Source organism: Strigops habroptila, chromosome Z (genome assembly GCF_004027225.2).
Source record: "Strigops habroptila isolate Jane chromosome Z, bStrHab1.2.pri, whole genome shotgun sequence".
NCBI lineage: Eukaryota > Metazoa > Chordata > Aves > Psittaciformes > Psittacidae > Strigops > Strigops habroptila.
In genome coordinates this window covers 98,250,196-98,497,574 of record NC_044302.2, presented here as the reverse complement: position 1 = coordinate 98,497,574, position 247,379 = coordinate 98,250,196, and the positions used below count along the sequence as shown (strand labels likewise).

Below are 247,379 nucleotides of genomic sequence, written 5' to 3'. Positions count from 1 at the left end.
TTAGCATGTAAAATGGTGACAAATTAAGCCAGCGTAATAAGATGCTGCGTTGGCTAGTTCTTGAAATGTCTGTTCTATCTGAAACTGTCTGATGGACCAAGACACTGAGGTATCTCCAGTGCTCCATATGGCTTATGAAGACTCTGGTTATTACCTGTTTTATCAATGGGGAGGAAGCAGAGTTGAATTAATCTCGATTTTTTTAGCCATGTATTGGTCAAGTGATAGACACTTATGTGTGACACTAGAGCCTGTCCCCTTAGAGACGAGGAAAACTGCCTCTACCTGCTCTATCTGGGACAGGACATGGGGATACTGCTTCATTTCTGGGTCCTCCTTATTGTCAACCATGAGGTCCCAGAGCAAACCTCTGCATTCAGCCCATGTAAATTGTATTGGACAGCTGCTGCCTGTTGAATGTGTCCCCTGTTTTCACCTAGTGGAAAACAAATGCTTACCATGGACATACTGAAGCAAAACTGTGTGTCTTCCCTCCAGGGGAGCTTGTGGCTATTACAAATATAAAGCTTATTTTGTGTTTGTTATTCCTGTAAGGCGGTGACAGTGGGGATGGAAAAATCCAAGCAGAGTCATGGTAGTTTCATGCTGATGTTAATCCCTCGTGTCCATTGACTCATCTTTCTTTTTTTCAGCTTTCTACCCTGTAATTTTTGCTTATTGTTTCTGTAGCTGTATTGTGGTTGTAATAGAAAGCCTATCAATTGATGTAAGCCATACCTAAAGCAGTAATCAGGGTATTTTTTTGGTCTGTGTCACTGTGTTTGAAAGATGATTTAATTCTATTGAATAAACCACTTCAACAGTTTTATGGGAAAGGCAATCTTTGGACCACTTTTTGTGCCTTCAAACTCATTTTGTATTTATTTTCTGCTGTTTTGTGTGTTTGAACAGAGAGAGCTGGAAGCTCAGCTGATAGAAATCGGTTTGTCCAAGTAGAGAAGATGATACAACATCATATATATTTACAGATATATAAAAATATATGTAGGGCTATACAATTATATAAATTCAGAATCTGGTATTTTGATCACTGGATGTTCAATGTACATTCCTGGATTGTAGCCTAAAATATATATATAGGCCAGATATGGGCACAGGAGGGTAATTTATTACTGGAAGTAGCAATCTGTGCACAGACAACCTTTGAAAACCCTGTGCAATTTCTGGGTTTTTCCTACTTACCCTTTACTAATAGCTCTGTCCTTTACTCTCTTCACCCTGTACATAAACTCATCTTCCTTGGGGCTGGTCTATCTTATAGAGCTGCAGTCTTACAAGCGTAGACTTCCACCAATATTCTCAGTATCAGGAGAATTAAATCATAAATGTAAGAGTATTTATGGGGATATAGAATAGCAGATGGAACAACCATATATTTTTTGAAACTGCGTATTTTCCTATGGCATTCTATTGTTCCTAGATTATAAATTCAAATCAGAGTAGGTAATAGAAATAATACAATCTTGATATTAGCACTGGTATAGGGAAAATGTAAAATGTGAATGACTTTGAAGAGGGAGAGCTGTGGTGAATGCTGGAGGAATCAGTTCTCATTCTTGCTGACTTTAAAACTGATGGATGTACTTCCTTCCCCCAGCTGCTTGTGATTATTGTTAGTGATTATTCAATCAAGAAGAGGAAACATGTGGAGAGGGAAAAATGAATAGACAAACTGACACTGGATGGTATAATTGCTGTCTATCACATTGCAAATTGCTCAGCTAAGCAAGCAATCAAAGAATGGTTCATTTCCTAAAGACTCCAGCATCCGTCATTTTCCTTAGTGGTGTTTGCAGCCTTTCTTCTGAGAAAGTCTCAATAAAAAGCCATAGTGAATTACAGAGATGTTTCACCACAGTCTGTGTCTGAGACTGTCCAGGGGTGGGTGCTTAGGGAAAAGAGCAGGAGAAATAGGGAAAGTAATAAATGACCCTTCTGCCAGCATTCCCTCAAACGGGTATTGCTAGTTTGTATTTTTGGCCTCAGCAATGATATGTGGTACCAACAGTCAGACTTTAGCTCTGTGCTTGTGTGAATAAGTGATTCCTTTTGCTCTTGTGAGCTGCTGCGTTCTCTTAAGGGCACCCAGCAAGATGTCTTTGTGTTGTGGGACCTGCTTAAATGGAGCCAGGGCAGATACTGACTTCCACTACTGGCATTACCTCTTGGAATAAAAGCTTTATGAATCTTTATTTATCTTCCCCCCTCTTTTTTTCCAACCAGCTCTAGAGCTGTGATGAGCACTGCTAACCAGAATCTACTCCTGGGTGGCGAAGTGCTAGCGGTCAGGTAATTTTTATCATTTAGTTTTTTGCTCTAAGGCTTTAGTCATCTCTAAGCCCTCCCAATGTGCCTGGCTAGAGGAATAAAAGATTTAAATCCATAAAGGAGCTATTATCCATAGCAGAGGAGAACAATGTTCCTGCCAGTGACAGCAGTTGGAACTAGATGATCTTGAAGGTCCCTGACAACCCAAACCATTCTATGATTCTATGAAAATAGCCCAGTAAGTGTGTATTACTGCTGCCACAGGTGCTTTTTTGGATGGAGAAGGTGCCCTAGTAATAAGGATGTCAATGCCAAAGCTTCCTACATGTAGAAATTCAAATCCCACTAATTCTTTTCTACACTGAAAACATCGAGTTAGCAAGTTCAGGTCTTAAGCAAGAGTTGGGAGCATGAGTGTTCTGTTGAAGAAAATAGATGTCTCTCTAGACCTCGGAGGCAATCACACAGACCTCAAATCCTACCACTGAATCCACACAAATGCTACAGGAAGGTGTCTAACTAGATGTCTGCTAGTAACTGTGATAGCCCTCAGTAGACATCTGTAGGTAGAAAGGCAGAGATGCAAAACGGAGCTCCGGAGATGGGGCAGCCAAAGCTTCTCTGGGCAACCTGCGCCATCGCCTCAGCACCCTCACAGGGAAGAGCTTCTGCCTAATATTTTATCTAATCTACCCTCTGTCCATTTAAATAATACGGGCTAAAATCCACTGTTTTCCTTTCACAGGGCATCTTTTGTTTATTTTTGCATGGAATCGATCTCATCAGCTGTACTAACAGCCTGGGCTGTCACACTGTCAGTTGTAGCACTCTTTCTGCCTTGCTGGACTTAGAGTCAGCTTTTGGAAAATGAAGTTTGTCCTTTCCCCAGACAAGGTGAATGAAATATCATTGAGGCATCTGAGCTGATGCCTGGAGCTTCACGGGAGCATTTCATCTCACTGCCTGTTTTCTTAGTGGCACCTGATAAACTCTGGGCTGCATTCAGGTCAGGTGGGCAAATGCCTTTCAGGCAGTGGAAGTTAATCTTGGTAACATCTGTGTTTCTAGGCACCCTATTTCCCTTGAGAAGCTCTGAGGCACTGAGGGAGTCTGATAATTTTGTAAATAATTTGCCATGTTTGCTGCTCAGTGCAAATGCCTTTGGATGATAAAATAGATACTTGAATGTGTAATGCTGTGCTCTTTGGATGTTTCCATGAGCATGTGGCACAAGATGTTAAGTATGGAATATGGGCCTCTTCACCTGAAAAGAGCGATGGCATTTTCAACTTCCTGTATGAGTGTTTCATGAAGTACTGTATGCTGGGAATGTTTTGGGTTTGTTTTTTATTTTGTTTCAGAAGTATCTCCCAAATAACATCTTTAATAGGCCTCTCAGAAACTTTGCTTCATGTGGCAACATTTGGGAAAGGTTAAGCAACAGTGATGGATTCCAGTATTTCACTATGTGGAACACTGATGGAGTAGGCCCTTTGAACGATAGAGTTCCTGCCTGTGGCAGGGAGTTGGAACTGGATGAGCTTTAAGGTCCCTTCCAACCCAAACCACTCTGTGATTCTATGATCCATGATAGCTCTTTATTTCCCTAAAATGTTCCATAAACTATCTAGGAAGAGTTTGTCTCTGGGAGCACTCACTTGCTCTCAGCCTTGACTGAAACAGCGCAGGAGTTGGAAGACAGAAGGGAGGGACTGACAGACAACAGGCAGGGGCTTACACAGCCCTTTCTATAAGACGTCATGCCAAAAGGCACTCTTGACCCCAAATATTAAGTACTTGCCCAGTAACTGCTCTGCTATCTTAATACTTTTCTTATCCCAGTGGATTTGAAGACTTTTCCAGGCTGATGCTAAACTATTTGTCACAGAGAAGAGGCTGATAAGACACATGCAAATGTAACTCAGTGATTCTCTTGGAAAAGTAGCAAGCATTTGCATCTTTATAAGCTTTTATCATTAAAGTTCTTGGATGAGTTTTCAACCAGCTCACCAGATGCTGACTGTCCTCTGCAGGGTCTCATTAACAGCGGGGCTTTGTGGCACAGCTCATTCCCATCTTCAGTGTTGAGGATTTTTGACCTCCCCTCGTGCAGATTTTTAGTATTGCTAAGCTTTTGCTTGAAAAATCTATTTTTATAATTAGCAAACTTTGTAGCTGCTTGAGCAAAAGATTTAATTTCTGGGGATTAATTAACCTATGCCTTAGCAACTCTTTTTCATCTATTAGCCTTTTGATTTTTAATTTTATACTAATAACTGGCAAGAAAAATTAAACAAGGTTCATTCACTGAGCAACCAAATAGACGTTTTTACAGTGGATGCTTCAGAAGACTTTAAAACAGTTTAGCCCCATCCCCTTACACTAGCCAATATTCTTTTGATTTAAATATATTATTTTCTGTTACATAATTTTATACCATGGTTATGGCTATTTCAAGTGGCTTGCTATGGAATACAGTTATTTGTTAAAGGCTCTCAGTAATCCATCCATAACTCATAAAGACTTAAATGGGTCTGGTTGGGTTGATAGCCTTGACCATCTTTTTTAAGCCCAATCATACTCTTTGCATAAGAAAACTGAATGTGGCTCATCTCAGAGTGTTAAGTTTCATCTGCCAAGCAGAAAATGGTTTTGTCCACATCTGAGGTCAAGGTTTTGCTTGTTGTCCATTTGAGATACAACCCCAATGTGTTAAGACCCTGACAAATGAAGAGGTGAGAACATGTCTCTTTGTACATTGATTTCCAACAGCCTGAGTAACATTAATGAACTTGCTGTATATTATTTGTGTTCTCAGTTTACAGATGGAAAAACAGAGACAGAGAAATGTTGAGTCTACACCTCCTGCAAACACAAACCAGCAATACTTAGTATGAAATTCATCTTTCCTAATTTTAGGTATCATCTCCAGTGTAAAGCCTACAGGTGAGCTCCTTGCCAAGGCTCTGTTTGTAGAAACATGCCCTAAATTTACCAGCTTAGGCCAAGTGTTGGTTTTGTTTGTCCAAAGCATCATCAGACTGATCATGGATTTCTTGAGTGTGCCCCATCCTGCCTTTCTTCTCCCTCCTCGGCACCACCTTGGCAGGACTGGAGCTAAAGGGAGATGTCATCCCGACCCTGTCCAAGGCCAAGGTTAGATTTTGTTTTCTCTGAAATATGAACTCTTATCTTTAAAGAGAAAAAAACAACATAAAATTGGTCTGACCTTAAACCTGGAGCAGTCTCCTGTTTTGCATAACTACAAAACAAAGTGAACATCTAGTCATCTGTAACACTGTAATTAAGAAAGGTCATTCATCCCAACAGAGGCAGCTTGTGTTGCAGAGCAGTTTGTGCCCATTATATGAGCTCCGATATTGGGATGTAATTGCTTTTCTGATATCCATGCATTATTTACACTGTGCTACTGTTGCAATCAGTAGCAAAGTCCTTTTGACTCCAGATCTGTTGTTAGCGTAACGTATTTATTAGGGCAATGCAAGGTCAGGCTAACCTGTTGTTTGTGAATGGCCCAGCTGAAACCAATAGTTTTAGTGCTGTAACACCAATGTAAGTGAGATTCAAATCAGGACTTTGGAGTATTAATTTATTTTATTGCCATATCTTGATAGATGGTTATTAAGTACTTTAAGTATTAATGTTGCTGCTTGATTTATAGCACAGAGATATATCTTAAGTGTTTCCTATGTATTTCTTCAGGAGAAGGGCTTGAAGGGAAAACAGAGCAAGACATGCACGCCAAAGCTGATCAAATCAACAGTGACTGAGGCAACATTAGTCTTCAAACTCTCAGTAGAGGAGGTTAATACCTTTCAAATCCACAGTCCAGAAATCGTGTGTGTATATATATATATATATCACCCTGCAGAAGAAGTTTGGTAAGGGATTTCAGATAGTCTAATTTTTTTCAAAGTGGAATTATGGGCTGGGATGGAGTGTGGGAGCTTCATTAGCTTAAAATCCAGCTAACAAACATCTAAGATACTGTCCCCAAGCTGGTCAGTTTTACTGGGTTTGTACTGCCAGGTTGAATGGAGCTTGGAGCAAGCTGCTCTAGTGGAAGGTGTCCCTGCCCATGGCAGGGGGTTGGAACTGCATGAGCTTTAAGTTCCCTTCCAACTCAAACCAGTCTGTGATTCTATTCTATGATTTAGATGAGTGCTCGGTATAAATGACAGCAGTGCAGCAGAGTTCCTCTGCTCTTTGCTGAATTCAACAGCTCAAGATTGCAATGGTCTTGCTGTTGGTGTGAGGAAACACCATTTTCATCCCACTGATATCTTGCTCTCCGGTTTGAACAAGGGTAGTCCTCACGCTTTTCCACATTTCCTTGGTTTTGAGGAGTTTCCTCTGCTGGTGCATATATATCTAGGAAGGGTAACTGTTAACAGATCAAAGGGATGCCAAATGAACCACATTTAAAACTTTAGGAATTTTACAAGCATTAATTGTATTATTCAATGAAGAAATTAATGCAGCACCTGAGTAGCATGTTCCTTCTCATTACCACATTCAGTGGGACTGATATGAAAAACACCTGTAAAAGCAAAAGTACTCAACCCAATGGTCCATAACAGACTAACTTGCAAATATAAGAGAGCTGGCACATTTTCTGTTCTTAAAAAATAGACAATGATCAGAGAGAGAACTCAGGTTACTCATGCATCCTCCCTGTTTAGAAAATCCATGTTGGTATATATCAAATTATTTATTTAACTCCAATGTCTAACTCAGACTGATTTTTGGCGTATGTGTACCATCACCCCCTTAGCTTCTGATTTCTATCTGGACCAGCAGGCTTTGAACTTCTGACTCAGAATGTTTCAAATACTTTGGTCCTTTAGCTCTTTGAAGAAGTTTTGTTCACTAAATGGCTCCATTATTTGTTCATGCTGGGTTTTTTTTTTTTTTTTTTTGAGTTTACAAAAGCCAATAAAGCAAAAACTACTTGGATGCATACTCACATATGCACAAGCACAGACAACTGGGGCGTGTTCAAAAACAGCCGTTTGTTTATGGCTTTTTCATCATAACAAGTACACCATGACAAGACCTAAATTAAATCTTTTCTCTTGGAGGTATGGTGTACTGTAGGGTAAACATGCCTGGCTGGGACCTGCTGGTCCATGCTGCATTGCTGGCTGGAGTACTAAAACCCTAACATTCCCCGTAGCACCCTGTGGCAGGGTTGGTATATTTAATGTCTTCAAGGTTCAATATTAAACCTTAAAGTTTAATATTGGAGTGCTCTTCCAAAGAGACTTCATAAGATGTCACTTGCTCTAGTTTGCTGCTGGTCTGCAGTGATGGCTGGATCTTCATGAAATTCTCAGTAATTCTTTATGTAGTACTTTAATTACAGTGAAAACTTTTCCTTTTTCAAGGGAAAGTGCTTCTACTGAGTTGTGACCTGAGGAAGGGCTGCAGATGGTGTCTTCAATGCAGGATTTCTGGAGCAGGTTTACCTAAAACTTCTGCACTGACCTAATCTTGTTTCTATTGCAAAGCAGTGGTGACCTACCCTTTGATTGAGTACAGGTCAAGCTGGCTGTCATGCACAGCTCTCCCCAGTCACCCCCTGTTCCTTTGCTCAAGAAGTAAACGGGAAAGAGGGAGGAAATCTGTTCTCAGGTTTGAACACTGAAAAGCAAAGGACTACTGCAAGGTCCATTTAACTTCAGGACTGAAGGTATTCTCAGTTTACATGACAGACTCCATCAAACAAAGCTGGTCATTGCTTTGAGAAGGGGATTTTCCTGTTCTTTGTACTGATGTTAAAAGTCAGAAACTGGAGTTTTTTTCCTCCTTTGTATGAAAAGACAAAATAGATCTAATCTGTAGTATGTGGAGAAAGTGAGTTAAATTGGAGAAATGACATTATGGATGAAGTCTGCAATGGCAGAACATCAGCTTAACATGCAATTAGTTATTCTTCCTTCTCCCCTCCCCTCCCTTTCCTTTCCTTTCCTTTCCTTTCCTTTCCTTTCCTTTCTTTTCCCTTCCCTTCCCTTCTCCTCCCCTCTCCCTCTCCCTCTCCCTCTCCCTCTCCCTCTCCCTCTCCCTCTCCCTCTCCCTCTCCCGGTCTCTCAGAGGTCAATAGGTCCTTGCTGGTTTCATATTTTGGTAAAGCCCTCGTTAACTTCATCAGGGCTCTCAGCTGACTGCCTTTGGCACATAAATACCCTGGCTCCCCTCATAGCTGCCTCTGCCCGTTCCTCTGCTGAGGACACCTGAGACCTTGAGAATAATTTTTTTTCTCTCCCAAGTGGCTTTATTTAGCAATTTGCAACCAGGACCTGATGAAGGGAACTGACCACCTCTAAAGCAAGAGCAGTCACCATGTGGTGTGGGAATATGCTTCAGTCTGCTGCTGGGTGTGCTGGTAGGGTAAGGATTTTCACCTTTCTGTCTTTTATACTTCACATTAGGTGTGAAAAGATGCCTTTTCCAGGTGGGTTGCTCACCTCCAACACACATCTAGGTGAGATGAGCCCCACATGGGCAGCCTTGTTCAGGTGTACGTGTGTGTGTGTGTGTGTGTGCGTGTGTGCGTGCGTGTGTGCCTGGACAGCAGCTGGATCTGCAGAAAGAGCAGGACTCAGAGCTTGGTAGATGACCTACTGATGGGAAAGACCTGCCTTCACGTTGGAGTGTTCATCTGTGAGACTTTGGCTGATAGTAGGTGAGCTGTGGCTGGTTCTGTCATAGAATACAAGCACAGAGTGGTTTGGGTTGGAAGGGACCTTAAAACTCATGCAGTTCCAACCATGGCAGGGACACCTTCCACTAGAGCATGTTGCTCCAAGCCCCTGTGTGCAACCTGGCCTTGAACACTGCTAGGGATGGGGCAGCCACAGCTTCTCTGGGCAACGTGTCGCAGCGCCTCAGCATCCTCATGGGTGTGAGGGATGTTCCCTGTCAGCAGGAAATATTCAAGCCCAGATTGGATGGGGCTCTGAGCAACTTGTTTAGATGAAGTTGTCCCTGCTCGTGGCAGGGGGGTTGGACCAGATGGACTTTGAAGGTTATCTTGCCCACTGTTACAGCACATAGAGCATTTGTGCAGCCATGATGGAGTCACTTATAGACAAATAATGGAGAGGATAGTTGGGGATGGAATTGGTGTGGTGCACTTTGGGAAGGCATTTGCATGCCTTCTGCTACTTACAGCCATATTCAGATAAGGTATAGCAAGCAGAAAGTCCTGCAGGAAATAACTGGATCAACTCTGACAGCCTGAGAGTAAATCCGTGGCACAGACAGATAAGGGATATTACTATTTCTTGGGTTAAGTCTGGATCCTGGTAACTCAGAGAGCTTTTCTATTTTTGTGTCAGCTTAAGAGAAAGTTTTGTATTTGTTTGGTGTTATCTGGGCAAGTTCAGCTGCAATGATTTTACTTTTATCCTTTCCCAGACACACGTATATACACTTGCATTCGTGCTTCTTGGCAGCTTGTAACAATGCCTCTAATCCTCCTTGGCAGAAATCTTCAAAACTAATTCTCTGGGCAAAAAAAAAAAAAATCTGTTGGTGATAATTTTATTGGTGATGCAAGAATGGAGGTGAAAAAATGCTTGAGAGAGGAAACTTTGGCCAGAACTTAGCTTTCTTTCAGTGCCTTTCTTGAACAGTTTATGTGCTGCAAAGCCTGAGTTCTCCTTCAACATAAGGATCCTTGAGTGGAGGAGGAAGATGGTATTATGAGTGGTAGGCTCATAAGGTATAGTATATTATATAAAATACAATAAATAATATCGAAAACTCAGTAGTACTGGGATGACTCAGAGATCTGGTGTAAATAAAAAGAGAACATTAAACCCATTCAGCCCACATGTGTGTGTGCAAACTCACAGATAGCACCTGAAATCCCATATCATAGTTTGGATGGGGTTTGTAGAACTAATAGAACTAATTTCCAGTCTGTGAAAGAACTGCAAAAGGCTTTCTTTGGTTCCTTCCTAACAACAGGTTTTGGAAATTCATCCATTACCTGTATTTTAAACATTCTGGGAATGATTAGTGTTCGACAGGTGGAAAGATGAAGATAATACACGTGTTTGTACAGGATTGCAAAAACAAAGCTTTGTTTTTTTTTTTTTAAAGTTTTATTTTATTTTAAAAGGAAATAAAACCCAGCAGTTTTGCAGCTGTTCTCAGCTCTTGATGCTCTCTGATCTCTACTACAACAGAGTTAATGCACAGGATTTTCAGCTGTGGTCGAGCAGTGGCTGATGCATTGTGCCAAATACCCAAAACTGAAAGAAAAGTATTTGGTGTGCTTCACTTCCCAGGTGCTGTGCAAAGAAATGATTGTTTTTATCAGCTGAGACATGCACTGAAAAAGGACCCTAGCTTGACTTTTGGCAAGACATTGGACCTTCCTCTTTGAGGCCCTGTCTGCAAGGAGCTGGTTATTGTGTTTTCTGGGATTTAGAGGTGAAAGTAACTGTGTCATTCTGGGTTCTCCAGCAGGTGCTGGCAGATGTGTGTAAAGTATTTGTAGGATTTCCTACTTTCCTTGTAGAATATGTTTGACAGCTGTGTCTGGCTGTGATCAGAGCTGTTACTGCAAGCTTCTGCCTCAAATCAGTGATGGGATATTACTCTGTTCAAGGGGAAAAAAGAAGGAAGAACCCAATCCATATAGCAATAGCAGAAAACCTCTGGTAGGTTGGAGAGCAGCGTGAAGGTGTGTGATGGACAGAAAGTAGTTCGTTCAGTAGTTGACCATAGCATTGAAATTTCTTCATTAGTGCTTCTGCAACTCCTGGATTTGGAGAAGCCAGGGCCACCCTTGGGTGGGATTCATCCCTGTGTATGGAGACACATCATCTTGGTCATCCACCAGCTGTGGCAGAGGTGTGGGATGGATTGTTGGGGTGTCCATTCCAACCCAAACCACTCTGTGATTCTATCTATGAGCACGTATCCATTGCTGGGGACAAGTCCACTGGTGAGGCAAGTGCTGCTATATTGTAATTGGTGCGAACAATTGCTGGATCAGGCCCTGGGAATGGTGAAGTGCCATCAAGGTAGACACAGCTGAGTAGTCAATGCCAGGATCATGAGCCCTGGACCATCTATGAAGTATTTATATTGTGACATGCCTCTGTAGCATCACTTGTTCACAAAGTGATTATTTTGGAGAATGGAGTGTTACAAGAGACCACATGTGTCACCAACTTTACTCCCAGCTTAACTCATTAAGTACTTAATCCGTGAAGGTCCCACATCCCTGCTGAATATAGCTGTGGGTTTCTGCTCACTACAGTTTTTGGGGGGCCATTTGAGAATCTCCCTCTCTGATGTTAAGAACCTGAAAGTTGCTTATGATCAGCTTGTTCAGGAGCCACCATTGCTTGAATAGTTCTCTAGTGGTTAGTGAAGAGAACCTGTTTGTTAGGGGAAAAGCTGCTGCGTGAGCATTCACACACCACCCGAGACTGATTTGGGGTCTTCTAGCTCTTTATTGGATCCTTTCTGTGCCTCCATAAGGCAGGCCATGAACTGTTTTTACCTTGTTGAGTTCTAGTGGTCGTGGCCTCCATATCTTGGGGTTTGTACTTCTTGTGCCCCTGCTCATGGGCAAGAGCACAGGATACTCTGTCTAGGACACTTCTTATCTAGGCCAAAAAAGTCATAGACCAAGGATAAACCTGACTCAGCAACAGCTAAAACATCAGTGTTTTAACAATATTCTTCTCACGCTAAAAAAAAGGCAAAGCACTGTGCCAGCTTCTAGGAAAATTACTAAGAAAACTAACTCTATTCCAGCCAAAAGCATGACTAGATGAAAGTTCACAGCTTATGGCCTAAGGCTTCAGCACATCTAGCTGCTCGTGCTAAGCAAGTAAAGCTAAGTAAATAGCACACTAAATCACACAATACTGTAACTCTAAGTGACTCAAACTATTTAGAACTTACTTATTTAAGCTACAACTAATGTCTCTCAAGATATTACACTCCTGAGTCTGTTTCCCTGCATGCAGCAACGAAGATGTAAAGACAGTAAATTTTGGGGTTTTGGCACCTGCTGTTGCTGGAGACTCAGTGAGACGTGACCTGTGTCCAGCTCTGGGGCAATAACACAAGATGGACGTGGAGCTGTTGGAGTGAGTCCAGAGGAGGCCACGGAGATGCTGCGAGGGCTGGAGCAGCTCTGCTCTGGAGCCAGACTGAGAGAGCTGGGCTGGGGCAGCCTGGAGAAGAGAAGGCTCCTGAAGGGGACACCTTAGAGCAGCTCCAGTGCCTAAAGGGGCTCCAGGAAACCTGGAGAGGGGCTTTGGACAAGGGCCTGTAGGGACAGGACAAGAGGAATGGCTTTAACCAGCCAGAGGGCAGATTGAGATGAGCTCTTAGGCAGAAGTTCTTCCCTGTGAGGGTGCTGAGGTGCTGGCACAGGGTGCCCAGAGGAGCTGTGGCTGCCCCATTCCTGGCAGTGTTCAAGGCCAGGTTGGACAGGGCTTGGAGCAACGTGCTCTAGTGGAAGGTGCCCCTGCCCATGGCAGGGGGTTGGAACTGGGTGGGCTTTAAGGATCCTTCTAACTGATCTATGATTGTATGATAATTAATTATTGCTGCTCTTCTGATCTCCGATATGTGGATGTGATATAGAATCCCCATCTTTCCTCGTGAAATCTTAACTTTGTTGAAGATGGAGGATGTGCATTGGGGTATGAATATTTACTATCATTGCTTCAGTTATGGGTCTGAACTCTGCAAACACTTGTTCCTGCTATCTAATGTCAACAGTGGTACTGGCTTCACCGGCAGCACTGAATTCTCATAGGAGTCATACTGTTTGCATTAAATATTAAATGTACTTAGATTCGGTAGCCTGTTCATAGGTTTATATAAAAAATTAAAAATGGTGTCCTTTAGTTGCTCAACTTTTAAGTAAACAGAGCGGTAGAAACATCTGTTAGCTTTGATTTTTAATTTACTGTGTAATAGCTTACATCATAATAAATGATGTTGTGTGATTTGGATATAATTTTGAATTTGTCAGGAAGCTTGCAGCCAAATCACTGAAGCTAATGGTAGTTCTGCAATCAGCTGCACTATGTGTCAGATCAAAGGAACCATTATTGAATTTTAAAAGGCTGAATTACTCTGTTGCTTGTATTAAATCTTAATGCCATTTTGGATAACGGTAATGTTTTCCCTTGGAGGTATGTACTGGGTAGAGTTTCTGTTCTTGAATATGAAAACCAGGCAGGGTTTTGGTGAAATTGCTGAAATTCCAATTTTAAAGGGGTTAGATGTATCCAAAAGTAATTTCAAAGCTGCTCTAAATGAAAGTATGTATTTCCTCTGCTGGATGTGGTGTTATAGTGGAGTCGTTTTTATGAATTGCGACAATTTAATGGTGCACTGTAATGATGTTAATTACAAAAAATAATCTACTGACAAGGCTGATCTTTAAGGCGAGGGGTGGGGTGGGGTGGTAAGAAGTGATTAAATTCATCTGGAGATGGAAAAGGAATGGGAACTGCCCTGTACTTGCTTGTTCTGAGGCAGACTCACTTCCACTGACCACTGCAAGATGTGCTGTGAGCGCCATGAGAGCAGCATCTTGGACTCCTTGGGATGGGCTGGGAGCCAGTAGATGGGTATATGTATATATATATACTGTTACCATATCTTCTCGAACGGGGGGCAGGGGTGTTTTTTTTCTTCTCCACCATGACTTTTTATGGTGTTTTACACCGACTGGTGCTGGCAACCTCTTGCCATCTATAAGTTTGTATTTTAAAATAAATATTTTTTTAAAAGATCTCTTCCCATAAAGCACTTACGGAGCTGAGATCTTGCCTTGCTGAGTGGAAATGAGCCTTCTAGCTCTGGGCAAGTGCCTCCCTCTGCTGAATCTGGTGCTTTGGAGTTACCTGCCTGGTCGTTGGAAATGAAAGGCTACATCAGCCCAAAGTGCCAATGTTCAAAACTTGTGCCAAGGAAGGGGGTGAGATAGGACTCTTTTGCTCATATTTCTTTCCCTGCTTTGCTAAATTAGCTTGGAGAAGTAATAAGTCCATTATCTTTCCCAAGCCCCAAATTACATGTTCCGATGGTGGCAAAGCTTTTTGGCTTAACTACTTGCTGTAAGGCTTGATTTGTGTTCAAGTTCTCTGACATGTTTGGAAGAAAACCAGAGATGTGCAGCAAAATGACTAAGCTTGATTGTTTCCATCACTTTTTATGTAGATGATAGCAGGGATGTCACCTGGCCTGACTTTTTCCCCATTGTTTCCACAAACACAGTCCAGATGGGGCACCTCTTGGCAGGGACAATGACCCAGCCTCCCTGTGCATTTAATGCTGCAAACGAGTCTGGGGATTTAAAATAATTTCTATTGCCCTTGGTTAAATCAGCATTTCATGGGCATCAACATCTTTTAGAGGAAATTTATTTGACTTTTTATTTGCTCACCATTTCCCATGGCAAATTGCTGGCTGCTGGGTTTCTTCTTCTCTCTGAAATCATTGACTCACTCTGTGTGGTGTCTATCCCAGCAAAGCCTCTCATCTGCAGGAGAGCACTGGTCCATGGCATCACCTGTGAGCTGGGAGAGCTTTCCCATCTCCCTCAGGCAGTACATGACAGCAATAGATATGATGGACTCATTTGGATAATTTAGTACTTGCTCGGTGTATCTGGTTTCTCTAGTGACACTCTGACATTCATGCTTGACTTACCCACCTCTCAGATAATAAATGAAAGAGGTTTCACCTTGTTGGCAGCATTGGCTTTTGGCCCATTACCTTTTCTGACATTGTATACTTGAGAAATTAAATTACCTGGTTTCCTGGCTAGCTCCCTAATGAATGCCATTAATTAATATGTTTTCAAAGGAGGAGGTGTTTTTATTCTTAATCTACAGGAGAATCTCTTTCCTTGGCTGCCTGTGAGCAGGGAGGTTGCACAGTCAGGAGCAGGTTGGTCCCTCTGTGGTTGGCTCTGCTCCGTAATATCTCATAGGCTTGTGCATGTGTCTCTGCTCCCCAGGGAAATGCTGACTGGCAATGTGGGAAAGTGAGAGATACTCTGTGAAGCATGGGTGGAAAGTGCTAGATGATTCCCTTTCTCTCCCCATCTTCTGCATCAGCCTCTATTCTGTTATGAGCAACCTCTGTCCCAGCAAGAACAGAAGACTGTTGATGTTTCTGCCCTTATTTCTCATAGCCAACCTTAAAATCCTCTTTTTGTGCATTTTAGGATAATGCTGCTACATAGTCCCATCACTTTTTGCTCTCAGCTCTACCTCAAGCGTTAAAAAGAGAAGGCAAGCACGCTTTGCAGAAGACTTGTCCGCCTCAGTGCTCCCTAAGCATACCCTTTGGCTTGTAACTTGTTTTATGGCACTTCTCAGGGGAAGAGCTAGTCCCATAAGCAGCCAAGTTAATGAAAAGGATGATTATCTCTGCAGGTGGTGGACCAGTGTAGCAAAGATGTGCTGCTTATCATGTAGCTGGAAGGTAGATGGAAATACAGGCTGGTCCTTTGGTAGAATTAGGAAGAGAGTTTGGATCTGAGTTTGAATCTTTCCTTCCTTCCTTGTTTCTCTTTAAATCTCCTCTCCCCAGTGGAAGTGGCAGCCCTGCATACGGATGGACATGGGGTTGAAAACCCAAGCTGGGGAGACGTGTGAAATGCATACACCTTGTTGGTCAGGGATGATTCTTCGGGATGGAGAAAAAGGAACTGAGCTAGGGATCAAGAAGATCAGGGCTGGGACAGTGGGCACTGGTATGGTTACAGTGTCCATCTGCCCTTGCTAAAGATGGAAATGGAGTGAGCAGGGGGAAGCTCAGGGTGTTGGAGATGGGCTGGGATGGTGCCTGGCCTCCATTGCAGACAGTAGGTTCAACAGGGTCATACAGAATGACTTGATACGGACTCAAATTCCCACTTCTGAGCCTTCCTGGTGCCTTGGCAAGGGAGAAGCTGGGTAAGACCTTGGTGCTGCAAGTGGTTCTTGGGCTGCGAAATCTGGGAGCCGGGTAGGAGCAAGCAGAGCTGTGCTTGGGCTCTGCAGGAAGCAGAACCACCTGAATGCAGGCAGCAGTGACACCCTGGGTGTCACTGGGATAGGAGCAAAGCTCTCAGGTTTGCTTAGAGGTGCTCTGATTCAGGTGGCGGTTCAAACATTGATTGATCCCACTGACTTCAGTGTTTCTATTCATGCCTTAAACCTCACTGTGCTCAATACTTTGATAAACTGAATGCTTTTAGTTCTTTACCCTGCTGCAGTGCCTGAAGATAGCTGCTTTTCTCCTCATATCCCTACCATTTAGTCACTTCTGCTGCTACCTGTTGTTGTGATCCACAGTGTTCTTCATTGGGGTGAAAGAACAGGGCCCTTTGAAATACTTAAAGCTGATGTGAGTCACAGTCTTTTTAAGAAATGCTGGATTTTCATAAGCCTTCTGGCAGAACAGATATGTCAGAAAGTTTTTAGGAAGCAAGGAGGTAGATTGATCCCTCCTGGGTGAAACTTAAGAGAACTCCTGCACAAGATGATGGAGGAGCTTCACCATCTGTGGGGATGCTCAGTACTTGGTACAGAAGGGGCTGGTGCTCTGAATCCCTCTTCTCACTTTTGGTGGCAGGGCTAGTGTATGTTCTGATCAAAAGGAACAGGTGAGTTACAGTCTTGGGGCTGAATCTCTCATTCTCTTGATAACAGTTCAAGTCTCGCTGATAGTCTTAAAGGAAAAAGTCTCTTCAATAGGAAACCATATTCAATACTAGCGATTGCAGCTAATGCCTTACTTAGGGCTGGCTTCACAGCTGGTTTAAATGGAAATAATGTCCTTTAGGTTGCTCAGCCCATAGTCTGAGCATGCGTTGGAGTGTATCTAGGTATGCTTGAAATTCCTGATCTCTGTGGGTCTTATTTTCTTGTCGTTTTGCTAAAAGGCAGTAGGAGAAGCGTGTGAAAATGCAGTAAGCTCCTTTCCTGTTTTCTCATGCTGAAAAACTCCCTTGAACAAGAAGTCTTAGATTACAGTCTTCCTAAACCCATGTTGCACAACTCCTTTGGTGAGAGAGTTTGACTTCTCAGCTTTGAGAGCCCTCTGTTTTATGCCAAAAGATTGAAATGCAGATTTTTCTTGAGCTTGTATTTGCTGAGTACATGTAGGCCCAGCTTGACTTTCTAAGGACACATAATCACAGCTGTAATCACGGTTCAATCTATTTCTAATGTTTGCTAATTAATTCTTAGCAGTGCTTAAACCTTGTGAATTAAATTGATAAAAAAGAAGAGCACCTCTTTTGCAAGGCTTATGCACTTGTTCTTCTAAGGGTTCTGTTTTATACTGGCAGCATTAAGATGCTGTTTCATCCCAGGCTTGTGGCTTTTAAAACAACTCATAGATGTGAATAAGCTTTAGTGGGTTACTGCACTTATAACTTGCCAGCTTTGTGTATCTGGGACAGATCCTACATGTTTGGCAGGATCCTTCAGATCAGAGGTACCGCAGCACCAGGGAAAAGTAGATGAGGTCATTACACTCTCCCATCACCCACTTATTTGAATTGGAAGCCTCATCCAGTGAAAACCTCTGGGAAATGCTTGGGTGCCGAACCTGCATTGATTTCTCTGCTCCTGCAGCTCCTCTGGACCTGAAGCTGGGTAGGTAATGTTTAATGCTTGCTTGGCCTTCCTACGAGGTGCCAGGGATGCTGGTGGGGTCTTGTGCTCTGATGCCTGTCTGTTCAGACAATGGGAGAGACTTAATTCTGAATTGTGGAATAATATCATAGAATCTCAGGTTGGGAGGGACCTCAATGATCATCTGGTCCAACCTTCCTTGGCAAAGCATGAACTAGAACAGATGTCCAAGCACCCTGTCCAAGTGCCCAGCTTTGGCAGAGTGAGTCACACAAATCCCTACCATGAGGTGGACCTCCATCTTCAATCACCTGTTCTTGAAAGAGCTGGTGTAAATATGTATATAAATATATATTTGATTTTTTCAGGCAAAGTCTGGTAAGAGCCCTCATGCTTTATCCGTTTTCAAGGCTTTTTTCTTATGACCTTGTATAAAGCAGTTTCATAGAATCACAGACTGGTTTGGGTTGAAGGGACCTTAAAGCTCATGCAGTTCCAACCCCCTGCCACAGGCAGAGACACCTTCCACTAGAGCAGTTTGCTCCAAGCCCCTGTGTCCAACCTGGCCTTGAACACTGCCAGGGATGGGGCAGCCACAGCTTCTCTGGGCACCCTGTGCCAGCGCCTCAGCACCCTCACAGGGAAGAACTTGTGCCTAAGATCTTACCTAAATTCACTCTCTGTCAATTTTCCCAGTCTCGGATTTGAGATGTCTACAGGAGCTGCTGCTTTGAGGGCTCAGGGTCTATAAGCATGTCCCTGCTGATGGATGCCTGCAGTTTCCGGCGACCAGGGGATGCTGCTCTTCTCTTGGGGGGACACAGCATCTCTCACTGCATTTTGCTGGGGAAATACTTCTCTCGGCTAAACCCCATTTTACCAGCAGAGGCCGTTATGTGCATACGCTTGAAGGCAGCGAGCTTCCACTGAAGCCTCTGGGCATATTAAAACCTTTCCAGCCTGTCTGTGAGATGGATTGGGCTGTGTACCCCAGTATCCCCAGCCACCTCTTGCTGAGCTGTTGGGCTGATGGGATTGCAATGCAGATGCAGATTTTGTTATTTGAATTAAAAAAATAGAAAGGAGTAGTGAGTAGCCATCTGGGGAGGGAAGAAAAAGCAAAGCTCTTAGTAGGCACCTTAAGGTCTGATTAAATCTGTAATGACTGGTGCTGCAACAGTGTCAAGCAGCTCCCCCAGCACCTCCTCTGCCCAGCCTGGTGTAATCTTGTGCATTTCTCGTGTACATGGGAGAGAAATGTAATATCTTAATTGAAGGAAACCTTTGGTATTTATTTCTGTGGCATTAAATTGTTTTCTGAAGGAGATGGACTGTGTGTATGTATATGGGAAGTATATGGTGTTCTGGGCTGCAGGGAGTACTATCAAGAAGCTATTAAGAGATGGGAGTAGATCCTGCCCTACTGCAAAGTGTATGAACAGGACAAATGTGACATCTTGCGCTACTGAAGCTGAGGCTGTGCCTTTGGGGCTTGTAGCTGCCCTTGGCAGAACACCATGGGCTTTAACCACCCCTGAAAGTCTGCTGTGGTCATTCAGCTAGAGCTCAAGGATGCCCTATTTTTCCTGGGTTATACCCCAACCTGCGCCCCACAGGAGCAGCAGGGGAGGCAGAATGAAACAGCTGGTTCATAAAACATCTGGAAACCTGCTTTGCCTAGATCTGACCTGCATCTTGCGAACTGTCCTTCGCAGCCAGCTTCTTCACCCTCACCTCCATGGGGTGTGTGGGTCACGAAAAGAGCATCTAAATATGAACCACAGATGTAGACACCAATTTTTCCTTTACATGCCCCCAGACTGTGCAGTGAGGATCAGACATCTCTAACTGAAAGTGCAGAGAAGCATGTATTGAAAAATAACCTTGCCTGAAACAAGAGGCTTCACTGCATCTGCCTGGGGAAGGATTATAGAACAAAAGTTTCTTTGGGATATGTCAGCTGGGTGCCTGGGAGCAGGACATCTGGATTTTATGCTGATAGTGCAAAATAGGATCCACATAGAAGAGAATGAACTAAAGAAAAGGTGTGTTCATGCCTTGCCTAATATTTACCTAATAATTATTAGTAATAATACTCTCATTACCTAATAATGGGATAATTCCAGGTTAAGCACTGTACAGGATTTAACATCCCAGGGGAAAAAAAGGGTGAGTTAGGAACTCGAAGAGCCAAATTCTGCCCAAATCTGCTATAATTGAAGAAGTGACCCTGGGCTCATGGTGCTCTGGTGAGTTCTGGCCTGAGTCGTTTTGGGAGGGAAGATTTGGGGGATTCTGTTGCTGAATGGAGGGTAAGAGTAAAAACCCGTATAAATACTGTTGACAGTTTTAACTAATGGTTCTCACCAATAGCTTGGTTGCTTTCCCGGTAGTTCTTTATGCACCAATAAATCCCATTGTTCTCCTCCCAGCTGTTATTCACAAAAAGAACAAAAGAGAGCTGGAGTGTTCCCGGCACATTTCTTTTTAATTAAAGCAGCAGACGAAGGAAGCGTACGGAGCAAAGCTCGAACGAGCCACGGTGAATGCTTCTTCCCCCCCATCGTTTTAAGCCCATTTGATAGGGGTGATTTGTTTCTGGCTTATACCTGAGGTCCTGCTCTGCTGCACGAGGAGAAAGCAAAGTGCAAGGCTGGAGGTAGCTCAGAGGGGTGGTTCTCATTGGGGCAACTACTGCAGTGTCCCACTGGTGCTTTTAGTGCCTCGGATCTTTCTTCCTGACACATGACTCATTATTTCTGCCCTCTGTGGAGCGGCATCAGCCCGAGGCTGCTCCCAGAGGTGCTCTGAGCATCCTAAAACTGAGTCTTCCAGTGCAAGAGGGGGAAAAAGGCATTATTTTCCCTACCCCAACAGCCCTGCTGTCAAAGGCAGGTAACTTACTACAGGGGCAGATATTAGCAAAACTATTTTAAGGCTAGAAGGGACCAACCTTGCAACTGGATGTCTTGTCCTGGGTAATTGTAATGCTGCCTTTTGGCCTTACATGTTGATTCTGTCAGCATTTTGCTGCCTAGAGCTGGAGCTGTTCAGAGCAGCAGCGCTCAGGGACTCGGTGTGATGAAGTGTTTACCTTGTGAAAGCATAACAAAGATATGATCTTTGCTTTTCTGCACGATCTTGTGATTTTTCTTTTTCTGAAGGCATGTTTTTCTTCTGTTTTGTGGGATTGTTTGGTTTTTGGTGGACAGCATTAACTTTTCTGTGGCCAAAACCTAAATCCAGCTCCCAGCTTTAAGCTGAAACGTGATTTCTGCTGTGGGCTGAGGGCTGTCCCAGAGAAGGGAAAGGTAACTGTTATGAATATAACTGTGCTGCAAAGCATCTGTCAGGGGAAATGTGCTGCATCACCAAGTATCTCTGCAGGATCCTGAGCTCCTTGGGACTGGCAGCATGGAATCATAGAATCACAGATTGGTTTGGGTTCTAGTTCCAACACCCTGACACAGGCAGGGACACCTTCCACTACATCAGGTTGCTCCAAGCCGCGTTCAACCTGGCCTTGAACACTTCTAGGGGCGAGATACCCACAACTTCATCCACGTGCCTGGATGGTGCCTTCTAACCAGCGTGCCCTTGGTGCCTGCTGGGCCAACCATCCCATGCTCGCTGTCATAAGTGCCATGCAGGGATGCACCATGTGCCTTTCCGCTGCTTTCCAGAAAATAAAGACCTGAAAGTAAACACGGGATTTCAAGCACGGTGCAGGTCCTGTGATGCTGTTATCCCAGGAGTTTGGCAAGCCAGAGATGTATCATAAGGAAGAAGAGTGATTAATTTCTATATGATTTTTAAGACCTTAGAAAAGCCATTCTTGTGTTTCATCCCAAACCTGTGCTTTAACCTACTTGGAAGCTGTCCCTGAATTACTCACTTTATGATTCTTAATAGAAATATTTCCATTCAGCAGCAGACACCATAAAAATACTCAGTTTTTAAGAAGATAATATTATTCACATTAAATTGTTGGGAACTGGTGCCAAACACCTGCTAAGGAGGGTGGGACAGACTCCTACCAGCGCTGGATTCTCTGGGCCTCATGCTCCCCATCCACTCCTGCCCAAGGCAATGACACTTCCATCCCGCATGGGCTGCACATCCTGGCATCAAAACATCTGCTATTCATGTTCCTGATAACACACCACTGATGCCACCCCCTCCTTTCAGGATTGCTCCTGGAAAGCCTCAGGTTTTTCTAGGAAGAGTTTTATGTCATGTGCATTAAAGACTTAGACTCTTACCTATACTTACGGTATCATTAACTTGGGCAGCATACCATCAAGAAAATTGCACTTAATTTATCATTTGAAGAAGCTGTGGGCTGAGTTATGCCACAGGCAGTGCATGTGGTACTGGAAGCTTTGTATTATCATCTATAGCCCTGCCATAAATTCAGCTCTCGCTTCTTCCATTAGTGTGATTTAGTGTCAGGCTGACTGATCTTGGTTTATGTACACTTGAGCTACATCAGAGCAATTCAGTATGGTTTTCTCTATTGCAGTATTTAACAAAACTTCATTTTCTGTGACAAATCCATAATGGCACCTTTGAAGAAAAGGAGATGGTTTTTCTTCTTTTCTCTTCCTCTTCTGAGTCAGACTTTAAATCATCTGCAGGGCTGGATGCCAGCCCAGGCTCAACAGTTGGGGCTGTTGTAGGGCTTGGACCTGAGCTGATGGCTAAGGTGAGAAGAGAGAGGTTGAAGGACCCTCAGTTCTTTCCTATGTCCCACTGGCATATCTGCCTCTTGGCATGGCAGTGAAGCCCCTGTTGCAGGTACTAGATGTTAGGTGAGCCCCATGCTGACATCCCTGGGCACAAACTGGGTGTTAGGCATGCTTCATGTTGTGGTGTCCTTCCAACCATGATGTTAAACACTTATTTTTGTCATCCTTCACCTATCTCACCTCAGTATTTTCCTGTCAAAGCTGTCAGAGGGTTTATTTGTACTTATGCTCAGTTATTACTCCAGGTTTTATTTCTCTTTGGTTGGTCAAGATGGGCTGTTGTAAGAGCATCTTGTGTAAAGCACATTCAGTATCTTCTGACTGTTGTTGTATTTCTTTATTGAGCATCGATTTTCCATTTGGTTGGAGGTAGAGCACAGTGATGGGGATGGAGGAGCTGAATGCAGGAGTGCGTTACTGATGCTATGAAGATCTCCAGACAGAGATCCTCGAGCTGCTTTTTTTTCTGGTCATTGGCTTGGCTGGTCAAGAGAAAAAAAATCCATGTAAAATTGAGACCTTTGTTATCAGTAAAGTGATCCTGACACCATGAATAATGGAGAGGAAATACAGACCAGTGCGATATAGTTGCTTGTTGTGTCTCCTTTTTCACCTGCCCATCTGTCTTATAACCCCATGACTGGGTAGCACTAAGTAATTTTTCATGAGGTTTCTGAAGCTGCCACATGTTATGAGGAGGAGAAATGCCTCAGTTTTAACCCATCCTGAGCTGCCATGTGAAGGACAAGAAGTGACTTGACCATGTGCCCTCATCTGACTGGCTTTCCAGGGAGCTACAACCTTGGTTGGCACATCCTGATACCGTAGACCCAGACTGTCAACTGACCCTGAGCAGAGGCTGGGGCAGCTCTGATGAAAAGAGGGAGTTCTCAGCACAGACCAATGAATAAATAATAATAACGAAAAGGAGAAAACCCAAAGACTAGGAGAGACAAAAGAGAGAGGAAGGTGCCTCAGTTAAGGAGGTGAAGGAAGGCAGGAAGAGACAGAAGGAGGTGAGCTGTTGGTACCCGTGGGCTGGGAAGGACAAAAGTCTTCAGGCATACCTGAGCTGGTGGAGAGGAAGGACTCTGTGAAACAAGGGCAGCCCAGTCCTAGGCAGGGAGAGGAGGACTAAAGGACATCAGTGATTGGTAAAGGAGCCAGAGGCAGAAGTGAGGTTAAGGCGATCAGAGTGTTTTTTTAAGTGTAGCAGTGAAAAACAATGACATGAAAGAAAAGACCAAAAAGAACGAAGTAGAAGAGGAGGAGCAGGAGGAAGAGGAAGAGGAGGTGGTGGAAGAGGTAGCTGAGGAAGATGGGGATAATGAAATCCAGGACAAAAAAAGCAAAAAGAAATCAAAGTCTGAGGACTCAGAAGTTGATGAGGAAGTGAAGAAAAAGAAAAAGAAAAAGACCAAGCGAAGAGAGTACAGCAGCGAGGATGAGGATGACTATGAGCACAGGAAGAAAAAGAAGAAAAAAGGCAAAAAACACAAAGAAAAGAAGAAGAAGAAAGGTGACAAGTCCAAGAAAGGAAAGGCAGATGATAATTTTTTGGAGATGTATGAACAGGAGCTTCGGGACTATCATTCAGACTCCTCCAATGCGACCGAAGATGAGTACAACAAGAAAAAAGGTCAGTTCCATTGTTCCTCATCTCCCCTCTTGGGCAGGCATTTATACTGTTGGCCCTACAGATGCCCATTTCGGGACCCTTCCTGGGAGTGCAGGCACTTGTCATCCCTAAGTGGGGAATATTTCTAATTAATTAAGAATTTTTACTATGTGAAATGGCACTGACAGATTGTGTCTGTATTAGCTTTTCAGTTCATGAAGTCACTTTGCCGTGTGCATGGTACTGCTGTAATTACATTCTCCTAATTAATATTTGCTTTGTGGTGCTGTTCAGAAGCTGCAATCAGCAGATTCCCCTTGTGTAAGCAGGATACATAACAAAGATGCACAGTTCTGCCCAAGCATATGCAGCAGCAGGAGCGTGCCGGTGATTTCGGCAATCAGATGAGCAGGCGGTGGAACACTTAGGATTGATGTAGAGGTAGGAGGTCCAGCATGCTGCCTCTCTGGCTGTTGTAAGTAACAAAATATGCTGGGGAAATGTTGCTAGTCATCCCTAAACCTTCATACCATGTCATTACAATAAATAGTCTGCTAGGTTTATATACACAGGGAACTTCAGTTCAAGGCATGGCATGCTGTGCAGTGACTTAAGGATTTAGATCATAGAATCATAGAGTGGTTAGGGTGGGAAGGGACTTAAAAATCATCAAGTCAACCCCCCATGCCATGGGCAGGGACACCTTCCACTAGAGCAGGTTGCTCCAAGCCCCTGTGTCCAACCTGGCCTTGAACACTGCCAGGGATGGGGAAGCCACAGCTTCTCTGGATGCTCAGGTTCATTAAGTGACCATGGTCTGGAGAAGGATTGCAGCCTGGCAAAGAATAGACAGCTTGTGGAAAAAGACTGTACTATAGCATTTTATCTGCTAAATCCTGGTTTATCTGCTGGGTGACAGCTAGTAATCCCCTCCCTGCCCAGGAAACCTGCAATGCTGTGGCAGGGAGGTGAGGAAACTGCAAGGCAAATGGCAATGACCCATGGTGTAGATCCATGGTTAAAAGAAAAAGCCCTCGATAGGTAGGAGGATGCTCCTGAGCACAGTGAGGTTATCTCCTCATCAGAGAAGTGGGCAGCAAAGAGATAATGGACCACTGAGAGGTGACACCAGCCACCTGTTCACTGTGCAACTGGATCTTGTCATGACTGGGTCAAGATGCTTAACCTCTCAGCACCATAGTCTCCCCATCAGTCAATTAGAGTAATAACGTATCTTGTATGTGACAATTTGGAGAACTGAGTATGCTTAAGGAATCTTGTAAAGCATCTCACGCTTGTGGTGTGGCTATAGGTTAACTATAACTGATGACTTCTGTAATGGTGCTGTATGGCTGTGCTGGGAAAAGAAAAATGATTCAATTGCTCTGATGTAGAGAAGCAAGTTTCTCCTGTATATACTATATTTAGGTCATTGCACACAACCTACTGCATTTGTGATGGATTTTTAGAGGGTGAGAGGTTGTCTCACCTCATACTACAAATTTTTAAGAGTAGAGGAATAATAACTTGCACTTTTCAAAGAGAGAATATCCAGTACATGTTTCTTATAACCTCTCCATGGTCTTCTGCTTAGTTTGTCAACAGTTTCTGCATGGAAGGTAATAGCTTGTGGTTGAAACACACCAAGATGAATGAAGCAGGAACGATTGCAGAAATTAAAGAACTTGGTCCAAAAACTGCAATCCAAAACCTGCAACCTGGAGGACCAGGACCTCCAAGAAAGTTGTCATTTAGCCAGAAGTCCCACGGGTGATCACTGGTTGCTCACTTGCACGGTGGACTCTCCTCCTTGAGGTGTGTCTCAGTATTTTTTGCATCCTCAATTTCCAGATATTGATGGAAGAGAGTGCACATGTACGTGAGGGAGAGGAGAAGGATGCTGGGCAGGACATACACTGTCAATGAACCACTGAGGTTTTCCACCAGTGAAAACCTGCTACTGGGCCATTTTGCACCAAAAAGCTGCTGCCCTATCCTCTTGCTTGAGTTTCAGCTATTCCCTCTGTCATGCACTGTGTTGCTGCTCTTCCTGTTCTGATTCATATCAAAAGATTTTCATGTGTTTGTCTTAGTTGGAGGCTGCTGCTGCTTTTCTTCCAAAGGATCATTGAGTGAAATGACTGTTATTGGTCAGGCTTTTCAGAAACGTGTAACCTCTGCAAAAAGCCATCTCAAAGAAGCTTTGGGATGTCATCTGCCTTTGGTGCTGGTGAATATTCAGTAGAGCTATATTTCAGTCCTCAGGCTGTGATTCCTTTTTCTGTAAAAACAAAAGTGTTGTAAATGTTTTATGAGCAGGTAGTCGATGGTGCCTGTATCATCTGATGTCCTCTTTATCTTACTCTATTAGCAGACAGAGGCAGGGGTGCGCCCCATCACTGTCAATTGATGACTGAAGAACAAGGCAAATCCAGCTCCTGGGGGCAGGAAAACAAAAGATATCAAGTGACTGGGAGATAGTGTATCTGAGAAAACTATAGCAGAGAGAGCAGATTTTTAAACTAAATTGCTGCTCTTGTCCGTTTCTGTGATCCTGGTGTTAATGAGATTACTTATTTATTAATAAAGTATTTGCAAAGTCACTTCTACAGTGCAGTGCGGAAGGCTCCAAGTAGACTTCGCTGCAGCCTTTCAATACTTAAAGGGGGTTTATAAGAAATATGGAGAAACACTTTTTACCAAGGTCTGTAGTAGTATGACAAGGGGCAATGGTTTTAAACTGAATGACAGTGGGTTTAGATTGGACATAACGAAGAAGTTCTTCCCTGTGAGGGTGCTGAGGCGCTGGCACAGGGTGCCCAGAGAAGCTGTGGCTGCCCCATCCCTGGCAGTGTTCAAGGCCAGGTTGGACACAGGGGCTTGGAGCAACCTGCTCTAGTGGAAGGTGTCCCTGCCCATGGCAGGGGGTTGGAACTGGATAAGCTTTAAGATCTCCTTCTGTCCTGGTTTAAAGCCATTATACCTTCCAGCCCAAACCATTGTGTCCTGGGTTCAGCTATAGCAGTCATTTTTCTCCTTCTTAGTAGCTGGTGCAGTGCTGTGTTTTTTAACTTTCAGCCTGGGAACAACGCTGATAACACTGATGTTTTTAGTTGTTGCTAAGTAATGTTTATTCCAACCAAGGACTTTCTCAGTCTCATGCTTTGCCAGGGAGGAGGGGAAGCCGGGCGGAAGCAGAGACAGGACACCTGACCCAAACTAGCCAAAGGGGTATTCCATACCACAGCACGTCATGCCCAGTATATAAACCGGGGGGAGTTACCCGGAAGGCCCAGATCACTGCTCGGGTCGGGCTGGGTATCGGTCGGCGGGTGGTGAGCAATTTTATCCTCTCCCCTTGTTATTTCACTAATCGTTATTATCATTGGTGGTAGCAGTAGTGGTTTTGCATTATACCTTAGTTGCGGGACTGCTCTTATCTCAACCCGTGGGAGTTACATTCTTCCCATTCTCCTCCCCATCCCTCCGGGAGGGGGGGGAGGAAGAAGGGGGAGGGGGGGGTGAGCGAGCGGCTGTGTGGTTCTGACTTACCGGCTGGGCTCAAACCACAACAGTTCTTTTTGGCGCCCAACGTGGGGCACGAAAGGTTGAGATAACGACAGATCTGACCAGAGTGTGTTTAATCATATTTGTGATAAGCATTCATTGTTACTACTCGTCACAATGGTGATTATTTGGCTCTCAGACTTGTTGCACTTGATCTCAGAGTTTCAGCATGTTGTACCTTACTTACAGCCACTATTTGCTGTTTTAGCGTTTATCGGCTGGGGGGCCTGGGCTAAGGTTCTTGTTTCACTGTACTTCATGGTAATGACTTGTAATACAATAGACTCATTGATCATGAAACTGGTCTGGTTTGTGCTTCCAGCGTGGCCCATGATTCTTAAGATCTTGAATTGCCAATAATAGTGCAAAGAGGGCACACTGAGTTATGTAAACTTAATTGGTAGAATCAGTAGATTTAAAGTGCAGTAAGTATCCAGAGACTTCCTATAACACCCTGACTGCCTAGGCTTTCATTAAAGGTTCTAGAGGTACCAGCTACCTGAGGTTCACGGTGGATGTCCAAGGTCTGAAACCAGCCCTTTGAAGGAACCCCATCTCTTTCTCCATATCTTTCTATTGATCTCTGAGATCTTGTCTCTAATAGGGAAGAGGAAGACTCGTGTGGTTATTGATCCTTCTGCTCAGGTGTGGGTGCAGGGAACCATGAAGGAATGGACCAAGTGTTACATCTGTTTTCTGGGTCACTTCTGCCAAAGCCGTGGGTATCTCTGGGTTGGTAGGAAGAAAGGGAATGCTTCCTTCTCCAGACTTGCTTTCATGCCATTAACTGAGCCTTTGCTCTGGCTGAGCTGGTAGCTGCTGGCTTGGTGACTCCAGCATGGAGACATCCCTGGGCTGTGGCACATGGTGGAAAACTCCCTCCTGTACTGTGCAAGGTAAAGTGCTGCTGACTCAGGAGATCTTGGGGCTTCCCTCTTTGCGTAACTGTAGCTCAACAAGAGGCATATCTCATTTCAGAGGAAAATAATCTTTCTGGGGTCCTATTGATAACAAAATCCTTTTTTTATATATTTTTTTTTTTTTTTTTTTTTTTTTTTTTCCTGCCAAGTTTCAGATCTGGTTATCAAGAAGTAGGTATCTTTCCTTCAAAGGGAAACAAATCCTCTAGTGGGTTTTCCTTGTCTTTTTGGAAGTTCTACTGTAGCATGTAGTCAGACCTGCTGCACTATGCTCACTTGATCACCATCTTCACCATCTGAAGGTTTAAACCGTTGCAGATATCTCCTTTCATTTACAAGTGTGTGCTCAGCAAGTGTGGCCAAAGTTCCCAGGACTGTTTCACAGTAGATGAAGGATAAGGCACTTCCATACATGAAATCTATTAAAAGGCAGGTCTGTGTGACAGTAAATGGCTAGGAAAGCATAGGTGACTTGTGATAAAGACACTGTAGAGGTTCATGGGATGTATATGCTCCCAGGCCAAGGAGCAAACCTTGGATTAGCTCCCAGGAGATGCAGTACTTTGAGGCTTCAGTCCTCTCTTCCAGGAACAGATGCTGAGACCACTTTGTATGCAACACCACTGGTTTGTCCATATTGCACAGTGGGTGAAGCTGGGCTTCAGTGATCTTGGCAGTGCCAATTATAATCGTAAAATGAAGAAAGCTACTCAAGAAATGCATGTTTTTGTTAACACGTTGTCTCAGATGGTGGTGGTGGGGGAAATGGCCACTGTTGATTTGTAAATAGAAATACAAGCTGCTCATCATTTCTTTTGATGTGAGCCATCCATTTTATTGTGTTATATTTATCACATCATGTTCCTCTAGTGACTGCAGCAAAGGGTTACACAGAAAAAACATTCAGGACACGCTGAGTTTATCGCTAAATTCTGTTTAATGTAATTCAGCAGCAGAATGAAGGAGGAGAGCAAGCGCTGAGTGGTTGCCAGCTCTCTCCCTGCGCTATATACAGGACTGGAGAGATGTATCACATATTTTTATGATAGATGATCATCACTAGCAAAATCACCTCATCTGTTCCCTACATCCACTGATCTTCCCAAACTGAGGCTTTGATGAATATTCCAAATCAGGATAAACAAGGACTCCTCTTTGGAAGATAGATTTTTCTTCTTACAGTTAAAATGAGCTTGTGTTTTAGGCATAAGGCATTCAGGGAAGAGTTTTGTACTCAGTTTTATGTCTTGTGATCTGATGGGACATGCAAAGCACACCCCCAAGAGAAGGTGGTGCTGCACCTGCCTTGCAAGCGGGTGAGATCCACCACGTCTCCACCTCAGCATTTTCCATAGTTACAAATCACTGCCTAAAATACAACTTTTGAAAAGGTTAGATCACTTTTAGAGTTTTCTAGATGAGTTTACCCAAGAGCTATCAGCTTGTGTGGCAGAACAAGCCAAAACTAAACTGGTTGTGATATTCAAGTGTTGATTAAGTTGCAGGAGCACATGCTGATATTTTTATGTAGGCACCAAAAACCACCCCCCACTACAAACCTGCGTAGTCCCAGTGGAGCGTTGCAGTTGCCTGGAGATGTTGTGCTGAAATGGGGTCTTACAAATTGGAAATCAGTAATTAAAATGCTGTGGATGGGGCTTTGGAAGGAATCACAGCAACTCTTTGTTGTCCATGATCAGTCACCAACTGGCAGCAGGGCTGCTGCTAGTCATTGGTATGGAAAATCAGTATCGTAAAGCAGATGAGTGTGAATAAACCTTTCACAGCAAGCACTTGTTGGTATCTGAAGGTTTAAACCCTTGCAGATGCCTCCTTTCATTTACACGTGTGTGCTCAGCAAATGCAAGCACAGGGCTGGGGGGAGCGAGCGCTTATGTACCCCTCAGCTCTCCCTCTGCCCAGGCAGGACTCAGCAGCCCCGAGCATACGCAGGAGCCATCCCCATTACTCACACAGGGTCCATTTGGGATGGCTCAGCCCAGCTGCTAGCACCAAAAACAGCACTGAGGAACAGCTGTAGGCACCAGGCTGCCAAACGCATGGTGCAGCTGATGCACGGCTGATGCCTGTAAAACCCACACCTGTGAGGATGCAGCTTTACAGCACTGCTGCTCTCCTCACACCCCAGATCTCATATCTGAACTGAATGGCAAGTTCAGTTTCATATCCTTAATTGCCTGTGGCTACTTATTAGACTGAATGTTTGGGTTTGGACTTTTAATGGAAAATGCCTGAAAGTTCCTGAAGAGAAACTGAAGAAGAATTCACTGAGAAGTAGATGTTGAATGCAGATCAAGACATTAAATTCTAGAAGTGTTTTCACCAACCTATGTGTCCAGTCAGCCTGGAGTTGATGATTGGTACCATCCAAGGTGACCTTTAGAGGATGCAGGACTAGAACTTGATCACATTGGAATAATTCAAGAACATATGGGGATTTTTGCTTTTTGTCTTCTCTGTCCTGTCCTCTCCTCTCTCCTTAAGAATCTAATAAGGATTCTTGTGTTTTTAGAAAATCCAAGATTTGCCTGGGTAGTTTTTCATTCTCTGGTTGCAGAAAGAAAACTGAGGAGCTGCTTTTCCTCACAAATACAGCAAATCCTTCCACTGCTGCATCAGATTCCCAGTTTCAGGACTGCGTTGGTATTCTAAGGATGATTGGATTTGTTCTTGTTTATGCTTTGTTAAATATACTTCTTCCAGACTCTCTGTAAAGCTGTTTATCATCCTCTCCCTGAGTATTTGGACCAGTATCTGAACTCTGTACCATTAAAACAGCAGAAATGTCTCCATCCAAATGGAAAGTCTGGGCAGAAAATTGTACTGAGCTGTAAGGGACTAAGCACAGAGAAGGAACCAGGGCAAACCTGGAGTCCTGCCTCCAACTCTGGGGCAACAACACAAGAGGGACATGGAGCTGTTGGAGTGAGGCCAGAGGAGGCCACAGAGATGCTGCGAGGGCTGGAGCAGCTCTGCTCTGGAGCCAGGCTGAGAGAGCTGGGCTGGGGCAGCCTGGAGAGGAGAAGGCTCCTGAAGGGGACACCTTAGAGCAGCTCCAGTGCCTAAAGGGGCTCCAGGAAACCTGGAGAGGGGCTTTGGACAAGGGCCTGTAGGGACAGGACAAGGGGGAATGGCTTTAACCTGCCAGAGGGGAGATTGACATGAGATCTTAGGCAGAAGCTCTTCCATTTTAGGTCAATCCCCACAGCTTCAGGTGATCTGTTTTATCCATCTAACATCAAGGAAAGCAGAGACTTGCGGTAGGGTTGGTGTCAAGGCTTCTCTTGTATGCTGTGGTTTACCGGGGGTTCCTGTTCAGCTGTTGAGGATGTGACTAGGATATTACTTCCACATAACGTATTTTTATCTGGTTAAGGCCTCTTCTTGGCTGACTATTGCTGCTCAAACCACAAATATTTGTTTATTCTCAGTGCTGTGCGGTTGCAGATACATCCTTGGGCATTGTCAGGGGAGTTTTTCTTCTGCCTTCGGTTCTTCTTGCTGGACATTGCTGTCCAACACAATGTCACAGATACCTGAGTGGCAGCACTCACAAACAGCCTGAAAATAATAATATTGGCTTTTGCTGATGGATTTATATGTGTTGCAAGACTCACTAGGCACGTATCACAAAGCAGTTGCTGATTGTTGCTGTAATTAGATGTGGCTGTTGGAAACTATCAGTCTTTTCGGCACTTCATGCCCTGATGTTCAGATCTGCTGTATTTTTCTGCAGTTTCCTCCATTTTATAGACATCAGTATCATGGTAGTGTGTCTATCAGGCTTGCTTGGTGAGCTGTAAGTGTTAATCAGGAGATAGATGTAAAGAAGGAAGAGGTAGGAGGTGAGGTGGTCATAGGTTATAGCAATTCATATTTTTTTAAACTTTTTTAAGGTGTTATTCATATTTTAATAAGTGCCTTCATGAATGATTAAGTTGCAGAATTATAATTAATTCATCATGACATCTAATAATGTGTAAGTATAGGTAACACACATAACTTGTTATAAATACAAGCTTCTGCAGGCATCGGTCCCTGCTTACCATAGAATCCCAGACTGGTTTGGGTTGGGAGGGACCTTAAAGCTCATCCAGTTCCAACCCCCTGCCACGGGCAGAGACACCTTCCACTAGAGCAGGTTGCTCCAAGCCCCTGTGTCCAACCTGGCCTTGAACACTGCCAGGGATGGGGCAGCCACAGCCTCTCTGGGCACCCTGTGCCAGCGCCTCCGCACCCTCACAGGGAAGAACTTCTGCCTCAGAGCTCATCTCAATCTGCCCTCTGGCAGGTTAAAGCCATTCCCCTTGTCCTGTCCCTACAGGCCCTTGTCCAAAGCCCCTCTCCAGGTTTCCTGGAGCCCCTTTAGGCACTGGAGCTGCTCTAAGGTCTCCCCTTCAGGAGCCTTCTCTTCTCCAGGCTGCCCCAGCCCAGCTCTCTCAGCCTGGCTCCAGAGCAGAGCTGCTCCAGCCCTCGCAGCAGCTCCGGGGCCTCCTCTGGTCTCCCTCCAACAGCTCCATGTGCCTCTTGTGCTGTTGCCCCAGAGTTGGACCAGAACTGCGGGGGGGGGGGGGGGGGGGAGGTGGTGTCTCCCCAGAGCTCAGCAAGGGGGGAGAATCCCCTCCCTCACCCTGCTGCTCACGCTCTGGGGGTGCAGCCCAGCACACAGATGGCTTTCTGTCAATCAGCCTCAAACACAGTTGGTCTCAGGAGCAAAAGGTGCTGGTTCCTCAGAGAGAGGACACAGTGTCCCCCTCTTGCAGGCGGTGTGCCTGTCATGGGACAACTGTCTCTGCACATGGTGTTATCCGGTCCTCACATGCTAGTGGCTGTGCCAGCTACTGAACACGGTCCTGCTGCTGGATTCACTGCCTCTGGCTGAGTGGTTCTGAAACATGTTGCTGTTGGTGGGTTTTTCTCTGCAAAAACAACTCAGCTGTTCCCCACAAACAAACCATGAGACATGTCTTGCCTTGCTCATCTCAGCATCCAACACCTGCAGCGCCTCCTGGCCAAGGGTTCTGGGGAAGTCTGCAAAAAAAATGGTCTTTGGTGAAATTCCTCTTTCTCAAACATGGGTATTGGGGGTCAGGGCTGGCAGCAAGGAGAGCATCTCTCCAGGGTTGTGGTTGTCCTACTGCCTAGACAACTAGAAAGTGGGGATCTTGTTTGAATCTGGTGGTGTGATAGACAGCAGTGAATTAGTTCCACTTGTGTTCTGCAGACACATTGCTCTACCACAGACTTGACTCAGTGCTGCAGGTAAAATCAATATCGTATTTTACCCAGGCTGCATGATACACTTCCTGTTGGACAACAGTATCTAATGTTCGTGTCCACAGTTGTGATTCAGAGACATCCCACATCCTGGCAAGCCCTTCTCATCTCCAAAAGATAATGAAAGGAATGGAACAGTTTTTTCTCACAAATGTTTCCCTCCCCTGAGGCACAGTGTTTTCCTCCAGCGCAATTTAAACTTGAGTAACAAAGACATCGATTGCTAAGCTAATTCTGCTTTGCTGTTCCAGCGAAGAACTGAGATGTTTTTTTCTGGTGGTGCTAAGGCAAAAGCACTTTTAAGTGATAGCTGGAGCAGCAGATGTATCAAGTTTGGCTTCCTACAGTGCATGAGAATGAAATGTTGATTTGCAATAGCTGATGAAGTAAAACAAACTCCAAACCTCAACTACAATGCCTGTGGGAACAGGCAGGACAGTGTTCAGCTTTGGTTTATATTTTTAAAGATAAATAATGTTTCAGAGCTCAGGATAATGCAGTTTGTGAGTACGAGTAGTAAGCTTGCAGGAAACTTCCTTAATTCATATCCATGAACTGTCTCAAAATGCAAGGTACTATTAATTCTGCAGTTCTTTGTATAACGTATGAATAGCAAAATGTATAACAGTGTGCAACTCGTCCAGATATTCATGGAAAATATCCCTCTCTTTTGCTTGAATAATTAATTTGGCATCCATGCTGAACTCAAAAGCTACTTTTGCTAAAGCATGTAAAGAGCAGGCAATCTCCAGGAGCGTGTGAGGCCCAAATGTGTTCACAGTTTGGCCAGTGTGAATCCAAAGTCATTGTGCTCAAGTTAATGGAGTTAGTCAAGATTTGCCCCAGAGTGAATGAGAGAAGAATTTGACTCATTTTGTGTATGACAAGAAATTATTGCCCAAATTGTGACTTGGTAAAAACAAACAAGCTCTGATTTCAAAGGCCCCTCTTCACGGTGGGGAAATGGTGGTCCTCATAAAAATGTAATCATAGTAAGTATTTAACTGGTGTGTTCGTGTGGATAGAGCATCATTTTGGCAAACATACCTTGTAACAATCAGCACAGACCCTTAAAACTTACAGGTATTTTGCATGCATGTAGTTATCAAGGTTCTTTTCAGGTACTCCAAGCAAACATAAGCTGAAGTGCTTTAGTAGGAGCCAGAGTGATTGGTGCTTTGCATGAGTCAACATTAAGTGAATATTGAGAATAATCAGTGAATTTCCAACTGGAAATACAGCAAAGTGCAGACAACCATTACTGCTGCTGAGGTAAATGCATCCTGTTAAACAGATGCTTCTGAAAGTAGCTCTGATAACCATAATTTCAAGCTGTGTTGGTTTGGGTTTATAGTCAAGATGAAGACAGCATCTTGCTGGTTCCTTCTGCTGCCTTGGTGTAGGAGGGTTTAGATCCTGCTTACTTTGTGCATGTAGCCTGGGTTTGTGGAGCTTTGAGGAAGCAGGAGGCAGTGAGGGAGATGAGGTTTGCCACAAATGAGGTACATGATTGTATTTGATAGATCAGCTCGAAGAGGAGTAGAAGGTAGACATACTGGAGGAGAGAAGGCTGCCTTCAGGACACTGGTGCTTCTGTGCACACTGGGATGTCTCATGTCTGCAAGCCACCTTGGGGCTTTTACCCACTCTGTTTCCTTGCCCATGCTTGCAGTTTAGCTTAGCTCTAATTCCTGCCTTCCCTTTCCTTACCCAGACTCTTTGATGACTCCTTGCTTTGCTGTCTTATTGCACCTGTATAATCGTGGCGTATCTCTTAATTGTTTCCTATGAAGGGCCACTTTTGCTAGACCGTTAGGCACCGTCGTGAGCTCTGGCTCAGTTCTCCACGTTCACCATATGAGAATGTGACCTGAAGGGCTCTGCAGTGACTGTCATAATTGGTGCTAAGCAGTCCCATGTTGGAGTCAGAAAAACCTGACTTTATCAGCCAAAGCACTCTTCTGCCCTGAAGATATTCCTTCCTTGTGGAGCTAAGGGAATTTTGCATGCTCTTAGCTAGAGGATCTCAGCCTCCACTTGTCAGTCTTTACAGCTTTACAGTAATTTTAGCAACCGTTTTGAAGTGAGTATTTCTGTACTCTGGCCACTGAATGGACAGGTTTATACTATCAGCTCTTTCTGCAGGACAGGGAAATGGATGTAAGTTCTTCCCGGAACGCTGCAGTGAAACTTGATACTGATTTTATGCTGTCTATATCTTGTGCTTGAAACGACCATTTCTGAATGCTTATTTTCAGCAGAGAAAGTATGTCTGTTATTTCCGTTATTGAGCTTGTATGTGCCCATGAAAAGCAGTCCATAGCAAATCAATTCTGTTTAGCTTGCTGAAATTTTGACTGGTCTTCATACCAGATAGCTGAACAGTGCAGTCAGCTGGGGATTCAATATCTACCAGATAAGTGCACCAAATTCCTCTTGATTGAGGTAATATTTGGAACAAAAAAGCCTGTATCAGTGGCTGTATTTAAAGCTTTGTATTGACTCTGCCTAGTCCACTCGGAGAAAAGCAAGATTTGGACAGTGGCCTGAAAGTCAAGCATTCCCATTATAACAACACAGATTACTGAAAATTGGTCATGTGCATTCAGAATAGGCTTACCTTTGTCCTAAAGCACCTAAATGTAGGTGTCTTCCTGTGAGCAGTTGCCTGCGCAGCAGGATGATGTTCAAGCTGAGATCCAGTACCCTTCCTTTTCCTTTTGCGACCTGTCTTTGGGGCTCATCTATCCATGGTGTATGATGAATTCAGCCAACAGTGGTAGGAAAAGTGTTGAGGAGTAGCACAAATAGGCAGAAGCATCCTCACATTTAATGACCTCACCAAGTCAGCAGCTTGGGTGAAGAGGCATGGACATTTGGGGCATCCTGTCGAGTTTGAAGGGAGGCAGATGACCAAGGCCAATATTTGACACAGGGACATGGGAATGTCATGGTTAGCACCTTATGTTTAACCAAGAAGGAAATAGGGGTACGGTGGCTGCAAAGCTATCCATCCATGGAGAGGCTGAATGCTCCCTGCCAAAGTACATCTCAGTCTGTAAGACCAGCAGGAATGCATATAAAGGAGTTGGTTTTCACATCATGGAAACCAAAAGTTATTGCAAAGCTTTGAAGAAAGTTCATTTTGAAGTCCTGCTGACCAAGATGGGAAAAACCATAAACTCTTGAGGTGCGCACCTAGCAAAACGTTGCAGTGTCTTCACTGTGGTCTCTCAACTGACTCTGTGGAGGAAATGTCAGTGGGATTGAACCAGCCCTTTCAAACTCTGCTTTGAGAGCAGACCTCTTTGAGGAGCTTAAAGGTTCCCTACTAGATCTCTTAAAGATGTCAGACAGCTAAATGTAAAGTGACTACATACTGACATCTCATAAATAAGGGAAGAGGGAGACTTTGGATGCACTTGGAAACTTCAAGGGTAACCAGAAAATCCCTGTGAGTGCTCCCTTTATTTGCATTTAGTTCCAATGAGGAGTATAAATAATAGCCAAATCTGGAGTGATACACCAAAACCTTATTCTATCCTGAAGAACTTTGCTATAATTTATCTTTGACTGTTGGACCAAGCAACAACCCCAAAAGAAATCTTGAACTGACTGTGTGCATCAGTGTCAAAAAATGGGAAAATAGCAACCTTTGTATTTCATGACTTTGCAAGGAAATATTGCACTTCTGTTATGGGTTGGTTCTTGGAGTTTTTTACCCTTCCATTTGACAATGTAAACTGGATGAATTATTTTATTCTAACTTTGCCTGGTAATAAGTATATATCCCGTGTGGAACTGATGGAGGTGGAAGATAAGAAGTGAATAATCAGGGGTTCAATCTTATTTACACAGTGCCCCTGTTAAAACCAAACTGGGAGAATTTGGGTAGCTATTTTCCATCAGTGGAGGGATTTTAGGGGCTGGCATCATTGCACTGTAGAAGCAAATCCTTGGTGAGCATTAATGCCCATGATCCTAAGAATATTCACAGCAGTGATGGAGGTGAATCCTCAGCAGGCAATTCAGATCTCAAGTGGTGGAGAGGGGTTTGAAAAATCAGGGCTCAAAATGAGGAAAAGATTGGAAATACCGTGAGACCATCTGAAAAAGTAAGGAACTCGGTGGGAAGGAAAGACCTAGTTTGTGTAATGAAACATGTATGATACTTGAGATACTTCTGTATTTTCTTCATCTTCCCCTTCACAGCTGGGGAGCCCTGCCTCAGATGCACTGAAGCAGCAAAATTGATCTTCCTAGCCCAGAAACCCTTGGTTCGAACTGTGACTTCCACAGAAATCCAATTTCAAGCTTTTCAGCTAATTCGGCTTTATTGTCCCAAATCACAAAGTACAAGATGTTTATGCCTGGGATTTGCTAAGGCTGAACATGTTGTCTCAAAGCCAGAATATTCAGTTATTCAAGAGCAAACTACTGGGATGATTAAGAAATGTCACTAGTCTGCAGTTCTTGTTGTCTTATACCATGATTGCTGTTCCCAGCAAAGGGGTTAGGGTAGAGAACGTTGCCCCCCATCCCCGAACAGTAGCTTGTTCTGCCTGCTGGGTCTTCAAGCTGCAGAGATGCTCCCACCAAAGATGATATCCATCAGCTGTCAGTGGTTGATCATGAATAAAAGAAATGCAAAGAAAGCCAGGTTGGACGGGGCTTGGAGCAACCTGATCTAGTGGAAGGTGTCCCTGCCCATAGCAGGGGGCTGGAACTGCATGAGCTTTAAGGTCTCTTCTAACCCAAACCATCCTGCGATTCTGTGACAGCAAACAACTCTGGACCCAGACCAGCGAACTTCCATGCCTTCAAAGGAAGTAGCTAAATAAACTGCCTCCAGATGCCTTCTCCAGAAAGAGCTAACATCAGTACTAATATTAAACCTCTATTTTCTTCCTGCAAAGGAAGTCCTGACTTCCTGGACATCTCTGGGAAGCTACAACATCGTTGACTTGCACAGCTGGCTGCACAGCCATAGTGCTGGAGAAGGGGCAGCAGGGCTCCTTTCTCCTTCCGGGGTGCACCATGACACTTGTCAAATGTGGTGATGTGCTGGTGTCACCGACCCAGCCCCTTGTTTCATCCCTCTGTGCATGTGCTCAGTAATGACATATGCTACTCGGGCAGGGCTCAGCACACCTGTCCTGGTTAAAACTGCTGCTTGCTCGCTGTGGTGTGTGGAGGCTGAATTTGGGGTTGTGAACACAAAGTGCAAATTTGTATGTACTCATGGCTTGTGTTTTCTTGCAACTGTGAGTCTCCCATTGTGGGAATTAGAGAAGGGTTTTGATTTTTAGAGATGGGGGGAATATTGTGGCTTGTTGATGGTGTTGTCTTAGACACTTAATTTCCTTGTGTCCCATCATCTCATTTCTTAGGAGGTGAAAAGTGGAAGTAGATCTGACTTATGTCTTCTGTAAGGAAATTTAGGTTAGATGTATAGATGGGGTGACGTCAATGACTGTAGAGGTACAGCAGACTGGTTCAGAAGACGGTTTCACTTGATGTAAACATGGGCAGATGTAACATGACAGGCTCTGCCTGCCACATATGAGTCCTGGCAGTTCTCTAGTGGGAGAAAAACAACTCACTAGAAAATATACCTGAGCTTTTGAAAGGTCTCTGCAAACTTAGAGTATTGCAATTACTCTTTTCCCTCCCTTTTTACAGGAAAAATGCCGTCAGCCATGTGCCTGTCAGCAAGAACTTGGTCACAACTTGACCTGAAAACAGGGAAAGAGCTACATTTGCTGAGCCTCTGTGGAAAGAGGGGGGACAATGCATTAAAGGCCCTTTTCCCAAATGAATGCTTGCAGAGGGATGCTGAGCTGTAATGGCCACTTCAGAAATGCCTATAGGATGCTCTAACAGTTATAAGTACTTCCATGGTACAGATAAGTTGCAATTTGCTTTGAGAGGGCCAGGCATAAAAGGCTGCTATAAAAGAGTACAGAAATATTATGAATTAATGATGTAAACTCCCTGTTACCAAAGCAGAGCCAATACAGCACTGAAAACCATGAAGCCATCGGTGGTGAATCACTGGAGCAGGGTGGATTACGCGTCTTCCTCCTGCTAATGGCTAATGCGAGGACGTTATCTGTCTCCCCACACTATGCCAAACATCTCCCTTTGGCATGTGTGAGTGCTAACAGGAGGAAGGTGAAATGAAAACACTGTTCATACATATTACTCATGTGCAAGCTGTGGATTTCATATTCGTTTTTTCCAAAGAAACCTCCTTTCCTTTAAGACCAAAAATTAAATATGCCAAGCCAATGAATTCTGAAAATTTACCAGAACATATATCATAGCTTACTGTGTTTATGATAATAATGTCCCCTTTCTGTCTCATTTACATTCATGGAAAGGTGAGATTTGGAAAATATTATAGTACCTTTTTCTTTCCTGTCTCAGTGCGATAGAGCTGCTGGAAATGAGGAGCAGTTTCTAATCAGTTTTCGTAGAATCCCAGACTGATTTGGGTTGGAAGGGACCTTAAAGCTCATCCAGTTCCAGCCCCCTGCCATGGGCAGGGACACCTTCCACTAGACCAGGTTGCTCCAAGCCCTGTCTGTGGATGGGCAGCCACAGCTTCTCTGGGCAACCTGTTCCAACACCTCACCATCCTCACAGGGAAGAACTTCTGCTGAGAGCTCATCTCAATCTCCCCTCCTGAGTGGCCTGGACTTTGCTCTAGCTTTCTGTCTCCATGCTTTTCAGTTAAACTGGTGATTTAGTTTCTTCTCTGTGGTCCTTTGAGGGAGGAGTGTTAGTGGGGAACAATGGTTGCTGCTCAGAGTATAGTTCCAATACAGGTTTTATCTCTTTTGAATATATATGTGAGGTAGGGAGGGAAAGATGGGCACTAACGAAATACGTAACAGTTCTGATGCACTCATGAAGAGGACATTCATACAGCATTAGTACTAATCACATATTTGGCAGTCAGGCAGGCTGTGCAAGAGGAAATCATGAGTGTTTATCCTTTCCTCCAGCTTATAGGTCTGAGCCTGAAATACTAATTAGCTAATGACCATCATGTGGTCTAAAGCCACAAAGAGGCCATGTGGATGGGACAGCCACAGCTTCTCTGGGCAACCTGTGCCAACGCCTCACCATCCTCACAGCGAAGAACTTCTGCCTAAGAGCTCATCTCAATGAGCTCGGTTTGGCCATAGGTGAAGTTTTATAACTTTTCCCAATTCCTTCTGCACTGAGCCAGCCAAGACATGTAACCTGTTTTCAAGTCTTACATCTTGTTCTAAATTGTCTCATCAATCTGCTTAAGAAATGTGTATCTGACACTAATCTGAATGTATCTGCCTCTACATTGTGACCATTGGATCTTGTCATGCCTTCCTCCACTTGAATAAAAAGCTATTTTTAACTTGTGTGTCTTCCAAGAAGATAAATATGTGTGGTAATAAAGTTGCTGCTCAATCTACTACTTGGAAAGATAAATTGATAGAGCTTTGAGACTCTAAGCATTTTCCTACCTTATTCTCATAATGATTTACCATTTGGTCTTTGGTAAAATCTCCAGAACAACCGAAATGCAAACTTTATAGCTGTAGTGATTTCTCAGCTTCATACAAATATATTGTCAGAGCAAACAGGAAAGCATGCACTGCATCGATATGTGCATAAATGAAAAAAATGGCTCAACAGCTTCAACACTTCACCTAAATTCATCTGTTATCTGTAATACATGCACATGCATTATGGTAGGGGAGGCGATGTGCTCACAGAGAAGTGTTTTATTTGCAGCAAAATCTGTCCTAACTGCATCCCTGTCTTCTCATCTAAAGTGTCTCCAACAGTTGTGGTTTGATGTGATGACTTTCACCAGTTGTGTTGATCCTTAGCAGTGACTCTGCCCTCTCCAAGAGGTGGGTTTGTTTCACTGTTGAGTGCAGAGATCCATCTTTGGGGTCTGTATTTCAGCTCAGGTTTAGGGATGGCTTAGATCTAAATGTAATAGACATCGAGAGGCTGAGAGAGCTGGGTGGGTTCAGCCTGGAGAAGAGAACGTTCCTTAAGGGGAGACCTTAGAGCAGCTCCCAGTGCCTAAAGGGGCCACAAGAAACCTGGAGGGGCTTTGGACAAGGGCCTGTAGGGACAGGACAAGGGGGAATGGCTTTAACCTGCCAGAGGGGAGATTGAGATGAGCTCTTAGGCAGAAGTACTGTGTAAGCGTGGTGAGGCACTAGCACAGGGTGCCCAGAGAAGCTGTGGCTGCCCCATCCCTGGTAGTGTTCAAGGCCAGGTTGGACGGGGCTTGGAGCAACCTGTTCTAGTGGAAGGTGTCGCTGCCCGTGGCAGGGGATTGGAATTGCATGAGCTTTAAATTCTCTTCTAACCCAAACCAGTCTGGGATTCTATGATCCTATGGATATATAAAGTGGGGGATTTCTCCTGTTGTCCTGATCTTTCTTTTCTCCTTCCACAGTCTACGAGGTGGTGACAGTGACAGGAGATGTCCGGGGAGCAGGAACCGATGCCAATGTCTTTGTTACTCTCTTTGGAGAGTTTGGGATTACTCCCAAGACTCATCTCACAAGCAAGTGAGTATTTGGAAAGAAATCTGTATCTTTGAGGCCTGTATTTCAGTAACTTTTATTGCATTTTGATGAAACGTAATACTGTGCTGATGGATGCAGAGGGAATAAATCTAAAAGGTATTTTGAGATCACTGGGGAAATCTGAATTTTTGCTGTTGCATAGTTCTTACCAAATCCCTTGCAAACCTGTATTCCCTTCTGTAGGTGGAAATGTATGTTCAGATCCATATTATATAAGCCTCGCACTTGCAAGGTGTGGAGATACTTGCTTTTCTCAAAGCCTAAATTAGGAGCTCTCTATTTAGGAGATGAGAATATTCATCACTTGTTGGAGTGGGCATGATGGGCCATGTTCACATGCCTATAATCCCACTGAGGTCTCTGTGCTAAGTCAGGTACAGAGATAAGTGTCCTTGAATGTTTCTGAAGAGTGACTCAGTAGGTTTGAAGTAACGTTGTTGATGGGTAACCACCCACACCCAGCCACAGGAAATCTGAGGCGAGTAGAAATGGAAGAATTAAAGCTTATTCCTAATTTAGACTGTTTCCATCCTGTCTGATGTATGCCTTGTCGCACACCACTGTGGCTGCACATCAGTGGTGGTACTGTTCTGTTTTCCTCCAGCTGATGCCAATGCCACCCTCTGGCTGCAAGTTCTCAATTCTTATCATTATGTTGAATTTGGTGCAAACCATATTTTATAATTTAAACACCTACTACGAGGCTTTTGACTCTCTCAGTAGCTTTTATTTTTCTTAAAAAAAAAAAAAAGTGAGAAGTAGGGCCAGCAGGTGCTCAGCTCCCATGAAAGCAAGGTGACTTTTAACAAAGTCCCAGCTCTGCATGTACTAATTTCTCCTTAGGCAGATAATTACACTAAGATAAAGCAGAAATCCCTTCTCCACAGGGTCTAGGACAGGCTGTGTGTCTCTGTTTTTCGGTGTTCTTATTGTTTTGGTTTTCTTGAAAATGTGTTTCAGAATTATTAATCCTGTGCTAATGTCACACGGTAACTTCACATTTTCTCCATTTCTACAGCACCGACAAGAGGTACCTGCAGCTATTTTAAATTTTACCCTCAAAAGAGCTTCTCTTCCCAGTGAAGCAACTCAAACATGAGAGTCTGTAAAGAAAATGATATGGGAATGGTAAAGAAAATACATGAAATTTCAGCCCTGTTTGCCATATTTGAAATTCAGAAATCAGAGCTATGCAAAGGAGTTCTATCATCCCAGCATCCCCAGAAACACCAGGGATCGTATATTGTATATCTATACAAAATGCTTTGTCTCTGCCCTGTGATTTTCATCCAGACATCCCAGTGAACTTATAAAGCAGAATACTGTTTCTCTTATTTAACAGTGAAGGAAACTGAGGCAACGAGGTAAAAGACAACATGGTCCCATAGCAGGTCAGTGGTACAGCAGGAAGCAGCAGCAGCAGCTCTGCTGGGGAAAGACCTTCTAGCACCCAAACCTGCCTCGTTGGCAAAGCCATCAAAGCAGCTTTCCAGGGAATGTTCTTGTGGTCAGCCTTTACATAAAGAGCCATTTCACTGCGAAGGTGCTCTTCTGCATGTGGCTATGGAAAGAATCCAAATATTATCTTAAAAGAATAATGGTGTATGCCCTTTACAGAAGGAGTCAGGAGATCCCCATAATAGATTTCTCAATCAGCTGTGGCCTTAAACAAGCTGCTCATTGTACAAGTAATTTTTGCTGGCACTCTGGTTAATGCCTGCTCTTTTCCTCCTGGGCTCACCACGTTTTACCCTGTGAAAGAAAGAAGGGACACACAGGGATTATTGTAGGTTGCAGCAGCAGCAATCTGAGCTTGTTCAGACCTGGGTTAGCATTCTGGGCTTGGTCCTTGTTGCTGCAGAGAGCAGATGGCTGAGGTGTTGGTAAGGAAGGATGAAAGTCATGAGAAGGCAGCCTTCTGCAGCACAGGGCACTTAAAGCTGGTCCCGTAGGAGGTGAACACTAGAATTGCAACTACAGCTTTCCACTGGGAATTTCCCAAACATCAGCAAAATTTCTGTGTCTCTAAGCAAAGTCTGGTGTGTTACAGTGCTTCGTCAAGAAACAGCGAGGAAAAAAAGCTAGTCTGAGTGTAGGAGTATCTGCAGATCTGCTTAATTGATAGTCTTGTCTCCTAAATATGAAGCAAACCAATAAATAGTCAGTTTGCCCCCAAATTTATTATGCAGCTTTGTGAATATGGCAAAAGGATGGAATCTCATGCATCTTTCAGCTAAATGTTTACACGAGTTCATTTATGACTGCAAATGCATGACATTTTATAGGTGTTTACATTCCCCGTGTATGACAGAAAGCTAAAATATCATGCATTGCCTAAAGATGATACTACCATTTCAGCTTCTGATTAGAATAGGTTTTTTTATTTCCTATTTCTTTTGTGATTGTGTGCTGGTAGTGAAATACATGACATTTCGGATCTTTTTGTCATGTGCGGTAAAGAGAAGACATGGCAAGCTGATGAAATATCATGTGTTTTTAACATTGGCCAACAATAAGGTAACTGTGAAAAACAGACACAAATCTTCATCATGTCTTGTTAGGAGGAACATCAGTTGTGGAAGTGGCAGCACCCAAATTCTGTCCCAAAAGATGCATTTATTTAGGCAAGGAGGTTTAGCTGAGTAGTGTTTGGGTCTGGGAGGGACTGGAATGATTCCTCCCTTGCAGTCGCTGTCTGCCAGTCTGGGGTATGGCAATGCCTGCCCACTGGTGCTGGAGGTGGTGGATGGGTGCTGGCAAAGTGCTGCTCAGCCCCAGCCACTCTTGGCAAAATCCCGCTTCAAAACCCAGCTCGCACAACATTCCAGGTTCCCACCTGCCATCTTGCACCAACTACAGCTCAGCCGGAAGCTAAAAGCCCTACCACAAGTGAGTTTCTTTCCACAGGCTCCGTCACAGGCACTTGGAGGGGAACCAAGGCATTGCTTGGTGGCATTTAGGCAGTTGCCAAGACCTTTGCTACAGGCATGAGATGCCTCTCCAAGGTTCAATGCTGACCGTATGCTGATCCAAACAGTGCTGATCCTCTATAGCATTTTATTTCTCCATGCTCATGTGCTTTCCACCACGCTGAGGCTGAGAACCGAATACAGAACTCAGTTGGGAATGCTGCTGCCAGCTCATTCACAGTGTTTAGTAGCAAATTTATTTATTTGTTGTTAGTGTAAACAAATCCACTTTTCAGTGTCAGGCTTATCTGGTCCAGCTTGTGACAATGCAATAAATATTCATGGAGCAACTTTTCCTTTAAAAAAAAAAAAGAAAAAAGAGATATAAAAGCTGTAGCAGCAATGGCAATCTGAAAGAACGATGAAGTAACTGGTAAGTGACAGCTGGCTTCTTACTGAATTTGAGGACTGTGCAGTGGATTTTAATTGTTTCTTTCTTTCCTATGCTGAATACCTTTAATTGGCAGTCTCTTCTACCTGGTCTTGGGTCACTACACGAGCTTTTCCTGTTCCTAATGCCAGCAAATACACATGAATTGTACGGTATGTACATGATGTTCAGAGGATGTCGGTGTTGATGTTTGTAGCTCTACTACATCTAAGACATATGGAGTTGCATAAGATCTGTTTTTATTGTTTAACAGCTCTGGAATAAATAAACAGCTTATTTGCTCTGAATAGTTAATGTAATAAGTTAGGAAGTGTTGGAAAGTTGGTACAGAAGGGGCTGTTCAGGCTATGCAGCAAACAAACCCCAAGCGCAGTGGAGAAAGGCTTCTCGCATCACTGCTTAAGGACTCATTCAGAAATAAGTTGCAGTGCTTTTCCTTTAACGGCACAGGATGTTTCCCTTTTTAAAGCTGTTTATGTATCTAACTGTACTCTGATTTATGCCCATACAAATCTGCAGCACTTACACCACATTGTTCAGACTTAATGATCTAGGGCAGCGTTAGGCGACAGCACAATTTGTGGTCTATGTTCACTTCTGAAAAAGAAACAAAGTGGGAAATTTCTTCTTTCTCTCTCACTCAGGTTTATTGGCTAGCCTTTGTCTAACACTCCAGGAACAAAATCACCTTAGAGGGTGCTTAGACAGCATTGTTGAACAACCCAAAGATAAGACCTGGTAGAACTGGCTCATATATAAATTATAATCCACCTGCAGCTATGCACACAGCAGCTGGTGGTACCAACTACAAGGTCAAGCCTTAGAGGGAGAAAGAGGAATTTACTCAAAACAGGCAGACTTTTAAGGGAATTCAGCTGCTAGACGAGGTCCCTGCTGATCAGACATCAGCAGCACTTTTCAGTCTGTAAAACCTGACCAGTTTTCCCCATGGGAGGAATATATGGTGCCTTCCTGGAGGAAACTCGACCTTTCTGCCTTCCTCAAAATCCTGCCCCTATCCCAGCTCATTAAATCTGTCTTAAAAATCTCTGAGCTCATTCTTATTAAAATTTTCAAAAATATTTCTCCAGAGAATGGGATGGAATTTTTCAGCAGAGTGAAATTTGCCCCCAAATCTGTCAACAAAATTGTAATTTAATGTTGGGACATGTTGAGGAACCTTTGCATTGTTTTTAGTGGCACTATCTGCTTTGTATACAGTTTTTCCAGAAAATATTAACCAAACACTAAATAAAGAAGACATGACGAATAGCTTTTCTTAGACTAGATTATCTAAATGGAATACCACTGTTTTATTTTCTTTATGCAAATCATGCCACCAAAGATGAAAAACTCGTATTATTGCTGCTCCATGCAGTGAAGGAGCACATCTCCAATGTGTGCCGTTAAGGCTCCCAAAATCTGTACTGCAAATGTTTATGGATAAGGCAGGAGCTTCAGTGTGCCTTACAGCACTTTGTTAAGTTTCAGGATAACTTCAGATAAAGGCTCTCACAGTTTTGGGCCAGTGTTTGGCTCCTGGGTGTCATCACGCTGCTACAGCCCTGAGCAATTTATCTTATTCAATTAAATCCCTTCAAGTGGGACAATTTTTTTGCTAATTCTTCTGTGCTTGTTCAAGCAGGATTCCTTCTGCTAGTAGAGTTATCGGTAGGAAAAGAAAATAATGTCCTTGGTACAGAGATGTTTGCATTCACTGCACTTCTCGGCTGGTTTCTTTTCCATCTGGAGTATTTTTAGACGTATGCTGCCTTATGCAGTATTTCCAGCTGCTTGCTGACTGATGTTGTCAGCTTCATGACAACAGTCTTGGCAAAATATTTGCAGACCAAACTCCCTGGAGTATTTGTTGCTCCAGGAAGGAGGTTAAAGATGCTGCTATTTGAGCTCTGCGTTAAGAGTAAATATGGTTTAAACATACACATGAATCTGGAGAGAGACATTTAACAAGACAATGTAGTGACACGACAAGGGGGAATGGCTTTAACCTGCCAGAGGGGAGATTGAGATGAGCTCTTAGGCAGAAGTTCTTCCTTGTGAGGGTGCTGAGGTGCTGGCACAGGGTGCCCAGAGAAGCTGTCTCTGCCCCATCCCTGGCAGTGTTCAAGGCCAGGTTGGACACAGGGGCTTGGAGCAACCTGCTCTAGTGGAAAGTGTCCCTGCATGTGGCAGGGGGTTGGAAGTGGATGAGCTTTAAGGTCCCTTTCAACCCAAACCAGTCTGTGAATCTATATGGAGTCATTTTGCAGTTAGGCTGCCTGTAAGTCCATCCAGGTCACCATCCTTTCTCCAGGATTAATCAATAGTGGGTGAGTAGGGAGAACAGAATAATGAGGCAAACCCATTATAAGCATTTTTCCAATATCTTTTTGCATCTCGTGGCAAGCTGCCATCTTAGCCAGAGGCCTGAAAACACAGATTCACCCAGCCTATAATGCCTATTGGATAATCTGAGGACAAGGAAAGCTGTCTCTACTCTCAAACCATCTGTGCTTTCCAGCCAGGACAACAACAAGGATACAGCAGTGCTCATCCCTGATACCTCTATATTTTAACACAATTCTGCCCACCCCTAGTCCTTGAAAAACTCACCTCCTATGAGACTGCAGGTGAACTAAATGCTATCTATTTGTCCCTAGAGCTGTTGGACGGTCTTTGCTGTGCAACCTTCTGAAAGCATTCTCAATACCCAACTCCTTCCTGATGCTGGTAAATGTCAGTGTCAGGAGAAGGCAGACCTGTGGGCAGCATTTCAGAGAGATACCACCAAGAACTGACTCCTTCTGATGATTAATGGAGCATCATTAAAATTTTGTTTGAACTGACATCCATGGTAACACTTTGTGTTTCTGTGCAGCCCTTCATCCTACTTTTGCAGGCTCTCCTGTGTGTACAAAGCATTATCAGATAAAACACCTAATAGAAAGGCAATTTAAATGATCATTAATGCAGTGATTCGAAGCTAAATTGGTTCAGGTTACTTCATCACTGCTAAAGGTTATTATTTTTATGCCTCTGCTGTGATCATACACAGGTTTTCCCTCTGCTCCTGAGAGCTTAGCTCTGGAAAGGATGCTGTGAGCTGATCAGAAGTGATGAATATTTTTTACAAATACTCAAAATTTAAATTTCAAATGTGACCTTATTTAGGTGGTGGGATTAGCTCTTGTTAATTCCCTCTTTTTAAAAAGGGGGGATTTTTTTTTTTTAATTAAAAAAAAAGTGATTTACTAGTGAAAATGTTTATGTACTTTTGCATTTAAAACTGCATCACTGAAAGCATTTAAAACTGCATCACTGAAAGCTTTCTTGTCAACATACCAAGCAGTAGTGAAATTCTAGCACTGGCTCTGTTGTTTGTGCCAATGGCCTACAGAAGAGATGCATGCAAGGATTTATAAATACTAAGCTCAAACATGCACCACTCTTGTGGTGCTTTTTAGCAATGTGACTTACCCAGCCAGGGACATAGAATCATTCAGGTTGGAAAAGACCTTTAAGATCGCCAAGTCCAACTGCTAAAGGCTGGTGAGTGCTCTAAATCATTGTACCTTTGCAGTACCACTGCAGTGCAACCTGCAGGCAATAATTTGAGCAAAAAAAACCCAACCTGAAAACAGCTTCAGATATAAAAAATATTGGAGAATTTCTGTACTAATCTTCGTTGAAGTTCCTTGGATGTTTCTTGCAAAGCAATTGGGTAAAACTACAACAATCCGTTAAAAAAATAGAGCTGCTAAAGCCAATTAAATAAGTGAAATAAAAAGCTGAATTGAAACATATTTCTGAAGTTGCCCTAGCCTGCTATCCTAGTTGAATTATAGGGCTGAGTTAAATTCTGCTGATATTCAGACTATGACTAAGCCATGCCCAGTCCCTGGATGTGAAACCGGTCAAGCCTGAACACTGGAAATTTAGTGCTGTAATTTCCAACTTGGATTTTTCCCTGCTTTATTTGTCACCAGAGCTGTGCAAGCATGCTGCACTGTTTGGTGTAACGAGTTCCTCATGGTAATCAGGCTATGGATTTCTTACCCAGGTTGGACCAGACTCCGGCGCAGCCACCTCTCTCCTTCTCCCCCTCTCTTTTTTTGGGGCTAAATTCAGTATAGCTAGTCACCATGGGGTATTCCCTCATTCTTTCTTCCCACAATTGGCAACACTAGAAGGAAGGATTGGATTTTTCCGCTAAGACATTCCCTTTTTCTGCACTATTGGTGCTGCATATCCCTCTCAAGGGAAGAGATGTGTCAAATTCTTCTTGCCTTTCGACAGCAAGACTTCCCTGGAGTTTGACTCCTGGGCTACATCACATTTCCCAACACTTCCCCAAGCTCTTTCAATATGCATGAAGCATCTGCCCAGTGGACGCTTTAGGATGCTCAGTTGGTGCTCCTCCAACAGAAGGTTTCCCGCCCACCATCCCAGCAACCAAGACTGCTCAGCACAGCAGTGGGACTGCTGTAACCCAGCAGCCACCAGGACCAGTGTGCTGAATGCTTTGGGCTAATTAGTCTCACTTTATACTTTTGTGCCATCTCTGTAGCAGTCTGCAGCGCCGCATCGATCTCCAGAGCCGATGCAGGGAGAAGCTGCTGTCATTACAATGATCGCTCAAGCCTGACAAACTAATTGCCTCACACTCACTGCCTGTTTTCTCTCTGACAGCCAGGTTGGGGGAGGCTGGGCTGGATTTAATTGTCTCTTGTCTTCATGGCAAGGTTAACTGTTTTAGCCTTTTCATGTAGCTGCTATGCTCCTGGCGCAGTATCTGGAATAGCAGGGGGGAGGAGGAGGAGGGCTGCACATGCATTTGCAGAACACACAATGTAACCTGTAAACAAAGGTTCATGCAGGTCCTTCAATGATGTGGAGAAGAGAGCCGAGCAAAACTGATCCCCTTGCTGTGATTAATATTCATTAACTCGATGAGTACAAGCTGCCTGTCGCTGCAGCTTTATGCTGCTCAAGCACTGTGGTTTCTTGTTCATTTTAATATGACTTCTGGGTTTTGCTGTGTTTAATCATCTGTAGCAATAGTTAGTGGCCCAGGTGAAATGGGGGCCCATCAAGGAGGGTAGGTGGGAGAGGCTGTGTCTTCAAAGCAAGAATGGGTTTTGTTTTGGTGTTAGTGGTTTTGTGGAAAATACAAGCTCAAAAGGGTGTTTGCCAAAGATCGCACCTCAGGCTAGAGGCAGAACTGGGAATTAAATTCTACATGCCCTGACCTGGGCCAATATGTTTCATATTGCCTTCCTCTTGCAGCTGTGAAATGCAAACTGCACACTTAACACTTCACAAAAATGTCAAACTAGTCCCTGTCCTACAGTTTTTGTTTGGCTTTGAGTGAGATACAAATTGTAGGAAGGAAGTTTCCTATGCAAGGAAGGAAATTTCAGTGGTCGTTAAAAAAGTGTTGGAAGATGGGCGTGGAAAGAAACCTTTGATACAGTTGGATGCTTTTATCTCTGGCTGAGCTCTGGGCAGATCTGCAGCTCTGCAGCTCTGCAGGCAACTCACTAGGTTACGGAACCCCTTTGTTCTGTCACTAACAGTGGGTCTGCTGGATGCCTGAAGGCTAGGATGGCACAAGAGGACATATCTGGGAGATGGAAATAGCAATAAAAAGCATATTAAGGCCCTGTAAAGCAACTGAAGTGGGTGTTCAGGAGTCCAGGTTCACCAGGGTCTTCCACATTGGTTGGCCACCAAGGGCTGGTTGATAAGCTCTGACTCGACCACTCCAAATGAGCATTGTCCAGCTACCCTGGATGGGAGCAGCTGAAAACATACCTGTGTTTTTTCCTGTTACTTCCATATTTTAGCAACCGATGGGTGGAATGACATTTCTGGTGGTTGAGGAACCACAGGTGAGGTGTTACTGAAGAGCTGGGGTTCTGCGTCTAGTTTTTGCTTCATTGGTGCTGCCTTGAAATACTTTCACCAAAGGTTATTTTCAGACACCTTTGAAAGGCACTTGCTGATGGGGAAGTCTTAAAGGCTCTATGAGCTCCCCCAGCTCTCACCTCTACAGGCAATTTAGTTGAGGATTTTGAAAAACCTTAGTCATGTTATATTCTTGGAGGCAATATGGAATGTGATCCAAGGTTTGCATCTGCTTGGGCCAGCATTGCATTTCCCCCAAAGCTGCCGTCTCACCTCCTAGAAGGACTCTCAGAGCTCGAAAAGGGAAAAAATCTGTTAAATGTCAGTACTTAGAGCATCCGAAACTTGTCACAAGGAAGAGGGCATTGAAAGTAGGTCTTTCCAGGGCTAGGAATGACATTTCTTCATCCTTAAACACTAGTGCTCTGTCAGGCCACCATGCGTGGTGGCTTTGCTGACAAGGTTGCTGTTTCTTTACCATAGCTTTTGTTGCATGTGCATTACAGGAGCAGCACGGCCTTTGAGAGGAGTAAAACAGATGTGTTCCGAGTGAAAACCAATAATGTTGGACAAATAAAGAAAATAAGGTACCTGCACAATGTTACTACCACAGTACCTGCTCCAAGAGGTGTTAATTGAATGACAGGCTGTAGAGGTTTTAATGTTGCCGTGTTTTATTCATTACTTGTTAACATGCTCCTATCAAGGTGAAGTTAAGGGGTGGTAAAAGCTTGTTTACTGCCTAAGATTTGAACTGAAGCATGAAATCACCTATGGAATTGCTTATACCTATCCATGCTCCCCACCAAGAATTGTATTTCTGTCATATACAATCATGGAGGGAGGTGTTTAGGACTGTTTTTATGTCCCGATGGGGGTAAATGGGGTTTGCTACCCTCTTTTGGTAAATTAGTGTGATGTAAACGGTAATTATTATGTTTAACTACCATCTGACTGACCTATCTAAAATTACAAATTAGTAAGTAGTACAAATGAAGCTGGAGAAATGGAAGTGGTAGATAAAACAAAGCAAGAAGAGAAAAGAGCAGGAGGGATTCAGAGTGGGATGAGAGCCACTTATGTTTTAGGCTAAAGTGTAAGGTGAATGATTGCATATATTGAATGAACATGCAGGTGTGTGTATGCTTATGTGCATCTCCTTCAGATAACGGCCCACATATGCACCTGTGATACCTGCCCATAAATATATATGGAAGATTGTTATTTTCAAAATACTCTGTAAAAGTCCATGAAAGACTTTGGGTAGGCAGGTATAAACAGGCATTTTGTGTGTAGTTGCTCTGGCCTTGCATAATATAAAATATTTCACAAAATTACAGTTCTAGTGGCTAGTCTTAACCAAAATACAAACCCAGGGTTGTTCTTCCTCTAGGATTGAGCACGATAACACCGGACTGAACGCGGGCTGGTTCCTTGACCGTGTGATTGTGACCGACATGAACAGACCTCACCTGCGGTTCTACTTCCCCTGCAACAACTGGTTGAGCAAGGAGGATGGCGATGGACTGTACGTCAGAGACCTCATCGGCAGCTTGAATCCCATGGATGTTCCCAAAAGTAAGGGTGTTCCAAAAAGCTTTGCTTCCTGGTGCCTTGTCAGAAGGGACAGGGTTGTTTTCAGATTACTTCAGCCATATAAAAAGTAATCATGTAGTGAATTTGTTTTCTTTATAGTCAGTGGAGAGAGAGAAATAAGAAGATGCAAGATGCCTCCAGAGGATAATTCCTTCTTCCAATGTTAGACCTAACACCTTAGGGTGGAAAAAATCACTACTAAGAGAATATCCACTGATTGCTTGAGCACCAAAGGATCTGTGTTGACTACTTCAAAGTAGATTAAATAGCTGCTGTAGATGAGAGGCATCCTACCCCAGAAGATGTAGCTGGTATCGTTGTGTGCTATCAGAAGAGGCAGCATGGTTATAGTCCCCTGTATAATGTGTTTCCAGGCTCTGGTGATGACCTGCAGGAAATTTCCATAAACAAGCCAACCCTCTTGCTGTAATTCTACGCTGGTTTACTGTATGTGTATGATATCCATATTGAACTGGTGCCTACTTTTTCAGAGTGGTTTTAAGCTAATGATGTTGGAATGAAGCCAGGACAGCTTGCAGACCAGACGTACTCCCAAATTGATATCAGTGTGTAGGCCATGCGGTGATGTATAGTGCATGTAACGTGAGTGGGAAGATGATCGAGATGTGAAAGTGGAGCCAGAAAACCAGTCTCAGGTGGTATGTCAGCAGTTTATCTGCAAGTGCTAATGAGGAAACTGAGTTGTGTTTTCCCAATGACTTCACCAAAGATCCACTCCTTTCTGCAAGCTTAATTTTTCACTCATGGAGAGTGAAGTACACCTGCCACTAGCCAGTGGTCTGGGGGAAAGGAGAAGGGAAACTTGTGGTTTTGTAGTTTCATATCTTTTTGAGAACACGTAGATTTCTGGCAGTAACGTAGTTGACATGACTACTTAAGAGTGTTTTTTTGAGTAAAACCACTCAATTGCCAACCTTAATACAGTGCTTTGAATGTTGATAGATGCTGTACAAGGGCAAAGTATTGTTATTTTTGTTGAGATCCTGCTTGAAGTTAACAATGAAACAGTACACCATGACACTATTTGTCCCTGAATTGTTAAATAATTTTGTGTTATTAAGACATGACCATCAGTTTCAGTATGTTGAAGATGTAAGTGTTGAAGAGTACTGCATCTGAGTTAGCGTGCACAAATAATATCCATTGACAAGAAATGTATGTGGGAGCATTTTATAAATGCAGACCTCTCCAGGGCGGCTGCCACAGGGGAATGAGATAACGTCTGGAGATGCTCTGCCAAAAGCCCACCCAGTTACTGCTGGGGTTCTGTGTGCCAAAGTCCCTTTCTGATCTTTTATCTGTTCAGTTTGTGAAACAGAAGAGTTAAGGACACTCGAGGGGCAGGAGGGGTCTGGAGGAGATAGCAGATGAGTCAAAGCAATACACAATTAACGAGAGGTTCCCTCGAGGAGGAAGTCAACCATTCAATCTTAATGGATCTTTAAATGACACAACAGTTTATCTGAATTTATTATTGCTTCTGCCTGGGAGAGCTGATTCAAAGGAATGCATGTGATTTCCTCCATCCTGTTCAACACCTGTCTCTCAGCAGGAAGAGATTTGTGGACTAAACGCTCAGCCGGTAGAAATCACTGCGGCTCCAACAAAAGTGCTGGAGCAACTTCGCATTTCACCAACCAACAACCTTGTCCTGAGCACTCACTCTTCCGGTAGAGTGGGTTTGGGTAATAGATGAAAAGTTCACTATGTGCTTGGTCCAGGACAAATACAAATTAGAGTGTCTCCTGAGTGTGAAAGAAGAGATTTAACCAGGCATTTGTCAGAAATGAATCTGTTCTCATCAGTTTTATCAGATAGAAAAGCCCACTTTAGAGTGGCACAGTCTGGGTGCTCTGTGGCCCTCCATATAAATGCAGGGAGCTGGGCTGAGGCCAGAGGCACGGGTGAGGGGTTGGGTGCCTTCCAGGCGGCAGGTCTGAATCTGTAAGAGGAGAGGGTTAGTTCAGCTATCTCAGGTTGCAGTTCCCCTTGAACCATAATTAATGAAAGATAAACATTCTCAGGCTGCTGAGGTGAACTGTCAACTGAAAATGTAGATTTAACTGAATTTGTCTCCCTCTGGATCTGTAAGGGTCTGAAATAAGATTGTGATATGATTTTCTTTGTACATACAATAATTTGCCCTAAATTTGGTTGGTTGGTTGGTTGGGTTTTTTTCTTTTTTTTTTTATTTCTTATTTTCTTTCAAATGGATTAAATAGTTGTGTTTACTCTTTGAGTATTAATATTTTCTAGTCTACTAGAACAAACGAATAATTATGTGGTTTGGTGATTTTATGTGCCTGTAAAGAAAGATTAATTACTCCCTCTTAAGTCTGTGTTCCCATTAGCAGTGTTCAGTGTCATACTCTTCTCCCTTTTGGTCATGTCTCTTCAATCACTGTTCTCCTGTTTTCTTTAGTTCTTCTTTGTAAATCACCCAGGCACTGTTGTTACAGATCTTAGTCTCACGCTTTGCTTTCATGCTCCATTTGCTGCCACAGTCTGGTTTGTTTTTGGAGGTAACCAAACAAGTTTCCTCCTGCAACATCTTTAGCTTTTGATGTTCTCCTGGAGAGTCTTCTCGTCTTTATCTTGAAGATTTACCTTCCTCTCTTGAACTGGAGGTCACTGGTGGGATGTGTATCATCCCTGTGATACATGTGGAATGTGGACTAGAGAACAAATAAATTTTTTTTGGTCATAAGTTTGCTTTGTTGATGCAGCTGAAGTATATTCGAAGGGGATTATTGGTGCTTGGACAAAAATTTACCAAGCTATGCAGAGACTCAGCCTGTTTCTTGGTAAGGAGCACAGCCCAGCCAAAGAATTCCTGCAAATCTATGAGCTTTGAAGAGGTTATTTTAAAGGAAAAAACCCAGAGGCATTATTAAAAAACACAGAAAATAATATGTTAAAAAAAAATAGTCTGCATATAATTGAAAAATTGGGGACACACTCGCACAAAACAAAAGTAGAGTTCTTTTCGTGAACCAAATAGAGTGATCACAGATGTCTGAATGATTGCATTTACTTATCTGAATAAAATGCCTCTTGTCAGGTTCCCTGTTGAATGACACACATTTCTCTAGGAAACCAGGTTGCATTTTAAGTGTTCCTACCTGAATGATCCTCTATTCCTGTATTCACATCCATGGCATCGTATGCCCATGACCCTTTGACAGATGATAGTGCCACAGGTTCTTATTTACCCAGCAGCTGCTCTTGGCGGCCTGGATTGGTTTACATTGCGGGTGTTAATTACAATGAAGGGCTATTGTTTGGGTTTATCCTGCTTCACTTGAGTTTATGAAGCCTTAGGATTGTATGACTGTGGCTGAGCCTTTATGCAAGGCACCGGCTCAAAACTGAAGTCAGGTGCTGGTTTTCCTTTGAGTGTAGCAGGTTTTGGATCACTCTGAGGGTGTCTGATGTCCTACCAAAGCGGCGGTGGGTGAAAGCATTCATAGTAGCTGCACTAATGAGAATTACTGACACAACGGAGACACAAAGCAAATGAAACTTGGGAGCCTGTTCTCAGCCATTGTTTGATACCTGCAGAATTACTCGTGCCACTCGGCACAGACTCTTAGTCTCCCACCCCATGGTGACTCTTACTTGGCTGGACTTCACTTGCCTTCTCCTGATGGTCTGCATCCCCAGAGCTGCTCTGCATCCATGGCAGTTGGGACACTGGGGCTGTCTCTTTCTCCATCCTCATGGGTACAGCTTTTATTACCCATCTGGAAAGCAGAGAGTCCTGAAATGTGGTCTTCAGGTGGATTGAAGAATGTCTCAGGGTGTAATACTGCAATATTTTTGCAAGGCTACATTTTTTCCTGACTCATGAAAGCAGTTGAGGCTTGGTCAGGTTAGATGATGTATTAATTAACCATTGGCCATCTTCTCTCTGGGATGACAACAGGCTGTAATTGCTATTTAGGTGGCCAAGGTCAGACTGGCTTTCTGCAGTTTGGCCCAGAACAAGAGAAGCAGCTGCAGTTAGGTACCACCAACACATATCGGCTCTTCTTGATTACTCTTGAAACCTCTCCCTTATCAAAACATTTCTCTCTGTAACATTGCTCTTATACTGAGAGAAACTAGGAATGGTAATTTGAAAAGGAGACATTTAATCACTTAGTCCTTGTGATTAAAAAACCCCATGTTCAAGGACGCAGGTACCTGAAAATTAGTTGTCTTCTGTACGATTGGAATTTATGCTAACTTGTCAAATTTTGGTGAAGGCTTGCCAACCTGTTGCAAATGAGGTTTAAGAGCCAAGGACTGACTTCCAGCTTCATCTTTGAACATTAACACCCTGAAATAGTTTAGGATTGGACACGATGGGCTATAAATGTGCATGGAGCAGCAGCTCATGACAAACTGTTCCAAGACTGCATTTTCACAGTAGGACAGAAACACATGTGAGATCTCAAGCTGTAAAAGTTCTCTATTCTCTACTTTTTCTGGGTAAAGTTTAGTCTTATTCGGTCTATTAATAAAGAATGTGTTGACAATGGGTGTGTTACACAGCGCAGTACTGAGGAGTAGGGCAGTCACAATACCCAGACCTTGAGGATGGGAGCATCCAGCACAGTTAATTTGCATTTATTTTTGTCATATTTTAAAATACTGGGCATTGATCACCTATTGGCATTTGTTGCTGATATTACGTCAAAAACGGATCACAAGACCAGATCAGGTGTAGCTGTGCTACATCTAGTGCTAAGTCTGCATGGTCTTTTACAGGCAGATGTAAGTTGTCTGCCTTGCTGAGACAAGAACTAGCGTTGATCTGGATGGTTGGTTGTTATGCGGATTCTGGCCTGATTTGGGGATTGATATATGGTGTACTTGAGAGTTTGCATGTATATGTCCTAAGGGGTAATGGCTGTAAGTTCACACTGAGCAATTGGACCTGGATTCCTGTGAAGGCAGAGGAGTGGTGAAACGTGCCCATGTGCTTGTGAATGCAGAGGGTAGTCTCACCTTTAAAAAATGAGAACAGTGTTATAATTACACATGAGAGCAGTTCAGCTGATCAAGTCGCAGGTCAGACCCAATCCATTAGTCTTTCACAACTTCCCTTGAATCATTGGTCTGTCCTCATCTGGGGCAGAGTTAATGAGATCACCCGAGGAGACTTGGAGAGTCTGTGTTCGTGGTGGGTCAGAGGAGAAGACCACAGACAGAAAAAGGCACAGAACAGTTTCCTTTGAAGGCTGGAAACACAGTCTTTGTAGGTGTTACGGATGCAGTCTGTGCACATGAAGAAACAGCCTGTGTTGGACTTCATAGAATCACAGAATGGTTTGGGTTGGAAGAGAACTTAAAGCTCATTCAGTTCCAACCCAACACTGCCAGGGATGGGGCAGCCACAGCTTCTCTGGGCAACCTGTGCCAGCGGCTCACCACGCTTACACAAAAGAACTTCTGCCTAAGAGCTCATCTCAATCATCTCCCCTCTGGCAGGTTAAAGCCATTCCCCTCATCCTGTCCAAAGCCCCTCTCCAGGTTTCCTGGAGCCCCTTTAGGCACTGGAGCTGCTCTAAGGTCTCCCCTTCAGGAGCCTTCTCTTCTCCAGGCTGCCCCAGCCCAGCTCTCTCAGCCTGGCTCCAGAGCAGAGCTGCTCCAGCCCTCGCAGCATCTCCATGGCCTCCTCTGGACTCACTCCAACAGCTCCATGTGCCTCTTGTGGTGTTGCCCCAGAGCTGGACAAGGACTGCAGGGGGGGTCTCCCAGAATGCAGCAGAGGGGAAGAATCCTCTCCCTTGGACTGCTGCTCATGCTCTGGGGATGCAGCCCAGCACCCAGGGGGTGGTTCTGACTTCTTTGCCTGGTGTGCTTTTGAGAGCATCTGCAGAAGCATGCATAGAGTTAACACGCTTTAGATATTCTCTGAGGTTTTTATATCCACCAGGACCTAAAACTCATATATCTGAGCTGGGAAGGTGAAGGTGAGCTGTGTTATTTCTTTCCTCTGCGAAGAAGGCTTGTGTTAAGTCTTCACAGTTCATTGTCCAGAGTTTTAATGCTGGGTACTGACCTGCCTGTGGCTTGAGGAAACACTTGGGGCAGCAGATATTGATGCACATGCTTGAATTTGAGTCAGTAGCTGAATCTTTCTGACCCAAAGGGATACACATGTCCCTAAAGGCTGGACTGAATCCAAACTGAAGCTGTGGCCAATATTACTCAATAAAATACTGGTGCTAGAAGCTCTGATAAAGAGCAGTGTTTTGGATGTGAGGCACCAGTTGATGATGCCCTGTGGGTTTGCAATCTTGTTTTATAAAGCATCAGGTCTGGAGAGTGGGACTGGCCCCTCTCCTGTTTCTCCTGAGTTGTGATTTAAAATGAAATGTCACACATTGGGAACTTTCCTGATCAGAAAAACTAAAAAGATTATTTCTGAGGATGTAGAAGGGGAGGGAAGGAAATATTAATAGGTGCTACCTGCTCGTCAAAACTCGTCTTTATTTACGTTGAGAACTGGAAGCATATAATCAGCACAGGAAAATGCAGCTAAATATATTTATGAAATAAATATGAGTTGTTTACTTTTAAATAATGGTGAATACCCCCATATTAAGGTTGAGGTCTTGCTGAATCCTGAGATATTCAATAAACAAGGATTTTAGAGGGACTAAGACCTTTTACCACCCAACTGATAACACTGGGGAAAAAATGTCATGTTATCTGGCACACCGAGCACCCAAAAATGCCTTCCCCACTCCCCAAAAAATACTTCAGTTGGTCTAATAAGTACTTTTTTCTCCCTGAAAACTTTGCCCATCTTATATCACCGTGTCTAAAATGAGGCAGCTATGGACGTTTTGCTTGTAATGTATTTTTTGCCTGTTGTTTTGTCTCTGAAGATGGGCTATGAGAAATTGAAATGCAGAAATAAAAAGGAACATGGCTGACTTGTAAGCCACAAGGAAGTCAATATGTACAGAGCTTAGAAATAGGATGGAAACAGAGATTTGTAATTCATATAAAGGACCTCATGTTTCAAGAGAAAAATGTCTGGAGAGGCATGAGACATCTCTGTATGCGGCTGGTATACAGAACTGTATGTACCCAATACAAAACAGTTAGTGCAGCATGTCTGTGAAGATGGGGTATAATTTTGACCAATTATGTCTAGATGTTGTAATTAACTCAACCATCAGTTTTGAAATAAAGTAACTTTTAAAAAGTACCTTATGTATACAAAGCAAGACTGAAGTACGGTGATAATGCTATGATTTTATACAATACTGGAAAATCGTTTCAGTCTTCATTCTGAGAAAAGATGTTTAACCCAAGAGGTTATTTTCCTCAATTTTGATAATAGCAGATCTGGGGAAAGCAGGAACTGGATATTTCTTTTACGAAATATCTGCCCTTTTTTTTTTTTTTTTTTCCCTTCCATGGGCTTTTACCCTGGGACTAAACTAAAGAAAAATAATGAGTAATCTTGGAGAACTAGATGAATGAGGATTTCCACACCACTATCACAAGGTGTGTTGCCCCTTGCTAAGCTCCGTGCCTCTGCAACTAAACTGCTATTGTCTCTTGAGCAAGGTCATTTAAAGCTCACTTCAAAATGCCATCATCACTTTGAAGTCACAGTAGGAACATCAGTTCAGCATATCCTACGAGCAAAGACTCCTGCATGTGGTAGATTGCCTCTCGCAGGCTTTGCAGAGGGATGATCCAGGCTGAATCCTAATATATTAACTGTTTTGGTGCATACTTAGATTTCATGCAGGAGAAACACAAAATGGAGCTGAATCTTGTGCTCTCTGACCTGGGTGGGAGACCCAGCAGCTGTGTTCATTATAGGAGAGGCATGAGGCAGCAGTTGAGGATAATGCAATACTCAGCAGAGCAAACATGATAATTTCTTTTTCCCATGTGTTATGCCTCCTTGAGAGGCAACAATAATATCTCTTAAGAGCACAGTTTTAGAGAGCCCTTCTAGGATTAAAGAAATGCCAACCCATGGTCACACCAGCCTTGCATCCTTGGTGCTGCCTCTAATGACACGCACCCCAAAGCCATGCAAACGCTCTTTAGCATCTCCCTCCCACTAGCACCACATTTTGGCAGCAGTGCTTATGGCCAAAAGCAATGCAAAGCTCTTTATTCATCAGCATCCCCTGTGCTCCAGGTGTGCTTGTAATCTGCGCTTCCAGTTTGAACCCTTGGCTTAAGGAGCTGTTCACCACCTCTGAAGGCACAGCTCATTAAGAAAGATAGTTGTCAATTACTCTTGACAGAGATTAATTATTTTCAAGCTCTAAACCAACCCTTTGAGTTCAACCCTTTCCTGGATGGGGGAAAAAATATTCTTCCTTAGCTGTGTGCAGTTGCTTTGTACAAGAACAGGCCATGCTTTTGAGACAGAGCTCACTCGTGGTGAACTCAGCAGGGCTCCTCTGCTGCTCCAGAGGTTGTGTTAGGTTCTCATTAAGTCTTGCTCTGCATAGCTGTCTGTAGGATCCCTGCTGCTGCGATAAAGAGAGGTGGAATGATTAGGGCTGGGTGAGATTTCTTTTCTGCAGTGTTTGCAGAGACTCCAGACAGTACTAAGCAAGAATATGCAGCAAGGCATCTTCACCAGAAGGTCAAGAGAAGCTCATCTAGGAGGAGGTGGTGTTAGCTTGGTGGGATGGGCTCTCTCCCAGGACAGACGAGAAGTAAATTCCAATGCTTGCTGGGAGGCCAGATCCCAGGCTTGTGCCTTGGCCACAGGCTGTCTGACCTTTCAAGGTTGCTCTGACCAAGAAGTCTAGCTGTGGCTGAGGAATCTGCTGCCAGAAGTGGTGTAAAGGAGCTTCCATTTTGACAATTCAGTGCTTCCTTCATCAAGAAGACATTTTGTCAGCCAGTTTCTGGTGGGCTGGAATAACTGACTCGATCTGACAGCGAAGAACTGAGACATATGGACGTTAAACCACCTTCCCGAGGTTGTGCAAAAAGACTGTGGCAGACCCAGGTTGAAGCTGCGCCTTGCCTGCAGATCCAGGCACCCGCCTCTCCCTCTAACAACAATTCTTTCTGCTTTTCATACTAACCACAAATGTGTTTCTTTGCCAGCAGCAATTCAGAGACAGTAGTGGTGCCTCTCCCCTCCTTCTTCTGAAATCTGCCTACTCAGTGCTGAGCATTACAGGATGGATCTTAACCATTGCCACCCTTGGGAGCACTGTGAAAACAGAAAGATAATTGCTAAAAGTTGTCTTATGAGAAGAATCCATCGCTGTCTATGACTTAGTTCCCTGCTTTTAACCCAGTGTGTTCTGCTTCTGAAGGCTGTGACATTTCTTAGCTGCTGGATGCTGTGCTGCTACCCTGCTCCATGGCAGGCCATGTGCATGGGAGGCAGGCAGGGATGTGTAGCAGGGAGTTCACTGTGCCCTGCAGGAAGTAATAACTCTAGGTAATGAAGCATGGTCGGCTTTGTTTTCCTGCCTAAATCTGGTGTTCCTGCTGCTACAGACTCAGCAGCTTGTGCGTAAACACCCTAATGCCCCAAATAATGTTAGCTACAAGATGTCTTCAGGCAATTCCATCCATTTCAGGTGACCATGATATCAAACTGCTAAATAAATGGCATTGGCAGATCAATACCACATGGATGAACAGTGACCTGTAGCTTGCAGGTAGAAGGATTTGGCTGGGGTGTGTCCACTCATTTCCTATGGTTGGAGGCAGGAGAGAGGTTGCACAAGAGCACCCAGGAGTGATGGGTCTGGATAAAAAGGAGATGGCAGTGGGGCCAGCCTCAATGGGGAACATCAGGGCTAGGAGGGCTGCAGCCCCATGCCCTTTTTCCCCCAGAAGCAGTGTTGGGAGCGCCTGTAGCATCAGAGCACATCACTAAAATAAACCCCTTGGCTCTCGAAGGAAAGAGCCTGACTATCCCACTGTGCAATATTAATCTTTCCTCTTAGCTGCTGAGAGCTGTCACTGAGTTGATTAGCAGCAGACAAGCTGCTTGACTGTCACACCTCTGCTGAATTGATGCAGTGGGGTCATATCAGTTAGTGCCACCACACTGCTTCCCAGAAATGGCATCCTGGCAACATCTCCAAATGCCTTCTTCAGACAGCTTTGTGTGTGCTGGGTGAGAGGTGTCAGGGGGAGCTGGAGTGTCTTTAACGGAGCAGACTCCCAGCCGTAAAGAAAAGGAAGGTGCTGTAACCACACAGGACATTTGAGCTTGTCTGTTGCAACAGGAAGAGGAAAGGCAGCAGAAAATAGTTATGGCTCTCATTACTGAATTTGTGCTCTTCTGCTCTTGGCATCTTGCAGTTCGTGCCTCTGAAGCTGATAATTTCACTTCTAGGAAAGCTCCCCTCTCCATGCCTGTGCTGCAGCAAGCATGCACTGGTAGATGGAGTCACAGCTTTTACACAGCCGTACATTATCATTTTTGCATGTTCCCAGTGCTACGAGAAGCACTCAGGAAAAAAGATATCCAGGCAACATCTTGATCTCTGTTTTGCAGATGAACTCAGAGCCATGTATTGAGATTAAAAAAAGCCAAGTGGGTATTTTTGAAAAGATGATGTTAATGTTTTAAATAATGCATGATTAAGGGCTTACAGAATAGGGAACATCCACCCATGCTTAAAATGAAGAGTGCTTGACTTCAGCCAGATCTCTGCTTGGCTGCAATGAGAGCCTTTTTCTGCATGCTTCTAGCAGCTGAATCCTCGCTGTCTTTTTGAGATGCGGCATCCCTTTCTATTTAAATTTGCACATCCACCGTGTAATTCTGTAAGATGTGCTGATGTATGAAGCACAGAAGGACCCCTGAGCAGAATGAAGAGCCACTCTCTCTGCTGCAGCTGAGTGTTGAATTGCTTGGAGAGGGAGAGAGAGCTGGCAGAAATTCAGCATGGCTCAGGACTGATCTGTTTGCTTCCTGAAGATGGAGGAAGTAAAATGGTCCTGCCCGTAGAGCTGAGAGGGGCAGGTATGGGGAATGGCTTGAGTGCACAGTTTCAGAATTGGGAACATATGAAAAGATAAAGGGGAAAACCTGATGAGAACATGCTAGGCATGATCCTATGGTCCGTGAAGCAGGGATGTGCTATGACCTAAGTCAAGGACCACTAGTGCTCTTGGAAACACATCTGCAAGGAGCATAGAGATGTGTTCCAATGTTCATGGCCAGCATGAGCTGTGCACCCCATCCTTGCTTACATTTTAGAGGACAACATAAAACCCATGCAGCACAGTGCCCTGTGATTGCCACCAGCCCAAAATCTTAGCCCAATGCATCTCTCTGGGCTCAGGAATTAGCTCCACCACGGGGATCTTTGTGCTGACACTCTGACAGCCATGTTGTGTGTGTACTTGGGATCACTTGTGATCCCTTGGGATCACTTGGTGTTCTGAGCAGGTTGTCAAATAATGTCATTTCTTTATATCACTTAGATTTGAAATATAGCCCTGTTGAGAAATCTTTCAAGGTATTAGATCTGGAAAAGAATTTTACCAGTGTTTTTCTGGCTGACCAGACATATTTCTGCAGCAGCTATACAAGGTGTCCTTCTTGTCCTTTTTTTGGTCACTGGTCATTGGTCTTCATGGACTTGTTCTCTACATGTCCTGCTTGATGCTCTGCATGTGTTCTGCCATCTTTCTGGTCTATACTTCAAAGGTATAAAACTTGACCCTACAAGGCTAATTTAAGTTCAGTCGTTGATGCTTGTCCTTTTGTGGTTTTTTTAATCCCGTCAGGTTCTTCTGGTGCCTGAAATGCAGAGTGGAAAATTAATCACTGACATCAGAATAAATATTGTAGAGGAGGTACAAGGAGCAAACTTCTTGAAGAATGTGGCCTGTGATTAAAGATCCCAGTGTACAATGGGTCACATAGTTAGAGCAGCTTAGTGACCAAATGGAAGCTGTAAATTGCACCGTCTAATGCAAGTGAAATCCTTTGGTGTTGGCATATCTCTAGCAGGTTGTTAGAGGAATGTGAACTGAAGCAAAAGAGTTAAAGAGAAACATTAAGGCATTTTCCCCCTTGTCTGAGCGTGTCTCTGTCCTCCCCTTTCTTGTTATTTAGTATTTATTGCACTTTTATCATTATGTTTTATTTGTAATGGCATGTTTTGTGATGGGGTGCCAGGAACGTCAGGTCGATTTTAGCACATTCATTAAACCATGACAGGTGATTTTCCCTTTTGTGTGGGCTCTGCCCTTATACTCCTCACCCTGGGAGCTGAGCTCATCTTTATAATTCAGAGGATGGTCCGACAACCGCTTCTCATATGGTTGCTCTCACATCTTCTGCCTCAGCAGGAGCACCGAAGTGCCTGCTGTCTTTTAGAACAAGTTTTAATAAACACTGGTGATGGTGGAGGAGGCAGGTGGCCTGCTCTGTGACTGGTAACCCAGCGTTTGTGATGGTCTGGAGGCATTCATTTCTGGTGTTGGCTGGGGAGCCCAGGCAAGCTTCTCCCCTAACTTTGCTCCTGCCAAAGGGAGAAAGCTTTTCACCATGGATCATGGTGCAAGAGGTTCGCAAGGGAGGTATGTGTGAGGTGCCCTGTGCATTTGTCCCTTTGACAGAAGCAGCATGACCAGGACACAGAAATAAAGAGGTGATGTAGCATAGAGCTTTCAGTATCAGCTAGCCAGGGCTCAGTAATACAGGGTATAACAGATGCTTTGTTGAAGGCATATATGACATTGTGTACCGTTCGGTAGATTTTGCATTAATCTTCATCAGTTTTGTTTTGTGTCTTGCTATTTGTCTCCAACACTGGTTCTGCACAGAGAATACAGCACTAGATATCTGTCGTGTCTGAGTTTGTTTGGAGCAACAAGGTGGTCATAGAATCATAGAATCTCAGACTGGTTTGGGTTGGAAGGAACCTTAAAGCTGAACCAGTTCCAACCCACTCCCCTGGGCAGGGACACCTTCCACTAGGGCAGGTTGCTCCAATCCCCATCCAACCTGGCCTTGAACACTGCCAGGGATGGGACAGCCACAGCTGCTTTTTAGTCAGGTAGACTAAAAGAAGGGGAAGGTGGAAGACCCAGGGAACTACAGACCAGTCAGTCTCACCTCTGTGCATGGCAAAATCTTGGAACAGTTTCTCCTGGAAAACATGCTAAGGCACATGAAAAACAATGAGGTGGTTGGTGACAGCCAACATGGCTTCACTAAGGGCAAATCCTGCCTGACCAATTTGATGGCCTTCTATGATGGAGCCACAGAACTGATGGACAGGGGCAGAGCAGTTGACGTCATCTACCTGGACTTGTGCAAAGCGTTTGACACTGTCCCACATGACATCCTTGTCTCTAAATTGGAGAGACATCAATTTGATAGATGGACCACTCGGTGGATCAAAAACTGGCTCGATGGCCGCACGCAAAGAGTTGTGGTAAATGGCTCGATGTCCAGTTGGAAACCTGTAACGAGTGATGTCCCTCAGGGATCGGTGTTGGGACCGGTCCTGTTCAACATCTTTGTCGGCAACATGGACAGTGGGATTGAGTGCGCCCTCAGCAAGTTTGCCGACGACACCAAGCTGTGTGGTTCGGTTGATAGGCTGGAGGGGAGGGATGCCATCCAGAGGGACCTTGACACGCTTGTGAGGTGGGCCAATGCCAACCTTATGAAGTTTAACCAAGCCAAGTGTAAGGTCCTACACCTGGGTCGGGGCAATCCCAGGCACTGCTACAGGCTGGGCGAAGAAGACATTCAGAGCAGCCCTGTGGAGAAGGACTTGGGGGTGCTGGTTGACGAGAAGCTTAACATGAGCCGGCAGTGTGCGCTTGCAGCCCAGAAAGCCAACCGTATCCTGGGCTGCATCAAAACAAGTGTGACCAGCAGGTCGAAGGAGGTGATCCTGCCCCTTTACTCTGTTCTTGTGAGACCTCACTTGGAGTATTGTGTACAGTTCTGGTGTCCTCAACATAAAAAGGACATGGAGCTGTTGGAGCGAGTCCAGAGGAGGGCCGTGAGGATGATAAGGGGGCTGGAGCACCTCCCGTATGAAGACAGGCTGAGGAAGTTGGGGCTGTTCAGCCTGGAGAAGAGAAGGCTGTGTGGAGACCTCATAGCAGCCTTCCAGTATCTGAAGGGGGTCTACAAGGATGCTGGGGAGGGACTCTTCCTTAGGGACTGTAGTGGTAGGACAAGGGGTAATGGGTTCAAACTTAAACAGGGGAAGTTTAGATTAGATATAGGGAAGAAGTTCTTTACAGTGAGGGTGGTGAGGCACTGGAATGGGTTGCCCAGGGAGGTTGTGGATGCTCCATCCCTGGCGGTGTTCAAGGCCAGGTTGGACAGAGCCTTGGACCACGTGGTTTAGTGCAAGGTGTCCCTGCCCACGCAGGGGGGTTGGAACTAGATGATCTTAAGGTCCTTTCCAACCCTTACGATTCTATGATTCTATGATTCTATGACTTTGGTGGTAGATTTTGAAAGCTGCTCATGTTTGATCCAAATACAGTCACACTGGAGGCCAAGGGATTTTTCTTGTTTCAAAAGAAGCTGAGCTCACCCTTGCTGTCCTTTGGAGCCAAGTTAGCCGTATCCTGATCCATTCGAAGAACTTGCTTTTCAAACTCACTGACATGATGTGTGTGAAATATTCGTGGTGTGGCTCACCTGTGTGGTCTTTGTGTTGCTTGGTGCCACGCATGATGTAGCTTCACAGTGCCACAGATCCTGGGCTTTACTCCTGTTTCTCCATGGAATGGACCGAATTATTATTTTTTGGGTTTTTAAACTGGGCAGAGTAGCAGGGTGGTCACCTTCACATTTTTGTGCTTGTGCATTGTGCAGTGTGACTGAACTTTCCTCAGAATACAAGTTGTCACCAGCCAGGTAATAACCATGTAAGCTAAGCAGGAAATATAGCTCTAGGTTAGCATCAAAAATAGCTCTAGGATAGTATTTGGACCAGAGGGGTCAGCTCTGAGTTTGGGCATGTCTGGTCTGTAACTCGTTGATGTTTTCAAAAAGCAAGGCTGTGTGTAGGTCTTAGTTTTATGTATTAACATAAAAATTTCACCTTCTTCTCACCTATTTCAGCTTTCAATGTCAAGGCCAGGAACTAAGTGACCTCTTCCTCTTGCCCTGGGCAGTGAATATGCAGCATTAGAGCTCTGTGTGTGGATTTTGTTCCTCTTATGCAGTAGAGGGTCAGTGTACCAGGAGCCATGGTTCAGACATGCTTCCAAGATAGCATTAGCACAGCCGAATTGCTTTGTTCTATTATGTTTTGTATCAAACTGCAGAGTTATTAATGTATTGGGATTTCTGCCTCTCTCCTTGCAGTCAACAAATACGTGGTCCGAGTTTTTACTGGTGAAGTTAGCGGCAGTGGAACAGATGCGGATGTCTTCATTAATATCTTCGGTGAAAAAGGAGACACAGGTATTCAAATGCAAATGATTTCCTAAAATACTTCTTCCTGCTCTGCAGGCCTGTGATCTGAACAACACACAACAGCAATCTGGCAAAGGCAGAATAATTTGGCTGAGTGAAAGGCACAACAAATGGTGGTGTTAGCTCTGGGGCTTCTCACATCCACAGCTTCTGGAAGCTGTGTCTGCAATGCAGCAGTCGTGGCTGGAATGTGAGAATAACTGAAGTTACCTATCACCAAAAAAACCTTACCCTTGAGGAAATGCAACATAAACCACTAGCCTAAACTAGCCCAGTGAGTGCGCATCCACTGAGGGATCCAGCACCAATGTGTATTTACAGTGCATGCAGTGAGAGCTGCATGTCCCATGTTTCTGTGTCCCTGGACAGATGACACTGTTTTTTATAGTGTGGCAAAGGCTGTGGCTGAGCCTTCTTGTCCATTTAGAAAAATGTAACCAAGGTTTGTATTAGCTGGCTTTAAATTAATGGTGGGAGCTTATTTATTTGTTTGTTTGTTTGTTTATTTTACTGTAGATTGTATTGCAACATTGATCTAAGAACTTGAATTTATGTTTTTTAAAAGATATTTTTAGCTGACTCATGATAAAAGGTGCACCCAGACCAGAATCTATGGAGAAGAGTATGTAGAGATTCCTGGATACCCAGAGAGCATATGTTCTCTCTCTTCTATACTGCACCTATCCTGTCAGATTCAAGAAATAATGATATGATGTCTGCCAAGTGTCCTTGAACTGATTATGAAACATAGTGGATAGGTCTCATCCTTGATTAATTCATCTGATCTCACTGAAGACATCTGAAAGCTGGAGTCTAAATCTAAGCTGTTTGTCCAGGCATTCAAATCGTATCTACAGAGAGAAATAACAACCCTAGAAAACAATTTATTCCCTTCTAAAATAAGAGGGAGGGATTTACCTCTAACACCTTTCCTTGCACTGGTGCCTTGGGTGGGTTCAATCCCACACCCAGCATCACTCATACATGAACAGTGATGGTTGCAACTGAGGTCATCACTTTAATACTTTTCATAAGGTCAAGCTCCTCTGAGATCAGGAAAACCGATAGCCCTGGTTGGGTCCTAATTTGTAAATAAATCCTTCCTGTGCAATGCAGCAAAGAATCCTGTGTCCTGAAATGTCAAAATCTGCAGCTTGTGACCAAAGCCTTTTTTTAAACAGTTTGGAGATTTTTAAAGACATTAAAAACGAAAGGGAAATGTGGTGGTATGAAAAAAAGACACAAGAGCCATCTGGATATATATTTCTAAAAAGTCTGAGAGCTGTAAGTAACTCTGACATCAGAGTAAAAATCCTGGTCTTTTGTGTGCTCAAGAAAAGGTACCTTTTTTATTAGAATATAAGGTCCTCTGCCTTAACCTTGAATCCTGGTTGCAGAGAGCTGTTACTTGGAGGATATTTGATTCAGTCAGTTGTGACATTCCTAAATATTTCTTCACTTATAACACACGTGTGTAAGTAACCCTTTTCTCTTTGTTCTTTTCTCTCTTTGTTCTTTCTCAGGTGTGAGGAGACTGGACAATGACAAAGACAATTTTGAAAAAGGAGCTGAGGACAAGTTCACACTCGATGCTCCGAATTTGGGAAGGTTAAGGAAAATTAATATAGGGCATAACAACAAGGGTGGCTCTGCTGGCTGGTTCCTTGCAAAGGTTAGTTATTTCTGAGACATTTAACTTAAGCATGTTGTGGAATTAGAATGTCTCATTCACCCTCTTGGTGGTCTGATGCCAAGAAATACAAGGATGTTTGCTGGCGAATCAGGTCCCTGGCTATGGAAAAAGGCACAAATCAAGTTTTCACCTTTCCAGAAGTATCCTCTCCAGCACTTTCTTTTTCTGCAGAGCCAAGGGGGGTTGATGAAGCGCTGGCAGGAGCCTGGTGCATGCCACTGTGGTGCATCTAAATTAGGTGCAGCAGATTCAAATCGGGTAGTTATAAAACAAGGGACACTCTGGGTTAGGGTAAGTTGTCGAGCATCTCAGGCAACCTTGTGGCAGTAAGAAAATCCAGCTGTGAAAGCTCAAATCTGCCTGCTGTAATATTTCTTGTGTCTCAATCTCTGCAGTTTCTTTGACAGATGAGGGGGAATTCTCCAAGCCCCTTCTCACTCCGTTGACTTGACTCATTACCAAGATGGTAAAGATACCAGAGCCGAAGAAATATCTGTTGAGTCGGTTGACACTGGAAATTTGCAAAGACTTATAGCCTGGCCACATTTAAGTGATTTATCATGGGCACAGCAAAAGAGATACACCTGCCACAAAGATACCTTTCTTCCACTTTCCTCCTCATTTTAATCTCCTGCTCTAAGTCGTGAAGGTATTGCAGCTTTTAGTGGAATGGTTGAAGGAATATTTTAAAAGGAGAAATGTATGACTACTCTTTCCTCTAATCTCATTTTCTTTCCTCTGCTGGTGTAATTTAACACAGCTGGCTTTAATCCACTGAGGATCTGACCCCATATTTATAAATCCTAGATAAGAGGGTGGTTTGATGTATCACAAACACAAATATTAGCACATACTTTTCCACCACCACCGTATGCTGCACAAAAAGTTATTATGTTGGATGTCCACAAAAAATGCAGAAGATAGATAAAAAAGAAAGCTGTTGTGCCCCCTGTAATAAACTTGGAAACTCACAGAAAAGGAACTTCATTCTCACATTACAGATGAAGTCTGCAGGATGTGTTTTGCTTAAGACCCAAAGCCTGAAGTAGTGACTAGTTGCAGCCAACACACTAATCCTATGTTCTGCCACAGGAACAGCTCAGAGGTTTGTGATTAAGTAAAGGCAACTTTTGCCTTGCAAGTTCAACTGGAAGCTTGGAGGAATGAGCTGAAACAGCCCAGTTATCGTCTACTGTTGGTAGATGTTTTTCTTTAATTTGCTTCAATCCTTGGAGTGTTGTCACTCCTGGATGAACCTGTTAATCATCACTCAAAGTTCTTCTCATGTTTCTTGTGTTTTCAGTGGTTTATACTTGGAGCTGTTTTTCCACCTCTAAATATATGAATAAACATATTAACAGGCACCCAAAGAGGATCGGCTGGTAGAGGGGGATCTAAGTGTTGATATTGCTCCTAAGCCTCATATATTTTAGTCTATAACACTCCAGCACAGCACTGCTCTCTCATGCTGACAATCCCAGCCCTGGCAGACGCTGCTGTCTATGTCTACAGAGGCACAACGAGAATCAGTAACACTACAGGCAACAGCATAGTGTGGGTTGAGTGACAAGAGGGGAAGTTCTGGTTCCCAAAAATGGTTTCACAAATCTATCAGAAAGGACAGATTTCATATTCTCCCTGTTTGCTGAGAAGGCAGAGAAAAGTGGCAATGACTTTCAATCCCTTATAGTGATTTTGGGTTTTTATTTCTCTGAGACATAAGCCATGCAGGTGAATAGAGATTTTTTATTTCTTCTTTTCTGACTGAAAATATTCAGTACTCTTCACCGCTTGTTTAAAATATTGCAGTAACTCTATGGCAAGATTCAGGAACACAGTGGAAGATATTGGTAAGAAATCCCTCTGCCGGAGGTGCAAGAAACTCCAAGTGGTAACGTTGGTTTATCTAGCATTAAAAAGGAAGATTGTTTCAGTAAGATATATGTCTACATAGGTCCAAGAGCCAAATCCTTCCAAATAAAAATTATTCCTACTGTGGGGTTTCTTAGCTGTCTTTCCAATGATTCCATCCTGGAATAACCGAGTGGGATCACACAATATTATTAGGTGACACAAGCTGATCTGATGGTCTTGATTTGTTCTGAAATTCCTTGGTATTATTTTATAACAAAGCTCTAAAACTGAGAGAGAAAGAAGACAGCCTGTTCCCAAAGCAGAACAAAGAGCTGCCATTCAGCTGATGGAGAAGGGTAGCCAGCAAACGGGCTCTGGAGAGAAGGAAGACAGGCCAGCCAGCTGGTCTTGCTAGCAGAGACATCTGGTCTCGTACACGGTGAGAGATGCAGATTGAGTTCACTGGATAAAAAGAGAAAATAAAAAAGCCTGCTTTTTTTACTCACTGATTGTCTGAAATTCTGTCAGTACTTAATTAGGGAGCGGAGAGGGATCTGCCTGACTATTGAATATATTAAATGCCAGGTGAGAGAGTTTACATTAAGCTTCTGCTCTTTTGTCACCCCCTCATGTAACACCATAGCTTTTCCCATGTTATTTTGCAAAGTGCTGTTTCTTTTCTCTTAGGTGATCATTGAAGACATTGGCAACAAATGTGTGTACCAGTTCCCAGTTGGACGCTGGTTTGCTTTAGATGAAGATGATGGAAAAATCCAGAGGGACATTCTTGTGGGGGGCACTGAGGCCACAGGTAAAGTCATGGGTTGAATCCATGGTGGGTAATATGAAGTTACAAAAGCCTGATTAATGCTAATAACACTGGTTTTTTAGAAGATGGAATGTGTTATGCTTAGGGACACCTGCAGTGGACCATCTGCTGGTGACAGGGTGTTTTGTGCAAGGGTCCATGAACTACCATTGCATTACCCACCTCCATATGTCACTGGTGAATCTGTGCAGGACCTACAAGCTGATTTATCACCTGATAATAAATCCAGGTTCAGCCTGGAGAAGAGAAGGCTCCTTAAGGGGAGACCTTAGAGCATCTCCCAGTGCCTAAAGGGGCTACAAGAAACCTGGAGAGGGGCTTTGGACAAGGGCCTGTAGAGACAGGATGTGGGGGAATGGCTTTAACCTGTCAGAGGGGAGATTGAGATGAGATCTTAGGCAGAAGCTCTTCTGTGTAAGGGTGGTAAGGCACCGGCACAGGTTGCCCAGAGAAGCTGTGGCTGCCCCATCCCTGGCAGTGTTCAAGGCCAGGTTGGACGGCGCTTGGAGCAACGTGCTCTAGTGGAAGGTGTCCCTGCCCATGGTAGGGATCTGGAAGTGGGTAAGCTTTAAGGTCTCTTCCAACCCAAACCAGTCTAGGATTCTATGCAATGGGCTGTTGGGCAGATGATGAAAGATCCACCTTGTGCTGCAGCAAGTTGCTCATGAGCTTTCGGAAACTGGATTTCTATTTCCACAGTCACCAGTGTGCCACACAGTAGTGTATATTGTAATTCAGGTTCTGGTCTGGGGAGCTGTGCATCCTTTTACAAAACAAGAAAGACAGACCGGAGCCATAGAAGGGGCATTTTTACTGTCCAATATGGTTAGAGACAAATAGAAGTATGTCTCTGTTAAAAGAAACATGGATATAAATTCAATAAAAGAACTTAACATGAGGCAGAAGATTATTTGGATACTGTTCTGCCTGTATTTATTCATTGGCATAAATGTTAACACTATGATTATGCACATAATAGCTGTTCTTTACTTCTTTGCATGGTCTTCAACACCTGCAGTCCTCATATTCCCCCCTCCATGTGCATGAGGAAAGTGGTCTGGGTGCAGAGCCCTCACTGCAGGATGCGTAGTGGGAAAAAGATAGGGGAAGGTGGGAAAGAAATCAGGAAAAATACAATTAATTTACTATAAGATTCTCCTATTTTTTACCATTTATGACTGTGCATTTTTTTTTCCTGCTCTCATGAGTTTTATCGAAGATATTTGCACAGGAGAAGATGCTTGAATACATTTTTAAATATAAAGTTCAAAGAGAAGATTGTTTGGAAAAGAATGAGTTCTGGTGTTTCTACTTTGTCTCAAGTCCTTATTGAAACTTCTGGGTGATTTAAGCAAAGGAAGAACTTAGCTTGGGCCCCAACTGTCTTATACATGCTCCCTAAAACACTGTTACAGAATCCTAGAATAGTTAGGATTGGAAAGGACCTTAAGATCATTTAGTTCCAACCCCTCTGCCATGGGCAGAGACACCTCGCACTAAACCATGTCACCCAAGGCTCTGTTCAACCTTGAACGCCGCCAGGGATGGAGCATTCACAACTTCCTTGGGCAGCCCATTCCAGTGCCTCACCACCCTCACTGTAAAGAACTTCTTCCCTATATCTAATCTAAACTTCCTCTGTTTAAGTTTGAACCCATTACCCCTTGGCTTCCACTACAGTCCCTAATGAAGAATCCCTCCCCAGCATCCTTATAGGCCCCCTTCAGATACTGGAAGGCTGCGATGCGGTCTCCACACAGCCTTCTCTTCTCCAGGCTGAACAGCCCCAACTTCCTCAGCCTGTCTTCATACGGGAGGTGCCCCAGCCCCCTTATCATCCTGTGGCCCTCCTCTGGACTTGCTCCAGCAGCTCCATGTCCTTTTTATGTTGAGGACACCAGAATGTGCACAATACTCCAAGTGAGGTGTCAGGAGAGTAGAGGGGGAAGATCACCTCCTTCGACCTGCTGGTCACACTTGTTTTGATGCAGCCCAGGATACGGTTGGCTTTCTGGGCTGCAAGTGCACACTGCCGGCTCATGTTAAGCTTCTCGTCAACCAGCACCCCCAAGTCCTTCTCCACAGGGCTGCTCTGAATCTCTTCTTCACCCAACCTGTAGCAGTGCCTGGGATTACCCCGACCCAGGTGTAGGACCTTGCACTTAACTTGGTTAAACTTCATAAGGTTGGCATCAGCCCATCTCACAAGCGTGTCAAGGTCCCTCTGGATGGCATCCCTTCCCTCCAACCTATCAACCAAACCACACAGCTTGGTGTCGTCGGCAAACTTGCTGAGGGCGCACTCAATCCCACTGTCCATGTCACCGACAAAGATGTTGAACAAGACAAGTCCCAACACTGATCCCTGAGGGACACCACTCGTTACAGGTTTCCAACTGGACATCGAGCCATTTACCACAACTCTTTGCGTGCGGCCATCGAGCCAGTTTTTTATCCACCGAGTGGTCCATCTATCAAATTGATGTCTCTCCAATTTAGAGACAAGGATGTCATGCGGGACAGTGTCGAACGCTTTGCACAAGTCCAGGTAGATGACGTCAACTGCTCTGCCCCTGTCCATCAGTTCCGTGGCTCCGTCATAGAAGGCCACCAAATTGGTCAGGCAGGATTTGCCCTTAGTGAAGCCATGTTGGCTGTCACCAACCACCTCATTGTTTTTCATGTGCCTTAGCATGTTTTCCAGGAGAAACTGTTCCAAGATTTTGCCATGCACAGAGGTGAGACTGACTGGTCTGTAGTTCCCTGGGTCTTCCATTTTGCCCTTCTTGAAAATGGAGGTTATATTTCCCTTCTTGCAGTCATCAGGAACTTCACCTGACTGCCATGGTTTTTCAAATGTGATGGACAGTGGCTTAGCAACTTCGTTCGCCAGCTCCTTCAGGACCGTGGATGGATTTCATCAGGTCCCATGGACTTGCGCACATTTAGGTTCTTAAGATGATCTTGAACCTGATCCACTCCTACAGTGGGCCTAAGGTCTTCATTCTCACAGTCCCTGCAGCCGCCTTCCAAGACTTGGGCGGTGTGGTCAGAGCATTTGCCAGTGAAGACTGAGGCAAAGAAGTCATTAAGAACCTCAGCCTTCTCCAAACCCAGGGTAGCCAGTTCTCCTGATAACTTCCAGAGAGGGCCCACGTTGTCCCTAGTCTGTCTTTTATTTGCTATGTACCTATAGATGCCTTTCCTGTTATCTTTCACATCCCTTGCCAGATTTAATTGTAACTGGGCCTTAGCTTTCCTAACCTGGTCCCTAGCTTCCCGGACAATATCCCTGTATTCTTCTCAGGCCACCTGTCCTCGCTTCCACTTTTTGTAAGCTTCATTTTTCCCTCTAAGTTTCCTCAGAAGCTCCTTATCCATCTATGGAGGTCTCCTGGCTCTCCTGCTACCTTTCCTTCTAGTTGGGATGCAACACTCCTGAGCTTGTAGCAGGTGATCCTTGAATGTCAACCAGCAGTCTTGGGCCCCCTGCCCTCTAGGGCTTTATCCCATGGAACCTTACTAAGCAGGTTCCTGAAGAGGCCACAGTCTGCTCTCTTGAAGTCCAGGGCAATGAGCTTGCTGTGTGCCCTTATCACTGTCCTGAGGATCTCAAACTTGACCATCTTATGATCGCTACAGCCAACGCTTCCCTGGAGCTTCACATTCCCCACCAGCCCCTCCCTGTTGGTGACCAAAAGGTCAAGCATGGCACCTCTCCTCATCGGCTCCTCTATAACTTGCAGGAGGAAGTTGTCTTCCACACATTCAAGGAATCTCCTGGATTGCTTGTGCCGGGCTGTACCATCACTCCAACAGATACCAGGATGGTTGAAGTCCCCCATGAGGACAAGGCCCTGCAAGTGTGAGGCTGCTCCTATCTGTCTGTAGAGCGCTTCATCCACAGAGTCCTCTTGAGCAGGCGGCCTGTAACAGATCCCCACAGTAATGTCCCCCATCGCTGTTCTCCCTTTGACCTTGACCCACAAACACTCTGTTGACTGATCACCTGTCCCCAGATGGAGTTCCATACTTTCCAGCCTATCACTGACATAAATAGCAACTCCCACTCCCTGTCTGCCGGGCCTGCCTTTTCTAAAGAGCCCGTAACCTTCCATTACAGCACCCCAGTCACAGGAGCCATCCCACCATGTTTCTGTAATACCAGTGATATCATACCCCTGTAGCCGTGCACACATCTCTAATTCCTCTTGTTTGTTCCCCATAGTACAGGCATTTTGTGTAGAGGCATCTGAGCCGAGCTCCAAATGAAGCCGACTCAATGGCTGGAGCAGCTGAAATATCTCTGCATCGCTCCAAGCATTTATTACAGGTACTGCCAACTAACTGGGAGTGTTGGGATGGATTGATGCCCCCCCTCTCCCAACACATCTACTTTAAGCTTTCTTGACCAGCCTGGCAAGCCTCTTACCAAAACAGCTCTTCTTATGGCTACAGAGGTGTCTCTTTATTTGACATCATGACACAGGTCTAAGTTACGGCTGTCAACGAATGAGCCTTCTCAGAATTAAGGCCTGTAGGAAGAAATGTTATCTTTCTTAGATCAACAATTAGTTAGTCTATTAGAGCTGGACAATAAACAACCAAACTTTTATGCACATGGACTTCTTTTCAGAAATATTTTTATTTCTTCCAGCTGGGCTCATACCTCTCCCAAGCCTTGTTTTGCTGAGATCCTTAGGGTCTTACAGTGACAGTGAAGGTCCTGCTGGTTTCAGCAACATTGTCCCCAAGTTTTTAGAGTTTTGTGGTGCTACGAATCTTGCCACCACTCATTAAAGCAACACTTCTCCACCCTCTCAGTGTTCTCTGACATGTTGGTGCTTTGTACCTCTCAAATCAAGCAACTTAGTTGCCAATTCAAATTTTTCGCTTTTCTTCACCTAATCATCACCATATGGTGGTGATAAAAAACCCCATACTTTTTCCATTATGCCATGTGGCAGTGAGTTTGTGGCCACAAACCTGTTTCTCTTAGACAATCTGAAGGTAGCTGTGCATTTCTCAGAGGTATGTGTGGGACAAACCAAATGAAGCATTGCTCTCTGTGTAAGTCAAAAGCTAAAAAGACCAGTGGGAAACTGGTAGAGTCCAATGTAAATCCAATCAGAATTATAACTCTCGGCCTTTTTTTCTCCTTCCTGCCCATGGCAGGGGGGTTGGAACTAGATGATCTTAAGGTCCTTTCCAACCCTAACTATTCCATGATTCTGTGTCTTTCTTCTTCCTAACCGAACTCCTGCTTCCTTCAGGTATTGTGTACAACGTTGCTGTAGTGACAGGAGATATCAGAGGAGCTGGCACTAACTCCAAAATCCACATAATCCTCCATGGGTCCAAAGGCTTAAAGAACAGCGGGAAGATTTTCTTGGAAGGAGGTGAATTCGAGCGTGCCAGGACAGATCTCTTTAACGTGGAGATAGCTGCTCTTCTCAGCCCACTCAGCAGAGTCACCATTGGGCATGACAATTGTGGTGTCAGTTCTGGCTGGTATTGTGAGAAGGTGAGACCAAGCTGCTTGTCTGTAGGCAGCTGTCAGCCCCTTTCCTGTTCATGACCCCAGCCCAACAACTAAATATGATTAAACCCCCCCCCCAAATAAATCTGCATTTATTCAGATGAGAATATCCCTGGTTTAACAAGTCAATATTGTACATAATGCATTGTAGTAGCTGATTGTCTCAAAGGCACACTAGGTGCATAAGTCAATCACTCTCTAATTGGGTTGATTGCCCCTTTGCAGTCACAGAGATAGAGATTATTGTTTGCTCAGTGCCAAAAGCACCTTCAGATGTTCGCCTAAGGGGCTGGACAGAAAAGCAGTCTTAGATTGTGCTGAGCATTTCAAACTTATCATCTATATTCAGACTTTGCTCAAGTTTTTAGATGCTGTTTTTGAGCTCAAAAAAAGAAGTGGCTAACCACAGCTGTTACTGGGAGGTAGTGCAGCAAGATGTGATGCGAGGTCATGTACAAGATCAGCAGGAGGTGATTGGAGGGTGGAAAGGGAGGCAGCTGCATACCCTGAAGCTAGGAGTAAATGCAGTTTTCCTGGAAAGGAAAATCAGTTTAGGATGTGACTTAGGGGCACAAAATTGCTCCAAGGGCTGGAGCAGCTCTGATCTGGGGACAGGCTGAGAGAGCTGGGCTGGATCAGCCTGGATAAGAGAAGGCTCCTTAAGAGGAAACCTTAGAGCAGCTCCAGTGCCTAAAGGGGCTACAAGAAACCTGGAGAGGGGCTTTGGACAAGGGCCTGTAGGGACAGGGGAATGGCTTTAACCTGCCAGAGGGAAGACTGAGATGAGCTCTTAGGCAGAAGTTCTTCCCTGTGAGGGTGCTGAGGTGCTGGCACAGGGTGCCCAGAGAAGCTGTGGCTGCCCCATCCCTGGCAGTGTTCAAGGCCAGGTTGGACACAGGGGCTTGGAGCAACCCGCTCTAGTGGAAGGTGTCCCTGCCCGTGCAGGGGGTTGGAGCTGGATGAGCTTTAAGGTCCCTTCCAACCCAAACCATTCTGTGATTCTGTGTGCTTGAAGGCTTTTTGTATCTTGTCCTCCCTGCAAAAGTCTACTGTGCACTGTTGTGGCTCGGGGCATGTGCTCCACACTGGCACAGCACTGACACACTGCCTGTTTCCATTCCCTTCCCCTTGTGGTGTTTTACCTTTTCTTTGCTGACCCATTTTGATCTCCTTCTGGAAAGTGGAAGTAACAGCACAGATGGGTTCTAGCTATACCCCAAATTGGGAATTGTGCAACCAGCCCAGTTCATGTTGGTCCAGAAAACTTGATTTTTGTGAGCAAAACCAAGATCTCCAGCTCTATCCTTGCTTAAGTTACTTAAGTTTTCAGTATCAAGGTCCCGTGGGCTGCCAGCAACAGAATATTCCAACTCACCTTCCCAGTCTCTTTTCCTAGGTGGTGGTTTACTGCCCATTCACTGGTATTGAACAAACCTTCCCCTGTGATAAATGGCTGGATGAAGATGAAGGAGATGGTCTTATAGAACGGGAGCTCTATGAAATGGTCTCACTGCGCCAGAGAAGACTGAAAAGTAGGTACAAGTGCCCAGGAGCCCCCTGTGACCCCCACACATGCTACAGCAACCTGAGTGTCACCCACACAACATTACATGTAGTAGACCTGTTGTCAGATAGATAGAGGCTCAAGGGAACTGAGTCCTGCATGACTATCAGCTTTGAACATCCTGGTTCGGGGAGTTTAAAATGAACCTTTTAAAATATTTTGAAGAATTTCAATCATTTTCTTAAGGGAAAAGCTTCCTAGGTTCATTGGGCTTTGGGCTGCCTCTGCTGCCATTTCACCTTTGCAGGCAAGCCAGGCTACGTTTCTTGTCACTACAGAAGCAAAGCTTTCTTGTTCCAGATAGAAACAAAACCTAAATATAATAAAAATACAAACCTGGAGGAAAGCAGGAAGGCCAAACTCTTCACACTAACTTCAACTTTTTTACTCTTGGCCTTACAGAAAAAAACAGGCCAAAAGTGCCTCCCGAGGCACAACAGTGCTGCATTTGAAGCCTCTTTTTCTCTAGAGGGAGGCAATGGCACACGTTTGCTGGGAGGTGCTGCTCTGTGAAGAGCAGAGCAGCGTACCAGCATGTTCATCCATCCACACACAGCTCCAGCACCCAGCCTCGCTGGCTGGTTCTGCACCATGCAGAATGGATCGCAACCGTCTTGCCTGCAGCAGTGCGTATGTGTAAGCAGAATGTTTTAATTAGGATAATACATCCAGTTTAATCTGAATGCTTCCGGTAGGCTCCTGCTTAAACAGCAGTTCATTTAAATAAGCTTTATCTAAATGTTAGTCAGTGTTAGAAGCACATTGCATCTCTGACTTGGTCCATTTAACTAAAGCTTCTGCAACCTTTAACCCTCTATTATCAGCTCTGACTGTTATTGACAGGCTAATTCCCCTGCTGCCGCAGTGCAGGAGATAGACAGAGAGCATTAGCCTTGAGAAATCTGTGACCTTTAGCTGCCAGATTATAGAAGCGTAAGACTCGGAGTTAGAAAAGACCTATTATGTCATTTTGCCTATCTCCCTGTGCATACAGGGCTGTCCCTTTCTGTAGAGATGATCAAAGCTTGGTTCAACCTCACTTTGGGTATCCATGGTGAAACGGCTCCCTGCACAGTGTTTGCAAGCTGTTTCCCCTGTGGATTGCAGCCCATCATATAGCTTCTATTTATTCTCAGCCTTTTATTTTCCCCTTGTTATCTCAAATGTTATCCTGGAAACTCTAGTGCCAGGTCTAGCCCTCCAGGGCACAAACAACCCATGGTGTTTGTGCTCTGGGGAATATTCACTCTGGTTCTGAGAATTTCCAATCTGCTTGGATCCCTTGATGTGAAGGGATAGGGATTGGGAATGTGCCCAGAGAGCCCTGGGAGGATGATGATGGGTATTTGGGGATATGGTTGGTCTGCTCCAGCAGCTGCAGACCTAGCTCACCCACTTTTCTCCCTGCGTGGTTTTTCCCTAACATCCCTCTATCAGCAACTTAATCCTGGTACAAGTTCCCTGTTCCCCATTCCTGCATGCATCGTTCCTCCTTTCCTTCAGCAAGAGGTCAGGGAGGCCAAACCAGACAGATGAGAGAAGTCTCTGGTGTCTGAGTTGCCCTTGCTCTTTTACCCAGGGAGAGTGGGGCTGCTATATCATATGCCATGCACAAACTTGCCTTAGCTTCATTTCTGCTCAGATAAAACTTGCTGGTGCTTTTCAGGAAGGAGTGGTCATGGACATTATGCATATAGGGGCAAAACTTTTTCTAGAAGAGAGTTCCCTTTTTCCCCTCAGTAGCTGCCTCTTTTCCACAGTCAAGTGCTGAGTACATCAGTAAAGATCTGATTTATATGCATGTCATCTTATTTTTGTATTCCATTCTGGGCTCTGAAGGTCAAGCCGTGCTGATGTGGGTTCTGGCATACCAAAAGAGTGAGCAATTCTTTCATTAAGATTTGTTAATAATTCAGCTGATATCTGAGTCAGGAAAGAAGCCTGTTCCCTCTTCTGTAGGTGCTACAAAACCTACAGAAGTGGAACACATTATTACCAATAAAGAATGCAGATGAGGGGCTTTTTAGAGGAAATAATGTCATCTTCACATAGGCAACCATCCCCTGGTATGAAAACCATTGCAAAGATGCTTCAGGTGGACTGCTTTTATAGTCAAAGCGTGGGGTGAAGACTTAAGAGAGGAAAATGTTGTAGCTTTGTCATGATCTTTGGGCATGTTGCTTAGACTAGCACAAGCACTAGCTGAAGTCAGGTGGGATTTAGGCATGTAAATAACTTTGAAACTTTTGAAAAATGTCTTTTTGTTGCTCTGAGCATGTTTGCCCCACATGGTGCAGACTGACTGGAGATATCTGAATGGGATCTGAGACAGCCTGTCCTGCAAAAGCCATATCTGGGGTTAATGGATCCAGCCTCAAGAAGGCTCATTAGCTCAGGATGAACTGATACATGGCCATACCCATACTCCTCCTTGTTCCAAACACAGATCATCTGGACAAATTTTTAGGAGCTACCTGGATCTGTATTGCATCATACACAAGTAAGTGGAGATTCTCATTGACAGAAAGAAAGCTAACTGTGTACTCAAACTACAGAGATGGAGCATATCCCTGGATTACCCTGTTAGAAATGAATGACATAGAAGAATATGGTTCACCTTGAAAGTGGTGATTCATGATTTATCTCATTTTATCTTAAATGAAAACATAGAATTAGATTTCCAGGCAATCTCATTTGTGCATATCACGTAACAGCTGATCATGTTTGTGCAGAAAAGGATAAAATGTCCTGAAGAATGTCATACAATCCTGCCCTCTCCCAGAGAAAAGAATGAGAACTATGGTTTTTACCTTTAAAAATTACTTTTTAAACAAAATGTCTTGAACCTTTCTTTGTAGAAAGCCCCTGGTCTCTGTGGATCTGGACGAGTGACATTAAGAATGCAGGGACGGATGCCACCATCTTCTTTCAGATTTATGGAGACAAGGGGAAGTCAGATGAGATGAAGCTGGACAACAATTCAGACAACTTTGAAACTGGACAGACTGACAAATTCATGGTATGAATCTTGTGCAAGTGGTAAATTTGGCTTAGTATTGTTTCCTGGGGCATTAGCTTCAGCCCTACACAGAAAATTAACGTCATGAAATCTTTACCTCAGTAGATCCTTCTGAAGTGGAGGTGAAATCATTCAGTTTGCTGGTGATGCAAATGGATATAACACATGGATATGGCTTGTCTTTTCCAAACAAGACTTAGGGTGTTATTACTGGGTGCTCAGGGGGTGATGACTTCAAGTCATAGTGGTACTAAGTACCACATCTCCTCTGTGGCTCCTGAAACAGATAGTCTCCCCCTCAGACACAGGTCAAGCTATAGGCTGCTCCACCCATTTAGGCCATGTCTGTCTAAAGCTAATAATTTATCTATTTTTAACCTCTTTTAACTAAGAGGTCATTAGTTGTTTACAGAAGAATTAGGAATGGTGTTTCTTCTCCTTGGTGATCTGGTCTTCAGTCTGCCTGGACATGAGCCTCCCTGAATGTTTGGGGCTGAGCTCAAGCACTTGTTGAGTTTGGAGGCTGGGGAGGGTCTTCTTGTATTTAGGAACTAACATGCTTAAAAGTTGACTGGGCACTGGTCAGAGAAAAACTGGGAAACAGATTATTTTAATGCGTGGCTGTAGGCAAAACTTTTACTGTGTTTGCAGCAGCAGCCATAGATGCCTTCTGGAGGAATTGTGGCTGTGCTTTGCAGATGCTGCTTGAGAAAGAACTGAAGCTTGGGAACTGGCCTTAGTTCTTACTGGGATGAGTGGTTTCAAGCAGCTCTCATGATCAAAAGTATATGGATTAAACTTATATGCTCTTCTCTCCAGAAAAGTAAAGCTCTTAGCAGAGTAGAACTGATTACTTTTAAAGAACAAAATTTAGGTTTTTTTAGTTTGGTTTTTGACTCCTCTCTGATTTGGTTCTTAAAAGACATCCAGAGGTGTCCTTTGTGTGCATGCTTTGCTGCCTCACAGAAATGGATAATGCGTTTTTTCTTTCTCCCCCTCTATAGATTGAGCTCCCTGATCTGGGCACGTTTTATAAGCTTCGCATATGGCATGAGAAAAGAAATCCCTTTGCTGGCTGGCATCTGAACAAGGTGGGGGGATGGCAGCGGAAGGTAGACCTGGAAAGACAGATTGGTTGCAGTCCTGGGTCACCGCGTTCCCCACTGGCAGCTGAGTTTGATGTGCAGTGGTCAGAGGTGCCTCCGTTTACAGACAGTGCAGCCCTAGGGGTGGAAGTGGAAATCCTATGTGAAAACGGGATGTGGAGAGAGCACATCATAGCATTCACAAAAATACATGGGGAGAGAAGGATTCATTGTGTGGTTTTGGAGGAGATTCCTTCTCCTTCCTGTCCCTTTCAGTTCAGCCCAGATATGTATGGGAAATGAGAGCAGTGGGAAATGGCAGCTCCCAACAGCCCATCTTAATGGTGATAATGATATTTCCCCATCCTTCCAGCATCAGATCACTGTAGTCCCCCCATCACTGCTGCCAGGGACTTTTTCCCTTACTCTTCAAAAAGCTTCCTACTCTTAGACATCATTGCTATATGGAGAGGTAAACCCTCCCCTATTTAGGCTGGTCATAATGAAGAACTGATTACAGCAGAGACCTATTGTGCAATGGAGCATAACCTGCCCCAAAGTGTTGACAGCCCCACTGCAGGACACTTGCAGGTTGGAGGAGCCTGTGGAGACTGTGCAGAAGAGAGCAGCACTGTGCTGCTTGGGAAATGAAAAGGGTGATCTTCAGCCACATGTCCTCTGTTCTACCAGCAGTGATTACCATGCCGTCAGCCCTCACATGGATCTGCAAGGCAGCAAATTCATCTCTAAGCTTCACCCGTACTCCTACTGCAGAGCTTGGAAGATGTTCTCTGTACTTAACAAAACATACTTTTTGCTCTGCAGCCGTAAATAACTGCTATGATAAATCACAATTTACTGTGTAAGAGATTTTTCTTGAGTGCCTCTAATGTGCTTTGACAGATCCTGCTGTCCTGCATTGTCAGGGAGCTGCTAAAGCATACACAGACAAACACCTCTCCAGTGGGGAAAGGGCTTTAAGTAATGCTGTGTTCACCATGTGGTGAGAGAAGGTGTCTGACTGTGGTCTTTATCAAAAAGAAAGTTTGGTCAGACATTAGGCCACTGCAATCTGTTAGTTTGTTCATGAATGATGAGTAAGACTGCTTAGACCTTCCATAGCTGTAGATTTCCCTAAGATATCCTTTTCTCCTGCACAGAAATTGTGTTCAGGAGGGACAAGAGGAATCTAACAGTGTGTCTAGGATTCACTTTGGGACAAACTGTCTAAGCAAACCTGGTGAGGATGCATGAAATCAATCTTCCCATGTACACCCAGTCTGCTGTTTTCTGCCTCATGGCAGATGATTCCCATCACTTATGCCTCCATACTTAGATGAAGCCTTAATGATGCTTTGTTCCAGTCCTCACACATTTCATGCCAGGCTTGCTACATGTCAGGGCAGGCTTCCATTTTCTTTTACAAGAATGCAGGAACAGTCACACTGGTCAGGCCAAAAGTCCATCTAGCCAAGCATCTTCTGTCCTGTAAGACATAATCCTTGTCTCTAAGCTGGAGAGGAATGGGTGTGATGGATGGGCCTCTAGCTTGATAAGGAATTGGCTGGACGGTCACACTCAAAGAGTTGTGGTCAACAGCTTGATGTCCAAATGGAGACCAGGGACAAGTGGTGTTCCTCAGGGGTCAGTGTTGGGGCCAATCATATTCAATATCTTTGTTAGCAACGTGGACAGTGGGATCGAGTGCACCCTCAGCATATTTGCTGTTGACACTGAGCTGTATGGTGCTATTGACAGGCTGGAAGGAAGGGGTGGGATCCAGAGGGACCTGGACAGGCTGGAGAGGTGAGGCCGTATGAACCTCATGGAGTTCAACTAGGCCAAGTGCAAGGTCCTGCACATGGGTCAGAGCAATCCCCAGCACAAACACGAGCTGAGGGAGACTGGATAGAGCAGCCCTGAGGAGAAGCACTTGGGGGTGTTGGGTGAGAAGAAGCTCTATATGACCTGGCTTCAGTGTGGGCTTGAGCCCAGAACCATGCCGTGTGCTGGGCTGCACCCCCAGAGCGTGAGCAGCAGGTCAAGGGAGAGGATTATGCCCCTCTGCTGTGCTCTAGGGAGATCCCCCTGCAGTCCTTGTCCAGCTCTGGGGCAACAACACAAGAGGCACATGGAGCTGTTGGAGCGAGGCCAGAGGAGGCCACGGAGCTGCTGCGAGGGCTGGAGCAGCTCTGCTCTGGAGGCAGGCTGAGAGAGCTGGGCTGGGTCAGCCTGGAGAAGAGAAGGCTCCTTAAGGGGAGACCTTAGAGCAGCACCAGTGCCTAAAGTGGCTCCAGGAAACCTGGAGAGGGGCTTTGGGCAAGGGCCTGTAGGGACAGGACAAGGGGAATGGCTTTAACTTGCCAGAGGGCAGACTGAGATGAGCTCTTAGGCAGAAGTTCTTCCCTGCGAGGGTGCTGAGCCGCTGGCACAGGTTGCCCAGAGAAGCTGTGGCTGCCCCATCCCTGGCAGTGTTCAAGGCCAGGTTGGACACAGGGGCTTGGAGCAACATGCTCTAGTGGAGGGTGTCTCTGCCCGTGGCAGGGGGTTGGAACTGCATGAGCTTTAAGGTCCCTTCAAACCCAAACCATTCTGTTAGTCTGTGATTCTATGAACATGCTTGCTGCCTTTTTCTGGGTGTTTTCTCAATGTGCCATGCACTGATTTTAGCTGAGAACCAGCATTACAAGCGCCATCCGTATTTTGCTCTGTGGATTTATGCGGTGGTATATGACAAGCAGTAACTAAGATCCACAGTATCCATCAATACTTTCACAACACTGTGGAGTGATTGGAGAATGGAGGAATGAAAAGCCTCCAGCTATGACAGACTTTGCTCCATGCATCACCGTCATGCACAAGTTGGAACGACGGTCTCGTTTTTAACGTGTGTTATTTCTCTGTAGCTACCTATTCTTCCTTCCCAGGCAAAAACCTGTCAGGAGCTTGTTGCTTTTTTGTCTTTAAGCCTCTGAACTAACACAGTATTTTGGTTTAATGAAGGTAACTCTGCTGAAAACGCTGACAAAAGAAAAATACTCATTCAGCTGCGGCCGCTGGCTAGATATAAATGAAGACGACAATGAGATCGTGCGGGAGCTCCCTGCGGAGGGATCTCTAGTGACTGAAGTCATGCCAGGTGAGAGCCACGGACTCCATTTAGGGGTTCGCTTAGGACCTGAATAGAAAGAAACCCTCTTTGTGTAAGGGATGCACAAGCAGACGGATGCAATTCAATTAGCTTTTCTTTCTGGCACTTTCTCTCTGCAGTATTTTCTGAGAGCATTGTTAGCTGCATGAAGCCTTAGAAATCCCAAGCTCTTGTTATGAGCAGATTTCTTTGTGGTGGGAGAGGGGAGAGGTCTGGCTGCAATACAATTGTTTCCAGAACTTTTTTTTTTTTTTTTCCCAAACTTCGATTTTTTCTCATTCTTCTTTAAAAAGCAGAATACCAGGATTGAGGGATGTTCATGGAAAGCTCGCTCAGCTGAAAGGCAAAAAATTTAACAACCACTTTTGGGCTTTAAAGTTTTATTTAATTATATGCACATTTAAGCAGTTACATGTATAAGTGTATGGGAAGTTACACAGAACAGTTGTGCGAGAGCATAGGCACCATTCAGTATGTGTAAGCAATCTGATCTATTTATTGGGTTAACTGTGCTTGAACTGGAGATTTAATTAAGGAAAGCTGAATAACTTTGTGCTGGCTTCCTGAAGTGGCCACTTCAGTCTTGACCTTGTGTCACAAGAATTAAATGTATTTGAAAGGAGACCTTTGGAGAGCAGCATATCTCAAGGTGGCTGCTGGGATTTCTCTTATTTCCACCAAAGCAGCCGGTGGGGCTCCACACTCTGTAGACCACGAGTCCTCTGTTTTGTGAAGTTTCCAATGAACGTGGTGATCTGCATGCAGCTGAGCAGTTCCTCAGAAGACGAAGAGTAATTGTAATTGCAGATGTTATTAAAATGTAAATAAAGCTGGGTTTGAAATGTATTTTTAATCAGCTGTGGAGAGGGCTGCTTGAGTTCAAAAGCAGGCGCTTCCCCGTGAGGAGCAGTTGTGCTGAGCACAGGCGAGATGCAGCACCCGCGTGTTGGTTTCAGAGGGAGGGTGGGAGTGTTGCTTCTTGTCCCTTCCCGATGCTGGAGAATAAGGTTTCTCTCTCTTGAAGGTTGGTTTCTGGGCTGGTTCTTCCTTGTGAAATTTCTTCTGGAAATCCTTCACCCAGTGGGCTGGGGGGCAGAGATGAGGGCAGGGCAAGGGAAGGAAGGTGGCAGCTCAAAATGTATCCATCAAAATCCTCAATAATGATCTCAAAGGTGATAAGCAGGCAAGACACAGTCCAAACTCCTGCACTATGAGGGTCCCAAGGAGGTGAGGCCAACTGGGCTTGTCTTGCCCCATAAAGCCAACATGAAGAGCCTGTTCCTCAGGTCCCTGAGTGCTCGGCACTTTTTAACCCTTTTTTTCTCCCTGCCATGCCCCCGGGTGCTTAAAATGATGTTTTTCCAGAAGATGTTGTTAAAAGGTCCCCCATCACCAGGACCCACTTGGGAAGGCAGGAGGGGAGGTAGAGAGGCTATGCACTCCAATTCATGAGGTTTTACCTGAAGGGGATGGCATTTTTGTGTCCTGTGGAGGGGTTTTATGGTTTTTCTTAGCATTTCAGGCCTTCCTATTTTGGCTTTTTTTCTTTTCCTAGTGGCCCCATCCCTGGCAGTGTTCAAGGCCAGGTTGGACGGGGCTTGGAGCAATCTGGTCTATTGGAGGGTGTCCTTGCCTATGGCAGGGGATTGGAACTGGATGAGCTTTAATGTCCCTTCCAACTCAAACCATCCTGTGATTATATGATAACATGGTAATGTTAAAGTAAATACGTCATCAGAAGTACCAACTGGAAGTACGAGCATCTAAAATTAATTGCAATTCTGTGGAAAATACAGTGAATTTAAATGGCAATTAATCATGTTGCTGAAATTGTTTTATTAATCTATGTCTCTGCAGTGATAAAGTACCGGGTGACAGTTTGCACTGGGACGGTAAGTGGTAGCGGCACGGATGCCAACGTCTTTGTGTGCCTCATTGGCGACCAAGGAGACACGGGAGATCGTGTTCTCTACAACTGCATCAACACCGTCAATAAGTTTGAAAAGGGCAATGTAAGTTCACACAGCAGCTCCTTAAGATGGGTTAAGTGTGTGACCGTTTGTAGATTTTCTTTTTTGATGTATGTGTTTGTAAGCTTGGCTGATTTCCATGCCAGTTTTGGCTAGGGCAGTAGGGAGAATAAATTATGTCCACAGAGCATCATAGCAGGTTGCAGTTGGAGAGAGGTTCCGGTCAGGGACAGTGTGTCATTGCTTGACATCAGTATGTTCATAAGAGTCTGCTTGTTTGCTTTCCAGCTAAGTTCTGACTGTTGACATTGCATCTTCAGACTGGGGAAGGGTTACAGGAAAACTGTGCATCATCCAAGAACAAGAGTGAGCCTTTTGCCGTCCATCTAATATGGCAAAAATCTGTCTCCTAGGGCAAAGCAAGAAAAAACATCTTATTTAATGTGAAAATTAGAACCGAAAGCCTAACCTGTTTCCTTTATATTTCCTCCAGTCTTCCCTCAACCATGCCGCACTCAGTTTTTGTGTCTTATTTTCATTCTGCTTTTCAACATGTTTTTCTATGACTGAGTCCTGAATGGAGGGGGTGGAAATGGCCTGAAGTGAAGACAGAGGTTCTTGGAAAGCTGGAGATAGGAAAAGGTCAAATTGTAGTTAAAGCCCTTGTAGCATTAACAGCATTAACAAGTATATAATATGCTGATCTGATCTATGGGGTCAACCTGCTCTATATGAAGCCAATTTTGGATCTCTAGGGTCCAACTTTGACTGGTAAAATGTAACCTGTATCTCCTGGAAGGGATTTTGAGAATCTGATTACACAACTCGGCAGATTTCCCATCTTTTATGTTATTATTTGATTTAAGATTTGGAATGGAAAGAAAATGAGGATAAAAGGAGGTCATGTTTTCAAAATTGACTATTGAATTCGGGCTTCTGAAATATGTATTAACACATTGAATTTGCCTTTGAGTGTCCAGAATTTCCAATTTTTCACTGAAATCACTGAGTTTTCAGACTTTAAAAGACATTTCATCACGGTTTTCTTATGCCTGTAAGACCTGTACATGGAAATGTGGTATTTACATAGTCTGTAAATTCATTCTGTTTCTAAATGACATACAGGTTTGCAGACATGGACACTGAAACATCATATTTTTTCCTATTCAGTTACGTTCATTTTTTTATTTTTAAAAGATAGGTCCAAGTTATAAAGGACAGCATTTTGTTATTTGGCAAAGTCTTGTTTTGTCAAAATGACAGCAAAATGAGTCATGTTTTGGTGGTGGTTTAAAGACTGTTTCAGTGGAGTCCCAAAGAAGGTGCTTGGTTCTCAGAAGATAAAGATATTTTAAACACAGATAATGACTATTTTATTTTTACTCAAAAAATGAGTTATAGGATAACTTGCATGAAAGGGAGAAGTTGAAAAAATGATAAAAACCATTTTGGAAAGCAATTACTATGATTAATAGTATCCAAGTGATATAAACCAAACTGGAACTGGCTAATGGAAAACTGCTATCTTGGCATGAGGAGCTGAAAGCTGGTGAATGAATTGGAAGCTGTTTAAGGATTGATCCTGAGAAACTTAGAGCTCATAGGTTCAAGAGACCGAATGAGTATATCTACACTGATTAACTAACTCAGATACCCTGTTAAAAAGAAATGTAGCTAAATCAGAGCAGTCTCTAATCTACAGCCACTTAAGCCAGTAGTACCTCGATTACCAATTTAGCTTGAAAAGTCTGTATATAAGGTAAAATGTAAAGATGCCTCTAAATTAGGTGTTTGCCCTGCTGTTGTTCCAGTTAGTTACTTTCTCATTAGTTTATATCAGCCATTAATAAGGGAGATGAACAGCAGGTCTAATGAATTAGACTTCATTGACTTAGCCTGACTCAGTGAGGTTCTGATACCTTACATCCCCAATTCAGCAGTTTTGAGTATGAAAGTAGCACTTGTTCATGTATGTAAGCCCATCATTAACACTTGAAACGTGGAAATCTGTCTAGTCTTCTTTATTTTAAAGGTTGGTTTGGGGTTGTGAGTGATGGAAACATTATGACTCTCTTAATAAATTTAAATATTAAAATGAATATTACTATGCCACCACACTTTCTGGGAGCTGGTTGGATATATGTTACCACCTTGTGTGCTTCATGGAGATGAAGAACGTGTGCTTTTAGGAGATGAAGAACAAATGAATGGCAGTATCTTACCTAGCCAGATGGTTATCACAGCAGTTACTTGTCTTTGTTGGACTATATGCTTCAGATACTCTGTGTGCTTGCACACAGTATTTACTATACATGTGTGTGTGCCTGTACATGTACCATAGATATCTATCTGTCTGATTCCCAGAGAAGTAACTTGCTCTTTTAATACATTATTCTTCAGCCACTGGGAACTGCTTCTCTCAGTATACTCTTGGGTAACAAGTCTGGTCTTGAGGGGCCATCTTTTGGGTTAATCTGTAGGTTGGTGATTTGAAGTCTTTTCTGGGAAAAAAACCCCAAACAAAAAACCAACAACACAACAAAACCAACTTAAAATTCATATGTTTTGTGGGATATTAAGGGCATTTTGCTGCTGGGTTAGGTTCACACCAACCTCTGAACACAGTTCATGGAGCAGCTGGAAATACCCCTATGGAGCCATGCCTAATTCTTGCATGCCAAGAAATGTCTGGGGTTAAATTGTGCTCACTAGTCTGTAATTTAATGTGGGGTAATATCCTTAAACTGTATCTCTAAATACTTCTGTGGATTTGTTCTGAAGTGACTGCCTCGGATTTCCCAGAAAGCTGGTATCTGAGCAGGGGTTTGAAGTTGGATTTCCAGCCCCTCTGTATGAACTTCTTAAGAATCAAATTACGTTTCTCTTTTACAGCTGTGGAGGGCGTGCAATGACATGGGAGATTTAAAATGCTGGCTGATCATATATTTGTAAACCTGTTGTTATACATCTAGCACAAATATTCAAGCTTTCATTCTTTGGTATATTAATTCATACTTTCTCCTTCATCTTATGGAGAATTGTCTTGTGGAATGCTGATGGTGTTGATTTGATTGCAATAATATATTTGGCTGGTTTGTTTGTTTTTAAGGAGAAATATTGCCTTACCTTTTTTCTTCTCCTTCTCAAAGGCTGATGAATTCTTCGTTGAAGCAGTAACGCTGAAGCAGGTGAGGAGGGTGAGGATAGGGCATGATGGCAAAGGAGGAAGCAGTGGCTGGTACCTTGCCAAAGTGATAGTGAGGGAAGAAGGACAGCCAGAAAGTGAGGCTGTGGAATTCCCCTGCTACAGGTACTGGAAACAATGCTTGCAAATTGTGCCTCCACCTATGCATTTGCAAGACTTTGAAGAGCCTAGCTGTTTTTCCGAGACTGGAATCTTCTGAGCACAGCTTAATCCTTTTTATTTATTCATTCATTTATTTTTGCTAAGCCTGAAAGCAAAGAGTGTGGACTGGGAGGTTTAAGATATGGTTAACTCCCCTTACCAAACGAACTGCAATCTGAATTGTGAACTTCTCAGCAATTAGCTCAGTAATACAGAGAATTTCCAAAAGGTAGAATGCAACCTTCCAGTACCACATCCAGTGTCACTGCAATTGCCTGCTGCAGAAACACGCTCTGCAATCCACTACAATCTGCTAGTTTTATTGCATGTGTGCGAAGAGGTTCCGGTCCCTCACATGCACATCCCATCTTTCCAGCAGCAATGGGATGCTATTTTTGTGTTGGGAGCATGCAAAATGGTTATGCTGCTGTCTTAAGAGCTCCTTGCATGGAGGGAAGCGCATATCATGCAGACAGAGACAGTGGTAGAGCAGAGGGCTCTAACTTACCCCTATGGGTGGATTATAAATGTATTCTTCTCTTTCCTAGACAAACAAGTGGCCAAAAGAAATGTGCTGCACTGAGGGTACCCATGGGGAATGAGATGTACCATGTGTCCTGGCACTAATGAGGGCCTGGCTTAACACTGGAGCACAAATACAGAGAACTTGGTGGAAACATAAAAAACTAAATTCAGTGTAGTTCAGTGTCCTGTAAAGTCCCACTTGACCTCTCAGGTTGTCTGTCCTGTAGATGGAAGTTCATTTTGTTCCACTTAGCTACATCAAGTAGCTGTTCTAAGAAGTCATCTCCTGGGGAACAAGGAGAATTGCAAAATGCAGTTATTTTTAAATTGCAAAGGTAAAACCTCTAAGCTGGTTTCATGTCTCTTTTCTTGGAAGAACTCCACTATAATGAGGGGATTCAGCCAAATACAAAACAGGAGCCAGTCCCAGCCTCTTTGCATTGCTAAAGCTACATCTCATCAGAGAGCAAACTCACTGGGGAGACAGCGCAGAGCAGCAGATGCAATGTCATCTTGGTTGTGAAAAGCAAGCCAGTCTCTCCCTTTTCAAAGAACAAACCACCATGTTGTCATTGCTGCCTTTTGATACATATTTAACTACCATATGTTTTACTGAGTTAAGCAAGCAAGCTAGACAGGTTTTTATTTGGACATGAAGTGTCCATGTGAAGAGCTGTTTTGCTCAGACTCCTCAGAGGTACTTCTGTGTCTAACTGCACTACACAGCTGGCTCATTTTAAAGATTTCCTTTTGCATTGCCTCCTTATCTGGTTGTTTAACTAGGTATCTTGCCTCAGCTTGGAGTGATAGGCCCCTTACCCTTAGCTTTATAGCTGTGTGTCAGTCCACAGGGCATTCCCCTCAGGCCAGGGACTGAGAAAGGAGGGAGAAAGAAAACCCAAGACCTTATCCCCAAAATATTCATGTGGAGCATTCAGGTTTCAAGTCACAAATGGTGGAATTCCACTCTTCTTACCTTTCTAAATGTCTGTTTTTCCAAGTGATATCAGTGTTGTTCGTGCAGCTTTATTTGCTGTCCTTGTGCCAGCATTATCTCTTCCTCTCAGATTGAGAAGGTAACATGACTGATCACCTCCAAACACAGGGACAGCTGCTCCCTTTCACTATCTTTGGTGCCTGTGTCTCTCGAGAGATGGGGGCATCATCGCAGTATACGGGTGTCGTCATGGAGTCTGGAGATATCTGAGGGCGAAGGTGCTCACCCACTGCATCCTCCGTGTGAGGGATAAAAATCTCCATGACCTGCAGTGTTTGGATGTTCCCCTCCAGTCCTGTAGGCCAAGGACAGCTTATGTCCTCGCTGCTTTGGCAGGTGCTCATAGAGACCTGCTTCACCTGCCTCTTCAGAGCCAAGATGCTGAAGAAGCTGAGAAGAGCCAGTGCAAGTAAGGTTAGCTAGAGACTCCATCTGGGTGACACCAGGGAAGCTTTTGTTTCAGCTCGGGCATTCTGACGCCAGCCAGTATACGTGCTGATGTTCTCATTGCCTTAATCTCCAAGACCTGATTAACTTCCACTCTTCTACAAAGCATAATCGCATGGGCTGGAGAAAACAACTTCTGCTGCTGTGCCCTTACTGAAACATACTCGGTTGGCTTTCTGCTGCTTAGCTGTCAATGTGGGACAGCTAGAGGACAAAATGCCTTCCAGCAGAAACACATCTCAATGGTGCCGAAAGCTTCGTGGACTTCTTACCTCTACAAAAACTAGCCTGTGCTAGCATGTGGGGAGTGGATAGCAGAGCAAAGAGCTGGCTAACTAACTTCTGCTGTAATTAATGTCTGTAGGGTAACCTTATAGGTCTTCACTGCATATAGCTCATTGAAGCCTCTGTTCTTGTTATTTACCTATTCATATACTTGGCTGTATTTTGTCTTTTAATTTGAATGCTTTTTTATGGCTCTATAGGAACATCTATTACCTAATAGTCATGAGAGCCCTATGAGAAGAGCTGTCTTTGTTGTACAAGGGAGCCAGCACAGATAAAGAGAAACTAAGTGGATTAATTGTGAGTTTGTGTCGTATTCAGGAAGAGCATCAAGAAATAATGACTTCCAGGCCTGTGTTTTCAACTCTAAAAACTCTAGTTGGCTGTAAAGGGAATGGCTTGTAGCTCTTGTTAGTGATTTTTAAAGCAGTCATTTGATCTGTGCTTGCAAGAAGTAAATAAGAGTAATTACTCCAAACATTATTTGCAGAATTACTAGTATATCACTTGGGTGCATTGCAGTGTTACTCCTCCCTTATGACTCCATGACTTTATAACATCCATGTTTTTAGGGACTGAACACTGAATCATTCAGTGGCACAACTGAACAATTAATGCTTTATAATACCTGATGTGGTTTAGGTATTGTGATCTTGAATACTGCTAGAAAGTTCAAAATGAAAGAGTTTACCTTTTGCCCCAGAACTGGAGGCAAACATTTTTGAAGCTCAGAACTGAGTTCTTCGGATTCTTTTTTCTTCTCAAGGCTCTGTGGAAGTCCAGGAATGGACTACCTGACATTCTCTAGAATAGCCTATTTTCAATAATATTTCTATCCCAGACAGAAATGAATTTTCAATCAGGCAAAGTCACGAGTTCATGATAGGATAGAATTTTATATGCTATAAATCATTACAGCTCCACTGAAATCTTCAATGATACTTCATTACATTTTCTTCTAAGTGTATGGACTGCACCATCCTAATTTTTCTCCAGCACAAGCATAAGGGAACATCATTAATTCTCTGAAGAACAACAGACAGACCATGAATAGGATGATGCCTAGGAGGTTCCTGTGAAAGAACATTTATTCAGTCAAATGCCAAAAGTGTTCATTATAAAAAGGGTCCAGATGAACCTTCCCCCCTCCGCCCTAAAATTAAACTGAAATGTCTCTTTTACATGTATTTATTTATACAGGTTATATTTAAAGACACACACAAATATATCGGTATCTCTGAATCTAATGGATGTGCTAATCATTCTAATTACACACAGGCTATCACCTGCTGGATTCCAAATGCTACATGTAATATCATACCGTAGTTTTTCCAGTGCTTCCCTGACTCTGATCCTCTAGGAAATATCTTTGAAGTGACTTTCATGTCACATTTGTGTCCGCTTTTGGTTATTGGACATACAATATCTCTTTAGAATGAAGTATGTTATACATGACACAACTAAACCCTTGCAAAACCCACAGTAAATTACGTGTACGAAAATCATGTGGAAGCTCTGATAAAAGAAAAGATTTTGACATGTCTTTTGTGCTAGGAATATGATGGCACCATACTGAAAAATTCTATTTTCTGCAGCCTGATGTGTTTATAATGTGTCAATCCATTTATGTTCAGTGTAAGACTATAAACCCCTGGTTGCAATCTGCCACTTAGTGATATGCTATTGGAATTACATTGAAGTAAAATTAGGGTGTTGCAGCATATGTGCTGAAGCGAAGGAACACAGTGACATTGCTCATCCAGATGCTTCCTCTGTCACTGAAGTCAGAGAAAATGACTTTTCTCGTCTTCAGAAAATAGTGCCCCTGCCACTTCTGGCTGTTCTCTTGGCTGAAACAAAGTAAGGAGACTTAAGTTGCTTCTGCTGATAAACTTCCCTCTTCCTTCTCCAGTCCAAGACATACTCCTTCTCTTGCCTTCAGTAGCTACCAACATTGGTAGTGGAATTTTCTTTATCTAGGGACACGTTCTCCTTTTTTGACTCACTTTTCTCACTGTTGCAGCAGTTAGCATTTCCCATTTTGCACATAGAGATCTGTTTCTTGTGTGATGTATTTTCATCCTGCCACCTTGGTACAGAAGGTGTTTCCCTAAAACATCGTTCAGTGGTGAAGGCAACAGAAAACAACAGCATGTACACTAGCAACGGAAACACCAGCTTGCAGGACACAAAAACCAGCAGCAGGGAAGCAAAAGTGTGTCTGCCTCATGAGCTTCTGCCTTCCTGAAACTCATGCTGTGTTCAGTGGTCCTGGGGGAGTGGAGTTCACAGGCTCAAATCTTGTGGGTCCTTCCACTTAACATCCATGTACACAGACGCATTTTGACTTTTGGGATAATGTGATCCCCTAACCACTGGATACCTGTCCAAGGATGTGAATCCTGAGCCAGCGTCAAGAACTACATGATATAAAGGTATTAAGGACCAGTTCTAACAGGTAAAAAAAATCCCCCAATCCCAAACCAATAAATGCTTCCTTGCTTAAGAAAACGTAATATCTTAGCAGGCTTTTCTTCTGCTCTCCTTGCACTCTACCCTTGCTTAATTCTTGACATCAATTTCATGGTCTTCTCCACAATTTTTCTGCTCCTCTATCCCCACTACAGCTCTCAGCCTCCACTGAGGCGCAACACCACATCTGATGCCCTCATGTGTTGTTTCTGTGATCATCACATGTTCATGTGTTCATCACCTTCATGCTGACCCCCTAGCTTTTACCCCTTTTCAAGCCACCTGCACTTGGCCACCTGCTTTAGTGAAAGGGAAGAATACTGGGTAGACTGCATACCTGACAACCTGCCAAAGCTTAGAGGAGAGCTGGGGCTGGAGATGTGTGTTTGTGTGGTGGGGCTCTATGCACCTCTTTTGCATGGGGACTTTGCTGCTAGTGCTTCCGGGACCAGCTGGCTCTTAGCTCATGTTTGGATTTCTTTCCTGGTGCTGTTTTTTTACGTGATTTCTTTGTGCTTATTGTTTTCCTCTGGGAGGGAAGGGAGAGGAGGACGATAAAAGATAATATCCCTTCAGATGGACAAAATGGAGGCCTATCATCCTTGGTCTTCCAGAACATCTGCTTACTTCTTGATCACCATGGCAAATCCAACTGTTCATGACTGAAACCTGTGCTGTCTTATTATCAGCAAGATGCCATAGGTTTGATCCATTTGGGCATTTGTTCATGTCCCCACATCATAGAATCATAGAATCACAGACTGATTTGGGTTGGAAAGGACCTTAAAGCTCATCTAGTTCCAACCCCCCTGCCACAGATAGGGACACCTTCCACTAGATCAGGTTGCTCCAAGCCCCGTCCAACCTGGCCCTGTAATTTGCTGGTTTCCATGTGTGCTGGCTCATCAGCAAAACCAAAGATGAAAACTGATATGGGAAATGATCTTCCCTTCTTTTTGGTGTGAGGGTCACCCAAGGAGAACATGTGTGGCATGGCCATGTTGCAGGAAGCTTGCAGAACATCTGCACTGCATGTGTTTGTGCAGAAGCAGTTCTTCTGTGGTCTGGTGTCATTCACATGGCTGTGCGGCCGCCTTTAAAAAGAATCAGTTTTGGGGGATTTGTTTTTCTAGTTCTGGGAATTATTAAAGCAATTTAAATACCCTGCGTGGCCTGCCAGATCTTGCTCACTTGTCCCTTGTTCGCCCACACTGGTTTTAAGCAGTATTTTTAACTGCAAAAGAGGCTGCTGCAGAGAGCTGCGTACCTGGGAAGGACGGGCTTTTTGGGAACTGCTTGCTCTCATGTGATGTCTGGGAGACTGAAATGGCCCTGGTGTGCTGCTGTGGGAAACCTGACCTTAAGCAGATGTTTACAGGAATATCCTGAGCAGTCTAGGTTTGAAGTGGAAAGTGAGAAACCTCTGCCAGGGCCTTTGCCATTGTCATACAATGATAGTTGTATGGCATATGATGGGATTGGGGCTGTAATTCACTCATCCCTGAGGCTGAAGGGGCAGCTGTTAAGGTTACAAGATTAGCAATTGGTTTCCCTTCATTTACCTTTCACATTTTTTTTCCATTGAGATCATTCCACATTTTGGTTTGTGCTGGGAAATTCTTCTTAATTAGTCTAGTTGGGTCACTAGATTAATGTTGAGAAGCAAAGGAAATCCTTTCCTTTGCTGGTGCCAGCTGCCTCTACATACCCGGTTCTGAAACTGGGACAACATAATTCATTCCCTTCCTGGTAGAGAAAAGAGTGTGATATACTGACTTGTAAGGAAGGGAAAACTGATGATAAACCAGAGTAAGCAAACAATAAGAAGAAAAGTGGGGGTTAAGTAGCTTAGATGATATAAAGGTTGTAATAAAGGTGGTTAGTAATAGAGGCTGCAAGTATTTCTGGTCAATGAAGGTCAAAGCTTTCAAGAGACTGAGCCTACCCATTTACAGTAATAACTTGTGGCTGTGGAGTTTGTGCTTTCCAGACAGATGGACATCACAGTAGATGCTTATGTACTGCGAGCAGGGCTCCTATGATCTCTCCTTTTGGAAAACGGAGGTTTAAAGTGTGACTGCTGTAGGCTCTGGTCAAGCTTCTGTGAATTTAACAGAGATACAGAGCACCTTTGTGACTGTGGTGTGGATTTTTACTATATGTGGAGCCAGCCTAGGTTTTGAAAGATATAATAGGTCCTAATTATTCAAAGATAACTTACTTCTGTTTGTAAACCAGATGGCTTGACAAAAATGAGGATGATGGTCAGATTGTCCGAGAACTAGTGCCTGCTGGGGAGTCACCAATGCTAAAAAGTGAGTTTAGCTTGGACAAAACCAAGGTCTGAGTTTGACCTGTGTATGCATGTATTTGCTTCCTTTATTCTCCTTAGTAATCCATGTCAATTCACAGTAAAACTACTGGGTGTTCTTTGCCATTCTTATGCAAGAAGCTGCAGGGGGTTGCTCGAGAGGAAATGCCTTTGACCCTTAAATCCTAGTTTACAAATGAGATTAATTTGCAAAAAAGAGAACAATTACAACATAAGTATAGAAAGAAACTTTGATTTTTAATGTTGTAATTTGTTTAAAAACTGCTTTCTTGTACAGCTTTCTCTGAAGGATCTTGAATCGCCACTGCTTTAGTAGAGTAAATTTCATCGAATAACATTGTGTTCCCTGAAGAAAATCACCAGAAAGATTAAATTGTCCTTTTCTGAAGAACCAGGGCTCAAATAGTACAATTTTCTTTAGAAAATGGCACTTACAGAGCTCAGACTGAGATGCTTTTTGTTCTGTTTAAGGAAAAAGAATCAAAGCTATTGAATTAAATTGTAAATATTAAAAAAAAAAAAAAAAAGTGAAATCACCTCACTTGCCAAGCTCATTTTTATGGATTGGTAATCATCTAACAGTGAGAGGGAGGCATACAGAACATTTTCTGCTTATTAGAGTAACTGTTGCATCTCTAATGTTTTGCTGAATAACTCCAAGGTGTGACAGCTTACCCAGTGTGGCCCTAAGATGCTGGATACATGAACAGAGGAGAAAACTCCTTTCTGTGTCTCTAGCTGGAGACCTTCTTCCCTGTATCTCTTTGAAGCCAATTGCCTGGCTGAGCACTGGAAATGCCACTTGTGTGTCTGTGTTCTGTACATTGATCTCTCTAGATGTCAGTTATCACATCAGCGTGAAGACAGGAGATGTCCCTGGTGCCAGCTCAGACTCCAGAGTTTTCATCAAACTCTACGGTGAAAAAGCAGACTCCAGCAAAGAGACTCTCTTAGTCTCTGATAATGATCTAGGCAATTATTTTGAACGTGGTCGAGTGGATGAGTTTACTATAGATACGATGGACATTGGGAAGGTAAGAATTAATTGCAGGTGGCTCTGCATTTCTTGCAAGTGTCTGAGTTTACAATCAATATAACACTCAGAACTGAATATGATGTAAGAGTGTCTGACTTTTACACTGGATATTGAGAAATACATTTTGTACAGACTATTACATGGACAGTCTGGCATACATACTGGCATGCAAAGAGTATTGTAAGTTTATAATGAAATACATATATAAATCATGTACATGAACATGGTGGAAGAACAGGGTGCCAGGGATAGGGTTTTTTTAATATATTAAGTAAACTCCGTTGTGTTGGGGTTTTTCCTGCCCTTTTTGTTTTTGTTTGGTTTTTTCAAAGATCAACAGAATACTGATTGGACACGATAATGTGGGTCTTCGGTGTGGCTGGTTCCTGGCCAGTGTCCAGATCACGGTTCCAGTCCAGGGAAGGCAATACATGTTCCCCTGCAACCGATGGCTCGACAAAGATGAGGCTGATGGCAGGGTGCAAGTGGAGGTCTACCCAAGTGAAATTTTGCCTATTGAAAAATGTAAGAGAAGACACATTGAGAAATGTCTGCTGTTTTATAGCTAGCACTAGATTTGTATCACTAGCATTCTTAAGGTACAGGACTCCACTGTGTTAGACACCAAAACCAAGAAGTCCCTGCCCCAAAGAGCGTATGTTGGTAAGAAAAGTTAATTATTCTCCTCATGTTTTGTTTTCTAAAACAGCTGGAAAAACATTACTGAGGTTTTAATCTCTATTTCCTGAGATCATATGAAAAATTTATGTCCTGGGCAGCAAAACACAGCGCAAGGCACTGTGCTTCATTGCAATATCAGCAGGTTCTGCTTTACTCATTTACTGCCTGTCCCAGTTCATCACCAGCACACGTCCCATCCTGCCGGTATTATCCCATTGCCTGTAAGAGAGGAGCTGTTTGATAAATAAGGACCAAATCCCTACTGCATATTTGAGTTTTATCACTAGATTCATTTTCTTTTAAGGATATGGTTAAATTTGCCTTGGGATCCTGAGAAAGGATGCCATGGTTTTCCTCTGCTCTGTGTAATTCCCTCCTCTGTATTATATTAAGGAGGTCATTTATCCACGTCACAGTTAAAACTGGAATGAAATTCCCTTTTAAGGCTCTATTTGCACCACTCTGACACTGGCTTAATACTTGTTAAAGGAAAACTGTTAAGCTAGTCCTCAATGAAGAGCTGTGTTTTCTCACATTTGGTTTAGATAAGAGCAAATGGTCGGCTACATGGTCATTTGTTAACACAAGGTAATTTAATTTTGAACCTGAGCCCTAGGGAGTGTTGTTATCTGAGCTCCTCTGCTGATTTAATGGCTTTATTTTTGGACTAGTGATAAACTACGAGGTGTCCGTGGTTACTGGAGACGTGCGGGCTGCAGGCACCAATGCCAAAGTCTTCATGCAGATTTACGGCGAGACTGGCAAAACTGAACTGATCATCTTAGAAAACAGATCGAACAACTTTGAGCGGGGAGCAACAGATGTCTTCAAGGTATGATGAAGGCAGTCATTGCCGCTTCTATGAGGGGAAAGAAATGACCAACCAAACCTGAAACATCAACAGAATAATTGGCCCGATCATACAAACAATAGACTTTTTAACAAAATTGCCAGGTCTGTTGGTATCTGCTGTCCTCTATCCATATTTTGGGGAGGTTTTGTATTTCTTTGGGGAAGTTTTGTGTTTTGGGGAGCAACTTTCATCTTCTGAGGGACTGGTAGCAAAATTAGCATGGAAGAATACAGTCTAATACCACCATTTGTTTACCTTTACTTTCAGAAGGAATTACTTGTGTTAGGCCTCAAAAGACCTTAACCTTATATTTGGGGCTGACCACACATTGTTGTCCCTTTCTTTATGTAGCTGGGGAAAAACAAACCCCATACAGAATATAAGATATCCTGGCCTTGCCTGTGGTCACACATGCTGTTAACCACAGGCACATGTTGCCAGCCCAACCCTGCAGAGGTTTGCTACTGTAATTTCTGAGAACGTGTGAGTGCCCCGTGGATTTTACTGCCTGTAGCACCAGTCCAGGGTACACTGCACAGACATGGCGTTTGGGGTGTATAGCACGCTCCTCCAGATACCTGTCTGCCCAGTAGTTAGGTAATGGAATCATCTTCTTGCCTGGATGAGGTTTCAGAACAAGGACAGGATGTGCTGCCAGGGCATGTCATAGCCATGTCCTTCTGTATTAAAGCAACCTTAGAAGACACCTACATCTGGACAGTAAAGCACAAAGTCCAGATGGAAGCAGGAATTAAGGCACATCTGTCATATGTGCTCACGGCACAAGGCTCGGAATGGTGGTGCCTTGGTCTCCTTGTGAATTTGCAGTCCCGCAGAGGTGGGATCCAGCTCATCACATTTAAGCACCTACTTGGAGCTAGTCATGGAAGAATGGAGTATTCTTCCCATTGTCACTGACCAAATGGAGGTGCCTTTATCCACAGCTTTACCACAGTTTTGAAATGTGTATTTTTGAGATAAGTTCAACTCTCCTGCCTCAGTTTCTTGCTTTATAGAATGGAGTTAGTGCTGTTTATCCATTTTTAATGAATTCTTTGGGATGCAAAATGATTAGCACCTTATAAATGCTTGCTTTTTTAAAGACTGTCTATAATTTTAAGATAGGCTTCTCTGATTTTAAAAGAAATAAGCTTTCAAAAATTTATGAGGAAGAGCTATTAGCCAATATCAGATTTATAGTAAGGCCGTATGTACACTGTTCTGTTTACATAGCTATGCTTATATCCTCAGATGTTTATTGCTGGACTTCAAAGTTCTGCCCATTTTCCGTGTGGGGTTGGTTGTTATTTTTTTAATAGGCACACAAGGCAGAAGCTCTGAGGCATTAATATAAAGATCCTCTATCTCTTTCATGATATGAATATTTACAGAAAGATATGGGTAAGAATAAGATTCTGTGAGCTACATGCTAACAGGAAATGACATCAGTTACAGACAGGGCATGCAGGATGATTATAGCAAATCCAAGGGTAAAGCAATGTAAGAAAAGACACATTCTTTATGCGAGGACAGCTGGATCAATTTTAGTTTTCTGATAAGCATCTTGTGTGCAATTGATTTTGGTTTAATCTACTATAGAAAAAGTGCTTCTAGACTGAAGCCTTATATGCAAAGTTGCTAGAATTCAGCCTGAAGCATATGTTTGCAAGTTTTATAACATAAACACTGCCTAGCAGCATAAGCAATCACCAGAAAGAAGCCATTGGTTGTTGAAGGATTGCATGGAGTAAAACTTCCTATCCAACTTCATTAGGTAGTAATCTGGACAAATACTCTAAACCAACAAGGTTTTATATCTGCTGTATTGACTGGAGAGATGGAAATCTTCTTACTGATACAGCTGTCTGCCACTGATGCATTGTAATCACTAATGATTGTATCCTCTCTGCACACTACTGAAGTGAGAAAGTACTTTTCTAATTTTCCAGATGAGAAGGATGAGAAGGATGATCCATGTCAGAGATCAGGTTATATGAGTCCAAGTTTACTGCCTGTTCGCTTTACCATTATTGCTTCTTGCTTGGTTCTTGTCTTGTGCTAAGTATTAAATGTAACTTACTATTAATTTAAAAACTACCTCAGGCACTGAGAATCTGTAAAAAGCCTAGTATGATATTCTAGCATATTCACCTTTAATGCCAACAAAGAGACAATACTGGTGAGGAGGGCAATGGCAAAGTAGGGAGCTCAGTAAGTATAGATTTGGCTCCTATCCTAGCCATGTTTGCTCTGAATATCTTCAGCTCAGTCTGTTCGGATGAGATTTGGTGATGGAAAGTATGAAAGAATAAAACAGGAAGAAAAAAGTAAAGGTAAGCTTGCATAAAAAGTTGATCCTATCCTTGCTTAGATGTTTTGGGTGGTAGAGGTGATGCTCCTCATTTTTAAGAATGCACTTTTGTAAAGTTAAGATGTCTTATATCCTCCTGGGTGCTGACTTTCACTTGATGACAGAGAGAGGCTGCAGATGTTGGCAAGATATATAAGATTCGGATAGGCCATGATGGGAAGGGCATTGGGGATGGCTGGTTCCTGGAGAGCATCACACTGAAGCGGCTTGCCACAAAGACAAAGGACTCTGATAAAAAGAAGAAGAAGAAGAAGAAGAAGTCTGAGGAGGAGGAAGAAGAGGAGAGCAAGGAGGAAGAAGAAATGGACGTCTATACGTTTGTGGCACACCGCTGGTTGGCTAAAGATGAAGGAGATAAGGAGCTTGTCGTGGAGCTGGTGCCTGATGGAGAATCTGCCCTGGAGGGTAAATATCAGAGGGAATATGCGTGTGTGTGTGGATACAGCAGTTGCATGAAGGATGATAACCACACTGTGGTGCTTTGCAGGACCATTTATGGCCCCGCAGCAACCCCATTGCCCCAGGCCTGCAGTGTAGCTCACACTGTGGTTTGGTTGATCAGCTGTAGGGAGGAAAAGGACAGTGGTCAAACTAGGGGAAAGGGGAAGGAGACAGCCCGAAATGGGAGTATCCTAAAGGACTTCTGTAGAATTCTTCAGGGCTTCTCTGGGGTCTTGAATCCCATAAGTTACTACTGTGGACAGGAGTTTAGCAAACTCTACGTGTTTAGTGACAAGGGCTGAAGAAAGATAGAGCTGCTCATGTTTGAAGATAGATGCAAACAAGCTCCAGACAAAATCTTTATTAAAGCTGACTGTGCTGGCATTCTGGGGCTCCATCAAAGCCATGGATCTGATGAAATATGGCTATTTCTGGTCTCCTCCTCATCTGCTTGTGTAATTTTACTTTCAGAGAATACATATGAAGTCCATGTTCTCACTGGGATTGTGTGGGGGGCTGGGACGGATGCTAATGTCTTCTTGAGCATCTATGGCATAGGAAGAGGAGACACGGGTGAGCGCCAGCTGAAAAGGTCGAATAATCTCAACAAGTTTGAAAAGGGACAGGTAATGCATGAACACAACTCACTCTAGCGAGCAGGAGGCTGGCAGAGCTCTCAGTTATCATGCCAGCCATTCATTCTCCGCAAGGCTTGGCTTCTTCTTTCAGCTTACAGTTCAGATGTAGCTTAGATATAGATAATATATCTTAGATATATTATTTAAAGCAAAATGCTTCAAAACGTTTTTCAGGGGAAATCCATTTGAATAATAAGCTGAACACCAATTCTACATTGAAGCTACCTTTTGCATCTGCTTCCTGTGAGCATTCTGGTAATAGTTTGAAAACCACAAACTTTAAATTAATATTGGAGAATATTTGTGAGGGAGCTCAAGTATGTCAAAATTTAGATTACAAATATGATTCTAAATGTTCTACTCAACCACTCAGGGAATAAAACCAATATTACACTATGTGCTATAATTACATTATAATCTAATCCAATTAAACAATATCTCTTGTAGATTGAATATTTGCCGTAAAAATGTACATGAACAATTAACAAGTTAGTATTATAGCCAGGAATTGCTCAAGGAATAATTTTGAATAACAAAAAATTACAGATACAATAAGCAGTGGAAAGCTGTGGAAAACTTGCAATCACAAAAAAAGAGCCTAAGGTTGTTAAATGAGCTGTGATTTATGAACTTAGCACTGGTGAAACTGCAACCTGTACATGGTTTTTCATTCAGTGGGAATAGCTCCAAGCTGTAAATATAACATTCTCTGCTCTTGGAAGTAGAAACCCAAAGTCCACCAACAAGTTAATCACATTAAGATACTTAAAGTGTGATGATAACGAAGGCATCCTGCCACACTAATACAGGCAATAAATGAACGTCTTGGCTGTAGTAAAAACAGGAAGAGGTTCTGAGGTTTGAAATAAAGCACGTGGAGGTGCACAGGAGAGTTTCCATGTAGTCAATACCTTTGTGTCTAGTTCCAGGTTCAATCTGGGGGAAAATACTAAGCCTCAAAGGGGTGAGATTTAGAACAGATGAGTTAAACTTAGAGGAAGCTGAAACTGAGGTAAAGAAAGGAGTGAAGGGTTGTGCAGCTCCATTTAACTGCCTTGTAGAAGCCAAGAATGAGTGTTAATGCGAGAGCTCAACTCTGTAGTTATCTTAGTACATCCACGCAAAGTAGGTGTACAAATACCTTTTGTTTTAATGGGAAAAAAGATAAGCCTTGCCCATTTGCTGCCTTGCTTTCCCCCTTTCTGGGAAATCTGTCATTTGCCTCTTGCCTCCTGTGCAGGTGGATGTGTTCACTATCAAAGCCATTGACCTGGGTGAGCTGAAGAAGCTGCGTATCCGTCACGATAACTCAGGATCCAGTCCAAGCTGGTTCCTGGAGAGGGTAGAGATTGTTGACCTCAAGGAGAGCACCACGTGAGCAGCCTGTTGCACCCTTTTTGTGTGGTCAGAAAGGGGGGCACGTTCTCAGGATCCCACAGAACCATGGGATGGTGGAGGAGATACAGAAGGGCATCATTGTAGTCCCTCATCACCTCGCAGGGAGCCGGCACCCTTCGGGAGCCTTGTGATGATTGTGCTGCGATATCTCTGTGTGGGGTTTTGCTGCCCCAGCATCTCTGCAGTTTGGGAACCAGCGGTGTTTTGAAGGAAACCTCAGCTTTTCTCTGTCTCTCCTATGAGGGACATTCCCTCCTTGCAGAGCCTGCACTCATGTTTCCTTTCAAAGCTCCACTCTGGAAGTTCCTGACCTCACATTTTGTGTGTCTTTTGTACTTAATGCAAAGATCTGGGCCAAACGCAAGCCCCAATCTAAGCAAACTTCCATGATTTTCACAGACAGCTGGATGAACAAAGCCTAGGCTGTTAGAAACCTGAAATACAGGCTTGCCTTTGATCTGGAACATGCTTGAAATCATATGCTTAATAGCTGTGCAGTGCTCTGGTGGGTGGGACTGCTTGTAAGGACCTCAAAATAGGTCCATTGTTTGTAAGTGTAAAATGCCTGGGAGAGTGGAGGTTCCCCTGAGTTATTTAACTTTTTCTGGGAGTAAAAACCAAAAGATACCATTCATATGAGGTTGACAGCTCAGAAACAGCGCTTTTCAGTAAGTGCTCACTAACCTATTTACAGATTTAGCTCCCACAAATGATACAGAGCGCAAAGAAAACAGATGTATTGTTCAGCTTCAAATATTTTTGATTTTTGTTTTAAAGTAGCCTCTGATCTGTGCTTGTGTATGTTATTAAAGCCTGTGAAGTCCTGTATAAGTGCTGGGTGCTGCTGTCATTCTTGTAGGTATTATTTTCCATGCCAGCGGTGGTTAGCAGTTGAGGAAGATGACGGTCAGATTGTCAGGGAGCTGGTCCCAGTGGATGAAGCATTTGTAAAGAAAGATTCGGAAAATGAAGGCCAGTCTCTTGCAACGCTGGGCCTGGAACAGAAAGGTTTATGTTAGCCTTGTATTTCTTCCAGTGTGGGGTTGAAAAGGAACCAAGTTATTAGCACTGCTGAGGGCATGAGCAGTTAGCATGCTCTGGGCTGTGCGTAATTCTGCCCTGACCATGAAATTTTCAGGTGTTAATGGAATGTGGAGTGCATATTAGCCAGTGAGGATAGACACTCCTCATTTTTAGGTGATTTAATCATCCTGCAAGATTGGACCCAAAGTGGGAAAGCTGGGAAGATGCATTACACGGTCAGTCAGCATCTTTCAAGTGAAATGCACACTTGTTCTAATATCTAAGGCATGAATCCCAGCCATTTCACATCATGGACTGGAATGGTTGAACACTTCAACATAAACCAAGCAGAGAGCAAACACTACCAGAGAAAGGGAAGGGACCTAAATATGTCTGATTTCCAATCCTGCTGCTTGTGTCCATTGTCTTCCAAAATAACTTTGTCTCTCTTGTATCTAATTTTGCACGGTAACCACAGAGCAATGACACACTCCTGAGTCTGATGCTGAAAGGTGCTGAGTGCCTAGCACTTCTGTTGGCTTCACTGCCAATGAAAACTCCTAAACTCCCCCCTCATATGCTTTCAAATACACGAATAATTTCCACAAATTGTATAGCCAACAGAGTTCCACAAATTGGGTATCCCCTTTGTTCAGGAGGACCTTCTGGCTGAGCAGCATCTTGGAAACATGTGTCTAACTGTGGAAGAAACGCGACCATTTGGAAATCTGGAGTAGGTTTTTGCAGTGCAGTGAGGACTATATTAGACTTTTCCACAATTTTCATGAGTTTAAAGTGCCTGTTAGATGATGGTGAGGTAGAAACCTCCCTAAGGATGCTACTATGAAGGGTGTGTTCATGAATATGAACTACATACATCAACATGCACGTACTTTGTGGTATGTTATATGCACATCTACTATTTGGTCTTATTAGAATAAGGGGAGGTAATGTGTTGTGTTTTTTAAATGAAATAGCATTATAGGCAGAGGTGGATATGAACAGCCTTACAGATTTCCAGGAAGCAAATGGGAAGGCTTGAGCACATCTCTTATCTGTAGATATGCAGACAATGTACTGAATGGCTGGAGCAGTACATTGAGTCTGCAACCAAATAGCCGAGCTCACCCCAGGAGCTACCACAGCATACAATGAGAATTAGAGATTACAATCTAAATAAAACTCAAACGAAACACAAATATGCAATGAAAAGTAGAGTTAATTTCTTCTCAGACTTCACACTCTTAAATTAAAGTATTTTATCTGACAGCTAAATCAACAACATACACTGTGAAAGTGAAAACCGGGGACAAGAAGAATGCTGGGACAGATGCCAATGTCTTCATCACGCTCTATGGAAGTAAAGATGATACAGGTATGGCTTCACATAGTGGAAAAGGATAACACCTCACTGCTGGACACCTGAAAAGACAGATCAGGGTTTCCTTTTGCTTCCTCAGTACCCATTCTTCACTCCTTTTTAGTACAACTCCTTCTTCTCGCTGTCCCCACATACATTGTGATAAGTGGGAGCATACCACCAGCTGCTGTAAATCACTGCTGAACTTTGCAATGTTGATTTGCGCCAGCTGCTGATGTAAAGGCTTTAATTTCAATTATAGAAACAGCACAGTTGACTGAGACTACATTACCGAGTACTGAATGCAGTGAATGATTTGCTTTCCTCAGCGATGAATCAGCATGCTCCTGAAATCCAGCTCTCCTCTGCCTTTCTGAGTGGCCCAAAAGTACTTAATCAGCTGATGAACAAATCCTCTTCGAAGCAGCCGAGATGTGTGTGCAGCGACTCAGATGCCTGTGAGAGTGATAAGGAACTGATGGGCAGGACTGATTTCTTTAGCTGTGAACATAGCACAACAGCATCGTCCCTGTGGCACTGCCACGGGATCACTCAAGAAAGGAATTCTGTATATCTTGCGTGTTGATGCAGGTTTGGGTTTGGGGGAAGGGACAAAGCTCAGATCTTGTGATGAAAAGACTTTTTTTTTTGCATTTTAGCCACTTCCCTCATGCCACTGTTGACATTCCCAGAGGATTCATTTCACATGCTGAACAATGTCCTTTTGCCTCACCGCAACAGGGATAGTCAGCCTAAAGGCCTCAAAGATTAACAAGAACAAATTTGAGCGTGGGAAGGTAGATGAGTTTACAGTGGAGTCTGTGGACATTGGAGACCTGAAAAAAATCAAGATAGGCCATGACAATAAAGGTAAGATAATCTGCTTTGTAATGTAGTATTTCTAGTACATTCAGCACATTGCTGTATAAAATAACCTGCCTCCAAGACCCCAAACCTAATTTAGCTTTTGACGACAGATCCTTGGTGTCACTTTGGCTGTTGCTGCTACTATAGCACAGTGGTGGCAACTTGCTGGTAGCTTTGCAGCCTCTGTCTCTGAAAAAGGCTGTCTAGTTTTGCAGCCACATCCTTAGAGAGATTTCTCATACGTCACCAAACCGTGTGTTTTCTTATCACACCTATAGGGTTGTCTCATTTCATTATGAATATTTTTGTTGTTTTGATCATCAAGTCTTGGCTGCTTTTTAGACATGGCTGTGTCTGTAGTACAAACAAGGGAAGCAGTGGAAGGATGCATGGATTCCTTCCCTATGGGGCATCAAGGGACATGTTTGTTGATACCTCCCTGTCTGATTACAAAAGCAAATTAATCCAAGTGATGTAGTTATTAGAACTTCCACATGCACATCTTTAACCTGGCACATCTTTAACCTGACACATATAGAAATGTAAAGTGCATTAGCACAAACCTGGACAATTGCTTGAAATGATCTTTATGGTATGCATTGTATTTTTCCATTGGCAAAAGAGAGGTAGATTTCTTTCTCAAAGGTCTGGAATGCAACGATTCATTTGCTGTTGTCTGTAAAGGCTTTGTGGGTTCTTCACTGTTATCTCTCCAACCACAGGTAATTCAACTGGCTGGTTTCTGGAATGGGTGGAGATTGATGCCCCATCACTGGGACAGTGCCTGAAGTTCCCTTGTGGCCGTTGGCTGGATAAATCGGAGGATGATGGAGCCGTTGAGAGAATTATCTTCCCTGCAGAACTGCAGACAACAGAGTATATCCCATGTGAGCAGAATGCCATTTCCCCAGGATACACCCATCATTACAGAAGATAAAGTCTCACTAGCTCATGCAGTTTTATTGCCTTGGTCTCTCCCTTGAATTGGCTTTGAAAAATTTGTAAATGCATCACATGCCAACTATTCTGATTATTACAAAAAGGTTCCTCTGGGTGCTCTAGACCAACATTTCTTGTATTTGCCGAATTAGAAAGTCATGAGAAGCCATGTGGCTGTGTATGATTGTCTTCTTGCTCCCTCTTGCCCTGTCATCTCCAAGTCCTCAGCCCATTCCAAGCTGTCTTGTTGCCAGGTTCCCTTTGATCTTGCTCCATTCTAGTATTGCTGTTTCTGTTGACAAAGCAGACACTTTGGTCCTGCTTCCAAGCCGTGGTTCCCCCAGTGCCTTTGGCATTGCACACCTCTCTCTTGTTGAAAGACCCTCTTCCACAGTTTCTTCAATGTTGTGCTTTTCTGATCGTATTGCGCTAGTCTGCCTTTTTTAGCATTTAGTTTTTCCTTACTCTTCACTTCACTTCCCTCTATACTAATGTTTGAGGTAAACTCCAAACTCAGCTCCTTCTGAGTACTAAGCTTCTAATTTTCAAGCCTTCTATGACACCTCAAATTCTTCTGTGCAGGCAAATTCTTCTCCTGTCTCCAGAATACTGAGAATCAGGTAATATAGCTTTCTTGAATAAATGACTGAAAACAGTATTTTTTTTACTTTGTAGCCCTCTCTTTCCCTTTTCACATGTGCATCCTTGACTGTGTGCAAGGAACTCACAGCACTGTGACTGTATTTGATTTGTCCCTCCTTGATCTGTTTCATTTCAAATTAACAAATATTTCCTGGCCCACCTTCAGGGGACTATCAAAACTGCCTTTTCCCTTTATTACATTGGATGCCACAATGATGCGGGGTGAGGTCTGGAACCAGAGAGTTGATTTCCATCCTGCGAGCCCTGCGAGGTGCTCCCTAGGTCACTCTGAAGAAGTGATACGTTGTTCACACCAAAGATGTCTCTTACCTCATTGCATCCCTCATTGTATGCATTGACAGAATTGAAAACCTTACCTTCTGCAGTTCCTTACTTAGACATCAAACGTTAGAAATGCCCAAGCTCTCTTCTGCCTCAGTTTCCTTCATCATAAGCAGTTGTGAGAATAACCACACATAAGACTATCAGCCACATTAGTTCTTTTTTGACTGACAGCACTGTGGTTCATGTTGAAGGTTTCCTTGACACTGGCTGCTGACCGTCCAGTGTCTGGATCCTCATACCCTGCACTCTGTATGCTAAAATCATAGAATCATAGAATGGCTTCTGTTGGAAAGGACCTTAAGATCATCTAGTTCCAGTCCCTGCCATGGGACTGGAAAAGCTCATGCAGTTCCAACCCCCTGCCATCGACAGGGACATATCACACTAGACCATGTCGCCCAAGACTCTGTCCAACCTGGCCTTGAAGACTGCCAGGGATGGAGCATTTACCACTTCTTCGGGCAACCTGTGCCAGCGCCTCACCATCGTCACAATATTCATTATACCTAACATGAACTTCCCCCGTTTAAGTTTGAACCCATTACCCCTTGTCCTGTCACTACGATCACTACAAATTGTCTTTCTTCTCTGAGGATCTGCCAAAATCTTCTCTTTGTGACTCCTCTATGCTTTGGACAAGCTAATTTTTTTATTTCTCATGTCTTGCCCTCTTTATCTAAACTGTCTGGAGCAGAAGAACAGATACTCTTTGTTCCCTTCCTCACTTTTGTCAGCCAACTGGAAGACATGATGTCTTTGTATCTGAAAAAGTAAATTGGTAGATAGATACAGTGAGTAAGTTCAAGGGAGGAGTATAACCCAGAGACATTATATGTGTTTCTCATCAGGTCTTCCCATGTTATCCCAGTCAATATATATTTGCAGATGTTGACTATATCATTTATTAATGTCCCTGTATTTACAATGATGTAAGGGTTTCTGGCATACCATGCCTTTAAGTACATAGTTTGTGTAAATCTGATTTTTGTCAGCAGTCCACATTCAGCCTTTGAAAATAGGCTTCTCTGGTGAAAAGCTTGCACCAGACTCAGTGTCAGATTTGGCTCTTTCACCATTTAAACCATTCCCACTGTGCTATTTACTGCCTTCTGGTTTCCTAACTATTAACCCTGGGCTTTCAGCTTGCCAGAGGTAACTAAACCAGTTTTATGTGTTTTATGGTGACTTGTGCCAGCATTGTTTCACGCTGAACAAACGATGAAAACATGTCATCGTCAACCCAATTAAAATCATCCCTGTGGGGATACAACTTTAAAAGTGCCATGTAAATGAAACGGGCGTCTGACAGCTGAAATTTGTGCTGCTGGTGACCTTGTTACAGTGCCACTTTGCTGATTCAGTTCTAAGCCAATGTTAATATTCAAGCAACGAGAGCAAGCGCTATGAACTTCAGCGGAGATCATTTTTAATTCATAATGCGTAGAATCTGATTTTTGATCTCCAGGATTATTTTTTTTCCCTCCTCTTACATACTGGAGAAACTATTCCAGTTTACTTGCAGCATTGCAGAGTGGATAACATTGGGTTGGGCAGAAAAGAATATTAAGTATCTCCAGGCTGACTCTCTGTAGAAGAAAACTTCATCTCTGTTCTCCTGAGAGCCGTATTTAGATAGTCTGGGTTTTTAATGAATGATTAGTCTGTGATACACATAAATCAGAGTTACTCCAACAGTAACAGTTATGGTGCCAGAAACCTTCTCTCTACCCTAACAGAGATGCTGAATCTGAAATGTAGCACAAAGAGCTGTGGCGTGAATAGCAAAGATGACTGAAGTCACTGCAGTGTAGGAGGATGCAGAAGACAAGCAGCTGAGAAGATAGTAGTGAGGGTGGAAAATGGTGAAAGCTGGGTGGCTGGTGTATGGACGAGGGATGGCCAGGCATGGATCCTGGTGATAACACTGGCTGTGCTTAAGGATGGTGAGGTGGACTACACGGATTGTGTCTGCTTGTGGTAGGAGAAATCCCTGTGACAAAACAGTGGTGCCCAAGCACCGTCTTTCATCGATAGATTACAGAAAGGATTTAAAGGAGATTGGGACACAATTCAGTTTGCCAAATGGCACACCTGAATTTACATGTCCTCATGACAGTGGAGTGTCTGAATTCCTCTGATCATCAATAAATGTTTGGTCATTCACAGAAGGTGGATTTAGAGAGTGATTCAACTAACCCTGAGGAAGATGCCTGAATTTGCTTGTCTGATTCTTTCTTCAAACTGCATTGACTTTAGTGATTACATCTGGACATGTACACACCTATCATCTGATGTGCAGACATCTGAACACAGGTTTCTTACTCTGTGAGATAAACACCATCTCACTTTGGAAACAGGATATTCAGCAAATCTGTAGCAAAGCAAGAACAGAGCCCTAGTCTTATTCCATGGTCAGTCTTATTCCTGAGCAAGTCTGCATCATGTTCCAGCACAACTCAGGACTGAGAAGCTATGGAGATAGGAAAGAGCAAAAGGACACATCAGATTTTTGGCATTCTGAAGAAACTGAGGGAACAGAATAACGAAGTATTTAGGGGCTTGACCCTCACCTGTTCTGCATTCACAGGTGACCTGGTAGTTTGCCTTGGTGTTACGGAGAAGGTAGTATAAAGAGAAAACTAGATTAGAGTGGGCAGCAGAGGGTTTTACTGGTTTTCATTACGATTGATTTTTGTCACTTGTTTAGTAATGAAAATAATAGATATTTTTACCAGTAGGGCTATCTCAGATATTTATACACTGCTCCACTTGGCTTAATTTCATCCATCTGCCTAGTTGCTCTAAAAATTCTGTATTCACGTTTTGCTTGAAGACTTGAGCTGTTGAAGTAAGTCCCATTTCAATAACTTTAGATGGCAAGTATAAATATACTAAGTGCTTTCTGATCATATGATTAACCCCAAAATACCAGTAAATGAACATGCATCAAGGTCAATTGGCCTTATAGGGCTAAAGGAAGTTCCTCTGGATTCTGGAAGTGTTCAAGGCCAGGTTGGATGAGGCCTGGAGCAACCTGGTCTAGTGAAAGGTGTCCGTGCCCATGGCAGGGGGTTGGAACTGGATGAGCTTTAAGATCACTTCCAACTCAAACCATTCTATAATTCTATGATTTTCATGGTACTGACCAGCTTGATAACTAAATGACCATAAGTGTGTGATTCCTACGCTGTCCTCTTAAACTCTTGAATTTTCTAATCCAGATTCGTTTCACTAAATTTTTTTAGGGTTATTTGAATGCTGCTTACTAACTTCTGTTGGTTTATTTTATTTTTCTGCCATTTCCTAAATCAGTTGTTCCTTATGAGATCACGGTCTACACCAGCGATATCTTCGGAGCTGGCACGGATGCAGATGTCTTCATTGTTCTCTATGGAAGTGATGGGATCTGCAGTCAGCAGAAATCCCTGTGCCTCAACAAGAGAGAGCAAAGAATGTATTTTGAAAGGAACTCGGTCAATCAGTTCATTGTGGAGGTAAGATTGAAGATTGCCCTGATCTTAGGTAGCTCTAAAGGAATTAAGAAGATCAAATGAGTGGGAACTTCCCTTTTAGCGAAAAGCTCTTCAGCTCTTTTCTTGAAGAATGTGGGTTCATAACTATGTTCTGCAACTGGATCAAATATTTTCTTACAGACCTTCAGTTAGTAGCAACTTAAAGGTATCAACATGCAGTGTTGTCATGGCTTGATGCCATATTAAGCCTTATAAAGGCTGGTGCAGTTTTGTCATAGAGCTGAGCTGTACTGATGCATGGATACAAAAGCTTGCCCTTGCAGGTAAAGTTGCAAGCCACTTTGGAAGGCCTTTACATCTTCCACTTCGTACACCATAATTAGTAAAGAAAGGGTATCAGTCTCCATGCATGCCAGGTCTAATATATGTACCTCTCCTTAACAATATCATATGTTTGCATGTTTGCTTTCTCTTGCAGTCTGCAATACTTCAAAAGGTAACAGGAACCAGATGCTTGCAGTATCACTGAAGTTAGCTGTCGTGTGTTTCAGGTCCCTTTGCATCTTTTCATGTTCCTGTTTCAGCATATCATGTTGAAGAGTCCATGTTGCTCACTACTTATGTAGCACATCATTTGGGGCAGATGGTCTGTTCATTTACGCTAACTCTATGGCAAAGTAAACATCTCTTTTTCTCTGTATCCTCGGGCACAGAGACCATTTCTTTGCTGCAGTCAACATGATTTTTGAATACCCAGGACTAACATTTTGAAAGATCTTATCAAGCATTTCCCGAAGTGTCCACAAAACTAATAAAGAATCATGGAATTACTGAGGTTGGAAAACACCTTTGAGATCATTGAATCCAATCTCTAACCTGATACTGCCAAGGCCACCACTAACCATGTCCCTAAGTCCCACATCCACACGTCTTTTAAACACCTCCAGGGATGGTGGCTCCACTGGTTCCCTGGGCAGCCTGTTCCAATTTATCTTAAGCAGAAGCTCCCACTGTAGCACTTAGGGGAGAAAAACACATAAACTTTTATAGACACCACAAAGTATAGGGAACTAGGCATCAGGGAAAAGGAAAGGATTTTAGTTTGGAAATGTTTAATTCTATTTTAATTCTTAGGGGGTTTATTAAATAAATTTGGGGAGAAGGTTAAATCTCAGAGATCTTTTTCTTGCATATTCTCAGAGAACTGTATGCAGATAGTAAGCCAGTGCACATCAACGAGTGAGCTCATTTACATGTAGAATGTTCAGCTATTCCATTCATAATATACTCGTTACTGAGAATTTTTAAGAGGCAAAACTATAGACAGTCCTGCTTTGGCCTATCCTTCTGGTACTGCTTCATGCCCTTACCCTCCCTCCCTGACTGCAACACCAACACTGACTTCTTAGTGGACCTTATAACCTCTGTGTTTTGAGTTTGGTTTGGCTTTGTAATTGAAGGCAAATCTTAAACTAAACTTTTTAAACAAGTTAAAATGCTTCCAGCCCACATTGTTGTTATATGGCATGAATCATAAAATAAATCCCCAGTGTGATTCCTTGAAACCAAAGAAAAAGACTTATTTTGGTGGAGTTTCCACACAGTTTTTCATAATAGAGATTGCATTAACCCGTAAGTATAAATCTTAAACTGAGTGTTATTGTTATTCCTTTATTCCATAAGATTTATTTTAGGTTGAGTAGAACCTGAAACATCAGTACTTTTCTTAGATGAAACGAGTGGAAATGCAGTTTGTTCTCCAGATTTATAACATCATATTAACCTGTCCCCAAGCTTCATTCTGTCTTTGACAGTTCCTCTTGCTGCAGAAGACGGGGATGAAGCAAAATATATTCTTCTTTCACCTACTTGTGTAGAGCCATAATTTGGAGTTCAGCAGACCTTAAAAACAATTTGGGGATCTCAGAAAACAAAAACTGAGAATGGCCCATTTATTTTAGTGTTTTTAACTGCCTCTACCATTTTGTATTCTGCAAAAGAGGCAAAAAAGATTAGCAACTGGTCTCAGCTATGCTCCAAAGCGATGATTTGCTGGAGATGCCTACAGCAGAGTAAAGACCACTTCTTTTTTAACATGGATCTTTACTGGTCAATCATCACGTTATTGCTATGTATGGATTAAAAGCCTCATTGAAAGATTAGTATTTGGACAGGACAAAAGAGGAGAAAATGATTTCCCTTAGTACATACTTGTGTGCATGTGTGAGTTTTAGAAATTAGTTTGGATCGTTTAATTATTTTGCAATGAATCTTATGCTGTCTAAAGTCAGGACAGGGCTGATGAAGTCAAACCCAGTTTGTATGGAGTGTGAAACTCCTTGACTAGTGTGGTCAGTGTTACTACATTGATTACTGGTGTCTTTGCTTCAGTATGGGGCAATTCTGTCACCTGGGAAGCAAAAAAGGGACTAGTTCAAATTGAGATGTTCAGTTTTCTCATGTTTCCAAGAAAACAAGATTCCAAGTCCCTATGGATAGAAAGACAGCTCAGTGTGCTTCTCCTATGAGCAAAAGAGGTTTGCAGCCAGCCTTGTTTTGTTTAAAAGCCAGCTGTACAAAAACTTGCAGTGAAATAACCAAAAGCTATTACTTAAGAGTAAATACAATTTTTCCTGTTTAAGCCTTTGTAAGGGAGGTGACTTAAAAGTAATGAACTAGTTACAAATTAACTGGTTACTCAAGTAATAAGGTGAGGCATTAAAAAACCAGTATCCCCTTCATATGATAGTGACTCTCTTGACTTGCTCAGAATGACATTGGGATTCTCTGGCAGAACAGGAGAGATATGATATAAATATCATACGTTGACCTCAAAGCTGTTCTTCCAGTGTTTTAAAAGTGCATATAAATGTTTAAAAAGAAAAAGAATATAAAATAATAACTTAAAATGCATCAGTATTGCAATTTCTAAGCGATTACCTTCATTCCCACTCATACAGAGAAGCCTGAGCTGCAGGATTGCTGCTGTGCAGCCAAACCTATCTCATACTGTTGGTAATTTGTGTAAGGTAAGATCATCTCAATATTTGGAACAGAAGTTCAGGGATACCCTGTAGCTAAAATTCAAGTTAGGGCATAACTGACACCAACTCTAGTATTTGCTCCCCTGGAACTTCATACAGGCTGGAAAAGTAGGAAAAAGTAGTATATCAAATATATGCTGTTATTCAACCTATCTCTTTCTCTCTTTTTTTTTTTCTTTTTTGCATTTTTGTGTGGATGAAAAAAGCTGGAGGATGTTGGTGATGTTATTGAAAAGATACGCATAGGACACAAGGGCGGAGGGCTGAACTCCGGATGGCATTTGGACCGTGTTGCGATTCGGAGATTGTTGCCAAATGGAAAGGTAGGCTGCAAATCCCAGCACTCTGCGGTACGTTTCCGTTAGCAGCTGCTTCCCTTTCCCAAAGTGCATCTTCTGTACACAAAGCATGATTAACAGTGAAAAATGACTCTCTAAGGAACAATGCACACTAATGAACTTGCTAGAGCTGGGGATCTGGGGACAACAAACATGTATTACCATGTTTTATTCTTCAAATGTTGATTAAAAGATTCTGCAGTCATTACTTTTAAAAAAATGCTGTTTTCATTCTACCTTTTGACTAGCGTAGACTTATTCCATCCGGGCAGTGGATGGGAGCAAAGCAGTTATGTGTCTCCTCAACCTTTTTGGAGTCTTCGCTACTCTTTGTCTGGCGTGTGAAGGATCAATCTGCTTGCTGGGTTTAGAGGCAGTGGTATCATGACTTACTTGCTGGACTGAGAGGGGAGATGATTCCTGAGTTTGTACCCGTTGCTGTGCAAATGCAGCTGAAGAAGGAGGCGGCTGAGCAAACATCCCTGTGCTGCACTGCACCACTGTTGCTGGACATCTCTGAGTCCTCAAGGCTAGCTTAGATAATGGTTTTGGATGATGAAGGGATCAAAGCTTCATATTTTCATGTGTGGTTTTGTTATGAATAATCACAGGCAAGGAAGTGAGTGTACTATTTAAAAATTAAAAAATTACTATTGCTAAACACGGACAAGAAATAAATTCATCAGCCCTATAATTCTGGAAGAATAAATGCAGGGGGCCAGTACAACTAAGACAAGCAAAATGCTTGTCAGTGCAAGTCCCTGAATCCCTCATATAAAAACCATCAAGTTAGGTGCTAGGACTTTTGGTTGATTATGTCAACAGGATTAAGGCAGTGCAGCCAGATATGTCGTCTTGACCTTGTCCACCTAAGAAACTATTCCTTGGCCCTGCTTTCAGATCTTGGCTGTAGAAACAGGAATGAATCTGGCTGTAGAGAAGTTTGGAAGAAAATCACCTTTTCAGGACCAGTTCAGAATTGGAGCAGTAGCTGTGTTTGGCAGCACCAGAGCTCTCTCCTCTGTCTTGTACTTTCTCCACTTATTCCGAAGGGATGTCAGCTTTCATTTCCACCTCAGTGCTCAGGTGTGGCCCCTTCTGAAGTGACTTCTAATATCTAGTGTTGGTGTAAACATACCTAGCTCAGTCATGGTGAACCTACTTCTTACCTTGTTCATTCCATAAAAATTTCCAGGATATGTTTTACTCTTTTTGCCTCACGAGGGTCTGCCACAAACCTCCTCATCATGCTCAAGTCTGTATCCTCCTATACAAGCTTCTTCACAAGCCAATACCCTTTGATTCTTTATTATTATTAGCTTTTTGCCAGTCTGTTACTATCAGGCCATCTATCTGTGTATTGACTAACCCTTGCCTTGCACAACCTCGTTAAATTAATGAACAATATGACTTTTTTTTGAGATATTGTTATTGGTCATAGATTAGGGAAGGGAGATGCATGAAGGTATGGAAACCAAGACAGAAGAGATTCCTGGGCTGCCTCTTTCTATACCTACTGTTAACTGAGCACTTTGGGAGGCTCCTGAAAGCTCCATGTTGGGTGCTCTTCCATTACCCGAGAAAAGGTCTTGGGGATGCATGGCTCTGCCATCATTACAGCCACTGTAAAGGATGATGAGAAACCTGGAAAGGTGGAAGAAGGAAGGAAACCCATGAACAACTTAAAAATGGAGAGATTTACAATTCTGCTGATCTTTTGATTATGGCATGGGAAAAAAAGACGAAAGCAGAGCACTGCATGATGCCGCTGATCAGCCGCAGGATATTATGACCTGCCACAGGATAGCAATATGCTGCCAACGCTTCTAAAAGCTGTGCTACCTGATTAGACTGCTAAGATGGGTCTAGATGTATCTGTAATACTGCAAAAGAAAAATGAGGTCAGTAACTTTTCAGATTAAATTGAAAGCACTTGGGTAGGAAACGAGGATTGTTGCATGCCAGTAAAGCTCTGTCTTGGCATGCCAATTATATCTGATAATTGTATTTCATTTGTTACAACTTGGAGAAGGGCAAAGAACTGATTTTTAGCACACTATCATACCCTGCGTCTAGCTTTGGGCCAGACTCAGAATCTAATGAAAAAATTCTGTTCAGAGCTACAAGAAAATGTTACTGTGTGTAACATAAAGCAGCACACTTTACGTTACTTAAATATTAATGCAATCACTAACAAGGAAACTCCAATAAAGACTGTGGCAATGACATGGTGATTAACAATAATGATACAATTAACTCTTGCAGTAACTGCACATTATGCCCCACTGTGCAGACACTCAAGTCCCTAGATACCCTATTACCTATTATTAAACAAACAGTGTTCATATCAATGGCATGTACAGCCAACATTATGAAAGTTTAGGAGCAGTTAAAAGCTTCAGCGAGAGATGTGGCTGAAGTGGGATCTCTACCGGGATAAGAGAATTTAAGCATGAAGCATCATCTGGAAACCCCTCTCTTCCCAGGCTGTAGGTGGGGAGATAAGCACCGTTCATCAGCTCAGCATGCAGCAAGATAATACAGGGTAAGTGGTCAGACAGGCAGTGCAGAAATGAGAAGGCAGCAGTAATGGTGTGGCCAGTCAGTAGGTGCTGTATTTTGCTTCAACAGCCCAAGTAATACTTGAAAGTGAAATATATGAAATCATCTAAAGTGCTGCTGGTTTGTTTGACACAGTTTTGTACAAATCATGCTCCAAACCGCTTTACAGATTTAAACGTTGCAAGTCTGGGGTTAAACAGCAGCACTGCAGGGAGCAGCAGTGAGGAGGAGAAATGGTGTTTTGTTGACAGCAGAAGATTTGGGCTGTGTGGATTCAAAGGATGATTCTGCTGCAGAGCCAAAACACTTGATTATAAAAATCCCTTGGAGGGTTTCAGCTCCTGCAGATGAACTCATCTGTGATCTGTGCATGGTCATACAATGACCTGTTCATGCAAGGTTAGCAGTGACTGGAGTGTGTCTCTGATCTTAGACGCACAACTTATTCCTCCCCAGTGACCGAGTCAGAGAGGGCAGGATCTGGCAGCTCAAGGCAGTAGCACACACTGATAACAATATTCAAGATTGCTAGGGAGAGCTATTCCCTTCTTTTGTTATATATTAGTATTTTACTGTTTGAATAGTAAAAATAGTGAAGGAAGGACCCCCTATTAGTTTGATAAATAATTACATGGGAGTAATTAAGGTGGACAATATTCATGTGCATGTTATACATGAAAGTGCTGGCACATAGAGTAGCAGAAGAAAGTTCCTGTGCTGCTTAAGAGAGAAATTATGAAGTTGTCAGTAAGGAAAAGGCCATTTTTTTTTTATTATTATTATTCCTTTATTTAATGACTGTGAGATTAAAACTAACATTTTTTTTTCTGTTCAGACTTGTGGTCTCTGCAGCTTGCATGATGGCTCACACCCCTTTCTTTAATGGAGACATAGCCCAGGGTGCCCAGCACACGGAAAGCGTCCTGCATCTTACCATCTTGGAGGCCTTATGGGAGCCTCTTCTTAATGAGTAGTCTGGGATTAATTTTGTTTACAAAGTAGAAAACACATGTTCTATTGTTTTTGTTTGTTTGATGATAGAAATCATATTTGTTTCCACCAAAATGAAGTCAAAACAGAAGATCAAAAAATTAAATCAGTATTTTTCCCTCTTAATGCACGTATGGGAGTTGCCTGGAAATCAGCTTGAGTCACAGAATTATAGGGCAAAATCTTGAAGTACTGTCTCAGAAAAAAACCCCTACTAACTTCAAAGAGAATGCTGCCTGAATAAGGATAGAAAAGGGATTACAGGGTCTCAGTAAAACACGGCTTCAGCAGGAATGGTGCAGTCCTGATTTGCAAGATCAAAAACTGGGAAGGATTCATACATCCAGTCTCACGCAGCATTGGGAATACTGTTCTCTGCTTCTTGTCAGACTTCTCAGATGTCCGCTTTCTGGAGGAAATATATTTCTGTATACTATTTCCGATATGCATCTGCATACACATGCATACATAGAATCATAGAATCATACATGAGCTGAAAATCCTTGCCTGCATGTCAGAGTGTTTTCAAAGGGGAAATGCTAACATATGTTCACACTGTTTTGAAGAGATTATCTCTGTTGTGTTCACTTCAGGGCTCAGAAACTGTCACATTTCCATGTGAAAGATGGCTTGCAAAGTCTGAGGATGATGGCGAGATTGTCAGAGAACTGGTACCATCTGAAATTTTTACTGAAAAACTCATGAAGGATGGGACACTTAAGCAGATAGAGGAAGAAGTTGAAGACCCATTAGAAGGTAACATAATTCTAGGAGTAAGTAGGGACCTTTTAATCTGATTTTTTTAAAAATAAAACACATGTGGTTCAGGCAGATGCAATGCTGTTATGACTGTTCACATTTCTTTCCCTTTCTGTTCTCTGGCTTCTCTTATACCTGAAGCACTTCTGTGCAATAATACCTTATTTTCCTGTAGGCCATTTATAAACCTATCACAGACACCCTTTCACACAGACATAGTTTGCACATCTCCTCTAATGCCTAATAAAATTCTTCCATCTTCTCTTCCAGGCTCTGCAAACATTTGTCCAACTTCACCCATAGTGTACACTCTGCCCCTTCCTTTTCTACCCTACCAGTCTGATTTACACTCCTCTTTCCTCCCAAAGTTTGTTTTCCTGCTGCTCTTCAGGTACATATGGATACTCTCTAGAAATGTAGCTCTAGGCAGCCACTATCACCTCATTAGATTGCCCCTGGGAAGGAGAATAATTATTCAGTTCTGAGCCCATCTTACAGGGTTCATATGCAGTGTTTGGCCTTCCTGGTAGCTGAAGCAACTGAATAAGAACTCAAGTTTCATCCTAAACTCGTTGCTTCTCTGTACGTCCAGCTGTTCCTAAGTATTTTTCCTCTAGGACCTACTTTTCCCACCCTGAACTCCTCCTGCGCTTGAAAGAAGTCATGAACCTTCTTACACCCTGAGCAGAGCAAATTGAATTCAGCTGCCATTTTCATTCTTGGTTTTTGTATCTGGCAACAAGATGATTCAACAGAGAAAATAATTTCTCTCCCTGTTTCTTTTCTCTCAGAGTCTGATTTACATTTACAGTATACCATTGTCAGAGTAGAATTTAGATGGTTTCTAAGCGTTTTCCATTGCCAAGGGAAGAGGTTCCTTATTGTAAGGAAGGCTGGAGCCTGACCACTGTGCCCTTAAAAGAAAGAAGTGCGCTCTTTCGTCCTGTTAGGAACTACATGTGAGATTTTTTTTCCTGCAGAGGCAAAGACAGTTTTAATATCAGTGAGTAAACGCATCACTGCTAGATGCCTGCATGACATTTTCTTTAATTTACTAACTTCTGTTGCTTTACCTGCCCCATCCCCAGGCTTGGAGCAACCTGGTCTAGTGGAAGGTGTCCCTGCCTGTTGCTTTACCTGCCCCATCCCCAGGCTTGGAGCAACCTGGTCTAGTGGAAGGTGTCCCTGCCTGTGGCAGGAGGTTGGAACTGGATGAGCTCTAATGTCCCTTCCAGCCCAAACCATTCTGTGATTCATTCTATGATACCTTGCATTAGTTACTATGTGTTAACTAACCTAGATGACTATTTTTTATCTTCCAAACGCAAAGATTTAAACGAAGTTTTACAACCTATGGAATAGGATTTTTGGATAACTAACGGTTGCTTTTGGTTGGGAGCTAGAACTAAGTTTGGGGACTTCTGCTTTAGATATAAAATATCTGGGATGGAACTAAATCTTCTTCGTCTTCATGAGTCCTCACACATCCTGGGCTGTGACACAGTCTAAATGACAATGGAAAATCAGCTTGTGTTATTCTGAGGATCATTTGTTATATAGTAGACTGTATTTCAGTCTTGAAGGTGTCCACAACTGGCAAGTAAAAACCAAACAGGGATGCACAGAGTAGACTCTATTCATTGCTTTCTTCATTATTAGTATAACAGTTGTCTCTTAAATATTAAGCTATAACACCACAGGACATAATGTGAAGAGGCAAACCAGAAAACCTGGAATTGTACCTAGCCTGTTGAACAGTCTCAGGTGATGATCCTGATCCATTTCTTAGAGAAATCAGTGGAAATCCTTCATGGACAATGAAGCAGAATTTTCCCTGTGTTACTGGGAAAGCTAGGTACAGAATAAAAAGACAATATAGACATTTTATTTCATGCTGTTAACATACAAAGAAGAATCATAACTAAGACTTTGTGCCTTTTTCCCATTTGCATTGCCCTGGAATTTGCAAGGAGGCATTCTCCAAGGCTCATATGACACCACGGTAATCAGAGACTTGTATAGTCCCTAATTGTTTTCCTGGAGAGGATGCTTTCAGTAACTGTTTGTTTTCGCTGTGTAATTGAGAAAAAGAGTAGCAAAATAAAAATAGGAGTATTTAACAGGTTTAGTAAAGCACATTACTAAAGACTTGATGGGATTTTATTGGATCATCATTGAGCAAGCTAAAGAGAAAGGGTGCTTAAACAGTACAGCTCCAGCACTTCCTTAATTAAATACTGTCTCAGCAAAAGGACCCAGAAACCTGTTCTCTTTCTGTTTGGGGAATTTATAGAGATACATGCCATTAACTCTGGTAGTAATTGCACATCTAAATCCCTGGGGTTTTTTTATGGAAGATGGAGTATAAAGAATTCACAACACTGAATCACTTGTTGTCAGATGTATGTCCCTTGAGCCTTGGTATGAAAAGGTGCTCAGTTCCCTCACCTCTATTGACTGGACATCCAGTAATAACCATAATGATTCTTTGCATTTTTAACTGTGAACTATGTGATCAAAGCAATAGACAGACATTGATTAGATGGAGAAAAGGAAGGTCAGCAAATTTCAGCCCAGTGATTCCCCAGGCTTTGGATCATTACCAGAATCCTGGAAGCATAAAGCATATGGGATTTTAAGCCTCCAAGTACTGAGTGATGAGCAGAAAGCTTGGGGACTATTGTATTAGGTAAATTCAATAGCTAAGATAGATCTTGATAATTCACCTGGCCAGAAATCACGTCTCCTTTTTTTTCTGCAGTTCACACCTACAAGATCAGCATATTCACTGGAGATATCTATGGTGCTGGGACAGATGCTAATGTTTTCCTAAATATCTATGGAGATCTAGGAGACACAGGAGAGAGAAAACTCAGCAAATCTGAAACAAACTTCAACAAGTTCGAAAGAGGACAGGTACAAATGCAACAGCTTAATAACACTTTCCATTTCACAGTCTTTAACGTAATAAGTCCATGACTGTCTTTATAGTCTGCATTTTCCTATGAGGGATGAAATGATTGATTCCACTTACCATGTTCATAACCTTTTAAAATTATTTGTATGGATTCTCAGCTGGGTATTACAACCAACAGGCACTGCAGCAAACGGGTAGAGGATTTCGTGAAGTCATTGACAGACAAATTATGAGCTTGATCCATATAAACCAGCCTGAATTGTTAGCTGTAGGCTTGAGAGCACACAAAACCTGAGGTGTCTCATTCCCATAGCTTCTGTGCAACTGTGCAACGTATAAAGTATATATTGTAATTCACCACATAGCATGATAAATTGACGGGATCTAAACTGCAGCTGTGTTTGACAAAATAACTCCAAAAGTGGTTCTCTGTGGTCAGCCCATGAGTCATATTCACAGCCTCATATGGAGATACTTAGATATAATGATGACAAAGATTGTGGTATCTGGATTGCCCATACAAATCTTACTGTGTTAGAAAGGGAAATATACTTAGACTTAAAAAATCAGGATGTAAAATTCCAGGAATTCAACATTCTAATTGGTTTTAAAAGTGACATTTTGTGCAGCTCCCCTCATAGCAGAAGCAGGCTTCAAAACACTTCCCTGCAGAACAGTTTTAGCATACAGATATGCCTCTACAGACTGCTGCAAAGCTTTTAACCAAACACCATCATGTGAGACGGAATTTAAACACACATCATGCCCTGCAGTCTCCACTTGCTTTTGTCTGGTAGATGATCTGTTGAGAGGTCTTTAACAGAAGCAACTGCTGTTGAACACTTTGCAGGAGGACACGTTTACTATACAGGCTGTGGACCTTGGCATTCTGTACAAGATCAAGATTCGTCATGACAACAGCATGTTCAGTCCTGACTGGTTCCTGGATAAAGTAGAGATCCTGGATGAGACCACAGAGGAGTCGTTCGTGTTCCTGTGTGAGCGCTGGCTCTCTAAAAAGAAAGAGGACAAAAAGATAGAGCGTACTCTTTATGAACAGGTACAGTTATGGCTCAAAGCAGTGATCCCAACCCACTGCTATTAATGCAAGAAAAATGATTGAATATCCGGTTGAAGTCCAAGACAGCTCATTAGGGACTTAGGGGTTTTTTTGCCTGTCCAAAACGAACTTGTGATTTTCAGACAAGTGCAGAAAGTATGGCCACTCTCAGCCCAGTATCACTAGCTCTGTAGTTTGCAATTTCAACAGAAAAATCAAGGAGTCTAAGTGAGATTCTTCAGATGAGAGCCGAAGTACCTTGCTTATGCGCAGTAGAGTATATTTCCCTGTTGATCTCCTTGCTGTGCTCACAAAGTACGTTAGTTATGGGTCCCACTATTCAAAGTCCTAAAGCCAAAATATTGGGTCCCTTGACTTCATCCTCACCAGACTAGACAGGTTTATCTTTTCAGCTGCTTCTTCTACCACTGCCAAACATAAAAAGTCTGGTCTGTTTGCTGCCTCTCAAAGCACCAAATGTTCCTTATTGAAATGCCCTTTTTACTTGCACATTCTCTATTGCTTTATCAGGCTAATGTAGGTAATTGGAATTCGAGGTACGCGCACGAATTAAAATAGGCAAACAAGATTAATAGACCTCTCTTGCTTCTATACAGTGAGACATAATAAAGCAGCTGATTATAAGTCCATTGTATTTAAGGAGTCCACTTTGCAAAATACAGTGACATATTAATTGACAGTTACCACTAAAATTATCATCAGTGAGAATGGGGCAGACTCATCCTGAATACAACAGAATAGATATGAGAAGAGTTAAACCATGGATGAGTATTGCCATATGCTCCCTCACAAAATTGCAGCAGACAATGCTATGAATGCTTGTGGTCACACTCATCCTGTTGCCAATATTAATTCATAATGAGGAAAAGCTAATCACTTTTTTTTTAACTTTAATTACATGACCGTGTGGTAAAAGCCTCACATTTGTTGGATAATGGCATTAAGCACATCTGCAGTGACTCTTCAAATACAATAGACGTTTTGTATCATTCAGCTTTGCAGTACTCTCTCTCTCACGCTCTTTGAACTGTACCAGGTACTTTCCTCTGACACCTTGGTGTGTGCCCTGATAAGCAAATCTGGCACTGCTCCATTTATCTGAATTTTCTGTGGCTATTGCTCACACAGGTAGCAGAGGAAAAGTCACAACACGACATTAAAGTCTATTAGGCCCATTATATTTTCTTTTATTATAACACACATCCAAAATGGCCTGTCAAGGTTACCAACAAAGTAAATAAATGACCTGCAGTAAATTACAAGTCACATTTAGTTGAGCTACACTGAGCAAAAAGCTACCTGGGGAACTACAGGGATTTCTTCTTACGTTGTTCTGGGAGGCACATGGGAACAGCTGACAACACTTGAGCACTCAACCTCATTACCCTCCCCTACATGCCTTTGCAACTAGAGCTATGACGGCGAGCGGAACAGCCTGGATGGCTCATCTCTCAGCCTGTCAAGTCAGGATAGCAGTGGCAACCTGAAGGAAACGAAAAAATCCAGCTTGGTCAAGGCGGCAGAAGAAGGATCATGTAAGCAAGCACTGTGATTGCTTGTGTGCATGTGTTCTTGGCTTTCAGTGCTTGAGAGGCTGCGTTCGTCCTGGTGAAGAGCAAGGAGAGGCAGAACAGCAGGTTCCTTCTCTTCAACTTCTGTTGTGGCTGCTTTGGAAATGCTCCATCAGTGCTTGTGTTTCTCTATGTGCTGCTTTTCCTATAGCTCTCCAACCCTAAAAGTGAAATAAGCCATGAGGTTCACAGCAACTTCAGTGTTTCCAGCCCTCTTCTATCTCTCCTGTGGAAATCTGTGGTGCTATAGCTTGTCAGAATTAACTTCTTCATCACCAGCAGATGTAAGCTCTCCAAAGAGTCGGATGCTTTGTACAGTGAAACAATAGGGTTATGTAGGTGGTTATTCAAGGGTACGCTGTTTTCTGTCACGGTGAGGTAAAATGCACAGGGGACTTCTATGGGCAACTGCAATGGCAAATCATGCCCCTTAAATGCCTAAAGTTGGATGAGACCATCCACACCAGCCAGTGTGGAAAAGCAGCTAGTCAACAACATCCATAGGACCTCTTCAGAAAGAAACCCACTGACCTGAAGAACTATACTACCTCTTCCTCCTCCTCCACTACAACCGCATTAAGGACAGCAATTCAGAGGTGGGGAGAAGTGACACTAGCCTCTGATCAGTGGGGTCTGATAGAGTAAAGGGAAGCATTTATGCAAATTTTGTATAATTTTGTCTGAGATGTCCTTTAAAGGATCCAAAGCTCTTTGCAGTGAGAGGGGCAGTAGATAAATCAGATACGTTATCACCAAAAGAGCCTCCCTTGAACTATCAGAGGCTTTTTCCCACATGATCCTTTTAAGTAGGATAAAGCTGATATCGTGTTGCTGATATCAGCTTTTTTCTCCTCCTTTGACCTACTCAAGATGGTATTTCATGTAGCATATTAGATCTGGATTACCAAAGACAGCTTTGAATTTCTTGTTTGCCACATTTAAACCATCTCCCCTTTTTTCACGATCAGGCTAGTAATGCCTCCTGACCAAGGATGTTTATTTAACATTAATTGAGATATTATTTGCTTTAGAACCCTTAAGATTTTTTTCTTAAAACACATAGCTGCATCACACCAGCTGTTGTGAGATATGGGAAGCTGAGCAAGAGCACAGATAAGTCTCTTGGCTCTCAGAAAACAAGCTTCGACTGAGAGTGCTCAAGTGAGCTTGTTCTTTTCTAGAAGTGGTCTGTCTTATACCTGGGCAGAGGAGCAGGTTTTGCAAGTGCTCTCACTGACAGACAGGGAGTCCATGAACTGTGGACTGAGTTTTTCTGCTCAAATAACTGATAGAAACTGTTGGTGGCTTTAATGAGAGCTGCATCTTTAGGGTCTGGTTCCAGAGATAAGGCAAAGCTGACTGTATGGATTGCATCTTGTAAAAAGTGAAATATGCTGGACTGTGTCTGCAAAGGCCAGCTTTCATGCAGGGAGACTAGTTATGCTCTGGTGCTGCGGGTAGGAAGTGGGAAAGCTGTGCATGTTTTGTTCCTACCCTGGCTGTGAAGGAAGCCTGGAAGATCAGTGTCCATCAACTGAAGTTAACCTTAGCGGAAAATTTCCCCAGTCCATTGGTATTTCCTTATAACTTCATTACCACATAGGCTTTTTTCCTCTGTGTTTATATACCTTTTTATTAACTACCTCTGTGTTCCAGGACAATGACTTATCATCTAAATTACACCTACAGTTTGTTGTCGTCCTCCATGGGGTTTTTTAGGTGTATGACTAAGATGTTGTGCTGTAGGAAGTAACTGGGCAGCAGTTGAGTCATGGTTGCTGTCTGCATACATGCTCTTAGTCCACAGCAAGTGCCAAGTAATTAAATTTATCTTAAACTTCCATGGTAAAGCAAGTGTAAAATGATGTAATTTGGCTTAAGAGTTTAAGATAGCTTTCACTGACATGGTCCAAAGGAATTCACACAAATGGTTACTGCAGCTCAGCTGATACGCAGTAGCTTGTTGTGACGTGATATCTGGGTTGCATGTCCCATGCCTTTAAGTTGTGAGGCAGACATAATGCTGCATGTTGCTCAACCTGGTCTGCAACCCGTGTGTCTTGGATCAAACCTTCTTTTGTAATCCCATATTGTGCTCAAGTGGAAAATAAGTGATTCCCATGTTCCTTCTGATATTACTTCTGTGGTGAGACAATGGATAACATCTGCCATGTTGGCATTCCATGCAGTTTCACAAATAATGGGTAAAACATCAGCATCTCCCATGAGAACCCCTCTCCATCACAGCTAGGACAGTTCCCATCATCTCCTTTGTGCTGGGTGGTCTTTCTCTTCTGAGTTCTGGAGTTTCTCATCAACACTATCTCTGTTGCAGTGACACGGCCTCATTAAGGAAACTGCATCCTGAAGGAATGTCAGATAAGATGGACTGTGTGAGCCAGACAGCCACCTCCTGAGCTGGATAAAAACCCAGCTGCTAATTAGTTGATTAGAGGAAGTGGTACTGGGAGCTGCCTGGGAAAGGGAGTGACAGTTCAAGCAGCCCAGTTCTGACTCTCCCATGCTCGAGATGGTGAATACCTTTGGGGCACAGGAGGCAATGTGGGGATGGAGGGCAGCGAAAGGCCCTGTTGACTAGGAACCTGCTGGAAACAATGTGGTCTGTATCCCTAATGAAACCCAACCTTCTGTGGGGGACATGTGTGCCTTCAAACAGCATGAACCCTGCATAGGGGCTCAAGGAAACAGGGCAAAGGAAGATGGGCTGAAGGACCTGTGTTGTCCTGCTGTGGCCTCAGATTCTACCTTCTTCTGTGTTTGAAGAAGTAGAACTATGAGTCCCAGAGAAAGAGGGAGACAGTGGAGAGGGGAAATAAACAAATTAAAGGATTACTCTTCTAGTTTTTAAAAGAAAGAACAGCAATCAGTGTTTCCTGCTGTTTCCTGAAACAGTGTTTCCTGAACTTACTGTACATCTCTGTATCTGTTATTTAAAGTGGGAAATGATAATTTCTCATACATCTCATTTTTTCTACCAATGTTTCAAGTACTTTGGCTTGAGGATGCAACATCAGTTGGAAATGCTTGTAGTTCTGTGAATTTATTCTGGCAAAGGAGAACAGGATAAAAACTGTATAAAAGAAAGTTCTGTCCCTCTTCATAATATACTTTGTTTAAAAGAGGGGTGTGGGGCTGATCTAAACATGATCCTTTGATATATTCTTACAAAATTTGTCTTGCCTAAAGCTAAACTCTTTCTTCTCCTAATACTGTCAGGTCCAATGACTACTTTGTGAAGAATGCATTGCATATCATTATGCTGATGCGCACACTGAAATGTAAATGATACTATAATGGGGAGAATAAGTCTTGCCTAATCATCAGTTTATTTTGTGTTGGTACACAAAATCCTCAGACTGGGGCTGAATGAATCTCTCTGGGTTCTGCTCTGCCCAGAGGTAAGAACAGATTTGGTCAGCATGATTTCATGCCTTCCCTGGTATTGCACACATATTCTGAGCTTGACGTGAGTTTCTAGTACAACCCCCACCCCGAGAATGTTGTTAGTCATCATAAAGCAAAATTAGATACCAATCCCAGGTGATCTGAAAGCCAACCAAGCCTTTTTAATTCAAAAAAGTGATGATGAAGCCAGGCTGAATTTCGAGTCTGTGACAAGGCAAGTTTCAGAGCTCTGAGTCTTGTCAGAACAGTTTGAAGAGCCCTGCACAAATGTTCTGAGTATTTAGCGTCTAATTCTGCGCCGCCTGCTCGGCTTACCCAAATGAGCCTTTGGAAAGCAGTTGAAAAGCAGTCTGGCACTTCCTCCCTTTCAGCAGCTGAACTGAAATGTCTGAAAACCACAGAACAACCTGCTAAGTCCCAAGCCTTGGCCTGAAGGTTTTTATCCTGAACAATATCATTACTCAATGTATAAAATTATTGAGTGGCCTACCATTAATACAAGGATTGTTCGCAGTTTGCCTGGATTTGCAAAGGGATGCTGAAACCCTGAGCTGCCCCATAGCTCACGGCAGTCCTTGAATGATGCACAAAGGAGAACATTTGCAGTTGTACTGGGACACTCACTCAGTGATGGTTTACCTTGGAGTCAGCATAGATTTATTTGCCTTTATTGAACAGTGAACATGAGATCACTTTGGTCTAATAGCCTATTTAAGATTTAGTTGCTCAGTCTCATCTTCAGGAAGGTCTCTTGGTGTAAATAAAAATTCAAGCCCTTTGCTGTTCTGTCAGCTATTAGTGAGAAATCTGTGCTTACAACCTCCTTGCAGCCAATAGGATTGTCTGGGGAAATTAACCCTTGCAGAATTCAGTCCCAAGTGTGTATGGTAAAGTAGTCTCCCGTGCACATTTGTAGGCCAGTGCTGCATGGTGTTATCCCTTCTCCGAATGAGCTCAATGGAATGTGAACCTATTTAGCATGCGCGACTGCTCCCCCTGATGGGATGAGTCCCTGGTTTTCTGAAGTCTCATGTAAATGCATATGTGTGTGCGGTTTCTGATGACCAAACCTCTGTTTGTTGCAGTGATCCCATACCACATCACTGTGACGACGGGCACTGAGTACGACTCCAGCACCGACAGCCGAGTGTACATCATCATCATGGGTCCTCAGAAAGTGCAGACTGAGAGGCTGTGGCTGGATCTCCCAGAAGGAAAAGACGAGTTTGCAGACGGCTCTGTAGAGAAATTCTCTGTTTGGGGCCTAGATGTTGGGGAGATCAAAAAAGTGGAGGTACTTTGTGAAGGCAGCATGAGTACTGAAGGCATACACATGGCCAAAGAAAGCACATGTTGCTGTTATTCTTAGCTGTGAAGGGAAGGCACTTGGGTCAAAAAGGACTGTAAACAGGGATGTGCTAATGAGATTTCTCATGTGTCTGAACCTGAAAATAAGTATGCTCTATACCTCACAAAAACCAAGATCCTTGAGAGGCGGAAGGTAATCTTGAATTATAAGGAGGTTGTAACATGTCCCAGTTTTGTCCCAGCTCTGGCGCTGTATTTAGTCAAGCCCTTTTACTGATAGATGCAATGAAGGTTCACAGGATGCAGTCCTCCATCAGTCTTTTTCCTAGTTGATTTTACTCTCCTTCCAGTTGGGTTTCATAAATTGTGCCTGAAGTGAGAAACACATCTTGTATAATTTTCTAGCTAAACATTAAAATTGTTTTCACAGCTTGGAGGACCCAGGCTCAGAGAAGAAAATTAATCATTGCTCATAAGTAACGTGCACAAATAGATTTCGGTACAGGAGCCATTTTTTCTGCTATGGCTCAGGGAGACAGAATTTGCATAGACTTTCCATCACTGAGCTTAAACTTCACATGAATCTTCCAGAGCATTTGCGTACATCATTCTTGTTTCATATGGCAGTTCCATCTCTTTGAAAGCCTGCTCCAGCCCCTCGCCTGCTGAAACCCACAGCATCTCAGAACTTCAAGACGCTATTTAGTTTTATTTTTACCCCATGCTTTGTGTTTCAGTAAACCTACATGCTGATGCTTGTGCTTGTGTATTTGGTAGATAAATGAAAAAATATAGAGAAATCCTAAGTAATTAAAAAATCTTTGGAGTTGTATATCCTCTTGTAGCAGCTGATAGACTGAAGCACCCCCATTAGTTTTCATTCAAGCAATGGATTCTGAGAAGTTTCCTTGAGAGGTTTCCATATTTTGAGTTTATCATCAAGCCATTTCCTTAATGCACTCCAAGTGTCTGGTTATTATGAGTGTTAGTGGCACTTTCTATCTGGCCCATCTCTAGGTGAAACTTTGAAAGTGAAGCAAGAGCATAAATCCTTCTGTATGCACATGGAAAAACCGTGGGCTGGAACAGAAAACCCAGTATAACCCCTCAGCGTCAGAGAGACAAAATGAACACGCTGAAGAAAGAAGTAAAAAGGGATGCTGGAAAAGAGATTGTGAGTAGGGCGAGGAGGGGGTAGAGAATAGGAGAAAGTAGGAGCAGACACTTGGAAATAGGCAGAAGCAGAGGATTACAAACAGGAAAGAAGATAAAAGGTTGTAAATGAAATGCAGAGTTAGAAAAAGAAAGAACATGTAGCTTTCAAGCTGGCGATGGTCTTCTGCACTCTTTCAGCCCTATCCTCAGTAATCTCACCAGTCTGCTGCCTCCCTCTTGCTCATTTTCCCTTTTAGTTTGTAACCCCCTCCCTAGCTTGTAGCTGGAGGAGCCATCTGCTCCTGGCCTTCTGCTTTCCTTCATGCAGTGCCCTCTGCTTGGAAGGTCCCTTGTTGTTGATCCATGTCCCAGCAATGACATTGATGTGCCAGTCTGCTGCGGTTGCCGTGGAATCAGTCCATATTCTTCTTGTACAAAATTGCAGTGTTCAGGGACATTGCAGAAAACTGGTAGTTATCTACTTGGGAAAAGTGAGGAACAGTTTGTTCTCAGATTTGGCATTTGGCCACTTCTGGAAGAAGGCAAGAAGTTCTGAATACAAGTTACCATGTGAAAATAGCAGAACATGGGGATTAAGTTTTCAGAAGCCCTCTGTATAACCCAGGCAGCAGACTGCAGGATTTAGTAGGATCGTAAGATTTGCAGCATGATGCCACTTCTGCTTTGGTATTATTCTCCTGCTGCAAATATACTTTAGTGAAAGCAGAAACAGTGAAGTAATTTGAAAGGGGCTCATTTATACCTGTCTTGTAAGCCTAAAGGTATCATATTTACTACTGGGGTACTTTAACAGGTACAGTGACATGAAAATAAACAATACATATTATTCAGTAGGCACTTTATACCGTGTTCTTAAGTTTTAATATTTCTTCCCCTAATGAACGAAAGTATCTCTGTTCATAGACTGCTGTTGCTGCAGAGGCACAGGTATGTTGGGAAGAGTCTTTCACCGTTCTCCATTTCTAAACCACTTCTGGACTTTTGGTTCAGAGCCTTTCTCAATCACAAGCACAGCGTAAAGCCAAGGACGTACAAATGTTTCAAGTCCAGCCCTTCACTGGCTAAGGGCATGATCATGGAAGACCCTGAGGTCACTCTGGTATTCTCTGTGCTTTGCACATTAAACAGGAAATACTTTTTTTTTTTTTTTAATTCTTTTATCTTTTATTCTTTTATCTTTTCCTTCTATTTCAGGTTAGAGACCACTCAGATTGTCTCCCATTTCCCCCTGTTGTTGCACTTAGTTTCTTTGTGACTGTGAGCTGTTCGGTGTGAATTGTGCATCTTAGTCTTGGTGATGTGAGGTACTCAACAGTCCTTCAAGGACAGTAGGAATGAGTTACAAAGGTTTTCAAACAGCATTTGAAATTCTGTCATTCTGACTTTAGCTTGAACATCTCAGCCTCAAACAACTTGTGATATTGGTACACATGTCCAGGCTACGCTGCTGGTGTGGCCGTGGCTTTTGAGAGATAACTCGCTGTATTGGCATGGTGTATTTACAGAATCACTTGGAATTGATAAACAAATCCCAGTGCTCTGCTCTGAAAGTCCAGCCATAAGGAAGGCTCAGCACTGGGTGAATTTACCCCAAACTTTACAACACTGTTCTTGAGGCCCTTGGAAATCTTGTGTGCAGGTTTTTCAGGGCAGCTGGAAGTGCAGGATGCTTTCTTCTGTCCAGTCATTGATACCAAAGAAGTTCAAGGTTGCTGTGAAAATCTGGTACCTAGCAATGTCTTGGAATGACACTTTAGGAGGGAGCTGTAATGAACCCAAAAGAGCAGCAGATTTTAATAGGCTCATTAGAATTTTCCCACCAGCTGCTTTGTCCCTGCTTCACTGCAGAGCCATTGCCCTGAACTTTTCACATTGCCCTGTCAGTGTCATCCTGCAACAGGTTTCAAGAGGCTGTGTTCAGACTCTCAGAAGGGCTGTGGGTTTGGAGGAGGGCAGCCAAGCTGGCAGAGAGGCAGTGGGAATGCAAGTGTTCTATTCCCATTCACCTCACACCCCAAGAATCTGAGAATTAATGCATCCATTGTAGACCTGTATTTCCCTGGTGGTTAACTCTAATTTTCTGCAGCTGCACAGACATTAGTATAGTAATAATACTCCTAACAGCAGTGATGGCTGAGACAGTCAGATAAAAAAGACCATTTGTTTTTTGAGGAAAAGAGAGACACCATGGATACATCACCCTAGATGAATCTGTTATTAAAAATCATTTTGCAAGCAACCCTAAATATCCTAATAATTTCAAAACAAAACCGGTGAGAACTAAGGACCTCATTTTCCTATAAATGACAGAAACAACACCTGCTCTGAAAATAATGAAGTGCAGGTACCTCTTTTATTCTACCTTTTATGTACAGATAGCTCACTGGAATGACTGGCTGACGGAGTTTCATACATCAGCTGGGATACAGAATTATGCTTATAAGTCTGCCTCAGGATGAATTCCTTATGTTCTTTAAGAGGGACACATGCAGTTTCTTGGAGAATTTGGACCATCATTCTCCTTTTCCTAATGATATTCCTGTAGAAACACTACTTATTGCTCATTATGGCCCTTGCCAGAATCAGCTCCAAGGTGGGCTTGGACTTTCCTAACCTCATCCCTGCACACTTGAGCAGTGTCTCTATTTCTCCAGGTTCACTGACCCTCCTGCCACCTCTAGTATTCTTCCTTTTTCCATGTAGGTTTTGTCAGGAGCACCTTGTTAATCCATGAAGGCTTCTTGCCACTCTTGTATGACTTCCTACTCTCCAGGATGGACCATTCTTTAGCTTGGAGGAAGTGGTCCTTGATAGTGGAAGATCAACCAGCTACAGATGTAAGCTCCATCTGTTGGCTCCTACACAAACATGGAGCTTTTGCAGTTAAAGTAGATGGGAAGCAGAGAAACAGCCTGATATGTATAGTTGACTTAGACTTCCTTAGAGGGAAGGAGTGTTTGAATAACACATGTGGGTGTTTGCCTAGCTGTGTCTTTCATCTTAGCTATGAAGCTTTGGATAGTCACTTCTAAGTGTTGCAACAGCAGTGGAAGGGGTTAGAAAGATGGAGAAATTGGCCTGCAGAGATCAGCAAATTAGCAGGTAGAGGTCACTGGAGAAGGAGCAGAGCAGTATTAGACTGGAAATGTTTTCATGTAGGTCAATCCAGTCTACCTTTCTTAATTATGGGACTGGCAGTGTCCTGCCTTCCCTCATGCTCAACAGCCCTTGACCTGAGCTTCCTTGTCCAAATCAGCTGCTATGTCCACTGATGCCTCACCTGTTGGGCACCAATGGCATGAACTATTTCACGGCTCCCTGCATTCCACTCTGGAAATGGTTTGTATGATGGTGTGTGTAGTCAACACTCTTAGTCCTTCATCTCTGGTTGAAACATCCAGTCAGGGTCTTTCTTCCCAAGAAATCCCCTTTAACAAGCAGATGCTTTCTCACTGACTCTCTCAGGTGGGGCACGATGGCGCTACCCCTGAGAGCTGCTGGCTGGTGGAAGAGCTTAACATCGTCGTGCCCACCAAAGGCGTCATGTATAACTTTGTCTGTAAGTGCTGGCTGGCCAGGGACAAAGGCGATGGGCTCACCTCAAGAATCCTCAACATTCTGGATGCAGACTGCGTTAACACTGGCGTCAAGGTAGGCTCTAGGCTCATCTTTGGCTGTTGCATGGACCTGTGCTGATGTAGGTTGTGATATATGCGTGTGGTTTGAGCCTTTTATTTACAGAGGTTTTGTTTGTCATTTCTTCAGCAAAATCTTTAGGAGTGATTTAGCATCATTACCTCCTAGAGCACTGATTAGTAACACTGAATGCAACCATGTTATAGACAGAAGGGCAGGGTAGGGCAGAAGAGGTAGGACACAGATCAGCAGCGTGTTCTCATTTTGTCACTGCACTTCGAGCACCCACCTTGTCACCTCATACCTATGGAGTGGGAGCAGCTGCAACATAAACACCTTCGTGCAATCTAACTCCATCATGTTTTGTTTGAGGACAATCTTCCAACTCGTCAGATTAGAGTAGCAGAGATGTTTTAGCCTCTGTACAGCGTGGCTACATAGAATCGTAGAATAGTTTGGGTTGGAAAGGACCTTAAGATCATCTAGTTTCAACCCCCCTGCCATGGGCAGGCATGCCCCACAGTAGACCATGTCACCCAAGGCTCTGTCTAACGTGGCCTTGAACACTGCTGGAGATGCTTTTCTAGACAGGATAGGGAAACTGAATTCGGTTAGAAAGTAAGAATAATTGGAAATGTTGAAACACAGAGATATTTGTAATCTTTATGTTTGAAATTAATAACTAATTAAAGTTGAATAAGCAAGGGGAAAAACCCCAAACCCTATACAGTCATTTCATCCATATATATGAAATTTGAAGTAATGTGTGCCAAGCCATATTTCAACCAAGTGCAAATAGGAAAGCTGAGCTACGCTGATTTTGGATGTAAGATTTATAGCTGAAATAACAGTCTAGATGAATGGGACAATAATACTGTGTTTAATACCTGTATGGCAATTTAAAACCTCTATAGCTGTGTTTCTATTTACAGTAAGGTTACACTTTCATAGTACATTATTTTTCTTTACGCTGCTCTTGATTCCCAAGCTAGAGATACTCTCCTGAAATCTGTCTTGTTCCCCAGACGCATGAAAATGTGATAACATTTTTAGCACCTCTGAAGGATTCAACAACTCAGTGCAGGCTTCAATGTTGGAGTTGACCTAAGAGGGAAAAAAAATCCCTCACTTAGACTGAATACCAAGGTTAAAACCTAATCTTCTAAAAACTTGCCATCAGTCGTTTAACTTCCTGGATAAGGTTTCCAAACTGCTATCGGTGAGCTGATGACTTGCCTGTAGATTGAAGTGGGTGTTAATGAAGACTTATGTTCAGTCTTCCTTTGAAAGCTTGATCCTGAATATTTATTTTCATAAGCATGCCAAAAGTAGACACATCTAACTAAATTTTTTCTATGATGTTGGGCCAGAAACTTGCTGAAAGGTTTGAAGGAAATCAGGGGAGATGCTTGAGATATGAAATCAGAAGTGTGCATTTGACTTTCTGATCAGTCTCCTGGTTGAGGGAATTTGGGACTCTTCCCTCGTAAATAGCTGTAGTTAGAAACTGAGTTAGATTATTCTTTTTATTATTGTTCAAAGAAGACTAATATGTTCAACATCTTTGGGAAAGTTAATGCTTTTCTGTTTTGCTTTTGCTTGACCCTTGCACAGCCATACATACCCATTTGAATTTAATTTTCTTCTTGGCTTGCTATTCCTTCTTTGTGCTTTAAATTTAATATTTGCCTTCCCATACATAAAGAAACTAGTCAATGTCCACCACAGTCATTAAAAACCCTTAATGCTTTGGTAAAAGAGTTTTTCTTCTCCTACCTATAGCAAATATGATGTTTTTCTATTAATTAAAATATGTGTAAGGATGAATATACGATGGACAGGTTACTCAGGATTGAAAAAACTTAAAAAATAATTTTTCTATGATGTTATTCCTTTACACTGTTTATGTGGCAATCACAATTCAGGCTAATAAAACTTGCACTATTTGAGACGTTTTGCTGGGGCAGTTTCTTGATGTTCTTCCACCTCTTGAATCCAGAGGTCTTGTTACCATAGGTGCAATCTTGAAAGCATCTAAGTGGCCTAACACTCTTAATGCCACTGACAGCCACTGGGACTTGCACGCTGCTGAAATATTTTATTCTGAATCTTACTATTCACATGTCAGGAGAAATGAACAAAGTTAAGCTAATAAGGTGAAAATGATGTAAAGCATCTTTCACAAATTGGTGTACCTTCAGTGTACAAGATCTGGGAACACCCTGTGTTCAAGGCTGCAGTGTGCATCCCACTGGGAAACAGTGATTTTTTTTTGCTTTAGACTGTGTTCAGATGTACAGACTTCAAACCTATTAGTGATGTTGGACTAAATGTGTCCAGATGGACCCAAACACTGGGGGAAAATATTTTGCAATCAGGGGAAATAAACAACTGTAACTTTGGGAGCTGTTTTTAAAAATGGCAAGAGTTTGGTGCGGTGCAGAGGTCTGGAGTGCTGGAAGGTAGCCGGGAGGAGATGCCAGCAGCAGATCCACCCATTGACATGAGGGTTGTGACTCCCGCGAAGAATCAGTTTACCAGGTCTTCATTGCTCCACAAGAATGTCATTGATAAAATGAATGTGTCTCTTTCTGAGTCTATCCAGGCTGAGAAAAATCTGCAGAGAAAGTCATAGATGGTGCAAAGAGGAAGATCCTGTAGCAAGTTTCAGTCTCTAACTTTGCTCCTGAGAGCCATGGTATGGAGAGAAGACAAGTAGCTGTGTTGTAACCATTTCTGGCAATGAAGGAGATCTCCTGCAAAGCCTATCTCACCTTTTGCCCAGACTTTTGTGTGGCTTAAAGACAGCTGTTCAAATGAGACATTCTGATTGTTTCACATCCTCACCAGGTCCTCTACGAAGTCACAGTTGTGACTGGAGACGTTGAAGGCGGTGGTACTGATGCCAGCATTTTCATGACTGTGTTTGGATCCAATGGGAACACCGAGGAGATGCCACTGGAGAAAAATGGAGACAGGTGCAGTAATTTCATAAGTTTTGTTGGTTAGAGGGGGAGTGATAATGGTTCAGTGTCAAGGCAAAGAGCACTTAGGGTTTTGATGGTGCTCCCACTGAAACACAAAGATAAACTCCCTTTGACTTTGTAGATTCAGAACTGGGCCTCTTGCAAATGATCTTGTAATGTAGTTAGCAGAGCAGAGAAAACCAGGTAGGCAGGGAAGCCATCCTTTGTCATTCGTAGAAGTGTTGTTTAACCTGTTCCTCAATGGCTTTAGAGATAAGCATTGTGGTGAACAAAAACATGAATTGTGAAGTTCTGCATCAGCTCCAAGAGGAACTGTGGACATTGCATGAAACCACAGTTGCAATTTCTGCAATGTGGGCATCTGCCCAGATGTGTCCATGTGGTGCGGAGACATGGAAATGGGCTGTGAGCTGCCCAGAGCACTGCACTGGGTGCTCTGATTTTAGTGAAACGGTGAAATCTCATGTTTTCTTCAGCAGAAACAGCTAACAAACACTGTACCCCTGGTCTGATGCCAGCACTTCTGTAAGCCAAAAAACCGCCACATGCAACAAATCCATTTCCTGATGCTTTCCTGTTCCTTTCTAGCACTTCTCTTGCTACAGAAAGCTTTGGCATGCTCAAGAATGAACATGGCACTAAAAATCTTTTAAAGACAGGCTTCATCAGGCTTAAATTTAATTAACTGGCTACTTCTGATCTTATTCAGCAAAGCATGTACAGGGTGTCAGGAGCGCTGGAGTATTTGGCCACAGGGTTTGAGCTCAGCTTGCTGAGGTGATGCTGGACTCTTCACCAGCTTCCTGGCGATGCAGCTTCATGTATCACATGTGGGCTGAGTAATTGAAGATAAGGCTTCCTGCACAGAGTTGCTTGCTCAGGGCATGTTTTACTTGCAGCTGTCATAGCAGAAAGCCAGAGCTCTTGGCTCTGCTCTGCATTACAGAGAGACATCCAACCTGTGGGGCAATGAACCTGAGTTACCAATGTGTCTGGCCGTTGGTGACATCCCCCTTTCAACATCCCAGGCTATCCCAAACTGGTCTGTTTTCCACTATTTTAAGCCCAACATTCAATTCTAATAGAAGGGAAAATGGACCACAGTTGTTTGTACTTAAAAATAAAGCTGACTTCACATCAGGGTAGGTCAACCAAAAATCTATAAAAGGGACTAAGGCATCTCCATCCCCTCAAAAGAGGGATTGCAGTTTTGATCCACCTTGCTAGGCAATTGACATCCCTAAGTTATGGCCTATCAAAACCTATCATGTTTGTCTATATGGGTGGGATGGACAATCTCTGATATAAGGATGTGAAAATGCAGTAAAGGAGAGCCATGCAGTTTGTATGTTATTAATTGCTTGTGTTGTTTTCTGCCAGTGGAAGTTCTGCAAAAGGTATTGGAAACTCACTGGGACTGCATGAAAAAGGAGGATATGTAAACCACAGCTGTTAATATCTTAATATCTCAGGATGCTGTGCTATTCTTTGAGGATGTACTGGCACATCTCTGCTAACTGGAGGTGCTCTGTATCATACCTGCAGCTATACACTAGCACCCTGTGCAGAGGACATGCATGTCCCGGGATACACATAACGCCTGTTTCCACACTGCTCCCACCAGTCTTCATCCAGCTGTTAACAACACAGGCTTCCCCTGGAGACATTTCACATGGAAATGTCTCCAGCCTTTGTGTGAGCAATAAAGGATGGGTGAGAGCCACTGCAACCAAATGGTAAAAAGCACTTCATCTTTATTGGGGCCATTCAGTGCCAATTCACTCACAGCAGCTTAGTGCATTACGAAGAATCGTCTGTCTAACCTGCTGCAGATTTAAGGCAATTTTAGGTACATTACTGTTGTTGCCAAGACCTCTGGGCAATAGACATATTTCTAAGTGCAGGCATGGGTAGAAAAGCTTAATGAAATCCCTCAGATAAATGCTTCTGTGTCCTGGAAAAGGAATAGCAGCAGTCAGCTTGTCTGGTACTTCTTCCTTTCTCAAATTTTTTTCAGGCTTATGTTCATGTTTATATAAATTAGAGATAGAAAAGAGCTCTTGGGTCACCCAGTTTGTCACTTTAGCAATTGCTTCCCTTTAGTACAATGACTTCTGGGAAGTAGCAGGTGAGTATCAGCCTTTCATACTGTAAACAGGCCATTTACTGAAGATAAATAATGGTTTGTTTTGCTAACAGACTGCTTAGTTTAGAGTTGCTCAGCCTGAAAGAGATCAGAGTGAGAGACTTCTATGAAGCTTTGTAGGTAATAGTGATTGTAATGAAAAATGATCATAGGAGCATGAGATAATTCAGGCTGGAAGAGTCACACCTATTTCTTAAATAGATGTGGAAATTAACCCAGTCCAGGCACAAAAGCACATTCTCTTTCTCACACTGAGACAGGCTGTCTTGGTATCTAGTACCACAGAAAGACAAATAGAGAGAGAGGGGAGTTTTTCAAAGAGCAAGCGTATAACCCTTAATAACTGGAAATGGACTGGGACCAAAACACACCATCCAAGTGCCTCTAGGAGCGCAGGGAAAGCAATGCCTGGATGAAAACTGAGAGTCTGGAGCCAATCCCTAGTGCTAACATCTGCAGCTATGCAGGCTTAGATAATGGTGTGAGGATAATCACATTCATGCTGTAGGGTGTAATGTGAGCAGAGGTTGGTAAATAAGTGGTTTTTTCCTGCATATCCTGGCACTGCATAGCTATAGGAGGCTGAGCGCATTGCCAGGAATGAGGTATCATCATTATGGTTTGTCTATGCTATGGTAATGCCCACAGTTTGCAGAGCTCTCTCCAAACCTCTTAGCAGACACAGGTAACATACTCACAAGGAGAATTTTGCTCGAAGGAGGAACCTCACCTGCAGAGTGGCCATGGTGCTGCTTGGTAGACCCCCAGGATTTGGCTGCCTTCCACTTAGCAAGGGTTCTATTTCCATCTCCAAGCCCACAGCAGGTCTAGAAAAGTGGTTTTGGGGGAAAACCTAGAAGACACACTTGCTCTGAACAGAGAATATTGAGCCTGAGGCAGCACTTTCACTGGAGCAAGGCTTTCTTGCTAACACCGTTGATGCTAAGAGGGAGGTAAAGTGGCTGCGATCCTAGCCAGTGTAATATCTTCTTCAGGAAGCATATGTTAGCTATTTTTCCCCTTTTCTTACTTTCTGCTGATTGCTATGGATGAGCAATTCCTACACATCCTTGTGCCTATATACAGCAGCCAAGCATAGGGTAAGATCTTTCATGCAATGTACACAAACCCACCCTGGTTGTTAATGAAGATGGAGCTAGTTTGCAAATCCTAATTCCCCAAATTCACGAGGGGAGTGCAGGACAGTTGGTTTTGGCTCCGGTTTTGGAGCCAAAGGAGTCGGTTTTGGACAGTTTGCCTGAGCTTACTAAACTTAGGCGCTGGGCTCTGACTTGCAATGAGGTTGCTGTATTTAGCTGAGCTGCAGCAACTGTCTGTCTCCACGGTGAATGCAAAGTTATGTATGTGCTGCATCTTAGCAAAAGAAGATTAAGCAAAGTTGCTTTGCCTTCTAGTTGGGATGGGCTAAGGACATGGACAGATGCCAGGAGGAAGGCGATGTGCAGAAACCTGACTGTGAGTCTCTATTGTTCTGAGTACAAACAGAGTGATAATGTCTGCTACAGGCTGCCTGGAATGACTCCAGGTGCCTTGTATCGGCTTGATTTTCCAGGGGAGGAGGAATCCCTGTCAAATCTGCACTGAGGCAGTCTTGCCAAAAACAGAGTAGCTGATGATTGCAGGACAGGAAAGCTCAAGTGCAATAAAGTGCACTCATAAACTTTTAATTTGAGGCTGTTGGCAAGGTGTGAATTGCACCATGGACAATGGATAGAGATGCGACGATGCTGTAAAGCAGCAGGAAACTTCCTCAATCCTTTCAATCCTCCCAGGTTTGAGCGAGGCCAAGAAGACAGCTTCATTATGGAGATTGCCGACATCGCACCCCTCAGAAAGATGAGGATCCGGACGGACGGGAAGGGGACTCGCCCGCACTGGTACCTGGAAAGGGTAATGCACTTCACATCACGCTTCGCTTTGCAGCCTGCTTGTGTTGAAGCCTTTGAGCCCTTGAGAAAGAGGAGAAAGGCAGCGAGTGACTCACTTTTATTCATTTCCAGCATTTGGTTTCTTATGGGTTTTTCCTGAAGGAGTTGAGTCAAAAAAGAAGAGACCAAGGGCAAAAGTGGTGCTGTGAAGCTTTGCCACAGTCTCTGCTGTTAGATCTCACTCTTCCTCCCTGCAAAAGAGCTTTGGCCTGCCACCAGGGCACCTGCAATATTGTATGATCCCTGGGATATACCCTCAGCTCCTGCAGACCCCTGCCATGCTCTGCCCTCGTGGGAGAGTGGATGGCCCTCTGCCAGGCAGGGACAGCTATCATGGGCCTGCAATTGATGGGACATTTCCAAGAAATCCATCCTTGAGGTGAAACATCCCACCTCTCCCCTTCCTTTCTCCCTCTTGCACACAGGCAGATTTCTTTCTTTTCTTGTTGATAGGAGTAAGTTGTCATTTTCTTCCTTCGTTTTGAATAGAGCATTCAAAATGACTCCCACCATTTCTGTTGACTGTATTTTTCTCTAGTGTCCTATCTTGCACAGTGCTTGCTTTTATCTTCTTTACCAAACCACCATCTCCTTGTAAAGATCACTTATATTTGGGGATGTCTTGACTTTTTACAAGAATAGGTTAAGACTCAATAGCTTAACCCATGTTCAGAAAGACTAGTGCATGTTTTTTTTATTGGGCCCTTTATCCTTTTTGGCTAGTCTGAAGTTGTCCTTCTTTTCCCCATAAATAATGTGTTTCTAAAAGGTAGTCACCAGTTTCCAGTGAAGTGATGAACTGTTTTTCACCTCCATTAGCATGGGCTAAAAAGCATTCCTGTCATGTAGTACGTTTTTCACATGAACATTGCCACTTCTAAGTTTTTTATCAGCGACTCTTGTACAGCTTTCCAAAGCATCAGACCTCCAGCATATATCTTCTGAATAGATGCCACAGACACAATTTTTCTCTCTGTGCCTCAGGAATAAATCAATCTGTTCTCTGATTTGATTCAGTCATTTTGGTCAAACTCCCTTTGTCAGCCCCCAAAACTTTCCCACGAGTTTTATAAATCATATTCCTAGAAAATGAAATCAAATAAAGCTTATTCATCCAGAGACGTTCCAGATCTTGCAGTCATGAATTGGCAGTACCTCAAAAGCAAGGGATGGCAGCATCTTTAGTGGCAGGTAGCATCTTCCCATTGCCAGTTCTGCCCAGTCTTCCGACACTTGAGCCTGATGGACTGTCTCACCCAAAGCAAGGCTTTCCCAAGGCAGTGGGCAAGAAAGAGTTCTCATTTGGTCTTGTCAGATGGGCTTATAACTCTCTTATAGCTCTACAGAAGCAACAGGCAGGCCAAGCACCCGAATTTTAGGAGGTTTTGAAAATTGTACCCATGGTTTCTATTTTTCTTCAGGAAAGAGAGCATGGAGCATCTTCTAACCCCAGTGATACATAGACAACTTTATTCATTAGTTTTCTTTCCTACCTTCCCTGCAAAGGCGAACGTAGCATTTACATTCCCAGGCAGAGAGAGAAGACAGGAGTGCTCTGGAAGAGGGGAGGAAGGATTTGTGTTCTCCAATTTGTATTCCATCCTTGAAAACTTACGTAGCCTGGTGTGACATGAAAACTGATCTGAGCCCATTTCCATTTCTGTCAAAAGTGCATATTAAAACTGCATAATGAAATACTTGTGGGGGTAGTGCTAAACTCTCAGACAGATGGTTCACAGTTAGTGCTAACTAGCACAGTGAAATGAGAAGCTAGATTAAGCCATCAACCCCGTAATTAACCATTTGTTGCTCCATTTATCTATAGGATATTCTCAGTTTTCTTGTTCTATTAAAACAACAATAAATGATCTTTTTAATTGTCTTTGGTCTTTTCGTAAACTATTGCTGGTCATAATTTATGCTGCTTTTAGTTTACCAGAAATAGAAATGCATAAATACAAATTAAAATGCATGAATAAATGATACTGTACACAGGCAAAAGATTCAATGCACAAGCAGGGAAGTCGTCATCACTTTTTTTCTGTCTAGATAAAATACATTGAAATTTCATTCAGAATCTCTGCAAAGTAATGAACATAGCGCCAAAGATTCAAACTGCACCAATAGTGGCAATAAGTTTTAAATGCTGATAACTAATCTCTAGAGGGAACAAAATTTGATTAGTGATGTGCTGGGCCAGAATGAATTTTATTGATTATTGCTATGCGCAGACATGACGAAAACTCTCCAAAGCCAAGCAACACATTCTGATCTCACCACTGCTGGGAGAGACATAGAGTTTGAATATTTTCCTCTGACCTAATGCTGAATTGTGTGTTTTTCCAAATCAAGCTACCGTGACACTGCTCTTTGTTCTGAAAAATCAGAGAATAGAATCATAGAGTTATAGAACCACAGACTGGTTTGGGTTGGAAGGGACCTTAAAGCTCATGCCATTCCAACCCCCTGCCACCTGCAGGGACACCTTCCACTACACCAGGTTGCTCTAATCCCTGTCCAACCTGGCCTTGAACAGTGCCAGGGATGGGGCAGCCACAGCTTCTCTGGGCAACCTGTGCCAGCACCTCACCACCCTCTTAGTAAAAAACCGTTGTGACTTCTAATTAGGAAACTTATCTAAATGAATGCTATGGAAACCTCTTCCTGGGATAGCCGGTTCCTCAGTCCACATGATGATTTCACCTGCTGCCCAGCATCTTAGATACACAGTTGAAAAGCCAGCAGTAAGAAGGGATGAAAGCTGTCTGAGTGAAATAACAGGAATTGTGAGACTGTTCAGTTCTGCAGGGTTGCTTCTCTTGGAATTTTAATGTTACTTTGTGCTGTCAAAGCCAGGCAGATAAGAAGCTGCCTTAATGAAGCACTAATTGCATTGCATTCAAACGTCACAAATAATCCTCAATGTTGGACTCAGTCTTTATTCAGTTCTTTTTCCTTTATAATAAAGGAGATCAAGAGAATTTGAGACAAATCATTATATAGCTGAAGCTTACTGTTATTCTTTGCAACAGAGCAAAGTCTTTTTGTTTTACAGTCAGAAGATCTTCTTTTTAAGGAAAGATTAATGACATGCAACAGAACCATAAAAACCTGCGGATGAGTCTTTAAAGACGAATTCCGGGACCTAGGTATTTTGGTGTTAATGGGGTGTGCGTCCCTGCAGCTGGTGGAAAGCTGAGTAGAGGTAAATCAAATGATCAGATATGTCAAACCTTTCAGTTACAGCATACAGCGCACAATTAATTTCAAGTTGCTGTTTTAAAGTTCCTTTCAGCTATGACATTTGATCAGCTACAAAGCAAATTATCAACATTTTATTCATACACACTGTTCCTGCTTTCTTTTCATTGTTTGTAGGTGTTCTACAGCACAGTTAAAATGCATAATTACTGATAGAGTTTGAGTTTAAAAGCACGCAGGATGTCCACAGCAAGTTCCAGGTATCTTGAAAAATAGTTTAGATGCAATGTAAAGTAGACCTCTCATTTCCAAATGGTGGCTAATTTTCCAGAGGGAAACAGACAGAAAATAAAAACAGTCTCGGCTCATCTCCCTGAGATGACTTACTTGACCGTAACAAAATGAAAATCCTGCATCATCCTCTGTGTGTGCCTCCCACAAACGTTTCCTTGTAGGATGAGATTAATTTTGTGCAAGTTTAATCATTGAAAAAGTTACATTCATCTTTAATCATAGAATCGTAGAATGGTTTGGGTTGAAGAGACCTTAAAGCTCATCCAGTTCCAGCCCCCTGCCATGGGCAGGGACACCTTCCACTAGAGGTGGAAGGAAGACACCTTCCGCTAGACCAGGTTGCTCCAAGCAGTGTCCAACCTGGCCTTGAACACTGCCAGGGATGGGGCAGCCACAGCTTCTCTGGGCACCCTGTGCCACCACCTCAGCACCCTCACAGGGAAGAACTTCTGCCTAAGAGCTCATCTCAATCTCCCCTCTGGCAGGTTAAAGCCATTCTCCCTTGTTCTGTCCCTACAAGCCTTTGTCCAAAGCCCCTCTCCAGGTTTCTTGTAACCCCTTTAGGCACTGGAAGCTGCTCTAAGGTCTCCCCTTCAGGAGCCTTCTCTTCGCCAGGCTGAAGCAACCCAGCTCTCTCAGCCTGGCTCCAGAGCAGAGCTGCTCCAGCCCTCGCAGCATCTCTGTGGCCTTCTCTGGACTCTCTAAAAAATTGTCGTCTTCTACCAGTTTTCAGAACTCTGCCAGAGTTATTTCACCTCTTGTAACAGTTTATTTAGGCCTCTCTATTCAGCAGAGAGATTTGTGAGGCGGAGAGATGCCTTGAATGGCTGTTTACCTACCCCCAGCTTCGGTGGGATATGCTGTGGTGCTTCCCTGGTGATACCCATCTCCAAGCACAGACCTTAGGGAGGGCTGACGATGAGCTCGGTCTTCATGCAGAGTGTTTAGGCAGTTCATTCTAGGTAAGGTAGGCAACATACCCACGCTGTGACTGAGCAATCAGACTGCACAGGCTTCCTGCTACCTCCACATTCCTTGCTGTGATCTCCCTTGAGCAAATGATGCTCATAAAAATGAATCTCTTTCTCCTGTCTGCTCCTCCCCAGAGCAGCATCCTAGAATGAGATAGCAGAGGCTGCTTGCTCTGCCTGGGCTAACTGCTTACGCGAAGCTGCATACGGATGAAATCACTCATCCTGCTCAGGGTCTGGGAATGGAAAGAGAGGGCATTTTGCTCCAGCAGTTTTAGTAGCCAGACGGTTTTTCCCAGACAGCATCTGGAGTGCTGGGCATGGGCTGGTTATTTGTCTGTGAGAGCACTCCAGCTGGCAACTCTAATCTGCTTCTACCCCCCACTGCTTCCCTGACATTTCCCTGCAAGCTTTGCTCAGGACATTCAGCTGCTAACAGTGCTGCTGTCAATCCTGAGCAGGCCAGAGGTAGAGCTGGCTGAACCTTTCCCAACACAGAGTTTATGCGCCAACAGGGAAAAAAAGCATTTTTGGTCAACCTGACCTTATTCGCTATTGAAATTTGCAAATTTTAGCCAACGAAAAGTTCCTAGGTTGGACTACTAAGAGGATGTAGACATCATTCACACACCCAAGGGGTAATGGGTTCAAATTTACACAGGAGAAATTCAGGTTAGATATAAGGAAGAAGTTCTTCCCTGTGAGGGTGGTGAGGCGCTGGCACAGGGGCTTGGAGCAACCTGATCTAGTGGAAGGTGTCCCTGCCCATGACAGGGGTTGGAACTAGATGATCTTAAGGTCCTTTCCAACCCTAACTATTCTATGATTCTGTGATCCTTGATAGAGGAGACTTCCTTCTGGTCTGTGTCCCAGCAGACAAGGCACCAGCTGGGGTGGTGGAGACCTAATTTCTGCTTGGCTCAAAGCAAAGATTCGATTCAGTGTCTCTTGATTCATAGAGCAACTTTTTGACCACAAAGTTGTAGTATCTCCTGCTGTGAATAAGCAGCTTTTTAAAAAAGTGGGACAGCTTCAGCAACCCAGAATACCCTATACTTCTGGGATAGCAGATCTCCATTTAGCATCAGGCAGAGAGAAAACCCCATATGAGTGTCCTACCCATGAAACTGTACAATGCACAAAGAGCACAGCTACAGCTTCAGCTTTGGTGTACCTACTGCCTTCTTTAAAATATCTTTTTTATGATCTGGAGCAATGTTCTTCTTTTGAACTGCTAAAGGCTCCTGCAAAGCTTGGTTGGGGTCAGCGGAAGGCCGTGGACTGGGACACATGCAGTTTGAGGACAGATTTTGAGCACTTTTTATCTCAAGATAAGTTTTATAAGTTTTTTCGGCTGATAATATGAGAGTGCAGCAGGAGGTCACTAAGACTGGGGCTGAAGTCATATGGCATAGTAGGAAAGGCTGAGGTAAATGGGGTTTTTGAGCCTTGAGAAGAAAGGCTGAGGGGGAATCTAATTGCAATCTTCTGCTACTTAAAGGGAGGTTACAGAGAGCAACAATCTCATCTCTTCTCAGAGGTGAACAGTGAAAAGGCATGAAGCAATGGACACAAGTTGCAACAGGAAAATCCTGATTGGATATAAGGAAAAAAGTCTTCCCAATGAAAGTGGTGCAGCCCTGAGACAGGGACCCAGAGGGAATCTCAACCCTTGAAAATTCACAAAACCCATCTGGACACAGCCTTGCAGTTAGCCATGCTCGGAGCAGGAGGTGGGACAAGACACCTCCAGGTATCCTTTTTAACTTGACATCTTCCAGAGACTGACTCTGGACAAGGGCTTGTAGGGACAGGACAAAGGGAATGGCTTTAACCTGACAGAGGGGAGATTGAGATGAGCTCTGAGGCAGAAGCTCTTCCCTGTGAGGGTGCTGAGGCGCTGGCACAGGGTGCCCAGAGAAGCTGTGGCTGCCCCATCCCTGGCAGTGTTCAAGGCCAGGCTGGACGAGGCTTGGAGCAACCTGCTCTAGTGGACGGTGCCCCTGTCCATGACAGGGGCTTGGAACTGGACGAGCTTTAAGCTACCTTCCAACACAAACCAGTCTGGGATTCTATGATATGACTTCATGATTCATTTCTCCGTAATATCATGTCACACTTCTCTGACGTGTCTGAGCTTATGTTTCCATGGCCTTTGCAGAGGTATGCCTTGCAAGACACTGTTCGCTGATGCACTGCTACACTCAGGTGTGGTTTCTGTTTCTGTTAGATGGTAACACAGATGGTAGTTTTCAGCCCTGTCTCCTCCCTTACCTCCAACTCCCCCAGTTTAGCGAGAATTTACTACCAGTAAGGTAAGTGTAATGCCATTCTCCCAATGGACTGATGCTGTACTGAGCCCATGCTGAACACAACACATAAAGGTGAGATGTTTCTTAGGCGTTTGTTGGAGTACCTCACTGACTTGTTCTAAGGTTCCTGTTCTGTTCTTATCACCACAGCATCTGAGCTCCTTCCCGTGACACGTTAGACAGCGTGACTAATATCTGTTGTATGCTGTTTGTTCTGTCACCTATCCCCAGGGGGAGGAGTGTGTGAAGCATTAACTTTTGCTGCCCTAATTTTATCTTGTGCATTGCTTTAATTTGTCTTGGATTGGTTTGCGTATCTCTGCAACAATTGCCCTGTGTTTGCACAGAGGAGGCAGGTGAAAGCAAGATACTGTGTACCTAAGGAGAGATAGTGTGGTTTTTAATAACTGTCTGTTACTTCTTTGGAGTAAATTCCATACTGATTTATGCCAGAGAAGAAAATTTCTTCCTATGCTTTACCCCATGCATGAAAAGGTCCAATATTTTGAAGAGCATTTCCCAGGACAAGTCACCACAGTAAATATTGTCCATAGGAAAGAGCTCCTGTCTTCCCAGAAAAGCTCAGTACGGGTTCTGAAGCTATGACCAAGCTCTACCCATGTTTGACCACACTGTATACTTTATAAGTTTGATCTTTCTTTGTCCTTATTCAAATGGTAGCTACAGATTAGCTGGAATTTTTTGACCTCGTTTTACCTCTTCGTAGATCATCCTGAAGAACCTGACTAACCAAGAAGTGGCCACCTTCACCTATGGTGAATGGCTGTCAAAGCTGAAAAATGCCAAGGGAAGTCTTGTGTGTGAGATGCCTGCTGTCATAAATGATGAGCAGATGATGGAGGACACAACATACACTCTTCAGGTTAAAACCAGTGACATTGGAGGTACGTTCATGGTGAATATTTTATGACTTATCTAGTAAGAAGTTTAATTTTTAGCAATGGAAAAAAAAAATCCCCTGCTTGTAAATTGGAATTATGTTTTTAAAAAGCATAATTTAGCCCTAGTATGCTGGAACACTGCCATTTTGGCTGGCTGTTCATCATGACAGTGTTACTCTGTGGGATTCAGCCTCATCTAAGGTCTGGGCATAAAGTATTTAGACATAAGGCCTAGATGTGGCTTCTCAGCGCTTCCTCTGAAGATGCCTTAAAGAAGCTATTGCCAGACCATGTTGCAGTGGTCAGGAGCCCCCTTTTTCTTTTTGGTCAGGTCATCCACATAGGATGGAAAGAAAAAGCAGTGGTCAAAGCTGGTGGGCTCCAGGTTTTCAGTCAGTACTGTCTGCTTTGCCTAAAGAAGAGAGCAATAATTCACCCTCCTTTTCAAAGTGTTTCAAGATCATTTATCTCAGGCTGAGAAAAACCATCCCTAAAGGCACACCAGATAGAAGAGGTGGAACACAGCATAAAGCAAGCTGCAGAACTTCCAGAGCCAAGAAATGGGATTTCTATGTCATTTCCTGGGATCACTGCCTCTTTTCATGAGAACTTCTGTCAGGGCTGCTGAATGAAAGCTGCAACCACGTGTAAGCTCCCACGTGCCAAAATGGGGCAAGCTAGACATTATCTTGTGGACACCTTATTTGAAAGGCTGACACTTAAAGGGGATTCTGCCACACCAATGCACATAATCACCTCTTGATCTCTACCTCTTTCTTTTTATTTATATATATATATATAGGGTGGGGTTTTTTTCTGGATTTACCAGTAATTTATGCAGCTTGTGCGGTTTGATCTGAGAATGTAAAAATCCCCTGGCAGTGTCTTCATGCCACCTCACCATTTTTATCTGTCTGCTCTGCCTGCTGCTTGTCTGAAAAACATGTAGTGAAATACATAAAAAACCACAAAGGAGAGAGAGGAAGATTTGTTTATATATCTGGCAATCCATCTAGTGTAATGGTAGATCTTTTTGTGACCTTTTCGTGAAATCCAGCCCTAACTCACAAAGGCGATGGAAATAGAAATGAGAGGAGAATAGGAGATGAAAGGAACAGCAGACAGATCTGCCCTTCCCATTGAATGAAGGTTGACGGGTATTAATGATGAAACATTTTATTTCATTAAAAGCAGCAACAACCAGTAGGAAAAAGCAGTTTTGAGAGAGTCTGTTTATGATTAGATCACACAGCGCACTGACATGATGCTGAACTTTATCCAGCTTATCTAAAGAGGGTACAAGTCATGAACCATCTCTCCTCTTTGATCATTATGTAGCCCATACTCCTGGTTGGACCAATTCAGGAACAAAGACATTTTATCCTTGACTGTTAGTTTGAACATGTTGTATCGTCTCCTGACACGCTGACATTGTCTCAGGACAGCAATGCTCCACAATGAATAGAATCAGACGTGTTTATTTCTAGGTTTAGAGTTTTTCTCTGCAATAGCTTTCAACTTTTCAGTGCATCAGAGGCACTGAGACAAAAAAGAAAGTGGAAAAAAAAGAAGAAAATTCATCTCAAATATTTGTCAGTCTCTAAAAAATCATACTTCTGGTCTTACTATCTTCTAGTCTAGACTGTCTAGTCAGTTCATCCAGGAGAGAAATCTTAGTGAGTGGTCTGGATCATCCTCTGGAGGGTCTCTGTCAGTCTTTCTTCATTAGATTCAGGCAGAGCCAGCACAATGAAGTTAGGCTAGATGGCTAAAGCTTGGGAAAATGAATCCCGCAAAAAATGTCCTGCAGCAAACTAGAAAGCATCAGCCATTTCTTTCCCATCATACACACATATTCAACAATAGTCTCATTTTACTTTTTCGTCAAAGAAACCTTTGAGGCACAGTTTGGCTTTCCAGAAGCCCTTCAGCTTGGATGATTATGTAACGTACCCGTTGCACCAGGGGAAGGCTCCTCTCCTTCAGTGGTCAAACCTCCTCTCTTTCAAAAGTCAAATCCAGAGGCCCCCAGAAGTAGCTCAGATGGCAGCTCTGAGTACACATAGATATGGGGAGAAGAGGTTGTTATGGCAGACACAACTGTGGTTAAAACCAAGATCTTGATCTATTTTTGATCTTACAAGAGAAGTAAAGCATAATCTTATTTTCTTCAAGGTATGACCCACAGACACAGCTGCAATAGAACCAGACCACCTGATGTCTCTTTCCGTGGCACAAAAATGTCCTTGCTAGTTAATTCTAATTTACACAAACTTCCTGTATTCTATATGCAGGCATGTACATGGTAATGCAATTACATGGAGAAAGAATAAATACCCCATTCTCATTTTCCAAGCATTAATGAAGCAGAAGGGTTTTATCTTTGCTGTTACAAGGTTAATTAGTATGTTGTCAGCTCAGCTACAGCCTACAAATTACATAATTTTGGACAGTTGGTGTCAGTTCCTAGTGCCTTATCTAAGCCTCTCTTAAGTCAAAAGAAGGACGTTCTTTGGTCTCAGAAGGCTGTGACTCAAGCCCGGAGTTTGTTTAAAAATGATGCACCTGCTCAGTAAGAATAATAAAATCATAGACCTTTTGTTGAAAGGGGCCTCTGGAGGTTATTTCATCCACTTTCCTGCTCAAAGGACTGTTGCCAGGACTAGGTCAAGTCAGCTCTGCCTGGAATCTTGGACATCTCCAGGGATGGTGATGCCACCACCTCCCCAGGCACGTGATCCAAACCTGAACCATTCTCCTAAGAAACATTTTTTTCCTGATGCCCAACCTGAACCTCCCCAGCCACTTGTGGCTGTGGCTCCTTGGGGTATGGTCTGACCTCTCCACACTACATGACTCTGTCACTGTTATCACTGTCCCTCCATGTGGTCAAAGGGCCCTTTTCACCTGCCCCAGCTCATCTTCCTTGGCTTCTTCTCAGCTGGGTTGTGTGCCCCAGCTCCTGGCCATTTTGGCAACCATCTCCTGAGCCCTCCCCAGTGTCTTGTCATGACCCAGGAGTTCAAACTGGTGGCATTGCCCACATACATAGACTTCTCAGTGCTGGGCAAAGGAGGTAAGATCTTCACTTCAGCTGCTGGCCATGCTCCTCCTGATGTAAGGCCAATATACAGTTTGCACTAACCACTGGGAACTTGCTGTTAGCCCAGATTCAACCTGAACGTGAGTGTTACTGCTATAACCTTTGGGTCATCCTCAGCTCCCCAGCACATACATGTGGGGCATTCATTCCACCTCAGATGCAGAACTTTATATTTCACCTTGACAAACCTCATGGGATTTCTGCTTGCCCAATCCTCAAATTTCTCAAGGGCCATCTGAGTTGGAATTCTGCTATTTAGCATGTCAGTCACTCCTCCAAACTGGAAATCTGCTGAGGATGCACTCTGTCATTGCTCAGGGTGTCGATGACGAAGTTCAGTGCTGCAGACCCCAGTGTTGACCCATGAGCTATTGCACTCATTGCAGGTTAAGGCATGTGCAACCACGGTACCTTTATCTCTTCATTTGTCAAGTTTGTTACAGTTCCTAAACGTGCCTGACAGTTTCCTGGAATTTACAACAACAACAGAAAAAAATCGGACACCCAGATAGGTGAAATGTACATCGATTCAGAAATCTCTGTTCTTTTCATTCCCTTCCCCTGCTAATTGCTTGTGAGGTAAATGTCACAGCATGAGGCCTTCATAAGCTTCTTCTTGCGGGGATGGTCTTGCTAGGAAACAGTTGGTTCCGTGCTTTTTGAGACCGTGCGTTAATTGTGAGACTGCTCCTTGTAAGGAAATGGACTTCGGTTTGCTTTGTTCCTCACCTCAGCAAGCTTTGGGGTCATAAAAGGTACTAGCAAATGGACTGCCTGAATCCCTGATGCTTTCTTTTCCTTGTTAAATCCTTCCCAGGGAACTGCTGAAAATTAGTGCCAATTTAACATAAGCAGTTTTTTCACATGGACACCACATGTTGCTTTACCTTTTCTCTGTATGACTCTTTTTCTTCCCTTTTTTATTTTCCTTTTAGTATTCTTTTTTCAGTCCTTCTATAAGAAGAGTTGTGATTTCTTCCAGATTTCTGTATTCAAATAATTACCCTGAAGAAGTGGTAGCTTTCTTAGGAAGTTTTCAGTGCTCCCAACTTTGTCTCTGCATTGTGTTGTGAATGGAGCTGTGGGAAACATGGCCCGTGTGGGCCAAAGTGGATTTACAATACTCTTGATTAAGAAATGTCTTGGCAGGCAGTTAGTTTTCGAAGCTGGGCTGCCTAGCCAACAGCAGCAGAAGCGGAGTTTCTTTGTAAGAGAGATTTGAGCTTGATGATCTTATTTTTATTGTCCCCAAATTTAAGGGCTCTGGTTCTGAGCCAGCAATGAGTGTCTTCGCACCTGGAATCAAATTTCTTTCTATAAATCTGCTTTTTTAATTATGACATAAAAAAATAAAAAGCAGTAATTTTGGTCAAATTATAAATAGTGCCAGGTAAAGTGTTGCAGCACTTTAAGCTAAAATGTTTGTAAGGTTACTGCAGGTGATGGATTGGCCCTAAACTTTCCAAAAGTCAGGAAATGCATGGAAGGGGGTTGGAACTAGATGATCTGTAAGGTCCTTTCTGACCTAAACCATTCTATGATTCTATGATTCTATGGAAATTGACAGCATAGCTGTTCTGTGTGGCACAATATGGACAGTAAGGGGCATGCGAAAGTCAGTATCAGGTAATAATCTTTGAAATTACTCTTTTTCTAATATATACAATAGAAAAAGTAAGAGTTGGTGGAGGAAACTATTGAATGAGAAATAGATTTTTTTCCATTAAATGCAGAATGGGAAATATTTTGAGAAAGCAGAATATAGAAGGAAGACCTATAGGGATGGAAAAGTGGGCCACAGGATGCCGTAGTGGTTTGGCTGATGATCTGCGCTTAGCTTTCAAAGCCCTGTGCTATGCAGGAGAGCAGTACAACACAGACTCCAGCTGAAGTGTCCTGAGTGCCACAGGGCAGCTTGGAGGAGGCTGTGGGACCACAGTGTAGAAAAAGGACTGTGGCCCAGTGGGAAGCCCAGGACAACATGTACTAACACTTTGAAGAAAGAAACACTAAAATATGTTCTTTAATGCTCTTTCATAGGTCGCTGGGTTAGTCACTTTGCTTCCCAAGCCACCTTGGAAAAATGGGAGTGACAACACTGACATCCTCTGCAAAGCAACGCAATACGCAGTGCTCCATCAGGAGCAGATACTCCTGCTTCCTATTAGTGCTGCTAACCATCATAGTCACCATTCCCTGAATGCAAGGGGGAAGCATTCCAGCTGTATTTGAGGGATGGGCTGAAAGGGCTGGCTTGTTAGTTACCATGGAGTGTACTCCTTGCAGGATCCTGCACAAATTCAGTGAAATTCATTGGCTGTGCCCAGATAAACCTGACCAGCAGTGCAGCCTCTTCCAGCCTGCTTTTGCTGTCTCCATTTCCATCATCTGGGGGCTGGGTGTCAGCTCTATATGGCAGGCGAGCTGCTGACCATGTGCCTTGCTCTCTCCTTCCAGGAGCGGGTACCGATGCCAATGTGTCCTTGATCCTGTTTGGGGAGAACGGGGACAGTGGGACCCTGGCTCTGAAGGAGTCCAACAAGTCTAACAAGTTTGAAAGGAACCAGATGGATGAATTCAGCTTCTCGGACATGCTGAGCCTGGGAGATCTCTGCAAAGTACGGATCTGGCACGACAACAAAGGTCAGGGCAGTGACCTGGGAGGCAGGAGAGGTCGGGACAATGTTTTCAATCAAAGCACCTCCTTTGTGGACATGGGGCAGGCTGAGGGCACTCTGCTGCAGGCTGGGTAATCTCAAGGATCTTACCTGGATCCTGTGTCCTAGCTTGCCTGCCTAGACACACCCCGTTATAGAGGAGACCTTCTCCCTTCATGCTGGTGTGGTGTCTGCTCTAATGGGTCCACAGCTTCTGTCTGAGCTTATAGCCACTGCAGCAGTACAGATGGCAGCTCTTTCAAAGCAAAGCCATTTGCTGGTGCTTTTAGTGCAATACCTTTTTTCACAGGCTGGTATGGCACTTCTTTAGCAATTTAATACTATCAGCCTAACACCAACACATGGAGTGTTGCAGCCTGGCATAACATAGTGAGCTTTAGAAGATAGAAATAAAGATCTGTGTCTGTATTTATTAAAATCACTATATCAGCCGGTGAGCTTGCATTGCCCTGCCGGGAGAGATTCTGACATTTCCTTGCTGCTGGACACCCTGATGGGTTTCACAAACAGCAGCACTCGGTACCACTGTCATAGCCATTGGTGTCATTATTCAGGCACCAAGCAGCATCTTGCAACAAATGCATCACTCACTGCTGTGATGACATCTCATCCCATCTCCATCTAAAAGAGATTAACAGTGACTTCCTTGCTAGTGGCAGGCCCTTGCTGCAGCCCAGAGGTGAAGCTTTATAGCTCTCACAGACCCACTTGGGTCAGTGTTAACAAGGCAATTTTGGCAGTAGTATTTATCAAAGTACTGGGAGGAATGGCAGCAGGAATAGCCGGTTGTTGTCTGGTTATAGTGAGGCAGCTGGTTTATGGCTGGGCAGGGGTGATATGTCAGTATGGATAGATCCTGGCCATCATCTTCTTGACCTCTGCAAGTTGTGGCAGATGGGGAGGGCTGCATCTCATGCAACATTAATGGAAGATACTACCTCTGGATCAGACCCTCCCAATGGAAGTTTGCCCCCTTGTTTTTACTTAAAAAACAAACAAGTAAAAAGAAAGGAAATCTTATTGTAGCCTCTGTCTATTGTGAAATATGGGGAAAAACCTCATCCACCTAACATGACTGTTTATTCCCAGCCACTGCAAACTTTGCTCCCATTTATCACTCTCACAATGAAAGACAATTTAGTTGCTTAACCTCAGTAATATCATGTTACACAGCCGGTGCTGAATGCAGTCAGGGTGCTGCTTTTACCTGATTTTAGTTGCCAAAACACTTCTTTGAATCTTCAGTTTAGATGCAGATATAGAAAGGGCTATAAAAATGTTAGAGTTTTAGCTCAGCAAACAGGCATCTCTGTAGTTACAAGGGTAGTTTGGATGTCCTGAGAGCAGGAAGAAATAAATACAGACTTGCAGATTTGTTTCCAAATACATCACTAGCTAAATGTATACAAAAAGAACACTTTCTGCAAGTCACATCTTGGCTCCCCAGTGATGGGTCATGCAAACAAAATGAAATGCACACACCAGATCAGAGCTGATACTTAGGGCTCAGTCATGTGGACAGGCTGGAGTGCAGGGAGATGAGAACTCTGTCAGATGAGGGTCTGTTGAGCCGAGCAGCTGTTTCCAACAGCAGCATCACTGGGTGCCCAAAGAAGAGGAGGCTTTGGGTATAATCCTTCCACAGTCCTCTGCATCTTACTATGCATAGCTCCGGGCATGTCATGAGCTGGTTATCCTTTCTGTCCATTAAGCAACTTTCAGTACATTTTCTCGTTCAAGTGCTTGTCCAGACTCTCCAGGAGACATTTGGCACCCACGGCAACCTGAAGCAATGAGTCCCATGGGTCTGCTCTCTGCTGAGTGACAAGCAAATCCTGTTAATCTGGGTGGTTTTGCTGCCTTTTCCTTCTTGCACATGTGACCACAATTCAACTTCTCCATGCCACTGATGATGATGTTGATGCGGGTTGGGAAGTTACCACATTGCAGCTGTGCTATGGTAACAGCTATCAACACACTCTTGGTTAGAGGCAAAGGGAAGAAACAGAGTTTAGCCTTAGGCTAAGCAGTAAATAGGCTCAATTAGTTTGAATTTGCTATGGGCTAAGAGCATCTACCCAGATAGCCACCACAAGTCTGCTAAAATAGTAAACCATGTGTCCAGAACCTGAAATATGAATATAAGTACATATTGCAACTTCATACTCTCTTTCCTTATTACCCCCCTATCACTGGTTTCCATTTATAAACATTTATAAAAGTTAGTAAGGCTTTTACCAGACCTAGTTGACTGCAGGGTTAAGCCTTGGACAAACAACATGATCAGGTTTTGCTCAACAAAATGTACTTGTTTTCCCCCCCTAGAAAGAAGGAGAACTGTATTTTAAATCATAACATATGTTGTCTTCATTGTTCTTGCATTAGTCATGCGAAAGGCATATCCTATCTAAAACTTCACACAATGCAGCATGACAGTTTGTTGGGTGGGTAGAGTATTTATTGCTGCTGGGATCCCGGGCTGCAGCTAGCCTTTGCATGTATGTGTGCTCTCTTCGTATGGTTTATATAAATTGGCTATGCCACTGGTTAGAAATTCCTGGCTGTATTTTTTGGAAAGGAGTAGTGGGGTCAGGGGTTGAGGGTTGTGTATGGTTTTTGTCAGATGCTTAGGGGACTTTGGGTATTAAATAAAAATGTGCTTGTATTTACCATTATTTAGGGGCATCAGATGTTGATTATTCTTTCCTTAGGTTTGGGGTTTTTTTTTCTAAGAACTAAACAGTTTTCTGTCAATGGTCTGTGGAAGACTCAGCCTCACACTGGCCCATCCTGCTGCTCCTGCATACAAATCATAGACTCACAGACTGGTTTGTGTTGGAAGAGACCTTAAAGCTCATCCAGTTCCAACCCCCTGCCATGGGCAGGGACACTTTCCACTAAAACGGGTTGCTCCAAGCCCTGTCCAACCTGACATTGAACACTGCCAGGGATGGGGCAGCCACAGCCTCTCTGGGCACCCTGTGCCAGCACCTCAGCACCCTCATAGGGAAGAACTTCTGCCTCAGATCTCATTTCAATCTCCCTTCTGGCAGGTTAAAGCGATTCCTCTTGGCCTGTCGCTACAGGCCCTTATAAAAGACTCCCTCTCTATTTCTTGTAGCCCCCTTTAGGTACTGGAAGAATACCTAAACGCTGAATGCTTGGAACATGGCTGATGTTCTTTTCCTAATATTCTTAGTAATCAGCCTCAATGACAGCATCATCCTGTTTTGACTCACATTAGATGCATTTAGCACTAGTTCAGGGCTAGTTCAGGGAACTACTAACCATCATAAGGCTTCTTTTTACATTCAGACATCACCTAGTCCCAGCAAGAACCCAATCAAACTGCTCCCATTTCAGAACAAAATATATTTAAATGGCTTGCCCAAGGTGGCTGCTTTGACATGAAGTCCAGCTCCACATGCCATCCTCATCACAAAGTTTTCCTGCAGTAGCTTTGCTCCCATTTCACATCCCACTTTTGTTTCTCTTCTCACTGAAATTTGACTGTAGAAGGGTATTGAGATTTGGAGAAGCAGTAATTGCAATGCCAAAGGCTGTTCGAGGGTTTTTAAGTCGCTAACACTGTGTTTGCCTCCTCTGGAAAACATGTCAGTTTTATGGTCCCACTTTAATGCTTTTAAATGCCATTTTCCCCACAAAAACTGATGAATGGCATCTCCCTATGAGATATAAAGGAGGAATGAAGCCCCCATATAATTCCTCTGATTTCAGTAAAATGATTAGGGAGGAATTCGGCACTCATTTGAAAACAGGCAGTTTAGAGACTTCACAACTGCAACTTTAAGGAACTTGTTCCTGGTTTTTTAGCTGTTTAGAGCTCACCAGTCAGAGTTTGGTAACAATGAATTGCTATGAATGAAAATTAGTTTCAAGCTTTACTCCACATCTTTTAGCTTGCCCCTGTTTACTTTTAGATACTGATGTTCAACCTAATATATTTAGGATCCCTAAGCAAATTTAATCATTTCCAGACTCCCCACCTCCTGATCTTAGACAGGCATTATGTATTTTTTCATATCTCAGTTAATTTACTTCTACATTTATGCAAGATCAGTATCTGTAGGTCTGTAGAAATGCTGGGTTTCTAAATATAGACCTCAATTTTTTCTCTGGTTTAAGGACTAAATCATCATTCTGGAATAATGGCTGAAAGTTTCTCAGTATCTCAGTAGTGGAATTATTTACCCAGAAAACCTTTCTCTTTTTTTTTTTTTTTTCCTTTTTCTCCTTGCAGAGATATATCTCCAAGGACATATGGGAAATCTGGATTTAGCTCCCTCATCTGCCTGAGTAGATTTGAACCCAGATGATAAGCAGTCTTTCTAAAGTCATTAATTTCAGATTGTTGATTATCTCAGTTGCCATCAGCTAAGGGGAGCCAGGAAGAGTCTAAGTATGGGTAAACCAGACTTCTCTGTGTACAGGAGCAAAGACAGTAGTAAATAACAAGGTTATTCAGGCCAACATCTTCACCTCAACAGGGCCCTTCTCTCAATTACACCAACTGCTGTGACATTGTCTAATTGAGTTTTAAATAGCATAACTGCCCCGGTGACTCCTTTCGGGTGGCTCTTCAAATGGAGAAAGTATCTAATTCCACTTCCTTGATCTGGACCCAAGTCAGAAACATTAAAAGCATACTCCATTTCTTTCTTTGAAGGAACCACCTTTTTAAAGAGCAGTGTCTTGGATCAGATCTTAAATTGCCCAGGCATTGAACTCGCAGCGCATGGCCTTTCCAGAGATAACGTTTGTGCAATTCACAGACATGATTTAAAGCCTTTTGGGCACTTGTAGGTCATAAATTATTAAAAGAAACCTAAAGATCTGCCTTTTTAGCCCTTTGTAAGGGCACACCCCAGCAGTGACCCACAAAGTCTTTACATACCATGCACCTTCCTCCCTCTGAAGTGGTAGTTTTTTTCCTTACATTCAGCATTCCTATCACAAAGGTGTGCTACAAGCATTACAGCAGAAGCAGAAGGCACTACAGGTATCTTACAATCCAGATTTGACATAAAGTAAGGAACAAAAGAAAAAGATGTAAGCAAATAAAACAACAGACTTGGAGAGAAGGTCAAGACTGCAGTGTTGACCTTGTGCAGTCATTAATTTCTTCCCAATTTTCTGTAACTGCAGAACCCTTTACTACGGAGTAGAGAAGCCCCAAAGACCAGGTACAGCTGGAGAGTCAACAATTCCATAAAAGCTTCTTTTTTTTACAAGTCTCTTTTGCATCTTTTGGGGACAAATTGCATCCTTCTTAAATGCTTTTGCATCAAGTATGTCTCAATAAAACACAAAATACGCTTCAATCACAAGAATATAATCTGAGAAACTGCTATATCTTCACTCTGAGATGTGAAGTGTTTTTGCACAGGAGTAGTTTATCTGTAAGATGGGATGGTGGGGTGGTGTCTGAGAGTAATTTATGAGTGGTTTTGAGTTAAATCCTGGACTGTGTAAGTTACACAGACAACAGAGGAGGAGGGACAGGGACATATTTTCTAAAACTGTCCCAAGTGTTAAGCTTTTGCTTTGTCAAAGGTTGTGAGAGGTTTTGCATTGCCTGTCTGCTCTGATGAGAAATGCTGTGCTGTGAACCAGCACAATCCTGAAGGAGAGGTACACAAAATGGATCTATTTTTATTTTGCCACTGGCCTGCAGAATGACCTTGCGTAAATCACATTCCTGTACCTCATTTTCAATTATGTAAATTAGGGATAAAAATTATTCACCTTCTTAGGGTGTTTTGAGATGTACTGATGCACAGCTAGATGCTATGATTTTAACACCTCACAATTAAAGCTCCATTTCTAGTGATCCAATGCTGCTATCAAAGCTCCCACCATTTTCTGGGTGATGTCTTGTGTGGTGGAGGTTGGGGATGGATGGTCATCTAACCAGGCGGGGGATAAAGAATGTCAGAGGACACAAGGCTGATGAACTGTCTTTGCAATGGTCATTACTTTATGTTTCAGAAGATGTGGAAATTAAAATATTGCAGTTAGGGGGCTGATCAGAGCTGGTTGATGGCTGTGAATGGCTGGGCAGTAATAACTTTTCACTGGCCCCTGAGCAGCCAATGTCCCAAGAAATACTTTTCTTTTACTCCCATGGGAACGTAAACAGCAACAATGACAACTGTTATCCTTGATCAGGCATCCACTGCTTTCAAAACCAAACCAAAGAAGATCTGATATAGATAGATAAAAGGATAGAGGAGAAAGTTGATGAATATAGCTGCAAAGAGTGGAGACGGTTTAGCTGCCATGGACACGTGTATCCAAGCCTGGGTATGGTTCTGGCAGCACAGATTTGACCCCACCATCTTTCAGTTTGCGAGGAATAGTTAATGTTCAGTAACACAAAGCAAAGGACCAGGTGCCTGGCAAGTGGTGAACCCATGAGACTCGGTTCAATCTCACTCTTTTTCTCTCATCCTTCCATGTTTCTGCACGTGTCAGAATAGCTTAATAATTTAGGAGTGAATATGGGCTGGGCAAAGAGGTGCTGTCCCCCAAGAGGGGCACAGGAAACTTGTGGTGCTGCAAGTTGAGGTTTTAGTTAAATGAAGCAGTAATGTCATTATCTGTGTTACATCTACCGCTTCTAAATTCAGACTTGACTGCTCAAATCACTGCAGAAATACATGACAAGGAGCTTACAATCCAACCTGTCTGTCTAACATCACGAAAGCACAGGTTTTCATCATCACCTGGTAAAAAGTCAAGATGGTCCTTTCAAATATACACAGAGGGTTCTTGGCCACCATCATACAGATGTCGTCTTGGACTCTTTTGAGAAAGAAGGATAAATGGGACAAATAACTGCTCTTTTACATAAGAACACTTGAGGAAGAGCATACATCTCCCTTCATGACACTAAATTATACAGAGCCAAGCAAGCAAAGTGATTCTGTTTTCCCCAAAGCTCTTCTCCTCCTCTAATTACATTTGAAATGTTTTTCATGCTATTGAAAATGTCACTTCCAGCTGTGGACCATTAAGGAGCCTACGTGGCACAGCCACAGGTTTTATTAGGGCAGGTTTGCTGCTGGGGATTTCGATGGCAGCAAAACAGGCCTGGAGTGAAGTACCTTTTGTTAAGAACATTGAACACTTGTTATGGTGAGAGGGGATCTTCTACAAAGGCACAGTGATGGCCACATTGCTATAAAGACTGACACCTGAATAGTCAAGCAGAAACTGCTCAGATATGTGCTATTTCTACCCCTCTGCCCCAAAGCAGTAATGGAGACAAATGTAATGGTCCTAGTTTGTACTGGGGTCACTGCAGAAAAGGCCACCATGTTGTCCAAAGCCTTCGTGCAGTTGATTTGTTCCTGAGCCCTTGTCCTGGTGCTGTTGATTGAGGTGCCACTGGGACACAAAGAAATCTGCTCTGGCTCTTCTACAGACATAAAAAGTTGAATGATGGAGCAGCTGTGGCTTTCATGGTGGATCAGGAGGGTAGATTTAGATTAAATATAAGGCAGAAGCTCTTCCCTGTGAGGGTGCTGAGGCGCTGGCACAGAGTGCCCAGAGAAGCTGTGGCTGCCCCATCCCTGGCAGTGTTCAAGGCCAGGTTGGACACAGGGGCTTGGAGCAACCTGCTCTAGTGGAAAGTGCCCCTGCCCGTGGCAGGGGGTTGGAACTGGGTGAGCTTTAAGGTCCCTTTCAATACAAACCAGTCTGGGACCCTGTGATTAGGATCCACTATCCAGTGGTATTCAGGGAAAAGGCTGATGAGCCATCGCTGCAGAGGTCCTTTCAGGCTGTGTGAGCAGTGGACAGGACCTAGGTTAGTTCCTTATAACCCTGCTACATCCACACCACTTTTCTGGCTCCTCTTCCTCCATAAACTGCCTACTCCATAAACCAGCTTGTGCTGAGGATTTGATGCCTCTGGGTTACATCTGTAGAGGATGTAGTTTCCTGCTGTTTCATAGATGCTATAATGTCTCTGAGCCCATTGCACTGCTGAAGCCACACAAGAAGAGAAGGTGTAAACAGGGTAGTATCATGAAACCAGGATTTCATACTGAAAAGTGATTCTCCAAACTTGGTTTCTTTTCCTTCCACTGATGTGCTTTCAGCACACAGGGCCAGCTCAGCGGAGGGAAAGTCTCACATTTACACTCTGTGCACTACTGGACTTTGCATTTTTTCCAGATGGATGCAAAAAGAAATTAAATATATCTTTTCCCAGTCTGAAACAAGAGTAAAACAATACCTTGGCTGGCAAACCAGAATGGTTTCTTCAGCCCTGAACCAATCCTTTCATTTCCATATCAGCTTTTAAATGGGGTTAAATCCTGTGGCAGTGAAACCCTTGATGTGACACCATTCCTGGTACCAGGGGACATGGACAGTATGGGAATATGTGCTGCTCTGGTCATAGCCAATACAGCATTCACCTGGGATGAATCACTTTTCTTGAGAAATTGAAAGTGATACGTGATACTTCTACAGCTTCCAAGTCTCCTAATTTAAATGGTTAACCACTAGGAGGGAAAACAGGAAAAAGGAAAGACCAATTCTAGTGAGAGGGGAGAAAAATATTTTTTCTTTAAAGCAAAGAGGAGGATGCTTTGGGGCAATAACACCATTTTTCTAAGCTTTTTGGTTTGAGGTACACTTGTGCTGTAAGGGACACCCTGTAGATATATTCTTTTCAATGTCAATCCCCTAACAGAGCCCAGACCTTGCCCTTTAAATAGCCCAGAGCTGATAAATGCATCTTTCGCGGGGAACACCAGGACAAGCTGCACTTTGCGCTTGCTTTTCCCTCAACTCCAACATGTGCTGGAAAGTCAGCTCTGGCCCACCTCTCCCTGTGATAAAAGAGCAGGTTTTTGTTGCCACTCTCCTGGTGAGCGCATGCTCAACCAGGCTGAAGAAGAGGGAGGAGGGTTTGTGCACCTCATTCACTCTCCTTTCTGATACTGCTGCTAAGCACTGATCCTGTCCAAGCCATGCTGTTCACTGCTGGCAACAGGACTAGGATCACAGATTTATTCTATCCCAGTCTGCCTTCACTGATCTCTCTCTCTAGAGAATTATGTTTTCTTTCTTTCATCCTGTACTGTTTTAACTAAAGTTTTGGTGGAAGCCGAGCAGCCTCCTGAATATGCTGCAGAGGTGTTCATTAAACTTAAATGGAAATGAGCATGCCAAAAAGATTAACAGCTGACACTGCCAACGTGCTTAGAATACATTTCCATACAGGCCTAAAGAGCAATCTGCTCCAAGTAGAGGATGGTGGGAGCCCTGGAGAACTTGATAAGGTCTGCCCAGGACGTAGTAAACTGGTACTTCGTTCCATCCCATCCCCAAAACCCTGCTCAGGACCTTTGACCTGCTGATGCAGCCTGGAGGAGGTCTTCCATGTTGGTAGTGCATCCATCTCCCCTGCCTGAGTGCTGGATCCATGGTATCTGTACAGGTCTTGTCACTGGCACATGACACTGTCCTCCCAGTTTGAGAGGGACAAGAATGTACTGGAGAGAGCCCAGTGAAGGGCCGCAAAGGTGATTAAGGAATTGGAGCATCTGTTATTGAATGTTGGAGCATCTGAACTACCTGGGGCAGTTCAGCTTGGAGAAGGGACGGTTCAGGGGGATTTTATCAATGTGTACCAGTATTGGATGGGGGGAGTAAAGACGATAAGAAGATGGAGCCATGCTCTTCTCACCAGCACCTGGTGACAGGATAAGAGGCAATGAGCATTATTTGAAATACAGGAAATTCCATTTAAACATAATAAAAAAGCTTTTTTTTTCCCTCTGCGTGGCTGATCAAACACTGTCACAGGTTGCCCAGAGAGGTTGTGGAGTCTCAGTCCTTGAAGATGTTCGAAACTGGACTGGAACAACCTGCTTTAGCTAAGGTTGTTCTAAGCAGGCAGTTGGACTAGATGTTCTCCAGAGGTCTGGTCCAGCTGCAATGATGCTGCAGTTTCATGCCCCCAGAATGTAATGGTCAAGTGGTGTCTTTGGTTCTTTGGTTGAGGTCTGTGCTTCACAGCAGGTAACTTCCTAGCTTGAAGAAGGTTCTGGAAGCCAAAGTACGAAACAGGGATGGCTGTGAGGCTGGTAGAGACCTGCCAACACATAGTGTGGAGGGATCTCAGTCCACTGGATAACTTCTTGACATAAATTAGAAAGGTGCCACCATTTTATTTCAAGGCTACAGAAGATTAATATTTGCAAACTAAGGAAGTAGGCATATGGCAGTGAGTTCTTGGAAGAGCAAGAGCTGTTTAATGTCTTCGGGTTGTAAATAAGTCGAAGAGATTTTTCATCATAAGCATCACTTTTCTTTGTCTGACTAATAACAGGACTTGTAAGTAGAACTGTCAGAACCTTTTGTCCTCCCCCAACCTCAACAAGAGCTTCTTGTATTTCAACAAAGAAATCAGGAAAATGTTCACAAATGCTCTTTTCTTCATTTACAAGTTTCTTTTCCACTGGGGAAAATAAAAAAGTAAAATAGAAAACTGAAAGGGAGCTTTTCATGGTTTAAGAAGGCCCCAAGGCAAAGTTTGATGGTTTGGTGGTCTGCTGCTAGAGCATCCATCACTTTAGTCTGTCCTGTGTTCATATCCAGTCCAGCATTACTGAATTCACCCTGGTTGGTTGTTTGGCAAAGTCAGGATAGCGTGGGTAATTTCCTTGTATGTGTTAGCTGGTATGGTTAAAGGAGCAAGTTGTAATTTACCTTCTCCTTCTGACCTTCAAATCCAAGTATGAAGGGTTTGGGGGTAATACAGCCCATAGGGGAAGACACTAAACCCTACAGCCTGTGGCCAACTAGCACTCCAGAACATGAAGGGACCACCACAAACCACACATACATTGCTGTGTCTTTTTTAATAGCTACAGACATGTGTGGTGGAGGAGTGGAGGTTAATTGGAACATGAATTCATATCTTTCTTTTGGATTTAAATTTTCATGTTTCCCTTAAAACGGAAGGAAGAACCAATGGCAGTTTCTGTGACAGAAGCTGCTCCATTAACTTTTGCCACCAAACCTTCCGATTTCCAGATTTCATTCTTCTGGCTCAGGCAAACAGTTCTGCAGGGCTCTGATTTCGCTGGGGCTTTGAAAGGGTTTGTTGTCCCTAAGCCCCAACAGTGCTTCTTCCTGGGACAGCTCCTGTGTTGGTATGCTGACAGCAGGCATGAGCCCCAGGTTCTCCCTACTTACTGCTTACTGCTGCTGCTACTGGTATTGCAGAAGTCCAGTCTCACGCAAAGTGCTGAGTAAGGACAAGTGATTGTCCCTTGCCCAGAGAGCTTAAACCTAGCTTATCCAAGACCATGCTCCAGTACCCTTAGATGTGATCAAAAGCCAGTGACTCCCTCAAAAGCATGGCCTGAGTATAGAAGGGGGGTCAGATTATGGTTTTGAGCAAGTCAATGTTAGTTTCGGTGACAGAACGGTCCAGTGGAAGGTGTACCTGCCCCTAGCAGCAGGATTGGAACTAGATGATCTTTAAGGTTCCTTCCAACCCAAACCAGTTTGTGATTCTGTGATTTCTAGCACCAGCAGGGTGCTACTGAGGAGAGGGATCTCACCTCCTTGCCCAAGATATGTGAAAGTATCCAAGTCTTTTTTAATCTGTTGTTTTACTAGGAATCGCACCAGGTTGGCACTTGGAATATATTGATGTGATGGACTCTGCCACAGACAAGACATTTCGCTTCCAGTGTGATCGCTGGCTGGCTAAAGGTGAAGATGATGGGCAGCTGATAAGGGAGCTGGCTTGTGCCAATAATGACATCCTGGAACTGAAGGAACGCACTGGTAATTTTAGAGTTGACTTGTGGCATTTGCTGAGGGACTGCAGAGGCCATAGGACCACATTTCCTGCAAGTTCCTCCACTAAGGGTTCCCATGCAATAGGTGTTAGTGTTTGCGGGATTTAAGGGTTGGGTTATTTAAGATACTCTTTAGTTCAAAAGTGCAGTGCTGTGATAAGAAAGAAACAAATCAGGATTTACAAGGAAGAAAAACCTCTCATTCTGGGTAGAAACCTAAGAAGGGCCCATCTGCAGCAGTTCAATCCAGCAGTAAGCCATAAGCATAAGCAGTAAGACACATGGTTATGGTCTCATTAGATATAATGGGTTTGAGTCTTTAAGGTGGAAGATAAGTTCAACCCTGAAAGCTTTGTAGGTAACATTGCTCCAGCTTCTTCCTTAACATGTTCTGGGCTACTAGCTCAAGTATCCCAGCTGAACATGATGACTGAGCCAAACACCCCATAGCTTTGAGTCTGCTTTGGGCAATTTCCCTGGGTCGAAGGTATTACACTGGTGTCTAATGTGCTGAGCGAATAAACGATCAAGAGTTACTTAACTGCACTGATGGTAGGCAAAGTGCATCCCAGTAACTCCTGCACCGCAGTGCTCTTCTTCGGGAGAGCGCTGGAGAGTCAATAATCAGATTCCTTCAGTGTGATTGCACTCTGCCCCTGCAAAAAATCAGCCTTCTGTTTGCCATTTTGGGTACTTACATGCCACCACAGCACCTGAGCACATCCTGTTGGGTACATGCATACCCTCACTGTCCTTGTTAGGATCATGGCACAAAAACTTTAGGATTTGGGCTGTGTTGGAAAAGGAGTGCTTAGCACAGCAGGGAGCTGGGCACAGCTTGTTCAAGAGCTGCTCCATCTACGCTTGCAAGCTGATTGAGCAGTGCTAATGTTTTTCATGTACTCTATCCCTGCATGAAATCCAAAGCACGTACAAGTCAAAATTCCCACAGACTTCAGCTTGGTTCCATCCTTATTTCGCAAATGCTTTCTTGTGTGCTGTGATAAATATTAGGAAGAGAGTTTTTAAGCAAAGTGACAGCCAAATGAAGAGATCTTTCTGACCATCTGCTCTTCCTTTCCTGTTTAACGTGTGTGTTAATTATGCTTTAAAGCCTATGAGATTGTCACAGTAACAAGCGACAGAGAGGATGCAGAAACAAAGGAGAACATCTGGATCATCCTAGAAGGAAAGCTGGGCCGCTCGAAAGAATTCCTTATGGAAAACTCCTCCAAGAAGAGGAGATTTGAAAGGTAGTAGGACAGCATGGTGGGCTAAAAGAACAGTTGCATGTATTCCACAAACAACACCTCTTCTCCAGTATGTTTTACAGGGTTGCGTTTGTGCCGTGTTGTTTTGCATCCCCCCTTCCCAAATGCTTAGTGGCTTCTCACCTCTAGTAAAAGGAAGATGTAAAATCAGTTTCTTATGGGCAGACACAGGGCAGGTTTAAAATCATAAGAAAAAGACATCTGTAATAGGAAATGTAGATTATGTGTGTGTGTGCCTCTTTTGTATTAGCACATACAATCAGGCTCCTGGCAAGCCCCGGGGGAGGCTGTGTGTTTTTGAGCTGGGAGGAGCAGAAGGAAGCTGGAGGTGTTTTTAGTTCCTTTTACAGCATCATACTGGCAGAGGGAATCAGAGAGAAAGTAAAAATAGTTGGAGGCTAAATGCTGTCAGAGATGCTCAGATTTGACTTTCCAGATGAATCTGGGGGGTAAGGCTGAAAAATCACTGTCGTGTGAGGAAAGCAGAGTATCAGCTTCATGCGCAGCTGAGCTGGGGGCACATTTACACAACATGGGGCAGATCCCTTCTCCCGTGTGGGACCACAGTGCTCCAGATGTGAGCTGGGTTTTCTACTTTTTTTGAGGACACAGCAAGCCCTTAGGAGATGGAAGAGTCTTCAAAGTTATGAACACTGCTCATGTTCTGTTGCTTTGCAGAGAAGAAAGGTTTTTCTTGTGGTTCCATAAAGGAAGGTGAAATCATAGCTGATGTGGAGTTCAGTATGAGTGACTGAGATTTCATATAATCATGGAACTAGATGATCATAAGGTCCTTTCCAACTTTAACTGTTCTATGATTCTATGATTCTACGGTTTGTGTTGGAAGGGACCTTAAAGCTCATCCAGTCCCAACCTCCTGCCATGGGCAGAGACACCTTCCACTAGAGCAGGTGCTCCAAGCCTCTGTGTCCAACCTGGCCTTGAACACTGCCAGGGATGGGGCAGCCACAGCTTCTCTGGGCACCCTGTGCCAGCGCCTCAGCACCCTCACAGGGAAGAACTTCTGCCTAAGAGCTCATCTCAGTCTCCCCTCTGGCAGGTGAAAGCGATTCCTCTTGGCCTGTCCCTACAGGCCCTTGTCCAAAGCCCATCTCCATGTTTCTTGTAGCCCCTTTAGGCACTGGAAGCTGCTCTAAGGTCTCCCCTTAAGGAGCCTTCTCTTCTCCAGGTTGACTCAGCCCAGCTCTCTCAGCCTGGCTCCAGAGCAGAGCTGCTCCAGCCCTCGCAGCATCTCTGTGGCCTCCTCTGGACTCACTCCAACAGCCCCACGTCCCTCTTGTGTTGTTGCCCCAGAGCTGAATGCAGGACTGCAGAGGGGGTCTCCCCAGAGCACAGCAGAGGTGCAGAATCCCCTCCCTTGACCTGCTTTCATGATTTCATGGGAAACAAGCAAGATTGGGAAGAGCTTCCTCCTGACCTTAAGCTGCTGATGTTTACAGTGGAGTTGAAGACACAACTCTCCAAAGCATTCGTCACAGCCCATCCTTGGAGGCAGGCTGGAATAAGGACCATCCAAGCAGATAAACCTAATAGACACGCTGGGGATGGGACAGGGAGCCAGCCAAGGGTTGACAGAGACCTATTGTTTCTCTAAACTGTTTTCAAGCTGAGCTTCAGGAAGGGTGGGTGAACTAGCAAATTTAAAACAGCCATGGTGGGTAGATGTGTAACAGATACAGTATCTGTCAAGGATGAATGAATAAGTCCTGGAGGGGAAATTAATCATTCTTCAGCTTTATCTATAATGAGGCAAATTTTCTATGTAGAACAGCTCGAGTTTATCCTGGAAAGTCCTAGTGGCAACAATTTGAAGTGTCACCCCTAATCAGAGAAAATACTAAATTTGTATATGGAAATTATACTTTGTGTTGAATGATTGTGAGCTAAATCAAATGACTTTAAATGAATGCTTATCTTCTATCTTCTGTAGCCTTGTGCAAATTACTTAATGTCCACATGAGACAACTCACTGCCAGCCTTCAAGGTGCTAACTGAAACTGCTCCCTGTTCCTGTAGGGGTGCAACAGACACATTTCAATTCTCTTCAAAGAACGTCGGGGATATTGCAGCCATTTGTGTCGGTCACTGCCCAAAAGATGGGAAGAAGTCATCTGCAAAAGCTGATGTCTTCTGGCACGTCCAAGAGATTATCATAACGGAGATGGAGCTTTGCAACAAGTAAGTGCCTTGTCATCTGCAAGGAGCTGCTCCAGGGTGGCATAGGGAAGCTCAGAAGCTCTGCATGCGTCCTCCTGAAGCATTTCAGACTTAAGCAATAGCGGAAAGTCTTACCAAATCTTAATCCCTTTCTGAAAGCTAAGGACAAGCTGTTCGATGTGTTGGGTACAGAATGTCCCTGCCTGACTTCCTGTGCAATTTCTGAGTTGTTAGAGAAGGCATTTGTGTGTGCAGATAAATTTATAAACAAGTTTGCTTAGATGAATCTTGCAGCCATGACAAATTAATGTGTCAGCTTGTGGAAAATACACTGACTGAAATTTAAGGGGTTTGTAGGATGCTCTGCACAGTCTTGCTTTTAGGTAAGTCTTTAGGTAAGGCTTTTAGGTAAGTCTTTAAGTAAGGCTTGTAGGTAAGTCTTGTGAAAGGAGCTCCTAGAAAAAGATGAGAGTAAGAGAAAAACTGAACTTCCAATTCAGACTACATTGGATGAGAAATCCTTCTGGTATAGTCCAAAAGGTCAGGCTGGATGAGGCTTGGAGCACCCTGCTCTAGTGGAAGGTGTCCCTGCCCATGGCAGGGAGTTGGAACTGGATGAGATTTAAGGTCCCTTCCAACCCAAACCATGCTATGATTCAAAAGGCAAATATAAAGGTTACAATCATGCAGCTTGGCTACTCTGACTTGAACATGACTGAAATATGCCATGTCCAAATAATGAACATTTCTGAAGAGCCCAGAGCACATCAGGTCCTACTCCTTTTGGAAGGAGTGATGTTCATGACTCAGGGCACAGATAGCACAGGGACTATGCAGGAACCAGGGAAGGTTTCTATTGGCAGAACAAACTGCTCTTCAGAGAAAATATCCATAATCTTAAGTGTAGATTTCTTTTCTTCTCCATGGTATTTCCATCACTGCTAAAGAATTTAACTGTAACAAGTTTGTTCCAACAGAGACAATTGAGTGTTTAAGAAAAAATCCTTGAAGTGGGGTTTTTTTTTTAGAAGCTAAGAGTCTCTCTTAGCAAATTAATCAGCCAGCAGAAGAGCCATAGTAATACTTGCTGACTGAAAACTTAGTCAATTACATACTAAGGCATATTCTTTTCTCCTGGTGGAGAAAAACCTGGAACCCTTAAAGTCCATCTGTGCAATTGAATCTGTGCACTACACTCATTGGGAGCATGCTGCAACTGCTGAAACTGTGTGTTTTGAAGGGGCCAAAGACATTCTTATGAAACCTCAGTCATTTTAGAGTTGTTTTAAATTAAAGAGGGCAGCCAGGATATGCCGGTGAAGCCTGCAGCCTGTCGTTGCAGTGAAGCAGGGCTCCAGCTCTGCAGACATAGCACTTCACAACAGTGTTTGCTCTGCAAATCGTCCACTGGAGCAGATTGCACTGTGAGAGCAAGCTCTCACTTCAGGTATTCCCTATCCAAATCATCCAAAAAACCCCATCCAGTCAAGCCCAAAGACCAAACTAAAAGAGTTGTGAGATTGCTGCAGCAGTAGTTTTGAGTTATACTGGGATTTTTGCCTTTCAGTAGTAGATCTTAGTACAGAAAGGGCAATATTTAGAAGGTTTTTCTTGCAAATCCAAGGGCTAGAAAGGTCGTCTTTTTTCTTCTTGCCCCTCAATGAAGGCTGGCATGCTCTATTACAATTCCAAACCATGAGATATTACACTCCCCAGGAAATAAAACTGCAGCTTCAGGCAGCCCCTCCACCCCACTTTCACACAGTTTTTCTGTCTCTGAGCCTATATTTTTTCTCCCGTGAGAATTTCTCATTCTACAAAGCTTCTTTCCAAAGAAATGAGTGGTTTACTTTGGCTGTGGAAAATGTCAAAGGCGTTGGAAGTGCTTAAGAAGCACATCACTGCTGGAATCGCAGTAACCCTTCCTCCAGGTGTTTATTGTATGCACACACACACGGCAATCCATCCACATTCCCTCCAGGAGGACCTGCTGCAGTTCAGGGAAGGCAGGGGATTGGAGGGGGAAAAATACTCGTTTGGAAATGATCTGCATTGTTGGAAATGAAATACATCATTAAAAGCAGAGTGCTCCAGCCTCTGGCTGGGTTCCAGGAACACAGTAATTTATGGATGTGATTTGTGCTCCCTGCACAACACCAGAGGCAGCACTGCAGAGCCAAGGGCTTTCAGTATCTGGTACCTATCATTTTGGTGCTCAATGCTTTTCTTTTTGCTAAGGAAGGGCTGGATGATCTAGGTGAAGGAAGGGGAGGATTTAAACCTCTTCCTCCCCTTCTTTCCCATTCCCTTTTTCCTAGTTCCTAGCCTAACCTGAACCATACCATCAGTGAGGATAATTGCTGGTCTCCCTCTTCTTAGACCAGCATCACTGGGCTGCTTTAGCTGTGAGGCTGGTTGCTTATCCTACCAGAGTGGGTCTGTAAATGGACATGCCATTGCACAGGAAAAAGAGGTGACAAGTGCCCTACACCAACCCTCCCATGTGTCTGTGGCTGTCTAGGGAGATGTTGGGGTTTCCAGTTGCAATGTTCAACCATGCTGCCTTTCTGCAGAGAAATACTAGTGTTAGCACATATATACAAACAGCATTAATATTGGGCAATTTAGTAGCATGCCCATTCCATACCACTTGCCCAACACAGTGGCCATCCAAACCATTAAAAAGGCTGCTCATTTTCCTTCACCAGATACTTTTTCAGGTGCAACGTGAAAATCCCTCTGCGTTATAAGAGACGGGACTACAAAGTCTTTGAGTGTGCCAAGGTCACCGAGAGCTTTGCCAGCAAAGCCCGGAGCTTGGTGCCGGTCAAATACGAGACCATCGTGGTCACAGGCTTTGAAAAGGGTGCGGGGACCAACGCCAATGTGTTCATCACCATCTTTGGGTTCAACGGGGACTCGGGGAAGCGGGCGCTGAAGCAGAAGTTCAGGAACCTCTTTGAGCGAGGCAAAACCAACAGGTTTTACCTGGAAACACTGGACATGGGGGAGCTCAAGAAAGTCCGGATAGAGCACGACAACAGTGGTCTGGCGCCGGGCTGGCTGGTGGAGCGGGTGGAGATCACCAACTCGGCGACTGGTGTGACCACTATATTTCCCTGTGGAAAGTGGCTGGATGAAAACCGGGGCGATGGGTTAATCTGGAGGGAGCTTTTCCCTCGGTACTGAGGGTACTGAGGCTGCAGGAGGGCTTCAGTCTCTCTTTTTCTCATTAGCCTGTTTTATATTGCGTTTTACTTTTTAAAACATTGCCTTTTATACTGAGAGATTTGCTTCCTGGGTTAGTATTCTGTAAAAGTGAGGCTGCTTTTTTTAAAGCACATGTAAATTTGTGAATGAAATAAGTACATTTCTTGCTTATTTACAATTAAAAACCACAACCAGCAGAGCCATAAACTATCTTTTAACAGCTCAGATGCCATCTTCTGCTTTCAGTGCTTTGCCAGGGCTGGGAAAGCACGCTGGCTCTCCTCTCTAGATGAGTAAAGAGGATAAGAGAATTGAGCCAACGTATTGCACAGAATCACACAGAATCACAGCATCATTATGGTTGGAAGGGACCTCTGGAGATCATCTATCTGGAGATCATCTGGTCCAAGCCCCCTGCCAAGGCAGGGCCACCAAGAGCAGGTTACACAGGAATGCATCCAGGTGGGCTTTGAACGTCTCCAGCTTGGAGATCCCAGTTTTTCCCACGTCTTTGCCAGAACTACATGTCCATCCACACACCTTCCTGCACTGGAAGCAGTGGACACAGCAGGGCTTTCTGCAGAGAGGTTTGGAAGGACTCATTATCCACCCAGCCAGGTCTCAATGGGTGGGGTCTGGGTCATGTTTTCCACCCATGGGCTTTTCCCCTCAAACCAGGGTCTGCCCATGGCTGAGATCTACACTTATAGCAGCTATAGGAAAAGACTTACTGGATAATCAATTCTACTGCAAGGAAGCAGTACTAACTATATTCAAAGCTGTCTCAGGACAATTTACCCTATATGGCCTGAATACCAACTCTAATTCAGAGCAGCTGCCATTCATTTCAGTTTTTTTGTTTAATAAGGATTGCTATTTTAATTTTTCTGTGGTGGAAAAGGGATTTCCCAGCCACAATAAGGGCCAGTGTTCCTGTAGAGCTCTCTCCAGCTACTTGCACCTCTACAGTTACCAACAGGAAAAGCTGTTCACAGATCATTACTTCTGGAGCCCCATCTCCCGCCTCAGGGAGCAAAGCTGCAGGACACATCCTTTGGAGGAGAAAGGAAGGTATCTGAGCTGCCATGGAGACATTCAAGGCCAGTCTGGATGTGGTTCTGGGCAACCTGATGTAGTTGAAGATGTCCCTGCTCATTGCAGGGGGGTTGGACTAAATGATGTTTGAAGGTCCCTTCCAACCATACTGTTCTATGGTTTTATGAGAGGGAGACCTTCCTCCTGGCCCACCCGTGTTCTAGGAGAGGTCATTCCCCTTCCCAGAAGCTGGTTTTAAACAAGCACTTTGTGTGAATGGGAATCAAATGGGCCAAGAATGGGTTAAACCCACTGAGTCCACCCAGCCTCTCCATCAGTCACTGGGCTGGGAAGGATGTTCCACTGGGACATGCCCTGGAGGTGTCTTACCACAAGGCAGGACTGTTCCAGTGTTCAATCACTGCCTGGTCATGGGTAAAGAAGGCCTCAGCAAAGGCTATTGATGCTGAGACAGGTGTTAGGGGCATATTGCAGGTACTGTTGATTGCTCCTGGGTATAAAGCTGCTGCATCCCACCAAAGCCCCGCCAAGGAAGTACTGCATCTTTATTTTAAGCAGCAGGCACCACTGAAGAGACTTGAGCTGTCTGTGCCAGCTCACAAATAACAGCTCAGACTAATTCGTTTTAGAAACCTTTATAGTAGCTGATGGTTTTGGAGCAGAGCAAGTTGCTTAAATGAGCCCAGTAATCAACCTCATCAATGATCAACTACTTGCTGATGGGAATAATAATAACAGCAGCCTTAACTGTATAGAATACAGAATACTGGCTGTATTCTCCCCCATCACTGCAGAGTGGTGATACCAAGCTCTGAGCAAGGACCAAGATGGGGAGCTGGGAGCTTACAGGAGGTGCAGAACAGATCCCTGAAGCTGGGTCCTGGGGTCGACAGGCATGTTGTATCCCTGGGACTTTGCTGGGGCTAAGGCTGCCCAAAGTCTGGAGCATTTGCTTTTGCTGTGTTTCTGCAGTGTTATTGCAAAGCAGCAGTTCCCCGCTGTGTGTTTTGAAACAGAAAAGTGTCAGGCTTTTGATCTCTCTACTTTCCCTCCCACCCCAGCCTACCAGGGCAGTGAAAAAAATATTCCTTTCAGTACAATTGTCCCATTTTTAGACAAGTGTGTGCTGCAATGCAACAGGAGGTTTTTTCCCATTGAAATGCTGTAGTCCCAGCATTTCCAGTTGGCTCCAGTCAGCACTCGCTTGGTGTGGGAGATGCCAGAGATGCTGGTTTTACAGCATCACTGCACTGCAGCAGTTTAACCCCCGCCAATCCCTGAGCAAATTCCCTGTGAGGCACATGGGACCTGTACTGCTCCATGCTTCCAGCCCTTGGGAGTGGCGAGGCAGCTCCTGATCCACACACCATCCCTGCATGGGGCAAGGAGGAGAGAGGAATCCTGATCATGCATATGAGATGTGCTCACATCTGGGAGTAATCACATGTAGCAAGTAGCTACAGCCATGGATTGAGGTCCTGTTAAAGCAGAAATGAACATCTTTGGGGTCACCAAACCACGACATAGGTAAGAGATGGGCTTGCATATACCTGGGTTGCCATCAAACCACCTACCATCCCTGGATGGGGTTGTTCAACACAAGAGCTGTGCTGAGCTCCAGGCAATGCTGCCCTAGGAAGGGCCAAGGGGCAGTTTGCTGATACAAGGGTCAGCAATCTCACTGCCTCGCAGGAAGGCAATGTTGGCAAAGCATGAAAAAACTCTGCTTTGTTTTTCAAAAGACCTCAAAAATGCCCCTTGTTTGTTCAACACTCAACTCCACCCTCGCTCCAGGGAGTCGTTCTGTTGCTACAACAACTAATGCTACAAAAGTAATAAGGCGAGAGTGGAGTTTTTCCAAGGAATGGATTTACATTAAGCTGCTAAAACCAACATGTTCATGGCCAAGTGGAGAACTGGGGAGGAGAGAAGCCAAAATTATCTAGTGCTGTGCCTTTTGCAGGGCTCAGGCAGTCTCTGCCTGCTGGGACACAGCATCCCAAAGCTGTATATTGAACAGATGCCAGGTCCTGTTCCTCCCAACACCCTCTGCCATTATTTTTTGCTCTTTATTTCTTAATTGGTGTGGTTTTAATGCAAATGTCTTCATCCAAAAAACAGAAATGTAGATGAAAAGCAAGAGCAAAGGACAAGGATGGTGGCACTCTGCAGGAGGCTGCAAAACCAGGCTATCCCACCACCTCTGCTGTCCCCATCAGTTTGGGAAACTGGTGAAGAGTTGTGTTTACAAACGCACTTGGGTGTTGCTGGTGAAAACCAAGTATAACCAAGGAGTCCTTTCCAGTGTTGGATGTTAAGAGGGACTGGTTGTCTCTTGCGTCAGGACAGAGGATTATTTGAAAATATCTATGAAATGGTTGTGAAACATTTTTGATAGTATCACGTACCTATACCAACCTTATGAGCACAAAGGCAGAATAACTGAGGGCTGTGAAGTGTACATCTTATAATTTCCCCTGCCACATCATTACGTGTAGAAGTCTATTTTCATAGAGTTATAGAATCCCAGACTGGTTTGGGTTGGAAGGGACCTTAAAGCTCATCCAGTCCCAACCCCCTGCCATGGGCAGAGACACCTTCCACTAGAGCAGGTCACTCCAAGCCCCCTCCAACCTGGCCTTGAACACTGCCAGGGATGGGGCAGCCACAGCTTCTCTGGGCACCCTGTGCCACCACCTCAGCACCCTCACAGGGAAGAACTTCTGCCTAAGAGCTCATCTCAATCTCCCCTCTGGCAGGTTAAAGCCATTCTCCCTTGTTCTGTCCCTACAAGCCTTTGTCCAAAGCCCCTCTCCAGGTTTCTTGTAGCCCCTTTAGGCACTGGAGCTGCTCTAAGGTCTCCCCTTAAGGAGCCTTCTCTTCTCCAGGCTGCCCCAGCCCAGCTCTCTCAACCTGGCTCCAGAGCAGAGCTGCTCCAGCCCTCGCAGCATCTCTGTGGCCTCCTCTGGACTCACTCCAGCAGCTCCACATCACTCTTGTGTTGTTGCCCCAGAGCTGGACCAGGACTGCAGGAGGAGGTCTCCCCAGAGCGCAGCAGCGGGGGAGAATCCCCTCCCTTGACCTGCTGCTCACACTCTGGGGATGAGCCAGGATTTTAACACACAAAAAAGCTTTATTTTAAACAACAACAACATTAACAGAACATTCACTGATGGGATTTTACAGCTCTGAGCTGCAACCTCTGGGCCAGCTGAGGATTTAGATACTACAAAACACAAACGAGGGCTAAGCTTCCCAACCTCAGGCAGCTGCTGCGCGAGCAGATGCTCGCAGTGAATAAAGATGCTGCATCTTGGCCTGTGCTCTTATACCTCAACGGGCACAACCCCTCTCCCTCCACTCGCAGCCACCAGTTGCTGCTTGCTGCACTCCCTGGGGCTGATATCAGATAGAATCATAGAATCATAGAATCGTAAGGGTTGGAAAGGACCTTAAGATCATCTAGTTCCAACCCCCCTGCCATGGGCAGGGACACCTTGCCCTAAACCATGTGGCTCAAGGCTCTGTCCAACCTGGCCTTGAACACCGCCAGGGATGAAGCATCCACAACCTCCCTGGGCAACCCATTCCAGTGCTTCACCACCCTCACTGTAAAGAACTTCTTCCTTATATCTAATCTAAACTTCCTCTGTTTAAGTTTGAACCCATTACCCCTTGTCCTACCACTACAGTCCCTAAGGAAGAGTCCCTCCCCAGCATCCTTGTAGACCCCCTTCAGATACTGGAAGGCTGCTGTGAGGTCACCACGCAGCCTTCTCTTCTCCAGGCTGAACAGCCCCAGCTTCCTCAGCCTGTCTTCATATGGGAGGTGCTCCAGCCCTCTTATCATCCTCGTGGCCCTCCTCTGGACTCGCTCCAACAGCTCCATGTCCTTTTTATGTTGAGGACACCAGAACTGTACGCAGTACTCCAAGTGGGGTCTCACAAGAGCAGAGTAGAGGGGCAGGATCACCTCCTTCGACCTGCTGGTCACGCTTCTTTTGATGCAGCCCAGGATACGGTTGGCTTTCTGGGCTGCAAGTGCACACTGCCGGCTCATGTTAAGCTTTTCGTCAACCAACACCCCCAAGTCCTTTTCTGCAGGGCTGCTCTGAATCTCTTCTCTGCCCAGCCTGTAGCAGTGCCTGGGATTGCCCTGACCCAGGTGTAGGACCTTGCACTTGGCTTGGTTAAACTTCATAAGGTTGGCATCGGCCCACCTCACAAGCGTGTCAAGGTCCCTCTGGATGGCATCCCTTCCCTCCAGCGTATCAACCGAACCACACAGCTTGGTGTCATCGGCAAACTTGCTGAGGGCGCACTCAATCCCACTGTCCATGTCGCCGACAAAGATGTTGAACAGGACCGGTCCCAACACCGATCCCTGAGGGACACCACTCGTTACAGGTTTCCAACTGGACATCGAGCCATTTACCACAACTCTTTGCGTGCGGCCATCGAGCCAGTTTTTTATCCACCGAGTGGTCCATCTATCAAATTGATGTCTCTCCAATTTAGAGACAAGGATGTCATGTGGGACAGTGTCGAAAGCTTTGCACAAGTCCAGGTAGATGACATCGACTGCTCTGCCGCTGTCCATCAGTTCCGTGGCTCCATCATAGAAGGCCACCAAATTGGTCAGGCAGGATTTCCCCTTAGTGAAGCCATGTTGGCTGTCACCAACCACCTCGTTGTTTTTCATGTGCCTTAGCATGTTTTCCAGGAGAAACTGTTCCAAGATTTTGCCAGGCACAGAGGTGAGACTGACTGGTCTGTAGTTCCCCGGGTCTTCCACCTTCCCCTTCTTGAAAATGGGGGTTATATTACCCTTCTTCCAGTCATTGGGAACTTCACCTGACTGCCAGGATTTTCGAATATGATGGACAGTGGCTTAGCTTATGGTGGCAGTGTATTTGCTTTGAAGCAAAACCAATTACCATCTCCAGCAACTCTCTCAGCGCCGTTACCCTTTCGAAGGACATCAGCAAGATCTTAGTGGGCCACTGAGATTTTCCCCAGCTGGACCAGCAGGTCATTTTTAAGCTGTTTTCTGTTGTCTGGATTTATAAAAGCTTCCTATAATGGGAGCTTTGCATTGCCTGAATATGATGCATTGCTTATGCAGCCTTTGCTGTATGCTGGAGGAGCTGGAAATTCCCTTCAGCTACAAGAATGAAATCTCTATGATCAGCAGCCGCCTGTCTCCAAGACTATTTCGTTTAATCACATAGTCAAAGCTGGGGACTGGTCTCAGCCTTTCTACATGAAATGCATGAAAAGGAACAGCTGAATATAAAGTGGGTGGGACCAGAGACTCTCACCATTCATTGTGTGAAGAAATAGAAGTGCAAGAGGACCTATGAAATGAGCTGGATGTGTGGCTCACTGGATTCAGGTAACAAAAGGATTGAAAATAATCTCAAATATATCTGTATTCATTTGGAGGATTTTTTTTTTTCCTCTTCCTAGAAGTTTATCTTTCCTTAGTTGTTAAAGAGGAGACCCATGGGGAGGGAGATGTTTCTCCACTGGGGTGAGGGAGGACCAGATGTTATCGCTCAGGACATGATGGAGGTATCCTACAGGCACCATGGGATGTGTTTAGAGGAGAAATCTCTCTTTAACAGGCAATTTCCATCCTGGTTCTAGAAAGTGATTTTGGCACCTAATCACAAAACTTGTGCCACAGGACATCACGCATGGTGGTGTGCCCAGTGTGTAGAGCCTCACCTTGCCTCTGCCATGGAGCTCAAGCTCCAATAGCCCCTGTAAAGTAGTTGGGCGGAGTGTTTTATACCCCAGCAGTGTCTCTTTTACACATCAAATTCTGAAGGCATAAACAGTGAAAGAAGAATTTACTTGAACCCAAAGAAACAAGAAAGGAGCATTGAATAAAGACCAAGAAATTCTCCCTGGCAGATGACTTCTGTGTGGCACTGGTTTATAGTTAGCAATGCAGTTTGTTTTATTAGTTATAAATAAAGTACAAAAAATCCACCAAAAGTGAATCTAAGCATTTACACAATTTCTAATGTCTTTTCATTTCTTCAATGCACTATTGCTTTAATATTAATAATAAATATTTTTCTAGCTTTCTTCTATAAAATAGTCTATGTAGCAAAATGTTGCACAGCACAACAGAACAGCAGTAGGAGTACAAAAATGTGGGTGATCCTTTCACCGGCCCGGGTCATTAAAGGAGAGGGTTTTAGTTCGCTCATTCCTTGTTTCACTTATCCCTTTTGCAGTGTCTTTGCTGTAGGGGGGAACAACCAATCCCCCATCCCCGCACAGCTCAGAACCGCAGCTACAGGCTACAGGGGAGAATGTTAGAGAGCAGCAAGGAAAAAAACACAGACAGGTTTTAAACCCAGGGTAAGGCAAAAAGGCAAAGTCAACAAAGCAGAGCAGCACCCTGAAGGGACAGAGAGAAAGAAAATCAAGGTACAGTCATTCTGTGCCTTTCTAACCCAAAAGAGAATTGCATCCAAAGCCTTTGCAGGGGACAACTACTGGCTGAGCACATGCATTGATCCCAACGTCTGCCCATAGATGGCCAAGCATCTGCACTGACTGAGAGTGGTTATGGCTTAAAGCTTAAAATATTATCAAAGGTGCTCTAAAACCTCCTGCAAGGCTTGAGCACTTGATATTCAGGAGCCTTTTGGGAAAGGGCAGTTCACTGTGAGAGAGGTAAGGCTGCGGCTATGGCTGGGAATGGGGATGGAAATGGGGATGGGGATGCTTGTCCACTGCTGCAGGAGCAGGACGACAGCTTGGGGCTGCCCCACTCCCTGGGGACAGGAGGGTTCCAGTGGATGTCCCAGGTTGACAGTGGATTAAAAGCTCCAAGTTGAGATTTCACCCTTAATGAGGGGGATGAAATGAACTCGTCAAGACAACCAGCATTGAGAGCTTCTGCTCCATGCGTGTTTTGCAGCTCGGTTATAGCGAATGCTCATGGCAGGCATTACAAAGGGATGCCGAATCACTCTCACATCCATCCCAGCCCCTCTCAGCTAGACCAGGGGTCAACCATTAAAAGCTGCAATGAATCCCTCAGTTTTGTTGCCTCCAGGCTCAGGCTCAACCGATTGCCTCGTCCATCCTCTCCTCAGCGCCCATGGGTGCATGCACAGAGGATGAAAAGGGCCAAACCAAGCACCCATAGGCACCAAAAACTACAGAGCCACCACACCTTGGCTTCCTTCCTGGGCTTTTGAAGCCATTTGTGGAGTCTTGCACTAAATGCTTGCCTTGCCTGAAGCACAGCTTCATACTGGGTATTGTTGCAGGGTAACACACGCAGCAAGAGCAGGAGCATCACCAGCAGTGTCAGGGGATGGGGTGGTAGCAGGAATCGACCGAAACATTTTGGTTTTGCAGAGTGCCCTTAATCACCTTCAATGCACAAGGACACAAGTGAAAGGATCACCAGAGTTTGATTATGAGTGCAAATAATATTCATATATATGTGCTAAACACAGTCACTATATTGCAGTTTTCCACTATGTCACAGCATACAGAATCAAAGGTTTGCATTTTTATGGAATGTATCCAAGGTAACAGCACCACAGTAATACAGTTTGTAATCACACACCCTGATTTTTTTATCTTTTTTTAATTTTTTTTTGTGACAAGATAAGCATTACCCCCCACATCCCATGTTTAACTTTTTATTTTTAAAGTACCGATGCATGCAAAGCATTCCATTCCCAGAAACAATGCAAAAATGAGGTAATAGGAGTAATAAAAAAAATTAGTATTAATTTCTAAATAAATAAATTATAATTAAAAATGCAAAAAAAACCAACTATAAAAATAATTAAATAAGAACCCACAATATCTACAAGTTAGTCATAAATTATGATTGTTAAATATAAGGCATTTAAACTCACAAAACCCTGTAAACTATCCACTTTTTTTTTCTAGATATTTGTCATTGTTTTTCTCATTTCGCTGTTTAAACTCTCCCTATTAATCTCAACCTACACGTAAATAATTATTTCAAACACAAAGGAACCTGGCATACCAATGCAACTCCAGACGCTGTAAGCTCGCACGCACCTTGGGATCAATCACTCACACGAGACCATGGGAGTTTGGTGCTTTTCTTCACCAAAGGGTACTTTTTTTTTAAGTTTGTTTGTTTGTTTTTTGTTTTTTTTTTTCTAAAAACTGTGCTTGTTCATTAGGCAAATAGTAATACTTTCGCATAGGCTTTAAGAAAACACACGGTTCGGAAGCGGTCCATGTTCTCTCCCCGCATGGCCAGGGTCTAAATCACCCTGTTCCTCTCCCTGCTTCATCCCCAGCTCATGCCTGGATAGACCAGGCCGGCGTACAGTGTATTTTACTAGCAAAGCCTTGCTTTGCTTGTCCACATTATTAGTAATATTAATATTATTTTTAATGCTGCTTCAATCTGCTGCTGCTGGAGCAAGCCCCATAGTTATTGATGGACCACTCCTTGACCCATGGACATCAGGCCTGGGACTACCACATCTCCCAGGAAGCCATCATTTGCACTGGGTGACAAATAGATCTTAGAATCATCGAATTATAGAATGTTTGGGTTGGAAGCAACCTTTAAAATTCATCTAGTCCAACCACCTTGCAATGAGAAGGGATACCTTCCACTGAGATGGTTTAGAGCCCCATCAAACCTGACCATGATTGTTTCCAGGGATGGGGCATCTACCACCTCTCTGGGCAACCTGTGCCAGTGTTTCTCCACCCTCATTGTAACTCATTATGTCTTCCTCATATGCCACCATTTGTCCCCCTGTCCACTCCCTCCTACCTACATGGGCACAGCAAAAGAGAGGTTTGTTCATCCTCGCACCCACAGGACTCCCCTCTTTTTCTCCTCCCTCTAGTTGGGAAAACAAATAATCTGTGGGATGCCTCTGAGGCTGGTATTTTCCAACTACAGCTCATAGGACTCTCTCAGTCTCTCAGATAGTAATTTATGATTGTTTTTACTTGGAGAGCATCGCTTGGCTCCAGTGAAAAGGATGATCAGGGAAGCCAGAAATCACTTGTGCCACATCAGCATTTTCAATATATAATTTTCCCGACTAATTCCCTTTTCTCCTATGCTTTTCTCTCTTTTGCTCCCCTAGTATGCAAAAATAATAATAATAATAAAAAAGACTTAAAAAACAAAGGGAAAAATGGATTTATGGTGTGAATGTTGGTTCTCAGGAGCATTTTCATCTCAGTCCCTGTGGTTGGCAAGCTGAGGTCTTTATGTCAGGAGGAGCTTGGATTGAAGTAGCTCAGTCTTTGGAGACAGAATCCTCCTAATTCTGTTTTGAGTGTTAATGCAATTAAGTTTAATTCTACCAACCAATGAATTATCTGTATTGATATGGCCTGAAACACATATACAAATGCACATGGGTGCAGGTATGCATGCTTTGAGGCAGGGTCACATCCCAGCCCCTCCAAATAGCAGCAAAACCCCTTCCAACCTGCCTCCCCTTCCCATGCAGAAATGCTCATGGCCTCAACAGTGCCTTGTGAGCATTGACTTTAATCCCATCCTGTTATCAGAGATGCTTTTACATGCAAGAGGAGTCGGCATCGTACATCTCTAAACACCTCTCTGGCACTACTATGCTTCAAAGCACAGCTGTAGGCACAGACTCCAGTAACCATCATTTTGGATGGCTGATGAAGCCAACCAGCCTCACAGCTCACATCAGAAAGCATCATGGATAATGACAATCATGAAGACACCCTTTCCTTGGATTTCGGTATGGCAAGCTACTTCATTAAGATACATATAGCAAAGAAACATCTACTCCAATACTGTACCCCTACATAAAGTGTCCAGCATCAGCAGTTAAGCAGGAATGAAGCTTCTCCCTATTGCTCCATTCGTTTTATTCCCAATTTTAATTGTTTTTTTTAAGCTTCTTTAAATTTGGGACACACTGTAAACGCAGGGAAAGGAAGCACATGCGGCTGAGGCAAAGAGCGCAACCCTTCTGACTGTAAACAGGATTTTGCTTTTTCGCCTCTTCCCCACCCAAAAAGGGTGAGAAAGGTTGACCTTTTTTCATCCCCCTCTGCAATGTATTAATCAGGCACCAAAATAAGGAATCTATGAAAAAATATTTGGTGCAAATTAGGTAACAGCAACATGTCCACCACAAGATGAGTAGGGCATCAAACACAACATTTCTTAAGCTAACATGCTCCAGCTGCCATCCATAGAAATAGCTAAAGGACCCCTAACATGTTTCTACATATTCGAGAGGTATATATACAATCCTCATGAAATGCAGGATTGACAGGCCAGACTACCACAACTAGTTCCTTCATGTTCAACACTAAATCTTCTGCAGCACGGGGTCTCTGAGCTCCGGGAATGCCAGCTCCCTTTCACCGGGCCCGTATCCTGCGTATGTGCAATATCTCCTACTGCTAGATATTGTACTGCCACCTCCTCCACCTCCTCCTCATTAACGTGCCTGCAGACTTTTCCTCTCAATCAAATGGCTCAGAAGGCAAAAAATTTGCTGCAAGGGTTTATGGCCATATGACCTGGTAAGGAAAATGGTGTATCCAGCCAGTCCTTTCAGCTGTCCGAGCCGAGCTGTGTTTCAATGTCCACCCTGCAGATTGGGCATTTCTTGCTGGTGGCCAGCCACTGGTCCACGCACACTTGGTGGAAGAGATGCATGCAGGGCAACCGCCTGCAGAGAGAGAAGTACCGCACTGTTAAGGATGGAAGAGGCCCAGGGGAGCAAGAAGAGCCAGAAAGCAACAGTGTATGCTTCAAATACCAGTGCTGCCTGGGTGCTACAGCCTTCCCCAGCCATGACAGCTGACATAGGGTACTAAGTCAAAGATGGTGTCCTTCTTGGATAAAAGCCTTTTAGAAAAGCCCACACTCTCCTAAACTGCATTATTCCAGTTATTAATTACCCCAGCTGCTGCTTTTTTAACCATTCAGGAGCACTACGTTACACTGCAAAGCCTCTCGGTTTTTCACCATTGAGGCTCATTGACAGTGAGGTGAGTCCCCATATGGGTGTCTGGTGTAGGGAATGTAGCTGCTTTTCACCTACATCACATTAATCATCAATTTGTTCACTGTCATGAGTCAGAGGGATCCTGAACCACAGCAAGAGGATCAGGGTTTTTCTTGATGGTTTAAGGCAATTAAAAGTTGAGGAGCAGAACCAGGTAGTGTAGCTGCACTGCAGCTCATTCAGCCATGGTAGATCAGCCCGTCCTCTGTCACAGGCAGAGATTTGACCCAGCTGAGACCCTCGAGATGTCTGTGGGGCTTTGTGGCTGGCTTAGGACAGCTCCTAGATAGCATTGGTTTCCCAGACCCTGCAACAGCCCAAGTGAGTTTGTCAGGACAAGAACGGGGACGACCCTACTAGCACGCAGCAGCCATAATCCCAATAAACACAACTCAGATGGCATCGGGAGGCAGAAGAGCAGATGGAAAGATCATACCTGACATCTTCTCCATCTTCAAGCATGGACAGACAGATTGTGCATTTCTCATCAGTGTCCGACTCCTCTCCATCCTCTTGCCCAGCTTTCCCCTCCTGTGGTCTTCTCTGCAGCAAGGTTAAAGACATAACCGACAAATTGGTTAGGACTTGACTTTCTAATGCTCTCCCAAGCCTGGGCAGTTGCACGAAGGTAAATAATAAGAGCTTCATCTATAAGCCAGATCTTTCAGTTTGGGGAAGCCAAAACAGCCAGTGAGTGGAGGATGCATCAACATGCTTCTGGTTGGCACATCTCCTCCTGGGGCCAGTAGCAATGGCACTGGTGGTAGTGTCCCACAGAGCAGCCTGTCCTCTGCTGCCCTAACACCCTCCTCCCAGTAGGGGTGGCCCAACATCTCCTTTTCTGGAGGCTTCTCCTGGAGAACCCAAAGCACACGGGGCTGCTACTGCCAGGAAGCGCAACCACTGTGCCCCATGACAGCTTAGCCACTGGCCCAGCCACATGCTGTGCCATGGGGCAGCACTTAGCCAGTCATCTCTCCCTTTTTCTCTTCCCCACACACATCCATTCCTATTACTATAATTTTTCTGGATCCACTGGAGATGCACTCAGAGATGAGCACAGCAGGAGTCAACTCACTTCATATGTGGGCAGTGCAACATCTCTGCTTCTAACTGCCCAGCTGCAAATTACTAACATGTGAAATTATTACCCAAACAAGAATTTTGCCCATTTTCTACTCAGCACAACCCAGAAACATGGCACCACCTCCTTGCAGGCAGGAGATCAGCTCCAATAGAGGAGATACCCCTTGCAAAGTGACGGGAGGCCCACAAGATATCAAAGCACCATTTCTGGATTTTACATTCCTCACCCATTTTGGGGAATATTTTGATTGATGGCCACCAGTTTGACAACCTGGGGATTGCGGCCCACCAAAGACCCTCGTTCTGTGCGCTCTGTGCTCACAGCACTTGGACAACTGAGAGGGGCTGTTGGCCATGCTGTGCTTTGGGGATCTCACCTTCTTGTACTTGTGGGGGAAAGTGAACCTCTCGATGGTGTTCTGGACAGCGCCACGGCTCACACTGCCCAGCCTGTCCTCCAGCTGCAGCAGCTCCTGTGGCACAGCAACAGCGGCAAAGCACCATCAGCATTGATCCCAGCCACGAGGTCCCACCAATCCACCCTAGCTGCTGGCGACCAAGGCTCCCTCCTGCCCTTTTCTTCATGGAAATGACTATCAACCCCAAACCAGTCATGCTAAAATGATGGATCTCAGCCCTGGCACTTGGGCTGATAACTAAAGACTCAAGGCAAAGAGCAGGATATCCAATAATTCAGAAATTAGGGTGGAATTTGAGCTCTGTTGAGAAAAAAACCCTGTAGAACTGGAGCGCTTTCATAGAATCCCAGACTGGTTTGGGTTAGAAGGGACCTTAAAGCACATCCAGTCCCAGCCCCCTGCCATGGGCAGGGACACCTTCCACTAGAGCAGATTGCTCCAAGCCCCTGTGTCCAACCTGGCCTTGAACACTGCCAGGGATGGGGCAGCCACAGTTTCTCTGGGCACCCTGTGCCAGCGCCTCAGCACCCTCACAGGGAAGAACTTCTGCCTAAGAGCTCATCTCAGTCTCCCCTGTGGCAGGTTAAAGCCACTCCCCCTTTTCTGTCCCTACAGGTCTTTGTCCAAAGCCCCTCTCCAGGTTTCTTGTAGTCTCTTCAGGCACTGGGAGCTGCTCTAAGGTCTCCCTGGAGCCTTCTCTTCTTTGTTGGCAGACATGGCCAACATGACATCCCTATGTCATGTCCCCATGACATGACTTCCTAGTCATAATCAACCTGAGCCAGATGCAGGCTCTTTGGAGTAAACCAGCTTTTACCAGACCCACTCAAACTTTGCTTCCACTATTACTAAAATTGCTCTAAGACTCAGTGCAACTGCCAGGCCACAAAACACAAGTTTATGCCAGAGCTTGCATAGATTCCCAGAATTTAAATTTACATGATAATTCCAGCCCCCAAGATACGTACTTCATAGCTCTCCTGCATGGCGGATGTGTGCCTGCCTGGATTCAGTCCCTGAAGAGCAAGTAACTGCAGGTGAGGATAAGGGTAATTTCTGATTTTGTGAACAACCTGCAAGAAGCAAGGGAGAAAAATAAAGCCACCTGTACTTGCACATAGATATCCCTTGTGTACCTTGATTTAAATCTAGTGGTTTAAAAATTGAAAATGAAAGAGTAGACTGACACCTTCCCTCAATGGAAGCCTTTTAATAACCAAAAAAATTAGGTTTGATTAAATAAATCTCCTATAAATGCTAACTAAGAACATGCATTTCTTCTGAATAAATGATCTGTTATAATTCCTGTTGCATCTAGAACATTGCAGTGCCAAACTCTCAACACAGATTAGCTGAAAAAGAGATTTTATTTTATTTCGTTTTAAACGGGTGGATTTCTCTTCATCCAAGCTTTGATTTTTTTATTCCTTGCTGTAGCACACAGGTGTCAGGGTTCAACTACAGGCACAAGTTAATTTCTGAGGATGCTTTAAGGATTAGAAGTGCCTGGCATGGCTCAGCTCCAAATACAGAACCCTGATAAGAGAAGGGCCAGAAAATGACCCCAGTCAGCCCATCTTCTCATCAAACCCCATCTCCACCTGCGCAAGAGGTCATGCAAAACCTTTACAGATGGCATCAAGGCTGATGTAGAGAGAAATGATGTGATGAGGGATGGTCCTTGGGGGCTGAGACCTGGGAAGAGTCACCTATTGCCAATCTTTTGCATACAAAAAGTTCTGGGAGCCCACAATTTGTTTCGGTATTAATAATATTATAAGTAATAACTGCTGAGTCTCTCACATCTTGCCCAAGTTTTTCAAACCAACTTGTGAGCATGGTGCTACATGTAATGGACCAAACCTTTCCAGAGCAGCTGAGCTTTTCTTTCCTGTCTCTAATCCAAAGTGCAACGATGCGACGTTATCCTTTCAGACACTCCCTCCCATGGCTGGAGATAAGTGGGATTCACAGAAAACAGGTGATAGAAAGATAGCAGCCTTTATTTTGACTGCCTTCTGGCAGACAATGCATAAAACATTTCTTGGTAAAAGCATTTCACTTACCATCTGTGTCGAGGATGTGCTTCTGGGGAAGTGGTGCATTCGAGGTGTAGCTAAGTAATGCTGATAGGGCTGAGGGACCGGACGGACCTGGAACTGGGCGTGAGTCAGTCCCGCATCGACACTGAGGTCCCTGTGGGCACAAGGATGAAGATATGGATTTTAGACTGGAGATTAGGAACAATTTCTTCCCCAAAGGGTGGTCAGGCATCAGAACAGGCTGCCCAGGGCTGTGGTGGAGGCACTATTGCTGGAAGTGTTCAAAAAACATGGAGGGAGGCCCTCAGTGTTATGGTTTAGTGGTGGACTTGGCAGTCCTGGGGTAAAAGTTGAGCTTGATGATCTTAAAGGTCTTTTCCAACCTGGTTTATTCATGATTCTATGATTCTATAGCTTTGACTGCATGGTTTATCCCAAGTCAGGTCATGCTCACAGGACACAGAGTCCACTGGTGGGCTCTAGGCTGCTGTGGGTTCCTCAACCTGGGGTGATGCTACTGCTTGGAAGGGAGTTTCCTCCAGTTTGGGCAATCCTCCATGACTGGGCTAGCACAAAGGAGTGAGGGGTTGTTTTTATGCCAGTTAGGTTTTGTCTTAGCCAGGGCCAAGAGCTGCACAGACTCAGCCTGCTAATTTCAAAGCAAGAGCATGTTGGTGGCTCTGATCAATACCCAGGCTCGGCAACTCAGCCCAGCCAGACCATGTCCTCCCTGTGCTGCCATCACTGCAAGCAATACATTTTGCCTTGAATATTTTGCAGGAATACAGCTAATTGCTCAGGGAACACACCAATGAATCATCCAGAGTAGTTAGGAGCCAATTAGGCACCGTCTGGGGGCTTTTTGTTGTGCCTGTGCTCTCCTTGGAGATCTCCCAGCCCACACCATGGTAGGACTTGGGGAGGCATGGGAGACTGCACCTTGACTGAAGCCAGTCGCAGGAAGCTCCAGAACTACTCTTTGTGCAGAAGGTAAGAGATTTATGGATGAGGTTGTCATAGGAAAGGGTGTCACACAACCAGCAGGCGAGCACCAATGAATCATAGAATCATAGAATCATAGAATGGTTTGGATTGGAAAGGACCTTAAGATCCTTCATTTCCAACCCCCTGCCATACGCAGGGACACCTCCCACTAGACAATGGAGCAGGACATCCCCAATGGTCCGACTTGCATGCATTCATTCCGGCCTGGGCAAGCAGAGCTAGGGGCTCATCTTGGTGAGTTTAGGTGGATTTTTCCTCCAGAAAAATAATCCAGCTCAATCCCAGGGTTTGGCATGACCAAGATCCTGGCAAACACCACAGCTCTGCCCAATCCAGCATGCAGAGACAAATTGCAACCCCATCCCCATGCCTTGTGGAGGGAATGAGAGAAGACCTAACACAGCTCATCTGTCTATAATCCAATTATCTGATCCCTCATCTGTCCAGCTAGAGTGTCTCGGCAAACAAGTACATCATTCGCTTTATCATAATTACAAAAGCTAGCGCTCTAATAACCATTGTCTTCACATTTGCCAGAGCAAAGCTAATTAGACCACAGGGGTGGCTTCCCGTTTCAGCCTCGTACTTCCCTTTCCCTCTGTGGAGGACAGCAGCAGCGAGTGCCACGGCTTGTTAGGAGCTACCCAGACATGTCCGCCAGCAGCTGGGAAACTGCTTTCACCCAACAGCAGATAATAGATATGAAGGGACAGCAAATGCAGGAATCTGTTGCCCAGAACCGCCTGCGTACCAGGCACTAGTTCGTGTGCTCTAGTACTTCCTGATAAGATACTCCGCATTGAGGTGAAGCAAAGAGAGGGACCATCTTTGCTGGCCCTGTGCTAGCCATGTGCTAGACAGACAAAACCCGGCAGATGATAAAACACAGCAGGTGACTGGCAGGAGCACAACCAGGGTGAGAAGTCGCAGGACTGGGCACTTTCCAGCTCCTGTGTCACAATTTTGGATGTTTATCCAATTGCTTAAGACTGGTCCCAGGTGGATGGAAGGCTCAATTGGAAATCAGGAGGCTTTGGGTCCATTCCCAGCCCTGTCAGTGGCCTGATGCATGACCTTGACCACTTTCTCTCTGCCTTCCCATATTCACTGTCTAAAAAATAGATGCAATAATCCATAGAGTGCTTTGAGATCAAGGGCTGCAGAGATCTCTCAAAGATGAATGGCCATTATTAACTTGCACAAGTAATTGCATTAACAGCACTGCTGAGCTGTTTGTGCATGGGTGCATCTAAAGCCTTATAATCAGATGCTGAGGCCCCTGAAGTGGTGCTGTGGTACTACAGAAGAGTCCAAAGCAGAAGACTGCGTGAAACAGTGTTTTCTCAGTGTTTGGGAATGAATAAGCAGAGCACATTAGGTGAAGAAAACCAAAATCAACCATCATCTTCTAGTCTGTGCTATGTGGATGACTGTACAACATCTTGATGCTCGGATGTGAGGTTCAAGAGCTGTGATGCTTATGGTACATGGTCTGCCAACAACCAGCAAGCCAAGGATAACAGGTTGAATGGTCGTCACTAAATGCGTATGCAGAAGATGATTTAAGGAACCAAATGGGAGTTTATTTATTCTTCACCAGGGGATTTTAATCAAGGTTGGACTATGTGAGATGACTGATCATGTTCAGATCTTCCTTCCATCCCCATTTCTCACAACAGTGCCTACAACTGCTGCTGCTTATGCAGTGGTAACACATTAGAGCAAAGTTTTTATATCTGACACTGGGCAAAACTCTCCATGTGCCCCAAGGGGAAGTGACTCACCCAAATATATATACACAGTATATGATTTCTGTCATCCTTACTCCTTTGGTTTTATAAGGCTATGGAGCAACACAGGGAGGGGAAAGGAGGGAGGAGGAGGGGAACATAAAGTGATGCTTTATCAGATCCTTCTAATGATTATAATTAAACACTCTGCAGCGAAAGAGAGACAGAAAGAATGACTCTATCCAGATGGTACATGAACTGCTTTGCAAAATGATCTGAACAATGTCATCTTGGTCGAATTCAGCCCAGAGTGGTATCAGTAATGAGAACACCTGAGAAGAAAATGGCAGAAGAGTCTGGCCATACCTTAGGTTGTGTATTATAACCTGGAGGGGGAACCCCCCCACCCCGTGTTAAAAGGACTCTCCATTTGCAGAGTGAAGTGCTCAGATGTTAGGAAATGCCATAATTAAGATTTCCTGTGCCATTTTATTTTGGTTCCCTTGTGCATACTCATTGTGATTGTCTCTAATTACATGTTCACATGCTATTTCTTCCATTCGGTGAACAGAATGGACTTTCTTCAGTTAATAAGCTCAGAATAATGTTTTTATTTTCTTATTCTTTCGAATAGGATCCCATTAATACTAACTGCGCAAGAGATCAAGACCTGCTCTGAAAATGAAATGGTCAATTCCCTGCTCATTTGTTCCAGGGTATCAAACACTAAATTGGGAGAACAATTAACAGCTATTAATTCATTCACACCACCCTGTGGGGCAGGCCAGCATGGTGCTCCCTAATCTAGACCACAGAAGAAGCTGTGGACACTGTTTTTTGAGTGCCTGGTGGACACCAGCAGATCTAGTTTGGACAGAGACATTGGTTTAGAGGACCAACTACAGGACCCTGGCTGTGCCCTTCAGCAGGTAAAGCCCCCGGAGGAAACTAATGCTTGGCTGGATGCTATGTCCATGGATGAAGAGTTATGGGCAATATCAACACCTCAATGTTATCATATACATGTGTATAGATGGAGCAAGTCCAGAGGAGACCATGGGATGATCAGGGGCTGGAGCACCTCCCATATGAAGACAGGCTGAGAAAGTTCGGGCTGTTCAGCCTGGAGAAGAGAAGCTGCATGGAGCCTTCAGAGCAGGCTTCCAGTATTTGAAGGGGGTACAAGGATGTGGGAGAGGGACTTTTCGTCAAGGACTCTTCATCAGGGACTCTAGTGACGGGAGAAGGGGTAATGGGTTTAAACTTCAACAGGGGAGATTTAGGTTAGATATAAGAAAGAAATTTTTTACTATGAGGGTGGTGAGGCACTGGAACAGGCTGCTCAAAGAAGTTGTGAATGTTCCACCCCTGGCAGTGTTCAAGGCCAGGCTGGATGGGGCCTTGTGTAACCTGATCTAGTGGAAGGCACCCCTGTCCTTGGCAGAGGGTTGAAAGCAGATGATCTTAAGGTCCTCTGCAACCCAAAGCATTCTATGATTCTATAAGGGCTTTAGCCAAGGTGGCCCTCCAAAGATGAGTCTCCCATTGCACACTCCCCACATTGCATCTGTTGACTTGAACCATTATCTTCCATGAAGCCCTGATCCATGGTGACATTCACCAACACTTGCACCCTTCCAACACTTTTCAAATACATCATTCTACACACTAGTGAAATGTGGAAGACTTACCAATCCGTGCCTTCAGCTAAATACCTGGGCTGGGCCCCTATGGGTTGTGGAGTTTGCAGTTGGTGGCTGAAGTCGAAGCTGGGGTGTAGGCGATGAGGCTGGACAGACATGCGCTCTTGAGCCCGCCTGTGGTGAGGAGGCAGAGAGTGAGTGAGCCACGCAGCACCACTGGTATCTACAGCTCCTGCTCAGAGTATGCGTCAATGAACCAAGGGACAGAGCCAAATGGTTGGGCTTGTGAATATGCCCCGTCCCTGACAGTGTTCAAGGCCAGGTTGGACGGGGCTTGGAGCAAGCTGCTCTAGTGGAAGGTGTCCCCGTCTGTGGCAGGGGGTTAGGACTGCATGAGCTTTAAGGTCCCTTCCAACACAAACCAGTCTGGGATTCTGTGTGTTCAAGAGAAAAGGGTCCAGGCAGGTGTCAGGGTTGATGGGAAGAGGCTATGTCATTTACTCATGGTCACCACAGACATAATGCAGACCTCCACGTTCCCCCTCACCCCCGTGGCATCCGCATATGCTCACTTTACAGGAGATGCTATTACTCTCATGGAGATAAAAAGAGGAAACTGAACAGCTTCTTCCTCAGCAGCTTTGTGCCATTTGCACTATTTTATTTTTCACCGCCAGCCCCATAAACAAGACAAGATAAAACGTGTCCCTGCTTCAGCCATTATCCATCATAAAGAAGCTGCAGGTTGTCTCATCTCCCCATGCAGTCCATAAACTCCTGGGAAACCTCATTCATAACAGGATTACTGAGGAGTAACTGAAAGCAGAATTTACTCTCGCTGGCCTTTGCCAATATTTCTCTAGATGATGGACAGGCCAGGCTGGGATCCAGCTCCTTCTCCCTCAGCTCTGCTGCCTTTGCAGGCAGGGAAAGGAAAATGGTAGAAACCGTAGCAAGGTTTTTCTAAGGATTTGAGTCTCTTCTTGTGATTATTGCTTATTTGAATTACCCAGGGGTAGCACATGTGCTGCTTGATCAGTATCCCTATTTGGATAAAGACAAGGTGGATGCAGAAGCAGGATTTGCATTACAGACTCATACCCCTTGCTCCCTGCCAAGTCCCCACTTACGAGTGGAGCAATCACAAAACAAATCTATGGGAAAACACTAGAGCAAATGCAGCAGACAACAGCTAGATAAAGAATTTTCATGCAGTCACAGCTCAGAGGCTTCACTTTTAAAGACACAACCCAGATTCCCATTACTGGGATCTCGTGCCTATAACCTGTGAGGTTTCTGACACCCTCCTCTGATGCAGGTGAGCTTTCAGGAACAGGATGTGGGACCAGGGAAGATGTTCCTGACCTTTTCCACACCACAACCCACTTCCAAACGTAGCACTGACAGCATCTACCAAAGCAGCTTCTGCTTGGAATTATGCTCTGTGCTTTTATTTGAATTCAGCTTATGACTAAGAGATAAACACTTGTATCATCAGTACCTCAGCGTTGCACATATTTGCTACCCAGTTATTAACTAATCATTAAATCCACCTAAAACCCCAGCTTATGGAAAACAAAACAAGGATGGGAAGAACACACACTTTTCAGGCAGAAAGAGCATGGAGAGAAAGTGTTTTCCATCTGCAGCATTCTTTCCAAATGAAGCATTATCACAAAGACTCATCCTCTGATTCTTGATCCATAGGTACAACCCACAAATAGCTTCCATATGTTTCCAAAAAAAGCACTCCTCTCCTACATGTTATCTAAACCCCTTTCTCAAGAAACACAACCAGGACAAGGCCAGGCATCCATTTCCACCTCTGCTGAGTAATTCTCTCTGCAGTCATGAGCCCAGTCTGAATTTAGGCTGCTTTCTGTGATTGAATGTGCTGCAGGTCAACAGCATCATTCCCTCTTAGAGCTGGGAAGCCTACCTAGACCCAGAGAAGCAAGGTCTTCATGTGCAAAACCTGATGGGACAGGTGGGTACAATCTCTGACATGGTTTTAAAATAGCAGCTGTGAGGAGGTAGCTCGTACCTACAGTCTATTGCTCTCTCTGCCATGAACGACAGGTTCATTGCAACATCAGTTACCAACATGATTCTCCTGCAAGTAACAATAATAGGTGACCATGGGACATACTAGATGAGTGCATTCTGCATCCCCATGGGAAAGGTACACCTGCAAGTGCAGCTTGCCCTGCATCTTCTCTTCTGGTGGATGCATTTCAGGGGTACACAATGAACTTGTGAAGAAAACCCAACATTACCAGCATGTGACTCTGAAATGCACCCAGAGAAGGGCAATGGAGCTAGTGAAGGGCCTGGAGCACAAGTATGATGAGGAACGGCTGAGGGACGTCAGGTGGTTTAGTCTGGAGAAGAGAAGGCTCAGGGGGGACCATATCGCTCTCTACAACTACCTGAAAGGAGGATGGATCCAGGAGGGGGCCAGTCTCTGCTCCCAAGTAACAAGTGGCAGGACAAGAGGAAGTGGCCTCAAGCTGCACCAGGGGTGGTTTAGACTGGAGATTAGGAACAATTTCTTCCCCAAAGGGTGCTCAGGCATTGGGACAGGCTGCCCAGGGCAGTGGTGGAGTGATCATCCCTGGAAGTGTTCACAAACTGCGTAGTGACATGGTTTGGTGGTGGCCTTGGCAGCACTGGGGTAACAGTTCAACTTGGTGAACTTAAAGGTCTTTTCCAACCTATTTGATTCTATGATTCTATGTCTCTATGTACTTTCAGGTTTTTGCAGGAGCCACTTCACTGAAGTGAAGGCGAAGGTAGGTTCTCAGCATCCTACAGGACAAGTAGGTTCCCCTTACCTGTGATGGGGCATAAGCCGGCGGTGCTGTGCCTCGAGGAGCTGCTGCTGGAGGAGGTATTGCTGGTGTAGCGCCTGAGGTAGGAAAGAGGGTCCGGCCACGTCCTGGAAGGGCAGGGCTGGCACCGGCGCCAGGGGCTGGTGCAGGGGACCACTGTGCTGGTGCGGGGGGGCCATGTGAGGAGTCAGCCCTGGCTGGGGCTGCACCGCGTGGGGCAGGGCGAAGTCGGTGGGGAGCTGAGGCTGGGGACCCAGGTGGAAATGCCGGCAGGAGGTAGCATGGGGATGCTGAGACCTTTGAAACGGAGCACCTGGAAGAGAAGAGTACGGCCGTCACAGGGGCCAGTGGTGGCCAGGGTAGCCCAGCACAGTGGTTGGCCATCCAGGGCAAGAATTGGGCAAACGTCAGTTTTCTCCTCTGCTAAAAGGGTTAAAAAGAAAGAGAACAGGTCAGTTAACATTGATTACATGGGAAATATTGATTTTTGACTAATAGTTTTTCTCCTCCAAAGAACATTGGAACCAAAACATATGTTTGAGTTCAATGTGCCTTTTTGGCTCCAAATTGAAGTGTGTACCAATCAAAACCGCTTCAGCTTGGTTTGGTTTTCCTGTCTTAAAGAGAAAAGAAAAGTTTTAATAGTGCCCGTAGTGATAGGTCAAGGGGTGATGGTTTTAAACTAAAAGAGGGGAGATTCAGACTAGGTGTAAGGAAGAAATTGTTCATTGTGAAGATTGTGAAACACCGGCACAGGTTGCCCAGAGAGTTGGTAGATGCCTCATCCGTGGAAACATTCAAGGCCAGGTTGTACGTAGTTCTGAGCAACCTGGTATAGTTGAAGATGTCCCTGCTCATTGCAGGGGGGTTGGAACTAGATGACCTTTGAAAGCTTCTTCCAGCCCAAACCATTTGATGATTCTCTGATACAGCCTCAGCATTTTAGAAAATGGGAAAAAAATCAACTGTTTTCCAACATACATTTCATGGGTTATGAGCTCACTGAAGTTTTCAAAGCTTGCTGACTTTCTAAGCCATTCAAGGTATTTCTTTGCCTGTCTAAATATGTCTCATAGGCAAGGATATAATCTCTGCTTTAAGAAAATGCCTCTCACTGACTTCAGAACATGAATGAGACCTTCCACCTCTGAGGGCCGGGATTAAGACCATGTGTCTTTGCTGAGGCCCTTCAATAGCCCATCCTTGTGAGGACATGCAGGGAGAAGGTGGCTGCAGGAAACACGACAGGGACAGCTATGAGACCAGCCATGAAACTGATGGAAATGAAGAAGAAACGAGGTGTGAAAGTTATCTCTAGTGGAGCCTTTTGCAAAACATTTGGCGCTGGACTGTGCCTTGTTGAAGATCCTTGCTTGGGGAGGCCCTTGGCCCAATACGGCATGTTAATTCCTACATTCCCTGAGCATTTACAGGCATCATGGTAAAACTTCTGGCTCTTCAACTAGGGAAAGAGTCAACTCCGAGGTGAAGATGGCTCAAGTGAAGCTATTATAGGTGCCTCTTTGCTGAGGATCAGCCCCAGAACAGGCCATCTACTCTGTAGTGTTTTGAACACCTTCCTAAAAACCTCTTCTTTCTTTTTTAATCTTTGGGAATAGCACAAAATATCCAGAAACAACAGCACCAGGAGACACTGAGTGTCATCCCAAGACATGCACATCATGCCTTCTTCACCCAGATCCCTTCTGCTCCACCTCCTGTCTGCCAGCAGGCAGGTCCAGTCCATCACAGCAGCTCAGGGAGCCCCGAATGCTTTCTGTTCATACCCCTATGGAAACAGAAGATGCACAAAGCATGCCAAATACCAGCAAGGGAAACAACGGGAGAAGACCTAGCAGAAAAAAATGGTTTGCAAAACCGCGTGTAAGTAATTACAGTACCTCTTAAATGCAAGCTAATCCTCCACAGCGCCCCTCTGAGAGAGGCAGTGGGTAACAAATATGTGTGCCACCAGCAGCAGCGCTTCTTAAGGTGATAATTTCTCATGCTGTCAGATAACAGTGTGATTCTACTGTGTTATCAATTAAAATCAGAGGAGGTGGGGTCAGAACTGCCATTCCTCGGTGACAGAGCTGCAAACCCTGACCCAAGAGTCATCCACATACCCCACTCCCCCAGTATTGGTCATATTTGTTGCTGTCACCAATTTGCTGTACCCCACAGACATGTAAAGGCTGAGTAATGAAATGGGGATTCTGCGCTACCCTGGCACATTGCTAAAGCTGAGCAACACCATAGTTGGGGAGGTGTCTCCTAACTGCTGTGTTTGTTGGGTACTTGCAAAGCAACTCATGGTGAATTGCTCAACCTTTAATGGCCATGGATTCCTCCCCATGGAAAGCTGCTACTGGTGAGCCATTTTACATCTCCAGGTCTTCACAAGGCCTGAAAACAAGGTGCAAGAGCAGATAAAAATGCTAGTCCCTCTGCACAGCCAAACACACCAGCCTGTGACACCAGTGTATTTCAGACAAAATCAGCTTAGAGTGACATGACTGAAACTTAAGCAATATTCCCCCACATTTACTGGGACACATTCTGTAGCAATAAAGCAGAAAATAAAGTAAAGCAGAAAAAGCCTGTCTCTCATCTCTTGATGTCTGGTGCAACCTTAGCTAAGGATTTCCAGCCTTTTGCTGTATCTTGGGAGGCCTTAGTCTGGTTTAGTGAAACCTATCAAACTCCAGAACTGCTAATTGCACCCTCCACGAGTCATATTCCCTAGCAGTGGCTGCAGGAAGGCTAAATTGCTCTGGGATCAGCAAGGCAGAGACCTCCTCTCAGCTCACTGAGCTTGAGTTTTGGTCCTCATTCTACAGGAGGATCCTCCTTCTCCTTTGGGATACTTTGGTTTTTCAGGAAGAGGGGTCTGACAGGACTTGGATGTTTTTTTTGGTGGCCTACCCCAAAGGAACCTAGCAGGGTCATCAGCTTTGCTGCAAATACCTCTCTTCTCTAGCTGAAGAGGGAGGGAGAAGGACAGTGTCCTTGCTGCACGAGGTAACGCAGTCCTCACTGGCCCCAAGAGGCTTTTGACCTGAGGCCAACCTGGAAACACATGTCCTCATGTCCAGCCTGCTGACCAGGAGGACAGGTCTACCCTGCTGTGTGAGGCCCATTGACATGCTCCTCCTGGGGGCACGAGTAGCTCCAGCTGCTCATATTTCAAGCCATGAAGCACTGGTTTCTCTGAGCTCATTGTCAGGCTGCCCACCAGCCAGAAATCCTTCTTTCCTTGTCCTGTTGGTTCTTCCTTTCATTTAAGTGCTGTTGCTGTGGCAGATGACGACAGCTTAGAGCAACATCAGATCAGCAGCTCTGAGATGAGTAGTGCGTCACATCTGTGTCAGCAAAGCAGACAACTTATTGCAGTTTTGTGCAGGCTCTCATTAACTGGTTGAGGCCAAATGTCACCAAAATCAGAGACGCCTGTCTCAATGAAAGCATCTAAACTGAGTTATTTCGCAGCAGAGAACAATGTATTTCCTCCTTCCCCATGTTTGCCTTTATGCCCTCTCTACGTCAGTTCCTCGTGCTCTTCTCTTGACCATACATATTTGCAAGGTCTGCTGTTTTTCTCAGCCTGCCCACCCATACACTCAAGTTCTCAGCATGGACAGGCCAGGCTGCTTTACATGGTCTTGGCCTCAGCTAAGCCCCAAAGGCAGCTAATGCCTCAGCCTAGATAATCCAAGTCTAAAAAGGGACACCTCACATTAGATCATGTCACCCAAGGCTCTGTCCAGCCTTGGCCTTGAACACTGCCAGGGATGGAGCATTCACAACTTCCTTGGGCAACCTGTTCCAGTGCCTCACCACCCTCACAGTCAAGAACTTCTTCCTTATATCTAACCTGAACTTTCCCTGTGTAAGTCTGAACCTATCACCCCTTGTCCTATCGCTTCAGTCCCTGCTGAAGAGTCCTTCTCCAGCATCCTTGTAGCCCCCTTCAGATACTGGAAGCTGCTCTGACATCTTAATGCAGCCTTCTTTTCTTCAGGCTGAACAGCCCGAACTTTCTCAGCCTGTCTTCATATGGGAGGTGCTCCAGCCCCGATCATCCTCATGACCCTCCAATCTGTGCTTGTTAATTCCTGATGCTGTCAGAACACGAGTACAGATAGGTAGCTGCCCTGGCTGGTCTGCCTCACCTCCACTACTGCCATGGGCACCGTGGCTTCACACCATGATGCCAAGGACCCACCATGGAGCTGGATTTGCTGTGTTCCCCACGGCTATACAGCTCAGCAACACCGGTAGCGACAGCTCATCTCCCTACCCGCACCATGAAGATCATCTTCATCTAAAAAGCCCTTACGGAAGATTGCTTAACAGCTATATACAAACCACCTAAAACCCTTAGCTGGAAGATGGTGTTAACATGCTATGGTCTCAAACCGAGGAGGTATAAATTTGTTTTTAGAAAGCCAACAGATGATGCAGGCATGTGGAGAGCTGAACCTGTTCGGCTGCTTGCTGTTTCCACCCTTCCAACACAGCGGAAACCCGCGGGGAAACTCATCACGTCCGCCTCAATGCAGCTTTCTCACTTCCACAGCTTTTCCTCTTTCCCCCCTCTCAGTTCTACAGTTATATTTATTGTTTTTATACATTTTCTGAAGCAGGCTGGATGTTTTTCATTAAAAGAAGTGCTGCCACTTCCTTCACACCCCCAGGTGAACCCTGCAAAACTGTAATTTCATTTATTATTGCAGGTTGGTATGTGACATCAAGTCGCAGAAATGTACTGGTCTGATACTGGGTGTTTCTGTCACTGGGGAGTCTCCTTTAGTATCGATCATGATTTGACTATGTCTGTGAGCATGCAAATTTATAAATCCAGCAATACTTCACTTCTAAAGGCTCAAGGGATCTGCGTTACCATTAAACACTGACCCGTCTCAGAGATGCAAAGCCCCTGGGTAATCCCTGCAGAGGGGATGCTATGGGATTTATGAAAAGACCCCAGAAAGCAGAACTATCTATTTCCACCTCCTTTCCTCATGGAAACCATATATTTGATGCAGTCAGGCTACTGGTAAGGGACAGGGTTGAGGCCCAGAGCTGGTGCTGGTGATAGGTATCTCGAGCAGACAGCTGCAGCCCAGGAAGCCCAGCGCCTTTGAGAGCAAAACAAAATCTGCCTGATTCTATTAAGCTGCCTGTGATGCATGTGTATTTTTCCCCTGGGTAAGGCAACCTGGCCGGCTTGTCGAGGCATTCATGGTCTGCGTGCGGGCATGCAGGGGATGGGGGGCAGTGGGGAGGCTGGGGCTGTTTTTACATTTCGATCCCATCCCTCAGACAGGGACATGGTGGCTCCTGGCTTCACTCACCAACAGGCTTTGCCACCACGGAAGATCTGCCCATTGCAATCAGAGCTGTGCTGTCTCAGCTGTTTCGCACTGATTAGAGTCTCCACAATGCCTCCTCCTGCACTGGGGATGCAGATAAACCTCATAAAGAGGAGCCGTCAGCAGTGCCTTTCCAAGCACTGGGCTTTGCAGAGAGACTGCCAGGCTTTTAATAGCCCAGGAGCCTGCAACTTGTTTCCCTGGACATGCGTTAAGATTCCCCCCACAGACAGCAATGCGGTGGGAAGTTAGCATCAGTCCTGATAGCGCACAGTGAGTGAATGCTGAAATCATGGGAGCAGCTCCAGCTCCATGTGGCACACAGAGAAGGACATCACAGGGGCTTCACAATGTGTTTACAACCAACCTTCTAATTGCCCGGTGTCATCAGCCATGTGTTAACCCTTTGCAAATTATATGTGAATATATGTCTCCTTCCTGGCAGTGTTCAAGGTCAGGTTGGACAGGGCTTGGAGCAACCTGGTCTAGCGGAAGGTGTCCCTGCCCATGGCAGGGGGTTGGGACTGGATGAGCTGTAAGATCCCTTCCAACCCAAACCATTCTATGATTTCTATGATACCCTTATTAAATAAGTTAAACTGACTTACTAACAGGAAATGAGAGGTGCCAATGCACCTGAAAAATACAAAATAAAAGAAATAAACCCCCAGACCAAATCCACAGTATATTTAGCTATATAAAATTTACAGGTCTTGAACAGAGGGAGATATCATGCCGTCTCACTCCCACTATAGGACAGCAAACTGCAGGGCAAAGAAATAGGGGCAGGGAGGATCGAAGAGGAGGAAGAAAGAACCTGAGAAAAATTTATCAGACAGGAACGAATGTGCCTCACTTTCAGCACCTTCACCAACATTTTTCTCATTTCATTTATCAAATGGCAAGAACTGTGCGAAAAATAATAGGGCATGGGCTCAAATCCAGCCCACAGTGCAGCCTGCTGCCCTGCACCTCTACTGCCATGAAACAGGTAGTGCCGTGGCCAGGAAAGGAGCAGCCCCAGCACACGATAGTGATGGATAAAGAGCATTTTCATTGGTGTTGCTTGTTTGGCCAGGCTGTGCAGTGCCAGAAACCAAGTCAGGATGGAGACCTTGCATTGGGCAAAAAGTTGACCTGCTGTGGTTGGGTCTGGGGTGGAAACATGAAGTTTCGGATCCTCCTGCTCAGTCTTGCACATTTGATGGAACGAGGATGCAAAGGAGTTTAGGGGAACGGGTCTGAAATGGACTCCTCCACAGACATTTAATGGGTCATTGACACTCAGCATCTCACCTCTGTGCACCTCTGTGGAGGCACTGCAAAACACAGCTTAGGTCATCCCCAAAAATACATAAACACAGACCTCAGAGACTGCAGATTGCCCCTGTCTGCTTGTACAAACACAATCCAACATCCTCTCATTCTAATGAAGTTTCTCATTAATTGCTGAGTGACATGAGCTGGCACGGCTGTAGCACAGGCTCATACACACACACGTGTGGTCCCTAACACTGAGCGAAGTATCTTCTCTCCTGCACACCGTGGGGTGAAACCACATTCAGCCAAATGCACCCAAAAAAAGTTAAGGTGGAATTGCTTCCAGAGCCTAAACTCAGCATTCAGTGACAAAATAAACCTGGAAATAACCAGCACTTATCAGTATATTTACTGATGCAATTTATCAGTAGGGTTGGAGCAGTCAGGGTTGGAGCAATGTGGAGCAGTGGGAATGGGGAGCCGTGTGAGCTAGTGGTGGGATACAGCCAGGCAGCCTGGACCCATCACAGGAGAGAGACAGCTGTTTATATAGCTCTGGATGAGGGTTTTTTTCCTGCAACCCTTTTCCATTAGTTTCAGGGGAAAAAAAAAAAAAAAAAAAGGAGAAGTTTTGTTGAAGATGATGTTTCACAGGAACGTGTTGAATTCAGCAATATTTTCCGAGGAGGAAGGAGAAACACTTCGACAGCACTGCTACACTTACATTCGTCTTTTTGCTTTTATACATCTCACTTTGTTTTAATTATAGCTTTAATCTCACGTATGGCATTCAAGGGTGTATTTATGATTTTTGGATCATCACACCAAAGGGGAAAAAAAAGCTAAATTTCACAGGAAGAAAACATTTTTTGAGGTTTAATGGTCCCAGCTTCACTCCTCCCATGCCAGACTCTCACATGCCTGGAGGGATGGGTGGCCCAGGCACCCTAGCATGAGGTTTCCCACCCAGCCCAGCTTTTCCTTCCCAAACTGCCCCATTTCTCACGGTTTTGGGCCCAGTTCCTCACGTCTGCCAGGAAAGTGTGGAAGGAACGTGGCTTTGGAGATGTTGCAAAACCCCTCTGTGACTTTTTAATTACACTTCTCATTTATGTTTGGTCTGAAGGCATCAGAAAGGATGGAGAATGAATAGCCAACAGGAATCACCCCTCAACACCCATGCTAAAAGCAGGGGTCATATCTCAGGTCCCAATGACATTTTGGGGCTGCTCGCCTGTTTTCAGGGCTTATTACCAAGCAAAACCCAGCACTGCCAAGGGCACAGAGGGTTTGGCTGGTACCTGAACTTCAAGGCAACTCTTGGGGCTTTGCCCATCAGCTATGCAACGCGATGTGCTCACTCATCCCTTCTCCCTCAGCATCATTCCAGCTCTTATGTGTAACCCAAACCCTGTTTTATGTGACATACACTGGGAAAGGCAAACAAAACTGGAGCTTTTCCCAGTTTATTGGCAGGCATGTGGGCTTGACAGCTCTTCTCCAGGGTTTGGACTGTTAGCCCAATTAAAAAAAATAAACTAAAAGAGGCCCCTTTGATCAAAGGGGGCAAGAGAGCTCATCGTTTTGTGGTTATACATTACTAGCAGGGTGTTACATCCATGTGAAGGGTTCCCAACGTAGAAATGGGAAAATTAACAAGGGGAAGGAATTCGTCCTCAAATTAAAAAGAAGAAATCCTGACATGACAGCAGTCTATTACTTGGCTCTGACTGCAGAGAGCAATGGGGAAGTGCTTGGAGCAAGCCCTATCCCTACCCTTGGGAATGTAAGAACGTGCTGACTTGTGCATGCAGGAGCCTTCGACTTTGACAGGCAGCCATACGATGCAGCCAGTTGTTTGGAAAGCGAAATTCAATACTGGGGTTTCCAATGTTTCCTTGCTTTCACAGTGCCCAAATTCCCCTCCGGACATTTAGAAGTGCTCAACACCTGCCTTAAAACACTCATAACTGTTCCTAATGGCCAGGGGGCTTGCAGCAGCTCCATTCTACCAGTAATGATAGCAGCACACACAGAAACAGGAAAAAAGCCAAATCCATGGGGGAAAAAACCCAGCTAGACATTGCAAGGAGCTGGCAGGGTCTTGGGTATCATGCATTGCTCACAGAGCCTCTTAATTCTGTGACAGCCACAACCAAAATGCTGCACTCAAAGGCTGCCAAACCTGGTGGGTCTGAAATCCAAATGCAACTTCAACCTTCCCCCAGAGAACATGTTAATGGGAAGAGCCAATGCCCTCAGCTGTCTTTTAAACCAGTTTGAGCAAATGGCTTTGTGATCCCACCTTGTGTCAGACCTGCATTTGCACAGCATCAACCATGCCACGCTGCAGCGGCTCAGACAGGAGCACAGACCGTTGGTATTCCCATACCCCATGGGCATTGGGGAACCAGGGCTTATCCACAGCCCTGGCACAGGCTGCCCCGCAAGGGCTGTGGGGATGCAGGACAGCACCCCAATCCTGTCTCAGCCCAACATCCCCTTCCTGTTATATCCCCTGTCCATAGGGATTGCCTTTACTTCCAGTGAAGTTATTCTTCCCTGTGAGGGTGCTGAGGCACTGGCACAGGGTGCCCAGAGAAGCTGTGGCTGCCCCATCCCTGGCACAGTTCAAGGCCAGGTTGGATGGGGCTTGGATCAACCTGCTCTAGTGGAAGGTGTCCCTGCCCATGGCAGGGGGTTGGGACTGGGTGAGCTTTAAGGTCCCTTCTAACACAAACCATTCCATGATTCTATGATTCCAAGATTCCCACCCTTCTCTCCCCTCATCATTTAAGAGGGGAAGGATGCTTTTTGGGGCACGGTTTGCCTGACCTGCTTTAAACCTCCCTTCTAGGGAGAGATTGGAGCAGTAGTCAAGACCTATCCTAAAAAGCATAAGAGGAGGCTTCTTCGGGTGGGTTATTCTGCACTATTACCATCCATCTCCATTTTGCCTGCATTGATTTTCCCCCCACCCCGTGCTTTAAATGGGACTTTAATAACCAGCTGGGTTTTCCTGATGGATTTATTTATCTAGATCTTAAACCCAGAGGTAAGAAATCCCACCCACCACATCCGCACGGCTCCATAGTGAGTGGCAGTGATTTGGAGTTGGGTTTGGGAAACCTGTGGAGTGTTTCACCACTTCTGGGAACAGAAATTGAGGTTGTATGGATGGCAGATGTTTTGCAGTCCAGCCTTTCTGCTTTGCTGGCTGCCTGGCAAATCAGCCCCAAAGCCAGAACTTTTTGGCAGCAGAGCACAGCTCTGAGTTTTGTTTCTCCTAGCATCTGCAGAAATGTGCCACCAAAACCAGCTGCCTGACCCCATGGAGAGAGCACAGCACTGGGGAGTGGTAAGAAGTCAGGCAGGCTACTAAAGAAAGGGAGGTGGCAAGTGCTGAGTGTGACATTAGTGCCTCTATTCATGCTGACCACTAATAAAGATGTAGTGGTGAGAGGCAGGGATGGGAGTCAGGACATGGGACACCCCCTTGCAAAGGGGTTTGTTGATCCCATGGTTCAGGCCACCTTCTGGGCTTTATCTTAAACCCTGCAGACACATGCCAGGTAGGGTGCAAAGTATTTACAAGGCTGCATGACACCCTCAGTGGGACCGAGAGGGCAACTCTTGCAGCATGTGAGGTACCTGCCACTGAGGGAAGCCAATACACTGTATGGTCCCCCTCGAGGTTGTTAGAGGCCACCCAAAAACCAGACCAAAAAGTGCTCCTCCTCACCCCACAAGGCAGAAGGCAGCAGCTGGCACTTCTTCTGAGTGACAGTACACAGAAGACAGGAGGTTCTTACAATAGCTGGGGTACCAAGAATGAAGATCACCTCTTAAGAGCGAGCAGAAATGCTTTCAGTAGCTGCATCCACAGGACGTAGTGAATCAACAAGGTTAGTAAGTTCCCTGTACAGTGCTGTAAGGTCCTGTCCTGAGGCCAGGATCTCATCCCATAGTCCAAGAACAGCCTTCAATGAACCTCTTCATTTAATAAACCTAAAGGACTTTGGAGGTTAGACTACCACTGTGCATTGGTTGGAGGTACCATGCAGGGACCTGTTTGCCCCGCTGGCAGTAGTCAGGGCCACAGTCCATGCCAAGGACCAGGGCTGAAGAAAAGCTGAATGAGATGTGGTGGGCATTGGCAGCGAGCTGAACTCAGGTTTGGGAAAACCCCAGCTAACAGAAGTCCTGCCATGCCACATCCTCACAATTTCCCTTTTACGCTCCAAGAATAAGAAGTCTGTAGCTAAGAATCAAAGATCCTGGAAGTCTGTTCCCTATTAAACTTCATATCCCAAACTTTATAGGTGTGTGTTACACCAGGAGAAAGAGAGCTAAACATAAAGTACAAGTAAAACATCAGTCTCTCGATGCGGAAATAGTTCTTACTTTACATTTCTGCATGAGTTCCTGGCATGAGTTAGCGCTGCTAAGCCATGCTGTAATAACATATAAAGGGAAACCTGACCCAGACTACAAGAAATATGCGTTTTATACAGCTAAATGGAAAGACATCCAGGAAAAACCATACAGGTCTGATCTGCAGCTGGCAGGCTATCCGAGGGAAAGTGATTTTTGGTAATCAGCAAACCATGAGCTCCCAGAGCCCCAGCAGCATCTGAAGGCACAAGTGTTTGCTATATAAAAAGCAGGAGGTGGGTTCCCTTGGGAGCAATAAGCCTGTTATATTGATGCCAAAGCCAGGAAGGAGGCTTGGAGAGAAGCCCAAGGGTGCCATGCATGCACCTCTGGAGGGAGGCAATGCTGGGACTCCACATTAGAAAGACTGAAGATGAAACCATGGTTGAGCAGAGCCTAAAATGGTGCCTCTCATAGGCTGGGCAGGAGGAGGTTCATTAGGCTGGTAATGAGCCTGACAAAGCCCTGCAGGGACTGACCTGCAGCCAACACAGGCTGAAGCACTGGGCACCACATACCCACAGCAGAAATCCCCTCCAGGGCACCGGGGTTGATAAATCACAGTCTGGATGGTTTCCTAAAGGATGTCCCCTCACTCGGGGTGGGATTAATATGGGGATGTGGGGCGAAGGAGGTGATAACAGCTCTCCCTTCCAACATGAAAATCGACCTGCTTGTGGGAATTTCCATCTCCTGCTGAAGTCAAAGAAGGCTGATTGAAAGGAACTCACTTTTCCACCACAATGGGAATAGGAAATCAGGTTCCTGCTTATTCCATCAAGACTATCCACAGGGCTACAAGTGGCCCAGCAGCAACCAGGTAAGAAGCTCCAGTGTCACAGGCAGCATCTCACTTCCCTGCAGCTGGTTTCTGAAACATCCCAACAAGCATGTGGCATCCCTGAGAGAATTAAGACTAAGTCAATGTTTCCGTCATCAACCCCACTTTCAAGGGGCTCATAACTCGATGTGTGTGCTCTCGTGATGCCAGAACTTGGCACAGAAGCACACAGACCAGATGCAGTTTTATTCAGCAATAAATAGCTTAAATCTCATAAGCGTTTTTGGTTTTTTTTTTCTTCTTTGTTTTTGGCTTAAACATGTAAAATGGGAAAAGAAAAATGTGTGGGATATTTTTTTCCTACCTTCTGATAATTTTGGAAAAGCAGCTTATGCTGATTAATGGCTTCTTTTTTTCAGATACACACACAGTCCTTACTGCTGTTTGCCAAACATTTTGCCTTCTTAATATATGTTCTTTTATGGGTTCAATGTCCTGCACCCAGCACAGTGCCAGCATCACAGCCCAACATTTCTGGGAGTGACTTGCAACACCGGATTATTCGATCTCTGGCACATTAAGCCTGATGCTCAGGAAGAGTTAAAACATGGCAAAATTCCCCAAGCTCTTTAATCAGTGTCAGTAACATTTTGAGGATGGATTGCTGTTTTAATTGCGGTCCTGTGACATCCCACTCCTCTAGAGTTCAGGCAGTTATTGCAGCCCAGCACTATCTAACCAGCCCCAGGGTGAGCGTTGGTTTTCATCAGCTATCCACCGGGATTTTAGCACTTCCAGATTTACCCCACACTCAGACTTTGCTCTATGGAGGACAGCTACTTTCCAGTGGCCAAAAGCCAAGGAGACAACCCAAGCCCCCAGCCCGAGGGCTTGGCCGCCCTTCAAAAGTCCACCTCAGCTAGAACAGAATGAAATAGCAGTGATTGTGCTCATAGGGTCAGGTCCAGACGTTGCAGGGTCCCCAGTGGGATGCCGGTGCTGTTATCCAAACACTTTGCTGTCTGCAGGGCTGAGATTTTTGGCACGGGGCAATGAGGGGCTGCTGGGTATGGGAATGTTGCAGTGTAGTGAGGAGCTGGGTTGGTGTTGGGTCAGGGTCATGCAACATGGCCCAAGAAAAACCCTACGCATGTTACCTTAGGAAAATGTGCTTTCCAGAGGGTGCAGATCCACCCGTTGTCCCCTCTGAGCCACATCTCCATTTGCTCAGATGAAGGATTGAAGGCAACTCTACAGTGTTGGAATGTTTCCCCCCCCATGCATCCTCCCAGCAAGTTATCCATCTCAACACCAAGCTTGCAAGCTTGCAACCCAACAGCAACCACAAAGCGTCCCCACGCACTCATCCCACATCTCAGCCTCCCCAAATTTCAGCAGATTCAGTGAAAAATTACTTGCAAGACCAGTATGGGGAATTTGCTGGCTGGAAGCAAGGCAGGAGGCTCATGCTGCAGAGTGCACCCCTTGTCCCAGCCTGCCATCAATACCCGGTGAACATGTAGTCTCCAGGAGGAATGGGATAGCCCACATGGTATGGATTTGCACAGGATCCTGACGACTCTGAAGAAAAACTCCCAAATATACAGGTACACTTTTGGCCATCTGTCATCGAGCAATACCAGCAATAAGTCACAAGCCACATTATAAAGCATACAGGAGATGTCACAGCTAGACACCTCAGTTTTGCTCATGTGAAACTACTCTGACATGGCACAGAAGCTGCATGGAAGGAAGAAGCATCCTCCTGATGCAATGAGGCCATTGCAGGGATTTTTGACAGGCTGAGAGAGCTGGGCTGGTTCAGCCTGGAGAAGAGAAGGCTCCTTAAGGGGAGACCTTAGAGCAGCTCCCGGTGCCTAAAGGGGCTACAAGAAACCTGGAGAGGGGCTTTGGACAAAGGCCTGTAGGGACAGAAAAAGGGGGAATGGCTTTAACCTGCCAGAGGGGAGATTGAGATGAGCTCTTAGGCAGAAGTTCTTCCCTGTGAGGGTGCTGAGGCACTGGCACAGGGTGCCCAGAGAAGCTGTGGCTGCCCCATCCCTGTTAGTGTTCAAGGCCAGGTTGGACACAGGGGCTTGGAGCAATCTGCTCTAGTGGAACGTGTCCCTGCCCATGACAGAGGGCTGGGACTGGATGTGCTTTAAGGTCCCTTCTAACCCAAACCAGTCTGTGATTCTATGATTTTTAGGTAGACAAATTGCAACACTGCATCCAAAGCTACCTTCAATCACAGCAAGGTCTTTCCACCTTTCACTCACATGAGACCTATAGCTGGGTCTCTGGAGAAAACACATGGCATGGTCCATGGTCAGGAAGAATTTGGCCAGTGCCAGGTGTGTCTGCTGCAAATCACAGAATTCCAGACTGGTTTTTGTTGGAAGGGACCTCAAAGCTCGACCAGTTCCAGCCCCCTGCCACCAGCAGGGACACCTTCCGCTACAGCAGGTAGCTCCAAGCCCCGTCCAACCTGGCCTTGAACACTACCAGGGATGGGGCAGCTGCAGAATCCCAGCATGCTGGCTTCAGCCTGTCTGCAGGAAAGACGGCTGCAGTGGGTCTGCACTCCCTGTGCTTGCTGTCAATGAATGGCTTCCTTTTTTTCCCCTTTTAGATTTAAAGGCAACACAGTGCCAGTAATTAAACTAATCTGAAGCAGCAAACCCAGCCACCTCAAACAGAAAAGCTGTTGCAGATCCAAAAGATTAATCCACATGAATATTAAAGATATGGAAGCTACTGACAAAACCAGAATGAACCAAGCTGGGTGGAAGGGAGGCCCACACAGAAACCTTCAACCCCTGGTTTCACATCTTCTCTGTCTGTCATGGGAGCAACAAGGGGCTTGAGCAGATAAGGAGGACACAGGGGAGGAGGACAGGGACCCCAACAGCAGTCTGCTCCCTCCTCCAAGCAAAACAGCCTCCAGCAGTCTGTTCCCCATCAAATTAGGTCAGGCAGAGCTAACTGAACATCACAGGGTGGGAAACTGGTGTGAACTCACTCACACCCTCCGTTGGACATATGGGCACCTCATGGGATGGGGAGCACTGGGAGCTGCTGGGAGGAGAAAGGGCTTCTCAGCACAGGACAAGCCAAACCAGGCGGCCTTGAGTCACCTGATGGGAGAATTAACAAAGCAAAGCCAGGCGACTTTATCTCCATTTACCATTTTCTGCCAAAGAACTGCCTCCTCCCACTGCACACAGGAACAAACCGCCTGCCAGGACCCAAGCTGACCTCCCAGTATGATTTTTACCATTCCTGGCAGTGGTTTTGCCGAGCCCACTCAGGCAGAAACATTTTTCCTCTCTCACATGGGTTTTGTTTTTATTACATCTACCTTGGAAACCTACAGGCAGAGCAGGTATGGTGAGGCTACACAGCCCTCAGAGCTGCTGTACTAACAAACCCTTTGGAGAAGCCCATTAGCAGCAACAGGTTGCCACCATTATCTTGCTTTCCAAAGGGAGTCTTGCTGCTGAGAAACAAAACTGTCATTCAGGGGGAATTCGGCTCCTGTGGCTGTGGGTGATGCTTTTAACAGATACACCAAAATAAAGATGATGTTTTTGGTTACAGGGTACAGAGTAACTTGTAAGTTGTTTATAGGGCTGGTTAAGTGCCCTGTAAATACAAGTGGTGGCAATGACTGAAGACTGTTGAGCTGTCACCCTCAGGGAGGAAGGTGAGGTGCTGTGACAGGGAAAGTGTATGTCTATGTCCCCAGGGCTTTCTGCACTCCAGACACTTTTAACCGATACATCCACCCACATGTTTTCAGGACCAGTCACTACCCACCACATCTGAGGTGAGATTTCTCTCATGCTGGTAGGTTATTTCATGTTTGCAGGGTGTCTCGCCTATGCGCTTGTAGTGGTTTTAATGGATGTGAGGTTCAGCTGCTCCTCAAGTTCCTGGTCTTGGACCTCTGGAGGTTGTGGGAGACCCAGTGTCAGAAATTGGACTGGGGGAGATTAATGAAACCAGTTAGACCAGCATCAGCACAGGAGCCAATGAATTTGCCAGTTAATTAGCACAATACTATTAAGGGAAGGTCCGTGGCCTCGGGGAGAAGCCTTCATCCTTGTTGGGCTCCTTCCACAAAAGTCCAACTGATGCTGGTTAAACCGATGGTTTGACTCTGCTTATCCCAGATGAAATTCCAGCCCAGTTCCTGCACTGGCACCTTTTATGTCATACGAAGCCTTTAAAAGACCAGATTTCTAAGCAAATGCAGGACATGGTGATCTATCTAACACAGATATGTTCCTTGCCACCCCCAGGAGCTGGGGTTGGAGGCAGGCAGACAGACAATGCTCTGTTTCACAGCTGCTGATTAAAGAGCCATGACGATGCTCGGCTATATGCCAAATTAATTAGAGCTATCCACACGATCTACAAGTCCCTTTTGGCTTTAAAAAAGCCCTCCAAAACCCAAGAATTTTCCAAGTGTATTTCCGCACACCTCGCTGGCCTGACATTTTCCCTTGAATTTGCTGTTCCTGAAGCTGTATCGCTCTTTCACAGGGGGCTTGTGCCATTTTTAGATGCTGTGAGTTCAAACGTGTGGCAGAAGGAACTCGGAGCCTTTATAGCTCTTGGCCTTTCGGAGGGGATGGACTAATCTTTGGCTGATATTTAGCAGAGGCTCGCAGCACCGCACACGACCTCCTGCTTGATGTTGTATGACCTTTCAGCTTCATTTGTGAGGCCATCTGAAATTTGTTTGGTTTCCGTTTCTCTGCAGGCCTTCAAGCAGACTCTTCATGCCATGGCAAATCACAGCACACCCAAATTAGTTGTTTTTGTACTTAAATGGCACAGGGGAGAGGATGGCAAAGAGCTTGCACCCAGTGCAGTGAGAACCAGGCTGGTGAATGCACCCTGGTTTAGGGAGGAGGAGATGGGAACTGGGCAGAGGACAGAGTAGGCCTGGGCAGCAGAAGTGATTGGTGGTAGACCTATGGCCGCAACTATGCATCTCTGATGAAACGGTGTTTGTACAACTGCAGGTTGCTGCCATGTCATTCCCTTCCCCACTGCCTCTTGGTGATGCTTGGAGGACCAAAGCTACCTTTTCCCCTGCAACCACCAAAGGCCTCCTACATCACCCTAGGCTTGCAGAGCATTGTCAGATATACCCCACCCAGGTCTCCCACACTTATCAGTGTGTTACCATTGCTAGCAAGATGAACCAAAGAAGAACAGGGCTGAGTTTCTACCAGTACCACCCCAGAAACCCTTTTTTCACCTTACATTACCCATGTTTTCCCAGCAGCAAGCAGTTTTCTGTGCTGCAGACCATGACACACATGGCCAGGAGTGGGAATATCCATCCTGGAGGGCACTGGGTCAGCCCCAGGGATGTAGACAGCAGATTTTCAGACCATAAGATAGTACAGCTTTCTGTGTGTATGTGTATACCTATATATATATATATATATCAGTCATGCATCTTAGGGAACAGAGACCTTTCCTTCCCAAAGGCTGACAGAGCACCTTTTACAGTGTCATGGCCCTAGACACTCAGGAGGCATTTAGGAAATCATAACTCCATATTTTAGCTGGCCCTGCACTATCCCAGGGCTTCCTCTTGGCTCCATCTGGTGCTTCATCTGCTCCAGACTGAGGAGGGCTCATGCTTTTCCCTGCCAAACATTTGGGATGGTGGACTCATTCTCCAATTTTACTTATTCCATGGAGCTCATGGAGAGAGGGGAATGGGCAATAAACCTGGTTGACAGTCCCAACCTGGACACCTACTCATACCTCTTATCTTTGGGACTCATTGGGCAGGAACTGACCAGTGCTGGGTCACAGTCAGAACCCAAAGCCCTGAGGCACAGGCAGAGGTTTGTGCTTCTTCCCACAGTCTCAAAATTGCTATGGAAATGGAGGCAAACAGCCTCAGCCCAACCCAGCTTCTGACCCAGCGGCACAGATATTCTTGACATTGGACAACCTCACTGAGGAAGCATCCCAAATCACAGCAAGCTCCCCAATCCCTAGGTATATAATATCAAATCAACCTGATGTATGCACTTCCCAGTGGAGCAAGGGCTGCAACCATGCACCAGGAATGAAGGATAACCACATCCACACTGGGCACCCATGGATTCTTAGCAAAAGGCCAGATGGGGACTGTAGGGAGCCTAATCACTGCAGGTAACACAGGAGGGATGCCATGGGGAGATGGGTGCACCAGGAAAGACCCTATGGATGAGGCTCTCGGGGGTACACGCCCTTTGCATCTCGGCAAAGCAAAGGAGAGCAGGAGGTGATGGTGATGGCTGTAGGAGTCGAGATGCAGCCATCCAGATGAGGCCATGAGCATCTCAAAACTTCCCACCAGTCCAGGATAAATAGACTGTACCATGCTCTTCCCATAGAACACAAGAGCCTACAGGAACCTGTGTGGCTGCAAAGTGGGAAAAATACACTTTTTTCCCTCTAAGCCCCAAGAATTTTTACTAATTACTAAATTTAATTTATTTAGCTGTCTTCTTGGGGCTAAGGCTTTGCATCACAGGGCCTGTATTGTTTCCATTGCAGCCCGCTGGTGCCCAGAGAAACTTCAAATTAAATATCAGTCACACATTAAGGTCAGGCAGCTGAATTCCATTGACAGGAGTTGGGACTCAGCATCCCTGTAATGAATGCTGCCTGAGCCTCCTAATGACAACGGCAGAGAAACTGGGCAGCACCACCACATAGTGATTGGCACCCCACTGACACCGGGGACCACAGAATCCATTTTGAAAGTCCATTCATCTCCTACAAATCATGGCTTAAAGTTTTCCTGACCTGTGACAAACCTGCATGAGCTACCGTTGAAAAATAGAGTGAAGAAGAGGGGGAAAAACACAAGAAAACCCACAAAAAATCCCTACCAAACCCCAAGAAATAGATTTCAGCAGGGTTGTTCTGTCTCACCTTTGTCACCCCCAGCCATCTATTTCTGCTCGCTTTATGAGCATGGTTAATGGCTTTTCATCATGCTGTCTGCCACAAAGAGGGTATGGAGGATTTAAAGATGTTACAAGATCCTTCCTGTTGCTGAACTCAAGGACGGTGGGTCAGGATAAGTCCACCTCAGTCAGACCTATTGGGTCACTCAAGGGAAAAGAAGGACCTACAAAACCATTAGAAAACACTTTTCCTGCTCTTTAGCACCCAAACCCAAGGGTGCAGCCAGCTTATCTCTATAACTGGCCAGCACAAGCTGCAGCTTCTTCCAGAGCCTTAATTTATCAAAGCCCCATTTGGGTATCAATCTGAGAATTATCTCCACTATGTAACACAACAGGGAGAAGAAGCTGACTTGGTCTGAAGTCAGGAGTTCTGCTGCTGAAGCAAGGTGACAATTTTAGTTGTGTGACTACCCAAGGTCTAACTAGCTGTGTGCCCAACACCATCATTTCAGAGACATTTTGAGAGCATAATTAGGGTGAAGGAGAAGAGGAGGTGGGGAAGAGGATGAAATAAGTCTTTGAAGCACTACCACAGCACAAGGAACCTGGGTTTCAGTCTGTAAACTGTCATGTCATTATTGCTGAGGCATTTGGGAGGTTTATATTAGCTCTTTTACTCTGTAAAATTCATCCTTCCTAAAGGAAAACATTTATTCTGCTCAAGTATGAATAAGAGTTAAACACAGGCAGATCAGTTTAATAGTGTAACTATGCCTATTAAAGTAACTGTAAAACTAACATCAAGGCATTTCACATTAATTCCCTCTCAGCAACTCCAGATCTGATTTGCTTCAACAAATCCCCTGCTAGCAAGAACTGGCCACAAGTCTCCATTGGCCCTGTATCAGCTGGCATTGCAGAACATTGCTGTCAAACTCAAAAAGTCAAGATCTATCAGCTACACAGGGAAAGCAAACCTATTGATCAGAGCAGCTAAGGAAGGAAGTCATACAGTTAGTGTCAGCAGCCAGGGTTTTCCCCCAGATCATTATTTTTAAGCAGATTTCATAAAGGAGATGGAGCCTGAGTCGCTTTTCCCTCTACTGTAGCGGGTGACCTTGGGAAAATGCCTCCCCTTGGATTAAAACCAAGTAATGTTAAAACCATTACTAAAAAATATATATACGTAAGTGTCTGTGACACTAGGAAAGAGTTGAGGTTTTTATTTTGCATCCAAAAATCTCAGCTTTGTCAGCTGTTTCATTTCTAAATCTATTTCCTGAAGAAAGCAGAAACATCTGGACAAATTTTTATGGATAAACACAATTCTTCAGATATATCCTATAACACATTTCCTCAACAGTGACCACAGAAAGGAGGATGAAAACCAGAAATCCACTTTTCCCCATCCACATTTACATTACACACGCCATTTAGATAAGCAGGAGCATGTCCAGCACTTTGGGAAGAGCCAGTTTCTGCTCCAGGTGTTGGACACAGTCCAGTTGCTTGGCCTTGGACCCATGCAGATGTGGCCATGGAAGTGGATTTCCCTTCCCATGCGAAGTCATCTTGTATGGAAGGGACAACCCCAGTGCAGAATGGAAGCATCCAACATTGAATTTTATGGCAGGGAAGAGCGCGTCTGTCCCTTCCTGGATGAATTATTCTGCAGCTGCATCAGCCAGTAGAAGATGCTGGGTTTTGGAGTTCTTTTAAGAGCATCTTCTGGGGCAGATGGGTATATGCCTCCACATTACAGCTCTGAAAGAAGCACCACCAACATGGAAGAAGTCTCCCTTACCCTTGCAAGGGTATACACATACTCATACACAGAGCACTGTGCCTTGCACAGCACTTCTGCATCACACAGAGCACTTCACTCGAAGGCTGGAATGAAAATAATCCTGCATGTGCATCTTCCATTTACAGAGTCAGTTCACCACAGAACTGAACCTTTAGGGAAAGCAGGAAAAGATTACAGGATTTTTCACAGCACTGACTGCTGAATCCACGAGAAGACTCTGCCTAAGTTGAAACGCTACAGCATGAATAACACTGAGCCATGTAATGTCTGTTGGATGGTGGTTCTGACAGATATCAAGCAGAAGAGAGGGAAGTAGCAATTACAAAGGTGTATTTCAGAATCAACCCAGCTCTGGGATATAAAAATAATAACACCTTTTCAAGCCACAGAATTTGTTGACTCCTCAGAGCTCCCAGTTACAAACAAAGAGGAATTAAAGTTGGGATCTGAATTTCTCAGTGAATGTTAATTAAAGCCTCCAAAACGCCAGCCAAGCCACACGCTCCATTTCAAAAATGCCTCTCATACTTCTGAGAAAGATGGACTACAAAGGATCTAATCCTCTTCATACATTGAGAAGAAGTATTTTGACCAAGCAAATCAAACCGAGCTCCATTAGGAGGTGCTGGCCTGCTCAGAAGTTGTCCATGATTTGGCAGATGTGCAGACATCTAGAAGAGATGCCTGCAGGCAGTCCCTGAGCCCTCAGACAGAAAGCAGGATGGACAAAATCCTGATTCCATTTTAGAATGGGAACATTCTTATTTTTTAGAGAAACAACAAAAGCTTCCTCCTGGGACTCTGAGTTCAGGTTATTTAGTCTTCTGCTGTAACAGAGTATATGATTTCTGCTCTCTGTGTTTCAGGGTAGCAGCACTGCAGTGTAAAGCCTCACTAGCATTAGCATGCTAATTTCAATGTGCATTCAATGCAGATATGCCCTGGTATTACAAGTGCCGCTTGGGCAGAGTTGCCACACTCCTGAATGCCCCATCATCCTCAATGACAAGTGGTCGCTCATTCAACCAAAGTTGCCAGCCCTTGAGAGCAGTTTACCTTGCTTACGAAGATCTCCTTTCTCTTAATATTGTGGAAACCAGCCAAAGGCCATCCCAAACCCCTGCTTGGCTTGGGTGCAGCGGAGACCCTCATTTCTCCTAACCATTACCAAGCTGTGGCGATGAGCATCCCAAGCCTGCAGTATGGGACCTCTCTCTCTGTGTCGCTGCTTTTCCTTGACTTTCTGGTCCATCACCCACTGCCCTGGGAGCCTCCTGCTGTGTTGTCCTCTCTCCTCCACCATTACCCAGCACTTCCACACCACAGCTCAGCCAAAACCTCTCCTATGGATGCAAATTTGCCAGGAATTTAAGCCCTGCTCTTCGAAGAGAGCAGGACACCAGAGGTGGAAGCCACCTTCCTCACCATGGAAGGTGGCATGCACATGGACACACAGAGAAAGCAACTCCTGCAGCTAAAGGTCTCCACCACAGCCAATCCCAAACCCCAGGAGACACGGGGAGCAGATCCCTCACAGCAGGCATCAATAAGAACAAAGCACCTTTTCAGTGGCTTTTTGGTGTCTGAACCTTGGCTAACACTTCGCATTTTCATGTTGTGTTCAGGGCTTTTATCCCTTTATCCCCTTTTTTCCTATTTTTTTTCTTCTAATCCACAAAGTCTCATTATATTTGTTGGCTTTCTCAAAGCCCCGCAGCTCCAGCTCCCTGGCGTGATGTGAAAGTGCATGTGTCGCAGCATCACTAGAAGTGGGATTGTTCTTTATGCTGGAAAACAAAACTAAAAGAAAAAGGAAAACAAGCAGGAGCTGGGTCTGTTCATGGGCTGGAGAGGAGAGTTTCAGCTGCCAACTTTGCAACCTAGCAGCCCCATTAAACTTACCTCCAACAGGCTGCATTCAAAGACGTCTCCCCAGAGCCCTCTGCAGTGGTGGCATCTCCAAGGAGGGTTAGTTTTCTTGTGCCCTGGTACATCCCTCTTCCCCTCCACCATCCACCTTCCCCCCAAGAGATGCTGCCAGTGAGCTAGGCTTCTGCAAACAGTGCCCACCTCCCTGTTTTCCAGGGCATTGGGAAGGGGCTCTTGGTGCCTCCCCATTTCCATCGTGGGCCAGTATGTGCACCAAAACCAGGAGGTAGAGGAGAGGAGCGGCACCATGCTCCCTGTTCGATGTGATGGAAGAGCAGCAGCACTTTTGCACAGGTGTTTTCTGCAAAGCATCCATCAAAACCACCTCCCCTCTAAAAGCAATGTTTTTTCAGAAGTGGAGCTAGATGAGAGATGTGCATCTAGAGCCCACTTGGCACCACACCATGGTGCTCCTTTCCCCTGGCCAAATGGCTAAAGTAACCATGCTTTAAAGCAAGTACTCCAGTTATGAGATAGACCTTCCCATCACTGCATTCTCATCACCAGTTATTACAGCACATCAATCACAGCCACCTCCCACTGCAGCGGCCAGAGGACAGCACTTGTTCTTCAGCCTCCTCATCCCTTCAGCCCACACTGAGCTCTCCAGAAGATCCTCCATCTGAGGAGCTTCCTGGATGTTGTTGAGGTCTGTCCCTTGATTTTGTTAATGGGGCTCCAAATTGGCTGTTACAGGAAGAACAGAGTCACACCGGACACCAAATAAACATAGAATCCCAGACTGGATTGGGCTGGAAGGACCTTAAAGGTCACCCAGTCCCCACCCCCCTGCCACGGGCAGGGACACCTTCCACTAGAGCAGGTTGCTCCAAGCCCCTGTGTCCAACCTGGCCTTGAACACTGCCAGGGATGGGGCAGCCACAGCTTCTCTGGGCAACCTGTGCCAGCGTCTCACCACCCTCACAGGGAAGAACTTCTGCCTAAGAGCTCATCTCAATCTCCCCCTGCGTCCTATAGAAGAATCACTCAGGTAGCCTCATGTGCCATCTGGAACTGGCAACACAGGACTCTGCTTGCAGATGATCCAGGGCAAGAAGATAAATCCTCATCTCAGGGTGCTTCTATGGTCTCCTTTGGCAAAACACCCCGGATTTCCACTGGCAATCTAATCACACTTGCCAGATTGATTTTTCCTACTCAAATCAAACAAAGCCATGGAGAAGAAGCTATTTGTTTCTGCAGGCTGAAGTAACTCAGGTGGATGAGCCCAGTGAAGAGCAAAGCAGTGGTCACACATCCCCTTCAAGACCTCAGCTCTCATTTTCATTTTGGAAACCTCCTCCAGTCCTTGCAAGCCTGGAATCCCACCCTCACTGTCAACAGAGGTGAGAAGGAAGGAGAGGCAGGGGCTGATGTGACCTTCCTCATTTTGTAAGGACCCAACTACATTTAGCGACCTCCTGCACTGGGAACACATCCTTTGCTTCTCCAAAATTCACTCAGGCATTAAAACACTTTCTGTTGATGAAATCGATCAGATTTCTGCATACTCTAAAGTCACAATATGGTTTCACAGCACAACACCACAGAGGACTGGGGCAGTCTATTCCTGACTGTTTCATGCTTTCCATGTGAGTACAAAACACCAAATCCACCTCTAGGATATGAAAACTGTCTAGGTGAAACATCTTTGTACAAAAAGCTCAACTGAGAGGTTATGATGAATTGGTCTTATTCCCTGCATCCAGCTGATACCATTTCAATTTCTACCATAAGATAGCATTTCACTTCTGCAGCCATGGCCTATTTCATCTCACTTTAAATGAGCCATAAAAAAGCCTCCCCCTGCCCCTCTCGTTATGCTGAAAAACTCAAAGACAAGAAAAAGCCAGGAAAATAAGTTTTCAGCCAGCGAACCAGAAAATAATCACCATAATCAAAGCCAGATATCTCTGTTTTCACATAGCTCCAGTCCCCAGCAACTTGGGTTAATAGAAGTGCCATCAGCTGAGCTACTGGTCCACCACCCATCACTCATCCACGCACCCTCACACTGCTGCTGGGACAAAACACCCCTTGCTTTGGGGCTCAGTTTCTGTGCAATAATATATTTTCATCTCATACCTTCAAAGAAGAGCCTCAGACAAGAGTCCGGCCACCTCCAGTTAATTTAAAGCAGGAAGGAGTCAGGCAGAGAGCTGAGCAACAGAGTTAGGATGGACGATGGGTTTTGCTGCTGCTTTGATAAGAGCTGGAAGGCACAAAATCACTGAATTGTTTAGGCTGCAAAAAGACCTTTAAGATCACCGAGTCCAACAGCTACCCAGCACTGCCAAGGCCACCACTAACCCATGTCACTGAGGGCCTTGTCTACACGGTTTTAAGTACCGCCAGGGATGATAACGCCACCACTGTCCTGGACAGCCTGTACCAGCGCTTGACAACCCTTTCAGTGAAGGACTTTCCCTAATCTCCAGTCTAAACCACCCCTGGTGCAGCTCAAGGCCTTTACATCTTGTCCTGTCCTTTGTTCTTGGGAGCAGAGACCAGCCCCCTCCTGTCTCCATCCTCCTGTCAGATAGTTGTAAGGAGCAATAAGGTCCCACCTGAGCCTTCTCTTCCCCAGACGAAACCCCCCAGGTACCTCAGCCATTCCTCATCACACTTGGACTCCAGGTCCTGCACCAGCTCCGTTGCCCTTCTCTGGCCTCGCTCCAGCTCCTCAATGTCTTTCTTGTAGTGAGGGGCCCAGCACTGAATGGGATTCAAAGTGCAGCCTCACCAGTGCCCAGTGCAGGGGGACAGTCATTGCCCTGGCCCTGCTGACACACTGGTGCTGATACAGGCCAGGATGCTGTTGGCCTTCTTGGCTGCCTGGACACAAGCTGCTCACGTTCAGCTCCATCAATCAGCACCCCCAGGTCCTTTTCACTCCCTGGTCTGTGGATCAACCCTTGCAGATGGGAGGTTGAAGGGCTCCACCTTCCCACGTCCCCCCAACCTCTACCTGCCTCATGACCATCTGGATTCACCCAAGATGTCACTTCCCACCCAGGCCAGATTCATATGATCTAAACACCAAACAGTGTAGACCAGCCCGCAGCGCCTGGCCAGATCTGTTGCCACTTCCAGGCTGCCACAGAACTGCAGCTGACACACAATATAACCACTATCTCATTTTCTGTGTTGAGCCTGGCTAGGATGGAGTTGATTTTCCCCGCAGCAGCCCTCATAGTGTTGTGAATGGGTAGCTAGGAAGGTGTGGATAATACACCAGTGTTTTGGCTACCACCAAGCAGTGCTTCACAGCATCAAGGCTGTCTCTCCAATATTCCTTACTCACCAGTAGGCTTGGGAGGGGACATAGCCAAGACAGCTGACACTAACTGACCTAAGGGATATTCCATACCCAGCAATAAATCTAAGAGAAAAGGGAGGGTGCATTTGCTATTACAACATCTGTAAAGGCTACATGTACTGAAGCCCTACTTCCCAGGAAGTGGCTGGGCATAGCGTGCTGATGAGGAGTAGAGAATACATCTTTTGTTTTCCTTTGCTTCCACACACAGCCTTTGCTTTTGCTTTATTAAACTGCCTTTATCTTGACCCATGAATTCCTTTTCATCTTATTCTCTACCCACCCCTCTCCTGCTGAGGAGGGCAGTGATAGAATGGCTCGGTGGGCACCTTGCATTCAGACAAGGTCAACCCACTGCAGGCTCATACACAAGTTTCCTACTCAGGCCAACGAGGGCTGGGCAAAACCACCTTGTAAGTGCTTTTGGCACACGACAGAGAAAGTGCTCTCTGTTCAATCTGATGGAGAGCTGCCTGCAGCCCTTTGATCGTGAAGGAGGCTCTGCCCACAGGAGCAGCCTATTGAGGGAGTTCGGGGCTGCCAATGTGCTTTGCAAGTGGCCAGGAGGGGACTCTCCTTCATAGAGTCGTGCACAACTGAGATATTCGCTATTCAAAAAGCAGCCTTGTAACCCCAAGCCTAAGCATGTCATGCTATCTCTGAGCAGAAAGTTTCCTTGTTCTTTATCTCAGACCCCAGAGATCTGTGGGATAACACTAACAACAGCTGGACAAGATAAGGCTTCTTCCAACACGCTTGTTGCTCCTAAAATCTATGCAGCCTCAATCATGAAGGACCTGAATGGACTAGTGCCTGGGGATGCTACGTCTCATCTGTTTTCAGTCCAACCCTGCTCTTTTCCAGATCCTTTGAGCAAATATTGAGAGTTTCTTCCCCATTTTCATGCCTGAAACACCCATCTCCAAACCCTACCAACACCCTCATCTCCCATTAGGGAGAGCAGAGATGCTTGGTTTTGGTGACGCAACACTTAAATCCACTCCCAGTCCCTTCCAGCTCCTACCACTGGGGGAACTCTTTAATTTCAATTAGCTGCTCGTGCAGTAAAACCCCTCCAGGAGGAGGGGAGCTGTCAGGGTCCGACCCTCCAGGGTTCACCACCGTGGCAATGCGAAACCAGGCACGTCGGCAACAAGATGTTTATAGCCCAGTGATTCATAATACTGCAGAGTTTGCAGGAAATGTAACACCATTCACGATTAAGAAATGCTCTTGTTTTCTGCTAAATATATAAAATAATCACTCATCCCCTAAGCAGCAGATGCAAATTATACATAGTATTAGCCTTATATGCCAATCGCTATAATTCCGGTGCAGCATGAAGCCGTTTCCCAAGGCTCTAGAAGTCCCTTAATCTGCCTTTTGATGTCAAGTGACAAATTTATTGCCTGGGATCATTAACGGGATGACTAATGAAAGCTGATAAGTGAATTTATAAATGAAATTAAAGATATTAATATTAAAGGCCGGGCTACAAGAAAGAGAAATGTGGATTTAGCAAACCACAACAAGAAGCACGGCAATCTGCATGACATTTACGGCTCCTTTACTGCCCAGCAAATTAGAGACATGGTATGTGCCTGGAGGCTGTGGAAAGTGGTAGGCTTGACGGACACCTCTCCTGAAGCGTTAGCATCTTCAGACATCGCCTGAGATTTAAACAGCTCAAACGCCACGCCACAGGGCTGTAAGCACACTGATAGTCTTGCAAAGACAACTGCATCACCCAATCCTCCTGCAAACAAAATACCTTCAGACTGTGGTCAGTTTGCTGCCATTACTTAAGAAACAAAATAATCTCAAGATAGATTTTCATTTTACTCATCCCAGTATAAATGCCAAGCAATTCTTTCAGAAGTTGAGGACTTATTTTGGATTTACGCACATATAAACAAGTTCAGACCTTTCCAGCTTTGTGTCCAATCTCACACCCAGGCAGCTTCACCATCAACCCACAGCTCATTCCCGGCTCCAGCTGCTCCTTATGGATGTTTGTGGGGGCTCACAGGAGAGTCTGTCTAAGTCTCAGCTTCCACCAGCTAATGATGATCAGCCCTGAATGGACCAAACACCCTCCACTACCCTAATGAGCACAGGTAAACCAGATCCTACTTAGTGTTGCAGGGCTACATGAGAACAGGCATCTCCTCTGCTACTGAAAAGGATGAGAAAGCTTCCATTTGTTGGTAGATGCCCAGTTTTCATGCACACTTATCAAGGAAACAGGTTGGTTAGTGGTGCCTCCTCCACGGCTTCCTAAAAACCCACATGCCTTTGGATATATCAGTACCTTGACCTAACAGCGTTGACTGAAGGAAGGGTTAGATGCCACCAGGAGAATGAGAAAGCCCAGAGACACAACACGTAGCACTGCCAAGGAGGGCACATTTGCTGTGGGGATGTTTCCCAATCCCACCCTCCACTGGAGGAGCTCAGTGTGGGGAGCAGCTGCAGCATGCTGGATACCCAAGGGACCATGTTTCTGAATGTCTTCTAGAGACCCTCCCAAGCCTGGAGAAAAGGACAGGAGCAGGTTTCAGAGCAGCTCCTAACTCAGCCCCAGTGCTGAGTGCCTGAACATGTGGCCTGGTGGGGAGCCCAGTTCCACCAGAGTCCTGCTCATGGTCCCTTCAGACAAGTCCCAGAAGGCACCATGGCTTGGCTTTTTCCCAGTTTAGGGATTATGGCTGCTCCTTGTACCATTTGGGGAAGGAGATGGAGAAGCAATGCATACTAACAGCTCTGCAGCATCATTTGAGCCCCCCAGGGAAAACCAGCACTGGCCAGTGGCTCCATCTAAGCTCACCCACACCTCAGGGTGTCACCTCCAGGCAGGGCCAGGGTCACAGGGATGTGATGTGAGAGACAGAGACATCCATGTCCTCTTCCGAGCTACCAAAATCACATCCAAACATGTCCCCACAAGCATGTCGTCACTTCAAAAGGTCCCAGCCCATGGGTACCTTATTGCCTCTCCCCATAACCTGCATCTTCACAGCTTCTAGCTTAGTCACTCAAACCAAAGCAATAATGTTCATTAAAGAGCTACAAGCCATATACATGTAACTTTTCCTGCAGGCACATTTTACAGCCTTTAAAAGGGAGGGAGAGAAAACAACAGTAGTTAAGGACACTTACCAAGAAGGATCCATGACAGCATGTGCCAGCCAGCCCAACCCAGCTGGGGCTGGGAAATGTAAAGGACCAGCAGGCAGGAAAATGGGTGAGAAAAGGTCCTGGGAGACTGCAAAACTGAGCAGAGGAGGAGCAGAAAGGGTTAAGCAAGGGTGGTGGGAGGCATGGGGTAGACACAGGTTTGCTTTCCATAGCCCCAGCTCTGCCCACCCGAGCACGGGATCCTGGTCCCTGCCACCACCAGTATCTATTGCTCTGGCTGCAAAGTGATTGGGGGCTTGCTTTGTGTTACAGGGAGAATTTAGCCATTCCCAAAAGACCCAGTTTTCTCCCTGAGAAGGTTTAAGAGTAATCAAGACCACGCCAGGATTTAACCAGTGGATCTCCCACGGGGTCCTACGTGGAACCATTTGGGAAACCACAACCCCTCTGCCAAACTCGCTGCAGACCGATCCACTCCATCTCCCCAGATTGAACCCAGAAAGGGAGAAAAACTATCATTTTCCTCACCGGGTCTTAGCCCCACTCTCACTGCGTACCTGCAGGTCCCTGCCCTGACCCCATCACAGCCACACATAACCCTTCTCTTTCCCAAACCACTCCACTGGCTGAAATCCTCCCACATGTTGTCGCTGACTTCCCAGTTTTGAGAACCAAGTTTGCCGTAAGCAGCAATTTGAAGCTCTATTTTATATACAACCCTTTAATAAAAAAGCATTGTGCTACTGCCTGACTCCAGCAGCTGCAGGTTGATGTAGAAACACCCAAATACTATGAGATGCCCAAAAGTCATGATGCCACCACGCCTCTCTCAGTTGCCAAACCAACTCTGGTCTTGGACGTTATGGATATTGAAGATGATCTAGATGTAGAAGACCTTTTGCAAAGTCTCCCCTTGCATTTCTGGCACGTTTGTTTAGTGCTTCCCAAAATGAGTGCTCCCAGGTTAAGGGTGGGAAAGGGTTTTCTTGGCTGACCTTCTGCAGCTCGTGTCCCCTTTTGAACATCTCTAGAGATAAGGACCTTCCAGTTGAGTTGTAAACTCAAACCAGCACATGGTTTGAGTACAAACCAGCATTTAAATGGGCTGGAGGGGATGTTCGTGCCCTCACTACCCAGAATCATGCCCCGCAGACTCCCCAGAAGATCCGACCTCCCCTCTTCTTTCACCCCTAAACCTCCAGCAGTTGCAACCATCATCCGTCTGGTCAGTGGAGAGGGGTGAGCCAGGCTTGGATGTCACACATGCTCCCTGTGGCACTTGAGGGGGTTCCTCCTACAGGTTTGGGAGGACTGGGCTCCCACACTGCTCCATCCTCCCCTTTTCAACTAATGAAGTGCTCCCCAAATTACAAGCATGGTTTAAAGCAACAAGAAAGGAAGCTCAGACTTACTCTAGGACAGTCCTTCCAGTAGGTTCACAGAGGAGGACTCAGCAAGCACCAAGGTTGGCAGCACCCTGGTGCCTATGGGCGTCACACCCTGGTTTGGCACCCCATACTCTGTCCAGGACACACTGAGTGATGCTGAAATGTGTCCCTGCTGTGCCCCCACCTCCTTATGTCCCCCCACAACCAGAGCACCTCCCAGATTCTGAAGCAAACACCCCCCAAACCCTCACCCAGCTTCATTTGCTTCCTTACTTGGGCACCAACTCACCAGTTCTTAAACAATGCACTTCCACAGGGCCAGATCCACACGCAGCATGGTAAATCCAGATCAGCTTTCATTAGAACTTTGCTCATAATTCCCCGCATGAGCAAAATGTGGCTACTATTTGTTAATCTTTTCCTTAAAAACAATGGAAATCGTGACACCACTCCAAGCCCCCCGTGTGAAGGACAGGTTGGTCCAGCTCCCATTTGTCACCATTAAATGCAGGCAAATGTGTGCAAGACCTTTACATGACCCTTATATCAATGAATCTCAGAGCCTGTTTTGTCTGTTTGGGAATAACCATTTCCCTGTTATCGAAATAAGTTATTTAAAGGAGCACAGAAATACAGGTTGGTTCTGTAGAGATGTATAGGCTCTATAGAAATCACTGCACACCCACGGCAGCACCACCAGCACACGACTCACTCTGTATTTCCTCAGCCTGCGATGCTAAAATTGAAAGAAAGACTATTTTCTTTGTACCAGGTGGCTTTCCAAGACTCGGGAGCATCAAAGGAATTAAGCCATTAAACATGGATGCATTTGATGGATTATGAGCTATGAAAGCCTGGTGGTTACTGACTAATAAGTCTGGGAGGTGAAGGTGGGGTGGTGGTGGTGGGGGAAATGTTTCCTCTTGTAAGAATGAGTTTCTAACAAGACAGGTCAAAATATGATGCGGATGATAAATTGCTTAGTACGAGTTGCCATTAACCCACCAGCTTCCTGCATTATTAGGTTACCGAGGTATCCTCGGAGTGTATTGACCAAACGGTTTTGCTCTGTATCGGTGCTAATTTGCAGGGTAGGATCTGGAAGGGGGGTTATTAGGCTCACTGCAGTGAATCCAACACTCCAAACAAAGGGGCAGCTGCTGGCAGGTGTCCGTATCACAAGGAACACTTCGGAACAGAACGGGTTTATCATTGTCGGGGGTTTGGGGTGGGGTTTTGGGGGTTGGGATTCATCTTTTAACATGCAGAATCTCATTGTCTGACATGATAGGGGGAGGGGTGAATTAAAAAATAAAAATAATAATTAAAAAAAAGAATAAAAATAATAAAAGATCACATTGGAAATGATCAGCCCCAACAGGCATGCACGTCTCCCTTCATGCAAGCGAGAAGCACAGCCTCCTTCCTCGGGATGCTACAGGGACATGGAGCTCAGCGCTGGCCCCCGGGCAAGGATAGAGCGAGAACAAAGGGCCACAGCATACACTACTACATCCAGGGAGGGCAACCCACTTGTGCTCATACAGGGGATGGGGGGGGCGGACAGGGGACAGGATGGTGGCCAGTCAGTCATTGAGATACACGGAGAAGGAAGCATGGAGGAGGAAATAATAAATAGATGCTTTTAAGGCTAAAATAAACCAATGAATCAAACTGAGGATAAAGTGGGGTGGGAAGGCACGGCCTTGCAAAATGATGTGTCTCCTGGAGGGGTGCAGGGGTGAGGATTGCTGGAGACACTCGTTTTTGTTTTGTTTCTTGACATTTTAGCAGTAGGAACCACCACCGACCTGCTGAATTTGTCCTCCTCCTCTCACTTAAAGGCAAATAACCAACCCTGTGTCTCCCACCAACTTCTGTGGAGGTGCTATTAAGATGCTCCCCCTCCTCCCCTCTCCCAGCCCCATCTCCTCTGACTTCCCTCAGTTCCTTGCGGCATTCAAGGCAAAACTGGGAGGTTTTATAGGACCATTTTGCAGACCTGGGTTGGGGAGGTCTGGCATAGGAACAGGGAGAGGTGACCAGGATTATCATTGTGTTTCAGCTGCAGCAAAACCGCTCGCTGACCGCTGTTAGGTTGCCCATCCCTCGCTGCTTCCCACGCTTTAAGGCTCCCGGTGACTTTCTCCGAATATATAGTTATCTCTATTTGCCCAAATTGGGTTATTCAGGAGATGGTGGGTCTGGAGGCTCCAGGGAGGAACATGTAGTTACAACATTAGCAGCTGGGATGGTTTTATGAGCCTCACGGGGGTCTAGTGAAGATATTTACAGCGTGCCAGCCACCGCGGGACCAAGGCACCGCAACTTCTCTCCTAGCAGATGGTGGGCAGGGCACTCGCACATATGTTTAAATATACAGCTAATAGATTAGTGAGATCCTTATCTTTTTCCCCCAGGTTCATTTACCTCCTGTTAATCAGAGTTCAAATAATAATAATACTAATAATTCCCCCCATCCACCTGAATACCATCTCATTTTGACATCAGCATCATAAGGAACGTGTAATGTTGTAACTAGAATGAGACAAGCAGCAGACCCTTTATCAAATAGTGAATTCTGATTGATAATGAGGGTTTGAGTTTATACTTTAGGCTATTCTGCAGTAAAATAGAACTCTGCATCGGCACAACGGTAATGCGGGCTGTGCGCCTGGAAAGCACGAACACAGAGGCTAATGCTGAGGGTAGATATGGGATAGGAGAACAACGAAAAATAAAATGTATTAAGAAGCCCCCACATCTGTGCTACGGGGAGGAAAAAAATTCACTCACTCAAACCTCACGATGGGGAGAAAAGCAAGGGAAAAAATCTAAACAGCAGGATACAACAATAAATGGGAAAACAGCAATAGAAAAAGCACACTAGGTTAATATAGGAAAACTAGTTTCTTTATTGAGAGATCGTATATTAGTATTAGTGGAATCGTGTGTAACAATGTCATCATGCACACAATACAAAAAAGGCAAGGCCCACCATGCTATGGAAGGGCAACAGAACAAAAGCAGCGTACACTGAGCAGATGTATAGGCTACAGCACATTACATTTCAGCAGGGTATGTCTCTACAGAGAGATTTACATCAGAAAACTAGATAATGTAAAAAAATACAGACCATGCTTTAAGTTTTAGTACAAGAAAAAAGGTGGAGAATACACAACCAAAGGATATTCGATACAGAAAATTACCCACAAAATAAGAACAGGAAGTAATTTAGCACAGCAGAAAAAAATGTTATCCCTGTTTAATGGAAGCCCATTTTGCCAGGCGTCTCTTTATGAGATTTTATGGGCGAGGGGGGTGTGTGCACAGAAGAGACGGGACACTTGTGGCCGGTGGGATGGAGACGGGGTGACCGGGCATCACCCCCGATGGGGACAGGGATGCTGCACCCCTTTTGGGGTGACCCCTCAGCGGCTCTGGGGAGCATTTTACCCCCTGTTTCATCCCGGATATTTCTCTCATACTCCTTCCCAATTTTATTTTCGGAATTCAACCCAATTTTGCATTTCCTTGACCGATTTCCCACGGCAGGGGGTTGGAACTGGATGATCTTAAGGTCCTTTCCCACTCAAATCTTTACGATTCTATGATTTCCCCCCCCTCAATTTACGTTTTTTGGGGGGGGTTTAGCCGTAATTTGGGAGTGTTTGGTTCATCCCCCCTCTAAAGGAACTTTGCGCCCAGCGACCACGGCAAAATGAATCCACTTAACAGGAATTTACAGTGCAATGTACTCAGCTAAACAGGATGAAGGTACAAAAATGGCTGTTATCGTCTACGGCTATGCTGAGATGGGCTGGTGGCTACGCTACACGGCGAGACGGGGAGGGGGTAAACCAAACAGTAAAATAAAACTTAAAAGAAAATGAAAATAAAACAGAAAAAAAAAAAAGCAAAGGAAAATGGACCTACCGAAGCAGAGACTGGAGGTGCAGGCAGGAGCTGGGGACACCCGGGGGGGGCACCCCAAAACGGGCACTGCTGGGGCTGCGCTGAACAGGGTTTGTGGGGGGATCACCCTTTCTCCAGCCGGGGCATAAGGAACCACACACCCGCACCACCCCACAACACAAACGCTAACACCCCCCACCCACCACACCGTCCGCGGCGGAGCGGCCCCGGGACGCGAACCCGCGGCCCCCGCGGTACCTCTGTTGCGCACGGAGCCGAAGACGGGCAGCACCAGGTAACCGACGTGCACCAGGACCATGCTGCGGCCTTTGTGTGGCGGCGCGGCCCCGGCCCCGCTCCTCGCCGGCCCCCTCCGACCGTCCGTCCGACGCGCCGCCGCCGACTGCGGCCCGCGCGCTCCGCTCGCGCACAAAGACTCCCGCCGCCAATCGCAGCGCGGCCAGAGACCTCGGGGCACGCCCCCTCCCGCCCCCCCGCGGAGCAGCGCCGGCCAATGGGGAGCGGCCGTGGACGGATGGGGGGGGGGGGGGGGAAGGGGGAAAGAGAGGGGCGGAGCGTGCGCGGGGGCGCGCGTCCGCACGTGCGGTCGCGTCTGCCTTCCTCCCCTCTCTCCCCTCCCCCCCGAGCGGGCACGCGCGCTCGTTTGTGAACACGCGCGCGCTCAGCGGGCACGTGTGTGTGTGTGTATGTACACGCACCGGTACACGTGTGCGTGCGTGCGCACACACACCTGTACGCGAGTGCGTGTATGTGTTCATATGCACACACCGAGTACACGTGTGCGTGTATATACACACACGGGCACATGTGCATGACTATCTTCATACACACACAGCAGTACATGTGTGCATGTGTGTGTGTACACACACCAATAGCATTTGCAGGAACGCGTGCATATGCATGCACAAGTACACGTGCATGCATTCGTATGCACACACCAATACACGTGTACGTGCACATGCACACGTGGGTACACATACACAGACGTAGAATCATAGAGTAGTTACGGTTGGAAAGGACCTTAAGATAATCTAGTTCCAACCTCCCTGCCATGGCATACATGGGCACTGGCACATGTGCACAGACACATGCACACACGTACTTGGGCACATGCATGCATCCCTCCTGTCTCCATCGCCATCCCATCCCCATCTCCACCCTTGTCCTCCCCATCCCCATGCCCATGTGTTGTCACCCCAGTTTCTGACCAAACCCATTTGCTGACCTAAAACGTCTCCAGCTAAGCCCACTGAGACACGAATCCTGGAACCCCCCGGGGCTCAGAGCCCTCCTTTTGGGGCCTACAGAACATGGCCCCAAACATGGCCTATGGAAGTTACAATTCCCTCTAAAAACCCCAAGCAGAGCCCCATCCCTGCTCACTAAACCCATTGTAATGGAGTGAGACAGACCCCACAGTGCAGGAAGCCGCCTGCAGGCTCCAGGACCCATCTCACCCTGCTGCAATCCTGTTTTGTGGTGGCCTTTCCACACTGGCCAGGCCAGGGGGTGCTTTTGCCATGGTCTTGCCGTGGGGAGCCCTTTAATCCCTGATCAGCTTTATCCAGCCCGCCCATCTGGCGGGTTTCAGCCTCCTACACACGTGTGTGCTGTGGATTTGCTGGCCTGGATTACTGTGCTGGGTTTATCGATGGGGTTGTTTTGTGGATTTATTGTGTTTTTTAACCCTGATCTGAATTAAAACAGAGGATTGGCAACCTGGATCTGTTTAACCCTTCCAGCCTGAGGGCAGATGCCAGTTCTGGCAGCATGGGAAGGATTAACTTGATCCCAGGCAGCAGGGACAGCTGCCTGCATACCCTGTACATGCCATGATGTCCACCCAAAAGGGCTCTTTTGGGTGAGGGTTTGCACTGATTTCCCTCCAGATGGGAGCAGGAAAACTCCCAGGTGCCCAGTGCCTCCCAGTGCGCACCCCACTGCATCCCACTCTGGGTTTCCCTCCCGCTTTGCCCCCCTCAGTGTCTCCCAAGAGACCTTTTTTATGCTTATGCTCAAATGAAATGCTTCCTGTGCCCTGTTTGTGGTGCAGCATGGAAAAACTACCCCTTTACATCCATTTGGGGAGATCTTAGAGCAGCTCCCAGTGCCTAAAGGGCTACAAGAAACCTGGACAGGGGCTTTGGACAAGGGCCTGTAGGGACAGCACAAGGGAAATGGCTTTAACCTGCCACAGGGGAGATTGAGATGAGCTCTTAGGCAGAAGTTCTTCCCTGTGAGGGTGGTGAGACGCTGGCACAGGGTGCCCAGAAAAGCTGTGGCTGCCCCATCCCTGGCAGTGTTCAAGGCCAGGTTGGGCACAGGGGCTTGGAGCAATGTGCTCTAGTGGAAGGTGTCCCTGCCCATGGCAGGGGGTTGGGACTGGATGAGCTTTAAGGTCCCTTCCAACACAAAATGCTCTCTGCTTTCTGTCAGTGATAAGAAGCGATTTCCAAGGTGTGATTTCTGGCTCTCACTGTATTAAATACATCCTGCAGACAGACACTTCACCCGCTCAGGCTGCCCTGGGCAGCTGGTCCATGGCCCCTGTCCCACTGCAGCAGTTGTCAGGAGTATTCCATGGGGCTGTTCCTTTTCATCTGCACACCCACTCCCCGCTGTCCAGGACACCCGATCCATGGCCAGGACTTTGCCTGTCATGCACATGCCACAGGCACAGGCTGATGTTAAAATTAGCCCTTGGCTTCCTCCTGCCCGCATGGTCAGTGCCTGTTGGTGTCCCCCAGTGCAACTTCTGCGGTCCCAGCACCGCCAGTTTGGGGCATCCTCCCTCATTTGCCCCAAGCTCTCTTTAAACCACCATGGAATCTTTGCCTGTGGCAGGGGGTTGGAACTGCATGAGCTTTAACTTTCTTTCCAACCCAAACCAGTCTGTGGTTCTATGATTCTTCTTCAGTGTGCTGTTCTCCAGCCTCAGAGATGTCACACTTGTACCAGTGTACCTACAAAGTAGATGATTTGGAGATACTGCAGCACAGGTTTTGAGGCACTGGCGTGTCTCACTCCTCAGTCCCACAGGGAAGGTTTCTCCCCTTTTCCAGGCACTTACGGAGGATATTCAATAAATATAAAGGTGGCACATAGCAGCTGAGAAGTTCTGGGGCACTCATGGCACATCAGCCACCATACTTGGGCCCTAAATTCATCCTTTCTCCCCTGTCTTGACTGCATTTTTGGGGGAGCAGATTTTTTATTGTTTCTCTTGGTGGTCCCCTGATGCTCTCCCCATCCCAGCATCCCACCAGCTCCCTGCTTTGGGATGCAACCACAGCCCTCTCCTGCCACCATGCTCGGCAGCATCCTTGCTGCAGCAGCCCACAACTACTGGCACTAATCAAGGACATGGTGATAGTTTATTTATGAAATCAGCGCCTTGCTCTCAAGGCAGCTTTGAGCTAGCCAAAACTAAGACAAGGTCAGTGATCCCTGTCCACATTCCAAGAACCTCGGCTTGGCACCTGGAGAAGCAACCCTCCATTGGACTAAATGCTGGTTAATTACTTTGAAATCACAGCTGGGTAACTTAATTTCAGCATTACATTGGATGATTTGATTTCTTTTTCTCTTCCTGGGCCCATTTCCCTGCCATGGGATGGATACTGGTGCATGGGCAGAGTCCGGCCAAGCCGACTGAGTCTATCACTGTTGGGAAAACAGAAACAATTTGTTCTTTTCACAACCAAAAGCCTTTTTGCCCGTTTTGGGGCACTTTTCCTCTCTCTGGATGATGCAGCGCAGGGTGCGATGACATGCCGGAGCCCGTATCCTCCGGCTCTGGTGCCATCTAGTGCCTTCCCAAGGGCAGCTTCCAGCTTCGAGCTAACGTGTCAGTGGCCAGATTGCATTAGAAATGACCAGTACTACCTCCTTTGTCGGCTGGGTGCTGCTGAGAGCCCTCAACTTCACCCTCATGCTCACCCCACAGCCTTTCCATGGGGCTGGGAGCGAGTCCAGCTGGGCCTGGAGCACCAGGAATTGAGGAGATTCCTCCCTTAGGCATAGGGAAAGTTATTTGGGTGTAGAACTGATTTTGAAGCATTGTTGAGAACTTTTCTGAGCATTTTGGAGTTTTTCTGTAGCCCCGCACAAGCTGGGGGTGCTGGTCCACGGAGAGACCTCACGCTGGCCATCAAAGGATGGGGGAGCTCAGCATCACCCATCCAAAAACTTGGCCATAGCATGTGGTGCTGCTGTTTACCAGGGTATAAAGCATTATAACAACACTTATTTGGCTGGCAGGCAGCTCAGACCCTGCTGGAAATCATGCTCCCTGCCTTGTGCCATGCCCAGGTGGGACTGCTTTAATAATGGCCCTAATTCTTCCTCTTGACAAGCAGATGGAGGAAGGAAAGATTGTGCAAAGAGGCAGTGGTTCCATACCTCCAAGTGGGAGGGGGTTTAATCACCTGAGACAATGTTTTAGCAGCATCCCAGCCACAGGAAAGGTCCTTAAACAGCATTAGGAGGTGTGAGGAAGGTCAGCGATGTGCCAGGGGCTCATAGAATCACAGAGTGTTTTGTGCTGGAAGGGACCTTAAAGCTCATCCAGTTCCAACCCCCTGCCATGGGCAGGGACACCTTCCACTACAGCAGGTTGTTCCAAGCCCCATCCAACCTGGCCAACACAGTGTTCCATCCTCCTCTTGCAATGAGGATGAACTCAACAGCATTTTCAACTGAGACATGCTGTGAGCTGCCTTTTGAAGTTATCCCTCTCTTAATTAGGCCATACTCACTGTGTTTTGTCTTCTGCTCTGTGTGTCCTACACCTCCAGCTTGCTCTTCACCTTCCTGCTGTTGTCTTCCAATGGCTTGAGTCTGCTCTGGGTCAACCCAAAGGCCACTTGCACCCATCTTCCCACCTCTGCAGGGGACAGGGGTCTTCAAACCTTGTGGGAACCCACCCTGACTGGTGCACATAAGATGGAGAAGGTAAAACCCAACTGAATGAATGATATTGAGACCAGGTTTAGATCTCCCTGCAGCAGCCGAGGGGCAGCACGCTACTCTGTGGTCCCTTAATCACATCCCAGCCATCATCTGTTATGATCTGAGGTGGTGGCATGGGCTTGATTGCACAAGAGGAGTCCAAGGGCTGTACTGAAGCTGTCTGATGCTCACTGAACACATCTATAACACCCATGGCAAATGAGTGCAGTAAACACCCAGTCTTCAATTATTCAAGGGAAGGCATCTGCTTACTTGCTCCAGCTTAAGTAATGCATGATCATTTGAGCAGCTTCACACCTCCCCAGAGCCACAGACACCGAAAAGCCACAAGATTGTGTTAGGAGTTAAGGGGTGGGTTGAGTGTCAGGTTATTCAGTACGTCCTGGGTTGCCAGAGCAGACCTGTGCCTGGCCCTAGGTACCTAGGGAAGGTTGTACCCTATATGCACTGCCTCACCTACATGCTCCTGGCTCCCACAGCTGGCTTTTCCCAGGCCAGATGTGGTCTGTGGACACATAGCGACTCCAAGTGATTGGATTTTTCATCATTTCAGGGACTTTTTAAATGAGACGTATTTGGGAGGCTGGTCAGGCAAAGCACAGATACAGGGGTGTTCCTGTATCTGACCAGCTGGTGCTCCCACATCTGGTTGTCTGTCAGGGTTTTGTCTGGATAATCTCATAGAATCATAGAATCACAGACCGGTTTGTGTTGGAAGAGACCTTAAAGCTCATGAAGTTCCAATCCCCTGCCACGGGCAGGGACACCTTCCACTAGAGCAGGTTGCTCCAAGCCCCGTCGAACGTGTCCTTGAACCCTTCTGCCCAGGGGTTGGCATCTCTCCAGAAGCAAGAGGCAAAGCTGGTGGAGCAGTTAAGGAGTCACCCACCAGCTGTCCCCGATGACATCCCATTCCCACAGGATCCACCCTCATTGGTACCCGTGTTGTAAGGACACCTCCATCATTCCCTGCTCCCATGCAGCGGAGGTGTGAAGCTGAGCAAGTGCAGTCCTCTCCTTCAAGAGCCAACCCCAAATGCTCTCAGAATCACCACTTTGCCCAAATCTATTCATTAACCCACACCGCTGCTTTATTTAAGTGCAAAATTATGTTCTCAGGGTGTCCTTCCCTCTTGCTGCCCTGAGCAGTATAGAGATGAGGAGGGGGTCTCCTCCTCTCAAGGATGCACTGCTGGCCAAGGGAAGCCCAGCCCATTGCTGTGTTGTATATAGCTTTGCTTTGGCTCTTTGTGATGACGGGTCCCATCAGAGCTGTAATACATTACCAGAAGGGAGGTGTCAGGGAGATGTCAGAGAATGGATCTGAGGTGCTCAGCCAGTGATTTGTAACAAGCGGTATTTTTATTTGTCACACACGGTCCAGGGAGAGTATGGGGACCTGAATGGGGAGTCTAACCATGTCGAAAACCAAGAAAATTACGCTCTCCCGAGTCTCCGTCATATCCTGTGCCAGGCAGGACAAGCTGTAAGTGAGAACCCACAACACATTGCCCATTAGGATCTTAAAAGCTTCACTCCAGCCCAACCACCTCTGACTTGAAAGCTCCTCTTTGGATTTACAGGACCACTACCAGCTCATAACACCATGGATAAACATCTCCTTTATATCTACAACCACAGAGGAAGGATTTGAATGTGTCTTGCTTTGAAATGGCAGCCTCCCCCGGAGGTCCCTGCTGCCAAACGCTGTGGCATCCACAGGGCTGTGGTTATAACGGTGGGGGGAAGATCAGGTATTTTTTAGGATGCTGGTGGTAATGTTAGAAAAGATGCATTTCCAAGGAAGCAATGGGAAGTTACTGTTTTCATGGATGACTTTGGCATATAGAGTTGGAAATTTGTGCTCAAAACTGCTGATCACACACAGAGCTGTGCAGCAGAACTGTCAGTACCCAAGGATGTGGATGAGGTCGGATGAGGTGGAGTGACGGACAGACATTGGAGTTCAGCAACATCAAGTTTAAGGTAGTGTCCTGGGTTCAGCTATAGCAGTCATTTTTCTCCGCAGCTGGGGAGAATGGTCCTACCTGGAGCCTCTGGCAGAAAGCTCCAGGGGAGACTCGAGGTCGACCCCTTGGCTTTTGGAGTCGGGGATATAAAGGATCCGAGGCCAGCTACACTCCCACTGAAAAAGAAATACTGGCAGCCTATGAAGGGGTTCGAGCTGCCTCAGAAGTGATTGGAACTGAAGCGCAGCTCCTCCTGGCACCCCGGTTGCCTGTGCTGGGCTGGATGTTCAAAGGCAGGGTCTCCTCTACACATCATGCAACTGATGCTACATGGAGTAAGTGGGCCGCACTAATTACACAACGAGCTCGAATAGGAAATCCCAGTCTTCCAGGAATTCTAGAAGTCATCATGGACTGGCCAGAGGGCAAAGATTTTGGGATGTCACCAGAAGAGGAGGTGACGCGTGCTGAAGAGGCCCCACCATATAATGAACTGTCAGAGAGTGAAAAGCAATATGCCTTGTTTACTGATGGGTCCTGCCATATTGTGGGAAAGCATCGGAGATGGAAGGCAGCTGTGTGGAGTCCCCTGCGACAAGTTGCAGAAACTGCTGAGGGAGAGGGTGAATCGAGTCAATTTGCAGAGGTGAAAGCCATCCAGCTGGCCTTGGACATTGCTGAACGAGAAAAATGGCCAGTACTTTATCTCTATACTGACTCATGGATGGTGGCAAATGCCCTGTGGGGGTGGTTGCAGCAATGGAAGCAGAGCAACTGGCAACGCAGAAGTAAACCCATCTGGGCTGCTGCATTGTGGCAAGATATCGCTGCTCGGGTGCAGAACCTGGTGGTGAAGGTACGCCACGTAGATGCTCATGTACCCAAGAGTCGGGCCACTGAGGAACACCAGAATAACCAGCAAGTGGATAAAGCTGCTAAGATTAAAGTGGCTCAGATGGACTTGGATTGGCAACATAAGGGTGAATTATTTTTAGCCCGGTGGGCCCATGACACCTCAGGCCATCAAGGCAGAGATGCAACATATAGATGGGCTCGTGATCGAGGGGTGGACTTAACGATGGACACTATTGCCCAGGTTATTCACGAATGTGAAACATGTGCTGCAATTAAGCAAGCCAAACGGTTGAAGCCTCTCTGGTATGGAGGACGATGGCCGAAGTACAAATATGGGGAGGCCTGGCAGATTGACTATATCACACTCCCACCAACCCGCCAGGGCAAGCGCTATGTGCTTACCATGGTGGAAGCAACCACCGGCTGGCTGGAAACATACGCTGTGTCCCATGCCACTGCCCGGAACACTATCCTGGGCCTTGAGAAACAAGTCTTGTGGCGACACGGCACCCCAGAGAGAATTGAGTCAGACAATGGGACTCATTTCCGGAACAACCTCATAGACACTTGGGCCAAAGAGCATGGCATTGAGTGGGTATACCACATCCCCTACCATGCACCAGCCTCTGGGAAAATCGAACGGTACAATGGGCTGTTAAAAACTACACTGAGAGCAATGGGTGGTGGGACTTTCAAACACTGGGATACACATTTACCAAAAGCCACCTGGTTGGTCAACAGTAGGGGATCTGCCAACAGGGCTGGCCCAGCCCAATCAGAACTTTTACGTACTGTAGAGGGGGATAAAGTTCCTGTGGTGCACATAAAGAATTTGTTGGAGAAGACAGTCTGGGTTATTCCTGCTTCAGGTAAAGGCAAACCCACTCGTGGGGTTGCTTTTGCTCAAGGACGTGGATATACTTGGTGGGTAATGCGGGAAGATGGGGAAGTCCGATGTGTATCTCAAGGGGATTTGATTTTGGGGGAAAACAGCCAATGAACTCAATTGTACGCTGTTGCCTGCTCTATAACACTTTTATAGCCCACCAGCTAGATATCTTCAGGTCACCAGCCATTGACCCTGACTTCCCTCCGATCATCACCTCAACAAAGAATGAATTTTGAGGAAACCAGACGAGCTCAGCAGTGACCAGATGAGTTTGGCGGTATCATCAGCAGGCAACAACCCAACACTATGTACCGTCCCTCCTGCCCTGAAAGACTATTACAAGAGATGGAGCCTGACATCATGGACTGGATGAGTTCAGCAATTTTACAGGGATTGGTCCATGGACTAGGATATCTTTCTCTGTGTGTGGGTGTGGGTGTATATATATGTGTATATATGGGACAGGGGTGATGGTGTGCTGAGAGATGTGGGATCTGAGCATGACGTGAATGGTATGGAATAAGGGGTGGATACTGTCCTGGGTTCAGCTATAGCAGTCATTTTTCTCCTGCTTAGTAGCTGGTGCAGTGCTGTGTTTTTTAACTTTCAGCCTGGGAACAACGCTGATAACACCGATGTTTTTAGTTGTTGCTAAGTAATGTTTATTCCAACCAAGGACTTTCTCAGTCTCATGCTTTGCCAGGGAGGAGGGGAAGCCGGGAGGAAGCAGAGACAGGACACCTGACCCAAACTAGCCAAAGGGGTATTCCATACCACAGCACGTCATGCCCAGTATATAAACCGGGGGGAGTTACCCGGAAGGCCCAGATCACTGCTCGGGTCGGGCTGGGTATCGGTCGGCGGGTGGTGAGCAATTGTATCCTCTCCCCTTGTTATTTCACTAATCGTTATTATCATTGGTGGTAGCAGTAGTGGTTTTGTGTTATACCTTAGTTGCGGGACTGCTCTTATCTCAACCCGTGGGAGTTACATTCTTCCCATTCTCCTCCCCATCCCTCCGGGAGCGGGGGGAGGAAGAAGGGGGGGGGGGGGGGGAGTGAGCGAGCGGCTGTGTGGTTATGAGTTACCGGCTGGGCTCAAACCACGACAGGTAGGCACATGTGGAAGCGAAATGTGGAAGTCCTTGATCATGGGCCAGCCAAAAGCTGTCAATGCTGTGAAGCCATGGACAAAGCCAATGTGATCCTCACTGTATGAGATGGTGTTTTGTATGTATAGGAACCCCCCTGGAAAACGCACCAGTCAGGTTCCAGGAGTTCTGCATTCAATATGCATCACCTACAGCAATGGAAAATGAATTTGACAGGGAAATCCCACTTGTTCCATTTTCCAGCTCTGATGTGGTTTCCCTGGGTTCACCCAAAGCTGCAGCTTGTAAATGTAGAAACTATCTGAAGTTCAACGTTAAGGCAGTTTTCCCCTGCCCACTCCAGCTTTGCCCTGGATTTCCTGTCTGAAAGATCTTTCCTTCCCAGTAGCTGGCTCTCCATTCTGATTTCAAACAATTCCAAATCCAGGTGACTAACCAGCCCTAAGAGAAAGCTTCCAATGGGCATTTATGAATCAGCAGTCATAAGGACTCTCAGGAACACATTTGCTTTTCATACACTTCCTGGTATCAAGATATAGACCTGGGGAGGGGGGGTTGGATCCTCATCTGCTGTTTAATCTCAATAAAAGGATGGCATTCACCTCATTTGCACCGAAGATTAAAGTAAATGCAGGGCTCTTCTCAAGTTTGCATTTTGCAGGCGTGCTGCTCCTCTCCTTTGCAGGCAGAAGGGAAACTGCATCCCTGTGATGCTCTGCAGAGAGCCACAGCGCTGATATTCTCAGATGACAGCCCTGAAGAGGCACAACCAAGTAGCACTTTAGCAAACGGAGGTGATGCACACAGCGAAGGGCACCAGTGACAGGTTCTCCAGGGAACTGGGGAACTAATGCACTTAGTCAAACCCTTCCTGTCCCCGTTCTAAGGCAGACAAACTGAACTTGCAGCCTTTAACTTGCATTCCAATGACTTCACAGGGGAAAGACAGACAAAATCTAACCTGTTTAGGGAGGTTTTGTCAGTTCTCGTGTTGCCCAAGAAATGACAATTCCCACAAAGCCAAATGGCTTCTATATTAAAGCAACATGGCCCGAGCCACGGCAGACGTGCTGAGTACCACAGGAGGAATGTTAAGCTCTCCATTCAGTACATCCTGAAGTCTAAAGACTCTGAGTGTCTTTTGGTGACGGAGAAAAGATTCAGGACATATATCAGCTCCCCTCTCACCACATGTGCACGAAACTCCACAGCGCTGCTCTCCCTCAGCTGGTGATAGATGTGAAATAACATCTGAGCCTGCTGTCCACCTTCATGGCCAGACCCAGAATTTGTATTTTCAAGCTTCATGAGAGCCAGGAACTCACTGGAGCTGAAAAGCCAACACTTCATTCTCATTATCCGTCTTGACATTTAAAATACGTGGATAAATAGCTCTCCTTACTGGCACCACTGAGAGTCTTCTCGTGACAAAAACCCATCAGAACTAAAGCAAACTCCCCTTTTTAGATTGAAGTATAATGGATCTTTATTAATAATCACAGAATTATACACTGGGTTGGAGGGGTACAGGCCCTTGTCCAAAGCCCCTCTCCATGTTTCCTGGAGCCCCTTTAGGCACTGGGAGCTGCTCTAAGGTCTCCCCTTAAGGAGCCTTCTCTTCTCCAGGCTGAACCAGCCCAGCTCTCTCAGCCTGGCTCCAGAGCAGAGCTGCTCCAGCCCTCGCAGCAGCTCCGGGGCCTCCTCTGGCCTCGCTCCAACAGCCCCATGTCCCTCTTGTGCTGTTGCCCCAGAGCTGGACCAGGACCGCAGAGGGGGTCTCCCCAGAGCACAGCAGAGGGGGAGAATCCCCTCCCTTGACCTGCTGCTCACACTCTGGGAATTCAGCCCAACACATGGAGGGGTTCTGGGCTCAAGAGCACACTGAAGGTGGGTCATGGGGAGCTTCTCAGTGACCATCACCCCCAAGTCCTTCTCCTCAGGGCTGCTCTCAATTTATATTATTATTATTATTATTATCATCATCATCATCATTATTATTGTTATTTCCATATTAGCTCCGAGAAGGCTGTCAGGCAGCAGGACCCCAAGTTTAGCACAGTTACACTCACCATGCTTCTCTTCACTTGTGGCTGTAAATTCCCTAGCATAACTCAGTGGTTCTCCAGACTCTGTTCATCCTGCCACCACGTCCCTCATGGTCTGTGAGGATCTGCCCACAGCTTCATAGCAGGTCTACACATCCATTTCAAATGTCAGCAGACCTGAGCTTGTCAGCGCTATCTGGCTGTGTGAGAAAATCCAAGTGTAACATTGCCAGAGTTTAAGGGTGTATTTTGGAGATGTGACAAACAGCAGCATATTTAATGAAAACGGAATGAAAAAAAATCCCAAACAAATAGATATTGTTTAAATAATACACTCTATTTTATTTTGTCTTAAAATAGTT

General features: G+C 44.8%; 3 protein-coding genes across 10 annotated transcripts; 2 read left to right on the top strand and 1 right to left on the bottom strand.

The window, feature by feature from the left end:
* Nucleotides 1-23,911: 23,911 nt before the first annotated feature.
* LOC115601068 (lipoxygenase homology domain-containing protein 1-like) lies at nucleotides 23,912-85,420 on the top strand. The gene is made up of 13 exons (XM_030470584.1): nucleotides 23,912-24,119; nucleotides 42,549-42,663; nucleotides 52,455-52,535; nucleotides 53,342-53,526; nucleotides 68,873-68,971; nucleotides 70,507-70,655; nucleotides 73,059-73,115; nucleotides 73,218-73,341; nucleotides 78,633-78,883; nucleotides 80,295-80,430; nucleotides 82,909-82,962; nucleotides 83,321-83,481; nucleotides 84,486-85,420. Exons 1-13 carry the CDS (start codon nucleotides 23,912-23,914, stop codon nucleotides 84,867-84,869), a joined length of 2,004 nt encoding a protein of 667 aa, XP_030326444.1. The 3' UTR covers nucleotides 84,870-85,420.
* A 1,946-nt stretch (nucleotides 85,421-87,366) lies between these two features.
* On the top strand, nucleotides 87,367-178,186 carry LOXHD1 (lipoxygenase homology domains 1). 6 transcript variants are annotated; one of them, XM_030470263.1, is made up of 31 exons: nucleotides 87,367-87,453; nucleotides 87,570-87,705; nucleotides 89,575-89,729; nucleotides 92,837-92,997; nucleotides 99,998-100,074; nucleotides 100,929-101,125; nucleotides 101,460-101,652; nucleotides 102,480-102,640; nucleotides 105,137-105,437; nucleotides 105,945-106,099; nucleotides 107,352-107,485; nucleotides 108,369-108,517; nucleotides 109,803-109,907; nucleotides 110,634-110,762; nucleotides 111,482-111,646; nucleotides 115,998-116,179; nucleotides 119,409-119,525; nucleotides 123,686-123,848; nucleotides 126,613-126,767; nucleotides 127,619-127,828; nucleotides 129,261-129,384; nucleotides 133,932-134,140; nucleotides 138,796-138,981; nucleotides 141,817-141,944; nucleotides 145,893-146,010; nucleotides 153,554-153,731; nucleotides 159,289-159,474; nucleotides 171,177-171,347; nucleotides 172,476-172,614; nucleotides 174,670-174,831; nucleotides 177,519-178,182. In XM_030470263.1, exons 2-31 carry the CDS (start codon nucleotides 87,699-87,701, stop codon nucleotides 177,997-177,999), a joined length of 4,998 nt encoding a protein of 1,665 aa, XP_030326123.1. In that variant the 5' UTR covers nucleotides 87,367-87,453; nucleotides 87,570-87,698; the 3' UTR covers nucleotides 178,000-178,182. The 6 variants fall into 6 exon arrangements, with proteins under 6 accessions (XP_030326123.1, XP_030326121.1, XP_030326120.1 ...); XM_030470261.1 differs by lacking the exon at nucleotides 87,367-87,453 and having other exon boundaries at nucleotides 87,551-87,705; nucleotides 171,177-171,272; nucleotides 177,519-178,183; XM_030470260.1 differs by lacking the exon at nucleotides 87,367-87,453 and having other exon boundaries at nucleotides 87,551-87,705; nucleotides 177,519-178,183.
* Nucleotides 178,187-185,016: 6,830 nt separating this feature from the next.
* RNF165 (ring finger protein 165) lies at nucleotides 185,017-235,582 on the bottom strand. Of its 3 annotated transcripts, XM_030470218.1 has the most exons (8): nucleotides 235,414-235,556; nucleotides 200,881-201,190; nucleotides 198,095-198,220; nucleotides 193,693-193,822; nucleotides 192,595-192,699; nucleotides 191,585-191,680; nucleotides 190,558-190,664; nucleotides 185,017-189,782 (listed from the first exon to the last, which is right to left on the bottom strand). In XM_030470218.1, the coding sequence occupies exons 1-8, from the start codon at nucleotides 235,472-235,474 to the stop codon at nucleotides 189,665-189,667; spliced, it is 1,053 nt and encodes a 350-aa protein (XP_030326078.1). In that variant the 5' UTR covers nucleotides 235,475-235,556; the 3' UTR covers nucleotides 185,017-189,664. The 3 variants fall into 3 exon arrangements, with proteins under 3 accessions (XP_030326078.1, XP_030326079.1, XP_030326080.1); XM_030470219.1 differs by lacking the exon at nucleotides 191,585-191,680 and having other exon boundaries at nucleotides 235,414-235,582; XM_030470220.1 differs by lacking the exon at nucleotides 198,095-198,220 and having other exon boundaries at nucleotides 235,414-235,550.
* Nucleotides 235,583-247,379: the final 11,797 nt, after the last annotated feature.

Bases quoted from the DNA above. Each gene is read 5' to 3' on its own strand.
- LOC115601068 (XM_030470584.1), top strand. From the start codon at position 23,912: ATGAAAGAAAAGACCAAAAAGAACGAAGTAGAAGAGGAGGAGCAGGAG. The intron at 52,536-53,341 runs GTACCTGCACAA...TTCTTCCTCTAG, and splicing joins GGACAAATAAAGAAAATAAG to GATTGAGCACGATAACACCG. The intron at 53,527-68,872 runs GTAAGGGTGTTC...CTCTCCTTGCAG, and splicing joins TCCCATGGATGTTCCCAAAA to TCAACAAATACGTGGTCCGA.
- LOXHD1 (XM_030470260.1), top strand. From the start codon at position 87,564: ATGAAGGTAACTCTGCTGAAAACGCTGACAAAAGAAAAATACTCATTC. The intron at 119,526-123,685 runs GTAGGCTGCAAA...TGTTCACTTCAG, and splicing joins GATTGTTGCCAAATGGAAAG to GGCTCAGAAACTGTCACATT. The intron at 141,945-145,892 runs GTGCAGTAATTT...CAATCCTCCCAG, and splicing joins CTGGAGAAAAATGGAGACAG to GTTTGAGCGAGGCCAAGAAG.
- RNF165 (XM_030470218.1), bottom strand. From the start codon at position 235,474: ATGGTCCTGGTGCACGTCGGTTACCTGGTGCTGCCCGTCTTCGGCTCC. The intron at 201,191-235,413 runs GTACCGCGGGGG...CTTCTCTTCCAG, and splicing joins CGGCTCCGTGCGCAACAGAG to GTGCTCCGTTTCAAAGGTCT. The intron at 198,221-200,880 runs GTAAGGGGAACC...TCCTCACCACAG, and splicing joins CGGCTTATGCCCCATCACAG to GCGGGCTCAAGAGCGCATGT.